At 44.2% G+C, this 285100-nt stretch overlaps 9 protein-coding genes and 1 long non-coding RNA gene across 18 annotated transcripts; 2 read left to right on the forward strand and 8 right to left on the reverse strand.

Annotated features, from left to right (window-relative positions):
• Positions 1-1224: 1224 nt before the first annotated feature.
• On the reverse strand, positions 1225-5419 carry LOC124472980. Its single transcript, XR_006956669.1, has 4 exons — positions 4751-5419; positions 4137-4195; positions 2257-2370; positions 1225-1440 (listed from the first exon to the last, which is right to left on the reverse strand). It is a non-coding gene; the product is annotated as an uncharacterized LOC124472980 (long non-coding RNA).
• A 15095-nt stretch (positions 5420-20514) lies between these two features.
• Positions 20515-22755, reverse strand: snai2 (snail family zinc finger 2). The gene is made up of 3 exons (XM_047028477.1): positions 22515-22755; positions 21783-22304; positions 20515-21375 (listed from the first exon to the last, which is right to left on the reverse strand). The coding sequence occupies exons 1-3, from the start codon at positions 22591-22593 to the stop codon at positions 21194-21196; spliced, it is 783 nt and encodes a 260-aa protein (XP_046884433.1). The 5' UTR covers positions 22594-22755; the 3' UTR covers positions 20515-21193.
• A 2481-nt stretch (positions 22756-25236) lies between these two features.
• Positions 25237-47100, forward strand: sntg1 (syntrophin, gamma 1). The gene is made up of 19 exons (XM_047027624.1): positions 25237-25984; positions 31916-32147; positions 32809-32863; positions 34226-34360; positions 34969-35025; positions 35233-35290; positions 35372-35415; positions 35809-35850; positions 36125-36227; positions 37454-37536; positions 37843-37973; positions 38649-38778; positions 40549-40587; positions 41443-41559; positions 41970-42041; positions 42492-42644; positions 42818-42910; positions 43349-43459; positions 43611-47100. The coding sequence occupies exons 3-19, from the start codon at positions 32837-32839 to the stop codon at positions 43791-43793; spliced, it is 1578 nt and encodes a 525-aa protein (XP_046883580.1). The 5' UTR covers positions 25237-25984; positions 31916-32147; positions 32809-32836; the 3' UTR covers positions 43794-47100.
• pcmtd1 (protein-L-isoaspartate (D-aspartate) O-methyltransferase domain containing 1) lies at positions 46045-53566 on the reverse strand. 4 transcript variants are annotated; one of them, XM_047027627.1, is made up of 8 exons: positions 53192-53566; positions 52341-52406; positions 51872-51984; positions 50561-51021; positions 50340-50442; positions 49871-50042; positions 49251-49374; positions 46045-48868 (listed from the first exon to the last, which is right to left on the reverse strand). In XM_047027627.1, the coding sequence occupies exons 4-8, from the start codon at positions 50865-50867 to the stop codon at positions 48489-48491; spliced, it is 1086 nt and encodes a 361-aa protein (XP_046883583.1). In that variant the 5' UTR covers positions 50868-51021; positions 51872-51984; positions 52341-52406; positions 53192-53566; the 3' UTR covers positions 46045-48488. The 4 variants fall into 4 exon arrangements, with proteins under 4 accessions (XP_046883583.1, XP_046883582.1, XP_046883581.1 ...); XM_047027626.1 differs by having other exon boundaries at positions 52341-52411; XM_047027625.1 differs by lacking the exons at positions 51872-51984; positions 52341-52406.
• Positions 53567-54902: 1336 nt separating this feature from the next.
• Positions 54903-86672, reverse strand: st18 (ST18 C2H2C-type zinc finger transcription factor). The gene is made up of 22 exons (XM_047027648.1): positions 86594-86672; positions 75642-75760; positions 73451-73502; positions 72495-72525; positions 71904-72091; positions 67651-68364; positions 66682-66816; positions 65750-65840; positions 65550-65642; positions 64673-64884; positions 64045-64247; positions 62046-62279; positions 61457-61566; positions 60726-60788; positions 60351-60419; positions 60089-60151; positions 59731-59811; positions 57925-58146; positions 57674-57762; positions 57443-57546; positions 57208-57354; positions 54903-57077 (listed from the first exon to the last, which is right to left on the reverse strand). Exons 3-22 carry the CDS (start codon positions 73500-73502, stop codon positions 56937-56939), a joined length of 3042 nt encoding a protein of 1013 aa, XP_046883604.1. The 5' UTR covers positions 75642-75760; positions 86594-86672; the 3' UTR covers positions 54903-56936.
• Positions 86673-100840: 14168 nt separating this feature from the next.
• On the reverse strand, positions 100841-113537 carry rb1cc1 (RB1-inducible coiled-coil 1). 2 transcript variants are annotated; one of them, XM_047027506.1, is made up of 23 exons: positions 113141-113537; positions 111783-111908; positions 111506-111632; positions 111182-111352; positions 110863-111065; positions 110198-110615; positions 109896-110066; positions 109610-109794; positions 109276-109462; positions 108981-109062; positions 108803-108867; positions 108609-108712; positions 108379-108505; positions 106139-108048; positions 105719-105911; positions 104728-104836; positions 104109-104400; positions 103238-103292; positions 103092-103139; positions 102474-102532; positions 102176-102303; positions 101627-101697; positions 100841-101526 (listed from the first exon to the last, which is right to left on the reverse strand). In XM_047027506.1, the coding sequence occupies exons 2-23, from the start codon at positions 111851-111853 to the stop codon at positions 101449-101451; spliced, it is 4854 nt and encodes a 1617-aa protein (XP_046883462.1). In that variant the 5' UTR covers positions 111854-111908; positions 113141-113537; the 3' UTR covers positions 100841-101448. The 2 variants fall into 2 exon arrangements, with proteins under 2 accessions (XP_046883462.1, XP_046883463.1); XM_047027507.1 differs by lacking the exon at positions 103092-103139.
• Positions 113538-117192: 3655 nt separating this feature from the next.
• On the forward strand, positions 117193-220791 carry agap3 (ArfGAP with GTPase domain, ankyrin repeat and PH domain 3). Of its 5 annotated transcripts, XM_047027605.1 has the most exons (19): positions 117201-117308; positions 117541-118005; positions 164167-164225; positions 165791-165878; positions 169364-169449; positions 173245-173386; positions 173563-173697; positions 174782-174909; positions 177883-178038; positions 183921-184004; positions 187927-188031; positions 190165-190336; positions 196051-196215; positions 201908-202069; positions 208165-208319; positions 208967-209057; positions 209384-209606; positions 217498-217753; positions 218085-220791. In XM_047027605.1, exons 2-19 carry the CDS (start codon positions 117633-117635, stop codon positions 218304-218306), a joined length of 2802 nt encoding a protein of 933 aa, XP_046883561.1. In that variant the 5' UTR covers positions 117201-117308; positions 117541-117632; the 3' UTR covers positions 218307-220791. The 5 variants fall into 5 exon arrangements, with proteins under 5 accessions (XP_046883564.1, XP_046883560.1, XP_046883561.1 ...); XM_047027604.1 differs by having other exon boundaries at positions 117198-118005; XM_047027606.1 differs by lacking the exons at positions 117201-117308; positions 117541-118005 and adding an exon at positions 153595-154282.
• A 4921-nt stretch (positions 220792-225712) lies between these two features.
• gbx1 (gastrulation brain homeobox 1) lies at positions 225713-227849 on the reverse strand. The gene is made up of 2 exons (XM_047028081.1): positions 227150-227849; positions 225713-226703 (listed from the first exon to the last, which is right to left on the reverse strand). The coding sequence occupies exons 1-2, from the start codon at positions 227595-227597 to the stop codon at positions 226189-226191; spliced, it is 963 nt and encodes a 320-aa protein (XP_046884037.1). The 5' UTR covers positions 227598-227849; the 3' UTR covers positions 225713-226188.
• A 1489-nt stretch (positions 227850-229338) lies between these two features.
• asb10 (ankyrin repeat and SOCS box containing 10) lies at positions 229339-234396 on the reverse strand. Its single transcript, XM_047027735.1, has 5 exons — positions 233925-234396; positions 232143-232410; positions 231479-231983; positions 230830-230943; positions 229339-230616 (listed from the first exon to the last, which is right to left on the reverse strand). The coding sequence occupies exons 1-5, from the start codon at positions 234247-234249 to the stop codon at positions 230431-230433; spliced, it is 1398 nt and encodes a 465-aa protein (XP_046883691.1). The 5' UTR covers positions 234250-234396; the 3' UTR covers positions 229339-230430.
• Positions 234397-238403: 4007 nt separating this feature from the next.
• zgc:92591 (uncharacterized protein LOC436997 homolog) lies at positions 238404-239099 on the reverse strand. The gene is made up of 2 exons (XM_047027730.1): positions 238841-239099; positions 238404-238767 (listed from the first exon to the last, which is right to left on the reverse strand). The coding sequence occupies exons 1-2, from the start codon at positions 238958-238960 to the stop codon at positions 238531-238533; spliced, it is 357 nt and encodes a 118-aa protein (XP_046883686.1). The 5' UTR covers positions 238961-239099; the 3' UTR covers positions 238404-238530.
• Between the last annotated feature and the right edge of the window lie 46001 nt (positions 239100-285100).

Consider the following 285100-nt stretch of genomic DNA (forward strand, 5'->3'; position numbering starts at 1 on the left):
AGCCCAGCTTCCTCACTCATGTTTCCATTTTCAACACTGGATCAATTTGCCTGTGAAAGTCATCATTTCTTCCCCCGTTGGTGTAATTCTTCAACTCTTTTCACAGTGGTAGTTGGAGCAAATTCCCTGACTGTCAAGGAATATCCCGCCATCTTGCAGGAGCTTTTGTAAAAGGTTCCCAGTCTGTCTCCCTTTGCTACTCATCAGGTTCCTCTCAGTACAGACTTCTCATATCCCAAAACCGCCCCCTCTCTCTCTCTCTCTCTCTCTCTCTCTCTCTCCTCTCTCTCTCTCTCTCTCTCTCTCTCTCTCTCTCTCTCTCTCCTCTCCCTCCCTCCCTCCCTCTCTCTCTCCCCCTCTCTCTCTCTCTCTCTCTCTCTCTCCCTCTCTCTCTCTCTCTCTCTCCTCTCTCTCTCTCTCCTCTCTCTCTCTCTCTCTCTCTCTCTCTCTCTCTCTCTCGCTCCTCGTTCTTGCTCTCTTTCCCCTCTCTCTGTCTCCCCCACAGTCTCATGGGAGCTCGGCAGTACAAATTTCCGTTTATGCCAGTGGCTGGGGCTGACGACACCGCAGCACTCTACCCCACAGATTGACGAGCCCTCTGATGCCGATGTGCTGTACATGGCAGCCACTCTGCAGCCACTCTGGAGCCTCCGCACATCTGGAGCAGAGTATGCTCACCGAAAAACGGGGGCCAACCTTGGCTGAGGCAAGTGTAGCCGAGTAAAACCGATGAAAGGCGCCCCCCCCCCCCAACCCCCCTTCTTCGCCCCCCGAGACCCCCCCCCCCCGACACACACACACACCATTTCTCCCCTTCCCTCCACCATCCGCTCCTACCCACCCCCCCTACCCCCGCCCCCAGTTCCAAAGCTATTATAAAGACCTTGGGACGACTGGATTCTATAAACAAAAAACTTGAGAGAGGCATTAAGAGACATGCTGTGGGTAATGATGGGATTGTGTGCTGTGAATGTTTTCATCCCAGTTGCTGCAATTTTCACCTTCTCTCAGTGTGTGTGTGTGGGTGTGTTTGTGTGTGTGTGAGAGAGTGTGTGTGTCATAGCCACTACAGCTAAAGGAAGCCACTTGAGACAGTACTCAAGAGAAACAGTAACGTACAGATTGTGCTCATGAATGTATTCTAGAAGGGCATCAACATAGTGAAAGGATTTTTTTGATAAATCGAATTTGTTTTATTTTTCAAATAAATTGGTGAACAGTAGTTAGTCTAACAAGAATAAACATATTTAATTTAGTCTCACAGAAATATATGGCAGCATCTAAATTATTCTCTCATTTAAAAAGCTGTCTGGATTCATTTCGTACTGTTCTATTTCAATCTCCGATGTTACTGCATGTCAGTTTTCTTGTCGGTGCCAGTCGTCTCCAAGCAGAAACAAGGGAAGGCGTCAGTACTATTCCTCCGAGTGTGTTGGAAGTCTGTGTGTGAGGTAAAAAAGTGTCAAGGAATTCATTGTCTGTTTCTCCACCTGTTATTATTCTGGTCCCAATCAACCTGCTAGCCAGTCTGGAGCCAGTGGCCATCTGGAAACACTGCTCTGTTTATAAACTTGGCAAGGATCAGCACTCCAGGGCCCTGACCTCCCACACAAATCTGGAAACAATTAGAGCAAGACAGTCTGGCTGATTACTGCGAGAAGGCCCAGTGTGGATCCCACTGGCGGCTGTGGGGACACCAGGGTCTTGTTAGAGAAAAACGCAAGCTCGCTTTTACACACATTCACGCATAATCTCCCACGGTGCACGCTGAAGACACGGAGGCAGCGCGGCGCTCTTTCGCCGCGCTCGTTCTTTGACATTCTTTCCCTTTCTCTTGTTTCCTGTGTCGCTGTTTCTCTTTTTATTTCTCACTTCTCTTTCACTCCCACGTGAGGACACCAGAACTTGAACTGGTTTTCACACACGGTTTTGCCATCTGATTTTTCCGGCATCATTTGCCTGACAGATTCATCAAGTCAAACATTTGTGGTGATTAATTTTTTTCGTATGATGAGAAGAAATGCACATTAAATCTATTTAAGCAGGCAGACCGTTATAACCCCAAAACCACACATTGACTCATGTTGTTGCTCTGCCTACATACCACCTTACAGTCTAAATTTAGGCTCTGTTTCAACAAATATTGCCATTCCTCCAATTCTAAGGCATCTAAGCTATTGTGCGGTTGACCTTTTCTACACATGACGTTGCTACGAGGCTTACTTTATAGAGCACTTGTTACATCATGCTTCCCACCTCTGTCTTGTCACCAGCTGTTCCATGCCTGCGTTATTTTGGAGCTGTCCCAGACCCCAGCTTCCAAGAGAACACAGGGGAGCTTCTGCTGGGCGACACGAGGAAGGGGCTTCCCTTGGGATCAGACAAAAAGGAACGTCAACTTGCAGAAACAAAATATGACTGTTGCTATTGTGCTATACATTCAAAATGAAAATGGCAAATGCTTTGCTCACAGTGCTGAGTTTGTGATTAGCACTGTGGGCCCACTGTGTCCGGATAAGTATTAGCTCATAATTATACGTAACAAACTCAATAGCACAAATCGAATTCTGCGGCTACATAAATAATTAGCGGGTATCACAAGTAAATCAAATAATGTTACTTTGGCAAACGAAAAACAATGAAACAAATTTAAAATAAATATTTAAACAAATCCAACTCGCCTAATGATTTTGATGTAATTTAATTATCTCCATGATGGTGTAAGTGGATATCATTTTGCATTGATCCTTAAATGATATAAACATCATGGTTCATGTGGATGAATCAGCCATACAGCTGCTGTGCCAAACGTCGTGTTTAGAAGTTGGAGCCAAACACCTCGACTGAGTACCAGCACGAAGGTGAACACACAGACGTATCTAGGTCTGTACAGTCTCCTTAAGCCTTATCTAGGTCTGTACAGCAGTCTGTTGTTATTGGGCTGTTGTGGGATATACAGTACAGTAGTGTCTCATTCAGCAGTACAGTACTGGAACTGTTTGTTGACGCTGACCCAATTCCACTGTACAGCCTTTAGCATTAGTGGGATGATCAGCATGATAGTAGTGACAGGAAGTCATTTCTTGGTGTTATATAAGGATGTTTTGTGGTGTGCTGTGCAGCTCATGAGAGCCAGGAGGGCCTGGATTTAATAAGAAAAGATGATAGGAAATGGGACCAAAGCCCAATAGAACATTTCCAGCTGGAAGTCCATCCCCTGTGCGAGGGAGAGTGCTGCACACCAGCTCATCAGGCTTAGTGGAGAGACTGGGAGTTACTGCCTTCTCTCTACACGCAGCCTGACAAAGTATGTCCTTGGCTGTTTCACTGCAGCAACGCCAATTGTGTGTATGACTTGATACTCTCACATTGATCACCTTTCATGGTGCTGATTCGAGTTTTGAGACTGTTAAAGTCCTACACCCCAGGTCTGAAGTTCACTTCACAGCACACCCCAATGCACGGTTATGCTTTTGTTGAGGATATGACAAGCTTTTGTGGAAGGTCAACTGATTCATGAATGAAGGAACAAGCTATAGTGACACACAAAAGAAGACAGTTGAAATATTTTGGGTTCTGCTTCTCTTTGCTGAAGATGCAGGCTCGTGCACATGACCTCTGGTTATTGCATTATTGAGTGGTTAAATCTGGTGTGAAATACTCTCCACTCCGCCCCTACCCTCGCTTTGAGAATTGCGCAAAAGTGGAACAGCGAGTGGGTGAAAACAGGATCTGGTCCTGAACACTTTTTAGAGAGCCAATGAACAAGGCCGGTGTATTTTTGAGAGTGGCAGAGGAAGAGCCAGGGCAGTGTCCTTCCTGACTACAGCTTCCTGTCCGTGTCCCGGCCGCCATCGTATTTGATTCAGGGCCTCCCACTACCATTGGCTGACTGCCCACCGTGCCATTGTTTCACTGCCCATTGATCTTGTTAGGTTCTACTTCCTCTGGCAACCTCTCGCCATCTTGACCAGTAACCAGAATGCTCCAGCCTCCTTTAGGAAATTCATAACTTATACCCAAGTGAATCACCGGCATCATGTGTGATAAAAGCACCCCTCCCACTCCCTACATACACACACCTAACCAACACACCCTCAATTAACGTCACACAGTTACACCTGACTCCTTCTCACCTAGGGTTTGATTGCACATACTGAAGGGTTGTGAGTAGGTTTCCGGGATGACCAACATCCTGTTGGCAAGGAGAGAAAGAAAGAAGGAAAAGAAGATTAAGGAAGATTGCGAACAGGCTTTGGGCATTATGAACACATTTTTTGTGATTTCAGGCAGTACAGAGTTTGCACATAGAAGAACGTGACTTAGCATGTTACAACAATTTATTACAACTCTTTTTAATTAAACAGACTCTTTCACCACAATGTCGTATTCTCATATTACATTTTTCATACTGCTTTCCTGGAAAAACGCAGCCATTTAAATAAAAGGAAAAAGCTGACGCTTCTAGAAAGCTGTCCAGGATGAGGCTGCCATACCTACAGCATGTCTCCCTTCCGCCTCCTTCTCTACAGGTGTACTGCTGCACAGGTCCAGGTGGTGGCAACAAGCCCTTATTTATACCTGAGTGCACCAGACACCTTCCTCTCAACTCCAGTCCAACCCCCCTTCCCTCCTCTCCTCCCCCTCTCTTCTCTCCCCCCCCCCCCTTCCCCCATCCCTTCTTCATTCCCTGACCTTATTCCTCCGCTGAAAAAAAAGAGTCGAGACTGTTTCAAGTGGCAACACTTACAGTAGGAGATGTCTTCCACACTCCTTCCTTGCATCCTTGCATCCATGTTCAGGAGGAAAAGTCATCTTGCCGACTGGGATCCGTATCTAAAGATGCTAGGGTAATGATTAAAGCTGTGTACATAGTGCGACTGTCTTCCATTCTAGGCTGTGTTCCCTGGCAACCTGTAGAGGGAGTTGGATCAGCCTGTGTTGACACTGTAGCGTACAGACTCCCATTCCTAGCACAGACAGCATCAGAGAACAACCTTGCTGTCTTTCGCGGCACCACTGCATTTTTATATTACAGACAAAACTGCCCTGAGATTAATGTCATTATAGTAGAACAGGAGAAGGTTATCAAATAGACTGGAGAAACAGGTGATATTGCACACATTCCTCCTGTGATTAGACATTATACGAAATGACAGGAAGAATCAATATTAAATTCCCACCAATACCTCAAGAGGCCCAAGCCAAGTGTTGCAATAGTAGGCAAGAGAATGTCTTGCCAAGGAATAGAAGGCTAATAAATATAACCAGGGAAATATAAGAAGGTATATAGACACTGTAAACATTTATACTGTTAGGTGTTTGTGTCAAGTTAAGGCGATGAGATGTTTCCTCTGGTCTGAGTTCAATTCTTTTTTCTTTCCAGAAAACTGGAAGATTGTGAGCCAGCTGGCAGTGGACGCCATTGAGGAAGCAGGTGTTTTAAATTTGAGTGGCAGGTGGTATCCACTTCCTGTAGTGTGGCTAGCAGGACCTGCTTGTAATTCCTCAGTATCCTCAAGCAAAGGGATTTAGGCATTTAAAGCTACAAACTCTCAAAACTCCTCTGTAATAGATTTTTGAGAAGATTTAGACTTTGGACTTTGACTTGAAATTGTCTCCTTCAGTGGTTGTGTCAACCAAAAATGTGCAAATGTTTTACATAGTCAAACCTTTCCTCTTTTATACACCCTGTAAAATCTCGAGCAGGTGGACCATTTTTTCCATTCCACAACTCCCACCTCCAAAAAACTGGCAAGTACAGCGCACACTGTGGGCTCAGTGTCTCCGGGCTTGATGTGAACACAATTGATGAAAATCAATCTCAAAATCATGTCCTGAAGGACTGGCTCCTGCCAGCAGCTTTGAAAGTATTTACTAAAACAGTGATGGCTCTGCGCAGCGTGTTTGAACTTGTTGTCTTTGCTGCTGACATTCACAGCCCTCAGCCGTGGAATGCAGTGCTTTTCTTCTGGTCTGGGTGGTGCGGCGTCTCTCGCAGTCACTCTGTCATTACACTGGAGGAGTCACACACACACGTGGGCGAGGCTGTTAGGAGAACTCCTCCCGGAGATGACAAGGTTACTCCACACAACTCCCATCTCTGAGATCCCACTCACTAATATGACATAAAGGTGTGTGTGTACTGTTAAGTGTGCTTGTGTGTGTGTGTGTGTGGGCATTGTAGGTGTGTGTCTGTGTGTGTGTTTGCGTGTGTGTGTGTGTGCTTGAGTGCGTAATCGTGTGACATAATCATTGTGACCGGAGAGGATCTAGGTTGGGGGTCGATGAGGTGACTTGCTGACCTGTCCCTTCCAGGGCAGGTAATCCACAGTCCAGGTCATCACCTCTGGATTTCAAACTCTTATCAGGAGATGTCAGGGACTTGTGACAGTGAAAATACTCCCCACAGTATTGCTATGAGGTGTAATAAAGAGAAGAAAGGATCACAGTACATTTATCATCAATCTCACTTGGGATATTATTTTTTTTATGGCCAGGGAATTACATAAGTTTCATGGTTTTACAAACTCAACAATTGTTTTTACTGGAAGCTTTTCCTAGAAGGAGGATCTGAATATCTACCACTGAAACCATGAAACTATGATTTCCCACGATAAAACTGGTTTCAACCAATCGTACAATACAACTATCTTCATACGAAGATGTGTAAGGCTATTATAGTACAAAGTGAAAGGTTATAAAATAGGAATTGTAAGCTATGAACTCTTCACCTGCCTTGAAGCTCTTCACAAAAGAACTTCCTGTTGTTTTCTTTGACGCACAGGTTGAAAACTCCTTGTGGCTTTTGAAAATCAGCCACCCTTTCGCTCGTAGCCATCAGCTATGAATCTAAAAAGAGTAGCTAGCTGGGGGCTACATAAAGATGTCAGCCTGATAAAAGCTAGTTGAACCTGTCTTACTCCAGACTGCACTGTTCTCCTCACAGTGGAGGAAAGCAGTGCTAGAGACCACCAGATAGGAGCTCATTGTCTGTTTAAATCAAATGTAAATAGTCTTAGCTAAATGCTTGTTAATCAGTTTAGTCAAAATGCCAGATTCATACAATACTGAATCACATCTGGAAAGCTTCTCATTTAAAACATTGATGTTTTTTTTTTTCTTTTCAGAAGTTAAAGGGATGAATGGTTTGTTGCACTTTGCTAAATAGCTGTCTGGCAGCTCACTCTGACTCAGTTCAAGCTTCCTCTGTTTGTGCAGGTTGTTTTCAGTTGTCAGAGCTCCTAAGTTCCAACCATGCAGGTACACGTCCGAAGAGATTGAGTGACATACCTTGCTGTTAAGAAGGTTTGATTCAGTGAAGCCAGGGAGATGGACCGTGGCGCTAATCTTCCCTGACACCCCCATGGTGGTGGACTATAGCAAAGTAAACAAGGCAGAAACGACAGAGGAAACTGCATTGTCCCTTCAGGAGTCTCCAGAAATAGTTGCTTGCTAAATCTTGTCTTAATCACAGGAATAACGCTGTTAGAGAACAGAGAACAAAGGAGCATACTAACCCTAACCCGGATACACTGATAAATTAACTACTCTTAGAATGAACTCCACAGGTCATTTGGAGATGACCGGTATGAGATAAAGAGTCTGTGTTAGCTGGTTTGGACGTTTATCTTTGAATTACCAAACCTGCATGAGGGCTACACCAAATCTCCCTGCTCATCTCGGGGTGTTTTTTCCATCACAGGCTGAAACAGGCTCAGGATCTTGGATTTCATTGTTTAGATCAAACTGGGTAGAGCATTCTGATATGGCTTAAGAGCTCTACTCAAAATCCCTTGTGCTAAAGAAGCCCACTCTATGGTCTGTCGGAAACAAAGCGGAGGTGCGTCGGTGAATCTGGAGGAGTCATTTGCCCTCAGGCCTTCTGTGGCTCGCGAGCCATTCCAAGACAAAATCTAGAACCCATTGAGTCACTCGTTCGAAATATCCTTCCTCCACATTCCTTACCTTTAACCTTTTCCCTTGTCTTTTTCTTCTTCTTCTCCCACTGAGATAGTCTTCCATACACATCATTACTGTCAAGCTGTGATTACAGGAATCCTTGGCAACGTGACGAGACGTGCACGCTGACATAGCTGGAGGCTCTGCAGCAATACGTCAGCAGCTACAGGTGCCTTCCTCAGAGCGCGGCCGTATAGATGGCAGTTCACAATCATGTCTTTATTTCACACTGCGCCGCACTGTCATCAATGCTGAATGGCACAGTGTGGTGGTTCAAGGAATGAAAAGAAAGAATGAAAGAACCCAACTGCACAATTTGATGTGTAAGATCAATTATTCACTGTAAAACATGTGCCCCCTAGGGGGAAAGAGACAGTAGTTCTGGGTTGTTTTTGACAGTGTTTTGATTGTTTTTGGTGCTGTACCAATTTGTCGTCACAGTATTGGTCTAACTGTGTCACATGTATCATAAGTCTATGTGTCTTTCCATTATTTAAAGAAAGTTCCAATTCCTAAGAAGCTCCAAATGCTTTCAGTGAACCCTAGAAGGCCAGGTCACAGTGAATAAACTCTAAGTGCTTTTCTGAGCAGGATGGTTTGTGGATCTCCAACTTGTCCTGACAATTTGACAGGTTGGGTACCTCTCACCAGGAACACCTCAGAGCAGCGTCACGTCTGCTCCCTGCACCTGCCACAGGCAAGTGCCTCTGCTTCACAAAAGCATAACTTAATGCCGAGGCAGGTCCCAGCCTGCATCTCCCTCCCTCCCTCACATCCATCCTCTGACTCAACCCTGCCTTGTTGTTTTCTATGTCCCATTGTCAGGAGGATAACAGAGAAAAAGACGCTACTTGACCTTCTTTGGGCGTTTTCATTGCAATGACTTTCCTGTGGGCCAGATTGCCCTCAAGGAGCCACTGGTTTGTTGCCAGGAGTTACTGCTGGTGGGAGATTTGAGTTGGAGAAATCTCCCCCCCCCCTCCCCAGCTGGTGGTGTAAATGAGCCACAGAGTAGATAATACCTCTTACACTCAGTGCACAATGTGTCTGGTCTATTAGCATAACCAATTCATTTTCTCATTTGGCCTTGTAAGAGCCATGATCAGGTGGAGATAACTACATTTATACAGCCCTCTCAGACAGTCTCAATACTTCACAATACTAACAGTCCCCAATTGCAGTGACAAAAGAGGCTCCGATTCCTCCCTCATAGAGTTAGCAAGTGCATTGACGGCTCTTTTTTTTGTAAGTACTGGGGCTTGGAAAGCTCAGCGTCCAAGGAGACTGGCTTTCTGCTCCAGACAGTCCAATGGGACAAGCCCAAACACATAGAATTTTACATTCCACTTTCTTTATCTCCATCTTCCTCTCCATCTGCTGCCAATTACATCATCAAAATGCTGCAGTTTCTATGATTTCCTCCCTTCCATGTCTGAGTACCCAGTGTTGCCAGAAAATGAATCTATTGAAAACAGGAACTGAAGAGTTACATCTCCCTGTATGAATACAAGGCATTAAAAAAAGATATAAAAGGTTTTTTTGCCTGGAAGTTACTGTATAAGGAAAAGGAGCTTTATGGAGCTCTCTTTTGCCCATTGAGAAAGTCAATTGAATTAAAGTTAGATCTATACCAGGTCATTCTCCCGTGACAAACACATTCATGCTTTCCCTGTCTGGTAAGTCAAGAGGGAGTTAAGACCATGACACCAAAATGGGATTCCGTGTTCCATGTAATGTCTTGTATGGGTGTCCTGATTTCGTCTTGGTAGCACCATGTTCCTGTTTGCATTTCTGAAATCATCTTCTAACTGGGTGTCAGACTCTTGTGTGGCCTGCTCACCTCACCCCCACTGCACAGCGCACTGTACATCCTGCGTGTCAATCAGGACTGAGGGCTCGAAACACTAAGAGAGTGAACACACACAGTACCCGGGAAAGCTTCACCTCAGGCTGTTCTTTTCTGTTGCTTTGCTTAAAGAGAAGGGCAGGTCATTTGTCACTGATTTCTTTCTTTTCTTCCCTGAGATTAGCGAGGCTTCTTCACACCGCCCACTTTTGGGAGGAGACGGCAGGGAGAGGTGGGGAGAGAGAGAAAGAGAGACAGAAAGACAGAGAGACAGAGAGAGAGAGAGAGAGAGAGAGAGACAGAAAGACAGAGAGACACAGAGAGAGAGAGAGAGAGAGAGAGAGAGAGAGAGAGAGAGAGAGAGAGAGAGAGAGAGAAAGACAGAGACAGAGACAGAGACAGAGACAGAGACAGAGACAGAGACAGAGACAGAGACAGAGACAGAGAGACAGAGAGACAGAGAGACAGAGAGACGGAGACAAAGAGCGAGAGAGAGAGAGAGAGAGAGAGAGAGAGAGACAGAGAGAGAGAGAGAGAGAGAGAGAGAGAGAGAGAAGAGAGAGAGAGAGAGAGAGAGAGAGAGAGAGAGAGAGAGAGAGAGAGGGAGAGAGGGAGAGAGGGTGGGAGGTACAGGGCAGCTACACCTGTGGCAGCAGAACAAGTGTATCACTGTCTGGGGCCCGTGTCCCGGCTTGTTGGGCCCTCTCGTCAGGAATGCGCCGGTGAGACAATCAGGTGCAGGAGGCGCGTGGCGGCTTGCTGCGGGGTGAGATAACCTGCTCGGAGACACCAAGTGCCAGTGGACTCCCTGTGCTATCTCCACCCTTCCACCCTTATATGCAAACCCAGGAGTGTGCCCAAGTGTGGTCGGTGGATGTGACGCATCACCGGGGACAGAGTTGATTTCAACATTCTCTTAGATCGCCCGGTAATATTGTCAGGATATTCAGGGGGCATGTCTGTCCATCCCTGCATGACTCATTCGATTTATCGGGAATGGGGTGGAGTACTCTGCTGGAAATTTGGTTTAGTCTGAGGGAATGAATTATTAATCTCAGTTAAAAGGTCACAGGCCTTTTACCTGGCTTGGCAGGAAACAACTTCAACACAATCAGATCAGTTTGACTTTTACAGTCTTTGTTTTTGTTGACCACTTATTTTATTTATTTTGATGCGTGTTTGTTTTGGCCATGATTTGCAACATGATAGACATTGGGTACAGTTGATTGGAAGCATATTGTTTCAAAGCCAAAATAACCAGGAAGATGTATTTATGATCTACTCTCTTTCCAAACCACATCTTAAAAATGCTTGAAACGCATCATGTTAAACAGGTTTTAGCTTAGCTTCAAATGTAGGTTTCTTTTTAAGTAGGATTTCGCAATCCAAAAACACAAAACGTCTTGACCTATCAGCCCTGGTGAGTTCCGATTAATGGGCTCTTAACTACCGTCTCTGTTATTATGAAGCATATTTCTAAAACACATGTTGCCTCTAATGGGAATATTATTTACCACTGAAACCCAATCTTGACTTTTGAGGAGAAACGGCCCTTCTCAAATGTTCATTTTTCCAGAATGTGTGTTTTTGTTGTCGAAGTTTTCCTTGGTGGCACTGAACAAAGTGTTCTACTGTGGAGTCGTTTCTGCGATCGCAGACACAGTGTCTGTACAGGGAGTTCCTGCCCCTGGCCCAAAACCCACAGACCCACTGCAGAGAAGGACAAGGTCAGCCATTGCCTCAGCTTTCTCCTTCAACTTACAGGAGATTTACCTCACTCCAAAGTCGTATCCCCTTTAGTTTTGGTTCAGCAAGGTTTACTTTACAATGAAACTCTGAGATGTGTAAATCAAATGAAACCTCCTAAAAATCTTTTACAGGACTGCTTCATCAAATTTAGCTGTGTCAGCAACTGCACACTGGCTTCTCAAGCCAGTTGCAGGTGGGTAAAGGTCTGTCCTGCATTTCTTTCCTCAGTTCACAGTAAATATCTCATATACCATGCCTTTCGCTGCCTTTAACTCTTTGCTCACATATGCTTTGCTCATGAGAGTTCTAATCTGTTGTTAGAATTCCAGACAATGTTGCACGCGATAAGGGAAGCTCAGTGGTTGTGGGAGATAAAACAAGCAAAACAGCCACCAATGAGAGCGTGAGGAGTCAGAACAGATTGCGATTTCACTTTGAAGATCCTCCCTCACCACCAGACTGCTGCCTTTGAAACAGACGCTCACTGTCAATTGAACAACCTCTGCCTTATGTCGTTCATCACCCGTGACTTTACGAGAATGTGCACCACTTTTTCTATGGTCACCTTGAACAGAGCATTTCATCAGAATCAGAATCAGAAGGGATTTTATTTGCCATGAATGTTTGCACAAACAAGGAATTTACTTTGGCAGGGAGGTGCATACATTAAACATATAGGAATATTGAAACTTAAATGTGTGGACTAACTATACAAAAGGAGCAAAGTCTAGCTAATACTAAGGGGAATAAAAAATAAAAAATAAAATACAAGTAGCCCTAATTTACAATCTAACCTAAAAATACAGGCTACATTCATATAGCACGTGTTGGATTCAGAGTTAGGCTCTGGGAAACAAACATTCGCAAAACAAGTGAAAAACATACAGTGGAAAAAATATACAACTTCCTAAACCCCCCCATGCATATCTCCAAGTCCCTCCCCTCTTTCTACATCCTCCCATCCTCCCAGAAGAACAAAGTCATAACAATCCATCGAATAGACTGAATGGGAGTGGAGTACGTCTACACTCTGTATTTATCATGCAGATCCCACGTGAATGTGTTGTGACATTGCATGGGAGTGAGGGGATCTTCTAGAAATGGAAAAAATGACAATTCACTGCTGAGTGACTCAGATGGATGATTCAATTTGATTGGATTGCCATGTGCCTCAGTAACTCCCGAGTAAGACACACGTCAAGGGCCTTCTGCAGGCACTCCCTGTTAACTGCTTCCTTTTTACTTTGCTTGCTACATGCTGACGGCTAACTGCTACGGGGGCCGAACAGGGAGGCTCTCTGTCTCCTCTACACATCCCTCCCTCACCCTTCACCCCTCCACACACACACACACACACACACAAGCACACACACACACACACACACACAAACACACACACCCCCATGACATCAGTCCAGATGACAGGGCCTATGGCAGACAGTGTCTTTGGGCTCTCACAAGGCCTGGGCGGAATGATGTGGAATCTGACCTTTGACCTAATTCTGACTCTGACATCCCCAAGTCATTTGAGCCTGCGACAAGGGCTCCTATTGGCTGTGTAACATGGCTTGCGAGAGAATTGTACGCGACAACGCTGTACATCCTTGAAATTCTTCGATTGGAAAATGATGTCAGTGGCATGGCTGGATAGCTCGGGGATTCTTTACTCTACATACAGCAAAAGCATATTTTGGTTGAGTAAATGTGTGTGTGTGTGTGGGGGGGGGGGAGATTTTGCACAATATCTGATACTATTTTTGAAATACTAAGACAAGACGATCGTTCCTCTTTTGTTCTCCTTGATCATCACACTGATCTTGATCATCATTCGAAATGCAGAATTTGTGTCTGATGACTTGTTAGCAATCTGTCTTCCGTGGAAATATTTCTATCGGAAAGGACTCGCAACACGTGAAGTGGAGACTCCCTATTCATCCAATTTGACTCACTGCCATGTAGAGCCTCCCAGCCTAGAGAGGTCCCCAGGGGGTCCCAGTGACCAGGAGCTTCCCCGGACACTGCTCTGACCTCACCATAAAACAGCACGGCAGACGCGGGACTATTCGGCACGGCCCAGACGACCTCATCTCCACACACAACAACGATATGACGCCTTCCAGTAAACACAGTCCAGATTAACAACCTATCCCCCCCCACCCCCCTCTCTCTCTCACTTCAAAGCTGGCGCATGCTGATAACAAAGCAGGCTTTTGGAGTGCCCCTCCTCTCCCACGTGGAGAAGGTGGCCAAGACACATGCAGGGGGTGGGGGGGGGGGGGGGTGAGAGAGGGGAGGTGTGAAGTGCCTTTTGACTGCACAGCACCTGCTGCTTCCCCCCCCCCCCCCCCCCAACACCCACAGCCGGCCAGACTTCCCAGGCCCATTTGTCCTGGTGGACCAGATAGCCGAGATCAAGGATTAGCCGGTCAGGATTCAGAGGGAAGGTTTGGAGGTGGAGGTGGGGAGTGGGGGGAGGGGGGGCATGGCAGGGCAGGAAGCTGTGGGGTTAGGGGAGCTGGAGGTCAGGGGGAGAGGGGGGGTTTGTGTGCCCTCCTGTGTTACGGACACTCCTTCTGTCATACAAGTGGAACATTCCTGTTGAATGTGGCAAGTAGCACTGCTGTAGTAGGAGCATGACGTGTTCGAGCTCCACAGTCCTGTCAGTCCTCCTGTTACGACTGCTCTCTCTGACTGGCTCTTCCTGTTACTACTGCTCTCTCTGACTGGCTCGTCCTGTTACTACTGCTCTCTCTGACCGTTTCGTCCTGTTACTACTACTGGTCTCTCTGACTGGCTCGTCCTGTTACTACTGCTCTCTCTGACTGGCTCGTCCTGTTACTACTGCTCTCTCTGACTGGCTCGTCCTGTTACTACTGCTCTCTCTGACTGGCTCGTCCTGTTACTACTGCTCTCTCTGACTGGCTCGTCCTGTTACTACTGCTCTCTCTGACTGGCTCTTCCTGTTACTACTGCTCTCTCTGACTGGCTCGTCCTGTTACTACTGCTCTCTCTGACTGGCTCGTCCTGTTACTACTGCTCTCTCTGACTGGCTCTTCCTGTTACTACTGCTCTCTCTGACTGGCTCCTCCTGTTACTACTACTGCTCTCTCTGACTGGCTCGTCCTGTTACTACTGCTCTCTCTGACTGGCTCGTCCTGTTACTACTGCTCTCTCTGACTGGCTCGTCCTGTTACTACTACTGCTCTCTCTGATTGTCACAGTGGACAAATCGTACATCTCATTGATCCTCACGACAGCTTCAGGGATCCTGAAGTCAACTTGGCACTCTGGCGTCAATTAGAAAGCCCGCAAATGAGTGTTAATCAGAATGTCATTAACATTATCTATGACATCGTCCAAATGGCACTAGCACCATTGCCTCGAAAGTCTATGCTTATTCCGCATCAATCAGTGTCCTGTCAGTCTTATCAGCTGTGGCAATCTCTGCAATTCCTAGCAGCTAGCAGCTGGATCAGGTCTCCTGTGATCAGTCCATTGGAATGAGACGAGGAACATTGCTGCAGAGCAGAGCAATTCACTCTGAGAACCTCAAAGGCCGTGGACTATGAAGAGGAATGCTGCAATGACAGAGGATATTTATGACAGCTAGGATGGTGGCCGTGAGCTGGAACAGACAAACCAGACAAACAGACTCTCTCTGCTCAGTCATTGTGAGACAACACCGCTGTTTCATAAGGGTCTGTCATTGCGAAACGTTACCCCGTACAGCAGAAATATTCACCCTCCTCCATTTGTTGTCGTATGAATGTAGGAGTGCAAAACTGTTTCCATATTTCTTGGGAAACAGGATGAGAGCTAGAAAAACATGAAGCTCTAAATTCACTGTCATCGATTACGTTTGATCAGAATTACAGGTGTCCATTCCAGTCACTCTATTAAAAGATAGGAAAAGCTGTCACCCAATTCATTCAACTATCAAATGCGTGGCAAATTGATCAAACCAGTTCTAAGAACACAGGTGACATCACAATGTGCATGTGTGTAACACAGTACCACCAAAGAACTTATATTGACTTCTATACTCTTTGGTACCACCGTGCAGTGGCCCTGTATGACAACGTGATTCCTAAAAGGTGTGGACATTTGCTCATGCACAGCACAGCGGGAGTGGCCAAACCCCAGTTAGGCTGCTCTGGAGGTCTGTCTCCTGTCTAGGCTTGTCTGCCAAGCACAATGCCCAGACTCTGTATAATGTGGCCGGGAGCTAGTTTATTCAAGTGTCTTTTGTTTGCGCTCCATGCTCACCTTTTCCCCATGCTGATGATCAGATAAGCAGTCAACAGAGAGAGGGGGGGATCCAAGGCTGTTGTTCTGAAGCAGCAGAAGGCCACAGGTGTCATCCCTGCTGGACGACATCAGCAAGTCAGCATGGGGTGAATCGGGATGGAGTTTTGACACTCACGTTCAGTTTGGATTTTTTAGGGTTCCGTTTGGGAAACACGAGTGTGTTTCCATGGCGTCGTGAAACCGCTTGCTTCCTCTATTACTGACAAACACAATGCATGTGAGGCTTTATTAATTAGTTGGTAGCTGCGTCACGCCTTCATGTTGTTTAAGCAGCATGGCACCTGCTGCCAATCCTGAGGGCTACATATTCCGCTGGAAAACAGAGCTGGTGATTCTTAAGCCCCTGCAGTGTTCTGTTTCACTATTTACCTGTTAACTTAGGAGAGGTCACGCTGCAATATGTGTGTCCCACAACAGCTGGTCTTTGATGTCAGTACCTGGGACTCACCAGGGATCGCTCTGTTCCCAGGGGACCTCCACAGTGGTTTGATCCAGTTACTTCCTTTTGCTTGAAAAAATTCTCTCGGCAAGCCTTGGAAGCATTTGATCATTATTCGGGGTTTCGCTCCAGCTATTATCAATCCTTCTCCATCCCGATGCGCTGTTTGGAAAGGTTTGGGATTCACCACTGCTACTGGAATTTGAGCGGCAGCATGGGCACATGTCTGAGCGCATCAGCACGGTGTTTTCTGCTGTTAGTGTTCGTTTGTGTCGTTGCTGAGGAGGGGAGCTTGAGCACCACTTACTAGCGGCTTGTGGCTAGACATCTCTCCCCAGCCCTGATTCATCATAATTAGGTCACTGGCTAGGTCTGGCAGCCTCCCTGGGGAGGCTTTCACACACTCATATGCGATCTGCAATACCTACCAACCTACATAACAAGGGCCAGACCCAACCGCGCAAACACCGGCACCAAGATGAATCAGTGCTCCAAATAATCGATAATGGATCCAATGGGTGGTTTATTAAATTTGGAGAGGGATAGCCTACAAAAAACCGAAAGAACAGCTCGCATTTTACAGTTTGTTTCATTTGTTTTCTCTGGGATTTTGGACAGATGCATCTAAGCTAAACAGTTGGTGGACTTCTCATTTGAAATGTGCTCCCTGGTAGACATACCAATGTACTGCTTTACCGCATGTGAGGACGTGAGAGACAGTTTGTAGCCATTGTCTCCATTCAAACCACACAAGCCTACTGATCACTTTCACAGAGCCCAAGAGACAAATTCCTTTGAGCCCAGATGACGTTAAGTAAACCTGACTCCAGGGAACACATCCATGCTAATCAGGGTTCCTGGGCCGTTCTAGGGAGTGAATATTATATTAAAGGAAGGGCTGGTATTCTAGAACAGCTTGTCATTCAGATGATGTTCACTCTAATTGGTTAAGTAGCATGCGATTCAGGTTGTAACTGTCACATGATAGACCAGAGCCTTTTGGTTAGTGTAGAGCAGTCGATGTCAAGCAGACTCTCCATAAAGCCCTAATAGGCCTAAGAAGAGAAGGTTAAAGAGAGGTCAGATTTGAAGCAAACACACAGACAATAACACCAGACAAGCTTTATTTTATTCCATGCAGATAAAATGATCCCATGACAGTTGACTTGACTAACAGTATAACAGAATGGGTCAAAGTAAAGAGCAACCATCTTGATCTGACCAGTCAACAATCATCTCGACAATCATGCAGTCTTGTCATGCACTTCAAAGCCAGAGCATGCTAGGTGATAGATGAAGGCATCCTCGACACAGTAATGAACCTTCCAAACTGTTGTACCGACAAACCATAATATCAATACATCAAGGAGCAAGTGTTGCTAAGGGCATGACTGTTCTGTTTAAGGACGTGTGGTGACAAAGGGTCATGTTGTTCCCTAATTGCAGCAGTCATGAGTTTCTGAGTTGCACACAGAGTAGGAAATACAATCAAGTACGATCACAGGTTCCTTTGACAGCTGACCTATGCTCGACAAGACAGCGACTTGAAAATACCAAAGTACTATTGATTATGACAACACAGTCTTGCTTGTCTCAGTCTTGTCTCCCCAGCCTCTGATGTGGACATGTGGACCTAACAATCCCCAACAAAGATATGGGGACAATCCTACTCCAGGAACTGATAAGACTGAAGTCCTCAAATCAGTTTTGTTGACTCTTCAATCAAAGCCCAGTTATTTATTTATTAGCCTAACATTGTGACACATGAAAAACAAAACTGACTCAGTACTCTTTTTCTGTTTACTCATTTATTTGTAGTTGTCTTCAAGTCACCCAAACTCACAACAACTGCTTAGTATGCCACAACCTTCTTCAAAACCTTCTACTCACAACTCCATAGTCATTTATCAACCAATCCTGAACTGTATGGTTCATGTAATTTAAGTAAGGCAAATATGCATCCTTCTAGACAGCAATGCAAAAAAAAATGAAAAGCTGTTCAGTCATTTGGGGAGACAGTGAAAATGAAACAGAATCCTTTCTAACAAGATGTTCGAGTTCAATAAACAGACTTGCTCCTCCAGGCTGTTCAAGTAGCAGAGTGAGAATATACAATCAGCCCCATTCTGCGGGGCCAGTGCTGGAGAGGAGCCGGTGGATCACGCTCTGCCCAGGACAATCAGCCCTCACAGGACACCGCTAACTTTATTTGTTCCACTTGACGGTCATAAAGGAATCACACTCCCCATTCACCACCGAGTCAGCAGGTTTCCAAATCAGCCTCCGTCTCCATCCAGCTATCCCAGGGCTCTCTGTGTGTCACCACCGTTTATTGAGTGGAGTGAGAATTACAATGGTACATGTTGCCGTTACTGTATACCATGCATGATGCAATGTTGTTGCTGTGACTACTGTATACAACTCTGGAAAAAATGTAGAGACCACTGCTCCTTTTTCTTTCATTTTAAATAAAGGTTGAGAGTAAGGAACAGAAGAGTAAAATTGTCAGTGGCCTTCTGTTCCTCACTCTTTTTTTAATTAAAGAAAAAGGTGCAGGGGTCTCTACATTTTTTCCAGAGCTGTAAGTCTAAAACATTGTTACGAAGAAAAAACATCCAGAGAGCAAAACGTTGCTACACAAGCCATGGAGGACTGCTGCAATGTCCTAGGGTGCTTTACATCATGAAGGGGAGAAGTAACCTGAGGCAACAAATATTTCTGACATCCATCTCTTTCCTGGTAAACAGGAAAATGAGATGGCCCTACTGCTGTGTTTCAGGTCTGCTATAATTACTGTATACACAACAGGAGGCCTATTAACAGTTGCCACCCCAACAAATATTGGATCTCACACATTCCATAATAGCCATATGCTGAGAACAAATGAGCCATTGCCTGGTCTCCACCCCGTCTCCTCCTCCTACCAACACAACTGCTACATCAAATATTCATGGAGGAATGAGAAGCGCTGTGTGTCCTACTACTATCTGAGCAATCAGCCAGGCAGTTAATTGGTGTATTCAGAGATAACACAAAAAGTCAAAGAAGACGGCAACCGTTCCTATGCAAATTTATACATTTACATATCGTATGTGACACAAAAATATGGGGTAAGTATTGACACCTTGTGTGTCGTTTGTGCTAACAACGCTGTCATTTGAAGAAACACTTTTTTCCTTAGTGTTGTAAAGGTCCAATAGTGTTATAGTGCACTGTATGCTTGTAATGTTTCCCCATTAATCATGCCCCAGTTGGACTGTCCTGTGGAATCCTAGCTGTGGTCTTTATGTGTGTCAGATTCTGCACCTGCCTCTCTCCCACACAGTCAGGCCAGAGTGCCACGAGCCACCTGGTCTAATCAGAGCAACAGTGGAGAGCACCTGGACTAGCTTGATGATGACTAATATGATTGAATATCGACTTATGGGAAAGTTCAGCTCACCAGACAACAAATGTCTGTTGGTCAAATCATCTCCCATAGATCAGCAGCTTTTGACCATGGTGTCAAAGTCTCAAACACAGTTCAACTACCAATCTACCCTTTCAGATATTACACTCTGTGTCGTTCAACAGAAGTAGACAGCACAGTGTAAAATACAACTAAATGTAACCTTGGGTCATTGATTTAATCCACAGATTCCAGAATTATTGGAGGTTGTCAAAGCAATGGAGATCTAGGGGTTTCATAAAAACATTTTGGAGAACAATTCTTCTGCCAGAGACAGTTTGTATTCAATTGAGTAGACTTTACTTTACCTCACGTAGCAGGCATGTTACAGGAAGAATCGATTTAAAAAGGCACCTTAGAGATTTCGTTAATTTACTGCTTAGGGTGATGGCAGCTATTCACTGGAAGATAATACGCTCTTGTGCTTTAAAGACACTCAGTTAAGCAAATAAAGATCCCTGGGTCCTCAAAAGACTATAGCAAGTGAGTGCAGATCAATATAGCTGGCATGTGTTAAATGTAAAGCGTGTTTGATGTCTGGACAGGTTCACAGAGAACAGGTTCAGCCTTGAGTCTGGGCTGAGTCATCTTTTACACTCTGACTTTTGCCTTTTTATACATTTCACAAAAGCAATGTCCTTAAGCTATGTCTAAATCAACAAAATCTTGTAGATATAAAAATACTTGCTTATATGCTTGCAGTATAAACATGAGTATATATTTATTGCTGCTGTTTGTGCTGCCAAATAGAGAAACATTTTCTAAAAGTCTTTGAATTTTTATTTTTTTAAGTATCTTAAAATATAAAAATCATTCAATCACAGTTTGCACTGTCAAAATACAATCATTTCAGTCACACTTACATTCAAATATATAAAAATATAAATGCAAACCTTTTTTTTTAAACACATAAATGCCAGACAAAATAGAGGCACTTGAAAATGTATTGCTAAACTGAGTGCTGGCAAGTAGTTACTGTGTCATGATTGTGTAAGTTTGAAACACTTTCACCCTCAAAAGTCTTTGCACTTGTTCTCCATGTAGCGATGGCTTCAAATATTCCACAGACAGCGCACTGCTGCTGTCATGTGTTACAATATACAGTATCATATCAAAAGAAAAAGATTCAGGTTTAACCTAAAACACATCCCCTGTGAGATTTGTATCAAAGACATATATCTCTGGACATGTCAAGAGAGCACGAAGAGCGCAGACAGATGGTTATATGTTATGGCAAGGTTCAACACTGTCAGTGGTGAAATGGCGAAAATACTGCTTGAAATAAAAAGCATTCAGTAGAATTGTTTTATACTGAAATGAAATGGATTGTCATGTCAAAGGTGACTCTGCATATTTGGAGGGAAAAAAGCCTAATTTTTCCAGCGGACAGTTTGTGAAGACTGGAAAATAACAGAGGGCTCTGAAGGCAAGGTATCCCAGTTCAACGTGCTACACAACAACCAGATTCCTCATGCTTGTGCAGAAGAGACATTCTGGAGAAAGTTTTGGAGCAGTTCTTGCATTGGTATTTTTTCACATCCGAATGGGTTTGTAGGTGAGCCCTGAGGTTAGACCGGTCTGCAAAAGCCCTGTTGCAATGTGGGCAGGAAAAGGGCTTTTCACCTGTAGGATGGGAGAAAAGAAATGTGTTAGCAATCAGAAATAGATCACACCAACTTACTATCTGCTTAACTGTCAGACCTAAAGAGTCCACCCTCAGCTGATGATAAGTCTCAAGGTAGAAACACTTGGAAACATGAATGATGTGTCAGGTAAAAGACAGCTGCGGTTGTGAAACGTATCAATTTTTTTAAGTCATATTGGGTGGCATGGGTATCAGTGTTTTTTATCAGTTCATGGTGCTGCTTGTTCTGACAAGCTACCTCAGCCTGTGGTAGTATGGGCCCAAACAACATAATTTGTATCAACTATCATCTGCTGAATAGGCTTGCAACCTACCACTGCAAATTAAAACTACACCAAACAGACAGAAATGTTCCTTGTTTCTACAAATTTGTGCAGACACTTACCGGTATGTGTTCTGATGTGTCCTTGAAGTAACCATGGTCTGGAAAAGGCTTTGCCGCATATTTTACAGACGCACGGCAGAGTGTGAGTTCTAATATGCATTTTAAGGGCTCCCAGACTAACGTACTCCTTTTCGCAGTATTTGCAGCTGAAAGATTTCCTCGTTTGGGCGTCGCAGTGCAGCTGCTTGTGTTTTAGCAGTCCAGAGTAAGTGGAGTAGGACTTGCTACACAAACTACATTGGAATTTTTCAGAGTCAACTCCGTGAGGGTCTGAGAACTTAGTGAGCATACGTTCATCTTCGTCACTTCTTGGACTTTCTGACCCACTGTGGTCTTTAGATGAGGTGTCGGAGAGGGACGAGGGGTATCCAGAGATTGGAGATAAGTCACTTGGAAGCGGGGAGAGCGGCAAGTTGCTGGTAGTCCATACCGTTATAGGGTTGTATGCCACCGAACTAAGGATCTCCGTTTGAGGGATGACAGGCAATGGAAGGCCCTTGTAGAGATACGGCGAAATTAATACTGAAAAATAAGATGAAATACATGTTATCCTTTCTCGGAAGTGAGCATTCAACACCTGCTGAAAGTTTTGAAAACAACTGAGGCAATCAAAGAACGCGTACTTGAAACAGACATTGGTATTTTGCATTAGTTAGTTTTAGAACGTTATACAGTTTAGCAAGTATAAAAGTGTGGCTACACTCATAAATTTTAAACTTTGTGTTTCTTTACCTGCGGGGCTTTCCAGCTCACTATAATTTGGCTTCTTAGCGGAATTAATATGTTTCTTGACCAGAAAGGAACGTGGCATCTTGGAAAATAAAATTGAAAACTTTTCCTCTGGTAAATATAACGGTCCCCTCTGGACGGTTCTAAACACTGTATGGACGGGAATCCCTTATTGCATAGTCCAAAGTGTCATCGTGTAGTGAAGCGCTGTTGTAACAGTACAGTGGACAGACAGCAGTAAGGAGCAGTAAATACTCCCTATCAGGTGCATGGGAGGAGTCACACATTCATACATGGGGTCTTCAATCCAATTAAAACATGGTTTTAACACGCAGTCTCAGGTGGGCGGGGTTAAGACCACCTCTTCTAACTAGACAGGTGTTGGAGAGAACTGGGGGCTGTTGGAGTAGTTGTGGTGCATGGGCTTGCAGGAAGATAATGATCTTGGTACGCAGTAGGTAGACTATGCAATCACTGCAATGTGCAGGTTGTTGCTAATGACCGTTGTGTTACATAGCTCTGGAGACAGAAGAAAATGAAAAACGTGATAACAGCCAACAAGTATGTAAAGAACAATTACATGACATACGTCTCTTTTATTGCTCTTAACAGCTCCATTGCTACGTATGTAACTGAGCACTGCACTAATAATTAACCTTGATTTGTCAGGCCTATTTAACAATCCACAGTCTTTCTCTTTCTTCGAACCAATAATAGAGCACAAGTCAAGGAGGACCAGTCGGTCCACGTTGAACTACCCTTAGTCTATCCAGTGACAGATTTCCTGACATGAGTGGATGCAGGAAATCATACATTTCCGTTGCCAATAATTGAATAAAGTTTTCTTCCTTTGAACATAAATCTAACTATAGTTGGCTCTCAAGGTCAATCTCAGCAGTTTAATCACATCTAACTTGGCTGAGTTTGTTGGGGAAGGGGAAACTTAGCAGTCTACGCCCCCTTGTGTTCGTTCAACTTACCCATGGATGGGAGGGGTGGATGATGTCCAACAGAACAGGGACAATGGAAAACAAAGCCAGTATAAATTGGCAGTTATGAAAGTAGGCCCCCAAGCGATTTAATTGGCCAGGTCAACAGATATGAGAGTCTCATTAGGACGCACAAGTAAAGTTCATTGGGAGCCGGCTATCTTATCTGTGCAACATCATTTACACATCATCAGGTTCACTTTTGTACAGCCTTAAATGATAAATGGATGGAGCGGTGATCTTTGCACAGTAGCTCAATATTGTATGGGTGTTACGCACACCTATGGCTTCAACTCTTTTACCCCAACTTCTCCATGGCCCACCGGCAGCAAGCATATCCAACACATGGCCAACAAGTGAGTCAGGTGGCTGAGCGGTTAGGGCATCGGGCTAGGGCTAGTAATTTGAAGGTTGCCAGTTTGATTCCTGGCTGGGGGTGTTGATGTTGTATCCTTGGGCAAGGTATGATGTTGCCTTGATGTTAGGGCATCGGGCTAGGGCTAGTAATCTGAAGGTCGCCAGTTCGATTACCGGCTAGGGGTGTTGATGTTGTATCCTTGGGCAAGGCATTTCACCCTACTTACCTCAGGGGAGAATGTCCCTGTACTTACTGTAAGGCGCTGTGGATAAAAGCGTCTGCTAAATGACTAAATGATAGGTTTGTGGTAGATATGACGTTTTGTCATGGTGTTGTGGTAAACCCTAGGCTTCAAGAGAGATTTTCTGTATAGCCACGAGTACACCTTCTCTGATCTTTTTATCCGCGTGAGTGATGGGGACAAGGGTCAAGTAAATATGGGCTCTATAGATGCATCCAAGTAAAATAAATCAATAAATCAGTTATTTTCATTTAGAATGACAATTATGGATACTTCAAGTACAGGTATTTTTTCAGGCAGGAGAGAGATTTAGTGATCATGTTGCAGCTTGGTCTGCAGCCACAAATCTATCAGGGCAGCCAGTTGATTCTGCAGTTTGATTAATATCTCTCTAAATATTGGTTTAGACTATCATTTTGAAGGTAAACTGAAAGGACGATAATTCATCTGTGAACAGTAGATCTAATGCATTATCTCCCATGGAGGCCGACTAGTAGTGCTTTAAGCCCCAGACACTAAACCTGATGAGGTTAGCCTTGGTCACAATTTCACACCCTGATTCTCACACAGAATACAGCTTCAATTTGTCACATTGGTGCAGCAGGGTGGTTAGGTAACATTGTGGGTTGATCATATTGAACTTGTTGGAGAGCCAATCACCCCCATGTGCTTCTCCAGACAGATGCCCTCTGGCCTTCAGATCAGTTACAGAAACAGACACACTACAACCGTGGTTCAATAACACCACAGACCAGCCATGAACATCTATATGACTGGAAAGCAAAGCACTGTACAGAAAACACACTTGTACAATGATTAAGAGCATTCATACCGCAATGGCTCTACAAAGCACTCTTTATTTTGTGGCCCAAGACACACATTCCCTTTCACAAGTGTTTCTAAATTGATGGTTGACTTGATTCTGAGTTGGTAGTGATCCCAACCCATAAGATACACTTTGTATATTTGGAACTATTTGTAGACTTGTTCTATCTACCTTAGGAGCTGCACGTGCACCTGGAACTAAACCTGCGGTCTTTGCGCAGCTGCTCACTCAGGGGCCGTAGGGTTGCATCTCAATGCACGAAACACAGCTGTTCGATTTATTGAAGTCAAGATCGGAGCGTGAGTCTTCTCTCCTGATCCAGTGAGCAATGGGACGGTTCACGTTCATGAGTCATGACCGCTTTCGTGAAAAAGCAAGACATTCGGCTTCTTTAACCTGCAGAAAATGAATGTTTCTGCTATAGACTGGGCTACTTAAAAATCAGTTGAAAATATTCTTGAAGCCGGCTCATCTGAATTTTCTTCAGCGGTGGTCGTTGTCCATGCAGCTTGATACCAGCCTGGGGTTTCATTCACTAAGGAAATCATACCGCAGTGTGTGCTACCGAGTAATTGGCAGAAGCGCTCCTTTGCGAGGATGCTGGGCAGTTGTGTGCTCAATAGATGAAAGTAAATGAATACAAATGTATGCGTTGTTGTGAGTAGCATGAGTGCTCCGTGAGTAAATGAAGAACTGACTCCATTGACGTGAGTTGAAACAAATTGTATGTGATTTTATTTGCACAACAGCTGAGCGCACGGTGCGAAGAAAATGTGAAACTGTTTCCCTCCCTTGAGATGTCGACGGAAAGAAATCCCTAAATCGTTGCTGCTTGAAATGTGGCGAGATGGTTTTGACGTTAGTGCGGGATATTTGACCGGGCTTGGACATTGCTTCAGTGCTCTGGATATCGTGTGGGCGAGGGTGCTTGATGGAGATGATTTCGCAGAGATTTCTAGAATCCGTTTCCTACTCTGAATAAACATTTCAGAAGGGATTGATGTTAGGGGCCGAGGGGATCCAATCCAACATCACCACCTGTTAGGATACTTAAAACAGGTAATGTATTCCATTAAGTCATTAATCAGACTTGTATTTTACCAGCAAATTGTTTTATTAGAAATGCCCATTCAAGTATTTAGGATATTAATAAACCATGACCTTAGTAATTGTTGTTCAATTGGCTTTTCAATACAGGCTAAGATTTTTATTCATACACTGGGACCACATCATCAGTAGACTTGACTGATTCAGGAGTAGCCTATAGCTTATATGAGCATTTTACGATATGGGGGTAGTTCACTGAACATAGTCAGATCACTATTTCAACAGTGGATAATTAAAATAAAGACATGAGACGAGCCCTCACATTGCCTCGGCACTCGAATGTATGGCACCCGCAGTTGCCTTATAGTGCCGTGTCAGACCACCTTTTATCCAGTGATATAAAACAAATCTGAAGTAGGATACAGAAGATGTACTGCACACAGTCGACAGTATAACACGTAATTCCAATGCCACAAATCTTGCTGTCAGATAAGCCAGTATTTGATCGAAACCTGCAATTCCCTGCAGCTGTAACACAATAAACCTCATCAGAGCATCCGACAAGGCATGATGCGTTCAGCCATGGCAACCAAAGAAACATGCTTCGCCTTGGCTATATTGTTTAATACACGTGTAGAATAGCTCTCACACGTCTCAGTCTCATAATAGCCAATAATGCATATAGTAGGCGCGAGGAGGCTTGCAAACTCAGTATCTTGATGAGGTCAGTTTTGACAGGGTTCCTGAATACAGTAGTTTCTAAAGACTGAGTTGAAGCTGAGTAAATACCTAATTAGGGTGAATGAATACCCAAGATCACACAAACATAATTTGCTATCAAAAGCAGCTGGCAACCTTTGAAAAATATTGTTTTGCATATCAGCGTATTGGTACAAAATTATCTTATTACTCGGCCATGGCCATCTAATAGTTATTTTCATACTGGCTTTTAAAGATCTACATAAGTGGTTGCAGATCCATATGGTGAGAATGGTGAGCAGAGTAAGGTCTGGCTAACAGGCATAGGTCAGGAGCAATCTGGATGATGTAGTGAAGGTCTCAGTTCTCTTGGAATGACAGGATGTTGCCTTGTCATTGACAGCTTTCTGTTCTGAGCATTCACCCCCCCCCCCCCCCCCCCCCCCCCCCCCCCCCCCCATACAGCTAAAGTCATATATCACCAATCTGTTTGTCCAAGTGTTAAAGGTCTTTCAGGCTTGAGTGAAATGTGACATGAAGGCTGGTGACCATGTCACCCCGACAGCAAACTAGGCAGCTCTAGGTCCACTCCCAGTTGTGGGAGTGGTGCTACATTGGTTTTGTGTGTCACCAGTGTTGGATGAGCAGTGAGATCAGGATTCTGTTAGAAGAAGCTGCCGAATCACATCAAGTCACTCATTTATCTTTGTAATAACTCTCAAATTATTTATGGTGGTTGATTGAATGGTTGGATAAATCATGTTGAATACTGAATGTTTTGACATAGTCATGTTCTTACAGCCTTATGCTACATTTACAAGAACAACTGCATATTAACTATTACTTATAGTTAATAAATAGTTCAACTTATATTTGTTTGTGAGCCAACGTAACTGTCAATAATCTGTTTCAACTGTTTCATACTGGAAATAGGAATTACTAGTCCTACCACTGTTCCTTCTTTCAAAAATGCTGACGGAATGTTCTTTACTAATTATTGCCCGAGCGGGATATTTTACCCTCAAAGGCAAACTTAGTAAAAGTGAATACACACATTGGCATGAATGATTTATGTTTGCGCAATCACAGTGAAAGTACGGTTTATCAATCTGTAGATACATTCTAGGAGAACAGGGGTTATGAAGAAACGTTGGACCTTCTCCTCATCGCTAGGTGTGTTAAGACGGACCTGGTTATTTAAGCAGGCACACGCCTCCCTCTTAGATTGTTGGTTTTTAGTTATAAAAGCTATTGCTAATACGTATTTTAGTATAGACATGTAAACATTGTTGAGTTTAGTATTTGAATTATTTCTATTATTATTTATATTCACTGTAGGCCTACATATGCTTAGAGGTTGCGTGCCACTGAGGTTGCGTGCCACTGTGTTCCATGTCAGGAAACAATACCACTGTGAAAAGACAGAAAGGCATCGCAGAAATAACTCTGTTATAATGTTATCCTCTAGCGACTGTTCTTTCTATAGGAAGACAAGACAGTCTAACGCTCTCTGTCAGAGTGCAAAGTGAGGTGGTCCCAGACGTTCACATCCTAGACCTGCAGCTGAGCATGGGAGAGAAAGGAGACTATATCACACCTTATAGTCATGTGCACTCTTACCAGGGCGGATTTGGTCAACCATCCGTATGAATTGTCCCAGATGCTGGACCGAATTAACGGGGGAGATGCCATTTTTTAATTTTTTAAATGGAGACCAAAAAAGCGAAAGTTTAAATATAAATTGAAGATGCAGTTGTTGATGCGAGCTATGGACTGTTATCTATGGCTGCCACAGAATTAGTGTTGCACAGAAAGGATATCATTAGTTCCATGGCCTAGTGATGACTAATCAGGTCAATATAAAACTGTTGTCTTGGTGGGAAAACACATAATACACATTTGATACAAAAGCCTTTCTGTTTGCACCATGGTATTCAAACCTGATTCAAATGGCTGAGCCGGGCAAGTGACAAAAGGTAACAACAAACAAAGCACTGACTCAAAGATTAGCTCCTCTGGTTTAAGATGAAGGCCTCCAATGGATTTCTGTCGAGGTCGGGCAGTATATTTGCTAGATGTTTTACAGTCACTAAGTAGCCCACACTGGTCTATTTTAAGTCATGTCTGATTAATGTGTGGATAGCCTGCTTATTCAGTTTGTTAAGCACTGGTACCTTGACAGCAAGCTAACTGCCTTCTCTATCCTGCACTGTCCTGTTAGCCAATTGCTTTTTCTACAGTAGGCAGCATTCTGCTTTATGTTCCATATTTGTTGTTCTACACAGAAACAACGTTAGCATATTAAGCCTACTTTGGTTATTGTGTGTTGTGTTTTGGAATTAAGTATACAACAACATATTATGTTGTTGACTTGAAGTTAGAATACTATACCACGTACATGTAGCTTTGGTTCGTCTAAGAGCACCAGTTAGCTGGAAGATTTGAACCCATGTCCAGGTAAAACCACACAGGGTCATGCTTGGTAATTGGCATTGCAGACATGTTGCAGGGTACGTTCATGTCCTTCGGGCAGAATGAGTAAGTTGGGAACAACTCCAGAGAATGACACAATTCCCTCAATTCACTCCCACAAAAGGGAGATGTAGAGGTACTAAATGAGAACTCTGTCAGATTTCAACCAAAATAAATTGAGAAATTATATTATTCCCTCTCCTTTGATCGCACGTTGCATTTAGCTATTTTTAGATTTTTATTTCAGCAAATCACCATTTTTCCCCTTTGGCTATAATTTTCCAAATGTCAAACACATGATAATCCTCAGTGTTTCAGGTCTCTTGATGATCCCCCCACCCCATCAATTCAAAATCTTATTTTTCCGCAAGTAATAGATCCAAATGGGGTTATATCAAGTCAGCCCTTAGTGGGTTGCACTGGTTGTTCTTCTTTCATGTCAGCGTGACAATAAACTCCAGGCTTGGTATATTCCTGAGGCCCCAAAGTGTGCTAATGAAGCACAACTGGAACATCATGTATTCTATGTTGTTTTCACCCAAACCTAATCTAAAGAAGAAACAAGCCACAAGATGAGAGGTACTGTGCTGTAACAAGCAAAAAATAGAGTTGATTCATTAATGATAATTAGGACAACCGTGCAAGATTACACGCTTCAGTTGTTCAAGCTGTGTGCCTATAGGCCCAAAATGGTATAAGTTGTTAATGGAAAACAATACATTATTACCAGTTAAGAACATGGCCAGAGGGAACCAGCTGACCTCTGCACAGTCATCTCTAACATTGAACTACACCAGTTTCTATGTATTACAATAATACACTGACTATCCTTATTTCATCCTTACACATCTTTATTCCTTGATATTCATGATATAATAGGTACCGGTTTGTGGAATGATCCTGTTTGATTCAAGCTGGCACCCACCTGATAGTTTTGGGCATTGCTTTTGCCAAAAGCCATTCATCACAATCAGAGAGGTCAGGAGCCAGGTGCATAAACGTGTCGGTCACTAACTTACTTCTGCTCTCGTGCAATCCTCAATGGGTCTGGCATGGAGAGCACTGACACAACAAGATACAAAATGGGGCTTTGGAGTCTGGCAGCACTCACAATACCAGTGCACTCAAAGCTGAAGAAGGGTTGAAAATAGTACGCTAATAAGATATTATTGAATCACAGAACCCCTTGGTAAATACCAAGAAAATAATTGGTTTGCTTTGCCTTTGCAAGTCAGAGCGACGATCAGGATCTCATTTTTTTCTGTCTTGGTAATCATAAAAAAGGGAACACAGACAGCACAAGAGCAGAGACAATGTGCAGTATTAAAATCAAACAGCTCAGAGAGGGCAGTGAGAGAAACATTTTCTTTTGTCTTTTTATTTTTTTTTCACAATAAAAATGTGTGAAATTGCTGCTGCAAGGCCACATTACTCATTATATTTTCACACCAAGACATACTGGCAATGAAGAAACCTGGATGCTTAGTTCACTGTCCAAAAGACAGCAAACTCTTTCCAAGTGGAGGACCACAATTCTAGCTTCATTAATCAACAACTTCAGTTCCAGATCATGGCACTTTGAGTACTGTATATATCAGACCATACAATAAATAAACTCTATCTGGGTTTCAATAGTCCACCCCAACATTTGCCTGTCTGTACTGAGACAGTTGATCCTCCCTCAGATGAAATGCCTATATTGCAACTATCCATCATGCTGTCGTGGTGACAGGAGCTGTACCCGGGTCTTGGAGGTGGTCTTGTCACTACCACAGCTTGTACCCTCCAGGCTATCTAACTCTGCTGTCTCAATCACAGTCGGCTGCGTGCGAGCCACGGTGTTCGGCAAATTAGTGGCAGAGCAAATATCTGATGGCGCACCTCGGAGTTTTCGCTGACTCCGCTTAAATGTTACAAAAGGTTCGGCTCAAGTGTGTCTTTGGCATTCTCCTCTCCCGGGGAGCGGTTGTTTTTGTGGTCTCCCCTGCATCTCCTCCTTTAGACTGGAGTGCTCGTCCCCAAGCACCAGGCTTACGGTTTATAACGCTGCACTTTTAACTCAAATTTAGATTGACCAGATGTAGGCATTCATTTTTAAAGATGGCCAAAAATGGCTTGGGATGACTGCACATCCATCAAGGAGAGAAATCTTTCTCCAGATGGAACCGAGTTCTGTTTGTCCCTGTTTCAGGAGAATCCAGCTTGAATGCAAAAATCAACTATAAATATAACATGGGTTCTCATTTCAATTGAGAAAGATTCAGGGTACTCTCTGATAAACAATGATCCCAGAGGTGCCACTTCACGTGGCAGATTCGTGGCACTATGTCTGCGATGGCTTACTAATGAGTAGTATTTCTCTAGAGGATTCTATTACACACAGAAAAGCACCTTGGCAGAATCATTTGTTAATGGTACACAAAAGACATGGAAGTGGAAGAAAAACGTGTTAATTGAAGTTTGGCATTCACACATGAGCATCCATAGGTTTCTAGAGCTGTTTCACGTATTCTGATCTTAAACAACTCTGAAAAACATCTTCATCCCTTCTGTTCTCTATGTCTCTTTCTCTCTTTCTCTTGTTCTGTCTCACTCTGTCTCTAGTCTGCAAAAACATCTGTTCTCTAACGCTAAAGGAATGACAACACAGTTTCTGGCTGAGTCTGTTGGCCTGCTATCTCATGCAGTACACTAATGGAAAAGGTAACATACATGTTTTCTCCCTCAAGCTTGTGTGGTGATCTGGATCTGTATGGTTCTTCCCCGGTTCAGGACACCACAGAACCTGTACTGGCATTAGACAGCAGACAGCACCGCTGCCCAGCCTTGACGCTTTGGCGGCACCTCCCTCACCTCCACCCTCCACCCTCCACCCTCCACCCTCCACCCTCACCTCAACCCTCACCTCAACCCCTACCCCAGGACCAGCAGTACACACAGCCCTACCCACCCTGCTTCATGGCTAGACCTCTCCAAACGAAGAGCTGGGGGCCTTCCTACTGAGGTAGATCCACACTGTATTAAATGCTCTTCAATCACCTTTGTGATTGTGTCAGCTGTCATGGCTCCATCTATGTGTTTCCTTTTTTGACTCATGGCCTCTCATGACATGTGACCATACTGTATGTTGAAGTTATGTTTCTGCACCTGAGCAATAACCTTACTTCATGTGTGTGTGTTTCTACCAAGCTCCTGTACTGTGACTGTTGTAGTTTTAGCTAGCATTTGTCTCAAAGTTTTTCTTTGAGGCCAAGGCGAGAGCACAGACCACTACCGTAGCTTAGTTACCTTCTGGGAGAAAGTGATTCAATACTGAAATGATTATTACCAACCTCAGGTTTTCACCTTTTGCTCATCAATTATTTATTTATGTTTAATATTCTCTGGTTTCCCTTGAAGATAGCTTCCTGGGACTGCTTCTGCAAAGAATAGTGCTAACAAGAGAAACATTGCATTAAAATCTTTTACATCCTAATCTTATTGCCCCCATCATGATGACCTGGCATAAATGAAAAGGCTCCACCTGTGCTAGCAGATGTGTTTGAAATAGCCCCTAGTCACTCAGGGGTGGAACTGCTCTGTAAAGGGCCCTGCTACTGATGGGGGGCCAATTTACGGGGGAGTATTTTCTGGTGTTTTCAAGGTTCTTTTCCTTTTTTTTCCAGGGCAGTTTCCCTCACTGTACAGTGGCACATGGATTTCAAGACTTCAAATGAAGAGGTACAGTATAAATGCAGTTGAATAGATTTCAGCTCTCAGCATTTTGCAAGATAACTAGAGCAAATTGCTCTGTCTCAACATCTGTTACGGCAGCCTCAGTCAAATGCTGACACAGCTTAACCTTTGCTCCGCAGTGAGTGTCACCGAATTAGAAAGCTTTGGATTCATCTGGCTTGAATGGGTCCTTGTTGTTGCATGTCTCCGGCCCCTGCTGGGTAAATGATATAAATTGGAGTTGATGATGTGGATGATGATGGAAGGGATTAGAATGGGAGAGTAATGATGAAACAGAAAATAGGACTGGCGAGAAGGGAAATGACGTTCATGAACTACAGCAGGTCAGACAGTGTTCAGCGATGCAAGGCTGCTGCCAACCCCGCTACATGCAGGATGGTCCTGTACAGTAGCGTCATAATGCAGAAGGGGCTTGTTTAATGAACCCCCACACCTCCCTCTCTCTCTCTCTGTCTCTCTCTCTATCAAACACATGCGCAAACACAACCATACACATCATATTATTCCCCTTTTCACATTTTGGATAGTGCTGAGATTTCTCCCTCCATGCAGCTGAGATTTGTGTATAACATCTGACTTTCTGAAGAGATCACAAGGAAATGTCACTTTGCACCTATAAAATAGATGTCCTCGTTTATGACTGCACCAACCTCCTTGTTAACCAGTGACTGATGTATCCTGGGTGACGGTGTCATCAACGATTGTGACATTGGTGCATTCTTTCATTAGTAATCCTGTCAGGTGATGGTGCTTCTTTTATTTAGACCTAAGCGTAGTTCCAAGGACAGGGCAGGCATTCCAATTAGCCAGGAAAGAATTTGCTATGCAGAATGCAAATTTATGCGGATTAGCATGTTCAAAATGGATCATGGGATATGCACTTCTCCCTGCACCTCTTTTGCTAAACACTGCATACTTTCAGATAAAGAGAAAAGCCTACTTCATTTGTACTTTTAATTATGCAGGTTCTTTGACTGTTTGTCAAACTGTCATTAAACATTTATTTGATCATTTAGTGCTTAGGAAAATGTTTTCTCGGCTTATAATGAGAGGATGCCTGAATCATATTTGAAGGGAACATCATGAAAGTTGTGTTAATGGCAGTGCTGATGTCCAGCTGATGAAAAGAAAAATCAAGGACATTTTTTTGGGGGAAATGGATTGATATGTGACATACTTTACAATTAACAAGCCTGGTGTAAAAAACAACTCTGACATAACCAATGTCTGTATGACAATTGCCATGTCATCTTTAAAACACGTCTCTCCAATGACAGTTCATTTCATGGCCAGTTAAGTTGGACATGGAGGCAAAATGAATTATTTGGCAACTGTGATTGCTTTCAGACAAAGACTGGGATTTATTTGCTGCAAGATGGTAACGAGGAGCCCTTCAATATTCGACTGCACTTGGCAAAAGACATTCTGACCATCCAAGAGCAAGATGTCATCTGTGTGTCTGGAGAACCATTTTATTCTTGTGTAAGTAACCTAGCATCACACATGTAAGACCCATTTCCCTTTTTTAAAGGTTGGAACAAACACACACACACACACAAACACACACACACACACACACACACAGAAATCAATAATGCATAAATGAAGGTGACTATATTAAGATATTGACAAAGCATTGAATGGCCCACAGTGTGTGCACGCGGATCTGAGTCGATCAATCTATAGGTCGGAATTCAAGGTTCTCAAAGATTGTTTCCATTACGAAAACATGTCATGAAATGCCCCGGAATGTCATCAAATGTCATGGAATGTCATGGTGTGTCTTGCTCAATATGTGGAACTATGGGGAAGGTTGCAATCTGACTTCAACAGGAAGAGAGGCAGGATTGAGCCACATTAGCCAGGCGTGCATCTCCCAGCCTGGCTGGACAGTAGACACCCCGCTCATGGTGGCTCCTTCGCTGTGTTTGATGGGCAGACCCTCTCGAGGCACTGTTAACAGTTTTATTATTGCTGTCAACTAATCAGCCCAGCCTGCTCTGTTTAGAGTAAGATGTTCTCTTGTAAGATGTTTGTGAGTCTCAAAGTAATCCAATTACCTGAATTCTAACTCAATAACCCTTTTTAAGGAGAGAACTGTGACCATCAGAAGACAGACTATCGGAGGTTTTGGCTTGAGTATTAAGGTAATTAAGATCTCAATTGATTAGTGTGGCCCTCCCCACCGTTGTCTCTTAATTTACTGTCACCGAGTGCGCTCAATCTTTTGTGTCAAAATAGATCAATTGCAGTCGATGTAGGGTATGGTACATTAACATACTTTTCCTCTGTTTTATTCTTGTCTGGTCTAATCGTTCCTGAACCTTGTTACGTCTGCTTTGTTTGTCTCCCAGGGTGGCGCGGAACACAAAATCCCAGTTGTGATATCCAAAATATCCAAAGAGCAAAAAGGTAAGCTGATGTTGAGCATGTGTTTCCATTTGGTGTGCTCGAATGGGGATGTGTTCACTCACCGCCCTCTGCTCTCTGTAGCTGAACTCTCTGGGCTGCTCTTCATTGGAGATGGCATCCTCCAGGTAAGCGCTGAGTAGCATCCATGTTTTATCCGCCATATGCCATCAAGTGTTTGTTGGTACGTTCCTTCCCAGAGCCCTCGTTTTACACTGAGTGATGAATGGTGTTCATGTTTCGAACCTCTTGTGTCAGCCAGGGTTTGTACTGCTGTCCAAATACAATGTCTTCACTCTTTTTTTTCTCTCACTAAAAGAGAAACATTTTACAGTACTTTACAGGGCGAAATGTTGAGGCTCAGCCAGGAAGTGTTGTTTATCGAACTGTAATACTAAATTAATAAATCTGGCAACCGTAAATGTAAGTTATGGTTTTCAGTGCAGATAACTGTGAAAGCTGGCTCATGTAGGCTTGTTTATTATCGGTATCACTGCTAACGGCAATGTTGTTTTTTCTAGATAAATGGAATTAATGTTAGAAGCTATCGCCATGAGGAAGTGGTAAGCTGTCAACTGTTATCTAATATTTCACTGAAAGTGCAACACTCGCAACACCTTATCTGCATTCACTCTTTAATTCATATCTTGTAGCTGTATAGTTCATAGATTTCTACAAAAGTTAAGAGTCAAAATACCAGCTACACTTGCTTTTTAATCTGTATCATGTTTTCTTGGCTATGAAAAAGCTATAACCTGCATCATCCTTAGAATGCAGATCTACACACTGAGAAACAGGTTGTGTTTATCTTGTAACATGTCACTCATTTCATTTCAGGTGCAAGTTTTGAGAAATGCCGGAGAGGAAGTGACCCTGACAGTCTCCTTCCTGAAGAAGACGCCAGCTTTTTTGAAGCTGCCGCTCTGTGAAGATTGCACATGTATGTGTATCTTAGCAACAGCAGGTGTTCTGCAACTGCAGTCCTGGAGAGGTACTGCAGTCGCTGGTTTAATCATTGCGCTAGTGTCACAGGGATAGTCGCGTTGCCCTTCAGTCTTGCTCCCTCTCTAACTCTCCCACGCCGGGGTTCAAACTCGGGACCTATAAACACGACGACCGCCTCTATAAATACAGCTTTAGCCAGCGAAGCCACCCCAAATTTTTTTACTTACATTTTATTCTGGGTTTTCCATGATAGACAAACACACAAAACAAGTGTGATAATACAAAGATATGGCTTTTGGACAAATCAGACAAATCATTGGAAGGCGGGAGAGGAAGGGCTACGATGTTGAATATTTAATGCAAGTGTTTCTATTAAAACCAATGTGTACATGATCTTACCTCATTAAATAATCATCAGAAACAGACAATATGGTTGAAACCAGTATTGCATATTGTGAGTCTATTAAGGACCTTGTTACATTGTAAAGAAAAGACAGCGAGCTGCTGTGAGTGTATCTATAATTACATCCCAGAGGTCCTTAACAGCCGGACAAAGCCATAGACAGGTCACAAGGGTGCCCACCTTCTGACAAGCATGCCAGCATAAGCTTGAGAGGGTTTGATAGCCTAATAGGGGTGATGAATGCGCTATGTGCGTTTTTTCAATAGTATTAACCTAAATCTGACTCAGTTGGAAAGTGATACTGAGTGCCCCCAAATGATGTCCCATTTAAGTGGGGTGAGTGAGATAAGCAGGTCTAACTCCCGTCTTTCATGTTATTGCTATTGTGTAAAATGAGAATTGTGTTCATGCCTGAAACCATTCCCATCTCATTTGCAATTATTTTAAAGGCTGTAATTCATGGAAGTTTACAGCATATAGACACCCTTTGAGATGATTTTCGTGATCATAGCTTTTAACGGCAAATAAGAGAGAAATAAGGAAGATTCATTCAGATTTCATTTTGCTTTCATCTCTGAAAAAGGAATTATGGCATTGTTCTTCAGAATCTGATGTATTTTAAAGCTGTAAAGCTAGCTATTTGAGGGTGCGGTTTGGTGAGTTTAACCAACCCACTAGGCTGGAATTCAACCATCCACTGTCACTCTCTTTCTATACGTACTCATGACTGGAGTAAAATGGAATGACACCTGACAATCTCAATCTTGAAAAGTGATATATGTGTGTGTGTGTGTGTGTGTGATGACCCTGTGTTTCAGGTGTCCCCAGTGATCAAAGCAGTGGAACATCTTCACCTCTGTGTGACAGTGGCCTGCACTTAAACTTCCACCCCAATAACACGGTACCATTCAAGTAAAACCCCCTCAGCTGGGCTATGCATTTACCTCAGACACTGGACTGTAATGTGTGCTGTACATTTTCAGGCAAGGATGCTTCATGTCTTTTTCCCAAAGTGCAAAGAAAGCTTATTCAGTAGTTCCATAATTGCTCAGAGTTGCTGCATCGGGCCCCATACTCTACCTGTTAGAGCACGAGAGCACCCCCAGGCGCTTCTCCTCTGGGCAGGACAGCTGATGGATGTCTGTGAAGTGAGAAATGATGTGGTTGCCACCCCCCTCCCCCCCTCTCTGTTTGCCAACCCCTCCAGGACTCTCTGTCCTGCTCGTCTTGGCCCACTTCCCCAGGATTACGCTGGGAGAAGAGATGGGTGGACCTGCGCCTTATACCTCTGCTCCACTCCCGCCTGTCACAGCACATCCCTGGCTCAGATGTCTGCAGGTGAGCTGGGGGAGGGGGGCAGGGCCGGGGGTGGGGGCCGGTGGCTGGGGGCAGGGGCTGGGGCTGGGGGGCAGGGGCTGGGGCTGGGGGGCAGGGGCTGGGAAGTGGGGCACGGGCTCGGGGAGGGGGGCAGGGGCTAGTCCGAGCTCCAAAGGGACTTTCTTTTCAGAGGATGTCACTTGTGGACAGACTTCCCCCAGCATGCCTCTCTCGGGCCGGCCCCAGTAGATCACTTGTCCCCTGTAAATACACTGGCCCGTTCAGCTGGAGCTGTCTGACGCCCTGACAGTGGACAGTGAGATCTACTGTACATGGAGGCACATTTGCCTGCACTTTTTGAATGAAACTGATATGTTGAAATCGAATCCAACCTTAATACAAGCGTGAAAATACTTCAACAGATGTGTCTTGCTAAATACATCCATTAGTTCTTAGAGACTAAAGAACCTTAAATGTAGTTTATCAGCTACTCCAATAACTGTGTATTAATGTTCCGGAACGTTCGATTATTATAATCAACTTTGTTCTGAGATTTCGATACAGGAATGTGGACCCAAAGTCGTTTTACCTAATGCTTTTGCGTAATGTGTAATTCAGTACCACCCCAAAAAACTGTTTGATTATACCACAATATTTCTCATGTAAACTCCTATATACTGACTGTCCTTTTTGCAGAAAGAATGCATTTCAAGTCATCGCCGTGGATGGGGTTTGTAGTGGGGTCATTCAATGTCCCACGGCTGAAGACTGTCTGGACTGGCTTCAAGCAATAGCAACAAACATATCGGCTCTCACCAAGCACAATGTGAGTTTCAAATATACAGAAATCCCACTGCTGAAAGACACGATTAAGATATTGTCTCTGCTCGTTGAAGGCATGTGTTTTAATCCTAAGGAGTGCATTCTGAAACAGTTCATAGGAAATAAGTTGTAAGATAGCTGTATAATTTATAATGTCTCGATTAGACAAATATAGCACATTGCATAGTCTTTGCACTGTGGGTGAAACACAGTTTTAAAACGTAAACATTTTGTTTTTTGAGAGGCCATTTACGTGGCTAGCCCTTGTAGTAATGTTCTGCAACCACTTACTCCTCCAAGCTGTGTTTAGTGCCCTTGTACTATCCATAATTCATCATAAAGTATTATACAACAAGGAAGCCAAGGGGTGGCGAGCAAATTGAATGGAACTTACCGTCTGTTTGAACATGTTTGAAGTCTTTCCTGGGCGTGTGTGACACAAGTTAGAGTTATGGTTGTTGTTCTTTCCAGATGAACAGTGCTCAGTAAACAATGTCAAATGGAAGTGTGTGTGGGTATGTTTAAAAGCTGGATGTCCAGTTTGCTAGTTTGACCACATCTTCTTGTCAGGACCAAGTTTGTTTCTTTTTTTCTCCCACATTAGTCGTTTGCCACGACTCTTTAGAGCTCAGTGAGGAACAGGAAGCTAAGCTAATAGCCCCACTCAGATACATCTCCACCCTCCTAAGCTGCCTGCTGAGAACTGGCCGTAAATTTAGCAACGATCATTTAAACACCTCAGAAACCTTAGAGGAATGTCATTATAATGTAACCAAAGGGCTTTGTGAGAGAGACTAGAGCCTCACAGGTCTAATGGAGCGCAGGCTAATCTGGAGTGGAGTAAGTAAGGGTCATACTGAGCATAATGCCTATGAGTCATTGTGTGAAAGAGCAGATATTTCTAGCACCGCCATGGCCTCTTACCACGTTGCCTGAAAGAGGTTTCTAGCCTGGATATTATAATGTCAGCCTCTTTTTCAACGAAATTAGTGTGGCTTCCTGGATTATTTGGAAAGGTTCACAGTGGGAAACCCTAACTGTATAGTAAGCACGTAGCAGAGCTTCACCAAAGGACCTGGCCTGGTTCTATCTGAAATGATGTACTGAGCAAGCCCACAGGCACCTGGTTTATTCAGATAGTATACACCACTCACATCCAGCTAGTAAATACAAGCTGTCTCCATTTTAACACTGAAATGATGAACACACTGTATGGCCTCTTCTCCTAAACTACATCTACGCTATTTTGATATGAAACACAGCAGAAAGGTGCTCATCTCCATGTGAAACCTGGGCATTACCGTGGAGGATCTAATTTGGTGTTCCGTTCGTGAGAGAGTTTTATTGATAGCTCAGCGTGGATTAGGAGCGCCTGATACCTGTGATCTGAACAGAATGTTTTAATTTAAAGCCTCAGTGCTCTCTCTGTGCTTTTCCCCTGGTTTTATTACCAGCCACAGCAAAATGGATTTTTTGGAACTGCCTCAGGTCCTTGTGGAAATGACTATCCCACGTGCAATTTGCATACGTTGAATAAATGAAGTAGTATTACTTGTAGTTTATTTTTATGGAGTGGAGGTAGTTGGTTAACAAGAACACTTTATTGGAAAGTGAGCTTAGCTGATTTGGGGCTCTTTCACAAGTACTTCCAATCTCTGTAAATGTGTAAGGAATGAGGGAAATGTTTCAGCATGTCAGGCAGGTAGCATATGGTGCTTTGTATCTGTGTATCCATTATGTTCTTTGTGGTAATACATTTTGTTTCATTTAACAGGTAAAGAAGATTAACCGAAACTTTCCAGTTAATCATCAGGTAATAGTTGATGTCCGAATTAAGCTACTTTCTACTCCAACATCCTATGAGTTCTATATCAATGCTTGATTATTTAGAATTCATTTTGACATCATTGTCATCCATCCCCCAATCTTTCTCTCTTTCTCAATACTCAAAGAGAGGTTTATGAGGTAAGGTACAAAAATCAGGATACACGCTCAAAGATACACAAAGCCCCTGAGGCTTCTCCTATCCTCTAAGACTTAAGCTCATGTTGAGATAAATCATTGTCTCGGTATATAGCACCTGTCTGACCAGGTACTTAAATAAACCAAAACTGGCAACTAGAGCACAGTAGGAAAATTGTTTACATCATAATACTCAAACAAGAAATCATTGGAGATTAGCTAATGATGTTTGCTTGTTCACTCCGCCATCAATTCCACTTTCAGTTCTGAAACGGTTAGTGAATTAGCAGTTTTTTATAATTAATTTGACCGCAGCTCCCATAAGACAAAGCGTGAAGTCATTCAACATCTCATATTGTATCTTCATAGCAATTAAACTACGATAGAAGCGACTGCTCGACCTGAATCTTTCACTCAGTGTTTTCTGTCATCCATCAAAATGCCCACTGAGAAATGCAAACTGCAACACAACATTTTACTGAAGCTGCAATCAGCCTGACTGTGATAAGTACAGACTGAGAGTCTGCCCTTGTTTCTAAACATCAAATCCACCCTTACACCTGAGCGCTCACGCTCTCTGTCTCTATCTCAGTCTTTCTTACGCACATGCTAACAATATATTTGTGTGCCCTCTGCATACATTTCAATGTTTTTCCTCAATTTATTTGATTGAATCACTCTCTTTTTCCCTTTGTCACATTGACAGATTATCTACATGGGCTGGGTGGATGAGAAGGAGCAGGACTCCGTTCAAGACCGAATGTACACACCAAAGTTCCTCGCCTTGAGGGGTTGCTCACTCTTCAAGTTCTCAGCGCCCCCTGTAAGTGTCGCTCTCTTCCAGTGCGTTTGCAAAACCAAAAGGCTGTGTTTGCCAATTGTTTGCTTTCAAATGGATCAGTATGTTGTTTACTAGTGTAAAAGCAAATCACATAACAACATTGCATTTTTAGGGACTTGATGTTGAATATATTTTATCATCCAGCTGGACTATGATTGAAACAAAACCCCACCATCTGGCTTCCATTGATCTCCATTGGATTGATATTTACATGATATTGAAATGTTTTAACCAGACTTAAGTGGTTGTAGAAAGCAGTTGGAAGCCCTTTTTTTGGTTTGTTAATAAACTTTGCCTTTCTTTATGTTCTATGTTTGATTAAGCCTCTTATGTTGGAAGCAGCAGTGTGTGCATTATTGAAAGACTGAGGGGAGTTGTGGGAAATGTTGCAGGTGACAACATGGGACTGGACCAGAGCAGAGAAAACCTTCACCGTCTATGAGATCATGTGCAAAGTTCTGAAGGTAAGTCACCTGTTTGGTCGAGTGAACATTGGTAGGGTCATAGATTAATCCATGAATTGGATTTCCGAAGAAGGCACTGAATTGAAGGCAAATTTAAATAAAGGAAATTAAGAAAATTGCAAGTACACACTCCAACCGTGATTTGAAATTAAAATCAGATTCAGGTTGACCTCTGCCCTTACATAATTCCCTTGGTATTTTGGCTTCCACAAAAGTAAGAAGAAGCTCTGCCAGAGTTTCTGCTTCCTCAGATCCATGTTTTCATGACAAGGCTGATGAAGGTGATAACGCTAAACCAGAAACATAGAGACCTGGATAGAGTAGCACCCAGTGCCTCTGACGCCCAGCTAGCCAGCGCTCCGCAGCTCTGTCACATCATCTCAACGTCTAAGTCAGCGTTGCCATGTGCACGTGATCAGCATGGCAGCGTCACTAATGGGGTTCTCTCAGGACAACGACCTTCTGGACAAGCGGAAACACTGCTTCAGCGTGCAGACGGAGAGTGGGGAGGACGTGTTCTTCAGCGTGGAGCTGGAGAGCGAGCTGCTGACCTGGGAGAAGGCCTTTCAAATGGCCACCTTCCTGGAAGTGGAGAGAATCCAGGTATGTATCCCAACATCGATGAGAAAGCCGGTGACGGTGTATACTGCGCTGGCCGCCCGGTGGTTCTCTCGCTAACAGTGATTTATGGTTATGTGGCATGTTTTATGGAGCAGAGGGAAGGTTGTGCTGTCTGTGCCTCGCACGGCTAAGTGTTTACCCTCCTTCCCTTCCAGTGTAAAACGTACACTTGCATCATGGAGAGCCACCTCATGGGACTGACCATAGACTTCAGCATGGGGTTTGTTTGTTTCGATGCTGCATCAAAGGTAAGTGCAGTATGCTGTATATGAACCAAGTCATACTGTAGTCGGGGGGGGGGGGGGGGGGGGGGTGCATGAAGGAAAACAATGTGTAGGAAACGTGGATGTCTGGTCTTGTCGACTTTACTCTGAACAAATCACGAAGCTGACCGCTCGTTGTGTCTTTTCATCCGCGATGTCTGCTTGGTGTCTCTGCACCTTTGTTTTTACGCTTGATCCTCTGCTGCTCCATTCTGAGGAGCGACTCCACTGGAACACAGTCCTCACACCAACATACACAACCGCAGTCATTTCCTCCCCTTAGAAACAGCTTGCATTCTATCTGTCTTTGGGAAGTGGGAGACAGCGTGAGAATCCGAAGTGATTTGATCGTGTTGGGGAAGGCTGTCGTTCATCATGATGCACATTGGGTTCCAGCAGGTGATGCCCTCTTCCTGTTTGCAGGCTGTGCTCTGGAGGTACAAGTTCTCTCAACTGAAAGGTTCCTCCGATGATGGGAAGAGCAAGATCAAATTTCTGTTCCAAAATCCGGACTCTAAAGCTATTGAAGCTAAGGTAACCAGTGATTTATCTGTTTCTGATGTCATGATCCTGACTGACAACTTGGAAACTAGTACTCAAATAAAAAAAATCTGTTTTAACTGTGGTGTGTGTACTTAAGTAGCATTTGTCAGAATCAGTCATTTGAATGTCTGGTCTGTTGCAGGAGCTGGAATTCCCCAACCTCTTTGCAGTGCTGCACTGCATTCATGCGTTTTTCGCCGCCAAAGTCGCTTGCCTGGATCCAATGTTTGTGGAGAGTCAAGGTACTGCGACTACTGCAGGGGAGCCCACTCTCACCAGTATCTCCAATAACACACAGACATCCAAAATGAAATACTCCACCTGACAGACTTTGCTCTCTTTCTTGCCCTGAAAGCAGCCAGATCCCTCCCCCCACTCTCCACCATTCCTACACCAAGCACCCACCTATGAAAACTGCACTTAGTCACTATACTACAGCCTGAAACAGTGGAGGGCTGAACACATGAATGAGAGTCTTGCTGCTGCATACAAGGTCTCACAATGAACAAGGACAATCGGAATCCAACAGTGGAGTTGTTTTATTGAAAGAATGCTTCTTTGCCGGAACAAATTTGATATTCTCGGGAAGAATATCTGTCAACAAAATGTGGGTCCTGTACATCTGTATGTTAACACCTTGTAGCTAACCGAGGGGCCACAGGAACAGCTGGGCGCTGTTATCGATTCTACATTTCTGAACAGAAAACTTTGGGTGGATTTTCAGTGGCCCATGTACAGGGAACCACATGTGGATACACATAACATTGCTGTATTTCCAAGGTGAAAATAAAACCAACTGAGTGTTTTCTACAGTACATACATTTCACAAGATTTGGTGGCTATATCATGAGGACAACTTAAAATTGGTTTGCATTAATAAAGTCTAGAATAGATACACCAGACATTGTTTGTGTCAAGCAAAATGGCTAAATACCTCTGACTAAAGGTAGTGTGAAAAAGGTGATGTGTTCCACTCCCTGCAAACAGAAGATATAAAATGATGGAATTAATCCCGTCAATGGCCTTTGTATGAGCATTGTCAGTCTCTGCCAGACATGTAATTTACTCTCAATTAAAATGTTTGCCATCAAAAGAAATTGTTTATCACTAGCTCTTAGTCCCTGTATTTTAAATAGATTCCATGGTGTGATGATAAGTGTCAGTATGTTCAGTCCATTCCCTTTGTATTGGTGTGGAGCTATTTCAAACACACCTTTTCAATTCCTTTGAAAATACCACTTCATTTATTGACATAGAATCACAAGAATCACTTTTGTTCGTGCAGACAGAATTATTTGGCCGTTGGCCTTAACTGATACGACTTGTGTGAGAATAAATCAGATCTTGTCAAATGAGATTCATTTCAATTCAAGCAGGAACGCCTGGGTGGTGCAGAGAAACATCGTCTTTTTGTTGGTGTTTTGGACAGCGATGAGTGTGTCTGTGATGATTCAGCTAGAGGCCGTCAAGAGGTGTTTTTAATCAAGGCATTCGGAGCATCATAATCCCTGGTCAAGACCCGGATTATGGGCCAAATTCAAAAAGTGGGACAATATAATTATGTTTGACATGAGTGCTGGTGTTAATACAGGACAAAGAATGACGTCTGTGTGAGCATTCTACCTGTATTTATGAACCAGAAAGGCAGCGTTTGCAACACTTTTCTTTCCGCAGAACTTTATGTAAATACATAATGACATCCAAAAGAACTAAAAGTAATAATGACTGGACAATTACAAGGGGGTTCATTTTTCGGATTATTGCATTTGTTAATTTGATGTGCACCAGAGAATAAATAGCTTATACTTTATTGTTCTCTTTGCCATTTACCCCATGGGCCAAGATAGCTGAAAAGATGTGATATTGTAAATTTATTTTTTTATATAAATCTTGTAAATAGATATAAGATGTAAAGTTGTCGTCTCCATAAAAACACAAGGAATCACATTGCTAGACGAAAGCACTGTAAAATTGAGCATCATGGCCAAAACAGCTCTTTTATTTACACAGTCAAATCAGTTTTAAATCTTGTTGTCTGACTACCGACTATCTAATGATGTTTTGAAAGGTTAAAAGTCAGAGTGAAGTAAGTCACACTTGTGGCTACCATTCCACCTTAGTGATGTCTCCAAGGAGAGGGCTGTGGTCTCGCAAACTCTGAGGCTGAAAACAAAATGGGGTCAGTGAAGAGAGAATATGTTAGTCAAGCTGACGCACAGTACTATACACTACTGTGTTTGCCTGGGAGAAACTGGTGCAAAGGAGTCTATGCAAAGGGGGTTAGAGTGGTGTTTAACCATCTCTTTGACATGCCTGAGGAAACAGTTGAGGGGGTATCTTTTATTTTTGGCAAATTATGTTGTTTTATTAACAACTATGTAGTGGACTAAATAAAATACAATACATTTACAATGCGTCCAACTTTTAACAATGTTTTGGTTTTTCTCAACAGTCTATCCTGTTCAGGGTTTATTATAATGTATTGGACAGGTGAACATTCTGGAAACTTGTGTGAATGAATATTAATATTCTTAACAGCTGAAGGCATACATAATTTAAAAGACAGGAGACAGGAGTGTGTAGACTATGACCTTTATTTCATGTGCCTACCATGTACAGAGGAACACTTTTAAATGAACAACACTCCATAAGATATTAACGTTGGCCTGATAAAGAATTAGTGAACAATCATTTTGGCTGTACAAATTAATTGAACCATAAAATTGGTTAGGGAATCGTTTTTGCTATGGGGACCATTTTTCCAATCAATGCTATCACTTTTTACTGTAATAAACTGCATTGTTTTCTGACTGTCTTATTAACTTTGGTGCATGGTTTGACTCTGGGCTTCCTGTTTCTAGGTCCCCAGCATTATGTACACCTTGATTTACAATTTGACCAGATGCAATAATTCATCAATTTCAGGTATTTAATTTCTTAAAATTTGGAGCCAAAGGTAAGACTACTGAAACAATGTATCCCCATTAATCATGTTAATAATGACTACCTTAGAAATGTTAACATTACACAGACCATGATGAAATATCACCTTCTCACAAAACTGTTACTTTGTTGGAATAAAGAGTGAAACCAATCCCCTTTATATCCCAAGATGTTGTACACATCACCAAAACGAAACAGATGTCCTAGAAGCACACGTGTGAGAACAGCAGTGGAGTGTGGATGTACAGGCAGACCTCCCAGTGTATCGGTACAAAACAAAAGTATTTACCACAAACAAAATCTAAGTGAAACGATTTAACGGATACAGCACACGCTGCAGACAGGTTGTTGTTGGAACCACCAACTGTATGCCATACTTACACATTAACACTAAGATCAACAACATTCATTTCAGCTTTTGAACTATGAATGTACTCACTAAAAGCAAGATCAAAGAACGTCCAGGTGACACCAACACAAATGTGACACCAACTGCATGCTTCTCCTGCCACACGTTAAAGGAATGTAGAGACAAACCATCATTCTACACACTGTCAACATGTCCATGTCCATTTGATGGCACACTGTGCCATCAAACCACACTCTGCAACATCCTAATGTGACGCTGTGCGTTGGCACTTTACAAGCCATCTTTCTAAGGGGAGTTCCGCAAGAAAATAATTATTATTCCGAAAACACCTCCAATATTTCATTATTTTGTGTCTGCCTCCGCTCTAGTGCACCATAGGAGCACATTTATCAGATTGGCGCTGGCATCTCTTTTTTTAATAGAGGGCCCAGAAAACAAGGTGCTTTGTCTGGACACTAACAGTCCAGACTTCCAAAATCTCAGTTGTGATGAACCACTGCCGCAAATGAAATAGCAGTACAATTTGTGATTTAATGCATTTCTATCTTCTGACTTTTTTATAGAATATAAAAAAAAGAGAATAACCATTTCTATCTGATCATGTGGGACATCACTTCCAATGATCAACAGTGTGAAGTGGACCAGGAATGGACATGTGCACTGGAGAACTGTATACAAGGTCAATGGTTTACTAGGACCCCTCTCTCTGTGAACACAATGGATCCAGCTGTTTGTATGTGGCATGTTTGTTGTAAGATTAGGCTCTTAAGGCTTTGATTCGAAATGTATGAGACAACCTTTTCGAATCACTGAAAAGAGTAATTAATCGTATTCCTCATTAGCCTACCCTCTTGTATGATTATACACTCTGACACTCAGCTCCCCCCCAAAAAGGGGTCTTGTGGGTAAACATTCAAGGCCATAAAATGAATAAGCAAATTACAATGCCTATTCATCTAAAGCCTAATGCCAGTTACTTAAGTGTGAAGTGGGCCAAAATGCATAAGGATATAGCTATCAGAGGAACTTCAGTGTCATTTGAATATACCCTGCAGGAGAAATTACAAACGAATTTTGTTTCTCACTGACATGCGCCACCGTAGTCCCCAGCTTCACAGTAAGAGAAAAGAACAAATTACAGAATTGCCCCATTTATGATTGATGAGGAGGGAAAAAATCAATGAGTCTATTGACTCAAAGCAGGAGCTCAATCTGTGTTTAGACTCAATTCAGCCTTATGAAATCGTAAGGTAACGTACAAAATATGGTACATGTTTAAAGCTTTTAGAAAAAGGTGCAGTAGAAGTTTTGATATTTTCAATAGAATCTTTTTAACAAATATAGTTAGAAATGTATTGTTTTTTTACAATGTTTTTGTGACAATTTTTGCAGAAATATTAACATAATGTCATAAAAGTCAGACTTCTTAAACACATTTTCTGGCAGGATTTCCATTCAGCAGGCTCTGACGGCATTTAAACAAATCCAAAAACAATTGTAGAAGAAGTAGAACTACCAAAAACGATCTTGTTAAAGCATCATCCGAATATTATCCAAGATTACCCATCGAGTCTCTCTCCGTTACGAGGTTACCATCAAGATTAAATGAAAAGAATGCTACATTTGTACTGAAAAAGAAATGAGAGGAAAATCAACTCAGCACGCTTTGCATTCGTCTGGAATGGACAGCACATTGAGCTTCAGCAGTCATTTCTCTCTGTAGTATAACACATAGGCCTTGAGGGACTCAGGAAGTGGTAAAGCGTTGATCTTGTCTCTCAGCACGTTAACTTGAGGCTCCTCTGGCTTCAAGACCTCAATGTCTTTCTCCTCCTCCTCCTCCTCCTCCTCCCGGTGCTCCTCTTCGATCCTCTCGTCCTCCTCGCTCTCAGCGGGCTGGGGGATCAGCTGGTTGCCCACAAACACATAGGTGTTGATGCGTCGCCGCCGGCAACGCCGACGCTTACGTTTCTGGGGTACTCTTTGCACCAGGCCCTTGGCGAGGCTCTCCTCGCTGGTCAGGTGACGCAGGGTGCGACGGATGTAGATGCGAGACAGGTCCTGGAGGCTCCTGACAATCACTGGAGCTGTGGAGAAAAACGAAACAGACAGCTGGCTCAACAAAAGTCTTCATCAAGTTTTACAACACAAGAGATCTGTGGGTCCTCCACAGTCACCCAGAAGCCATTTTTAGGCAGGAATTCAAAGCCTGTGTGTGTTGGTGAGATATGAACAGTCCAAACAACAGATGTTAAAAACCATGACTTTTATGTAAATAATCAAGTGATATTCACCACCCCCAAGGCAGGTCTTTCATGTCAAGCCAGAGGTCTATTTAAGAATGGACTTCAATCAAACTCTGAACACTGACTTAAAAACATTGAAAACAGACAAAAACACATCAAAAGAGCAAAGCTCAATAAAAAAAAATGTTTAGGCTTCGGTTTCGAAAAATGACAAAACACTCACGCAGTTCCACAGAATCAGGCTTGTCACCATCAGCTTTGTTCTGTTGGACCAGAGGGGCAAAAGACACAGCCAGGATGTTCTTGCTGTCCCAGGAGCATTGGCCAGTCCTGGTTATCTGGGTCAGCTGCAACAAGAGACATGAATCAACCAGAACACCAATCCACCAACAACAGCCAAACATAATGTGATGGTTGATGAGAGCTTTGAAAAATCTTCAGCAAAAGAAAGCTGAACTGGGTCATAATGCTTTCGAGTTATCCACCTAAAAAGCTTGTGAACCGTGGCTGCTTAAGCTGTCTAAGACCATGGCCCCAATTCCCCTTGTCAAAACCCACCCCCTCTATGCGGCAAACCAACTCAAGTCAAGAAGACTTTTAGTGAAAAACTGCTTGTGTAGGCAGGTTGAACGACCAAGAGCCAGATTTTCTAAGTAATCAAAGTAAAAAAAGAATTTGCCTATATTTTTTCCAAGAGTGTCATGCATGGAAAGACTGTAAACCTAGTCATCCTAGTCAGGATTATCTTCCAGCAGGGCCTTCTGCCTCTCCTGTGGGCCAGCGTCATGAATAACAAACACTGTGGATGCCTTCTAAATCCTTCAGACACTCAGTACATCTCACCTGATCCTCAATTGGCATTACAAGAATGCCACCCACTTTGAGCAGGATCTTCATGTAGTTCTCATGATCCTTCTGTACCCCGGCCCCGCAGTAGATGCGATCGTACTGGTGACTGTCCGATGAGATCTCTAAACAGTTCCCCACCACAAAGACGGGTTCACAGAACTCAAACCTGTCACAAGAATTCAGAGATGAGGAGGTATTTGCAAACCCCGTCTGACAACCATGAAAAATGTGGCTGTCCCCATTCTGAGAGGAAAGTGAAATCAAAACAGCTAATATACATTCAAATGTATTCCCTTTGCAAGACAAAAGTCTTCGGGGCAATGTGGAACATTCGAAATTGGCAGGAAAATTAATACTGAACTGTAGCACATTAACTGTAGTCTCAGTGCAAGCATCATTACATCCCTATTAGCTAAAGGCTAACATTAGAAATGTTTTTTAATTGTATTTATCATCAACTTACTTATCAAAGCTGTCACTACTCTTTATGAAGTCCTCCAGTTTCTCCTTGGCATATTCAACCACATCCTTGTGGAGTTCAACCCCATGGTTCACGCCAAACGGCCCTGCAAAAACAATGCACTCAATAATATACGCTTATGACATTTTCTATTCCTCCCACTCTACACCCACTCACTCACTCACTCTTCAAGTAGCAAGACAGAAGCCAGGGCAGGTCATTACCTATGATGAGGCCCACCATGGTGCTCAGGTAGCCTGTTCCACTGCCCAGGTTGAGGAAGGACAGCCCCTGCTGGAGCTTCAGAGCCTCCATCACCTCCGAGTATATGCAGGGCGCAGACAGATGGATGTTGCCATGTTTCCAGGCCAGGTCCTTGTAGGCACTGTCCCGGTAGCCCTCCAGGTAGTAGTCGCCGCGGTCTATGGCCCGGAAGGCTTGCTCCACTCGGTCGGTGCGGATGTACTGGGCCTCCTTCAGGTTGTCGATCAGGTCGTCGTTGTCCTCCCCGGCGCTCACGGCACCTCCCATGGCGAAGAGAGAGAGAGAACGGAGAACAAGGAGGGGGACTGTTCCTCAGGCAGAGCACTGGCTCGTCACTGTGGCATGGAGATCAGAGACTAGCAGAAGGATCCAGAAGCTGAGCTCCCCCGAGGTCAGCTCAGATCATGGTGGAGTCAAAGATCTGGAGACAAGGGGGAGACGGCCGTGTGAGAGGGTAGAGGGATCGTGGGGTACAGGGAAGGCGAGACTTTCACAGCTATGTGGCAAATGCCTCCACAAAGAACTAACTGGCACAGACTGTCTGGACGGTACAGTGATGTGCATCTGCTTAGCCATTTCTGTAAATGCTGCAGATCCTCATTTAATAACCCTTTGCTACAGAGATTATAGCTCTCATAGCAAAATTAAATATAAGTCCAAACTGGGGATCTATGATGGTCACAAATAATTTCACACATTATTTCGGGGGAGTATGAATGAGCACGTCCTGTGAAGACCTAATCTCAGATGCCTCTATGACAGAAGCAGCAGAAGGAAGCAAGTCTTCAATTCTCCCTGCCTTCTCAGCACCTCGACATCTGAGTCAGCTAATAATGATGAAATCCAAAGGTGACATTGGTGACAGCAGGTCTGGCTAGGAGGTAATTTTCCGTTGGTTCTCACACAGGCAAAATAATCATTGATTAATTTCTCACCACTAGCAGTAGTACAGTGGCATTTTGTCCTAGTCTTCCTGAAAATGCATATGTTGGTCTCTTGAATTTGTTCTGCAGCCGTGATACCCAAGGCAGCAATATGGGTCAGATAAGGTATTTTATAATCCAAACCCTAACCCTTACTGCACTGCAGTCTTATGTATGGTAATCTTAAGAAGAAGAAAAAGTGATATTCTTTCAGTCTCATTTATATTCAAATTGGCTAGTTGGAAACAAAAAGAAATGCTTATGCCTGTTTGTTAACTCAAGCAAAGACAAGATTTTTGCTAACTTCTTTATAGGGGCACAGTTCTAATTCAAGTAGAGTGCCCTCACATGACCCTCAGGGATTGCATGTTGAATGGGAAGGGGAGCGCATGCCAGCCAAAAAAATAGAGACAGTGAGACTGGCGGACATCCGACTTGGTGACAGGGACAACCTGCTGGACCTGCAGGGTGACAAGACATGTAACAGATCTGTGGTCAACACATACATCTCTGACACTGTAACCCTATCTACAACAAGAGCGCCAAGACTTAGTACGCCTCATGCTCAATGGAAACTGTTGGGTAATTGAAGTGATGATTTATTTGGACTCTTCAGATATTGTTGGGCAACCCCCAAAACAACACAGAGTATATTGACTATACAGATTAGGCTATATGAGTTGTGTTTATGAGTTGTGTTTAAGACTTGTGTTTAAGATTTGTGTGTGTGTGTGTATGTGTGTGTGTGTGTGTGTGTGGGGGGGGGGGGGGGGGGGGGCGGAGATTAATAAATTAACAGCAGCCGGCTGTTACTGACAGCATTCCGAACCAATCAAGTCAGGTGCTCTTGAGCCAATCATCTTACAAGCCTGCCCAACTTCATCTGCACTGCGTGTGATGATGGAAAAACAAAACATAAACAACACAGGAAATGGTTATATATTGGTCCAGTTGGACAGACATGCGTCATACTTTACATAGCTAGTTTAGATGCATTCAATTATTTAACTGGTATCGACAAAGTTAATGTCGTTAGATAGCTAGGCTAGTTGGCTAACGTTAGCAAGCCTTGTATTAAGGAAAGCTACAGTATACAGAACAAAGAGCACATTTATAGAACTAGCCTGGTTACATTTGTTGTCTCGTTGGCTGAAACATGATTAAACATCCTAATGATTCATGTTAGAAATAGCTCACAACCTATAACAATCATAGGCTATAGGCTATGTCCATTAATAATAGACTAACTAGTATTATTGCCAGATTCCAATTTAGTAATGGGTTTGACAGGTAGACAAGCTATTGTATTGTAGCTAGCCTGTACAACCAACACAGCCAGGAAGACAGCGTCCTATAAAATTGATCTAGGTTAATCCGATAAATGTTTATCAAAATGACCATCATCATAAGTTTTATGCCAGTCAGCTTTGAATGCATATAACATAGGCCTCGTTAACGAAGTCTGTGCGTCACCAGACAGTCACTAGACAATGCAAATGGTGCTGCTGTGCCAGTTGACTAGCTAGCTTGTCAAGTAAGTTAGCCAGCTAGCGCCTGTTAGATAACCAAGATTAATCAAAGCTATAAACTGCCTGTCTAGATGATTGCAACCTCGTGCTATTTATCTCAATTTAAAAACACGGTATAACTGTAGCGGTATGTACTTACATTTCTGAAAATCATACAGGATGCACTTCGTCTTCGTATGAAAACGGTTTGCCAGCCAGTAGAATAAGTTAGCAAGACACCGTTAGCTAGCTTTTCACGACGTTTGTTGTTGTGCTGCTTTCTGTTTTTTTGAGGTTGCTATCCAGCTAGCTAATGACCACCTACACACCGAAGGAACAGCTGAGGATGTAAACATGTGTCACGTGGTGATGTGCAAATGAGGGAGAGAACTGTTTTTATGTATCTTCTGCTATTCTGGTGTGCACAGTTCCATTTTACTTATGAAATACAATGCAAATGCTAAATATGTGGAAATGTCCGCATTCTTTTTTGTAAAATTGACGCTAACGTCAAGGTTCATCCACATGAGATCGGCATCCCTCTTCTCGGTCTTGACTGGTTCTCACAGTTAGTTGTGGACTAGGCTACAGGCTACAGTACACCATATGTTACCTAATAGCTTACACTAATTTAACTGAGCTGGTGTCTGCCGAACAGCCCTAGGAGGATAGCTTCAGCATTAGTCATTCCAACTTGAATGGCCCAATGTACACATCTCCTATATTTCCCTTATAAACAAAGTTATTATCATAACTTTTGACTTCAACTTTTGACTTCAATTGCATCCAAATCTATGTAATCAAAATAAAAAATAAACCTCACACACTTGTCAGATCATTATAGCCCCTGGAGAGCTAAGGGCAAGTCTTGACCTGGCCTGACACAATGCCATCAGTGCTTTTAGTTCCCCGGCCTTCTTACCTTAAGAGGAAAAATAGCTCAAGTTACTGTATTCCCATTGCTGGTGTTGTTATTTATATTTATTTACATCTAATGTTATAGTCCCTCAAACTCCTGGAAATGTGTTTAGCTGTTTTAAGATGACATGTCAGTAGCCTTTGCCAAGTTCCTATTTAATGTCTGCTAACTTCTTTTAGGAAAGGTGGAAGGGGGCACATTGCGTCCTCATTTTCTTTCAGGAAGTTTGAGTTACCTTTCCTTGAAAGCTATAAACGTATCACCACTTGGCAGGGCCCACATCAACATTGATGAAGCAAGCAGAATTGTATGTGCAGCCTTAAGAGTTGACAACATTTATTTGAATTTCATAGCCATCAAAAATGGGTTTGGAAGGTCTAAGAGTGCAATTTGTCAGGTTGTCTTGTGTTACATACATGTTCGTACATGTACATACATGTTTGTACCCTCCAAAGTTCCTAAAACATTACTTCACTTTTATTAACTTTTTGACTGTATGATCAATTATGACAACATAATTTAGGAGAGGCATGAAGGGTAACTGCTCAAAGTGTAAAGTCTGTTTTAAAGTATTTTTCTCAACATGCCTTGTGTTCATTAGATCAACCACCAGGTGTCACACTTGAGCTGTCTGGTTTTCTGCACACAGGCCCTTCTGAGACAAACAGTTATGTTATGTTACAGTTATGAGTTTAGTGGTTTAGTGGGAAAATGGCTTCCACCTGAGTGACAGCAGAGCTAACATACAGAAGTGGCTGTCTGTTTTCTATATGTAGAATACCTATAGAAATATAATAGGATATATGAAAATAGATTTTTCAACAAATGTAAGGGTTACGGTTAAGACATTTGGGGTGTATACATTTTTGGTGGCAGACATATTCATACAGCTTTATTTAAGAATCACACAACCATTTAAAAAGTTTATTTCTACCATACATAAACTGTACAACACAGCGCATATCTGCTTATTATGAAATAGTAAAAGTAATAGGAACTTTCAATTTACAAACTACTTGAACTGAAAAAGCATTACGTTTTAATGAAAAAGGAAAAAAAGTACAATAGCGATTCATCATACTAATATCATTCCACAAAAAATCCAGTTCACATTACAAAACATCAAATACTAACAGGGAAAAATAAATATTCTTCACAAAACTTCCTGAGCAAACAATGTGTGGTATAGGAATTAAATATCACAAATTATGAATCAACAAAATGTTAGCAAAAGATTTGATTCTGTTTTGAGTGTTAATGTTAGAAATGATCTAAAATATGTTGAGAATTGTGATAAAGACAAAGTAATTGTTTATCTCAACATGTCCTCAATTTTGAGTTTTTCCTTTTTTTTTGCAGATACGCACCTTTTTCTCTTTAGGAAATTAATCGATCAAGTCCAACTCAATGTATTCAAGACTATAAATCCATGCAAATCAGTAAATAACAGTGTACTGTGACATCAATTGCAATGGCTCAAAAACAAGAATGTTTTTTCTTTTTTTTCTGGTTCCCCAGGGCAATAGATAACTCACAAACGTAAAAGTGCAACTGATTCACAATCTGGTTAGAAAGGTGAATAAATAAACAAGAATCACCAATATCATGTTAGTTTCTTTTTTTGCAATAAGTGAAAGTGATATAACTTATAACGTATGGTAATGACAGTTGTCCATGATTATATTTTATCCAAATTTCAACAAATGTAGAAATTAGAATCAAATATGGCTCAAAATAACCAAATGTGTCTTTACAGAAACAGAATATGCACATTATCAGCCCACATGATAGTTTGTGTTGTTTCTACTTTAAGCCTTCCTGCTAAATCGATAAGTGACAAAAAAGTAAATATAAAAAAGCACAAAATGTTCAATCTCAACTGTGATACTTCAAGACCTGACTTTGAGATTACAGCTACAGAGACAATGCTTAGATATCTGAAATGGCATTTAAACAGTCATTAGGAACATTATCTCATTTGAAAATAATTGAACTGTATAATAAAGTAGACACCATCCACATAATACTGTCCTACCACAAAACATAGTACTGTATATTTTATGTATTAATTTACATTTAGGCACATATATGCACAGTGTGTGCACAGAAGGCAGTTTAATATCTATATAGTTGAAGAAAAAGAAAGATCTTCACAAAGGACTTCAGTTTTCCTGGTGCAGTCAGTTGGCTCTATTCTAGTAACAAGTGATGCAATGTTGAATATGACATCCGGTTCATTGAATGAAATAAACATTGTTGCATTTCGACAAGGGCTGAATGTGACTCTGAAGTGGTCCTTAGCCATAAACATGAGATGTACAGTACATTTGCATTGCATTTTTGATCTTTAGCGTTCATTTGAGCTTCCCATACATTCAGTTTTCAATAACAAATAGAAAGCCAAAGCAACAATTATAAAATATTGTTGCTGTATTATTTTGGTAGCTTTATACCTTCAAGGGATTTTCTAATTGTTTTGAGGGAGCTGTATCAATTATCCACCACTAGGTGGCGAAAGAGAGCTATGATTGATATTGGAATGTGCTTTAATGTAATTTACAATGTGCAGAAAGTCAATGGATTTCCCAATATTTAGCATTTACAATCATAGGAATAAATAAAACATTTGTTGAAATAAATACATTGATAAACAAAGATAATAAATAGCAATAATATAAGAGTGACACAAATCAACTAAACACAGCTTTAAATCAAGCAAACCATATAAAATAATTAAGTGCAAGGGGGGTAAAATCTCACCAGAATAAACATGAATGCAGAAATGTTAAAAGCGTTACAAATCTCTGCTGGTAAATTTCTCAGTGCAATGTATTTACGGAGAAATGTCGAACACATTTCCAAGCCTTGTCTTATACATGCAACCAAGCCAGCACTCCAGAAAATTGAGATAACAGGTGCCATTATCCCAAGTCAAAGAAACCTTTTGGTAGCTTTACAGCTCAAACATGGATGCCTTTAATACAGCTCAAACATGGATGCCCTTAATAGCCTGTTTGATATTATCCAGGAGCTCCTTGCACTCAGGAGAGTAGTCGTGCTCCGAGTTATTGTACATATCGGTTAATGTGTTCACATAGGCTTCGAAATTATGTTCACTGATGGGCCCCTGCAACACAAAATGTTCCGTTGTTAGTAAACAAAGAATAATGACAATGAATAGGAATGTCATGCTCATTGTTGCAATATGGTGGATCAGATCAAAACAGAATGGATGTGAGAAGTCTACTGTACTGTACCATCTGAGGAAGCTGGATGTCTGTGAGGCTGTTGATGAGTGCTTGGCTGAGACGAGCTAACTCTTTTAGGAGGCTGTCGTTGTGCTGTTCGATCATCTTGTTTTCCTCCTCAATTGTCTTCAGGTTGCATTCCATCGACGAGATCTGCTTTCGGAGAGGAGAGAATCCTGTCAAAATGGATGTGTCTAAACTCAATGTTAGACATTGTGGCCAGTTCCTTGGTGTTGATGCTTACCTGTGTCTGTAGCTGCATCATGTCAGCTTCTATCTTCAGGTTGGACTCATTCAGCTCCTTGATTTCATGATCCAAGTGTTGCATGTCATCTTTGTTTTCGACTCCTGATCAAAACAATTTTTTTTTCAATGATATTTCAATGGTGTCATTGTATTCCACAAAAAACAATTACATATGCTATAAAATCAATGTATAGAAATGTATGCACCACCACACAACATCAAGTCTTACCACTGCTGGCTTTTAGCTTAATTGTCATCATCTCCTCTCCCGACAGCTTTTTCTTTATGCTCTGAGCATTTAGTGGGCATCCAGACAAACTAATTCAAAAAGTAATAGAAAGTAGAAACAATTGATATAAGGTTAGAGGGCGTGGATGGCTCAACGTATCTTTCAGGACAGACGCACTGTAGAAAGGAACGCAACACTGTTGATAATGGCATCAAACATGATTTGACAGAAAAATGAACAAGGTGGCTTACCTTCTATGGGTGACAAACACATTGTTGGCGTGTCCGAGGCCATTGCACCCTGGCAAGGGACAGTGTGGCAGCTCCTGCTTACACGCCTTCCAGGGAAAAGCCAGTCCATTGATGGAGGACTCCTTCTGTCTCTTGGCAGCAAGGGGACAGCTCCCAGCACTGCGATGGGATGTATATTTGCCAGATGTATGGCCCTGCCCATCACACCCAATTACTGGACACCTAACAGAGACAAAACAGGAGTCAGACTACAGCACTGTGGGTACTCTACTTTGTAGTCCTGGTGGACTCATGTTGTGTTAAATCCCTTGATAATGTGCAGTACTCATAAAATATGGATTTATGAGTTATGCTAGTCCACACGATAGCCAATATTTATTGAAGTGAATCTGATTAAGGAAGCTAAAATGCAATATTCCTGTTTTTTGGTTGAGCTGAAGTGATGTAACACATGAAACCCTGAAAGCTATAATTTAACCCCTAAAACCACAAATCAAACCAACATGCTTAAAATGAAGGATTCTCACAGTTTATGAACATCCCTCACTAACTAGACCGGAAGATTTGATAAACCATTATGTTGATTAATCCAGCCAAATGCTGATTAAAAAAAACGGAAACCAAAACAACACAACAACCTGTTCAAATAATCGTATCAAAAAGTTGCTAATCCACTAAAAAGTTCAGGTTAAATATTGTTTTGATGAATGAATACAATGTGAGGTTATTGATGTTTGTACTCAAAAACATAAGCACAAGTCTTGTTGAATATAATTAAGAGTTGGGGTAATTGCATTTTCAGGTCTGTTTTCTACAGGTCAGTAATGGAGTGACATGAATTACACATAATTGTCATGTATCCCCTCATGTGAAAGAATGTAATTTTGAGGTGACTGACCTCTTCCCTTACCGGTAAAGGTGACAGGCAACCTGAGATGATACAAAATGGAGAATGTACTCTAGAGTGCTACTGTGGAAAGCTTGTTTTAGCACTTTGTTCCTGGCTAGTGCAACAGCACTTAGAGGACAGAACAACACAGGTCCCCATTACTTCCTGTCCACCAGCACAGGTAGACAAGACACTGGTACAATGGAATCATGACCGTATGGCCTACAATTTACAGCAATCTAGTAACATTACAGATACTCTCTCTTTCTCTGTCTCTCTCACACACTCTCTCACTCTCTTTTAGTGTGTATGAGATCTAATGCTAGGTCTAATACCTAAGCTCTTGGCCTTGCATTAATAATTAAAAAGAGAAAGATCATCTGTGTCCAGATGTAGAAAAAAACAGGGGCAAATACATCTGACTTTGGATTTCAGCAGCAATCAATTACATTATATTTTTTTTCTAAGACCATTGTGTCCAGAATAATGAAGCTTTCCGTGAATGCAATGCTTGGACTCAAAAGTAAAAAATAAATTAAATTAAATTAAAGCCGTTTATCCAACTTCTTTCTTTATCAGAGAGCAGTATAATTGCAAGGAGGGCTATCATACAAAAGTATGAATTCGTACAAACAAATTACGGTATATAATATCCCAGATATTTGACAAAGTCAGTTGAATAAATAACAACGACTCTTACATGTAATATACACATGCAGTTAATCCTTTAGGGATAATTTACTAATGTTATGAGCTGAAATAATTTCCTTTGTATAACTTAATGGCTTTCAGGTATAATGCCCTCTGTGCAGCGTGATAAGATTATTCAATTAATTTAGCTTCAGTACAGACCAAAACTGCAATTGTGTTTTAGTCAAAAGATGGCGAGAAAAGTGCACATAACAACCGTCTCTTACTTCATTTCTTGGTCGTCTTTTTCATCTTTGTTTGGTGTAAGCTTCAAGCCTCCCTTTCTGGCACGTGGACATCCTGACAAACTAAAAATGATTAGAGACAATACAGTTTAACAATAATGAACACTATGTAGGGCTAAAATACAAATTTAGCATACACTGTACTCCTGTATCTCCTAACAGCATTCTCAGATCTAATGTCGTAAGTCATTTACTGTTAGTACAATTTTGTGTATTTTCTTTTCATAACAAGAGAAACTCAGCACACATTACTTTATCTGTACAATCATCTCCATTAAATAAAAAAAATATGAACACCATTAGATTTCAACACTCCATTCATTCTCTATAAGAAAGCTACCTTCTGTGCGAGGCATAATTCCCAGTCACGTGTCCTGATCCGTCGCAACCAGGTGTGGGGCACCTGCATGGGGAAGAGATCCAGAAGGAAGTTCAATCTTTATGTGCTAGCTCAGTGACAACAGCGGGATGTTCACATGCATGAAATGTAACACAAACCCTTTACTTGTAACCCACTGGGCCAGTAGACCCAGTATTTATAAAGTGTAATGGGCACAGCCATGTTGTAGTCACAAATTAAGATAATCACTCACAACACGTACTTTAGTTCCTGAGAGTTGGCTGCCATTAGTGATTTTAACGTCTTGTCAGCCAGCGGACATCCAGACACACTGCAGAGGAAATGGTCAGTTTGAGGATCTATTTTTAAAATGTTTTACCTGACAGTGACTGATACAGGGCATTCTCTATAGCCCTAAACATTCACACATCACCCTCTTGTGCAAGTTTATCTGTCTGACATTTCAACTAATGAAAGTAGTTGCTACAAATGTCCACTTATTTCCCTTTCAAAAATTACCAAGGCAGACCCTCCTCACAGCCTTTAGCAACATGGTACTCATCAACATACAACAACAGGAACAGGAGTCATCAAATAGGACATTCTTGCTTGCTGGTGCTAATATTTGTGTAATTACCTTCGATGGGAGGCATAATTTCCCGTCACATGGCCGCTGCCATCACAGCCTGGGGTTGGACAGCTGCAAAACAACAGAAGCCCTTTAGGACACACTGCACAAGGTCCCCAATAGCATCACCAAACCTTCTGACATGACACAGCAGGGTTGGTAAAAAGTTAGTACAGCAGGGAAATTTAGTAGAAAGTTTTGGATGCCCAACATTCGACTCAGCGATATCACTGATGGTTTTTACCGTGTGTCGCATATCTGCTCCACACAGAAGTGTGCTGAGTAAACTACAGTCTCCTAAGGTTTCATAAAGCCATTTACAAGAGCCTAACTGGTAGAACATGCAGTCTAACTACAAAGTCAGGAGTTGTAAGCTCATCATGAGGACGTACAGTGTGTACACGTGAAAAACTCACTTTTAATAAGATACATTTCCTCTCCACATGTACCTGTAGACATACCAGTCACAACGATATGTAATATATCATGGGCAATGGGATATCCAATAAAGGGATAGGCTAGGTTAGCGAATTCCAGAGAGCTTAAACTAATTTAGTTAAAATATACTGCCCTATTTAAGCAAAGGTCTGGTCTGGAATGACACTTTTGTTATTAATACTGACCATCTGTCCACTGACCTTTTTAAAGGGAAATTCACATTACTGACAGATGACTGAACAAAGATGCCTCAAGATGTATATTCCTCCCCTTTAAGAAGAAAAGGTGATACGACAATTTACCTCATGAGTTCCTTCTTGGCATCTCTTAGTAGCAGCTTGTTTTTGGGGCTTGAAATGCTTGCGTCTCCGGGGTAGTGTTGGTCATCCAGAGACGCATCGTCAAAATCCTCCTGGTTAGAGACACAAAGCACAGCTCCTTAACCCCCTCATATTCTGTCAGAGTCTTGACCTAAAAGTGCAATGATGACCTAAAAGTGAATTATCAATGGAAATTTCCCAGTAATGCTCTTAAAACACAGGCTCCAGGGTTTTCATCCCAGAATGGGTGATTATGCTTAGGGATGCTTAAAGTAAACCATCCATCCATTTAAAGTCACATTTATTCGACACAGTATTTATGATGGATAGTCAAGATGTCTTACATTTACATTTACTTCCCGCAAAAACAATATTTTTGTTAGATCAGCTTAAACAAGGAATGCCAGCTGTAAAGATGTCTTTAATCTCAGATGCCTTTTGAACAGTGTCGGCAAAATGTTAAGGAAAAAAGAAAACCATTCCATGAGATGAGAGATTCACATATATAATGTGTTGCAGTCACTGGCAACAGATAAAACCAACAGGTGACCAAACGGTGGTCTTCCAGTACCTCTCTATCCTGCATGCCTTGTGCTTTGCTGAAGTTCAGTGGGGTGTCCCAGGCCTCTCTCTCACAGAGAACCTGGTAGAGGGCCGGGTTGATGTGCACACTTCCGGCCCGGGACAAAAAGGAGTCAGGAGGAGTCAGGGCGTCTCCTAAAGGCACCTTGGGTGTCATACTGCCCCTGCCCTTCTTCATGCTCAGGTCCAGAGTGCCGTTTTCATCCACCTCGATGGGCACATCCTGCAAGTGGAAGAGGCCAAAGTCACGCCAACGTTTCACTGGGACAAAAGAGTTGGCTGTCCGATGGCAAAAACATACATCATGTCAAGGGACCATTTAAAGAGGGAACTATTACTGAGCCCTGTCATGATATGCCTGCTTTGATCCTGATGTGAGTTATGTCCTATTCTGAAAATGACTTTGTAAATCTGAAATACATCTTCAAATGCCTTTGCATACATTACAGACTTATAAAAAACATTGTGATTATCTTACTCTTGGCAAAGTACAGCATTAAGCCAGCATTAATTCTGTTGAACATAATAATCGCTGGTGTATAGTTTTTCAGTGACAGCTGTGTCATCTGTTTTCTAGGACACACAACCATAATGGCAGCTGGGGGTTGCTGGTTTTAGGTCATCACCATTAAAACAAAAATTAAAAAGCTTAATGTAGCATAAGTTTCTCACTGACAGATGTGTTACTTGCCCCATGCAAAAATGCTACTGTGCTTATGGTCATGGTTTTAGAGCATTAAAAGTTTTACCTCATTAAATGCCAAAATCCTGTCTACAAATGAAACCAATTATTCAACACATGTCTCATTAAATCATATATTCCATTATTTTTGTAACAAAGGAGAGCCTTTCAAATTAATTAAAGGTTTCATGTGACTGTCCACTTTAATTATCTGTGCATGTGGTGATGTTAAAATAACATTAAAGTAAATGCATTTAGGTATAAGACAGATTCAATTAGTTATTTCACTATTTGCAAAGCTTGTTTTGACCATACTCACTTTACACACACAGTTTACATGCTCCTTTTTCTTAATTTTTTCCCCTACATTTTTATCCCCCTATCATCATCGTCTGTCTAGGTACTTGAGAAAAGAAAAGTGTCTGTTATTCGTATCTAAACATACATCTTGAGTGGGCACATTCAGAACCACCAGACTCCCACCATGCAGGACTAGTCAACTGCAGAGAAGAACAGATGATTAACTTGCTAACACTGTTTTATTCATCCAGTGGATTGGTACCTGGTACAGGGCCATGTTCTCAGCTCCCCGTGCTGGCAAAACAGGGCGCTGTGCTGTGTAGGTGTGGAAACTTGAATCATCTATGTACAGTACTGTTCCTATCTCCCAGGATATGATCAACATTCTGCCATGAATTACTTTCAGGGGCATTATTTTGTGACTAATTTCAGCTGACAATCTGTCAGCGCACATTCACTGAAAGGCCACCGAATAATATGAATTTTGAAAAATCATTGTGTCCCATCCAGGTTTCCCAGCAACACAAAAGAGTTTGAGGTTTAAACTAGTCTAAACGTAATTGGTCAGGGATTTTTCTTTTTGTGTGAATGAGAAGATTTCACCTAATAAATAGGTCCTGAAGATTATTGATTTAATCCACTCTTACTTTACTTTTATAGACCATCTGATGTGCACAGCTTATACTGTATATTGCAAAGCATGACATCTGTAGCAGACAAGGCACACTTTCACAGAGTCCAACTAAATACATTAAAGCCTGTTTCACAAAAAATCTTAAAATTCTAATTGAGAACGAAGGTTGATTATATTTTCTTCTTTTGATGCGATTACACAAATGTCCTTTTGTGTATATTAAAGCTTTATTGGGAAAACCTTTCTCCCTCCGGAGACACAGCTTCCTTTGCCAAAACCCGTCTTTTGATGTTTTCTTTCTTTTTATACACAAATCAGAGTTGCTTTAAAATGACCACATAAATACCTTTCCAAGTGGTCTAATTAGATTACCTTTGTGGAGGATGCCAGGGGCCGGCCGGTGACAGCCTCCATGTTGTTCCGGTAACGGGTGGAGAGGTTAAGGATGGCGGCAGTGGCGGCCGAGGCTTGGAGCACCTCACTTCCTGTTTTGTAATGGTTGGGTGGGCTAGGAGCTCCGGGCGTGGGCAGGCCTGTCCCAGGAGAGCCCAGGAAGCCAGGGTACTGCAGCGGAGCTGAGGAACACCACACAACATCTACGTTGATGGGTTATCACTGAGAAATGTTGAGTGAGGGAAGTCGTTTTGGCTTCTTAATGAATGAAAACCACTGAAGTACTGTTAAAACGGTGCACTTCTAGTCCGTTATACCTGCTGTTGCATATGCTATGTGCACTATTTGTACAATGCAAAAAATTATCTTCCCAGGGAATACATGTTCATGTGAATTCTCTCCAACTCGATCAGAGTGCGGTGGATCTGTCGAGAACTCTGGCTACTTCGAATGCTGAATTTAAACATTTACATTATGTTCCATAGCACAGAACATTTGTTGCAGGAAAGAGATGTGTCGGGGAAGAATCACTCTTATGTTCCATAACATGTTGCTATTGGAACAGCAGATTTATCCCTTTGAATCTAATAAAACGTGCGAAACTCACAGTCAGGGAAGTGTGAAGCGATTTCTTGGTCCTGGTTGGGTGCCATCAGGGGTTGTTTGCCGAAGACCTGTGCATCAAAGCTGGCGTAGTCAAAGCGGATCTTGCTGTATTTGTCCATGTCCTTGCTGAGGTTGGCTTGCAAGGCAGCCACAGGATGGGGGAACTTGTAGCTAAATTGATTCATCTCAAACTTGTTCACCAGCCCTAGAGGTCTGGATGCAGAGGGATTGAAAACGAGAAGAAGAAGGTTTTTTAGGACAGTGTTAGGTTTGGGGAATCATTACTGTACATTTAATAAAACATAACTGTCATGTCCACAGGTTGTTCTGAAGAAGCAAATTCAATACTGAATATTGTAGTTTGGATAATATTCTTGTCTCTTCATAACTCATGTTTCCTCATGGATCTAATCTGTATGGTGGGTTTCCAGACATGTTGCCAAACTAATTAATTTAGTATGGGTGGGCATTCTGCCTGTGATTTATCTGGAAGGAACAAAGGCTTGGGCTGCTTTATTTTCTTAATAGAAAGGATCCCATTGGACCCTGGAGCATTGTTAAAGTGTGACAAATGTGAAACCATGTTTGTGAATCTTGGGAATAGTGTTTGTCAGTTTCTTGGTATTAGTCTGTATATCTGTGCACTTTTCATCTATTCTTTATTTTTAAAAAGGTTTTTGGACGTGGTTTCCCCACACACAGAAAACACGTAATGAACCCACATACAGAACTGCAACATGCAGTGTGTGTTCTGGACCTGCTGTTACAAAGCTAGCGTCGGATCCACGATGTCATCACATTTAAATAAATACAACAATTTTACACACAGGAAAAAAGAGTGAGATGCAGCATTGCAGTCAAGTATATCAGCATCATACCTGGGCGATCGGTCAGGCCCTGGTCTACACCTGGGGCTCTCTTCCTGAGGTTTGGGCACCTTAACTGCAGCAGCGATGGGACAGCCTGAAAGACTGGAGGGAGTTAAACACATTAGTCCAATGTTGGGACTCTGTCTGTCTGTTTAGGAGTACTGTCTGTTTACAGTGCAGGTTCTAATGCCCTGCCCCAGTGGCTGTACCTCCGGTGGGTGCTGCGGTTACTGTTGACATGGCCTCTTCCTGTGCACCCAGGGGTAGGACACTTGAGAACGTTCTCGTGCATAGCCAGGACTGTGGACAGGACCAAATAAAAGGTAGTTCCATTATCGGGTTGATGGACCAAAGGATGATAAGATACTAATTTATTTACACTGATTAGTTAGAAAGCTGCTAAGTGCATTTAGTTTGTGTGTCACTTTCAAATGGGACATGCAGCTAAAACGAATCAATGTATTTATCGATCATTTTAGTTGTCATGTTCTGATGGCCCTGGAGCTATTGATAAACCGTGGTTACTGTTGTGTTAACACAGAGAAAAGCATACTATTCACTGTGTGAGTGATGTATCATCTACTATGTATTTGTGGGTCTCAAAGAAAAAAGCTTAACTGAAAGGAAAATGTAACACAAAACAGTTGATTCATTCCGTCAAATGCCACATTGTAAAGAGTTTTACTCTCTATCCAAAGGAAGTTATGTTTTCTGCCCATATTTTCCAATTCATTTGCTAGAGTTGTCTATTTTTCAATACAGTGTTCGAAAGTCCTTTGATTTGCAAATACAGCCTCCAGCCTAAGAGCACATGCTTTCATACTGAAAAAAGTTAATTACTTTTTCTGTTCCTTTTGTAACATAACTGTTTAATGTTGAATGTTTGTTATGTTACATTAAATGATTCAAACATCACCAATTAAAAAAAATAAAAAATAAAAAACATTTTCAATATTCAGTAATTACAACTAACATTAGAGGGAGAAAAAATGAGGGTTCATAGGTGACAAGTATAATATAATAATACTGTATGGAACTGCGCACATGCCAAAATGGCAAATGGAATGTTATTTTATTTGTATGCAATTTAAATAATACTTTGTTGGTGTGCTGTTGTGTTTGTGTCTGTTTGTAGACTCACTCTCTGGGGGAACTCTGACTTTGTGGGGACATCCAGACAGACTCCTATGATGAGGATACAGACCAGTCACATGACCAGTTCCATCACAACCAGGGGTTGGGCACCTGATATCCTTCTTATCTGTTCGTGGGGAGTCTGGAGACACAGGAAGATTGTATTTAATACGACTAGGGAATATTAAGATATGATAAAGGTATGTGCAACTAAAACATTTTAGAATACAAAAATATTATTTAAGAATGGTTAAGTGGAAAGGTTTCCATTGGAAGGTGGCAGACTGTCAGGTGAAGCAGACGGATTGCAGTATCATGAAAAGCCAGAAATGTTTAGCAAAATGCTTCTATTAATCTGTCATTTTAGTTAAGGCTGCAGTTCAACACAGGGCATCCACTTCTTAATGCCCATGCTGACCATTGAAAGATTACATCAGGATTATACATTTAGCTGCAGTCATTTGAAGAATCAGAGGAAAACATGAGAGGTACTTTGGGAGGATTTAAGACTTATGGTCATGGTTAAATATCCAGTTGATTCCTATCAAAATTCAATATTCTGAGTAGTAGCAATTCCATCAGAAATGTAAGTTCTTTTTTAGTCTGGTAATTTATTACTTCATTTGTTGCCAAAATGTTTTAGTACTTAAGAGGATTCCCCTACTCCTGATTTCCTCCAAATGTAGTTCTTTATTCTTTTTTTTATGCTTCAAAATGCCTCATCATTGAAATTATAAGATACATATCTGAATGGAAAATAAAGATGTCATGTCTCACCCATACTTAAGGTAAGTGCTTAGCTTTATTTATTGCTAAATTGAACTTTGAAAATAATTAAAAAGTTCTACTCTATGTCAAGGGTCATCAAACCATGGGTTCACAATGACAACAAATGACAACAAATACTATAGGATATAGCAATTAATAGTGATACACATATTTGAATCAATTTGATATCATCAATGATCAACTGTACCTTTGCCTCCATGGTAACCCACTCTTGCATCAACATCTAGCAGCCTCTGGTGCCTCCTCTCATTGGTCATCTGCTCCAGCAGGAATCTGTCCATCTCCCTGTAGGCGTGGTGGAGCACCTGCCTCTGCTCTGACTGCAGGACCATGGCCTGCTCCAGGAGGCTCAGGTTCATCCTCCCCCTGTCCATCTCCAGAGCTCTCTCCTGGAGGCCCACACTCCAGGCCTCCAGCCGGGGGGGTCTCTCCACCTCTGGCTCCCCCTCACTGTCCTCCTCACTTGGGGCTTGCCGGTACCTCAGTGCCTCAACCTGGAAAGGGCCTGCTTGACCCATGGAGTTTCTCAGTTCTAAGTCAGGGTCTTCCTGCATGTGTTGGCCCATCTTCACCGAGAGGTCTTGGGTGTGATTGGACGGGCTGCTGTTTGAAGCGCCCAGTCTGACTGTGCGAGACAGAGGCTCCCACTCGTCCTCTCTGCTGTCTCCGTACGGGCTCTTGTGTGGTGACAAACTGCAGCTCAGACTCATTCGGTCCTGGTCTTCCTCCTCGTTCCTTTGCTCCCCGGTGTCTTCATCCAGCAGAGCTTCAGAGGATGCAGCCTCACATCCAGGGGAGTCGTCTGCCTCAACTTCAGACCATCCAAAGGAATCCTGGGACTCCTTTGGATGGAGGCAACCATTTCTGTTGGGCGCCCCTTTAAGTGTCTCGACATCTCCGTCTACGAAACAAGAGGAAAAATTCAATTTATGGTCTTGTTCTGTTGTTAAGGCTGAGCAACCTGTTTCAACGCCATACTCTTCAGTGATCATGCAGTTACACAGAGATAGAAAAACAATATTGCATGTCCTCTATTGAGCTCTCTTATAATCGTTTGTAAAGCCTTTCAAGGTTTCAATTTTGGTGACACTTTTACATGTTACAACATCTTGGAAAAACATGTTTGCTAGTTGAAATGGCCTTTAAGAGGATTGTAAAAAGATGTAGGGTTATGAAAATGATAATAGTACGTGTCACGTGCATTGCATGATTTCCAAGCAATTCCCTCAAGTACATCTTAGATAACTGATCTGATACTTATTTTGGCTAGTTGGACATGAAACCTAGATATGAAGAACAAAATTGTCTTCTTCTTCTTCGACATCTCAAATCAGAACACAACAACTTGATACGGATTTAGAAGGACCCGATTATGACAGGATTTGCACTGCTTGTCACACTGAACATAGGTTCTAAGTAGTTACCAAGTGTAAGCCAAGCAGGGCTTTACAATCTTTTGATATTAAAATTCTTCCACTCGTACAAAAAAACATTGAAGGACCCATATTTGTGCACACAGGAAGAACGAGGAAAGTGGAGAATGTTCCTGATATAACAAACTAAACAGACATAGGAAGGGTGGAGAATGTTCCTGATATAACAAACTAAACAGACAGAGGAAGGTGGAGAATGTTCCTGATATAACAAATTAAACAGACATAGGAAGGTGGAGAGTGTTCCTGATATAACAGACATAGGAAGGTGGAGAATGTTCCTGATATAACAAACTAAACAGACAGAGGAAGGTGGAGAATGTTCCTGATATAACAAACTAAACAGAGGAAGGGTGGAGAATGTTCCTGATATAACAAACTAAACAGACAGAGGAAGGGTGGAGAATGTTCCTGATAACAAACTACACAGAAGGTACCCCAAAAGTCAGTTGGTCTGCATATTTCACAGCAATATACATTTTATGAAGACAGACGGCAGTGTATTAAAGGTAAACACACATCTGTTGTTCATTTATTTGTAGTTATGTTGTCATTCAACTACTTCTACATCTCAAGAACATAAAAAAGGTGATCATTTAATGAAGAAATACTTTTCCTTTATTGATATCCACATGAATTATGTTTGCACCAGAATTGTGTGACTAGAATTTTGTATCTATCTATAAGTCTGATCATTTTAAGTGGAACAGTTAAAGAAAGTCATTAGCCCCCCAAAAATGCATTTCAAAAGACCTTTTATTGAGTAACACCCCCTGATTATATTCAGTCACGGTCAATGATTAACAATGGTGACCTGTCATCTGGATTGATCCAATAAAATCTCTCTTGATCCACCAAAACCATTGAAACTTATTCTGTGGCTTAAGTTCTTAAGGGCCAAAAGGGGTTTTTACTCCAATATAATCATAAGTAGGGCTGTACTGTAGTGCTATCCTCTTAAGTGGCTAGACGTCACAGACCAAACCAAAAGTAGCCCACAGAAGCGTGCCATTTGATAGGTTGCTGATAGATTTGGGAATAATTCAGGCTACAGATGACACAGCTATTGGCATTACCCCGGAGTCACTAGTTTTTAAAGGCCATAGTACAAAACCTAATCCCCTAAAAAAAGAGTTGCTAAACGCTAGCAGAACTGTACTGCCGCTCTGATGAAAATGAGGTACCCTTGGTTAGGAAAGAATCTGGCTTCTGGCATGCGTGGATTTGGGGCATATTGTGCAAAATGCGTACATGTACTGTTTGCTACATGAACACAATGAAGTGAGCATATGATGTAGTTGGATGAAGAACTTATCTTTGAATCATTTAAAAGAGAAGTTGATGTGTGTGCTGACGAAGCTTTTGATCCAGACCCTGTTGCTGGAGATATTTCCTATTTAATAGAGGTGTATAAATAGCCCTCTGTTCAACAGAGATTAAAAGTTAGTCAGCTACGCTCAGTTATGATGAGTGTTGCAGGCAGAGAGAACTTGTTTTCCATCCAGATGGATGCACAAGCCTGGAACACACACTCCACACACACACATGCAGAGTGCACTGAAAAGACTAGGGGAAAAAACTTGGATTCCCTCCTGTGGTTTGTGTGTTGGAACAGGTGAACAGTTTGTACTCCAGAATAGCCATTACTGACGCTGTGCTGCAGGGTTGGAACTTGGCTGGAGCTGCAAGTAATGTAGCTCCAACAAATGATGGGCTTATTTTCCCTCTTTTTGCAAAAATTTAAAGGACATGCCACAGCAGAATAGTTTTTTCTTTCACTTCACTGTTCAGAATTCACTATCATGCTGCCTTACAAAGAAACAGGATAGAACCAAGTGTTTTGAACATCTCAGTATGTTTTCAGAGGTTTTGGGACTGACTGTATCTTGATTTTGTGACAGTAAATTCATGGTTAAGAGCACCTCTCAGCAGAAAAATACAGGCTTGAGAGAGCAAGGGTAAGGCACGGTTTTCAGAGAAAGTTTTCACAAAAATACTGATAGCAAAATGTGAATTACACTAATAATTGTAATGTAATATGAACCTCGGAAACAAATAAATTCCATCTCCAACGAGTCCACACAATTCATTGAGCTACTCTCTAGGTCCATTTAACTACCCACATGTGTACTATAATGAGCTGTAGACATTATGCCTAATTATGTATATTTGGACTGTGTAAGAGGGCCTAACAAAAGCTTTGGAAAGGGACAATTACGTTTGTTGCTTAGTTACATCGTTAAAAATATACCAAATAAGTGCAGATTATAGTGAATGAGAATGCACATGTAAACCATGGGTATTGTTGCCAAAATGTGCAAAATTAAATTCATTAGCAAAGAGAAATGTTTTGCCATTAGATAAGACGAAAATGAAATAAAAACATTTATAACGGTTTCTGATAACAATTAATTTGCTACAAATATCCAATTAATTATTAATACCGATGCAATGAGTTTATGCTTTTTGTAAATTATGTTTTACTGGAATTCACATGCAAGAAGACATAGAAATTAGGCACTTAATTTGGCATAAAATATTATGAGTTTGTCAAACCACTGTACCACCTACACACCTTTCTGTAGGGACTGTTACTCAACGACACTAAGAAAACAAAAAAACAATGAACTGCTTTGATTCAAATTAAGGACGCCCAAAGCTGACAACCTTTCAGTTTTTAATTTTTATACCATTCAACCATATTTCAAAGGATAAAAAAAACATGCTGCACAAAAAGCAAATGAGGAGTGTAAAATCTGGCCCCATCAAAAAAGGCGGGGAAACCATGCCAAAAATATCATGGCAGATCTGCTGTCAAAACTTCAATCTGAGGACGTGAGACACAACTAATGTGGACCCAGCAGTGTAGTCTTTCACTTCCAGTGCACAATGACTGTGGCTGCTGGCTGATGGCAGGGGGAGGAAAATATGAATGCAACAGATGGGATTTTAAAATTCAGCGTCAATTGTTCATCAAAACAGACAAAACAACAGGACATCTGTTTACCTGCTGGAGTGTCAATGTTCCTCAGCTCCTCTTTGTCCTGTGGCTGCGCCAGGTCCTCGCTCTCCTCCTCACACGCCTCGCTGGGGCTGTAATGCCGAGGTTTCATCAACAGAGACTTTCTCTTGTTGACAGGGGCACCCTGCACTCTTTCCTGGGCGCTCCTCTTCCTTACCATGGGCCCATATTTGCTGGGGGATTGCCGGGGGACGAATAAGAAAGGAGCAATTAGGTCAACAATTAGTTGAGCCTCCAACTTTGCTTAAACTTGTGAAGTGTGCTTAATTTGGAGACTGTCGGTTCACCAAGGGAACATCCCCATATTACCGTTTGTACAAGTACATTGTGTCGGTTTGTCTAAGTTGTTCAAATCTAAGTTCATTTCTTAGCATGAATGAAAGAAACATTCAACACAAAACATTGAGAAAATACAAAAGCCGTTTTAAGGATAAACAATCATACCCTAATTTCAAAAGCTTTACTAATTTGAAGGGACCGATAAAAATAATGCTATTTTCATTCATCAGAAGAATAGTAATTGGGTTGGTATGGTTCTTTCATGCCTTCTTTTAAAGAAAGGTTGTGAACCCTTACCTGGGAGTTTTAAGGATGCAGTCAGCTGGAACTGTAAACAGAAGCAGAGCAAAGATGTGGAGAGTAAATAGTGGTGTTTGTATTTCCACTAGAGTAGGTGACTCAGGCTCTGCCAGCGTCTGTCTACGGCGAGACACAATCCTGATCAAAGATAAAAATCCCTACCTGGATAACCAGTTGGGAAATTATGCAATGCCTATGTTAACAGGGGTATCAGTGTTAACACCTTACTTTGGTTTGTGTCCGATGTTAAACACGCAAACAACGACAAAACATTCAACTCCATCTGATCAAAAGGCATATTTTTTCCCCTTTCACAAAACTGGATTTGCTAAATAGTTTACGCATCAAAACCATTGTATTGAACCAAATTCATGAACTTGAGGCCTGAGTTATGTTGAAAAGCACCTGACTCAATCCTCCCTTTTTTATTAGACCAGCAAAGCACAGCGCTGTAGCTCATCCTCGCCACTGCTTTGACAACATGATCTAAAAAGGTAAATTGATTTTCCCAGAGGCCTATGCAAATCTCATTCACAGGTTACAATGTATTCCCATGAAGCACAACTAATAATAAAGCCCAGATGAATTTCCCAGACGTAGTGATGAGCTCCAGAGTGAACATTCAGGCCTCAGAGGCTGTGAACACTTGCATAATGACAAACTCTGTCTAGAGGTTTTCAATCACACAATATATATGCACTCCTTAACTAATTTGAGCCAGTGTTTCAATTTAATGAAGTAATTCCCCTCTGAACAATATAATGGCAATGCGGTGCTCTTCAAATTGGTAAGATGACGTATAAAGCTGACAGCTGCGACGTTGGATTGTTGAACTGATCCAACCCTCTCCTATCTCATGGCTGTAAGTGGAATATGTGTGTGAATCACTGAATAAAACGACTTTTCCACCTGTGATTCCATGGCAAGGCATAGATGGTGCAGAAGCTACTCACCTTGGCTGTTGATACATGTCTGAAGTGTGCAGTCTTCTCCCTCAGAATCCATCTGTAAAGACAACATTGATGTGCAATATGTTTGATACTTGTTCAAGAGACATGATAAAAATCTGAGAATGTTTGCCACTAAATTGGGAAATGAAATAAACTTGGTACTGATTTCTTAAGTATTTGTAGGCAATACAATAATGCTCAATCCGTCTGGACGATAATGTCATGTTTAAATCATTGTGACTATGAACAACATGTAGAAAATCACAAATGCCACAAATTACTAAACTGAAGGTGTAACAAAGGCAAAACAAAACAAACATTTCTGAGGTGAGAAAAACACAACAATGCTAAATAACGACATTAAAGCGTGAGTGGTTGTGGTGGTGCTACACAACGTGTGTTCCGACCAAAAATAGTTGTTAAAATCCAGCCACTCTCCCTCCACCATTGCTCGTGTGTGGATCCCAAATAAAACCTATTAAACATAATTATTCCAGGCTGATGGTGGTGTATAGTGGTCACAGGCCAGTGAAATCTATGAGTCATAGGATATGCTGTTACTTTTCCTGGTAATGGGAAACATGACTCCTCTCTCTGGTTTGCTGCTGTGATTGAAGGCACTGACCTGTCATACATTTATAATAGGGGAGCAGGTGTGGCAGTGATGGACCTTAATTTCCTTTAATAAACCTTTTATGTGCCACACTCTTAATGCCACGCCAGCTCCTCTGAGGTCCTGCTCATAATAGGTTCATTACTTTTGATTACTACAGCCTATTGAGATAAACAACACCCAAACACTATAGATTACATTCTGTAAAAACGAATGCTGTTGATTAGTTTGGAACACTTTCCACATCACACGAGTAGAAACAAGGACACTCTCTCACATGTAATGATTTTTTTTTCTTTTTAAAACACAGCTTTTACCCAAAAAAGTCAGTGTGAAATGTATTCAACACCAACGAGAGCAAATTAATTAGTTGAAATTGAAATGATGTTATCAGTACACTTGTTTAAATATCACAGTTTGACTTATATGTCCACATTAAGCACCTCTATGTTACTGAGGTAAAAGTCATTATGTAAATCTGTTGGTTTCAGACTCATGTTAATTTTGCCATGCCTATTTTAAAAATGAGAATTAAGTCAAGTTATTACCCTAAATCATTTTATGACATATTTTATATTGTTTGGAAGGTGATATGGGGAGGGATGCACATTCACCTCAAATGCCAAAAAGCTGATCAAATCTACTGCAATGCAATTCAGCTTCCCAAATAAGCTAAGACTGTCAGGCATAAAAAACCCCTTGCCACCGAAGCCTCATGTTTTTGCATTGTGAGGGTACAGAGCGTGCACTCTTTACACTCTCGTGACGAGAGCTACTGATGGTCCTTCACAAACTCCAAACTAGATTTAATTCCTCAAAAAGAACAAGAGGTAATGGCACTGTGAGAAAAGCTTTATTAGACACTCACAAGGTCAAAGTGAGTACTTATGAGGGAGAACATCCAGTAGTGAGTTGAAGCGTCATGGAGACAGAGCACCATGTTGAGGGCGTTTTTACACACAAAAAACAAATACATGAACTCTGATCAAATAAGGAAAAGGTTTGTGTTTGAATGTTTTCTATGCTCTGGGGCTAGGATTTGTGTGTGCCTTCATCTTGATATAGGAAAACACACATTGTCATACCGAACACCTCACGACAGTTACATTTGATTTGTTGGCCACTTGGAATTTTAGTCAGGTGTGGTTAGGGTTAGTTATGGTTGTGTTTGGGGTTAGGGTTGGATCATGGGATCTGTAGTTTGGATGCACGATCCCTTCAGACTTTAGATCATTTCAACCTGCAGTGAATTATGCCACTTTTTTAGAGAAAGCCTATGGTATGGAAAAAAAGAAGCGGATTCAGCAATATCCAACACTGTGTCCGCGCACCGCCCACATCTCTGCATACAGAAACAACATCCCCGTCTGATGTTACCAGGGGTCAGCCAAGCACCCACGTGACTTAGCCCAACATGCTGCTTATTCAATGCATCCTAATGACCTCTGCCATTAGCTATGCTGTTTACCAACTATCACCCAGACTACATCCGCATTACTGCATTAGGATTTTTTTTCTTCTGAATTTTTAATATTTTTGAAAGATAACTACCAGTTAATAGTGTGATCAAAAAATGCTCACCTTTTCTTGGGGTTTTCCAGGCAGAATGTGGAAGGGGCTGCCAGGCTGGCCAGGGTCACCTTGGTCCGGGTGTGCACAACTCTTCACTTGTTTCAGGATGTGAGCATGAAACTCATTCTCTGTAACACAATAACAACAAAAAACGCAAACCTAAATGAAAATCATTCTCAAGTGGGTACGTATCATTTCCTGTCACGGCCACAGCCAGATGATCTGGCTGGTATTGTAGACGTTGGTTTACTAGTAATAATAAGTAATGATTAGATGTCTGCTAATCAACAGTTTCCTTCCAGTGATATTGGTCATAAGAAAGATGTTGGTGTACCGGTACATGCAGTCAGAGACAGTGGGGAGGGATCACGTTAATACCTCCCAAGGAATAAGGAACAAGATGCAAATTGATTGCTTGACAGAGATCAAATTGCTTGCCTCTAATTAATACAAAACATCCAAGAGGGAAAACAAGGATGAACACAATGAGTACATTAAGCCTCTTCACTTCACAGATCTTATTATAGAATTATTTATTTCTGTTAGCTTTGAAAGAAAAAAAAAAAACGTCTTCTTAATTATACCACTCAGAGCGTCCCGTCCCGTCCCCCCTTCCCCCACCCTCCCCCCAGAAACAAAAGGGGGGGAATTGTCATTAGCATAAAAAAAAGTGCAGGCGGTTTGTCATCTGCTGAATCATAGTCCGGCCCCCCCTCTCTCTGTCAAACACAAATAGAGCCTCTCCGAGGGATGTGCACCCGTGTATGGGGTGGATTTCTCAGGGGGACAGAGGCCGCCTGATGCTCTTGGTTCCTATGTGATTTTCTACGTGTTAATCTATCTGCTTGCTGTCCTTGGGCCCTGCCCATTCCCCCCCCCAGCCCCATCTGCCACAGTTCCCACCACGGGAAGGAGAATGGGCTGCAACTGGGGGAGAGACGGCCTTCCCAGTCAACCAGTCATGAATAACCATCGCCTCACACCGTTTCCAGAGGGGGGGGGGGGGTGGAGTAACTGGATCCCAGTATGCACTGAATAGCTTCTCTTCTCGTGGATCAAACTCCATGTCACATGTTTCACTTCAAATACAATGACTATTAAACATTTGACTGCATATTGTAGATCTTGAATTAAGCATATAAAAGCTCATAGCTATTGTCTGTTGTACACGCAGCGAATGCACAGTGCATAGGACTTGCTCGCACTACTGCAAATCAAATCAGACAAATCAAATATATGCTACTTCTACAATATGGTGCTGCTTCTGCTTTGTCCCACTCTGTCCCACAATTTCTTTATACATATCTTGCTCACAGCAGGTGTACGTATTATTCTTAGGGATATGTTACTTCTTTATTTAAATGTGTAACTACTGCTGAACTGCTCCAGCTGATAATAAGAAGAATAATAATCATCATTGACCTTGAGTCATTGACATGTCCCCCAATGTTCCTAGCTTATCCATGCACTTGGGACACTCTTGTGTAATTAACATAGAGGCTATTCTGATAGAGCAAAACTGAACTGTAGCCTGTGAGAGACGCTCCATCTTCAAACCCATTAAACTGTAGGATCCTCAACGATTTCCAAGACCACAAAATTAAAGACATTGTTTACATTTTCTTTAGATAGGGGCAAACGAGATTACTCCAAAGTAAGATTTCAAAACGACAGCGCTGCGCGCTCATTCAACCAACTGTTATGATTAGATTAGTCTTTTAACATAATTACTGACCCAGGCTGCGTGTGGGAAACAATGCATACATAAAGAACTGGGTCTGGATCTGAACTGATACCCGTCCTCTCTCCCTCAACCTTTTTCTCTTAACCTTTCTTCAGCAGTATCATTTTGAATTATGGGAGACGGGGGAGGGTGGTGTGCAAGGTCACTGTCTGTTCTGTAACGCCCCCCCCCCCTCCTCCCCCTCCCCACCCCCACTCCCCCACCCACCACAACCCCCCCCCCCCCCCCCCCCCCCCCATGTTTTTTTGTTTGCTCTACCAGAGGCGCACAGAGTGAAGGGTTAAAACTGGAATGGATTTAATTATGGAATGAATGGAATTATAATGCGCCTGCAGCAAGTTTTCCTCCTTATTTATTAAAGCAGCTGATGGGCCAGGTTTGATGAGCCACTTCTGGCATAATTGAGTCATCACACAAAGAGGGTTCCTCGCATTCAGAGTGGTTTTATCAGCAGCAAACAGACCTGATTACTGGCAATTACACTCTGATCTAGGGGAAGGAGAAAAAAGGGTAAATGTGCGGGGTAACTTCTGTGTTTATAGTTTACCCCGGGAATAATTTCCACATTAATTTTACATGCTAAGTGTTTTCTGTTTCTGCATAATAAAGAGCAAACAGGCAAAAGATAGCACAATTTACTTTCATATTTTCTTGTAATGAATGTCTGAGCTCAGAGCATACTGATCACTATTTATGTGAAACGTAGGAGCCGTTTTGGTTTTGATATCATCCACTGTGCACAGAATCAGCAATATGTGGCTAAAGTACTTCAGAAGAAAACAGCAATGTGTGCTACCAACAATTGTTTGTGCAGAGCTGTAATACGTTGTCAGGGAAGACAGAGTAAAACGCTTTAGGCAAAGAACAGAGCAGGGCTTTTACCACCTTACACTGAGATGGAAATGGGCGCATGGTGAGTAAATCAAAACCTGCTCAAATAAACAAGTTTTTGCAAAAAGGATTTTCTATTTGCAGTGTGATCAGCCAGCCATCAGATGCCCTCTGCCTAAAAAGCTAGCAGCTGGACATTAGAATACTAGCTAGAGACATTTTAGGGAGGGGGAGGGGGGCTGATTTCCTATTCACATCAAATCTGGCCCTAAAACGCTGGTCGGATTTTATTTGCTTTTGGGTTTCATCATATTCTACTGTTATACACAAGCAAGTATGCCCTGATATACACAGTGTATGTATTTATATATCAGTATAGGCTTTTTTTCAGAAATTACTTACTCACAAATCATAAAAAAATATGCATCCCAATAGTGTGATACTGGTGAAAGTGCATCACAGATCTTACAGATCTCAAGAGGTAGAACTCCTTCAGTAAGTCTTGCTCATAACTATTTAACCCACTGGAAATTAATGTTTTCTGAAAGAGAAGTGCTGGGAGACACTTAGAAAAAAAATCTTTAGCACAACTGTGATTTCAGACATAACAGCCTCACAGCCACCTAGACCGCCAAGCACAGTGTTGGTGTCTGATGCCAAATGAGTACTTTTATAAGAGGGTAGCAGCTTATCTTATCACTGCCACAAGACTGAGATGCTTCAATAAAGGACGAGGCTCACAGAATTCTTAACAGACAATTAGGAGCCTGGCTAGCCACTGTCTCTTCAATGATTTGTTATGATGGCATAACTACAGGGGAAACTTGTTATTGGAGCCAGTTAGCAAGGCGCCCATAAAAGAGTCAGATGGTGACACCTTCGCAGAGGTGATTTATGAATCTTGTAATCCCTTTCCAAAGTCATCCCAAAGCCTTCCCTCTAAATTGAGTTCACCTGGAGCAGGACCACACAGAAGCGCAAAGTCCAGAATGTTTCTTCTACCATCAGACAGACCAAATTCGTTTTTGACCAAATTGCTGGAGCTTTTAGTTCTCTTATCCATGAAGGCTTTCAGATGATGTGAAATTGCTAATTGAATATCACTCTAAATCGCAAACACAGCAATGCTTTGTGCGACAACATTTTCTTTTTTACGTGTAAGGCTGTCCTCCCTCTTTCTTGGTTAATGCTAGCTAATAAGTACCTGCAAATATTGTTGAAAAAATGTATGCAATTTGCACCATGGATCAATTTTCTGATTGCATAGATCCAAATCCGATTGCCTTTATCAATACAGTGACTTTTGTCATGTTACTCGTTACATCTTTAGATAAATCACTAAACTAGTTTTTTCAAAACTGACTAATTTGGGGACAGGTGTTTAGGGAGAAAGAAGTTCCAGCCCTGGTGTCTGTCATCTCTACAAAGTAATCCCAGCCATTGTTCCTGCCCAAGAAGGCCCTTTTATAGATGAGGGTGCATGAATGCTACCAGGTGGTTGGCAATTTGGAGAAACGTAGTAACCATTCGAGCTAATCCCCCGTCACAAAAGGCAGGTCTCCTGTGCTCTGGGGCCCTCCAGGGCGAAGGGAGAAGTTTACCTCACACACACAGAGTCTGAAAGGAGCCAGAGACTCTACCACTGATTCCTAATCAGATTGCGCTGAAGTGAACAGCTCGCATGGCAGCTGTAGTTTTCCCAGGGTTAATTACCTTTCACTGCTCTCTCTAAATGAGTCAGCTGTTCCTGTCATTGAACAACTCCACTCTATCTCTTCTCCTCTGTCCTCCACATGCACACGCGCACACACTTAACAAACACACACACACACTTATCCTAATACCCAAGCAAAATAACATAAACTCGTATCATAGTTTTTTTATGATTCTAAATGTTACTTTAACTAGCATTTATGTGTTGTGTACGGTCCTAAACTGCACAATGGGAAAACAGGAAATGATTAGGATATGCGTCACTTTAGTAATGAAGAGGAGGAGTCAATGGCTGTTGAAATAAAGGTCATTATCATTTACTTTAAGCTACCAATATTTATTTATGTTTATGCAGATGGGATGCTGGATTCCCAATCCTTCCCTCACTCTCTCTGTCAAAGGGGAAGAATATCAATCTGTCAAGGTCTTATGTTAGTTGGCTCCCACTCTTACTAATTGAGGATGTAAAGTAAGTAAAACACACAGGCACACACAAGACCAAGACACTCCAAAGCATTCCCACTCACAGTCACACACCTAGTCACACACACATATCCACATACAGTTCAGTTCTGATTTTGTGTTGTCATCAATTCTGAAAGATCTGTCTGCCTCCTGAGCTCTGTGGCTCAGTATGGTGGGGGAGGTTTAAGTGATTTTTGCCACTGTGTGGCAAAATCCCTTGGCCACCTGGATTACAAACTCTAGTCCTTTAACTCATGCCAGTATAAATCCGTGTTAACTCGGATTTACCTCTAGCATATGAATTCTCAGTCTGCGTAAGCTTTGTTTGGAATGAGTTGTACATAAGTATTTTATGCATTAAAGAGATGCCCATTGGTGAATTCCCATTTTATAACAACAATAAGAAAAACTAACAACTACAAGCAAAAAACAATTGCTTGTTCTTCACTACAAAAAAAATCTGCAAAAAAATACAAGCGCATGTAAAACTACAGAAGTATTTCTTCAGTATACGGTAACTACCGTAATAATCAAGAAACTGCCCTCCATGCCCAAACCAGAAGTGCAAGACTACAGATCCCAAACAGCATGTTGTGGTCAATGAACAATCAACTTCTAAAAAGAAAAATTAAAATATCTGGATAGAATGACCTGCAGCTCACTGAGTTGTTCATATGCTTTTGTTAGAAATAAAAATGATAACGATTGAAAAAAATCTGCCAAAAGGAGCCAAGAGGATATAAATTAAGCATTATCCAATATCCATACAATCTCCTTATTCACTCAAACACACACACATACACACACTCTCTCTTCTGGGAGAGTAGAGTTAAGCCTGACTATTTTGTACTTAAAAGGTTAGCATGCCTGTTTTGTGAGTTTGAACCAAGCTTGCCAGATCAGCAGATGGTCCATGATTATGATTATGTGCATCAATAAAATGAATAATCTTTAACAAAATGTAAATTTGACTTAACTCCAGGGTTTAATACACAAGATGGACTTTAACCCACTTTCCTGTCAGACTGGAGTGTATGATATTTTAATGCACTTGAAAGGATGAAGCTTGCCCACCACATCCCAGATGAATCTACTTACTACAACAGCTGTATTCTTTCCTTGCACAAAGCATAGAGCAGCGAATTCTCTGATTCACAGACGATCGGTCTTGCATTACTTGTTCTAAAACTGTACTTGTACTATGCCAACACAATCTTGATACTGTATTTGAAAAAGATGAATTTAGACATGGGAAAATGAATGAATGAATCTGGGAATGAATGCATGAATGTCATAGAGCACAACAGTACCTTCAGCCTCATTCATCCATTATATATAACAGATAAGTGCAGTTCTACACTTGTTCACCAGATTTACTGGGAGTACAACCAAAGGGAGAGCAGCTAGAAACTTCCCTGAAAAAGCAAGGAGACCACTTGTGAAAATTCACATTTACAACCGTATTCATATTTCCATCCCCATTTGAAAGAGCTGAGTTTGGAAAAGACAGAACTGATACAATCAAGCCTTACTTCAACAAGAAAGTGGGCACGGAAAAAAACAGCAAGTGGGTTGGTACTGTAGCAAGTTAAGTTCGTGTGAACATGTTGGAAAGGAAATTGGGTGAGATTCATGTACTATGTCTACCTCTCCCTCTGCCACATTAGCCAGCATGAACTTCCAGCAGAAGCCACAGAATCCTTTCATCGGTCTACTTATCCGCTAAAAGCACTGTTTATCCTCAGACTTAAAGCACTGCATTTCCTGAAGACGCACAGATCCACTTGCTCGCTGTCTCATGCGTCCACACAGCAGCTCACATCATACACACTCACATCAACATTTCCGACAGGGCACAATCTGCAAGCATGACTTACCGTGCCCCTTTTAGCCTTTGTTTTGCATTTCATAGTAGTCACATGAAGCAGGTGATGATGTCGAGGGAAATCGAGGTGGGGTAGGATAGTCCAGTGTGTTGCTGTCGCGTGGAGTGTATGTGCGGGGACACTGTGATATTCAGCGGAGCCGCTAAGCTTTTTTTGTAGCCTTTGTGTCATTCACTTAACGACCAATCTCATTAGCTGCCGGGGCTACAATGGGCTGAATTATTTTCTGTGTAAATACACCACATGGTGACCCTCAAGGTAAGACCTCTGAAGGTCTTTTTAATCACATAAAAGATGGATTCCCCAAAAAATCAATGACCAAAGAATGAACAGATTGCCCTTAAAAGAATGAATAAAACATTGGTTCTAAAATATTCAGGTTAGGACTAAGCTTAATATGGTCTTGTATGAAAAAAATAAGGTATGTTTGTTGATGTATGTACAGTATGTATGAATGTATGTACATACAGTGTTGTACTGTGTACCATATAGTGTATAATTCTTACAAAAGTATATGATGTGCTCAGTAAATGCTTACCATATGCATTATGTTGTACTGTATGTTTGAACAATTCTGAAACTGCACATAGGTAAGAATATTAAAAACAAACTAGGAGGAAAGTTGAAGTGAAAGCCTGGGACAATGAATGGCCATCAAACATAAAGACTGTACAGTTAAAAATTCTGTCTGACACATTTTACTTTCTTTCCTGCCATTTCCCTGATGCTGTGTTTCTGGTGCAGAACTATAATTCCATGCTAAATGAATTATTGTAAGTACTTGAAGTCATGACAGCTGTCCATAAGCTTTAGGGACATGTCTATGGGCCAACTTGACCCTTGTTAGAAAACAAAACAAAACACAAAAAGAGAATAGTGCAGCCTGGGACTGCTGAGCAGGGTCACTGGAGATTTTCCAGACAAACGCTGCACAGGGGAGGAGAGGGGAGGAGGAAGGACAGGCTCAGAATCTCATTTTAACAGACCGCACACAATCTGGGCTCCCACAGAACTATCTCTGCCTGACCGCTTTCTATTTATCCCTTATCAGTGTTTACCAACCGCTAGTTTTCTTTCATTCACACTGTGAGGCAGTTCTCTTACTATCAGTCAACAGCTGACACCGTGGAACAGCCTCAAAGGCAAGAGGAAGGGATCAAAACTAAACCAAAGCTGTTTAAACAATACAACAGAGGAAATAAATTCATAAATCCTAATTCTTCCCAACCCACAAGGGTACAAGCAGATCCTTTATAGTTAGGCCAACAAACAGAACCACAGCCAATGAGGTACATTACAATCAAGGTAAATGCTGAAATATATTTTGAAAAAGACAGGGGGAAAATCCCATGTAATTGTAATGAGAAGAAAAAAAATAGACCCTTATATTGGCTACTCGCTAAACGTATACATTACATTTCTTCATGAATCTTAGAAAAACAAACACTGTAAATGTTGACACATTAATGTGAATTTCCCGCTACGGGTTTTCAGCCTGTTATGCTAAAGGACATTTTTATATATAGATATATAATTCTAATGCATTTTGATATTCAGTTTACATTTCTGAAATACATATCACAAACTGAGCCACATCCCCACAGTCAAATGGACTCAAACTAACCACACTGAATCCAGATGTACATTGCTGAACATAATTGAAGATTTTCTCATTTAAATTTAATTTAGTTACTTTTGTTACTATATGGCAGAATCATAAAGTTTTATCTGATAGATTTGTAGGAATATGTTAGTTTATACTTGCTGTACAAGTATTTGACTAAATAATACAAGATATATAAGATCATTCAACGATCACTTTAATAACTAAACAGCATGACATTTTATAATATGTTTTGTCTTTAAATAGAGTAATCACTCTTTTCATGTAAAAAAAAGGGTATTATTAGGGCCCTGCCCAAAAAATATGTTATAATAAACAAGGTTCGTAAGCGTCAAGTTCATTTGTCTGATTAAGCCTTACTATTCAGTTAGGCTACAATCATTTAAAAGAGCCTTGGTTTTCTGAAATACTGTTTAAAAGTTAAGTAATTAATTACATTTATCCTTTCACCAGCTGTTCGACAGCAGATGGAACATTTCTGAAACCTTGTTGAATAAATCCTCATAATTCATTTTCCTGGATTAACTAAGTGAAGTTTGAGTGGTGGAACAGGTAATACAATGCATACTGGGTGGTCAGTGAACGCTTTCTGCTTTCTTCACTCCTCATTGTATTCACCCAAAGAAAGCTCACCAGGATTGATTTCAGTGCTAGGTTGTTTCTTTAAAAAGTGAACTTTTTTCAATGATAACTTAGTTTCAATCTTATGAGAACAAAATGAGTTGACTCAATAATGAGTTCATCACAAGAAAGGAAAGCATTTTTTTGTCTCTCTCCCCAGATGCTGAATGACTAAATGTACATTCAGATTATGGTTGGAGTTTATACTTAGGAATGATATTCCCATTCTAAAACCTTTACTAATCATATTATAGAATGTTATAGTAAAATAATAACACAAAACTTTGTCAAGGTGTACAGATCATGTTTGTAACACTTTTTACGAACGGTATTGCCTTGGCTCAAGTCAATAGAGACTTTAGTCGGTACCATGGACAGTTCCTGTTGCCACACAAGAGAACAGGCAGAGATAGGTAGCATTTCCCTGTTGGGTAGCAACTGAACTAGTGTCCCACTGCTTGGAGCAGAGAGAGGACTAAATGTAAGTGGTTGGAAGAGGAGTAACGCCTGTTTCTTATCACTTCTGCACCATTGGATTCTGTTGGCTCTGTTGGAGATTAGAATAACATCAAAAGAGAGCCTACTGCCATGGAAGTTTGTACTTCCCTATATTTCATTTCTCGAACACCTGGGATCTTTAAGTTTGCAAACTTGTAAAATGGTTGTCTGGATAATGAACGACAAGATTTGATGTATGTCTTCACAGTTCTTCCCCGATAGGAAGAAAAAAGGTTTGGGAGTATTTTGTAGCGGATGTACTGTGTATTCCACCAGGACCATGACACTACAGATGACAGGCATGATGCTGTCGTACTTCAGTTAGAAAGGCCAGAGAAGCGTCCCTCCCACACAGCCTGTGAGTAATATGAAGCCGCTAAACATGTTTAAAAGAAGCAACTGAAAAAAATGTTTGGACTTCTATTTGAATAATAATCTTATTATAGGCTAACACTAGGCCTAAATAAAGGCCAAGATATGGATGGAGGTGCTGTTCTTGCCTCCTAATTAATTTTCTTAAAATCTTCAATTGATTTGTATAAGTTCTCTGCTAAAATGGGATAGTATAACATCCAAATCTATCCATCTTGATCAATCTATCCATCTTGATTAATCTATCTATCTATCTATCTATCTATCTGGGAACTATATACTAAGAGCTCCTAGTAAATGATAAACTTTTCCAACATTAATCGCTTCAGCTAAACCAACAGTTACCCTGGAGACGTGAGACTCTGGTGTCTCTTCAGTTTACTCAAGAGTAAGGTAGTCCACAAAAGGTGCACGCAACCAAAATCTCTATTTTGAACTAATGATGACTTGGCTATATTTAGAACACATCGACTGGACCATGTTTTTACAGCAAATATTTAAAAAGGTTACAGCTGGGTTATAACCCTTAATATTGATTATGGGTTCGTTTTATAGAAACAATCCTGTTCCAACAACAGTTGAAAAATCCTGAAGCTCTGAGTCAAAGTTTAAGTGCATTAGGACTCTGGTAGTTCTGTGTATACAGCTGTCACACCAAAAGCCGCCCAAAACCTGACAATGCTTTGTCTTCATAGACAATACTGACATGTGTTCCTCTAAGACTAGCTTATACTCCATACAAATGCTGTGAGTTTAATTTAGGTAGACAGCATCTAATGTGATCTGGATGATCAAATATAGGTCATGCTTCTTAAAAACAGTTTGAGACATTTAATCTCCTCTAACTGTCTGAAACCTGGACAGAATCTGCACTATTTTTTCCCAACAAGTGATATATATTCTGTTAACAATGTAATTTCAATCAACTATAATTTCTAGACATGCACATTTCAACATTTTGCAAAATTTCAAAGCTAGGGTGTTTGTGAAACAATCCAACATCAAAAGAAAACTAATAACTAGTCATTTACAAGCAGATAACTTGAAATCACAGTTAGACATACGACATTTGATGATTTCATCAAACAGCAGCACATAGTCAGAGACACAAAAAAATGCCTATCTTCCGCTTTCACAGGTCAAGCCTAATCTCAATGACAAGAAATACTGACTAACACTACAGTATTAAAAGAACTCTGACACAAACCTACTTCTGTGATCCAGAAAGTTTGATTTCCCTCCAGTCTGTTGATGGCCGAGCTGGTGCTGTGGCTTTGAAAGGTAGTCCCCAGGAATATGACATACTGTGCCTTTGACAGCCTGGAGATAAGCACCTGCGTTCGGGTCCCTTTTTACGTCACACCTCCCCATTCACAGCCCTTCAACATGATGCACATTTGCACATCAACAGCAACCAACCCCCCCCCCCCCCTCCTCCTCCCTCCACTCTCCTCATTCTACTCCCACATCCGCAAAACACACAAACAGGCGCACAAGGAGGCAGATGCACGCGTTAGCTCCTACACACACACACTCACGCTCACGCAGGCACAAACCCAGTCTTATTCGTACACAATCGCACGCACAAGTGCACGCATTGAAATAGAGAGGTGCGTAACATGCACACATAAGCGTGCACACGCACAACAGAAATTTCTTATTTTTTTCTTTTGATACATTTTACCCCCTTATTTTCAGCTTTTAAACTTTCCCTTGCTTTGTCAGAAGACTGGGGCATATGCCCTCCCAAGCTTCCCATATATCACTCATCATGCAAATGAGAGGGAACGTCACTCCTCGGTAGCAGATGGCCAGGGATGATAACAATGGCTCAACAGACCAGTTTCAATGTCTGCGACTTTATCGCTACGGCAACAACAACCGAAGTATATGTCATGGAAGCCTTGCCGGTTAATTTGATTTCCCCCCCCACCCCCACCCCCTCTGTTTGTTAGTACCTGTCTGTCTTTTTTATATTTTTCTCTCTTCAACTGTTTCAATGACAATCTTTTGTCTGAGACCTTTTCTGTTACTTGAGGACAAGCTATCAGTAAAAAGCAGGGACCTGGAAATGATTTTTGGTGACTAAGTAGGGCTGCTGCCTAGCAGTTATTTAAGTAATTAGGTGTAATTCCTCCCTGTAGGCCATGTTAGCCTCCTGAGTTAGCTCATGCATTAGACAGGCCTGGATAGAGAGGGGGAAAGAAAGGAAGAAAGGGGCCCCAAGACATCACAAATGCAGCTTACAAAAGCCCCAGCCACAGTGATGTCACCTCGCGTCCTGCTGACTCCTGTTAATACAAGCCCCCATAGCAGAGAGTAAACAGTGGAAGCGTTTAGCAAACAGGGCCAGATTACAATGACAAAGGCAGCCACACTTCTGGGTGGAGCCTGGGGCGTGGGTGGGGGTGGGGGACTTGAGAGGGGGGGTGCATGGGGGTAGGGTGCCACAGCTTAGTCCTCAAAATAAGTGATATCCATAAGGGGCCTCTTGGAGATCCTACCCCATCCCCAGCTGATGGTAGGGGCCACCAAAACACGCTTATCTCCGGGTTATGTCCCCCTCTATCTCCAGGGACTGACGTGTGAACACAATGTGTAATAATGTATTTTCAGTGCTTTTCTGTCATCTGCACATTTGGTTATGCAAGGCTGGGGACTCAAAGATGGGGCATATCATTACTTAAGGTTTGGCAGTTGATCATCACCTTGGTTAATACCTCATTTGAAAGTCAAATTCGTAACTGTCTTCAAGAGCCATTTCATGGTACACACTAAAAAGAGACCATCAAAGAGGATGGTCATGCTCCATGTTTTCTTTCACGTGTTCTTTATGATGAGTGCAAAAAGAAATTAAGAAAAGGTCTACATGAGCATCTTTTGAAATTATAAATGCAGATACTTTATTTGCTATTGTGGACAGTATCAGATGAAGGATTAACAAGCGGAATTAGTTTGAGGATGTACTGATTACTCCATGTTTCAAACCCCACAAAGATTCAAAGCAATCATAACAAAATGTGAGGAAAATGTTGAACAGGGTGATGATGGGCAGTCAATGACACTGTCACGCCAACATAGCAAATGGGATGATGGGGGGGGGGGGTGAAATGGACATTGTCTTCTTACCAATACACACAAATTATGCCCTAGCGAAAAGGTTTCAATCAAGGCCATCATAGTCCATAAACTAGTGTTTTGTCAAATTATTTCATCAACAGGAAATGTGCACATAACTGGAGTGAGCTGGTGGAGAAATGAAAGAGTGGGTTGGATAAAATGATGTGTCAAACAAAGGTTCACGTTTAAAAAGTCCTGTTCATGTTTGCAGAAAGTGTTTGATTGCATTTAGAAAAGTATTACAATGGGTCACATCTGTGTCTAAAAGCTTTTTTCATTCTGCTGCAAATTATGTAAGCAAAGTGAAATGTCAAAGTACCCCACTGTTTTGAGTACTGTATCAGCCTCTGTGAATCCTACACAAATATGTATAATGTTTTCCAGAATTCTTCTAATGTACTGTAAGATCAGAATGTCACCTATATAAGACCAACAACTGTGTTTTTTCTATACCAACTAGGCAACACTGGGCTAGTTTGGTTTCATTGGGCATGCAATCAAGTCTAATAGTAATGAATATTCAACAATTCATTACACATGACAGATTTGTGAACTTGGCTGTGGATGATTCCAAATAAAATACTTTAAAATTGAACTAAAATAAGACAAATACCTGGTCAACTCTTTGTGTTGATCGCCCAAACCCCTTGTACTCATCCCTATGCCATTGTGCAACCACTTGATGCCTTGTTCATCAGTGAAAGTCACATAAAAGGGCAGATTAAATTTTAAAAATCAATTTGCATATGCAAATTAGGCAACACAACATAAGTACATGTTGTTGATATGGCTCCAGGATGCATAACTATCTCTATGTTAATGTCAACAGACAGTGAATACCCCTTTGAAAATGTGGGATAGATGTTTCATGGGGATCCTTATCTGCAATGCACCGTGCTGTATCTTCCTTGAAGAGACGATTAAAGCGACCCTTCAACCCTAATCCTAACCTTGACCCTTTGGGTGGACTTGTGTGTGACTGTGACAACCCTGCAGCATTTAGGAGCACACACAATCAGTCCTATCCTATCGCACATCCAATTACACATTCTTTGACTTTAGACTTGAATCCTATACAATCGTATGAGGTTCTAACTTAGACATTTGCCTACTTGCTACAGCAAGAAATCCCCCTCCTTGACCTTATGCAATCTCACAAACAAACAGTAGTTACTGATTAGCAACTGCTTAGCAACTAGCAACTGTGCGACAATGTGGCAATTCAATTAATTCTCAAAATACAACAAAATGGCCTTCAAAATATATCCCAAACACAATGAAACGTCTCGGTGAAATAATGTCTCTATTATGCTCACATACGACTACCTACAATACAGTTGCAGTCCATTATGTGTTGGTGCTCTTTTGAAGGACATTTTCATGCTGTGGAGAGCGCTAGCTCTTCTACCCCACCTGTTATTACCATCGCTCCATGCTCAGAAAGCTGCACTGGAGGCTGCTGGACATAGTTAAATAACCACAACATCTGTTTGAATAAATCAACAGGAGCCGGGCTAAGGGCAAAATCATATCAAACAACTACGTTTTTAATCAACTATCACCACTGTCTCCAAACAGGTTTAATACCATGGATTTAGCTATATGTCCACTAGAATATATTCTTTTTAAAGTACGTGTCAGGTAGTGAACAAGGCAAAGATTCAACCGAACAGTCACTCACTATTTTTCATAATCGCTCCCTGTATTTCGATTAAGATAATACGTTTGTGGTGCGAGCGTTACGTTGGATATCAGTTAGGACTTATTTATCAAGGTTCATGTGTAACAAACACCTCTCGCGCCACGTTCGTGAGCACAACATGTGCTTAAGAATATTGGCCAAACATACAGCTTTCTTATCTTCCTTTCACATTTCCACATTCAAACTTGGAGACATCACTGAAACGGTCTGGGTTCTGATTTGTTCTTGACTTGGCTGAATGTGGCTCTCTGGGGAGCTGGTCTACACATCTCTGACAGGCAGACAGACAGACAAAGAGGCAGACACACCCACTAAAGGTCAGCACAATGTTCACCACAAACAATACTAACAGGTGGGTCTAATGGGTTTTCTAATGACATTACTGATGAGAGTAAACCTAGACATTGATGGCAATAAAAGGCACCACTCCCTCCCAGCTGACCCTACTTTACTGTAACCTCTGGTCTACAGAAGAAACTAAGTGACAATTCTCTTGTTTGTTCCTGAAGGTCAGTCTCATCAACATACAAATATGAAATCTAGAGTTCATCAAACACAAAAGTCTGAAATTATATCTTGTGTTTTGACTTTTTTGTTGACAAAATCAACAACTCAAGTTCCTTATCAGACATTGTTCAAATATCACCTACAACAGTTTGCACATCAAGTATAGTTCATCATTACTATTCAGAGATGTACACTTATACCCACACGTGAAAGAGAAAAAAATAGCCCATTAATGTGGTTTACAATGTTTTGATTGCACCCAATACAGGAAGCTTGCTGGTATGAATCAAGATGCAAATGCCCTTTGAGCAAAACAAAGAAATTGATTATGAAGTAAGTTTTTTCAACACAAGTAGCTTGCTTTGAGTGATTAATAGGGCTGGCCATTGATTTCCTTTTGTTTAGATCTTTGTTAACTTTCTGGAGACACAATTATAATTTGTTTCCTAACAATAAATCCAATCTAGCTCGTGCAAATTAAATCTCCCAACAGGCTCTTCTGAGTTGTTTTACATTTCAACTGGATAGTTATTACAACGCACTAAATGTAAATGTGTTTGGTTTTTGTTTTTATTCAACATTGTTGATTAAGTCTTGTTTTCCACCAAATCTAAGAGGGTGAGCACCTTGTGAGATTGAGGAGGGCGGTTTAAAGAGAACTGGATGACTTGTCAGTTCAGCCATTGTTGTCAGATGTTAAGACTCCAAATGTTCACAAACAATCTGTAGGCTATGCAAGAACATTTTGATGAGCTATCTATGTAGCACTTACATATTAAGGATCTGGGGAATGAGAGCGGTTTCTGTCGTTCTCAGGGAACAACTATTGTTGATATTTTGAAGCGCACAAAAGGTTTTTGATGTGTTCTGAGTTTCCTCAATACAATGCCCTCACATCTAGGTGTTTGCAACTCGTATGCTCCGATTGCTGTATTGAACAGGCATTTGACATATTCTTCTGATTTAGTAACTTTATAAACTTCCACAGATTCAGACATTTATACTTCCTGATTTCTCGCATCATCTCTCCAAGATAGTGATAATACGATTTCTGTGTTTTTTTTGCTGTTGAGAAACAAACTGGATTATGAACAGATCACTACATAAACAGCTTTCTAAAAGGAGGCAGCTATTTTAAAAGAGGCTGAAGAAATGCAAAGAGGGATTTAAATTTTAATTTGAATTTATTCCAGCAAGTGAAAGGTTCTTTTGAGAGGGGATTTCAGCAAAGATGATGGTATTTAAAAGTGATAAACAAGCATCTAAACCTCCAGTGAAAACCAGTCATTTTTCGTCTTTCTAGTGTAGGGGAGGAATTGGGATTGCTGTGGTCATATCCCAAAAACAAGAATAAGTAATAGTTGTAATTAAAATGTAAATAAGTTAGATCCATTGAAATATTTTAACAGATTGCATCATAAATCTGGTCATTAACACAATATCTAGACATCTTGATATACTGAATGTAGTACAACAAAGCAAATGGAGAATACATAACACATTGTGTTGATGTAAACTAACTTGGATTGGATGCATGAAACTGAGAAGTAGGTACTCTGTTTTAGAAGGCTATGGGATTCATTCTTTTCTTTTGACGGTTCATCAAAAAGATTACTCTCCTTCAATTACAAACGCTATGAACCAAAATGACAACTAAACAGTCAAATGATATATAGTGGGGCTCAACTCAACGCAATGTCAGCTTGATAATGCCTCTAATCTCAACTGGATGACCAGTAAACTTCTGTGAAGGAACCTATGCCACACAAGAAAGACAAAGAGTTACATCATTTTGTTGTACAGTTAATCCGATCACGGACAGTGTCTCTGCATTTGCTATCTTCGGAAAACGCCAGCAAAGGCGGTAAGTAAACCCATTTTACAAGACTCCCTCACAAGGATCCAGTGCCAGTATCGGGATAACATTTCACACAGCAGCATGGCTCAGTCGCATAACCTAAGCAGGCTTAGGAAAATGGAACACTACAAAGTGATGCACTTTCTCCCTTGTCCTTCCCAGGCGTTTGGTTCCACATATATTGATGGCCTTTGTGACATTCAACATATCTAGAAGAGAGAATATCAAACCTGTAGCTGGTCACACTGCAAAGTGTTACCTCAGGGTTACAGTATGCAGTATGTAGTTAGAGCTGGGAGTTGGTAAAATGAGCCATTGGACGTGTGCACCTGGCATTCTGCATTATAGCCTGGCAACACTCCTCCCTTATAATTATACTGAACACACAGTAATTCATGGTTGGGGGTGAAATACGAAACCTGTCCTCTGAGACAGTCTGTTTTAGTGGCTACGCAGAAGAGATCCTATGGAGGTGCAGATGGCATTACACAAAAATGTCTTTAATATCTCTTTCAGAGCCATAATGCACTTTTTTAGGAATTACATAAGTAAGACAAATATTTCCCCATAAAATGTTGAGGCATTTTTTTGTCTTCCTATACTGTAAAGTGTATATCACACACCTTGGTAGTCCCACAATTGCATGTTGGGAAGGTAAAAAAGGATTTGGGGGTTGAAGGGCGCTGATGGTCGTATCTAAACAGCTCTTCCTGTTCTTACTTTGTCCACATAGGGGTGCATTTGGACAGTATGTGGAACCTTTTCACACTCTCTGGACATGGTGTAAACACTATTCTTTTTCTCTACAGTAAGGTCACATTAATAAGAATACCCAGTTGGGGTTCCTATGAAAGACAAGACCGCATCCTTGAATCCCGTATTGCAGTTTAAGGTATAGTTTTTGAACTGTTGATTGAAATGTGTCATATCTGCCTTACGGGCATGCATCATTGCAACATACCTACAACACGCCTCTACACAGTACAGCTCTACACACTGTACAATACATACCATCACACAGTGAAGCACTATAGCTACCAGAATCCCAACGAAAAGTAAAGTTGTGTCGCATAAAAGTCACGTAGGAGCCACATTAGCATGTGAAAAGAATAAACAGGAGCATTCTCAGTTACACACTCCACCTGGCTTCTAACCAATGTCCTTGTCAGAAGTCCACCCACTGCACTGGCGTACACTGAAAGACCTCCTGGGGAACACAGTGACCATTCACTGGGTTCTCTCTCTTTCCCATGCACCTGTGACTGTTTTTGTGTTTGCTATTTTTTGCTTTGTCTTTTTCTGGCAACGCTGTATCATCGGAGACACACTTTCCCTCAAAAGGAATTCTCCTGCCCAACAATGTGGTTTGTTTGTTTCAGTGGATAGGCAGGCCAGAGAGTCAAATGGAAAAACAAGTCACAGTAATAATTAAAATGGCCAAGAGAAAAATAAGCAGAGACATGGGTTGATATGTATTGTATGGGATGTATGGAAACGGACAATACTTTCTCCAAGTGGTTCCTTGCCTTTTTGCGATGACTCACAGGTGCAGTTGGACAGGTTCTCCTCCTTGCTCTCCTCGGACGGCTCATCCGGCTTCTCCATGGTCCTGGACCTTAGAGAGCTGCTTTTCCATTTTCCAAAGGACTTTGCCACAATCGCTTTGTCCGCTCCTTTCATTGTTTTCTGTAAAACACATTTACAGCATGACTTCCCAGGTTTATCCCTCTTGTGAGCCATCTGCCCCCTTTTCTGGCTCCCAATAAACCTGGGCTCATCTTTCCCAAGCCCAAAGTAAGAGAGAATTAGGGCATTGTATGCATATGCATCATTCTCTTAAGCATTCCAGAAAATGTTGTGATTGCCCTGGCATCTTTTAGAGAGTGCTTGGACATTGTGTCCTCGCTTGATAGTTTGCAGTCCTGTGTGAAGAGGTCTGCATGTTTAGAACAGTATTAAACAATAGCTTTCCCCCCCCAAAAAAGTAAACATTGAGTTGATGAGAACTGTGGCAAAAACAAACATATTTGCCCATTTAATCCAACTTGAAGGAAATAAAAATAGCACATTATGCCCTAATTGAGTGCTGTACAGTCCACAAATACTATTACAAGGCCGATCAGGATTAGTAGTGGAACATACCTAGTTATCTATCCCTGAGTGCCAAGACTGCTAGCAGTGGGCAACTAAATTTCAAAAGCTGGCAAATCCAGTTGTCTCCTAAATACAGAAAGTACTTAAATCCAGAGCTAACAGAAGAAAAAGACGGATAAAGGGTGCTCTGCATATCACCGAAAAGCTTGTGCACTTTTCAGAATCACTGGCTAGGTTAAACAAATATGCTAAGTACAGATCAAAACAATCCTTTGATCTGCAGCCTAGTTTCCAGAGGAATGGCTTGGCTGTTGTTGTAAATAACTTGTGTAAATCTGTACCATTTGCCTTCAGGTAATATCAAAAGTGCCAGGGATTCATAAGCAAATACCTTGTGGTTAGGAAATAGATCAGATAAAAATCACATAAATATTTTAGCTACAGTATACTGTACCGTGGCTCGTATGCATTACATGCACAGGTTACATGATGATTGTACCAGTCAGTGTACAGTAGATATATTTCCACTCAAACATTATGGGAGGCTTGGCTGTTGAATTAGATTCTACCCTTTTCCATTTTGTATTGGTCAAAAAAGCTCCTACCTCCTGCATCCCAGTCAGGTCAAACACAGTGTAAAACATTGTGTCAAACTTCATACAAAAGAGGCTTGAAGAATTAGAATGCAGAAGCTATGCAACTTGCTGACTAACTTTGCCCTCTGTTTTGATCGAGCACACAAAGAAAAACGCTGTCCATTCAAAACAGACGGCATAACTCTTTTCAGAGAGGGGGGACCGTGAACAAACAAGGCCATGTCCTGAGCTGCAGTCCCTTTCCCATCAGGCCCACACAGACCTCGGTGAGGGCCACTAGCCCCTGGGACGGGCTGACACCACTCTGAAGAGGCAACAGTACAACTTTTGTGCAAACTCTCCTCCTTTTAAAGCATTTTTTCTTCTCTCCCAACTTGGACAGTGTGCTTTTCAGTTTAGCAGCTTGCTTTTTACCCTCTACCTCTGCTTCATGTTCTTATTGATGACAGACAAACAGTCTTTCAGCTACAGTAAACTTTTTTTGTTTTTGCATTGTTTATTATTATATTCAAATTAAACATTACCTAAATGTGAGGTTTACTTACTGTCAAGCTAGCATGCAGGCTTAAAAAGTCTACCCACAGTTGGCTTCAGCTCATTAGCATAAGCTATCAACCAGCATGCTAAGTTGAAAGAACAATAAGGTATCATTTCAAATTTCTTGCCAACAGTAGAACATGCTTTTTAGGTGTACATTACCCTTTGCTTGTCGCATGGTGCTTTTGGACAGGCGATCAGTTCCACACAGATCGATTGGCTTTCTTTTGGTTGGCTAGGCTGAAACTCCAAGAGGCTATGTGGGAAACTTAAAAAAAAGTTTATTTGAGAGGTAGTGTTCTGCCTCAAATTACAAACAATTCAATGTGAAGTACAAAGGAAACTTGAAGACCAAAGAGATGCCACAGGGCTTTCTCGGTTGTTCTAGATCCTGAAAATTGAGGCATTGAACAGAATGTACCATATTCTTGACCCTTCTGCCTCAGATGCTTGCTGTATGGAGCTCAAAACTGGATGTGAATTGAATCGCTCAGTAGCAACTTGATAGATGGCAGCCTCTGTCGTGAAGTGGTGAGAACGGCACATATGCATTATAGGAGAAAATTGTGAAATGACAGATTCCGGGTGTGATACTGAGAGAATGACTAACTAATAGGCGGGGTGCTCCAGGCTGTTAGCTTTGAAAAAGCGTTTTGCACATTACTTTATCTTGTCAATCAGATTCCTGGAGAGGAAGAGGTGACTGATAACTTGAATTAATTATTGTCTTATTGCATGTGTTAGTTCATGTTAATTAATGCCTCCTAATAACTTATCATGACAAGTACAATGTGAAGATAATCCAACAGACCTCCAGTCAGGATTTCTTCATACTGTATTCGATTAATTACTGTCATAAACTTTAATATGCTGTGTTTTATGGAGATGGAGCACTTAATCACTCAAGTCATGGGATACTCTCAATGCTTTTGATATAACTAAAAGGGTTGCAGATGAACATGATGCTTCTAGAATATGATGCATAGTGAATATTGACATTTCACAACCACAGACCATCAAAAAAATTTGATAAACCTAACCTAGTCTGAAATGCAGACGACGATAGAAAAAAAAACCTCTCTCCGACGAGAACAGAAACAGCAAGAAGTTCTAACAAGAAAAGCCTGCCAGGTGGTGAACTGGCTGCACCAACAGAACGCACAATCTGTCTGCTTCTCCTTCCAAACCATTGACAGCTGCCATCACCAGCCTTGCACACTCACACTCAGTGTCTCCTCATCTCTTTGCCCATCCCTCTTTAGTGTTTCCTGCTAACCTCAGAGACTGGGTCACCTGGCCCCCTGGACGCCCGTCTGTGGGGCCCTGCTGGCCCCCTGGAGACCTGCCTGCATGGGGGGAGGTGAAGGGGGGAGGGGAGGTGAAGGGGGGTGATGGGGGGAGGAGGGGTGAAGGGGGAGGACTGTTCACCCAGGGTCTAACAATCTTGTAGAATTACACAAAGCAAGAGCACACTTTTGACCTTCTAAGTCATAACTTCCAAAAAAATCATGATCGGATTCATTTTTGGTTGCTCATGATTTGCGCCCATTACGTACTGTCACTCTCGAGGAAGGTGCATTAAAGGGAAAAGTATATTTAAATACAATTGTCCACTGTAAGAAGAGTGTATATTTGATTTGTGTATATCATGGACTGAATTTAATTGTAACCTTATCTAATCATTGCACATCCACAATGCAATGCTCCTTTCAATTTCAGTGTCAACTTCTCAAATCAGAGAGCAAACCAAAATATACAGAGGCTCAAATGCACAGTTTTCTACCCCAAAAGCTAGCATTGCAACCAGGCTAAAAATAAATCCTGGCAAAGTTGTTCTGATCCCTTATTGGTCCCATAGTTTGATTTCACATTTAGCATTTGCATTCCCCTCCGCGTAAACATTTCATTCTTCCCCTCCTGCAGTACAATGAGACTTGAGTGACTTTGGCAGCAGATTTTGGATCGGTGCTCCTGAATCCACCAGTGTATGTTATCAGCAGGTAAACAAGCTTTCGAACAAAGCCATAATGGAACTGCAAGCGGCATAAAGAGGCTCATCTCAAAAGCTATACAACTCATCAAAGCTGGTGTCATTTCCTCAACACTGCAAAATGCATGGCTGTTAGTTACAGTTTAAATCTGTTGCCTATTTTCAGACACTTCAAAACTATTTGTATTGATAATTTACTTGTCAGTAAGCAGCCAGATTATCCAAATAAAACAACAGCTTTTTAATGTTTACTGGGTTCTTTGCTGTTTTGTTTTTAGAGGAGGAAATGGAAACGGGTGTCATGCACTAAAATCAATGGGATTTGCGGTTAGGTATTTGAATAATTTGTCTCAATTCCAAATGAAATAGTTCCCTGTATATATGAGAGGATTACTCATGACTTTGAACTTAATGTGGAAATTATTTGAGGATCCCTTTAAATGCACACAGTAGTTAGGCTATATCTTAGACTCTGCACTCCAGATAAAAATCTTGTTAACCACACATTAGGATGTTCCTTACCAAACTTTACACATATTTGCCTTAAAGGCCCGACACAGCTACACATATAAACCTACGCACTCGTTCCTCTCGGTGGAGACGCCCCAAAGCCTCTTCTCTCATATGCTGAATTATCTTCATGGAGGTAATTAACTACAAAACTGTGCCATCAGATGTAGATTCCCAATGTGAACCCAGTAAAAAGCAATACATTTTGAATTATCCATATTTATGTGGATATGTGTTACTAATAGTGACATTATGTTTCTTTTCCAAGTGCGTAGGAAATCTAAAATACAGATATTGCCTCCTCTCACATATTTCTCAGACGTTTCATCACACGTTAAATCTGGGTCTGGGTTTTTTACTAAACCATTCACCCAGTCGAGGGAAAGAGGGCACGAGAAAGGATAAGATATGAGACATCTGACGTCTGTTTGGTTGTCATTCTGTTTAGGTGAAGTTCTCTGCTTGGTCTCTTCAGTCTCTGACAGGAGATATGTAACCTAATCTCTTTTCCTAACCCCATTCTTAGGCGTGAATGGGGGAATATATGATGGCATTAAGTCGATTTACTCCTTGGTTTGCAGTTTCAGCCTTAATGCTTTTGGTTCTTCGTCAACAGACTCGTTTCATTTTTGATTTAGAAAAAATCCAAACGTTATAATGCTCTTCAATTTATTTTTATTTATCCATAATTTTGAGTTAATGCATATATTTGCTCCATGAATAATACTTGTTTATTTTCCGTCCTATCTAGTATGGTGTCAAAGATGGGAGAAAATCGAATTGAACTTGTGTATTATCTTGAAATAGAGAAGATATCAGGGACAAAGGCCAGGATCTGAGACTCTGAAATTCTTTGTGGTTTCTCTCTTTCACATAATTTCCTTGATACATACATATTACTACATCTCTCTAAACCTTCATTGAGTACTTGAAACACATGATGACAAGTAAAAGGAATCAGAAGATATGGGACTTTGCACTTCTTTGCACATGCCATACTTAAAGAGACAATGATTTCCCTGGCCTTTTTATAGTTCAAGGAATCCATGTGACAAATGAATGACATTCTTTTATATTGTGCCAGTAGAGCCTTTGTGTTGGTTCAACTTGCTGCCAGTGATACTGAAAACCACCGGATGCTGATCTATTGATTGTAAATCCATGATAGGCCACAAGTAGCTGGAATTCAGTTTGAAAGGCTGCAAGGCATTCTTCCGTATATTTCCCAGCATGCATCACAAAAGCTCTTGGGCAAAAGGATGAATATCAGGTCAGTTGTAGAAAATGTGAGTAAGTCTACAAAAGGTATCCGTCTTAAAGTGATATTGTGTGTTGGCAAGTTTGAAAAAATCATAGGCGGCTGTTCTAGTGTAACAAGCAAGGGACTGAACATGGCACAGCTAACCCAGTGAGCCTGATGAGAGTGACTCCTAGCAGCTCTGAGCTCAGTGGGGGGCTGTAAACATTTACACTAAGAGCCTGTCCAGTGCACATGGTTGTTGCCTGCTAGCCACCTCGGTATCGAATGTTGTGTTGCATATTTTGTCATTCAGGCCGGTCCCGAAATTGTAGGAATCACACCATCAATTTATGAAGAAGCCATCCAAATGTGACACCAGGCTTATGCTAAATGGAGAAAATAGAGCTAAACATTGTTAAAACACCCCTAGACCCACATGGTAGAGAGCACTCGGCTGAGAGCTGCGATGCTCCCCGCTGTGAACTGGGAAAGTGATGTTGGTGCGCTTCCTCCTCCATGAGGGCCGCACCGTTCTTGGGTCCTGATTTGAAGCCTTTTTGAAGTCTGTTTTCTGCGACCGCGTGCCAACATTAGCTAATGCTTCCACAAAAGCAGAAATGTTGTTGAAAAACTAACATTGTCTTCACACTGACTTCTGAACCATTTATCTCACCCACAATGCTACAAACTAACCTTTTATTTCATTCTCTAAATTATTTTGTTATAATTAAAATGTAATGTCTTGAGTTTTTATTTTTCTAGAAAAAGGGAAATGTAAAGAAAAAACTGTATTAGTCAGTAAGCAGTGAAATCCGTATTTTCTGAAAGCCCCATTTCTTTTTCAAAATTGGCAGGTGGTCACTGGTGTAATGAATGAGTTGCTTGTCTTGAGGAAGCAGTACTCCTTAGAAGCATTTCTAAAGGCATGTGATTTACATAAATGGAGTTTTACTGAAGTCTTCAATTGTGACTATAAAAGGAGACTAGCTTTACTTTTGATGGGGCAATGACCAAGTATTACAGAGGATGGCATGTTTGGGATCAATCCTTTATTGTTTCAAAACTCTAAATTCTTTTACAATACAGTCATTTGTTACTTGTGTGATTTTGATGGATATTTTACAATGTCATCCAATAATGAAACACAGTCACAAACAAAGTATTCCTTTCTATTTATCAGTATTTTACGATAGTGAGAAGTTTTGTGCTGTTATATTTTTCCTTTTTTTTTTCAACCTTTTTTTGACAGCACAATTCCTTCCATTTGAATCAACAAAAGCATTGTTTTTTTGAAAGTGCATTTCAAGGATTGCAATAATGACTGCTTGCACCAGTCAGCCAAAATGTACATTTCAGTATTAACAGGAGGGCCATACTGTGTTGTGAGTAACAAACAGCCTTAACTACATTTCCAACTACAACATTTATCTGTATAAGTAAATCAAATAAAATGTATATGCATGCCATGAACATTCCTCCATAAACATTTATAATAAATGTATATTTTCATTTGAATTATGCTGATAATGATACAGTATTTTCCACAAAAGGACAAATGCTGATAATGATGAGAACTAATATATAACATCCAAATACTTTTTTTTTTCTTTCTTCAATGTACACGCAGGTATAATGGCTTTATGCCAGTGTTTAGGGCCATGCCCTAATAAGGTCATAGTATTTGGTCCACAATAACATATCCTCTGAAAAAAAATTGAAAACAAAAATAAAAATAAGGGAAGAGTGTGCTCTACAAACAAAGTGTGATCTTTAACAGAAAGCCAAGATAGCATGATTAGGGTCTTCATTCTTTTTCATTTTCAAGTTGATAAGTGAATTAGGATGTGAAGACTCCATCAGATGTGTAATGCAATATAAATATACATTTGAGCTCCTAACTTGACTATATTATACTTTCTTGTTCCATGGTACAGCTTTCACTCTGTAGAACTTTGTGCCCAGCGGAACCTTGAACCTGTTCTGAGCCTGTGGGGCAGAGCACGTGACACAGTATATTACAGTCCTGGCAGAACATGCATGCACACGTTCCATATGGTCAGACCAGTACATGGAAATGCAACTGTACCTTTTTTGCCTGACAATATTCCTTCTCCATCACTTTCCCAAGAACCCACGGCCGCCGTGTTGTCCCTGATGCTGGTGGAAACACATACTCATCAACTGGAGGGGACTTATTAACAACATTGATTAGAGTAGAAGGGATCCAAAGTAAAAAGAACAACAAACAAGAAAACATACTTCTTACATCTTCAAAACTAATGGTTAAGGCCAACTGGGTACCTAACCCAAAATGAGGGGACTGCAAGGTGCTCTTCGTAGAATGTTGTCAATCTCAACATATTTATGTAACCTTTCACTACCTAAATTACAGCCATAACACCATACATGGATTAAATAGATTTCAAATAATTGATCTGATTGATATGATTAACTTTGTTTTTAAGATATGAACTTGGAAAAAGCACAAACTCTTCAATGGAAAACATATTGTATTTGAAGCAGGCCCGGATATTTACGCGTACAGACTTTCTGGATTAAGTCTCATAGAATCCTGACTATTTAATGAAAAAGAAAGCCAAAGGAGAATGGGTATCTGGGTTGGTCTGCAACCAACCTGGTTTGAGGTCCAGTGCAGTGAGAGACTCTGAATGAAGGAAGTAGAGAGTGGGGCCGACGGTAAACAACACATAGTTGTCGTGCCTCTCATCCAAGATGATGAGGACCAAATCGCCCACCTGGAAACTGAACCACACACACACCCCAAGTAATTGTGTTAACAGAGAAAATATCCTAAAGAGCTTGTTTGGTGTTTAGTTTTTTCCCCTCAGTGTAGCAAGAGTGCAATACCAAGTTGTGTTTTTTGGTGTGGTTTTGTTTTGTGTTTTTACTGGTGGTGTACACTGAGCACTCACTCTCTGATGGCGATCTTCTCGGAGTGCCGTGATGACACAGATGACATGCTCTGAGACATCTACAAACAAACAAAAGAGTGCGTCGGTTGATGTTTACATTACCAGTCATCACATCACAACAAACGTACAAGAAAAAAACCCGGCTCATCAGAACTCAGCACGTTAAGACCTACAGTTCCTGGACTTGAATAAACACCTTTCAGCGTACATCTGTTTCCCTGTGGAACCACACATGCCCATACATTCACCTACTCAACCAGTGACATTAAAGCGAGACCCTATAGTCTCTCTTTAATAGATACTTTCAACATATGTTGAAATGGCAGTTGTGGCTTTGTGTTCCTTGCAGGGAGAACAGTAAACTGTCTGAAGTCAGCCCCACTCAGACTGGGTAGACTACCTTAGTGGTGACACTAAGGTGCTACCGCCATCTAGTGGAGAGTTTGACTACCTCTTCTGCCTAGAGCTAAAAACGAGGCAAATACAAATTTTGACTTTCAGTAGAAATTCAGCTCTGTTGTTAATTCAAATATTTTGGTTATTACATACAAAAACACAAATGGAAAATCCAGTGAATTGTGCACGAGACTGCAGGTCACACAGGCTCAGAATACCTACCAGTCTCTGATTGAGGCGTTTGTTTTCTTCTTCCTTCATATGTAAAGTCTACAATAAAATCAAAACATTTCACAACAATGGAATGAGCTAAAAGTCAAAATAACTTCTGGGACTTAAATTTATAGATTACAGCTGAGGCAACTTACCCTTTCAAGTAACAGTATTCGTTGTTTCTCTTCTGACATCATTAGGATATTATCACTAAACAAAGAAAGAGAAGGCGATAACACAACCGCTGTAACTGTCCATTTTTGGAAACAGGATGAGCTGGATATGCACACGTTTTGGAGGTGAACTTACATGACCCTATCCCTATCCTGCCTTCCTCTCATCTGTGCTGACTCTCACATCTTTTCATCGGTCCTCACTGCCCATATCCGTCAGGATGACTTCAACAAGCACTTGCACATCCTTTCTTTTACACTTGATCTAGAAGCATCTTTTAAAGCGTACGTCACGTTGTCGAGAATTACTTTTTGTCATATATGGTGAAATTAATTTCACATCCTGATCGCGACTAACACATCTAAAGGTTTGACCGTATATTGAAATTAATCCGACATCTGTGGCGATGAAGGAGTGTAATAAACACCACCAATGATTAATGTCAGACCAGCACTAATTATTTGACTGCATTCGGACCAAATGCAATGACTGGACGGGTTACTTGTCCGTCTGCCTCCTGAAAGAAGACAAGGCAACGCATTCATGTGTTATGGAGGAGTGTCTTTGAAGGGAGGAGGTGGGATATTTGAGTTTGAATCTTTTCTTTGAACGCCAGCTAAAATTGTTGGGTTTGCAAAACTTGCTTATCATGCCTGAAACTAACTTCAGTATTAACTCTATTTAACCCTACTGTACCAAAAACAAAACTACTTCGCAGAAAATACAGATTTGTGAATGTGCTGTCCGGTCAGCTTGTGAATAATAAAGTTTGACTGAGGGAAGTAGGCTCTTGTGCACTCTGTGTTTATTGGACTGGGGGGGAGGGGGGGGAGGGCTTTGGGTGATGCTCACTGTACGGTCACCATGCTGGCCTCCACTGCTGAATCCACCTTGTCCTCATCTCTGATGGCTGCAACAGAGGCCAGTCTGTCTGGGTCAGGGAAGGGCTCCGACAGAAAGGCCTCAGCCCCGGCCCCAACCCCGGCCCCAGCCCCGGCCCCAGCAGGCTCCATGGTTAAGGGGTTAGGGGTGAAGTAGGCCGAGGAGACCAGGGCAGTGTTGCGTAGCCGGTTCAGCTCTTCCTCAAGATTTTTCTTCTCCTGCATGACGCTAGCTCGGTCCTCAGACAGAGTCTCAATCAGACCTGCCAAAACACAGCAGCACACACAACAAACCGAAAACTGATCAATACAACTGGAAAGGCACCAGTGATTAGAGAAAAAGGCAAGTTGAGACCGTCTGGAGAAAAGCAGGAAAACAAACTGCTGCTCGTTTACACAGGGGGGATAGTAATTGAATCTGATATTTGGTCATATGATGTCAGCCTTGATCATTCATTTTTCCAACACAAGAGCACCAAAAGCGCAAACGGAAAAAACTAGAAAAGGGCATCGCAAATGAATGGGTGACCGACGGCTCCGAAAGTCATTCTCACACTTCCGCCCCAGGCCATGGCATGAACACTATATACCTTTGTCCTTCTCCTGTTGCTGGGTAACGCTTCGGAGTTTCTCCGTGAGCTCGTTGATGATTTGCTCCTTCTTCAGCTTCTCTCGCGTCAGAACAGTGTTGAAGTTCGTCTGAGGGGACACAAGAAAAGGCCTTTTGTCACCTCCCGGCTGATGAAGGGGAGAATAGAGCAGCCACATTGAGTCACAGAGGACACAGGACACAGCCTCACTGACTCAATTACGGAATGCCTCTCTGCCCTCCTTGCTGTACTTTCTGAGTAACAACCTTAAGATGATGTCGCTTCTGAAATGCTAGCGTTATCCATATCAGCCTCGTGTATATAGCCAAACCAGTGTTACTCAACAGACAAACACTCTCTTCTTATAGTCCATAAAGTATTATCTCTACGTAACATATTCGACACAATTATTCTATGTGACTGTAACTGTGTGAGACTACGTGGGGCATGACATTTCCCCCAACAACGTGATCTAGCATTTGTCCTATGGCAGGGCCACGCTCACCAGTGTTCAAATTGCCATTAGGAATGCTCTGCAGCTCGTGCAAGGACATGAAAACGCTCTCTGTTGTGTAATTTTGACACGCCCTGCCCCACAAGTCCCCTTTCCATGATGTAGTTGTGTAGCGACAATGTAAATAACGTATTAACCTCTCGCAAAATGACCACAACGATGGAGTGCACCACCAGATGGAAATAGCTCACAATTTATTTCCTCCCAAATAAAAATCTTGATTGTTTATGTCTTTCTTGACAGAAAAATTGATTACCGTTTTTAAACAGTTCCTGCACATAATACTAAACAGAATGTCCGACTGGTCAGGCCAGCCTAATATGTTACAAGGAGCAATGTTTGGGCATGTGTATTAATATGTGCACTACTACGCCGACTGTATGACTGTCTATTGGTGACTTCTGCGACAAAAAATGCCCTGTGATTAGGAACGTTTCCTGCCTGTCCAAGAGAGGACCGTCCGTGACCGAGACCCACCTGCTGCTCTGCTATGAGCGAGGTCTTCAAGTTCTGCATCTCCTCGTTCTTCCTCCTCTCCAGGAGCTCCAGCTGGCTGTGCAGCGAGGCCGTCTCCTGCATCAGGCGCTCCTGAAGGGCCGAGTCCAGGGAGAGGGGGGCCCCTGCCCCGGCCTCTGCCCCGGCCTCTGCCTGCAGGGCCAGCCCCGGCGCCCTGGAAGAAAAACACGCAGACGGCAATCAAAAACACACCCAGCTAAGAAGGGAACTTGGATCTAAACAGGCTGTCTAAACATGGAACACCTCAAACAGAACTGAACCCCGGGGAGGCAGTCTGAGGCACTGCTCTGTTTGTGACACCTGTTTGCATGTCAGATACGCCCGAGGGCCCCGACAGGGTATCCACATCCCTGTCGGGTCCCGACGCCCTCCACCTCTCACCTCTCGGCGGATTGTCTTTCTTGCAGCTCGTTTTCAAGTCGTCTAATTTGATCTAACAGCCTCCCCTCTGTCTCCTCCTTTTGTCGCTGTAAGTCTTTAAAGGCATCTGGCGATGCGGTCTTCGAGGCCTCCGCTCTCTCCACGCACTGCCGCGCCGCGTCCTGCTCTAATCTCTTGGAGAGCTGGTGGTTCTCGGCCTGCAAGTCGCTGATAACAGTCCTCGTGTGTCGCTCCTGCTCCTCCGAGCCCCTCAGCTCCTCATCTTTATCTCGGAGCAGGGCCTCCATCTGTTGCTCCAGGTCACGGCGAAGCTCCTGAAGTTTCTCCCCGTGCTCAGTCTCGGCATCCCGGGCGCGGCGCTCCAGCGCGGACAGCTGGCCTCGGAGCAGGGCGCTCTCCTTCTCCTGTCGGTCCACCAGCTCGGAGATGCAGTGGTCCTTCTCCAGACGCATCAGGGCCCTCACCTCGGCCAGGCCCGCCTCGTACTCCTCGTTCCTGGCCTGCAACTGCCGGTTGAGGCCCGCCAGCTCCTCGCCCAGGGCCAGGGTCTCTGCCTCCACGGCGGCCCTCAGCGCCCCCGCCCGCTGCCGCTCCGCCTCCTCGCCGAGCAGCCTTGCGTCCTCCGCCTCGGCCTTCTCGAGGGCCAGCTCGGCCTCCAGGTCGCCGGCGCGGCCCTCCAGCGCCGTCAGCCGGGCGTCCCTCTCTCCGAGGGTGGCGGCGTGGAGCCTGGTCACCTCGCTGAGCTCGGCCCGGTTGTCGGCGAGCAGGCTCTCCAACGCCTCCTCGTTCCTGGCTGTGAGGTCCTCCAGCAGGGCCTGGTGCTCCCCTCTCAGCCGGTGTTCAAGCTCCTGCAGCCGGGCCCGCTCGGCACCCAGGAGCTCCTCGCGGAGCTTCTCCTGGACGCGCTCGACCTCCCCGTCGAGACGTTCCAGCTGGACGGCCAGAAAATCCCTGGAGTAGGCGAGGGTCTGGATCTCCGCGGCCTGCTCGCCGATCGTCTGCTCCAGGTTGTTGGCCCTCTCGGCGAGGCCCGTCTCGGCCTGGGCCCAGCGCTCCTTCTCCCCCTCCAGCTGAGCCAGCTCCTTCTGCTTGCGCTCCAACAGGCCCTCCAGCTCCAGCACGGCCCGCTGCACGTCCCTGACAATGTTCTGGTTGAGCTGGTTCTCCTGGGTCAGGGTGAGGAGCTGCCCCTCGTGGTCTCTCTGGAGAGACAGGAGGAAGCTCTGGTGCTGCTCCCTCAGCTCGTCCTCGCGTCTCTGGCGGATGTTGTCCACCAGGCCACAGACCTCCATGGTCATGGTCTTCAGGGCAAAGCCAAAGTCGCGCTGCTCCTTCAGCACCAGACCCCGGAAGCGGTACAGGTCGTCTTTCACGCTCCTCAGGTTGGACTGGGAATCCTCGGCGGCCGAGCGGTACTTTTCGATGCTCAGCTTCAGGGCAGCCATCTTGGAATTCTCCCTCTCCAGCGTGGTGGTGTCCTGGATGCGCTTGCTGTCGATGGCGTTGATGACCGACGAGTAGAGGGACTCCACCATCATCTCGGGGCTTGTGGGGTCGCTGACAGGCTGGGGGGAGGTCAGGTTCTCCTCAATCACAAACTCGTTGACGGCCGACATGAAGTCGGATTCTGGACTCTCGGCCAGGGAGTCCAGGTCTAGGGAGCCTTGTTGAAGGACAGGGTCCATGTTAGGGTGGCCGATGGTCTCAAAGTCAAAGGTCTGGGCGTCAATGCTGTCCGGGGAGAGGTCCTCCTGGACGGTGGGGACGGGACCAGGGAGGGGCTGGCAGGGGAGTCCCTGAAGACTGAGCGAGGTGGGGGTCTTGGAGGAGGTAGAGGTGGCCGGACCCGGTGTGCTTTCAGACCGCGGGGTTAGGGCTGTGGATCTCTGAGCACTCTGGCTACACGACGCCTAGAGGAAAAAAACAGAGTGATTCTTTTTTATTTATTTTTTATTTTTATATACACACACATATGTATACACACACACACACACACACACACACACACACATATGTATACACACACACACATATGTGTATACACACACACACACGTGTATACGCACACACGCACACACATATGTATACACACACACACACATGTATACACACACACGTGTATACACACACACACACATTTGTATACACACACACATATATTCTCTCTCTTTTTTTCTTTCTTGCACTTGTGGCAATATGCGATAGGCTACATGAGTCATTCTGTCTCCAGTTCCCCTCACCCTTTGTTCGCTAAGCAGGTCGGTAATGGTCTGAGACATGTCGTCCATGCTCTGTGCAGCTTGGACCAGCTGGTGAAGCATATGCACATGCCGGTTCAAAGGCTCAAAGTCACAAATGTTTGGAACCCTGGTGGACAACAAAATATGACAAAAACAACTCATTTTCCATAACCGACATGATTATATAACTACGGTAAAGATGAAATGTACAACTTGTGACAGACTCCTACCTAAGGAAGGGCTGCACTTCTGTGGGACAACAGGTCTTCAGATACTGCAGGTCGCCAAGGGAGATGTCGGGAAGCTCATAGTCAAACCTCCTGGGCTTTCGTGTCTACAAAACACCAGAGACATAAACAAACCAGGAAGAAATGTCTAAACACGGACGTGAAACGAACCCCTGATGTGACGTTAGAACACTTACACAGAAGGACGTTGGAGGCCAGGAATCCAGCCCTCGAAACAGGCGGTTTCTGAGAAAGGACCTCCCTGAGAAAGAAAACAACAACGTTGTTTCGGAGAACTCAGATGCCGGTGGGACATCGTGTCCTGTCCTTCAGCACAAATGCACTGTGGGTGTCGACATTTCAGAAGGAACTTACTGAATAGCTTCCCGAACGTTTCCCTTTTATACTTTTCCGCTTCATAGAGGCGCTTCCCATCTTTTACGAGAGCACTGGCCCACTGAAGAGAGAGGGAGCCCAAAACAAGGAGATCATCCCTCACGTTAAGCAGGTCCTTCAAGACAGTCTCACAGCAGACCAACCACCACAGACCAGCCCAACCTCATTGTCTTACAACACCCATGATGCAGCACCACCAGGATCCCCCCCCCCCCCCACAGGAAGACAAGACACAGTTCATGCCACACGCGTTGTGTTAGCCTCCTGTTCTGACCTGTCTGTAGTGGCCTATGAAGATCTTCCTCCGGACCACCTCCACCACAGCCAGGCAGTACATCTGGGGCACGGTGCTCAGGGCGTCCACCACCCGGACCCTCTCCAGGAGCTCCGTCAGCAGCCTCAGCAGGGCCTGGAGCTTCTCCCCATCCTGGTCGGCGTGGAGCATCACGTAGCAGCACCATCTGAGGCGGCACAACGAGGGGCGTCGGTTAGCTTAGCACACTGCGCTTCTACTTCACCTGTTTATGTGCAAACAAAGCTTGGCGCGATGCACAAGGCGACGACTTCACAGAGGACAGCTTTCAGCCCCGGATGGGAAACTGTCTTACTTGAGACGAACTTGTAGGTTGTTCGCGAGCTCCTGTTTGGCAGTGGTGCACTTCTGTTTGATGTCCAGTAGCTTCCGGTGGTTGGTCAGCATGATCATCAGCTGGTTGGCGTGGCTGAGGCATAAGTCAGGCAGAACCGACGTATCCTTAAGGGTTTCAGCCCGCTTCTGATTGGCCAGAAATCCCTGTTATAGGACAGATATTGCATGTTACTTTAGTGATGATCTCGGATAGGAAACGTGACTGGGGTTTCCAATGTTTCTTGGTTTTTCCTCGCTTTGCTTACCTGAGCAAGTTCCTTTTGTTCGTTCACCAACTTATTACAGCTCGCAATCATTTGGTCTAAGGCGTACAGCCTGTCCTCCAGGCCCTTGATAGCCTTCATGTTCTGATTATCCAGTTTGGCAATCGTGTCACGACATTCTGCTAAGAAGGGTTGTATGATCCGTGGGTCAAGCTGAAAGACAACAAAAGAAATGATACAATAAAGAGAGGTCTCTTTTCTTTGAGAACTTTCACGCACACCCCTACATCGAAGCCAGAGTTCATGGAGACAAGCAGTGACAGGGGCCAATGTCGTACGCTCACCCTATTGATAGAGTCAAAGCACTTCCTGACGACTGATTCGACGTCATTGGGCCGGTCTTGTACGTTGATCCAGTCCAGCAGGGTGACGTTGAAGGAGGGAGGGTTGGCCTTCTCCGGAGCATCTTCCTCCTGCAGGGCTGCCCTCAGCCCGCTGCTGTCTGTCATCTCATTGGTCTCCTGACCGTCGCTGGGCCCAGGTGGTGTTGTCCCGGGAGCAGACACACAGGCAGGTGGGTTGGAGCTCCTCTGGGACTCGGAGGGGCAGAGGACAGAGTCTGTGGACTTGTCATCCTCCTCTGTCTCGTCGGAATCCTTCCCTGGGCTGGAGCTAGACTTGTCAATGCTTTCTCTGTAGCTGTTCCGGGTCAAACACTCGAGCAGCGGAATCTTCGCCATGACTGAGACTGCTGTGCCCAGTCTTCAAACAGAAAACATTACAAACACTGTGAGCTGCAAATTATGAGTTTTGTAAGTTTCTCACTTTCCCCCAAAATCCAGCAAAAATTCAATTAATCCAAACTGCCAGACAGATTTGACATGAAAAGTTCTGCTAACTAACATGAACATTTAACACTGTTAACACTATACAGGGTAATAGTACATTAAACAACCATTTGACTAAATTTGGACAATGTGAAATACATATTTCATGAGGAGATAGTTACTTAGTGAGTTTCAATTTGATGTCCTCAAAGTCCTGCTGATAATTAATGTACGCTGTGTCAAATTTCCAGAGTAGCTTCTGATACGACAGGGTACAGTCATCCAGGTTAGCCATGATGGCAGCCCAACCTTGGTGTTGAAGGTGTTCATCGTGAACCAGGCGTTCACAAAAGGAGCAAAGTTTCTTGGCAACTTCAAACATTTCCTTTGAGAGATAAGAGGTGTCAAATGAAGGCCTAATCACATTATAATTTTTAATACACGTTACTTGGTTACTTGTGCCCCTTGTGAATGAAACTGGGGAGAGAAAAAAACATTTACCACAGCAAGTTGTGTTCGTGAGGCAACGGTGTGAAAGACTGCCGGCATCATCAGGGACTCTTCCACCTTCAGCTCCATCTCATTCTCAACTGAGAAAGTCGTCTTGGGAATTGTTGGAGCCCGATCACACAAGATCATCTCTTTGTTGAATAGGAATATGGGGTTGGTATCCTGGAGGAGTGGAAAACATTTATCAACACCCTTCTCTCAGAACAATTAATTCAATCAGTCACAAAATAATTGGTTTACATATAATATATATTATTTTAAGTCACTGTACATTTAATCAATATGATGTCATCATTAAGCATGGTGCAAACTTACAGTGCCAGCACTGTAGCTGCAGACTCGCCTCTCAGCAACCATGCACTCCCCTCCATTCACAACCAGGACTTGGTGTTGGGTTGCAATTTTATACTTGACCTGGATGGCATGTTTGAGGTCCAACACACTATAAGGAACAGAAGCACACGCTGGTATTTAAAAACATACATTTGGTAGTAGTTCCTCGGACTCAGCTATCTGACAACCATTAAGGATTAGTTTTCTGATAATGTAGCAGATATCTTTATTAATTATTATCATTGGAACTCATTCTTACGTTTGGACAGCAAGCTCAGTGTCAAATGTCAACGTGCTGCCGTTGTTGACCTGGAACACGTACAACTTCATGTTGAATCCTCCAGATCTTCACACTTCCCTATCTTATCAGTCATTCAAGACCACCCTGCAGAAAACAAGTTTTTTTTTTAATGCTACTGTGATGTAAAGAACTGAATGGGCGCTTTGTTGTCAAATTGGTTTTGGGACATAGTGATAGTACTGTGCTCCACGTGTTTGGGAAGAATCCTGAATGTTGTTCTATTTCAACATTCAGACAGCAAGCTACGTCAGTTAACCCTACTTGTACTACCTAGTAACAACTTCACCGATACAAGTTCAGCATTTTGGAAACATTATCTGTGTTTGAACTAGTTAATTCTAGCGAATTCAAAGCTGAATGCAACCTAAGGCACCTAGCAAACCTTTTACTAGCTAGCTAGTTAGCCGCTACGAAGCAAGCAAGGGCTGAGTCATGTTGTTGGTCAAATGCTAGCTACACTACATAGCAAGAGCTAGCTACCAAGCTAGTTTACACCTTGCCCGACATCCATAACGTAATGTAAACAAGTGCACAGCTGTACCATAGGTTGCCAACTGCGCTAACTGAGCTGGATAGTTTATGAAAAATAACTAGCAACGGCAACAAGCAAATCAACACTTAACCTTAGACTAACTCCCTAGTCTAACATCGTTAGATTTGCAATTATAACTATTTGTCCACGCACAGTGCAGTGGAACGCCAGTTGTGCGGGTGAAGCCCGAAGGCCTGATAGTTAAAGAGGCTTTAGGTTATAGCGTACCATCTAAGCTAATCTAGCATACACACCAAAACGTAAGCATTACCTACCAGTGTAAGTAGCTAGCTAGCCATCTAGCTAGAGCAGAGGTCAGTGGTCAAAATATAAAGTGCAAAAGTTATAACTCCAACATTAACCACCAGAAATGTTAGCGCTATCACGGTACAAGCCAAGTAGCTAATGAGACAAACGAGTTGACGCCAACTGCTATTGACGGTAGGCTACGGTGTATTAAAAGCTAACAGTACCGCATTGTCTGGTGTTTGCTAATGTTAACTGACCAGATTACTTGTCACTTTGCTACAACTCATTTTAGCTATCCAAGAGTGACAACAATCGTGCAAGCAAACGTTATATGATGTGGTTTGTAAGTATCCACGACATAGGCGTCTTTAAATAATACCCCTCCCTAGGCTAGCTCTGAATAGCAGAGCTGGCCGAGCCCGATATATCTGCCAATTTACTTGACGCTTGTTTCCCGACATGATGCATTTCTGACTAAATGACAACTCACATAAACATGGTTCTAAGTGAGTGTCTAGCCAAACGAAACTCTTACCTCTCTTTGTTTACTCTCATCCCCCCAATGTCTCTTGAGGAGCTAGCTAGCGAACTTGCTAGCTAACATGGCTAAGTTTAGCATACATGGACCTATATGGCTAGCGGTAAAGACGCTAGCTGGAAAACATTAGCTAACTAACTATGTATGGGGTTAGACGTCAACGTAGAGAGCTGTCAATCTGTAGCTAATCTTCAGATAGATCGATGCATGTTACTCCGTGGACACGGGACAGTTCAAGGGCTTTGTCATTTGTCTTATCACGGACTATTCCTCTTCGTTCAGGATTGTGTAACCATGCTAATGCATAGCTAGCATGCTAACACTCCTATATGCAGCTGTCAGGGATCTCTCTGCTGTTTTGTTGTTGTCGTAGTCGTCACTGCACAGCGAGGTGCATTCTGGGATAAGGAAAAAATATCATGGCAGTTTTGCTGCAACGTGAGAAGGGGTGCGGTTTAGATGTCCATTTGTTTGCAGCAGATGCCCTCACTTTTATGCATTTATTGAGATGCACTTTATAATGTATTTGAATGTCTTTGCCTGCAATATGTGACTTATTGGCAGTAGCACAATGAAAAACAATCAATAGTATAGTCATATTGAGCACATAACTTAACATTTTAACTGTAAAACGAGTCTGGACAATGTAAACAGGTTCAAGATTCAAATGCCTAATTAGTTATAAATCAGATAAAATATGGAAAATGGGCCTATGACTGGCCATGGTGAATGTCTTTTGTAATCCCATGTCCACACTGGGGGTCAAGAGACTCAGGGCGTGAATGTGAATTATCGGTGTGTGATGTTCTAGCTAGCAGGCTCAGAATTCTTTAGACTCCATTGAATGAGTTACATGGAGAATATGTTCATGTAGGATGTGTTTAGACAAAATGAAACAATATGAATGAAGGCAATGAAAGCTGCATCAAGTGCAGAAAAATGAAGAGCATAGTGACAATGTCAGACAGATTCTACATTTTCTCTTGCTGATTAATCAAAAAGTAAAGGACAGCAATTACAGTGTGCCACCGATTGAATTAAACATTGTGATCCAAAGTCAATTTAAATGGTCAGATATTTGGGAGCTTATTAAAGATTTATACTCAAGTTTGGCCACTTAAAGTGAGCAGACAGCTCTAAGATTTGGAATATGTCACCATCCCTACTATGATTAATAATTCAAGGGGGTTTCATAAATATTGCCCCTCAAGGCTTTTCATTCTGTGCCATTGAACCCTTGCTGCTTACATATTCATGACAGCTCCCAGTGTCTTTGGAAATGCCCATCCAGATTATAGCTGACACACTCAGGAGCAATCAGCAGAGTGAGAAGCCTATTAAAGCCCAGCAGCATATTATACAGAAGCAGAAACTTTCATAACTTTTTTAGGGTTAAAATTCCAATAACGTGACTGTTACAAGTATAGGGTGGGTAACATGGGGGGCATATGTGTAATGATACTGGATAGAAACAAATTATAATAGTTAGAGATATCTTTCCTTGGCCCGAGTCAATAAGGCGGTGCTGTTAGGAAGTGTGAACTGTGAACTGTATTCCTAACAGCTTGTTGTATATTTGGCCAAAACCAAAGAGGAAAACCCTGCCGACTTAATCATATTCCTCATTCATTGGACACGGCATGGTCCCAGAGAGTGTCGCCAACACTGCCATCTGTCAGGATATAAATGGGCATAAGACTTGGCTGTGTGGTTTATACTATATGCAAGCCAATCTACAGCCTGTGATTTTTTTCTCGGTTTATTGTACATATAATATTTACTTGCTTTTACAAATCAGACAATCATTTTTCTCTAAATAAAAGGGACTTAAAAAGCCACACAAACATACACAAAGCTTCTAAAAATGATCTATATTTACCTCATCCTGGTTTGAAAATTCAGCAGTCACTGAGCCATCTTTAATATACTTTTAAGCAGTTACTACAATAAAAGTAACTAGATCAGCCTACCAAGCATTGTTTCTGAACGCATTCTGTGAGCAAGTGTGTTCAGCAGCAGTAGGAATTAAGAATTAATGTTTCTGGAAAATAGTTCCAGATTTGGTCACCAGATGGAGGCAGAAGGCTGTGGGTAACACATACTTTGGCTTCGGCTGTAATGGTTTTTGCACAAATTGTGTCAATTCTATGTATTGTACAGACAAGTATGCATGTCTGGAATCCTCATAATCTCTTCTGGTAACCAGGGCAGTGGTAAGTTTGCTTAAGGCCCCATTCAATACTGTTACGGAAATCTAAAATGTACTACTAAAATATCTTCTCATGTTAGCCTAGATGGTGTTTTTGAATGTGTGGCTTTCTTTATTTAGAAAATTAATTGTACAAAAAATGATGGCCATCCGTCTTTCAATTTAAACATCTCCCTGCAATAATTTAAATCCAATTTAACGTGATATTGAGACATTGCACATGAACATATCCCTTTTGATTTGAGTTGAAAGCAACATGACAGCTTCAGTCATACTAATTTTGACAACATACTAAGTTTTACATACTAACATACTAAGTTAACTGAAACGTAATTTGTGTAACCAGGGTGAGTTCATTGTCAGACTTCATGGATGATGATTACATTTTGGGAGTTAGTCCCTATAAAGGTCATAAATCAAGAAAGACTTAGGGGGACATTTCTACTTTTTACTACATACAATGTTCTTAATTTTATATAAACCTCATTCATTTTTCTATCTGGGTTTTACTAATCAATGTTTTTAGAATGTACAGTATGCATTTTAAATGTATGGCTTTTTAAGCCTAAGTATTTAATGCACATTATTGTTAAATTCTTATGACTCATTGGGTTTAAATATAAATTACATTTTTCTTTAGGCAGCGAAGTGTTCATTAGTAAAACATCTACTTAATTGTGATTAGATTTAGCACCCCAAGGTGTAATAACTGTACAACCCTGTGAGTGTTTGAGATATGGGAAGGGTTTTTCAAGTTTTAATGACAAACAGGGGGTGCCGAAAATATAATCACAATAATGTATCTGTAAATATTTAGAACGTAATGATTTGTTGATGTTTTATACTTAAATTTCACGAACGCAGTTAACAAACAAACATGAAACTTAACTATACATAGTTGACTGTATACAGTATATAGAAATGAAACTGTGATAGAATGTTTGGCTCAGAGTAAGCTGATTTGTAAAGTAAAAGTTGGTTTGTGAATTCACACAAAGTAGAATATGAAGAATGAAGTAGACCATGTCGTAGCATAATATAACATATTCGCCAACGATTAGTTTTCTTTTTGACATTGCTAATGATTCTGACCATGTTGTGATCAGCGAAGAACACAACAGTTACAGAATGGGTGTTGTCCACCAGTAGATGGCTCTATCTCCCAATTATAACGCTTGACATCTACCTCTTCCTGATGCCTGTATCCCAATCCTATTCATTTGTCTTCAGTCACTGGAAAAAATGCGAATCTGTCTGCTGGAGCACATCTTTTTTTTAATGATTATTTTTTCTGTGTTGGCCTTTATTGAGAGAATTGTTTCCACTCTGACACACCAACATAAGTTAATTGTGTATTCCTATTTGATCGGTTCATCATTTTACGACATACGCTACACATGGTTTGTCCATTGTATGTCTTTGATGCAATTAGAGCCTTTGCGAAAAGTTACATTGTCTCCTCCAATTCGACACCTAGAAATGTAATTCTAGGATTGTCTCACATCAGGTCGGCAATACAATAATCAAATCGTCAAATACATAATAGGTCTTTAGCTTTTGTATGGATGTTTTTGCTGGTTGGAAAGGGATGTGTGCGCGTGTGTATAGGGAGGAGGGCGTGGTGTGGGTGTGATTGGGTAGGGTTATTTTTGTATTTTCTCTTATCAGACCAATTATTTAGTTGCATAACAACCAGGTAGGTCATTAAAATTATGTGCACGTTGTTTTATTCTTTCCTCGCACACGCGCCCAATCGAATTACACCCTCCCCCATCTCAAGTACAATTACGTGATGGGTGACGTTTCAGCATGCGGAGGAGGGCGCTGGGCAGGGACCACTTGGACCAAAGAGTACTGAACGCGATCTCGTTTTAACGCAGTAATAACGCATTCAGTAGGCAGTGGACCAGGGCGCCTTGCCGAAGCCGAGCCCATTGTCTCCTTTATAGAGAGCAAGTAAGAGAAACCATTCGATTTGACCATCAAAAAGAAGCGGATAGCCCTGAAAGGAGTCTCTACAGGCATTTCGATTTGTGAGCCACAGAATAGAGCAGGACACGTATTTAGGGCTTAGTATAGCCGATAACGGAAAATGAATCACCGTCAAGTTTTAATAATATGAGAAAGAACCGCGTTTTGTTGAAATTGGCGACTAACTATTAATGCTTCTGCGCCGTTTCGCTTTCAGATCTCTGGTTCTCACGGACTGCTTTTGATCATCGTTTGAAATCCTAAAATCAGAGATATTCCAATTGTAAAGAGTTAGTCTTGTAACCCAAGATGAATTTCCAGTCGGGTGTCCCAGTATCGGTGTCCGGTATCTCGCAGCAGTCTCAGCCAGCCATGCCTACCCCAGGCACGGTCCCCGCGCCCGTTCCTGTACCAGTACCCCAGTCCATTCCGTCCCAGTTCGGATCCGGATCGTCTGCAAGCTCAGGGGCGGGCCAGTTCGGTTCGGGGACAGTATCAGGCCAGGCTGCTCAACCCGGCCCAGGGTCTCAGTTTGTTTTGTCTAACTCGGCGGCCATCAGAGCTGAGATCCATCGGTTTGAGTCGGTTCACCCCAATATTTACGCCATCTACGACCTGATCGAACGTATTGATGACCTGGCCCTTCAAAATCAGATCCGAGAACATGTGATCTCTATTGAGGGTAAGTATGAAAAATGTAAAACTTGTGTGTTTTCTGTAGAGTGGTCACCCCCTAGTTTGTGTCATTCATGGTCTGGCCAGCTCCTGTGATGGGGAATGACAACAATGTCGCAAAACGGATTGTCAACAAACAGTGCTTTGGCTAATCAGGTTAAATCCACCATAGCATATTCCACAGAACCATAGCATGTTCCACAGAACCATAGCATGTTCCACAGAAAAAAATATACAAAACACATACAATTCACCGGCACACATTTGATCCTGCATGCTAAAACTTTTGAACCAACACAAAATACAAATTCAATGACAGTGCACTGCCAGAGGTTTTTAATCCTTGGCACCCATGTGCCTTGAACATTCTGCCATGCTATAAGTATCGCAGCAGATCAACATACATGTGCTTGTCTGTGTGGTGTAGGCCTATGTTTGATTATAAATATTGCAAACGAGTATACCTTTAAAATGAACATGTGCCTCCTGTGGTTATGATTTCAATAATATTTGTATTAGTCTCATTTGCTTTCTCTGCATGTAGAAATTCTCTCACCTAAGATAAATAATGTGATAAAAATATGTCTATCAGTGAGACTTTGTGTTCCAAATGCCTCCAGACATATTGTGTTTCCTGAAAAGAAGTGAAAGGCAAAGTATGTGGTAACTGTTTGTCTACATGCCTACTTTGAGGCACGGCACAGGGGTCAGTGCAGGGACTTCACTGTTCATGAAGCACGTGTCAAAGTGCCTGCCTAAGACATTAGAGTAATAAGGACATATTTCATGTGACTTACAACTCAAGCTTATGAATCAGTATAAGGTTATACAAAAATCAGTAATTACTACATGGTTATACTGTAGCCTTTCATTCTGATTGAATTATGTATGCTTATGTACCACATACTGGCTCCATAAATGTGCTTTTAATAATATAGCCTATAGTGTTGACATTGAATTTACATCTTGTTATATGACAACTTGATTACTATGGAACAACAAGTCAATTAACTCAGTGATCGTGTCAATACTTATGTTGTTACTTGTTAATGTCGTTCTTTAGATAGCATCATGTGGTTTGGTTGGTTTCAGGGCCAAACCGTCCCCCTCAACCCCTGAAAGAGGTCAAGTCTGTCTGTCTGTTCTGAAGCCTCTCTTTATGTCAAGATTAACCATTGATTTATCGAGTCAGGGCATATTCTTAAAGTTTAGGCTGGAAGGAAATGCACTGGTTTATTTGAATGCAAATTGTTACATAATTGTTGTAAGGAAGCCATGCTTTTATGCAATCGCCTTTTATGTGTCTTCTTAAAAGATGCAAGCATATTTGTTTTAATGAGGACACGCAGTAGCTTGGTTCACTGCCAACACAGCGCCTGACTCAGATTCCCATTGTTTTTCCATCTAAAAGTCGTCTCCTATGATAATTTCTGTTGGTGGTATTCCGATGCGCCCCTGTGTTCTTGCAGCGTCCAAAGCATGCTACTGCGACGTCTCCATCTTTTCAAGCATGACGGGCAGGAACGGGAGGCGCCGCACTCATATTCACCTGAGCTGTAGGGCTGCAGATTCCCCCTTCAATCTTGCATCATCGCAGGGTCTCTGTTGCTAAGAAACTAGTGGCTCATGCCTTCAGTTGAGAATACCAGAGAGAAAATGAATTTCCAAAACTAGCTCTGCCCTCCATCCTTTCTGCACATGCTGGTGGCTGTGTGGATCATTATGAGCTGAGATGTATGTATGGTCATTCTCACGCTCATGAACGAAATCCCAAGGGAAGACGAATGAAGCACTCCGTGCCGATCATACTGAACGCTAGGTTAGGCTGTTTTCCATACCTCTCCCGTTCGCACTATTTGATATTCACATCACTAGTTGGTATCAGCCAGCTTCTTTTTTTTTAAAATACTGCAGTCACTCATAGCAGGGACAATGGAGGGTGAGATTTATTTTATGTGATGCCCCATTGTGGGTTCATCGAAAAGCGATCTACAGGTTATGCAAACCACAGGGTTTGCAAGGACACACACTGTGTTTAGTAAATATAAAATTTCTTCTATCAGAATAATGCAATGGTACCAGACACATTTCTGGTAGCATGATAGGATGATCAGCCAAGAATATTACTATAATTGTTGGCTCTCCAAGGCTGAGCAGTATCTGTCAAAAATGTCTTGCCGGTGCACATGCACTCTGGAGGATATCTAAATTAAAACTTAGATTTAGGTCACATGGTGACCCTCATGTATGATTATCCATTTGACAAAATGGCTCCTTGTCACCAGTGGCAATGTAATAACTCCAGTTTGACTTTTGACTTGATCTAATCAAATAACACAATAGTGATCTTAAATGAACTGAATGAAATATGGATGGAACCATACAGATGGACTACATGGGCAAGATATGTGATGCCGTATCATTTTTGGTCAAATGATAGTATTCAGCTGCAGAGATGGGTTTTCATTCAGGGGTAAGATCAAATTGGAAGTGTGAATGAGGTATTTTTCTGAACTAGATTGGAAGCTAAGAAAAGAGTCTTGGAGATGGAAGTTTTATTATTCACACCTTGCACCCTCAGTGGAGTTAAACTAAATTTGATCAGGGGTTTGCCTGAAATACGTTGCTTAGTTAGTGGTAGAGAGAAGCATCTAGATCATTGAGATACAGAGGCAGCTGCTCAGATTGTGATCCAATGTGATGTAGGTTTTATTTTTAGATAGTCTTTCCAGTGTGGAGTTCTATTAAGAAGAACACTCTCTCTGGGAATACTCGCTTTTATATCTACATACATTTTTGCTCGTTGTTACCCTGATTTATGTTCTTCCACCATACTTCTTAAGTATGAAACATACTTAGGTGGCCCTTAACGGTATTACAATTTGTAATTCTTCATGTTGTTGAAGTGTCAAGTTACACGATGACATGGTCATGATGTGTCAGATCATTTTCATGAAACACAGCAACCATGAAACAGCTGTTGATTACATATGAAATCCCGACTCATCAACAGACAGAACCCCAGGCCTCAGGTGTCAGGTCAAGGACAGAGACTCATCTCCTGATCCCAATTCTACCCCTCTGCATCTCAGGGAGGCTGTATGAGGAGTCGTAGCATGGGCTAACAAGCCTGTACTCACTTCAGCATTGACTAGAGCACAATGAAACATTGTACACCGAGCTGCCAGCAGAGACGACACAGAGAGATACTGAGGACACACACAGAGGACCCAGGGGAGTCAACTGGCAGTGGAGCACCTAAACAGAACCCCCTGGCACACGCTGACTTTATGCCTCCCTCCACCGTCAATTACCTCAGAGAACCTGAGGCCTCCAAGACCCCACAAAAAGATAATAAGTCAAGGTAATAAGTTGCTGTAATAGATCTGGTAATAGAAGATTAGTAATTATTCGCTCCCTAATAATCGTAGAGATGTAAAACTATTTGATTCATGTTTTTGCCAACTATGGCAGGCATGTAACTGGGGTTATAAAGTACTGTTTGCACATCACTGCTCTCAAGGTTATGACTCGGGTCAAGTAGAGCACTCATTAAACATACGTTAAGATCGTATTAGGGCCATTGAGGATTAGGAAGAAAGCTAGTCAATTTTTCTCATGTTCAGCTGCTGAGCCTAAATAGGTCCCCTAAGCAGAAAAGCAGAAAATATTGCCCAGAAATGATTAGACAAAGTGAGGCTTCAGACCATATCCCTGAGCAATAGCTTCTACCTGTGGTTGAAATAATGGCCTGAAACAATTAGCATTGAAAGTTACTTAGCATTCATCTGGGATGATTAAGGCTGGTGCATTTGAAATGATGGATACGTATGGATCCAGCACAGGCCATCTGTCCAAAATCAAGATAAACACAGGTTCATTTTCAGTGTGTTTCTGATACGGATAGTCATAGATTGTAGACACACACGTATTGAAATGCAGAGCAAGGGAAGTGGGCCAAAGCCACCACATGTGTGTTTCTCTTATGAAGGCCTCTCCTGATTAATGTTGTTATTGTTTTTGGAGTGTCTCAGTGTTTACAGATGGTATCTATACCTTAGTGAAGCCTCACACGTAAACACATCTGTAAAGCCTGGACTCAGCCCTCTGTTGGTGCATTTCACATATACTAAAGTCATACAGAAAGAAACTTCTATCCGAGGAAGACTTGAAGGATGGTTTCTTTACGGTGCAGCAGTTTATTGTCTCCCAGCTGAACATTTCCGTCAGTTCCTCCTCACCTTTTCCTTAACAATTACAGTTTGGATTTGCATGTCTTTCGCAATCAGCCAACGTCTTTTTCACTCAGCGAAAAGGAATAGGAACAAAGAGAACACCAGCTCCCTTAGTATTCCGTTAGTAGTTTCTGGAACCTGTTCATATCGTATGCTCCAAAGGCAGTGGCACCAAAGCTCCCTTTCCATCAAAGTAGTGGAGCCATACAGAGCTCCACATTCCCTCAGGTGATGTAACATAGATTAGACAGAACACCTACAAGGTGTATGCCACTTATGCTTATGTCACTCACCCTTGTGGGTATTGTTTTACTAATAAGTGTGGTTATGGTTGCAAAAAAACCCTGTCAGAAAAGAGCTGGTATCGAACAGCACACTGCTCATGTCCTTGAGGGAAACCAAGGCTCAAATGAACCGAATCCCAGTTGCAAATTGTTTGCACCGCTCATACAGCAAGGTCAGCCACTTCTGTTCTATGTCCGAATACAGTCTGCAGGCAGCACACGTTCACTGGACAGATGCGTGGTCGTTGACAGGACTCGCAGACGCTTCTCACTCAAAAGCCCCTTTGTCTGGCAGTCACCCTCTTACAGTTCCCCTTGTTCGCCGCGTCAAAACGCTCATTACATCCCCATTCAGATGAGGCCAACATTGGACTGGAGCTTTGACCTGCACCCGTCAGAGATGGGCCAGGGTGTAGAGCTACACACAGGGCATGCGCCCCAGGGGTTGGAGGGCTGCCTTTGCAGTGGTTTGTCTGTCCTCCTCTTCACTGCTGGGCCATGGCAAAGGCTTAGCGAATATGACGCTATCCTCCAGAGCAGAATGGCCTCCATTGTTCCTGGGAACAAAGACTCTCTCTCCCTCCCATTGGTGGACAGTTGAAATGTTCCTCTGGTTTCGCTTGTGTGGGGGTGAATGGCCCGTGTTTTTATTTGGCGGGGGGGAGGGGGGGGGGGGGGGGGTGGGGTGGGGGGGGTAATATGATCTGGTGCCTGGCCTAATTGAAATGCAGAAAAAACTTTTGGGTGCTGTCCTCTCCTCTCCCCCCTCACGTCTTAACCCAGCTGCACCCTGGAAGGCTTGTGTCTGAGTGAATTGGGATCACTTGACTCCTTTCATTCAACAACTCTGCCAGTGGGTCCTTTGCAGAGAGTTGAGATAGTGGTCAACCTCATTTGTCCTGTTGTGCGACCGCTATCAACGCCATCCAGATCCCATCGCTGAGGTGCTTGTCTTTCCTGCCAGTGGGGTTTGGGCTGGAAGCAGATGGCCACTGACAGAGGAAGGGGCTTTGGAAGGCAGGGAATGAGCAACAGATGGGAAGGCGCATATGCCTCCAGCAGTCCTGGGTCTAGCTGCAGAGATCCAGGCCTCTACGATGGGATGAGGGCCTTGGTGGAGAGGGAACAAGAGGGACGGGCCTTTATCTATGTCCCCAGTGAAAGATGAGATTCGTACCGTGGCAATACTGTCCTGCGAGACACACATTTTCCCTGTTCATTAGAACAGGACGCCAGGCATGTGTGGGGCCAGGATGTAGTGTAGTATGACAGCATGCACTTTGACGGTGATCGCACTGGAGTCAGGCGTCTGTAACTCCCGCTCCTTGAAAGCCTATTGAGGACGCGCAGTCTATGTATGAGTTGGTGGACCAAGGAAATTATATCCAATTGCTTCATGGAAATGATAGCAACAAGGGCATGTCACAGTGTCTGCGCATCAGTCAGTCCTCAAGGACATGATTTAGGTTTAAGTGTTGCCAACCCGCTGTGGTGAAAAGAACGACTACCAGCTTGTGCGTTGATGGGCTGAAGACAGGGCTGTTGGAGGATGCAGTATGAATGGAGTTTGCAGAGGACGAGGTGACATGAGTGTGTCTCACAGGCTGCCAGGCTTATTACAGTAACACCTCATTGCTTTGGAGTACACTAGAGATCTGAAAAGAGCCTGTTCTCTTTTTAACTCTCTGTGGAAATATCAGGGAACACATTGGCATGAAATGATAAGTTTGTTTTCTTCAAGAAAGGAGCAGGGCCTTTTATCCTTTTAGTTGAGCTTTTTTCCACCATGGCCAATGGGCAAATCCCTGTGACATGTTTGCCATTGGACATTGCCAACACTATTGATGTTAATAATACAGTATAATGCAATGCTATATCACTTTCAACGCAGTGAAAACAGCCCAGTGTTATTCCTGTATAGGTACATGGTGTAGTGTTAGTTGGCTTGATTCTGTTATCAGATGTGAGTCCACTGTCAATGCAGCTTGTTTAACACATGTCAGAGTAGAATAATCATGCAGGTCCTACATTCCTCACATAGGTTACGTAATGTGGTGTTGATGCTTCAGCCCTGTGGCCTTGTGTGTGCTACCTTCAAAGGGCTTACTTAGGCAACATTCCAGGGATTAACTAACATAAACACAAAAATGTAGTTTTTTCTGTCTTTACATGCACTGGATATACTCACAATATTTTGTACTTAAATAGGGTTTGAAAAAGATAAACACAAATGTGTGGCCCTGGTATACTTCCCTGTCCCACCATTCTAACTGGTATTTGAACATTGGATGATTGTTAATGAGCAGTAGCTCAAAGTGTGAAGTCTTTTTCCATGGTTCCACTCTGATGTGTGTCTGTTGGATCTTGGCCTTATTTCTCAGGAGTGTGGAGACTGTGGATTGTGGAGAGACTGTGTACTGGAGAGACTGTGTACTGGAGAGACTGTGTACTGGAGAGACTGTGGAGTGTGGAGACTGTGTACTGGAGAGACTGTGTTCTGGAGAGACTGTGGAGTGTGGAGAGACTGTGGAGTGTGGAGACTGTGTACTGGAGAGACTGTGTACTGGAGAGACTGTGTACTGGAGAGACTGTGTTCTGGAGAGACTGTGGAGTGTGGAGAGACTGTGTACTGGAGAGACTGTGTACTGGCTAGACTGTGTTCTGGAGAGACTGTGGAGTGTGGAGAGACTGTGTACTGGAGAGCAGGCTCTGTGAAAGAGTCCACATGGAGGAAGTGTAACGTGACCCCATTAATGTTTATTCCCCCGTTTCCTGCATTCCCTGACTGGAATAACCCAAAGTTGTTCCACTACACTCCCCCTGGCTTTGACCCGGCACCCCATTCATGAGGTCACAGACTCTCCCCCATGTGTACCAGCACTGTAGGAACATGTTAACGGTGCTGACGGAACTTCAGAAGGGTTTCCAGGATGGTACGTCTGTTAGCACTGGCCGGTGCAGCTCCGAACTGGAGGTTTGGTTTGTTGCCTGTTGAGGTCTGTCATTGGCTTCATGTTTTACTGTATGTCCCAACTGGACATGAGCCTCTTTTGGCCTGTACTTTTTTGACTTCGCTTGAGCAGTTTTACAACATACATCGGTTGCTATGAACCAATTGTATGGACTATAAGATTTTAAAACTTTGATGCATTCATAAGGCTTTGCTTCATCATATAGTGTCTTCTAATTTGTTACAAATAATACAAACTTGCTCAGGGCCACCAAGAAAACACATTCCGAAAACAAATGTACCCATAAAATGTACATATACTGTTTAATATAAACATATAAATATATATTGTATATACATTCACAATATGATGCATGACAGCTGTAATGCGTTTAGCCTTTGTCTTATTCCATGTTGGTCTCAGCCTATGGGTACATTCTATATTACTTCACACACAGGTGGTTGCAGGCTAAAAGATTGTTAATATATTCTGAGCTTTTATATTCAAACAGCTAAGACCCATTAGTTATGCTGGTGGAACGCATAATGACTGCAGTGCTGCAGCCTCTCAGAGACAGATACATACATCATGGAAAAGAATGTAGAAAGGACTGTGCAGCATGCTAAACAAGTAGACCTACTGGCAAAAAGACAACACATTTTTCAAAAGGGATCAGTTTAATGTGACTAAAGGGAGAAACAAACAGCCATAAACAACAGGAAAGGACCAGGAGGCAGTGTGAAAGGAGAATGGAGCCAAGTCGTGGCCACAGTTATTAGTTTTTTTTCAATTGCATTGGCTCATTTCTCAAATTTGTCAAAACAATACATTCAAATCTAGCAGTAGAAGTAGTTTCTTTTCACACCAGAGCCAAATTTCTTATTCATCCAAGCCAATACTATGTGTTTTTGCACAGTAAGTGCAATTGTATACAATTTGCATAATGTTTACATGAACATGGCTTGCTGCAAAATACTATGAGTTGATTTCCAGTGAAACTGTCATACTCTACAATTTATTGTACTGCCACAGTTTTTTGTAAGTAAGTAATTTTGTGTCAAATTATTATGTTCACTAACATGTATGACATACAGTATGTAAAAATGGACATGCAAATGTGAATTTATGTTTACATGTAACACATTACTACAAAAAATATATTTACTAGCCTACATTTAGCAGAAATGCAGTAGAGTTGCAATGTGACAGTGGTTACAATTGCTTACAGTTAAGTGAATGTTACCATAAGACTGTTAAAAATGAGCCAAAGCAATTGAAAAAAACTGCAATATGAATGATTTCCTCAATACCCTGCTGGTTAGTAAGACAGTTACTATGGAGATTCGGTAACAGGAGAGACAGAATGCTACATTGTTGAGCAGTCCTTTCACACCAAGACAATTTGATCATTTTTTCTTTGATCATAGTTAGTGTGTATCATGAGGGTTGGGAGTGCTTGTGAGGGGACGGTGAGTGGTTAGTGATGGGGGGGGGGGGGGGGGGGCGAGGGGACTGTTGTTGCCATGTGAATGGATGTTCCACAGTGCCTACTTGGCAAAAAAGCATGCAAACCTTTCTCTCTCTTTGAAAGACGCTAAGCAACTCGCTCAGGGCTGACAGGATGCAGTTTTTCAACAGGATGACGAGATTCTCCTTATGGGCTGCGCAAAGAAGCTGGCAGTGAAAGTGCAGCGTTCAGCACAGACAAGAAAGCAGCCCTCAGAGGATGAACTCCCCTCCACGTTGTGCTCTCACATGGGAACAAACTGCTGCCCTCAGAGGAAAAACGAACATTCAAAAAGGTTAAGTGAACGAGAGAATGACAACACTTGCATTGAAACACAGTAGAGCTCTGTGGCTGGGGGAGTCCTAGCTTGTGGGTCTTCCTGTGGTAAAACTGGCCTGACTATTGTCTCAGCCTGAACATGTTCACCACTGCTTTCAGACTTTGGACACTGGCAACCCTCTTTTACTTCAGTTTGCATGGTAATTTCGGAGGTATTGGCCTCCTTTCCCATCCCTTTCCTCTGAGTTTGCATTGGAAGGCCCTGCCTGATAAATGAGTATTTATGCCTGTGCTTGTGTGTGGATGGGTGTTTGCGGACAGGATTTAAAGATCACCATCATTGTTGTACTAGCTGAGCTGGGCCCTGACACTTGGCTGTTGTGAGAGAGAGGGGAGGTATGGTGATTACTGGTGCCTTGCTTTGACAACAAAGAGGCGGGTCAAATCACCCAGAATGGATAGATAGATAGAGAGACAGACAGACCGACCGACACATAGATGCTCGGTTTGGAGAGGCCAGCTGAGTGGCATCTCAGTTTACTCAGTGCGGACAAACTGAGGTCACTCAGCATGACTTAGTGAGAGAGCTGTGTGTTTGTGTGAGTGTATGTAGGTGTATGTCTGAGGTGAGCCAGGATCAATCTATACTGAAGTAGCGGTAATGCAAGCAAGGGCTTTCTACCTGTCTGCTTAGGTTACATTACAATGCCTGTTGTGTGTTCATTGCCCCGTACAGAAGCCACGTTGGTGCATCTCTATCCGTGTTTGAAGGCGGCGTGAGGCGGGTGGCGGGCGGGTGGGCGGGTGGGCGGGTGGGCGGTGGCGTGTTATGTAACAGCCAAGGAGCCAGATCAGCTCTGTGTCGGGGGGCTTCCTCGAAGCGTGACTTTCCCCTCCTCCCAACTCCCCCTCCCCTTCCCCGTCTGAGAGGAGGGCTGCTTAGTGGGAAGAGCCCCGGGGGGTTCCTACGTAATGAGGCCTCGGCTGTGTTCCGGCTGGGGGTGGGGCAGGGTGCCGTCTCCAGGGACTCCCCTTACCCTACTTCCCTGATGAGCCCAATTCTAACCACTTCCACTACAGACCCCCATCCCCCCTCCCACCCCACCCTACCCTACCCCACCACCCGCTCTCCCTCCCAGCCCTCCTCCCTTCCCTCACGTCGAGTTTCTGTTGCCGCCCGCCCGTCTGCCTCTCTCTTTCCCCCTCTTTCTTTCTTGTGGGCTTTCCATGGCCTGGTTATCACTCCCCCGATCACAGAGCGGTGCTGTGATTCCTTTCGTTGGTGGCTCACTCTGGCCATCTTCCGCGCGGCGACACGTAGATGTGGTCAGATGCAGAAGGCCTGGGGGCAGGTCAGACAGCCCTCGTCAGGAGTAGCTGTCGTCTGTGTGTGAAGGGCTGTGGAAATAAAGCAGCCCAGTTATGTTCTTGATCAAAAGCCTCTCACCTCGTCTATAGCCTTCACTCAGGTCAGAGGCTATTGTTTTTTGAAAGGCGTTACCGTTTCACAACGGGCCTCTTTATTGCTCTGTGGCTTACTGAAGTACTGTACATGTGTGGGTTGTCACGCATGAATAAAAACCTTGTCACCATGCATGTGTGTGTCGTGTACACAAAAATGGCAAATAAAAGATTCCACAGGAATCCATCTTCTTATGCATTCAAATGGATCAGTGTTTTTAAAGTTTCTCTGTATTTATTGTGAAGTTTACAGTCTTTGAATGTTGTAAAAAAACATAGTTCTTTAAATGCAGTTGAAATGCTTTTGTTGTTAGTGGTAATGATAACTTGAATGCTAGTAAATAGGCTTGTCTGGAGGAGAGAGAGGGTATAACTAGAATTCAATAGCAAAGCCAAACATGGCAGGATTTTGGATACTTGAAGAAGAACCTTCACAACCCGTTCCAAACTTCCAAGCACTTGATGTTCTCTTCTTTTCTTCCATGGGAAGGTTTTCTTTTGGGGTAAAGCTTGAGTTTGGAATTTGAAACCGCCCTGACCCTCTTCTATGTTGTGTGCTCACTTTAATTCACTTGACAGATGGAAATAAACATTGTCAATAGCCTTGACATTTTCACCAGGCATTTTGCTCTCTCTGGGCATGTTAGGACATTTTATGAAGCCGAATCAGAAATACTCTCTTGCCCTTTAAAACACCTTATAGGAGGTGCACATCAACTCGGCATAGCCCCGCATGTACAACGCCTCCCGTCAGTGACAAGAAAAGCCCAATCCGAAGCCTGCAGATCCATCACAGTATAGGCTTGTGTGATGTGGGTGGTTGGGTGGGTGGAGGGACAGTAAAGTGCAGGACAGCACTGAGATGGAAATGTTCACAGTCACATGGGTTCTGATGATTGGCGTGCCTCGTGAGCATCCACTTCTGTAAATGCGTGGATGCAGTAGAATGTATTCCCTGACAAGGCCCGGGTCCAGATAGCAGCAGGGAAGAGAGGGGGGATGAAGACCAGCCCAGCATCTGTTTGTCAGACTATGTGGAAGACAATTATACTCAACAAGACATTGGCCTCTTCCAAAACCCATTCCATACTTCTGTCTTTCCACTATCGGGAATTGTTAGCTGTTCATTTATATAAGTCTGTATTTGGACAAATACAAAGCGAATTTAGAAGCTAAACAAGAAAGACAATCTTAACACACAAATAAACACAAATTGAGTTTGGTAAAAAGACTGCTACTTAGAACAACAAAGCATTCAGTTTTTTAAAGATTTATGAGACCCCTCAAAATATAATGTCAAGCTTTTTAGCATCTGACAGAATGGCAAACTATCAAAATGTCAACCTTATGGGAACGTTTACGTGATAAATCAGTTCTTGACAGCTTGCAACACTTGATGTTCTCATGAATCATTCATATTATTCTTTTGAGATACACCATTATGCAAATTGGATTTAATGAACTTACTCTAAACACATTTTTCACAGAGGAAAAGTTAACTGTAAAACTTTACCAACTTAAAGTAATGAAATGTCCGTGATGTGAATTATTATTCTGCTGGCTTTAATGTTGATGTTGCCTGTCCATTGATTGATGTTCTTTCTTTTTTTCACATGTTTATGTTTATGTTACCTTCATCACCCTACTTTGATGGATGCTGACCACTATCATCATCATCATCAAACTCTGAAGGTAAGTCCCATTTTGTGAATATACAGTAGGTACTAACTCTGCACAGGTCAAAACCCTTTGAAAACCAACCTTAGATACTACAGGGTCTCCAACCCGTGGAATAGACAATAACCCCATCATAGATAAAATAGGTGGCTAATATGTAGATGTACCATGCGAGTAGGTTGATATGGACAGCACTCAAGGATTCTAGATGGTGCTGTATTGTTTACATTTTGCGCGTCCCCTGCTGACCTCAGCAGACGAAGAGCTGCTTCCTCATTAGCAGCAGCTCAGACTGCCAGCTGTTAAAGTTCGGATTCAGAGCTCCTGCTCCTGAATTGAATATGTTCTGGATCCTCACTGATGATCCTGACATTTGGTAGCAGGGGGCCTACATGAGGTTGCAGCCTCGACGAGCCCGAGGAATACTAATGCTTCCATGTTTTTAATCATCCTGTCCCGTCCTCCCTCGGCCTTGGTCTGCCTTAATTGAAATGTGTGCGAGACGTTAGCCTCCGCTCGAGCAGTCAGCCCAATCATCCCCGAGGACTCGGACGTGACGATGTCGATGATTGCTTGATGACTGCTAAAAAGAATAAAGGGCAAGACACATGTCCAGCACCCTCTGAGACACAGCTGCACTTCCCTGGTCTTCTCCCATCCAGGCTGCACCTCCCTGGTCTGCTGCCACCCAGGGTGGCACCCTGCTCTGTCTGGACAGCAGAGGAGGAGGGGGTGGGTGTTTTGATGTTTCAGGGGGTTGGGTAATAATGATGCCGTATTAGGAGGTCTTAGGGGCTGGAGGGGGAGTGGATCTGCTTGGCTGATCCGGCACATGGTGTCTGCTCATGCCCAGCGTTTCCCCCCCCGGGGCTCCCAGATGTTGGTGCCACCCCCTCGGCCCGCCTGGCCTAGTTCTCCAGGCCACGGGCAGTGAGTGGCAATTTGTCCAATCCTCCTGCATTTGTCTTTCTTCTACAGGTTTAAGCCAGCCGTGTAATTACTGTGTACTCTCTAGCTCCGCTTGGCTGGCAGAGGGGGCGTCTTCCGCGGCCACACGGGCGCTGGCTCCCTGATACTCTCTAAGCCCTCTGAGCGCCCACCGAATCAGCCCACAAACCTCTGAGCTGAGCACGCTCAGTCCACTCAGTGTTGTGGAACTGTCAATCAGGTATTGTAGTGATGACCAGTGAAAAGGTTTGTGGACCGTGGCAAAAAGTGATTTTTTCGATTCGAATTCTTAGCCGAGTGCTTGAAAGAAGGTTTGAGGTGGCGTGTGCTCTGAGCTCAGGGGGAACGCTCAGTGAGGAGGTTTTCCTCATCAGCTTGGGTTTTCGGGGTGTTTTCCTTAAAGCTCAACACGACTGCTCATTAATTCGACTTCCTCCCACCCCTCACGCACACGCTCCTACCCCCCACAAACACACTCTAGTGCTTTCCGCAGCCTGAATAGCAACATAAGTGTCAAAACAGCAGGACTGGACAACACCGCACACTCCCAAATCAGCACTGTTCTCCACTTTTATGGAGCCGTTTTAAGTTTCAGCTGTTGGTTCGTGGAAAACCACTCGTTCCCCGACTGGGGCTCTGTAACCTCTGTACATGACCAAATATTTGTCACAGTGTTTATGAAGCCCAAGTGTTTGAAGCCCTTCTGTTGATATCCGTAAATAATGATGTTGTTCTCATGCTCCTCTTGCATGTGTCTAAAGCAGTCCTGGTGCTGTTCCCCAGGAGGGCAGTCCTGTGCTGCCCAGAGCTCCATCAAGCTCTTTCTTTCCCCTGACGCAGAATAAAGCTCTCCATCTCCGGTGATGAGCTGAAATGTCATTCCCTCAAAATCCATTTGTCACCTGTGGAAACAAAGAAAAAATAATAATACGCGAGTGCCGGATGAGAGGAGAGGTGGGATGGAGATGAGATGAGAGGAGGGATGGAAAGGAGATGAGAGGAGGGATGGAGAGGAGAGAAGAGGTGGGATGGAGAGGAGAGGAGAGGTGGGATGGAGAGGAGAGGAGGGATGGAGAGGAGAGGAGGGATGGAGAGGAGAGGAGAGGTGGGATGGAGAGGAGAGGAGAGGAGGGATGGAGAGGAGAGGAGAGGAGAGGTGGGATGGAGAAGAGAGGAGAGGTGGAATGGAGAGGAGAGGTGGGATGCAAACGACTCGATCGTCGGTCGAATGGACTCACTTTGAGTTTGATCGGATCCCAATGTCAAAGGCAATTACGGCAACAGATGCCTGACATTTTTTGAGTGGATAAACCGGGATGGCTATAATCAGGATCCGAGGTGTCGTATTGAGTCGTATTGAGTCATCCCTGACGATCACGCGCGATTGCTGACGAAAAGTTGTGAGTAAGACAGTGTTGTTATTATTTATTTTTTCTCATTGTTCACGAGGCCGATGCTTTTGCCTGGCCACCAGTCCACCCTTCCTCTGTGGCCTGTAATGATTATGGACTCATAGTCGGTGACAGGGAGAGATGGGTGCTTGAGACGGATCATTCATTCATCGCCACCCTGCAGATGCTCCAGATGAGTGGCGTTACGTAAGGACTGCGGCTCATACATAAACAGAGGTGCGCTGAATCAACCTGCCCACAACAGCTCAGTCTGGGTGAGCTCCCTGCGGGGTCGGACACCTCCTCCAGCTCTCCTCCCACTCTCCCACTCCACTCTCTCTCTCTCTCTCTCTCTCTCTCTCTCTCTCTCTCTCTCTCTCTCTCTCTCTCTCTCTCTCTCTCTCTCTCTCTCTCTCTCTCTCCCCCCCTCCCCCTCCCCCTCCCCCTCCCCCTCCCCCTCCCCCTCCCCCTCCCCCTCCCTCTCCCCCCCCTCTCTCTGTCTCTCTCTCCCCCTCCCCCTCCCCCTCCCTCTCCCCCCCCCCCCCCCTCTCTCTCTCCCTCTCTCTCTCTCTCTCTCTTTATTTCCCCTGTCCACACTGCTCTGTCTGTTTGGGCCGCTGGGACGGACAGGGGTTTGAAGTGAAGGAAATGACAGACAGTTGTGGTTATGTAGGTTATGTAATGTCAAACACTGCTGGCTTTCGATGTTTGCTTCAATTTCTTTCCCAGATCTTTGAGTGATGTTGAAGCACTTAACTCTTGGGAAAGTTTGACATGATAACGATGCTTTCTGCAAATGACTTAGTTAGGTCTGTCTCAATGAGAACATTTACTGGGATACTCATATTTATGGCAATTTAAGATTTACCTCTTTTCTTGTCTCGGACAAAAGTCGATATTTGGATCCTGCTGTTCGTAAGCATTCTTTCAGCACCACGTAACAAAACTTTGGCTGGAGCATCCCTCAATATGACTCCAGAAGTTGGAAAATGGGAACTGACGCAACTGTTTCCACACTAGTCAAGCTCGATGTTTTGGGCCAGAAGATTCTCTGTGCCAGCCTCTGAGTGTTCTGTGCCACTGTCAGCAGACAAACACCCGTGTGCACACACATACACACACATTTACATGTATTCATTTAGCAGACACTTTATTCAAAGCGACTTCCAAGAGAAAGCTTTACAAAAGTGATCAGTGACCTTTAAAAAAGGTCACTGATCATAACAATGAGCCCCAAACATTGCGGGTAACCAAAACATGAAGCATACATTGTGAAAAACCAAATAAGTGCCAAAGGCCAGAACCACAAGAGCATGTAGTTAAACAAGTTACAATTAAACAACATGAACCTCAAAAGTGCGAGAGTGTACCTGTAGAAAAAGCAAGCAACAATAATATATTTCACAGCGAGTACAATAATTTTAAATTAGTTACAATTAACCAACAAGAGCAACACATCTCTCATAAGAGTTATTTGTGATCCAGGAGGAAACTAACATCAGGTCCAGCAAATCATTCTTAAGTACTGTTGTACTCTCTCACACACACACTAAGTACTGTAGACACACACACAAAGTCCAAATGTTCTATATGTAGCTTTCTGATACTTATGTTATCACCATGACATACAGGACATGCTATTAAACTGGTGTTGTATTCCTGTTACAGAGATTTGAACTGAAGGATTTTCTTAGTAAAGAAGGGATTTGAGAGGTCGTCGTTAAACCACATAATCTGTTCAAAACTGCCCCAATAGGATTGGACAACTTAACAGTATCACTTTCTTTATGTTAGGCAAGTGGATTGTTAGGGATGTTCATGGTCAGTAGCTTTACAACCGCTGAATGTTTGGTTGTGTTATGGACATTTTTGGCAAATTTGTGGTTCCTTTAATAAATAAAAAGGGAATTAGGTTACTTTCTATTAATCATGATTATTTATTGAACATGGACAGTTTATCAATCATGACCATCTCAAATGGTCACTGTCCTTGTAGGGTCATCAACCCCCACTCAGCCTGTGACCATATGCCTTGCTTTCTCACAGACAATAAACACACAATCCTATCAGAATAAAACCACTCTGAATACATATATACATTTTACACATACAAGCATAACCAAGAGAAATTCCTTAGCAGTAGGTAGACTATCACAAATCATATTCTCACTGGTGCTTATGTAATTGTGGCCACAAATGATCCTGCCAAAGCTGTGGGCACAAACATGAGCTAGGCATCGTGCTGAAGAGTCGAGACCCAGGAGCATCCGCTTTCCCTGGTCCTGTTTGACGTAGGAGGAAGAGGAGGAGGAGGAGGAAGAGGAGTGTGGGCTCGGCATGTGCAGTCAGGAACCAACCAGTCATCACTCAGTTCCAAATCTCCACTCGCCCGCCCGCCCGCTCTGCTCCAGTCCAACCCCCAGCAGGGCCATCTGGAGAGGATGCCAGGGACTGACCCAGTGGCACAACCAAACTCGCGAGCCCAGGACGGCTGCCAGACCCAGGAGGAGAGTCCTGGAGGGGGACAGGGCTGAGTTCCAGCGGAGATCTCGCTGTCCTGCGCCCTCGCTCTCCCCGGTGTTGGACACCGGCCCAAAGTGCTGACGTGGACTGTCACAACCTCGCCACATGACTACACACGGATCCTCTCTGATCCAATCATGTTCAACACGGCAACTTGAGCACTTCCTGTCGGTGGCTCGGTCACTGGCCCCGTCAGGGCGCCGCACACGGCGAAGGCTTCTACACCACCTGACGTGACGACACCTCTCAAAACAAAACAGGAAGTTTGGCTTGTGATCATCAACGGGTTCCAACGAACTGTAGTTATTCTGATTGGGTGCTAATAATATGCTATTTTTTGGGCTGGTTTAGTTTGGGAATTAAGAGGTCCCTCCTCCTATTCTGTTAGCTCTTCATTTGGTGCGGTTGGGGTCAGCTCTGAGGCGGCGAGGTCCGGTCTCTCCCAGCCCTGGTCTCCCAGGGGAGTGCTCTACTGCTGAGTGTGGTCTTCCTCCACTTAATGAGAGCACTGGCTACCTGCTGCCTGCTCATAATGAGATCCATGCTATGCATGTGCGTGTTTGTATCTGTGTAGTATGCGTGACATACGAATGGACATACGGATGCTTTCTAGTGCGTGTGCACACGCGTGTGGATGCGAGGGTACAGCTCGGCCATCACCATTTCCGCTGGGCCTAATGTGTGTCTCGTCTTCCGTGAATGGGCTTGATTATTCCATTCTTCCCCTTAATAAAAGAAAACACGTCAACTTCCTGTTGCTCCCGCTATGATTTTCTCCGATGCCACTTATGTCATTATGTTCAGAACACGGCATTGGAGATGTTACAGACACTGGCATTGTTTTGGTGGCTCCTAGTACCCTAGCTGTCTTGTATCTCTGATATAGTTAATAGAGCTAGCCCATCTACTTCATGTCCAACTGCAGGCTAAAGTGCCCTCTGAAAGCCAATGGATTTTCCGAGGCTGGGAGAAAACACACATTGTTGATAACTGGACGGTGGAGCGGATATTGTCCCGCCTCCTCTTCTTCCCCATTGATAGGTGTCCGACCTGGATAGCTGTACTCCATATTGTTTTTCAGCCATCGTACCACATCAGTGTTCTGAGGGGGAGATGGGAGGGAAACAGCAGGGGAAGGGACAGGAGGAGAAGGAGGGCAAGAAGCTATTTCCGACTACTGGGCCCCAGCCAGTGTTTGTGTGTGTTCACAAATGAATGGCCTTGACTGCGTGCCAGGTGTCGTCTCCCACGAGAGGAGGTCGTCATGACCACTGATGGACGATGATGGGTTCCTTCCCCTCTCCGTCGGATGGGAGAAGCGCCAACCCCGGCGAGCTCACGCCGTGAGTCCGACACGTAGCCCGCTCTCTGACAAACCCTCCGTTGAGTGGTGTTGTGACAGCCGCGCTCTCCCTGTCCCCACACAGCATCTGCTGTTCCACCTCACGGCATCATGGGAATTGAAGTATTTTAGCAGAGTTGGTGATGGCAAGTTGGAACGTGATTGTGTTGGGGTTGTGGAGCCTGGCTATTCACTGGCGTCATATTGAGTTGGTTTTGTATTTATCGTCAAGCGTTCTTTTCGCAAAAGATCTGATGTTAGGGTACATGGTTCCTGTCATAGTTGCAATTCAAAGTGGACTAAGTTTGTGGCCTAGCCGTTAGTATACCAGCAGGAACCATGGAATCCAAGATGTGTGCCCTAAGAGAAAGTGTGAAAACACGTATTTCTTATTTTCTTGACCACACGATCATTGATATTGTTGCAATTGCCTGCGGGACGAACAGTGTCTGTCTCCTTGTAAGAACCTGCCAGCAAAGGGTCTTTCAATATTTCAATTGTTTGAAGGCTTTGCTGAGGTAAACATCGTGCTAATTTTCCCATTAGAAAGACACAAATGTTACCTGTTTTTCTGAGGCCTCTTTCTGAACTCTAACCTAGGCTAATCTGGGTCTGTGTGTGTGTGTGTGTGTGTGTGTGTAGGTGTGTGTGTGTGTGTGTGTGTGTGTTGGAGTTGTGGTTTGTCCGGAACGCAGTATGGAGCAATGAGCCTTGTGTTCCTGCTGTGCATCTTTGGTCTCTCACTGTGAAAGCACTTCCGGCTCTTGCTCCTGCACACGCACACACACACACACACACACGCACACACACACACACACACACACACACACACACACACACTCTCCCTCTCTCCTCTCTTCCTCTCACTCTCTCTCTCTGTCTTGCTATTCCTCTCTCCCACTCTCCCTCTTTGTTTCTCTCTCACTCTCTCCGTGTTCTTTCTCTGTTTCCCTCCCTCCCTCTCTGCCCCCCTCCAGCCCCCTGTGCTGTGAGGGGGGACGGGGACGGTTGCCTCCCTCCCTCTCTGCCCCCCTCCAGCCCCCTGTGCTGTGAGGGTGGACGGGGCGGTTGCCTCCCTCCCTCTCTGCCCCCCTCCAGCCCCCTGTGCTGTGAGGGGGGACGGGGCGGTTGCCTCCCTCCCTCTCTGCCCCCCTCCAGCCCCCTGTGCTGTGAGGGGGGACGGGGGCGGTTGTGCAGTGTGTGTCAGCAGCTGAATACAAGCTGGAGGAGGAAGAGGAAGGAAATTCACTTGACTATTAGAATATATAGAGACTCAAAGTACATCCTTGAAGTGACGCAACAATGGTGGATGTGTTTGTATGTCCGTGTCTTTGCATTGCATCTGTGGGAAAACCTCTAGCCGTGACCTTGCAGGGCTGTATGTTGTGTGTGTGTGTGCTTCAGCCTCTTCTCTATGGGAGCTTGATTTGACGTAAGACTCCCTTTTCTTTCGTTGTCAACATTGCTGCTGTGCGGTGTTCACTGAGGACTACGCAACAGTGGCACTGATGAGGGCAACGCCAGCCTCCAGTGGAAGTGTGTGTGTGTGTGTGTTTCAATGTGAACGTTTTGTGTGTCACACCCTTCTGACAGCACACTAGCACTGATGAATGCCTCATCAGCCCTCAGCAGAAGGTTCACTCTGCCACACACACACACACACGCGCACACACACAAATATACACTAGAGGTTTTCTACTGCCGTTGTGTGATATACAAGTCCCAGACACAAGCAAAGGGGCTTGACGATGTTAGCATGGTCCATCAGTTTGGCTGTGAGCGTCTCTGAACTAAATGTTGTGTTAATCAGAGACGGCTGCCTGCAGCTGAGGAGGAACATTAGGCTGCATGTCTGTGTTCAGAATGAGACCACTGTGGACAAACAAACCAGTACATCCAGCTTTCGCTTTGCTTGTCAATTCTTTTGGGTTTGCCCCCCCCCCCCCCCCCCCCACACAGTATGTACAATATGTACATGGACACACGTGGGAGATCTTGGATGACACATCGAAATGTAACGGCGACGGCTTTGAGAAACCTCTCGAGAAATCTATTGTACTCATGGTTTCGATGGTGTTACAGTTAGTAGTGAACATGATATTGCCTGATGTCCCTTCATGGGCAGCACAGCACGCAGCAAGACAGCTACAGTCGTGTGCTTCTGAGCATCCAGACCAAAGTAGTAGAATGACGACAAAGGGTGAAATGGATCAGGTCTGTACACAAGTATACACGGGTGATAGGTATATCAATGAATGGATGAAAAATACACAATTGAACAAGTCCAGCGAAAAAAAACAGAATTTTTGTTTTCACACTCAGACAGATTCAAGTGTCGGGGTTGCCTAGGCAACAGGTTTGCCGGTGGAATGGATTGGACGAGTGGGCGTGCAGTCAGCAGGGGTTTGTGGGCTGGTGAGAGCGGAGGCTGGCGACTGGCACATAGAGTACCTCGCATGGGTGTCCATGTCTGGAATCCCATTGCTGCACTATGGACGGTGACCTTTCTGACCTTTGCCCACTTGCTGGGACTTCAACGGAGGGTCACAACGATGTGACATGTTAGCCCAAGCACCTCCACTATTGTTGTGCTCGGTGGGTGGGAGTTTGAACGTCGCATGTCAATGGCGACCTCTCTGAAAGGCCTTGTTTTATTTGTTGACAGGGCATCCCCCGAAATGTTCATCGTAAACCTTAACCTATCATTGGAAGAGGGCCTCGATGAAGTATTTTAAAGTCACTTTCTCAAATAAACATAACCTGCTTTACTCATACCACTGTTTCATTTCCTATCAAGGTTTTTCTCCTTCAATTTTTGAGAAATAATACTACATTGAAACATGTGATACAGGAAAAACCTGTTGTTATTATGTGTGGTGACAACCAAGATGGTGGTTGGAAGGAACTCCTCTATAGAAGGCACAACGCCTCCACACCTCTCCTGGGTTGAATGCTTGGAGACCTTGAAGAAAACACCATACAAAGACTTCCCCACTGTTAAATGTCAAGGACTCTGTGCTGCACATGATGCTCATGGCCTGACACCCTAGAACATTCACCACTGGCAAGTAGCGGACGGTGTATTTCCGCATTTTGCATGGTATTTATCAAACCAGATCCTCATCGGGCAATCAGCGCCTTACTTAGCGCGCCGTTAAAAGACGGACAAAATCGCCTGCATGTTACTGCCACCATGGGTGATTCAAAGGAAAAAAGGTCAGAGAACAGTAGCTAGAAATATACACACCCACTTTCCCTTATACCCTCCCAGCAGCGGTAATCTGTGTTTTTACTCAAGTGCGCTGCCTTTGTAAATACGGTGTTGTCTTTACCCGCTATTTCACGCCTGAAATGGGCGCAATCCTGTTAGTAAATGAGGCCCTTAGAGCCTGACTGAACTGGCAAGCATTAGAAACGCCGGCAGTCAGGGGGCTAGTAGACATCACTGTGTATAAATATTGTATGAGTGACAGGTATAGAATGGACATCTGATCTGTGTTCCACAGATAGTCCACGCGTCCTCTAGGTATGGTTAACCATGCTGTATATGCTTGTAGACGCTGTTTGTTTCTGGATATCGTGACTGATATCCATGAAAAACATTATGGCTCACGTGACAAGTGATATGTCGCTTTCTCTTATTTGTTTGCTGCCCCTTGCCGTCTCCCCTGCCATTTTGTCTCCATCTTGTGAGAAGGAGTGGAGAGGGGAGGGGAGGGGAGGGGAGGGGAGGGTAGGGTAGAGTAGAGGAGAGGAGGGGAGAGGAGAGGAGGGGAGAGGAGGGGAGAGGAGGGGAGAGGAGGGGAGAGGAGAGGAGAGGAGAGGAGGGGAGAGGAGAGGAGAGGAGGGGAGAGGAGACGAGAGGAGAGGAGGGGAGAGGAGAGGACGGGAGAGGAGGGGAGAGGAGAGGACGGGAGAGGAGGGGAGAGGAGAGGAGAGGAGGGGAGAGGACGGGAGAGGAGAGGAGAGGACGGGAGAGGAGGGGAGAGGACAGGAGAGGACGGGAGAGGAGAGGAGAGGAGGGGAGAGGAGAGTACGGGAGAGGAGGGGAGAGGAGAGGCAGTCAAGCCTTTAGTGTGAGGAGGCAGCTAGCTGCGTGGGCCACTGCCCCAGTGATGAGTCTCTTATGTAATAGATGTCACTCACCCGCTCTGGGCATGGGGTGGAACAGCCTCCTGTAAGCTGGGCTGGCAGACTTCAGAAGAATTACAGCCGTTGTTCGGTTAGTTTTATGATTGTTAAGACTTTTTTCTACTCACTTTTTGACAATCTCTACTACGGGGTGCTATCTGATAGTAATTAGACTGGTATTGCTTGCAGCTGTCATTATGGTACGGCATGACTGAGGCAGTTGTTGGTTAGCTGAAATATGCATTGTAATTATGTTTTTTTTTCCCTATTTGGCTGAGAGGGAATGATTTGTTTTATAGTTCAGTCATTTTGTGTTTTTTCTATATTCAGTAGGCTCAGTCTGTTCCACTGTGGTGCATGAGACACATTGCCAATTATAATACCCTTACAGAGGGCTGCCGTACAACAAATCCTCACAGTCAATTAGGATAGCTAAAATAAGTTTGTCAAATAATATGTTCCAGAAATGTCTTCCGTCATGATTGTCCTCAGAAAAAAACATGCAAATGTCTGTGGATTCGGAACAATTCCACACGGTAGAGCAACAGTGACACCGTCTGGACATGGTTTGTCACCACAGGCACAGCACAGAGATGGTTCCGTTTGACCTCTATCTGTTGTCGACCCCTCTGCCATGTCATCTACACGCCCTTCTCTCATTCGGGCAGCGTGGGGAGAGGCCTTACAGCAGGACACAAGGAGAGAGACAATTATAGACCCACTGCTGCAAAAGGGAGCTGCACGCAGTTGCAAAAATAGAAGATGTGTGTTGGGTGGTGTTGTGCTCTGTGCGCTACGTGGGCAGAGCTTATGGTGGGATTTATCTGGATCTCCTCCGTTTATTGTGGCAAGGCAGTGCAAGGCAGTGCTCAATTGTTGGCTAAAGTCAGATTATCTATTTGTTTGTACTCTGCAGCTGTCCTCCCCTCCGGGGAACCTGCATCTGAATCGTTACCATGTTGTTTTGTCTCTGGGCCTCTTGCATGTGCTGCAAGCAACATTGTGTCACAAAAATACCCCGCCCTTCAAAACAGAGACGCTAAATTCATTGTCCGGCAGGATGGTATTTTAGTTTCCTGTCAGATTCGTTCAGAAAGGTTGTGTCCTCACTGACAGATATTCGTGAGGTGGGAGGTGGGGAATTTTTAGTTTACCCTCAAGTAAAATATCGACTTTGAGAAGCACGGGAACGTTTGTGACATTGTTTATTGACAGTTGCTATCTGCCGGGGCATTGGCCTTTCTGTCCCCAATTTCCAAAGGACACGTTCTTACAAAACAACCATTTTCAACCAAGGGAAAATGTCACTAGAAGTCCCTGCACAATCTCTGTCATGTTATTGACTGCAGGCCTGTATGTGTGAGTCCCCATCTGTCACACCCCTGCGGTTGATCTCATAAGAGAGAGTTTGTGCACTTCTCGTCCGAATGCTGTCTAGCAGCAGGAGATGTCGAGTCACCTGTGAAACTAGTAGGCACCTCCGCTCCACACCTGAGGAGAAGATAATTAGGTCCCTTCCCCCCACTCGCAGCTATGAATAGAACGGTCGGATGAGTCAGAATAGGGTCGCAGCCCCACCATCACCACCAGTTCAACCAGTAGGGACTAAATCTCTCCCTACAGTATCTTCTGCTGCACCCGATCACAAGCTAATGAAGCTAGTCCCTTATCGTTTGACGTCAACTCGCTTTTTTCCCCCCCCAGAGAAAAGCTCACAGCAGAACAGCAGTGTCAGAAGCTACATAGTCAGAATCACCTTAGCAGCGACACCCATTTTCTACACAATACCTGCAAGAGACAGGCATGGTAAACATAGTACAGCATGACTAAGCCTTAGCACTGCATCACAATCTTGCAGGTATGTTATATGGATACACACAACCTCACACTAGGCCAATAGGACATTGATTCAGAACAGATGACCCCCTCATAACCTCTCAAGGGTTTCCTCATCAATATGTATTGGAATCCATTACCGTCTAGAATCACTTCCTTGTTCCTGTAATTGGAAGGTTTCGAGCCGGCATTATTGTCACCAGCCCTTCGTGATGCTTGGTTGTTGGAGACAAATGAAGAGGGATCTCACCTGAACCTGTCCGGGCTGGACAGCATGGTGAACCTCCATCTTGGAATCCTCCTCTTCTCTTTCCCGTCTACACGTAAGGTAATGTCTGTTTTTCACAGACAAACATGAGGTGAGCTTGTGATCCCTTTCAAAGTGTTGGTTTTACTTTGTGTGGTCACGGTCTCATAAACGATGCCCTTTCATAAAGCGGCGAGAATGCGTTCTAAACTGAGACCATGGAAATGCAATTGATAGCTTCCACGGAAGGTCTTCAATGAGTAACACGTGCTAAGTTCATGCCTTCTTGAATGAGTTTGGACGGCGGCTTCAATGGAACCTTCTTTCATCTTGACTGAGGGTGTCCATCTTTCCATCTTGTGTGACACGGAGGATTGCAGCCTTGAACTTGAGGTCAGGGGGTATCTGGAAAGCGTACTTTTCTTAATGGCTACTAACTACCTTTTCAGCCCTTTTCATGAGTATTGCATTAAAGGGTTTACAAAGCCTCGGCATGTTCCGTAGCACAAAGAAACAGCATCAAAGACTGACTTCGAAAGACTTCAAGGAAAGACTAATTTTCAGTCGTGGGTTTTTCTGTCAGTTTTACCAAAGGTTTTACCTTTCTTTAAGCTCAACGCTACCGCAGCTTCTGTTCATTGAGACTGGGACAGGGAAACTAGAGAAGGTTTTTATCCTAGAAACAGCTATGCAATGGTGCAGTGCATACTCTTATCCCTCTATGGCAGAGGGACAAATCTGTTAGCCTAATCAGTCCTGATCAGGTTGGGTCTTGGTTTATCCTGGGTTAGGTTTGGGTGCAGGAGAGGGTATCTTTGTGGGGCTGGGGGCAGTGACGCCAGGCAGTGTGCAGCTATGTGGATGATTATGAGGCCTCACCTCCCCACCCCACCTCTCATCCCAACCCCTGGCTCTCACACAAAAGCCGTCTGGAATCAGCACCTTTATTTTACAAACTGGCTAGAGCCCCAATTAGCTTCTCCCAAGGTTACTCCTGTTTACTTTTGTCTTTTTGGCTGGGAGTTTTCTATCCCTAAGGGTTAGGGTTGTATGTTGCCGTTGATATCAGTGTCGATCTGCAAGCAACACTAAATACCTTGTTGTGACATGAACGAAAATGGATTCGGTTTGAAAATGGAGGAGGGAAGGGGCAATGACGTCATGGCCAAGCCTGGCTTCGATCGTTTCGGCCTCCCGGGTGCAGTGAAGGTGAAGCGCTATCCATTGTGTCTTCACACCTGCCTTACGAAGCGCCGAAATAGACCAGTGCAGCAGTTTTAGCCCTGGGGGGCGGAGGCGGGGGCGGGGGCTCCACCACGTGACCTACCTGTTGAGATACCAGGGTAAAAATAGACCCTGCCCTCCCCTGGGTCTCTGAAGAGGCGGTACAGAGGGCTTCCCCTGAATAACATTAGTCCGCTATGTCTGCAGTTGTTTATGATGCTAGATTACATAACAGAAGCCCTTAGGATACATTGTCACTTGAAGGTGCCGCAATGTACAATGCAGATAAAGTGGCTGGATCTCTATGGCTTGAGGTGGTAATCCTACTTAATGATCTAGAAAAGGCCTCCCCTCTCCCAGGACCCCCCTAATTCAGTATTCAGCGGTTCGGAGAGAGGGAGGGAAAGGAGGATGTAGAGAGGAAGGAGGAGAGAGAGAGAGCACCTGGAGGAGAGAAAGAGGGCTCCTGGAGGAGAGAGAGAGGTTCTAGAGGAGAGAGAGAGAGCACCTGGAGGAGAGAGAGAGAGAGGTTCTAGAGGAGAGAGAGAGGGAGGTTCTAGAGGAGAGAGAGAGAGCTCCAGGAGGAGAGAGTTCTGATCTAATTTCTGCTGCCTAAGGTGGTTTTCTCGTGACCCAGCTTCAGTTCTCTGCTCATTAGCTTGCCTTTCTCCCTTCGGATTGCTCCAGGAAGGACAAGTTCAGTGGATGTGTGTTCAGTGTGTGTGTGGATGTGTGGGTGGGGGAGTGTGGGCTTGTGTGTGTATGTGGGGGGTGTATGTGTGTGTGTGTGTAAGATACAAAATCAATTGGTGAAAAGTTACCAGGGATTCGGAGATTGGACCCTAGAGTAGGTGTAGGAGGAGATGACACTTCAAATCCCAATAAGGCATTCTGGGTTGACTAAGTGGCTTTATACGTGCTGAGCATACGCCATCACTAGCAACAGTCTCCAGCAGCTGAAGTTTCCAGTGGTTATACAAATGTGGAATCACTTTGCTCAGTGAAGTCAAATCCCTTTTTTAGGGGGCAATCTGTTTTTCAGTGAACACATCGAGGTGGACGAGTCACTGTAATATTGATAAACACCAGTAAGACCAGTCTGTGATGAACCAGTCTGTGATGAACCAGTCTGTGATGAACCAGTCTGTGATGAACACCAGTCTGTGATGAACCAGTCTGTGATGAACCAGTCTGTGATGAACACCAGTCTGTGATGAACTAGTCTGTGATGAACCAGTCTGTGATGAACCAGTCTGTGATGAACACCAGTCTGTGATGAACCAGTCTGTGATGAACCAGTCTGTGATGAACCAGTCTGTGATGAACACCAGTCTGTGATGAACCAGTCTGTGATGAACCAGTCTGTGATGAACCAGTCTGTGATGAACACCAGTCTGTGGGGAGTGCTGAAGCGTGGGGTCATTCTAGATAACAGTGCGTGGTTATTGCACCAGTCCCATGGTCCTTCTGGTCTGTGACAGGGTGGATCCTCCAGGGAGCCCTCCTCAGGCAGCTGTCTGTCTCTGCGCCCACCTTTGAGCGCCCTGTATTGCTGAACTCTCTTTGGCACAGTGTCTCTGCTTCTCCATGAAATTGTCTAAATTCTGACACCACTCAAGGGGAGATGTCTCCCCAGTCCAATAAAGATAACTGGTCAGCTTTTGTAACCGTTTGATAGCAGAGGGTGTAACTCCAAAGTGTTTTTTTGCGGTGAACTCGTTGAGATTTCTTGATTTGTTTGTCAGCTGAAGATGTTTCCTGGGAATGGGAGAGTGATATATTGTTTTGGTGATTGTCAATAGATATGAATTTGGTTTCTCATTCAAAATGCATCCATGTCTTGTTCTCTCCTGTCTTGTAAATGTTCCACTGGAGAAACATCCTGTTTCGCACTGTTTATCTCTTTCAGCTGTTTCACTTCTCATTAAATGCCTCCGATCCCAGTTAATAGTTACCTATTCAGCCTATTTATTTTGGGGATTTAATTCCGAACTGCATGTGAATATACTGACATTGCTTGCTCGGTTCAGCTGTTCTTCTGTGTTCACCTAGCTGGGATCCCGAGTGTGTGTGTTTTAGGCAGTACCAGCGTTGACAGAACCACTGCCTTCAGCATTTTGTCCCAGCCCACAGAGGACGAGGTCTTTTTGACATCAGCATCTGAATTTGATTACAGAAAAATCCAAAATTGCTGACGCTACAGATGAAGTCGAGAAATGGAAATGATAATAAAAAAAGAGAGATCGCTTTATTACAATGCAGTTATTTCCATTTCCTATGGATAGTCATTTGGTCACTTTTTGTTTCTCGGAAGCCAATTTCAAATGATTACCTTTCGGAAGGAGAGTTTCAATCATGCCCAACTTCCCCCGTTTTCGTAATTTGCATGACAAGGATCTAGACTAGTTTAATATCATCAACCTGTCACATTAAGAGGAACAAAGGAAAACAGGGGAGCCTTCTCCTGTATCCAAAATCATCACGCTCATTTTTTACCAGGAGGTCTTTGACCTTTGCCAATGTCACATGGAATTGTAAAATGAGTTTGACATATTTTGGGGGGAAATAATGAAACCGAGAACATCTGTGCCTGTCCCATAAGCGCTATGATGTTCTGGTCAACTCCAAATGTCTTAAGGACATCATTCTGTGGCCAGTCGAGCTGTCACACACTGACTGAGTGGATACAGATGTTTTCAGCAGCCTTGCCAGCCTAAGTACCACTCAGCCGTGCTCTGAGCTGGAGGTAAGCCCGTGTCTGTCCTGACTGGGACATGTTCTCCTTCAGAACAGTAATGCCATATCATTCAGGGGGCCTGAGGCGCTCTGGATTGAAATTATTCAATTTCAAGGTGGTGCCTTGCCTGCACGAAAAAGATTTGAGATGGGGTAGAGATAGGAGAAGTAAACATCTGTTGATTTGGTCTCTTTGATATTCAAATATCATTAAAGAACCGGCTGTAGACACAGTTATTTATATATTTACTGAGCTGTCGTCTTCTGTGATGCGGCCATCACTCATTCTGGACCGTGTAATGCTTTCTAACCGTCCATGCCAGTGCCATTAGCAGGCTCTCAACTGAAGGGTTTCTAAAGTGTCAGTAACCTGTGGAATTCATTCAGTTGTACCTAATCTGTTGCCGCTCTTTGCAAAATACAAAAAAATCCTCTCATAACCAGGACCAAGACTGCAAACAACATTCAATGTGCGTTGTAGCCATGATGCATTTGCTAATCAAACCACCTACATCTTACACATGTCACTCATATATACGATGAGATGATTAGTAGATGATTTGGATTCCTTATTATCAACCATCTGTTTTCTAGTTCTTATTTGATGACTTCTCACTGGCGTGTTCTAAAAGTAGCCTTTCACAAATGCACTCCGTTTCAACACGGCAACATTGTTGTAGCCAGTCAGTGTTAAGATGAACCCTACATCAGTGTTAAGCTGCAGACAGTGTCCGTGTTAAGGGGGCCGACGCTCCTGCAGGAATGATTGGATCCCTCCTGACTCCTAGCAAGGGGCTTGAGTGCTGTTGTCAGCCCCATAATGAAGCTACCAGCTCATTGTCTTAACACGCGTGGGCAGCACGAGAACAGAGACAAAAGACAGAAATTACATGGGAGCCTTCCTGCATGCTCTTCTATTCTGGGTCCTCGCTTTCCATTCGCATGGAAGCCTTGAAAGTAGTGGTCGGAGAATGGAGAGAGACAGGCATGTGTGATTTCTAAAGCTCTGAAGCATCGCCGGTCGAGAGAAAGGGAGGGCGGAATCCATCTTTTGTCAATGGTTGCTGTCGTCAGGACAGCCTCGGAGCCATGAACAGTTGCATAACATCTGCGTGGCTTTGGTTCATAGAGGGGCACACTCTGTGTTTGAATCGCTAACAAAGGCTACCACTTACCTGTTTAACAGTCACCAATTCCTATGTATTACGTAATCGAAAAAGCTTCATTGGTCTTTGTATTCATGATTCATTCTGTCCAAACTCTCTACCAGTCCTCTACTTTCTCAGACTTTAGCTGATTCTCCTGGTTGTGAACAGGTCTTATACCAGGCCTGTGATGATCATCATTATTTCTCGTCTACTCAGGGTTGAAACCTGAACTGTTTGTGTGAAGGTTTGAATTCAGAAGATGATTTCTCATTCCCACACCTAGCTATGATTGCTTTTCGAGGCTTGTCTCTCTCCGGATCTCTCCAGCTCCTCTAAGAGGCTTTGAAGCGGGGGTTGTAGTGGAGCTTGGAGGACTGGGAGCCTCCAGCCCACGCAAAGCTGCCTGTGAAAACTGTGCATCCGAAGATCCTCCTCCGTCCTCTGGCTGGGCTCCTAGTCATACTCTGTGCACGTGTGCAAACACACGCGCACACTCATACCCACGTTCACACATGCACACCGCACACATACACAAATACGGACATGCACACGCATTCACGCCTGCACACCATACACACACACACACACACACACGTAGGCACACTTACCCACATTCACACATGCACACCACGCACATTCACACATGCACACCTCACACACGTGCACACATACCCACGTTCGCATATGCACACCTCACACACATACACATGCGCACACACAAACATTCACACAAGCACACCTCACATGCAAACATACACTCACGCACCCATTGTCATCCCCAGGAGTAAGGGAGTTTGGGGCTTTTCTGTTGAGAAACTGTCATGCTCTCTTTGAAGGGATAAACATGATTGTTCACCTCGCCCAGTCGATTGAAATCCACAAACCAAGCTGCAGCTGATTTGCGTTGGGGTTCATTTACAGTAGGCACAGAGGCGAGACCCCTTTGAGGCGGTGCGCGCACTCACAAATACACACACTCGCGCGCACACATATGGTCACACGAAGCACGTTTCTGAGATAGAGCACAGTCTGGAATTTTCTCTCTCCAGCAGCCTCCCACAGATGTCCTCGAACCTCTCATTTTCTCTGCAGTGGAGGAATTCTGACGTACGTTCGTTGCTGGTGCAGCTGAATTTTAAAGAGCTCCACACCCACGCTCGATACCAATACTGCAAGTCTAATTATCATAAACTTCCTTCGCTCTGTATACTCTCTACTTCTCTCTATCTTTGTTTATATTTCCTTTGACGTATTCATGTGCCCAGATTAATTCAGTCTCAAATGCAGACTGAATGACAGGAATGCAATAGGAGTGTTCGGTATTACTGTTTAAACGTAGTAGGGCCACTGTGAAATCAGTGATCCACACCTCTGGTGTTATCTCTCCATTGAGTATTTGTTCAGGGACTGAACATTTCTGGTTGCTGGTGATTAGTGTGTGGGTGTGGAAAGTGGGTGCAGCTCTACGTGGGTTATATGTGTGTGGTGTGTTTATTTGTGTGTGCTTGTGTACTTTTTTGTGTAACCTGTAACTAAGGATAGCCTATGAAATTGCACTTATTCTCAATTCATTTGTTGACTTTCATCTCAGTTGACGCTTTACCTCTAGGTGAGGTAAGTGATACTCATTCAGGGTGTCAACAGTTATTCATTGTTGTCAAAAGACACAAAAATTGCTGAGCAAAGTAAAACGTGACCTACAGTAGGGAAATGGAGAAGACACGTCAACAATGTCATAGTAAGGGATGGCATGTATTGATCAACACATTTGCATTGTTACACATTCTGATTATATCTATTTAAGGGGAAATATTTGAGATTAAGGGGAATACGTCTGAAACAGACCATTTGAACAATTCTTTTCTAATCTCACTGTGATCTCATTGGGCTGATCTTGCTCCAGAAGAAGCTGCCTGACTGGTTTGGGGACAGCTAAGGGTTGACCTTCTGACCTTTTCACCTTCTGTGCTGGTAGAGTGGGAGGGTCCCATAATCGAGATATGCCAGGAGATCCTTTCGAGGGATTGGCCCTTAAAAAGGTATTGACACTGTCAGTCATCTTGGCTGACAATTCCACATCCACGTGGACCACAAAAGCAGGGAGAGATGCATGAGAAAGTCCTGTGAGGAAGTCACCTGTCTTTTCAGACTAATGAGGCCCTCTCCACCCCCCTATCTGATTTATTTATATCCCTGTAGCTTTACCTGTGCTCCCGTTGAATGCGACCTTCAGTCTTAAACAGTGAGACTTAGTGATGATGTCTACAGGTTATGCTCACAGCCTCAGGCACAGTCTCACTCTAAAATTCCAGAGCCTTCCGCCTCCCTCCACCTCTGGTCTCTGGTGGGCCCAACCTACTGAACGGGCTGCTTTTCCAGTAAGTCATCGGCCTCCCAAATGTAAGGCTCATCGCTAAGTAGCGTAAATAAAGCCCTCAAACTATCTTCTGTTTCCCTTTCCACTTTATAGTAACGCGCAAACACTCGCTCGAACACTTTCTGTGAAAGGCTGACACCCGTGGAGGTGGTACTTGGTCCTGTGAGCTCTTGTGAGTCTGTCTGCTCACGCTGACATGCAATACGGTGAACTGAAGCAACTAATTGGCATGACGCACACTCGTGGAAATGAAGGCAATTATTACGTGGCCCTGAAGTGCAAATGACACCCCCTAATATGAGTACATCCCCCAAATGAAAATACTCCCCCCCAATACGAGTCAACTCCCCCCTAATCGGATGACTTGTTCACCTCCCCCCAATACAAAAACGCGCTCCCCCTCAATACGAGTCAACTCCCCTCAAATCGGATGACTTGTTCACCTCCCCCCAATACAAAAACGCGCTCCCCCAAATGGAAAACGACATTACATTAACTCAATAACACATTACATTAACTCTGAACGGAAAGGGTAGGTACTACACTTTAGCGCTGATTGGATGCAGTAGCTAACTGACAAGAAATAAGAAATTGATTGACAGAAGTACAAAATGCAATAGCCTGACAGAGTTACGTGCACCAGAACATTTATTTGGGTATCAAAGCATGTAGCATAGGCTATGTATGCAAAAGCATAAATTGCAGTGTTAAACGTAAACATCGATAGCCAAACAACTAGTCCAAGTAACTCTGTCATTATCATGAACTTAATCGTTTTGATTGGAAGGAAAGAGGAAACACTAATGTTTACAATTCAGAGTCATTACACTACTCTTTATTTTAATCAGGGTAATTCCTATGAAATAATCTTAGATATGCTGTTAACATTTCACGATATGTAGCCTATGCGCACGCTAAAAACGCAGTTGAAGGAAGCAGGACTTTTCAGAAGAAAAAACTAATAGTCCACTACAGAAGAATGAAATGCCACAATGACAGAGTAACGTGGACCAGGATAGTTGTTTGGCTATCGATTTTTACATTGAACTCGAAATACTTTTGCCTAAGTAGCCTACTATTTGCTACATTCTTCTATAGCCAAACACATGTTCTGGTGCACGTAACTCTGCCAGGCTATTGCATTTTGTACTTCTGTCGATCAATTTCTTATTTCTTGTTAGTTAGCCTACTGCATCCAATCAGCGCTAAAGTGTAGTACCTACCCTTTCCGTTCAGAGTTAATGTAATGTGTTTTTGAGTTAATGTAATGTCGTTTTCCATTTGGGGGAGCGCGTTTTTGTATTGGGGGGAGGTGAACAAGTCATCCGATTTGGGGTGAGTTGACTCTATTGGGGGGGAGCAGGTTTTTGTATTGGGGGGAGGTGAACAAGTCATCCGTTTTGGTGGGAGTTGACTCATATTGGGGGGGAGTATTTTCATTTGGGGGATGTAGGCCTACTCATATAAGGGGGTGTGGTTTGCACTTCAGGGCCACCGTAAATTATTGACCGCGGTTTCTGTCATGTTTCTAGAATAGCGGATGAAATCTGGGTTTGTCAAACCGACGGTTTACTGCTATAGCGAAGGCGAATAGGATCAGCCATCGCCTTGGCGACCAAGAGAGCCACGAGTGCACGCCTGGCTTTAACGAAGGCAGCGGGGATCATAGCAAGCGTGACGTGAGGGGCTTTGACGAATGGTCTCTCCTATCAGCCTGCCGCTGGTATCAGAGGAAGCTGTCCTTCTCACCTACTCGTCACTGGGAGTGTCGCTGCTTCGTTCAAGTGTTGACAGCACGGCATCCTGTCTGTCGTACCACTGCAAACCAAGTTCAGTCTTTACCCTTTGTAACCCTCCTCGGTGTTGAATCTGAGTTGAGGGAGAGTTTGTTTTATCCTCCTTCTCATGGTTTTTGTCTGTCTATAGCGGGGCTGCCCTGTTAGGTTTTTGCTCCAAACCTAATCCTTCACATTCTAATAGTTAACTTGTCAACAAGCAGAATCGGGTTGGTTACAACTGGGGTTGGAGGGAAATGCTACAGGAGGGTAGCTCTCCAGGAACAGGGTTGGACAGTCCTTTGATGTATCCTTTGTTAAGACTTGCGTTGGCAAGGTCAATGGCATGTGGCAAGGGGAAGAGTAATTGATAGGCCAAACCTTTAAACCACCAGAGATGTGATCTGCAGGAACTGTCCAGTGTAACCCACATCCAAATGGGTTTTCACAGCCTTTCTTCTCAGACAGAGATCTCAAGCCGATCTCGTCTTTGGGAGCTTCCTATCTCCATGTTCAGAGTGACTACCTGCTGCCTTTGTGTCGCTATCTCCAAAAACCTTGTGCTTGCTTTACAATCTAGACGCATCCCCGCGATGCTACACGGACTGCTAAGTATGTTAGTGCTTGCGTAACACAGTCCTTTGAACTGTAGTCTCTCCACAGTTATCCACTGGATCTAGACAAAGTTGTAGCTGGAGCGTGAGTGGAGTGACTGCCCCCCTCTGGAAGAGACATGTACTGCATCTGCCTTGCAGTTGAAGATGCAATGTGTTGGATTATATCGACCCTAATTGAATTCAGTGGAGTGAACACGCAAAAGAGAGAGAGGAAAAACTCATTATGGAACCGTAATGAGTTTTTCTATAAAAACTATTTAATTAGACCTGTTCTGAATTAAATGCAGCCATTATTTCCCTACAGATTGATGCTACAAATGTTTCTCTCCAATCCCAATCCAGCTTGTTTCAGATACATTTATTTCTGACAGGTTTCATCAGCCTTAACTGTGCTATGAAGACTATCTTTAAATATTAATTGTCTGGGATTCCATCAACAGAGTGTGGGTTGTTTTCCAAGAGTAATTATCAGTAACTGAAATGTATGTCTGTCTAAACAGTTCTGAGAAATGGTATAACATTTTGCGAATCCTTCCACTTCATATTATATGACTGGATTTTGTTTCCAGCACTCTGTGTACTTGTTTTTTTAAAATGTTTTTACCTTTGTCTAATACACTACCAGTGCAATGACAGGTAAAGATGATAGTCATGTTTACAAGGAAGCCATTTTGCCCTGTGCTAAAAGTTTGGTGGTACATGAAGAATGATCTCAGTTCTCCATCTGTGCACCTTAAACGTGGGCCCTCATACATCTCACCCAGACGAGTCACCACAGAGAACACAGACAGACCCAAACAGGAACAGTACCTCCTTCTGGAACTCAAACAAGCCAAGCCTGTTTTTCAACAGAATTCTCAACTCAAGTTTTTTTTTTGGTAGGGGGAAAAAAACAGCTTCTCCAACTGCTGTTCAGATAGTATTACAGAGACGAGGGCTAGAGACAACATATGTACCAGTCAGCGCAGGCGGTAAGGGAGAGAGGGACACCAGTCAGCACAGGCGGTAAGGGAGAGAGGGACACACAGAAGCTCTCTGTAGCACCCGGGAACAGGAGAGAGATCCTATCGCTGACCAGTGCCCTCCACTGGGCCCATGGGACAGTGGATTAGTTCTAATCCTATCAGTGCCACTTAGATAGAACCTAGACCAGTCCTCCCTGGGGGATTACAAGGAGGACTCCTCTCCGTACCTGACGACTGAACTGTCTAAGACACCCTTCCTCCCAACGTTAGTGTGCTATCTAGGACACATTTGTGTGGACGTCTATGGAACTGGCATCAAATCTCTGAGGACAAAACATATTTTTCACGGTCTGGAAGTTGAAGAACAAATGTTCTGTTTGTGAGGAAATTATAGTGGAGGGAAAATAGCTCAGAAGAATGAAAAGCCGGTCTGTTTGTCATTTTGAAACTTTTAAGAGAAGTGGAATGCGAATATATTGAGGGGAACTTTTTAAGAGCATAGCAAGACCATTATGCTCTGCTTCGGGGGTCGCAGGACGACCAAACACCATCACATTCAGTGGAGCGAGGATGACTGTTTACTGGACGACGAGCCTCAAGTCCTAACCAACCCTTGCTACCTGGACTCAGGTACAACAGGAGCTGAGTCACACACACTCAGACACAACACACCACACACACACCATACACATAAACACAACACATGCACACAGGAGTACATCATGACTATCAGTAGCACAGATAAACTTTCTATGAGTCATGCTGGAGTTTAATCAACAACTTTTAGCAAAAAATTCACTACACTAAAATAAACTTTACTATACTGCACTGTACTATACTGTACTGCACTGTACTTTTACTATACTATTGTTACCTGGTTTTATTAAGGGTTTTGTGGGATCTGAAGTAGAATTCTTGTTTAAAGAAACTTATCTTGAAACATTAGCTTTTCACTGACTTAGCCCACATTTCCTTGAACTTTGCTTTTAAATACCAATGTCAATGAAGGATCTTTCTACATTCTTACTCAATTACAGATGCTACCACCTCTTCATTTCTTGTAAATGTTCCAGCTTTTTAGTGAACTGGACTAACGGATGCTGTTAGACCACAGATGTGCTTTCATGTGAGAAAGGCCATGGCTGCTTAGAAGTATTACGGTTTTCTGTTCTCTCTTTCAGTTCTATACTGAGAACTAGCTTACGCATAGCTCTTATTGGGATCTAGTTGAAACATTGTTGCCTCAGTGATCATCTTTTGACATCCATGGCTGCTCTTTTCAAATAGCTTTTATTTGATCTTTTACTTCCAGTTTGTAAGTATTTGTCATTGAGCAGTTGTCATTGTGGTTCATTTGACAGTTCCATGGGTGTCTAATGTAGCTGCGTTGTGTTGATTGTTGGGGAATTATTTTCTTCACAGCCACATGGGGGCAGTGTTCTTATCTGCACCACACATTGATTTGGTGTCCTGTGGTGTTTAGAATTGGGATTTAGGCTTGACTTCAAATGGATTGGACTCATGTCTGGTGGAAATACGTTTTGACAATGCATAAAACTGGGATGTCATTTGAAACATGATTATTCACTACAGTGTATTTCACTAACTGTTTTTCTCAAATTGTCAATGTACCATGTACAATGTAAGAATGGTCCTGAAACATTTTTTGTTTCAGACTGTCATTTTACATAATCACGACTTCACACACTGTATAAGGGAAGGATCCCATTGTTCATGGCATTCAGCCATTCCTGAAATTCTTAAGCTATCTGCAAATGGGAATCCCTAGAACACTTTTCTATCAAGATGAAGGATTGTCAGATTCAGTGACATCGTTGTGAGCGCGTTACTCTCACACAATTACTCTCTGAAAGCCTTTCTTCAGGTAGAACATTCTCCCTCCAGTCTTACCCTTTAATATCTATCCAACCCACCTGTGTGCCGCCCATGTGGTCTGCTTTTAGTAGAGCCTTGGATTAGCTCTGCTTTTAAGAGGTAGCTAAACCCCGGCTAAATGAAGAAATGATGCCAGTTCCTGTTACTTAACCCTCTTTCACACACACACAAACACACACACAAGCATACACCTTGTTACCTCGCTCTCTGTATCTCTCTCTCTATCCTCTGTCTCTTTTTCTGTTGAGCATGGGGGAAAAGTGTCCCATTTGATTTTGTGTTCCCCTTTGCTTGTTTAGTTGCAGTAGAGAGCTTGCTGGTGAAAGAGTGATATAGAGTAAGACAGAGTGATAGAGTGAGATAAAGAGAGAGAGAGTGAAATAAAGAGAGAGAGAGAGAGAGAACGAAGCCCCAGGGATACAAAGTCTGCTTTCATAAGAGTTTGTTTGGGATCCCATTCTTTGTTGATGGGCAGTAATGTTCAGCTCACTCTTCCCTCGACCCCGGAGCTCACGTCGTACATTTTAATCTCTGGAGAGAGGGGGAGCTCCGGAGAGCCTCTGGGGAGAGCGTGTGGAACACCAGCCGGCCCCTGGAGTCCACTCCTTGTTTTCCATGCATCCCTGGAGATTGGGAAGCTGCTAAAAGTTCAAACAGACACACTCCCTCACGCTCGGCACGGCGAGTGCTCAGAGATTAGGGGGTTTGTCTGCACCGCCGGCAAAAGAAGGATAGCTCACAACTCGCCAAGTTGCCGAGCAGGGAGAATGTATCAGTTTTTCATTTGGTGCAGGTTTCACAGGTATGACAAACATGAGTTGGTTTGCTCCAAAGCAAACACCGGCAAGGCTGTTGTTTCAACTGTTCTCACGGGACAGGTAGAGGGGACTGGGGGGAGAAGGAGAAGCCTGCAAACGCCGTCCAGATGCTCTTGCTGGGCTGCTGAGTAGAAGACTAAGGGGGAGGTTATGGAGGCGGCACCGAGGCTTTGCTCAGGCTTGTTTGAAGTTGTTTTCTACGTGTCAAAGGTGAAGGATTATGCCTGAGGTTGGAATGCAGCCTGGTCAAGAACTCAGAGACCAGCAATAAACAGCACGGGGCAAAGAGTGGGTGTGTTAGCGTGCGTGTGTGTTGAATGAGCGTACCGTGTCATGCTACTGCTGAGCAGCCACACGGAGGATGCTATCCCCCGGGGAGCGGCTGTGGGCCAGCAGCAGGGGAAGACGGTGTACCACGTCTCCGTCATCCTGAATGGGGGCCCTGGGGATGAGCTTGGGCCCGGGCCAGAGACGGAGCAGGGGCTGGGTCATGTCGATGGCCGTCAGCCAGGAGAGAGCAGCCGGGCTGGTGCCCAGGCCCAGGGTGCGGAGAGCAGCCTGGGGCTGAGCAGGGCAAGGCGTGAGTTCGGCAGGTGGCCCTCCCTGAGCCGCACAGGGAGAGCCATGAGGAGGAGGGAGGAGGTCGTAATGGAGGAGGAGGAGGAGGTGGAGGTGGAGAAGGTGGAAGGGGAAAGAATCAAGACGGACCGGTTTCTCCAACAGCCTTCAGCTACCTCAGCTCAGCCAGTCGAGGGCACGGTACAGGCTGGAACAGAGGCAGCCACAGCAGCTCCGGAGAACCAGACCCAGGTGCCTACAGAGACTTCTTCTCCCCAGACTGCAAGCCCTCTCACTGGGGAGGATGGCTGGGCGTCGGGCCACGGTTCCCTGCCGCGGGTCGTACTGCGCAGGCCACCCCAGGAGGCAGGCCCACCTAGCCGGAGAACGGTGAGCATGTATGGAGCTCCAAACAGGCAACAACGTGGCTCAATAAGTGATCAGGAACGGCCGCTGAGAAGGCCCAGGAGTGTGTGCATGCTTACAGTCCCCGACCCAGCCTCGACAGAGTCCAAGCCCCATCAGGCCTCCAGGGGGGCTGGGTGTCTGGATCCCACTCAGCAGAACAAAACCAGGAGGGCTGAGCTCCGAGCAGTCGACGGCCTCAGGTCCGTCGTGTCCCAGCGGCCCACCGGCCCCGAGCAGGCGGGGGCACCAGGGCTCCGCCAGAGGGGCAGTAGACCCAGGCCCGTCAGCATGACAGTGCTGGAGCTGGGAAAGCGGGGCCTTCACGATGAGCTAAACAGCCGGCCGGGGGGCGAAGGGGCAGGCCTGTTCAAAGGTGCCTTCCGCTGGAGGCTGTTTGGCCGAGCTCCCCAGGACAAGGAGAGGGAGAAGGACGGGGGTGATGGAAGGGACAGGGAGGCCAAGCCCCCCAGCAACCCGGGGGCCCCCAAGAGGACCCTGAGCTCGCTACGGCGGAGCCTCAGCCTGCGTATCAGGAGGAGCCGTCCGGTCACCAGGCCAGAGGGGGGAGCGGAGGGACGCTCCAGGACTCACAGTACTGGGGAGCAGACGGCTCCGCGACCCTTCTCCTACCTGACCGGGAGGACCTTGGGGGAAGGGGAGGAGGAGGGTGGCGCGGGGACGCAGTACTTTGAGTTCCAGAGCAGGGGGAAGGTCAATGTGATGGAGGTGCCCCTCTACCCCGCCAAACTGTTGGCGAAACCAAGCCAGGAGGAGCCCAGCATGTGGCAGCTCCTAGCCAAGCGCTTCAGGAGAAAGGAGCAGCCACCCAATGGCACATGTGAGCCTGTCCAGCCCCAGAGCAAAGAAACTGGCAAACATCCACTGGCAAGGAATATAAAGCCCCAGTCGGTTGCTATAGAGACAGTGGCAGGCATTGACTTCAACAAAGGTCAAGGTAAGAAGTCTTGTAAGATTGATGAATTTATTTGTGAGGACTCGCAGACCCTGCACGGCCCCTCGACCACGGAACCAAAAAGTTTTCTTTTTATAGTTCAAATGACATGGGGTTTGCACTTAGGGAAAAGGCCAAATGAAAAACACATGGAGGCTTGTAGGTTTGGAAGATGTTCAAAAGCGCCGTCTCGTAATGGAAAGAAGGAATTGCGTTTTAGTCGGTTAGGTTTCCCACTGTAGCAGTGTTTGCCTCCTTCGATCAGGGGGAAATAAACAACAGAAAGCCGCCTTGCATCAAAAGTGAGCAAGTGATTTGGTTTACAAGAAGGACTGTTCTTTGCGGTGTGTGCGTGTGATGAGAAACAGTCAAACGACATTGTTCAGTCAGTGCCTGTAACCCGGACACAGAGGCCGGCAGGCTGGTAATGCTGATGGCCTCAGAAAAACACAGGCTTAGACGCTGAGGCGGGGGCATTAAAGCAGCCAGCGCCAGTAATGGGATGCTTTTGGCAGCTAGCAGGGCTAAATTAGGAGGGCTTACATACTGTAATGATGGGGAGCAGGAGACGTCTTAAGCACCACGTTTGAAGGTCAGTGCTCCGGGTAGCCATGGCAGTGCGCTGTGGCGGTGTGTTCAGTTACCAGGAGAAGCGAACTGGAAGAAGCCATAACTTGGAAGCTAGCTGTTTGAATTAGCTGCCTTTCGAACATGTCTTACAAAAGACGCGTTGTGTTGTTTGTTGTGAATTGGTAAACACCAAGCATGGATGAACCTTATTGCAGGATTAAGGAATTTGGAGCAAATATACAAGCATTTTGGTCCACCAGGTTAACTGGAGGTCACTTACGTTATCCTAGGGACACCAAACCCTGTGTAGTGTGAAGAGTACATTTAGTGATATTTGTTGATTGTATTCCATTGTGTAGTCAGGTAGTAGGAATGTAGGTGTGCCGATCTCGCTGACTGAAGCCTGCTGTTCAATGCCCAGGGTGGGCCGAGGCGCCTGTTACTACCTGCCTAAAGTGTTTGACAAGCTGGCTGCAAAGTAAATCCCAGGCTTCTAGTACCTTACTGCAAAAACACAGGCAAGTACACACACTCGAGCGCACACACACACACACTTTTTTTTTTTTAAGGTTTTTTTTTAATTAAAACCACCAACCATGGATACTAGCATTGCTATTCGCGTCGCAGGCCAGAATGGGCCGTGCTGTGGTTAGGATCAGTGATGAGTATGTTTCTCTCTGGTGTTTTCTCTGGGAGTGTAAACCCACACCGGGGCTGAGGTGTCACGCCCCCGGCCTCTCCACCCCCACCTGTGGATGAACAAAGCCATTCCTGTGTTTCAGGCCAGTGCATGGGCAAGCAGTGAACCATGTGGTCAGATGAGGGCTCTCTGGAGTGGAGGGGGTGGGGTGCAGGGAGACACGAGACAGTTTTAGTTTGACTTATTCTACAACCGAGTAACCTGAACACTGGAATTCCCTTTGGGAGAAATGCATTCAAGTTGTGCTGTAGTCAGCAGTGCACTCCAGACCCTGGGTCTCTCTCCATAGGCTGGCAGGCTGATAGACAGGTGAAATACCAGAAGTTCTAGAAGGTTTGGATTTTAATGATGAAACAGCATCGTAGACTGTGTTGCATTGTAGTCAAGCTGGCACCATGCCGTGCCTCGACTTGACATAGTTCCTCCAAGTTTGTCAAAAGTCTCTGGCGTGTGTCAGACAGTTTGGTCTCGTTTGGTCGGTTTTGTCTTTCATCCTATGACTGACTGAACATGCATTCGCCAAGATAGAATTCAGCATTCAAGCATGCAGCTTTATCTGTATCACGGCCGAGACCTTTCTGGTCTCGTTAACTGCACTTTGTCGGTGTCTGCCGTTTCCAAACATTGAGCGTAAAGTGAGTTCATATGAAATATATTTATTTGACAAAACGCCGCCCTCAAATAAACGCCGCACCAAAAATGAACATTGTGTAATGAACGCCGCCCTCGATTAAACGGCGCACCAAAAAATTGAATTAAATTAAATTAAACTTTCAATTAAATTCAGTATTTATTACACAAGTAAATCACAAGTGTATTATAATTCCCTCGAATCACTGGCAGACCAGTGGCTTTCTTTCTACAGGTTTGAAGCTTCTCCAAATCTTCCGTGAAAACAAACCCACAGTAGGGCCTATATCAAGAAAATGAAGACCACATTAGCTTAATATGAACATACAATGACAAGCATGTAAATACCGACACAAAACATACTTTGTTGGCTGCATGCTGTACACAAGGGAATAAGGGTTTCCTTAGACTGCTAACATCCGATAACAATCTTAAACTTTTATCGGAGCATTAAATTGTCTGTGCTTCGCTTGCTGTTAGCTTGTCAACTCTCTCTCAGAGCTTTCTGTTAGAAAGCTGAAGTGTGAGAACGTTTCGGCATGCTGTTTCAGAATTCTACAAAATGTAGACACTTAAATTTTACACTAGGCTTTGTGTTTGACCTCCTTGTCTATTCTTTGTCTATGGCTGCACTGCAGCTGCAATTCTCTAAATCTCTCTTACAAATCAAATGCCACCCTCGAATATACGCCGCCCCCAAAATGATCATCGTGCAATAAACGCTGCAGCGTTTATTCAAAGAAATACTATATTTGTATGGGTAACTTCCCTCCAACTGATCAGGTTTACTATTGTGACAAAGAAACGGTTTCACTTCCCAGCAAATGGAGGGAATATACCCTAAAACTCTGATAATGCCATCCCGCCTGCTGAGAGATTGGGAGAAAGGGAGACAGATATGAGGAAAGAGGGAGAGAGACGAAGGGGGGAGTTGGATATGTTGTCGACCAATTGAGTCACAGTTGTTAATAATTGAATATGACTTCAGAATCTGCCACGGCAAATTCCTGCAAAGGTATTATTTTTCTTTTCACTGCAAGACCACTTGAGACGTCTGCTACAGTAGCAGATGAGACCTGCCCGCTGTTACCCTTCTCTCCAGAGAAACAGTTTCTCAAAATCATGTTTTCCAAAGTTATAGAAATCGTATGAATTCAAAAGGCTGGGGTATGACCTGGTTTTCATTGTGTTGGCTTAAGAAACATGTTCCCTAATCTGTTTCGAGTACGACCAGAAGCCTCAGAGGATCTTGGCCTGTGTGTGTTATCAGTTGGGTCCATGTCCGCACATTGTTTGGGGGCCAGAGAAATTCATTTTCATTTCTTAAACTCTAATTAGTCTTCCTCTGGGCAAATAAAGGTTTGGTCAGACACGGTTGTCCAATCTTTTTCCTCTGAAGAAATCAATACCAGGCTACGGACAGCACAAAGTTGAAATTCCTGCCTGCCAGTTCTTCGTGGAATAGATCGGTCGACACAGACTGCCTTAGGTCTGGTTCAGCACTGATTGTTTTTCATTTATCCTCCAGAGACATATCTCATTCTGCTCGGGGCTCGATGGATCATGATAACAGTTGTGAGTCGCACGCAGTTACGCGCTTCTTCTGAATAACCCCATAGAGCAGTACAAGATAAGGCAATGATTCAGGACGATCACGCCAAAAGGGAGCCTGTCTGTGAGAGTATAGGCCAAGTGGGAGGGAACAGCGGCGAGTAGCGAAAGCCGTGTGGTTTACAAATTAGGGATGTAAGAATACTCATTGCGAGCTAAATTCTCCCTCTGCAATTGTTTGGACAGTGGGAACGGATGTCAGACCTCAGAAACGAGGGGAGGTGCAGACCTCAAGGTTGCTCTCTCTCCTTCTGGAACAGACTCACACCCCCCGTGCTCGCACACTGACACACGCAAGCACCTACGCACTTCTCTGCACGCACGCATACGCAGAGGAGCCAGAGAGAAGGGTTTTCTGCTCCTTTTGCATTTTCCTTTCTGCCCAAATTCAAGAGGGGGGCTAATCATGCCTCCACACCCCAGGATGGAATTGTAACTGTCATTCGAGTGGACGTGAGCAGTGAGGTGAAAAACACGACAAACAAGGCTGCCTTGCAGTTCTCCCTCTCAGAAACAAAGGCACTGGTGTCCTCTGTGGGCAGGGCCTAGGTCGGGGCTTATTTTGTTTTTATAGGCATTCTAGGTCACTGTTGAAACAAATGTTGTCATGAAAGCCTCATAAACATCAAGTCGTTTTGTCGTTGGACGACGCTTGCTGTATCTGATTGGTACTGATTGGCCATGCCATATGGTGCACGGAGCACTTACTGAAGATGTTAAGGAAATGTGGCCACGTTATTGGATAAAAAGTGGATTTCTTGTTGGGGGCAGGATCCATGGCTGTGAAGTGTGATGCCAAGAGCCTGTTTCTCCTATTTTATTTCCTGTCGTTGGCAGAGGGTCGATGATGGGTGCTGTTGTTATGGACAGCGGATAGTGTCCTATAAGTGGTCAACTCAACGGAGACCCAATTGTGAAATGATAGCCTGAGATGGCCTGTATATTTCTGACCTTCTGTCCATTTGTGCCATAAAGAAACAATGCTGTGGTCTGTTACATCATAATGTCAGTAACATGAATTAAAGACTAACCAGTGCCTACATCCTCTAGGATCAGCCTAGATATGATCAACAGAAACATTTTCCAATATAATTTGCATGACAAATTGGATTATAATTAGATTATTTAAGAGCCGAAACTGTTCCACTACCTTCCATTGTGCCTGTAGTGAATGTCACCCGCCCTCACACCCTCTCCAACCTGCAGAGCTAAAGAACACTGCGTGTCTCTGCTCTCGTGTTCGGACTTGTTCGAGGAGAGGTGTCAAAAACCAGTATAGAGTCTGAAAACTAGGCTTGTAAAACAACAGTCCTCCTAAAGAGGAAGTGGGAGAACTCCTTCTCAGGGATACCCCTCTCCCGAAGGCATTTCCATCCTGCCTCGTTTGAACTTCTGCAGGCATCAAATATACGTCTCATTAGGATGTCTGCATTGTGTGTACAAAGTAGTGGAATACTGTGAATGATTTCTTTCCGGTTCACTTAGTGAATCTGTTTAGGTTACATGTAACAGAAAGTAAAATGATTATACAAAGATGTCCAGGTTTTTCCTGTGTTTCGTTGATTCCATGTACTGTTGCTCTAGTTGAGATGACAGAGTTCTGTGGCAGTAACAGTCATTCACTTTAATAATGCCTCCTTGCTTGGTGCCTCAAGTGATCACTGTTATGGTGTAGACAACAGAAGGGGAAGGGGGGGGACCACCTGGTTTTGTAGCTTGTTGCTTGGAGACAGGGTGTTTGCCCCAGCCCGGTCAGAGATGATATCTCCATAAGCGAGATCAGCAGATGTGCTGATGGTGTTAGGTAGGACTTGAACCTTCCTAAAGGAAAGTGGTCTTGTGTGGACTGGGTGTTTTGACTCATGCTGACACATCAACACTGCACCCTCTCTGAAGAAGAGCTCTCCAGGTTTTGGCTTCCAATATTATCTTGAACCAACTGACTTTCATCCCTATAATTGTTCTTATGAAGTGTTTTTATTTCTTTATTTTTGCTGTAGTTTCTCTTTGAGCCATGATTATCCAGTCAGATGTTCTGTCGTGTCGGGTCAGGCCTGATAATCTGTGACTGTCAGTTGAAGAAGCCACGTCAGACTCATCATCAGATCTGTCCTCGAGGCTAGACTGAAGAATCAAATTGCTGTAATGCACCATTGCTTAAAAAACTGCCATGAATGACAATTGTGAATAAGGGAGTATTCCATGGTAAACAAACCAAAACCATTGTCCCAGATGAGTCAGAGTGGGTGCGTGTTGGCTCCATGCTTGATCAGAAAACTGCGATATTTGACAGGGATAAGGTGTAAGCAGAAGGCTTGCCCTCGAATGACCTGACCATAATAGTGTTTGTGCTCTCTGCCACTTCTTTCAGATTCCTTCGTCAACAGCCAGGAATGGACATTGAGCCGGTCAGTGCCAGAACTCAAAGTGGTGAGTATTCAGACCCCCCCAGACCCCCCCCCCCCCCCCCCAGAGAGAACGTCACATTACGGTTGGATTGATTTAAATGTCAATGGACTGAATGCTGTATGCATGTTAAGCCAGGGTTTGTATTTTTTTGCATGAAAGAACTAAGTACAGAAATTGGCTGATATATTCCCTGCCAAATGGGTGGGTTATTTTTAATGAGATATGTTGGCATTGAGAAACAGGATGGCTTGCAGCAGGCCTTAGAGATGAGTGACAGTTTTGGGCTTGACTGTTGACACGTCCTGGACCCCATCCATGTCGGTGCAGCAGATCTAACCACTGCCAGACTGGAGGACACCATCAGAAAATGCCTGACATCAATCACATAACACTGAAACAAAATACCTCACGTCAATACGGCCATGTCCATAGTTGGTTATTTTGGTGACAAATACAGGCATTTGAGCTATACAGGTTCAGCGTCCTACTGTGGTGTTGCATTACGGGATCCTTACGTGAATATACCGTACTCCTCGTTGACAGAGAAACAGGCTTCTAGTTTTTATACTTTCAGACATACTGCAAGCTGTCAATTTCCTTTCATGTAGCCAAGGTAACAATCCTACTCGTTCAGAGAGGCTTTGTTATCTGGACTGAGCAGCAAAGACAGAATTAACCCTCAGATGAAGCAACTAAATTGTTTTTCCCTCTCCCAACAATGGACATAATTGGAAAATACACTGAATCTATGGCAAATGCTTTTTCTATAGGGAGTCACTCTCACAATCAACACTGATTTTTGCAGACTTTCCAAAGACTGTACCTTTCCTGAAGCCTTCAGAACATTACTGACTTGCACATGCATAATTAGGCCCAGATCTTGAAAGCGCCCAAGACTAGAGTGGAAATTACTTGCAAAATTCCTGCTTTCATCTACCTAAGCAGTGATGAGTCGGCAAGTTCCCTTAATGATGGCCACAAATCAGCATTCTACAGAAGCTTGTTACCTTGAACAGCAACCCTTGTACTTCTGTTGTACCATGTTAGTTTGGACTTTCTAAATCAGAACACTACTGGACACATGCCTCATCCTCCTCTCTGTTTCCTTAATCCCCCCCCCACACACACACACACACTTTCCACACAATATAGTTAACCCTACATCCAGCTTTTCCCAAGCTTAGGAGATCTTCCATAGCTCTCGCTCCCCTGTAATTAAAACCATACCTCACTCACTCTACCACCCACCGATGAACCGGGAGAGAGGGGAGTAGCTCGAGGGGTGGGAGGTGTGATGGGGGTGGGGGTTAGGCAGGAGAAGGGTGTGGCCAAGCCTTTGTTTTTCACAGACAGGGATGGCATCATGCCCCCCCGTCCCCACCCCCACACAGGATACGGGAATTTATGCCCTACTAGACACCTGGACAGAAGGCCTGAAACAATTACATGTCACAGCAATTTTTCCTTCATCTTTAAACCTCCCCTGTGTGACAAAGTCAATGAAAGTAAATGTAAGGCTTTTACCTCGATCTCCTGTGCTCCGAATTAAGCTGAGTGTTCATGTGGTGTGCGGTTTGTTTTTGCAGGGCATCGTGGGAAACCTGTCCAGTGGGAAATCGGCCTTGGTCCACCGGTACCTGACAGGAACATATGTGCAAGAGGAGTCCCCTGAAGGTGAGACACGGGTGTCACACCACCTCTAAACACTCGTCAACTCAACTGCACGAGACAGACACCTTCAAACTGCTGCTATAAATATGTGTGGCTGTCACTTTAAAAACTAATTCACTGTCAACTACTGGTGAAATAATGGCGAAGAACTCCCCTGTTGGTTTTAGTTGTGGCAGGTTGTTTTAGATTGGCAATAGATATGCAGAAGAAGGTACACAGAATCCAACCATGCGCAGGATCTAACGTAATGATACGTTGAATGGAGTATGTTAATAAGTATGACACGCAGACTGGAAAGAGAGGAAGGCAGCACCTTATTAGTGGCATTCCTTTGATGTTTGGGGGGGGGGGGGGGGCTGTTTGTGTTGTTGTTCTATACCAGGAGACTGTGTCGGATAATCTCAAAACTTCCGGATGTGGAAGAGAGATGGCAGGAAGATAATTGGCTTTCCATCCGTTTAGCGGTTTGTTTTCTCCCAACTGTGAAGACGGTGCCGGAGCAAAGCCTCAGTAGTCACAGAGGGTTGGGTAGAATTATAATTCCAGACACATCAAGGTAACACTAATACCTTGGCTTAAAGATCAAATCCTAACTAAAACCTCAATTTTTGAGAAGGGAGATTTTTGTTTCAGACCGCAAAACATTTGACACTTTAGGAGTTCTGAGGTAGTATGAGAGGGCATGACAGTTTTAAAGCAGAATCTCAAGAGATACTGGAGAATACCCAATTTTCCTTATCGGCAGCATGGTGATGAGTTTGACCCTGGTTGGACTCTGAGGTAAATGCTCTTCACAACTCTAAGATGTTGGTGAACCCTGGGTTATTATGAAGAACTTTGTAATGTTTCTTTTTGGTGCAATTATTGCAAGTATGAGACATGGAGCACATAATTAGTTCCTGGCATTTTGCACCACAGAGGGGGAAACATCCTTATAGCTTAATTAGTCCTTGAGAAATCAATGACAAAGACGCTGGGAAGCAGAACCAGAGTGTTGTCTGTGTAATTAAGGAAACATGCCTTTTGTTGCTGCATTTTCTACAGATGGCTTGCAAGTCGCTGTGAATGATACAACATAATTCTTCCAGTAATGGCAGTAGGAGAGACTTTCCTGAAGGCATCATCCTTGTCTGGGTTTTATCCAAAACACAAGCTAGATTTTATGACAAACTTCCGCTGCCAGCGAACAGCTACAGTACCTGACTTCAGAGGGTTCAGCGTGACTGTTTTGTCTCATTCTATTTGGCCAGATTTTGTTTGTGTGCCATTGCCGTGATATCCGAAAACATACTGGGGTTTGTTTCCATGGCAACAGCGGATGGAGCTTCGATGGATTGTGGCTCTGTGTCAAGGTCTGAGCCTTGACGCTAGCTGTACATGCTTGCAGCGTGCTAACTGAGCCCACCTCACACTGCAAATCCCAGACTTCCTCTTTGATCAAGCTGGACAACAAGTTCAGCAAATAGACAACCTGTTTTACTTTTCTCCCGTGTCTGGTCAAAGTGATTAAGCAAAATACATCTCTCATTTGCGCTGTATAATAATATTAGTGCCTTAATTAGCCCATGTCTCTGTTTTGGGGCATCCAACAGTACAGATGGCTCCTCTTCAGGAGAGGTTTCAGGGCTCTGGAAGAGGCTCACTGCCAAACGGCTTATGTAACCCAGATGTATACTTCCACCCACATTCTAATTCAACACTTTAGCTGTAGACCTTACAGTAACATATAGAACAGGCTGTTATTACAGTACATTTCTAATACTTACTCTCCCATTCAGACCCTGTAATCTAGTGTTTGGAGCTGACATCATCCCTACTGTCTGATGCATCACTAGGCAACTCGGAATGGGGAATGCCCAGCCCCAGACACATGGCGACGTTGTCATCTCAATTCTCTTGAATCTCCATGCTCTGCTACTTCAATAGAAGAAAGCTGGCCAAGCCTCTGTCGATGGATCTCCCTCTCTCGGTCTTTCTCTCTCTTTTTTTCTTTCCCTGGCTGTATTACCATCCAACTGGTGAGCTGTTGGACTATCTGGGAGAATCCCTCGTTGGCCAAGTGTGTGTAGCAGGGTGGGGGGAGTGGTGAGTGGATGAGTAGTGCAAGGTAAAAGTCAACCCTGGGACCCACCCCAGAAAGACTGCAGGGCCATTCATGTGGCCCCTGTTGGCCCCTGTGTGAGATTGATTTCTTACTGGATACCACCACGGCCCTCTGTTCAACAGCCTGACCTTGCCCTCTTATAGGATGGAATAATATGAGTACTTGAACTGATAAGTGTGTGATTACAAAAAAGGCTGTATTTACTTTTTATTGACTTGGACAGACTTCTCAGCACTAATGCGTGTGCTTGGACTACAGTTCTTCACCCACAGTCATTTGATATGCATTATAACAACTTTTATGTAGCTATTGTAGTTCGCAGTCCTGCATTATTTAATATTACTGGAAAATTGCTTCAAGCGCAATTGCCTGAAGCATATTTCTCTATTCAAAATGCTAAGTTTTCATTGCTAGGCATGAATCTTCCCCTCCCAACTCTCTCATTTGAATGTTTTTAATCTCCGCAGGATCTTAAACCACCCCTATGACAGGCAAAATCCAATTTAGAGGTACTCCCATTGGCCGTTGTGTTATCTGCAGCCAGCTTTGCTAGAGGCGATGAATATGAAGCAAAGTTGGAAAGGAAAAAGAAAGACAGAAAGGGAGAAAAACTGACTCTATAGTCGCTCCTTCATCTCCACTGCCCCGCGGACATACACTCAAGACTGTTTAGGATAACGACCGTATTCTTTGCTACATCTCTCTCTGTCTGAGGGCCACAACCATTCTGCATTCCCTTATCAAGTCACAGTAAGCTAGACTCAGCCTCACGCTGTAGCTAATGCGAGCACCATGCTAAGCGTGCTGCTAATATGCTTTATAATATTGTGGAGTGGTTGATGTAGTGAGTGTTCTCCTGGTCAAGCTGATCGTGTGTTATTTGTGAGGAGGGGGGCTCCACTCTGACAGTAGTGTTACAGAGCAGGTTCCCCTGGCAGCTGTGCGTTAGACATGCTAAATGGCAATTTCCCTCCCCCATAATTGTTTCCATAGAGACTCAGTTTCCTCCAGCATATGGTTTCTTTTGCCCAGACACAGTCAGCGGGTTCAGCGGCCCGGTTGCCGGATCTCTGCAAACTTTTTTATTTATTTTATCAAAACTTTTATCGTATTGGAATCTGAAGCTGTAATGCGATGTGCAAATTGGTGAAGTCTGACAGACTGTGCACAGTTCATTCTCAGAGTCAAGGCTGTGACTATTTGCAGGCATTATGCAAACGTATTACTGTGCCAGTCCTTTGCCGGCAAGGCTAAGCAGATGGGTTCACACTTCCCTATTTGTCTTACACACAACACATACTAATACTGTGTATTAATATTAGTGTCTACCGAATTTTTGTTCCCCAGCTCATCCTTGGCTTCTCCTTCTTCCCTTCCTCCTCAGGCGGACGTTTCAAGAAGGAGATAGTGGTGGACGGACAGAGCTACCTTCTGCTGATCAGAGATGAAGGTGGACCCCCGGAGCTACAGGTGTGTAGACCATGCTAACCCAGTGTGCTCGGCCAGTTGATCCTACCTCAAGCCTGAAGGTGCCGATCCACTGACCACGAATTGAGCCAAAATTTGCGAGCAAGGTTCTGCTTCCCATAAATTTTCCATGGACGTCACGTGATATGCCCCGCAAGACTATGTGGCCTGTGGGATGGCTAGTATGGAAGGCCGTTTTTGCCAAAACCCCAAATTTTACGTTTGTGTACAGACGGCAAATTTAACCCTGTACAGATGTCAATTTATGTCGTCTGTACATGGCCATTTTTAACGTATGTACACGTTTAAAATTGGGTGCTACCACTTTACTTATTTCTGAGGGGAAACCAGATAACGATCATTGCAAGAGGGAAAACCTGTCCCCACTCAACCAATCTTAATTGAATTAAGGTTAAGAAATAGGCTAATATAAATTGGCAGTGACATTACCAACAATTGTAGTCAATTTTGTAATCTACTGGTTACTTACTGAGAAAATAATTAAGCTTGTATACTATATCATTTTCACATTTCAAAAAAGCTATACATTTAAGATCACTAAAGTGCCACTAGATGCCAGTGTGAGAGGACAATTGGTAAGGGCCTCTGGTCAATATGATGTGTATACCCACGGATACATTGTGGCGCATCAGCAAGCAAAATAACATTACAATAAAACAGGTTAGTAATACACAGGGATGAAGACAGCTGGACAGTGTACAGAGTAGCCTTATTCAATAAATAAAACACAGGTTATACCCATGGCAATTTACAAGTAATATCCAACACAGGGAATGTGCAAAATACTTTTAATGAAATTTATACTAAATGAAAATGTACAGGGTCTGATTTCCCCCCCCTGGATAGGAATGGGAACCTCAGCTATAGAGGATAGAGACCTGTGTCAGTCAGAGCATGTTTGAATGGAGTTCTAAATTAGTGGAGCAAGGAACAGAGTGCCATTAATTAAACCCGAGCAAGGAGAGCACATTATTAATGGCCCAGTTTCCCAGACCTGTAGTCCAAAAGTAAGAGAAAAAGGACTAGTCTTAATCCATGTCTGGGAAACTGGGCTATATCGGCTGTAAGAACAAATACAGTATGTAACAAATGTGAACAGATTTTATCTCCATGCCGCTATGTTGCATTGGTTGAGCAGCACCTTTGGCCAGATATGGTGGCCATTTGGTATTTGGTAGCCTATTTGGTAGGCTATTGAATGTTTGAATCCCCTTTGACCATACATGGGGCATAGCGCACACAGTTTTTTTTTTCACTCACACTTTGGTGGTTGTAAAGTTTCCGCACAAGTTCCTCTCACCCATCAAATAGTGTGTCCCAAATATTAAATGATACCTATGTAAGAGTCCACATGATCACAGTTAGACTACATACAGCCTAGCGCAGACACTACGTCAAAGGGGTGGTGGCTATGTTGGTCCCAGTGTCAAAAAGGGGTGGGCATGTTGACGTCAACCAATAGCATGAAAGCATAGATGGTCCAAAAGTGTACAGACGTTAAAAACGGTTGTGTACAGACCAGGTGTGTGGCCCGTATTGGGCCAGTGCAGCACTGGCCCGGCCACATTACTCACTGGCCCGCCCAGGCAAGTTTGATAAAAATGCATTTTTTGTTTATTTTTTTTATTCAAATGTATTTAAGAAAATATATGAATAAAAACCCGATTTATAGTTGAATGGTGTGTGTTTAATTTGTTTTCCAAATAAAATGGAACTGTTGAAGCAAGTTGTACAACGTAATTGGATACCAGGCTAGATTTTTCCAGCCTTTATTGAGCTCTGTTGGTTGAACATGATGTTTAGACAGTGTTTTGTTGTTGCCTTTGCTGAATATTGCAAAGTGATGGTGTCACTGTTTTTGCAGTTGGTCTATTCTTTTTTCTACTCTCTAACACCGTGTCCTAACTGGATGCCAGCGTATGCATCGGACGCTCTCTGTTCATACTGTATCCGTCAAATTCACTTCTGTTACGTAAACTAACCATGTGTGCTAGGCTACAGACCTTTCAACTCGAGCAACAAAAAAATGTATAGAACCAGGGCGTCCGACAAAAATTTCTGCCAATACGTTGTGCTACTTATTATTCATAAGTCTTCTTTTTAAGTTTTCTAGGAAAAACTATAGGCCCACTCACTTTTGCACTGGCCCGCCCAAACTACAATATCTTCTTATGCCCCTGGTACTGACGACATAAATTGACGGTTAAATATGCTGTCTGTCCACGAACGTTACATTTGGGGTTTTGGCACAAACGGCCTTCCATAGGCTATAACGCGAGTCAGACGAACAGGCTGCCTACCAAGAGAAGCAAACCCTGTTGTGTGCGTGTGTTAGGGCATATGTGGACGAGAAACAAAGTATGTTACCAGCAAACCCTGTTGTGTGCGTGTGTTAGGGCATATGTGGACGAGAAACAAAGTATGTTACCAGTCAAAACAAAACTATCAAGCAAAACACAGCTAGCACAACAATGAAGTAGGATATGCTAATCCCAGCTCGCAAGGAGCGAATAGGAAAATTCAAGCGCATCTGGACGCTGCTAGTGTACACTTAAGTTTGTGGGGTGGATGTAGCTCATCGTTTCTTTGCTGTGTATACGATCTTAGTGCCCGATTTAGCAGAGCTCCAAACCGGGATCCAAAGTAACAAACTAGCTTTAGGTTCCAGCCCAGTCCATTGTATATGGACGAGCCTGGAAGGTCTGTATTTCTGCCAACACCCGTCCGCTCCCTCCCCGGTTCCCCCCAATTCATAAATGTGTTTTGAGGGTACACATCACGTTGATTAAGGATACACAATGTTGTTCCTGGCCTGTACGGTCCCAGAGGAGTCCGATGAGTAAAAACCGCCTGACGCTACGGCCTCCCCTCAGACTCCAGTGACGGAACAGTCATTGATACCTGGCCGCCCTGCCAGCACTGAGTTATGCTAACATTACGCTAATTATCCCCTAGATGAGGGAAGGGAAACGGCTAGAGCTCGCTCGTCAGATGCCTGTGTAATTAGCGAGGCATAATTAAAGGCCTTCATTGCATTCCGACTCGCGGGAGGCTGAGCAAAGCTATGACTCGGACGGTGTTCGCTCACTCGGGTGAGGAAATGGGATGGGGCGTTCATTGCTGGACAACACCGAACGGAGAAATAGAAACGGGACGGGTTATTGCTGGTGTCGCTCTTCATAGCAACGCGCAACGTTTCGTAATGACGATGTTCTTATTTTGCTTGAGGGAAACTGACCTCATCGTTCATCCGGTTGAGAGTTTCACGTAGCATGCTGGTAAAGCACATGTACCTACGCGCTGGATAACTGAAGACAAGTGGGTTTCTGCAACAGGGTTTTATATTACCTAGGAAACTGGTGACAAACACAGTAGGTGTCAGGTCGATAAGAGCATTGCTGCGGCAATGCTGCCCCCTCCTGACCAAATATAGAATCTTTAGTCATTTCCTCCACTGCCAGATATTTATATCCCACTCCGAAGGTAATTTGAGGGTGGTTAATTATTTAATTTGTAGTTCATTAAGGTTGACATATTCATGTGTCAATTTAATTGAACGTAAAATTGCTTGAATATTAATTTTCTAATCCTGGGACCCTGCCTTTCAGAGACAATTCTGGATCAGGTGATTATTAAAAAGAATTGTCCTTTAACTGTTAACCCATCAGAAAGACTTGATTTCACTTTGCTTTGCTTCAGTTCTTTCAGTATAACAGGAACTGGGTTCAGACGAGGAGATACCGCTAGCCATGTTCTAACCGGGTGTTTTATCTCCAGTTTGCAGCCTGGGTGGATGCTGTCGTGTTTGTCTTCAGTCTGGAGGATGAGATCAGCTTCCAGACAGTATACAACTACTTCCTGCGTCTGTCAAGTTACAGGAACACAGCGGAGGTCCCCATGGTCCTGGTGGGGACGCAAGGTGACCTTAAAAACCTTAAAAATGACATAATGAGCCAAGATGGGACTCGGTCTGGAACACCGGGTTTGTTTTCCATGCAGAATTCCTGTGACATGTTATAAGGCAGAGAGTCTGACTGGATGAATATCTATGTGTGACATGCTGTAACCCCCACCCTACCACCTGACCTTTTCCAGACGCCATCAGTGCTGCCAACCCCAGAGTAATCGACGACTCGCGAGCCAGGAAGCTGTCCAACGACCTGAAGCGCTCCACCTACTATGAGACCTGCTCCACCTATGGGCTGAACGTGGAGAGAGTCTTCCAGGATGGTGAGAGGGCTCTGGGGGGCCGTGAGTAGCGTAGACCAGGCTGGTGAGCCAACCACTGGAGCTGTGCTGTTTGACAAGGTGTTGCAGGATGTTGACACTGAGGTAGTCAGAGTCGAGACTCTCCGAGACGTTGAAAAGATCCGTGAGAACGTAGAGCTATGAAAGCCTTCTCTAAATTGATCGGGACATACTGAGGCTGAAGTGTTTGTGACAAACAAACTCAAGTAAATAAATTGGGAGCTTATGCCAGCACTTAGTTATGAATGACTGCTTGCTTACCCTGCAGGAAGCACCACTTAAAGCTCTTTCTTTTCAAACGTTTGGGTTTTCGAACGCTCAAACATTTCATTATCTCTTTAGAAAACTTGTGACTCCGTAACACAGCCGGTATCAGCACGCTCACGTGGCTTCTCACCCACTGGTGCTGTTCAGGCTTGTTGTCCCCCCCCCCGACCCTGCTTTAATTACTTCCTCAAGCTCCATTTGAAATCATTAAAAGACGTTGAAGCGCTAGCTGTCTGGAGGATGCTCGCCCTCTCTGTCCCCGTCAGTCTCTGTCTCTCTCACTCTCTCTCTGTCTCTCGCTCTCGTTCCGTTTTGGAGTCTCACTCTCTTTCGGTCGCTCACTCTTCCTCTCTGTCAGTACGCTTCCAGTTGTCCACCCAACTTGAACTCATCTCCCCCCCCCCCCCCACCCCCTGTTTCCAGAGCGACACTCCGTCTGCGTGGGAAATCAGCCCCCCCCTACCACCCCCTATGCCCCCCCCAGGAACGCTGACAGGCTCATTTGATTAACACTGCGCCGCACCTCAGAGGACAGACGACTCGTTTCGGCGACATAGTCTCACGTTCTTATTTATCTCCGGGACACGGGGAGGCAGGGTCTCCCCCGAGACTGGTGTTGGGCCTCCTTCCCGTATGTCTCTGTTTACCCAGTTGGAAAACAAATCACCCTGCGGTTGTTTAGATAATGCACTCATGAACCAGTTCTCCACTGGCGTGTCGATGTGAGATTTACCCAGTGGATGAAGTGGGTTTCATTCACTTGATGATGACGATGATGTGTTTTATTCCCTCAACACAGTGGCCCAGAAGGTGGTGGCCCTGAGGAAAAAACAACAGCTGTCTATTGGTCCGTGCAAGTCCCTGCCCAACTCTCCCAGCCACTCGTCGGTCCCTTCTGCTTCCATCCCCTCAGTGCACATCAACCAGGTAAGGCCTTGGGCTGGGTTCCTCTAAACCAATGGGGTGAGGCCTTGGGTGGGCTGGGCGGGCTCGATCTAGACCAATAGGGTAGGGACATGCTTTTGGGTCAGCAATGATGAAATATAAACTGCTGTTGTGTTTAGATTAAATTAAATAAAGAAACTGGGACTTGCACCTCTTGTAGGTCGGCTATGACACACACGAGAAATGGGTCCAAGGGGGTATTCCAGAAAGCGGGTTCAACAAACTGTGAACCTAACCCTGACCTCTGAGTTAATTTGGGAAATGGGAAAAGTTCCAGAAAAGCTGATTTGAATTTGTTAAATCAACTTGGAGTGCGTCCAGTCTGAGTTAAGCCCGGGCATTAGAACTATTGAATTTTAACATCAATGGAGCTCCAATACTAGGACACCACTTCAGATAGAAGTGTTAATACCTGTTTATGGTCAATCTGAGCACATATTACACAAAAAAGCAACACGGCTGTAGCAGCGTAGAGACAATTGGCGTGGGAAACAATTGCTGGCCGAGTCGATGCATACGTTTGAATGCAGTAGCCAGTCCATACATTGAACATTTAACCACACTGTCCATTAATATTACTGGTGAAAAAGTGGTGGACTAGCATGTTCAATGTTATATTAAATATAAAAACATATTACGAACAGGTAAGGCATATTTTACCTAAGCCTAAAGCTTGTGATTGTAGGATTGTTGTTCTATACGTCACCTTGATTTTAATCATATTCGACATGATACAAAGTCAATATCAGTTGGTGCCTATTTCAACTTGTAGTAGCAGTTACCCCCAACAGAATGCTTTTCATCACAGACTTTGATTGCTGCTGCAGAAATGGATAAATAAAAGTATTTGTATGGTAGCTACTGGTAGTTCTCTCCCCAGGTACTTTTATTTACAGGCTTGTGTGGAATTGTCAGTTACACTGACATTATGAGAATAATGAATCTAAAAAAGATTTGCACATTCTGATCCTGTTGAACAGAGCATGGATGGGGTACACAGTGAGATGTTCATTTAATGGCAGGTGAATTCTGCATGTGGAATTGAATGTAATCTCATGTATTCCCAGTTACCAGTAAATGAGTTGTACAGCCTGCATCTCATGAAGCAAGTGAGAAAAACTGACCACGAGATTGTGTAGGCCCACTTAGGGCAGAAGAATAAAGGACAATCAACAAAATAAAGATTTACTGGAACACCAGTTACAGGAGGATGCATGGTCACAGGTGATGTTAATTGTAGGAACAATATCCTATATGAATATTAATTGTTGAACTTGCTGAATTTCTATTTTGACCAAGAGATGGTGTACTTAGGGCAGAAGAATAAAGGCTGATCTTGTAAGGCTATCAACCTACCCCCACCTCTCATATGGGAAAATATGGAGTTACTGGTCTCAGCTTGTCTCAACTTGATGGCTCTCACACATCACTGTGTTACTTACTGTAGCATTGCTAGTCATGTTGATAAGTAAGGGTCAATATTGTGGATTAGTTGTTCTTGGGTATAAAAGGAATTGTGAAGTATCTGTGGATTCTTGATCTCCTGAGACCTTCTCCTCAGCTCTGGCTTGTCATACTCCTTCTCCTTCGTCACCTCTTGCTTTCTATCTCTGGTTTACAATAATCATGGTAGGGTAGGTAAGAGTTAACCTTCATTGATTTCATTGATTTGCAATATGATTAAATGACTATATTATTTAACAATTGACCTTTGACCATTCTTGCTCCGATTTAACCCATAGAGTCAAATAACTGTAATTCCATTGGTAGGTATTGGCATTATTTGGTTAATGTTAATACACTGTTCAGTTTACCATCTTCTTTCAAACCATAGGGGAATTAGTTTTGATTGTTTGGTCAATATTGTCCCCCTACAATCTTGAATTGGATTAGCTGAAACACCAGTTACAGGACGGTACATGGTCACAGGTGAATCATGTACTTGTAGGACTTGAAGGAACAAAAGCCGATAAACATACTCATACTCATTGTTAGATTTATATTTGTAGGCAATGAAGAAGACCAAATACAATTTCAATTATTTGTTTTTATTTCAGTGCCAAAAAGCAGGTCAGTTTTGAGGGCACGTCTACGGCGAGTAACATTAGCAATGTAGACCTAAGGGCTGAGAATGTTACTAAAATAAATGACAGATTGTGACAGGAAACGGTAACGTTAACCTCGGTATTCATCAGGGAATCAAAGCACATCGAATTGCAGTCTTAAAATCCTCTCCCGGCGTATAACTAAGCAAATTACATTTTGTTTGAGATCGGTCGGCCGAACAAGGAAAGGATATCCCATGTCTGCCAATGCTATCTGGCTCAGAAAGTGGGAGGGGATAGGTAGAAACGCAGAGTTTGGCATGGAAAACCTGCTAGCGAGCAGTTTAGGTTTACAGAGTAAGTTACCATGGAAACTTACCAAAAGGTTTCGTTACCTCTCTTTCTGGAACGGAATCCTTGCAGTATGCCTCCAGGGTTAAACAACTCAAGTTTTCACTAAACCCTCTACCTGGAATACCCCCCAGGTATCTATCTTTTCTGTTTACCTGTATGTGGAACAATAGTATCCTCGTCTTTATGGTCTGACCTGGGACCCTGTGGATTTCTATTCTGTACAAATTCACTCTCTCTCTTTCTCTCTCTCTCTTTCTCTCTCTCTCTTTCTCTCTCTCTCTCTTTCTCTCTCTCTCTTTCTCTCTCTCGTTCTCTCTCTCTCTCTCTCTCTCTCTCTCTCTCTCTCTCTCTCTCTCTCTCTCTCGTTCTCTCTCTTGTTCTCTCTCTCTCTCTCTCTCTCTCTCTCTCTCTCTCTCTCTCTCTCTCTCTCTCTCTCTCTCTCTCTCTCTCTCTGTCTCTTGTTCTCCCTATTGTTCTTTCTATCTTTCTCTCTCTCATTCTCTCTCACTCCCTTTCCGTGCATCTCTCTCCTCTCCTCCCCCTCTCCCCCGGGCAGGCGGCTAACGGCGGGGGCGTGTTTAACGACTACTCCTCGTCCGTGCCCTCCACTCCCAGCATCAGCCAGCGGGAGATGCGCATCGAGACCATCGCAGCCTCCAACACGCCCACGCCCATCCGCAAGCAGTCCAAGAGGCGCTCCAACATCTTCACAGTAAGTATGCGGCAGCTGATGCAGAGCAACACCCATTCACACTACTAGAGCCCCACCCCCTGCCAGGCACACGATGTCCACCAGGGGGAGACAGGCAGATCACAGGCCACCTAAGCCGCCCTTCAGAGCCTCCACCGCAGGCCCAAACGCCTGGCTTCACCTCATACAAGCAACACGATGGACAAAGGAGAAAAATAATGATAACAATGCGGTTGTTTCAACCTGGGTTGTATTAAACCCACGGAGAGAGAAAAAAAACTACAAAAAAAAATGCTTCATGTCCTTACTTTTTCTAAAGCAAATATCAAAGCTAAGCACTGTGGAAAAAAAAAGAAGAAATCTCATCTTTCTCTATCTTCTGTCTCGTTTACTTTCCCTGTTACTTTCCAGTCGGTAAAGTAAACGAGCGCATGAATTCATCTTTCACGCGATCCCCTGGATCCTTTCTCTAAATCAAAATCTTCGACCCCCCCCCCCCACCCTTCTTATCTTTACTAGATCCTTTCTTTGCAATGACCTCACTGTGGAGAGAAGGAATGTGACGACCCTCCCCCCCCCCCCCTCCCCATCCCTACTCAACCACAATAAACAAAAGCGAGGGCCAGGATTTAGATTTTTGCTGTCACCACTTAATAATGCATGCTCAATTTTGTCCCCCAAATCCCAGAATCCCCCCAGCTAACGACCCAGCAGATTGACCGAAGCTTGCTCTGCTCCCCTTCTCTCACCCCCGCCTCTCACGGCCCTAGTTGATCCTCCAGCCTTGTGTGATGTACTGATCCCTGCCAGAGTCGCCCCCCTTTCCCCCCTGTAAACCTGTCAACTGCCCCTGCCTTAACCTCTGCTAAACCTTTGATACCCCTTGTACTAATCTCTGCAGTCCTCTCCTCATATCCTCTAATACAGCCTCCTCATCTCCTCTAACACAGCCTCCTCTCCTCATCTCCTCTCTAACACAGCCTCCTCTCCTCATCTCCTCTCTAACACAGCCTCCTCTCCTCATCTCCTCTAACACAGCCTCCTCTCCTCATCTCTCTAACACAGCCTCCTCTCCTCATCTCCTCTAACACAGCCTCCTCTCCTCATCTCCTCTAACACAGCCTCCTCTCCTCATCTCTCTAACACAGCCTCCTCTCCTCATCTCCTCTAACACAGCCTCCTCTCCTTATCTCCTCTCTAACACAGCCTCCTCATCTCCTCTAACACAGCCTCCTCATCTCCTCTCTAACACAGCCTCCTCATCTCCTCTAACACAGCCTCCTCATCTCCTCTCTAACACAGCCTCCTCATCTCCTCTAACACAGCCTCCTCATCTCCTCTCTAACACAGCCTCCTCTCCTCATCTCCTCTAACACAGCCTCCTCTCCTCATCTCCTCTCTAACACAGCCCCCTCTCCTCATCTCCTCTAACACAGCCTCCTCATCTCCCCTCTAACTCAGCCTCCTCTCCTCATCTCCTCTCTAACACAGCCTCCTCTCGTTGTCTCTAACTTGTTTTCTTCCATCCTTACCCCAGCCTCCTACGCTCCAAAGCTTCCCTTTCTCCCTTCTACACCCTCTGTCCACCTCGTAACCTCGTCACCCTGGCTCAACCTTGCCCTGAACCTGTCCCCCCCCCCCTGCATTAACCCTGTCCTCTTGTCCTAACCCTATTCTGATCCCAACCATGTGCCTCTTGTCTTAACCCTATTCTGACCAGCCATGTCCCCTTCTGTCCCAACCTTGTTCTAACCCTACCCATCTCCCCCCGTCTGTCGTAACCCCTATTCAGACCCTGTGTCTGTGTCCGTACCCTATCTCTCTCTCTCTATCTCTCTCTAAGCTCTACCTTCCTACCCCAGCCCTCCCTGTCGACCCTTTCCCCAGGGCTGGCTGGTTGGCTGGCTGTCTGTCAGCGTCAGAGCAGTTGAGGCTGTGTGCTAGCTCCCCTTGTTCTCTCCGTCCCCCCTGCTAGGTAGTGACTAACCCTGTCCACCAGAGAAATGAGCCTCTGCCTGTCCGCGTCATGGAGGTGCCGAAGCACGCCACCTATCCCGTGTGGGTGCCGGAGTGGCAAGCCGAGCGGGAGTTTCAGCTCATGACCTTCTGAGGAGCAACGAGAGGGGTCAGGGGGGGAGGGGGGGGATGTGGTGGGTGTGGGGGGGGGGGGGGGGGGGGGGGGGCTAGGTGGAGGAGGGGAGTGGCTGGGTGGGGCGAGGTGGCCGTGAGAGGCGACGGTTGAGGGGTTTCAAAGCGGCAGTTTTTGTTTTGTTTTTTTCTCTTCAAATGACACTTCAAGATCACAGCAGGCCGAGGAGAGGAAGTGATGCAACATTCTGTTCTGACGTTTTTTTTTTTTTTCGTTTTTTTTTCTTCTCGAAACCGAGAGAGTTCGAAAGTTTTCCTTGTGAAAGATCCACTGTAAAGACTACCCCCGTCTCGCCTTTCATCAATCTTAGCTCGGATGACTCCCTGAACATATAACAATTATTCACACACAAATCATGCAGTACTACTCAAAAGCTCAAGTCTGGCAACTCCTTGTTTGCTAGTCAGCATTAATAAGCCCATGATATCCACTTCTGCAGTATTCATTTGGACCCCTAAAATGTTTGATTCAAATGTGGAGCTTCATGTCAAATAGAGAATACGCCTTAATATCATTTATCTGGGATTCATTCAGATACCACAACGCCATTGATAGGGTCTCACCAGCTTTTTTACAAGATTCTTTTTATTTCTAGATTTGCATACGCAATCTGATTCAAAACTGTTTGAAGGATTTAATTAACATCACCCTAGTTTGGTATTATAGCGGCAATAGCATTTTTCACTTCTTGAAATGCCCCAGAAAAGCACAAAAACAATACAGGATTATTAACTAAAGTATGGCCAATTGAAAAAGTCTGATTTTCCAGCACTGCCTGACCTAATTAGTTTTGACGTGCATAGGACAAAGGCAGCGTTTCATTTGATATGATTATTTACGATAATTGCCTCAACTGTTTTGACCATTATATACAGAGTTAATGGTTAAAGATGTCACATAATATGGATACCAATAGGATTTGTGTTTAACCATTACCTACAGTACTAGTACAACTGCTGCTCAAATTCTTCTCTTTTTGAAACTTTTGAAGTCATTTTAGGGTTATTTTTCTTTTCAAAGGTCCTAAAAGCTTTACTCTGAAAGATGTTGGTTTGTCATCATCTTCACGAGTCAGTGTCACAAGCCATGATCATTTCCGCCGTCTGTCATAACTATCAATGGCCACTAGGTGTCAGTCAAATACACAATCTTTTCCTAGTGCTTCCATGGTAACTAACCTCGACAATATTTTCGGAGGTGTTTTAGGCTGTTTGTCCCTTTGGTGTTTACAAGCACAGTATAGACGAATTTAGAGGAACTTTTTGGCATATCTTTTTTCATTCCCCCCCACGTCACAACTTCTAAACGTCATCCTCATCAACCCTGTCTGTCTATCATGCAGTCCTTACGTTTTTACTGGATGTCCACTTAAAGAAAAAAAAAAAAAAGAATAACCATCTTATATTTGTTTCAGTATTTACAGATTTGTGCAACTCGTTCCGACCTTTCTTCAACTAAAAGGGCTTTCCAACTCCTTCCGAATTAGAAGAGCTGGGTGATTACAAAAGTTAACGTTGCACCCCTCAAATGAGTGTGCGCCCCGCCCCCCTCTTTGCCCTCCATAATGATAGAGGACGTCTGAGGAAGTGTCCTGCTACCCTAGTGTCCCTGAGCATATGGGTCAAACATCACAAGTCAGAAGGGGGCGCTAATGAAAACCCTAGAACTACGTGGCTAAAACTACATAACGTTGGAAGCCGAGTAGATTTTTGGAGTCGATCGCACACGCTCAAAGCAGACTGTCTAATTAACCCCTTAACTGGGACACAAAGTAGGTACTTTTCTCTGCTGGACCGGCGACCCCTCCCCCACCCCCTTCTCCTCCTTCCCACTATACCCCCCCCATGCTCCCTTGTGTCCTTTGCCCTTACCTTCCCACGAGTCATACAAGAAGTGTTTGTTCAGTCAAGCCTCCTCCTGGACCTATCCTCCGACCTCTTAAAGGACAGCCCCTTACATCACACTGCCTTCTGCCATACACAAGGACTCAAGGACTAGAGGTGCCAAGTACATTGCATTTGCGTTTAAATCTCATAGGTTTTTGGTCAGTTTTTTTTCTTTTGTTTTCACGGAAAGTCTTGAATGGACTATAAAATGTGGTATGTTTATGGGTATAGGAGCATATCAGGAGTAATATTAGGTAGTTTTATGAAGGCCTTCATAAAAATCAGAGTAGGTTTTCAGGGCGAGATGGGGTTCAACAAACGTAATAATGAATGGAACTGGTTTGCACCGACTTGTATGAATGTAGTTTCAATTAATTTGATTTTCTTAATTTTCAATTCTTTGTTTATTCACACCACCTTATTTATATTTATTTACTTGAATTTAAGTTATTTCCATTTAGGGTTGGTATGAAGATTATGAAGTATTCCATAATCGCTTTTCTATCATGAAAGGATTGACAAATTATAGACTGCTGTATATCTTGTATTGTATTTTATTTACAATGGTACTCTATTAAAAGTATATTATAAACATATATGAAATATATGAAATAATGCCTTTATTGTCCATCCTATATTTTGTGGGAACTGCAATGTTTGGCTCAATCTGTCAAATATTTGGAAGTGAACCTGTGACTTAATTTGTATGGTGTCTGTATAGAAACAAAAAATTATAACTATAATAAAAAAATGAAATGTTGAAAAATATAAACCAGAGTTGGTTTACTTGAAGTCAGACTCTACCTCTCTCCATGGCGACTGGGCATGTTTTCATCCTGTTCTGAGTGAGACCATAACAGTCCTGTCTGTCGCTTTGACTGAGAGCCTCTGTACTTCATCTTTCGCTCTGTGTTTTGGGGGTGAACTGTGTTGCGTATACTGAAATGTTGCCTAATGTGACAAGACGTTTACTCTTTAACCAATATTTCCTCCACAGCCTAACCCCGAAACCTGAAATGTTTGTGTGGTTGACAGTTGTTGACTCTGTTGTTTTTCTAACCTTGTCAAAACGTCTAACCCTAACACCTAATGGTCTAAAGCAATGTTTACAGAATGTTCTGACAAGTCCTTATAGGTTATAGATGTGGAGAAATGCCACATCAAATCCAGTCTCCTGGATAGTAACTTTTCTCTCTCCCAATTTCTCCTGCTAACCTCCCTCTCTTCCCTTTGATGGTTGACTGGTAAAGCTGTCAGTTTATCTATGCAAAAGTACAGGGTCTTGCTCGGACCTTGCAGGGTCTGTCCAGGCCCAGTAGGCTCTGTCCAGGCCCAGTAGGGTCTGTCCAGGCCCAGTAGGGTTTGTCCAGGCCCAGTAGGGTCTGTCCAGGCCCAGTAGGGTTTGTCCAGGCCCAGTAGGTTTGTCCAGGCCCAGTAGGGTCCCATCTGGGCCTGGGACAGAAGGAAGGATCTCCATATGGGTTTCAGGGCTGAGTCATGACTCGATGTGTGGTTGTCTCCTCTGTGTTGAAATGGTGCTCTGTGTCTGGTCTGGTCCTGGTCTGGTCTTTAAGTTCAACTTGCACGTCAGTGTACTGCTGTTTTCGTTTCCGCTGGTCTGCTTGTTTGTTTCTTTTTTGAGCTTTTCCTTTTTTGTTTGACTTTTCCTTTTGCGACCGTTTGAATCCACACCACCTCCTCTACCCGAACACACATCCCCCCCCCACACACACAACACTGAGCCCTTCACCCTGACACCCACGCTCACTTCACACACACTCACGTCCCATCTGCACTCAATCCACCCCCCACCCCCCAGTCACCATGGTGAGTTCTTGTTGTCGATTGACTCTCTTGTTTTCTTGCAGTCGCGGAAAGCCAGCGATCAAGGCAAGAGCACTGACAGTAAAACTGACAACATAGGCAGTGGAAGAGCTATACCAATCAAACAGGTGAGTGTCTCTCCACACACACACACACACACACACACCATTCTTAATTTAAAGGGTACCAATATACATTGAGTGCCCATACTATATATGTTTCTCTGGGTTCATTAGACAGACATTAAACTCCAGATTAGAAAATACCCTTTCCTGCCACTAGATGGGGATATAATGCAGCACTAGAAGGACATAGAGAATTGATGGGGATTGAGATTGAAAAAATGAACACCACTGAGATAATTTCCTTCCAAGTATTTGTATGACGAGCACTTAAAAGGCAGTTGAGATGCAAGGTTCTTATGATTCACGTGTAAAGGAACTTGATGAAATGAAATAATTCACAAAACGTTTGGAAACTGCTCAACAACTAAAACAGGTCTGTGTAACTTTTCATATGTGGTTTCATTTTTTGGTGTATGATATTTAGATAATTTATAACAAGGTACCACATCCTGTATCAGAGAGAAGGTCACTTTCCCAGGTGGCAACATCGGGAGAATATAGTTGACACAATACTGTTCACTCCTGATTGTTTAAAGGCCTTTCAACAAGGTCCAACATCCCAGCATCACAACAAGGTCCAATATCCCAGCATCAGCCGTCTAAACCACACATCATGAGAACGGTTCAGGGGTGAATGTCCTTCTGAAAGGGATGATCTGTGCCTCTACATGGCGTCCTTTGGCCAGTTGGGTTGTTAAGGAAACCAAGGCCAAGGGTTTGGTCTACATCAAATAACAATATTGTTATTCGGATTGAATATTACATTCAGCCCAGGTCTAATCAAGGTCATGTAACCCACCCCCACTCCCCAGAAAGGGTTCTGAGATAGGTTTACGTAAATCGTACTTGAACATTCTTAAACCAAGTGATCTGGTATGTGTTACATGACAGACACATGTCAGTGAAAATATCAGTTTGGAGTAACTGTTGACGTTCAAGGACTGTTAAGGAAAGAGAATGATCTTGTAAAACCTGTCCCCAATCAAGACCTTTCAAATGGACCCCTGTCAGGTGTAGAGGTGATGATGATGATCAGGGATAGACCCTTGTGAGCTGCTTGGTGTCATTGGATTAGACCTCAGAGACTAGACCCTTACAGACAGGTGAGAGGGAGGTCACCCCCCCCCCCGCCCCCCAAATAAACAAACAAAACATAATACTTGGAAATCTCTTCAAGCCAGCCTTTTCAACAGAGTTCTTGAACAAGAGATAAGACCAGCTTTAAGACTTGGGGTAGGAAGGGAGGGGAGCCTGTTGTGTGTGTGTGTGGGGGTTGGTGGAGGGGGCATTAAAGAGCAGTGGATGGCCTGACCAGTCAGATGCACATTCAGGAAGATCAAAGAGCCAATGTGAGCTTAATTACCCACCCATTGGGCAAATTACACACTGCCTCCCCACCCCTCCCCACCTCCCAAACCCCCCCCCACCTCCTCTGTTAAAAATGATAAAGAAGGAACTACAATACACTCACTGCCAAGGGGTGGAAGGAGGGGTGGGGGGGGGGGGGGGGGGGGGGGGTGGACTGTCCACACGGCTTTTCTTCTTGGCCCTCTGCTCGACCCCCTCCCCTCCACAGACCCCAGTGTCCTCCTTCTGCTCTGCTCTGGGCTGTCACAAAGGCCCGGCCCATCATTCAGCCGCGTTGGCAGGATGCAGCTTCTTTTTTTTCGAGGAGCGAGACAATGGAGGGAAAGACACTTATCTCCTCTGTGGAGATATGACGATGGTCTGGACACAGAGTGTGTGTCTGAAGACCAGCCTGCTTCCTTATGTCACACAGGCTGAACATGGTCATCACGGTGGTGTGTCTGTGTCTGTGTGTGTGTGTGTGTGTGTGTGCATAGCAGAAAGCAGCAGGAGAGTGGTGGGCTTGCATAATTGCATAACAATTCCTCTTGAATTTAAACCATGTATGCAAAAGCATTTTTTTTCCCTTGCTAATTGATCCAATTAGAAGAAGAAACATTGCTGCAGCAGTCAACATATGGCCTAAATATATTTAAAATTGGACCAATAATTAGTGCTTATTAGAGTCACTTGCAACATATTTCTTTAAAGCAATTGCCGAGAAAATGTGGATTGCAGCAATAGAGACACTGTAAACCTTTATTCCCCATGGATGGTATCGATCTCCTTCAAAGCTCTGATGAATTTATGTACGTCCTCTCTGATTGAATTTATAGATTCATGAAGGCTTCGATACGCACAGAAGATGAGAAACATATTTGCTTGTAAAACATGCATTATGCAGTCACCATGGGCCCCGGGACATTATAATTTGCTTTAAGTGATCACAGGGCTGTTCAAAATGTGTTAACAGCTTTTTTATTGACTAAATCATGAACAGTATTTGTACAACATAAATATTTCACATCATCCACTGTTTCAGCTGTTTTCAGTTTGAGTTTGAAAAAAATATATAATTATTACTCCGTAATACTGTACTGCAGCTAAACTTCAACAAATAGGGCAGGGAAAAGCTACTACAAAGTTGTTCATGTTAAGAAGAACATCCATAATTGTCTTTATAGGGACTGCTAATTAGTCTGTATTTCAATCACTTGATCAAACAAAGGTGTATCCACCTGTCGGTCCATGTGGACTCCCCAGTTTAAATGCTAGTGATCAGAGTTCTGCCCCCCCCCCCTGCCCCACCTCCTCCTTTACAGGATTAAGATGATTGTCGGCTAACAGCCTGGTGCCCAGGTCACCAAGGGTCAACTCCTGCCTGATGTGTTAATCAGGATTATAGCCCTGCAGGACAGGCCAGGCTAGGAAAACATTTGAGGGTCCCTTTTAACATTCCTGAACAACACACACACAGACACACAGATACTTTGACTGTAATTTACAGCACAAATACAGCCTTCCCTCTGGCTTTCACATTCACTTGAGCTGGTACCTCATGCAAATTCTCTACATGGACACACGCACACACACACACACACACACCCCACACACACACGCACACACTGTTCTTTCTCTCTCTGGCTCTGTCTCTCTGTCTCACTCTCATGCACTCTCTCTCCCTCACTCACACACACACACACACACACAGGCCTTGGCTGGAAAAGCACAAACATTCCCCTCTTAATCCCCTAATTAAGCAAGCCCCTCCTCAGTCTTTAGCCTCAGAGAGCCCCCCCCCCCCCCTCCCCCCCCCCCCCCCCCTCCCCCCCCCCCCCCCTCCCCCCCAGCGTTTGGCCACCTCCAGCCGAGAAGCCCGCATTGTTTTCTGTGGATTCCCTAAGCAGATAAGGGAGGTTGTGAAGACCTGAAGTGGCCCTAGAAGATAAGACAGGACAGAGGAGTGAGCCTGCATTAGATCACACGCCCTAATCCCGGGATCGAGAAGGTCCTCCAGAGGTCAGCTCGCAATGAGAATGGAGCTCGGAGGGAGGTCAAGCAAATTGGATTGTCACTGCTCACTTTTGGAGTAGAAAGACTCGTGGAAGGACAAGGCTCTGTCGAGCTCTTACTCTGGAATAGGACGGCACAACAAGCCATGGACATGAAGTTTGCTGACTGTTTCAGATTATATGTGCATACTATATATATGAAAGAACCGTGCTCCCACAGTTCATGAGAAAACATCACTTCATCAATGAATCACCAGGAGATGTGGTGTTGCTTATGAGGATGCTTATTAGTTGTTAATGATTTATATATTTAGTTATTTATTAGATGCTTCACTCCAAAGCCACATACAGGGGTAGTGAGACAGAAGCTACAATGTCATCTGTACAGTAATCAGGAGAGGAACCTGTTTGGGGTGTGGGACTCCAACCCAAATCCAGCATTGCAGCATTGACTCAGCTTCCTTAGGCTGAGCAGGATTCAAACCCACGATCCAGGAAGATCCCAGCAAGCGACCCAGGGGGATGACGTCCTCACCTCAGGTTGTCCTCCTCTCTCCCTCGTCCAGGGCATCCTGCTGAAGCGGAGTGGCAAGTCCCTGAACAAGGAGTGGAAGAAGAAATACGTCACCCTGTGTGACAACGGCCTCCTGACCTACCACCCCAGTCTACATGTGAGTACACCTACCACCCCAGTCTACATGTGAGTACACCTACCACCCCAGTCTACATGTGAGTACACCTACCACCCCAGTCTACATGTGAGTACACCTACCACCCCAGTCTACATGTGAGTACACCTACCACCCCAGTCTACATGTGAGTACACCCACACACACGTCTGGGCTGGAGACCCTGAGTGAGTGTGTGCACGCTGGTGTGTGTGTGTGTGTGTGGTAGGTTATAACAAAGTAGTCACCTTGACACCGATGACGTGGATGAAAACACAGCTCTGATGCAGAAAAGCTCTGTTTTGCCTTTAGAAGGTCATTGGAGAGAAACATATTTCCCCACAATTGGAGCTTTTGATTCAGATACCTGACAGTGTCCGAGCAATAATATGACATCAGCGCAAAGGGTTTCTATCTAAGGTGAGTTAGCTCCAGACCAGGTAACTTCTACTGTATCCGAGTGAGCGAGCTTGCGACTGAGCTAATGAGACTGAGAGGGAGGTGTTGGCGGGGTGTCGTGGTCATCTCTGCCCGCCCCGTGGCGCCCGGCCCTGGCGCTGGGTTAATGGAGACGTGGCCGCGGCTGTGCTGCGCTCCCCTCGCCGCCGTCCCAGCACCGCGCCGGCTTGTATTTATAATGGCGCTCGCTGCGTGACGGCAGGGCCTGACCGGGCTGGCTCATCCATCTCTGTCACAGCCCCGCTGGGACGCTAATGCCTCTTAAACACTCTGCTGCCGGCGGACAGCTCAGGACCCCCCCCCCCCCCCCCCTACTCCCACACCCTAATTCTCCCTCTATACCCCTTCATCCTCTTACGCTTGCATTCAAACGCGCAGGCTCATCTGGCCATGGGTGTCTTGGCTTAAGAAGTCACCGTGAGGCTCTCAATGCCACACTGACAGTACACCCGTCGGTGTTGGCAGGGCGTGAGCTACACGTCCTCGTGGGAAGCCAGAAGGTTTCTCTCGAGGCGCAAACGGTGACTCGACGTCACTGTCACGGCGTTATTCGTACGGTAGGCTACAGAAGTTGAGTTTTGACCGGTTTTTGCAGGTTTGTCCGTTGACGAGACACTGAGCGCGTTCATTCACCCGCTGCTGCTAACAGTGCAGTGCTGATGTATATAATTGAGTAGGACAAGCAAGACGTCTGTTGTTCCTCCAGGAGGGTCAGAGCTGTTTCAGGTCACCAGACCAGCCTGGAATTGTTGCCTCCTAGAATGTTCTAAACACCTGAGGGGCAGAGGTGAGACAGGAAAGAGTGACTGCTACATTAGCAGCTACTCGCTCCCCACCATCTTGTGCGCCAGAGCAGGGAAAAGGAGACAGGAGAGTGCGGGGGAGTCAGACAGGGGAGGGGGCGAAGAGAGAGAAGGGGGGGTTGGGGGAGGTGGGGGGAGAGGGAGAAAGGTAGAGAGAGGATCCCTTTAATTCCACAGTCAGCCAAGCCATCCACACAATCACCTTCTGTTAATTCTATCTGCTACATCAATTAAATTGTTTGTAGAAACTAATTGAATGTGGCTTAATCACACATCTTAATAGCTTTGCACGCTTCGATCTGGCTGTTAATTCCAGCAATAAAATGAAATGAGTGCGCTCACTGGGTAATTAGCGAGGAGGCTTGGGAAGAAATGAGTGCTTTATGGCAGGGTAATAAAAGAGAGAAGCTGGCGAGAAGACCGTCGAGGCCGGGCAGGGAGGAGGTAGAGCACTCCTCCGGCACTTTCTGCTGAGCTCAATGATTTTCACCTTGGCTTACCCCATTTGGGGTGGCCGGCGCTCTAATCCAAATAAAACGGCCAAATTAGAGGAGAAAAGGGAACGAGAGTCCAAAAAAATAATAATTTTGCATTCATCAAGCCAAACGCACATTGTCGTATTTGTGCGCGACGGCGTGGGCACAGGTGACGTGTAATGGTTTCTGGCGCCTTCATCTATCTTTAGCTATCAGGGGGTCTTAAGACCTGTCTGTGTAATGGCTGGTGATTAGGGGATGCAAATAATGTGTCGCTCGTAGGCAGGTCATTTGGTCACGTATGTCCAACGCGCTGGTTTCACTCCTCTATATACTGTCCATGGCGTGCCTTCGAAAGCTTTCGGTGCATTGCTCGTGTGTGTGTGTGTGTGTTGCAGGACTACATGCAGAACATACACGGGAAGGAGATCGACCTGCTGCGGACCACGGTGAAGGTTCCAGGGAAGCGGCCTCCCAGGGCCGTGGCCACCGTGGCCCCCACCGCCAGCCCCAAGACCAACGGGCTCACCAGGGACCGGAGCACCCTGCAGCTGGGCGTAGGAGCCACTGGTGAGAGCTGCTCCCTCGTCTCTACACCGGGGCACACACACACACACACAGCCTCTGGACTGCTGGGGGGGGGGAGGGGGGGAGGGGGGAGGGGAGGGGGGCGCTCAACCACCAAAGAGCACTGCGCTGCATCTACTACATGATTCACGCTTGATGTTGTTTTTTATCCATGTGCATCTAGAAAGAGGCTTTAGCGATTTTCCCGATATTCCCCAAGGTGGGACGTCCCAAGGTAGAAGGAGATGCCACCTGTTCAGGTGGATGTTCGCTTTATTACTGTAACTTCCTGTCAACCGCAGTGGAAAAACCATTTGCTTTCTTACCTAGAGAGAAACCTTAAAGAGGCCTAACTGAAACTGGATGATCTACGTTCTACAAACGCTCTTGAGGATTAGTAAAGCGATTCGAAAAGACCTTTGATGGTTGGTGTTTAATACCATCTTCCTTTGATAATCATCACATTACTGAACATTTTGAAAGTTGCTCCCTAGGAGCCAATTATCCCCATTTATGATTTTTCATTCATGCAAATGAGCTGTCTTGCTGTATACTATACATGCAGTGATGGCTTGATGAGTGCTTTTGTGCAGACTATTTGTTTCTCAAATGACTAAACAGGGAATTTTACTTATGGTTGAATGTAAATATCACAATGCATGTTACTAGAACAAGCCAGAACATTGAATATGCAGTACATTGGTAGGTTTCTGAATTCTGGGTATCTCTATCTCGATCCACCTTACATCATTTGATAAAACCAAGGTTGGAATGTCACAGTTACACCGAGGGCAAAATAAGAAAAAGATGCTTATCAGCCTCCCTGGCTGGCTGGCTGGCTGGTTGGCTGGCTGGCTGACAGTCCAGCTGAATGACTAGTTGGCTGATTGACAGTCCAGCTGAATGACTGGTTGGCTGTCTGACTGGTTTACTGGACGGTTGGCTGACTGGTTTGTTGGTTGGTTGGCTGACTGCCAGTCAAGCTGAATGACTGACTGGCTGACTGGTTGGCTGACTGACAGTCCAGCTGAATGACTAGCTATTGGCTGGCTGAGTGGCCATGCAGAGTACTGCTCTGGCAGACTCAGGGAGGCGAGGCTTGTGATTGGATTCAGGGGTCAGGATTAAGAGTAATTAATACTAATTAGCACGGTAATCACCAGAGGGACAGGGTTTCCTCCATCGGCCACGGAACAACCTCTCAGGCCGCCACTGCTGATTGGTGGAGCATGTGGCGCGGCGGTAACGAGGTGTCAGGGGAGAGCGTTTCGGCGTTCCCGGCTGGACCTGGGCCCCGTGTCTCTGGGTCGACCTGGCTTAGTCAGACGGACTGAAGAGGCAGGCGTTTACCAGGGGACGGGGGGACGGGGTTGTTCCGTCCAACCCAGTAACAATTAACCTTCAACGGGTTAGAGGAGAGCCATCAGACCTGCAGGGGGACAGAGGCATGGAAAGGAGGCCACACCAGGCTTGGGGTTTGGGAGGGAGGGGGGGAGAGACCACAACAACAACAAAAACGACGACAAAAGGAATTGTCCGTTTCCTAATTGGAGCGACCCTGGCGCTGCTCTGTGTCAGCTGTAGTTGCTCGCTGGTGTTGCACGGCTCGCTCCCGGTGACGGACACCTTGTGACACTCTGGAGATGTTCAGCCTCCCTTCTATTGTAGCGTCGGGGAACAATACGGGAGCGATTTGCGTTTATCTTCACTTAGGGAAGAGAAAGGTTACAAATCACAAACAGGCCTCTATCCTGTTTGAGGACCCTCTCCTGATTATCCTATCGGGAGTTTGATTTCATTAAACATGCAATTGATGAAGGGAACAAAGGGGTAATTTTTCATTCATGGCGCCTGAATCACAAACCCTGTCTGTGCCTTTGGTAATTCATTCACTCCTTGGATGTGAAGACCTTTATAATCACAGGGGGGACGCGAGATGGAGCGAACGAAGGGAGAAAGGAAGAGGGAGAGAGAGAGAGGGGGGGGGGGGGGAGGGGAGGAGGAAGAGAACGAGAGACAGAGAGTAAATGAGTGAACGCATGTGTCCTGCGAGGGGGCCGCGCGGCGCCCGCGTTTAATTCGTTTCCGTCGGTTGCTGAGCGAAACCGTTTTAAATATGATCCCTCCCCCCCTCCCCCGTTAACGTTGCATCCCGTCGTGTCACCGGCGACAGATACATCGTATCAAAGTATTAATGGGCCCCATCAGTTTTAATCAATCCTCTGGGTGAGAGAGATCCATTTAGAGAAAGGCGAGGTGGGGGGGGGGGGGGGGTACTGCTCTGCCAGTCTGAATCAGCCTCCTGTTCAGCTCTGCACACCACCAGTGGGCCACCAGCTCTCTAAACACCGGGATGGAGGATATCTCCGGGCCCAGCCCCCCCTGTACGTGAACCCCCACGTGTAGGGCACGTCTGAGGGATTCCACTGTCCATCTGTGCGCGTGTGCGCGGAGCTCGTAAGTCAAATTCCCACCACTCGGAGGGGGTTTAGGCGTGTGTGAGTGTGTGTTAGGTGGTGTGTGTGTTAGGTGGTGTGTGTGAGTGTGTGTTAGGTGGTGTGTGTGAGTGTGTGTTAGGTGGTGTGTGTGAGTGTGTGTTAGGTGGTGTGTGTGAGTGTGTGTTAGGTGGTGTGTGTGAGTGTGTGTTAGGTGGTGTGTGTGAGTGTGTGTTAGGTGGTGTGTGTGAGTGTGTGTTAGGTGGTGTGTGTGAGTGTGTGTTAGGAGGTGTGTGTGTGGAGATGGGGGGGGGGCTATGCATGTAGCAGGGACGGGCGGTGATGGCGATAGTGATGCCGGTGAATTACACGGCCCCGGTGTCAGATATGTGCTTCTTCCCCCACATTAGCATGAATGCTTCATTATCTCCCTACTTGTATATAATGGCAACAACTCCAGGGAGGGGGTCAGGCATCGCCACGGCTCATCAGCCGCCTGACGCCGCGGCACACACAGACGTGAGAGGCTGGCCTAGGCTGCTCCACGCCATGCTAATCCATCGCCTCTACTTAGCACCCAGGCCACACGTGCCCGCAAAACATACAACACCTTCACTTAGCTCACGTATGCTCCTGGATGTAGCATATGTTTTTTTTCTCTCAAGGTTTGTGTTTTGGGCTGTTTGACAAGTTGTGGGTGTCACCCTTTGAATTGGAAATTGACAGGCATAAAGGATGGAGCGGATGTATTTCCGGGGGAACTTTGAGCAAGAAATGTAATTTAGGCTTGCTTTTTTGACATTTCTATGGCAATTTTCTCCTTAACGACATGACCATTATTGCTATGATGGTAATTGGGGTATGATTGTCTCACCAATGGGGCTGTATTTCACCTCCACCTACAAGCGTTTTTTCTCCGACATTACTAGTGGAGAATGAAAGACTGGAGATAGCCTCAGGTGATAGAGGACAGATGGACTCTTGAAAAATGAACACAGACATGCTACACTCAGTCTGAGGAAAACCTAGAGACATTCAGATGTGAACGGCACATTGTAAACAGTTATGAGAAACCAAGAGTATTGGAACTGCCTGATTCTGGTACACGGACATGGAGTCAGAGTGGTTAGTCAGGCTGTGAGGAGCCCTGCTCTTTCTTCTGATGCCACAAGCTGATTATTGCACGGCTATAATTACATTATCCTCCCCTTTATGCAGGAGTGGTCTGTGAGGACTAATTGATAGAGCCATGTTTAATTCATTAATCATTAGCATCGAATTTGACAATTAGAGATGATTGTTGAATTTTAAATATGAATCCAAGCAGGGTTTATGTGTTTTTTTTTATATTATTATTTTTGTATCTGTGAGGGCCAAGAGTCAAACTTCATAGCAAGTTCATGTCTGTTTCCTGGAAAATTACAGATATATTTAAGTGCAGTGTGTAATGCTCAGAAATGAGTATGTATTTTAGATAAAAATTTGTCTCAGCGATTACGTTTGCAGTATTATTGATTGTTAAAGTAAACAAAAGTGACCATTTAAAAAGGGTTGAGTCTGTTTGACTTGAGAGTTTTTAGGATCAAGTTGCAAATATGGATCAGGTAATGGACGACCAGTAATAGTCTGCACCGAGCAGCATTAAACATTTGGCGGGTTTTCTATGAAGTTCTAAAATCTTGTTCCCTTTTCTCATCATTTATCTCTCACTTTGCTCTCTTTTTCTTTTCTCTTTTTTAAATGGAGTTTCACTCACCCCCTCTCCATTCTCTGCTCTGATTTAGGCATGCTAATTTAGCCAGCACAGCCCAGCATGGTTCCCTTGCGCTCTCTCCCAGCTCGCGCTGTGATTCTGCTCTCTCCCCTGTGGGACACTAAGATTAATATTCCCGGGCCCAACAAGATAATTACTGATACTAATTAGACATGATTATGTGAATTTGATACACTTATTACTCCAGCAAATGAGTAGGACGTATTATCCTAACAAGGGCCTGCGCTGTTTAGTTTGCTTTACATGCGGCACACCATCAGAGTTATTGTTACCCCAATCAGAAATGGATATTCTCCGGCTGTTTGTAATTATGAAATAAAAGGCCTTGATGTATGGTGTTAATCAGTCTTAAATACATCATTGTATCTTACAATGATCTAAATCAAGGTTTTTATTTCTTTTACCAAAACAAAATCTTTGGCTTTTAACCTGTCAGATTTTTTTGTTTTTTTCTCTCTGAGCGAATGAAATTGTGTTGGATGCCTGATAAATTATTAGCTATCTACGGTCGTATCTGGGAGAACATACAGATAGTAAATGGTTCTCTTTTAAAGCTGCTCAATAATGCCTCATAAATAGTGTTCCACTCCCAGAAGTGATGTACTGTAGCTACTTCTCTCATTCTTGAAATCCTTGATTTAAGACAAAAGAAAATACATATATTTAGATAGAATGATAACAACATGAAATACCAAAATGTCAAATATCCAGCTAATTTCTTTCTGGTGAGGCAATATTGACTTTTTGAAGGTGTTGTCGTCTCCTCGGAGCAGAGTTGTAGCTGTAACTGGGGAGTCGTTTGGTGACGCTGTATGGCGAGACGGGAGCAGGAGGGAAGGACCCCACACGGTGCAGCCTAGCCCATGAATTAGTAAAGAGAACCGGGCGTCCGTGGCTCGCCTGATTGGAAGTCGGGGAGAGAGCGCCCGCTGACGCCGGGAGAGATGGATGTGGCAGTCAGAGGGATGAGGCGAGATAATTAGCGTTCCGAGTGTATCTTGTTAATTAAGGGCTAATTAGAGGCAGAGACAGAGGGAGAGGAGATGTGTGTGTGTGTGTGTGTGTGTTTGTGTGTGTGTGTGTGTGGTGTTCTGCACATGTATCACAGAGATGAGCTCTCTAGGGTGGAAGGAACATTGTACAACTATACCACCATTAGCCCAAACATGTAGCGGGATACCAAGAATAGAGCTTCGGAATATGGCTACTTGGTTTATTCATTGTCCTGCTACTGTTCAGCTATCTTAGTTGAATCATGTTTAAATCCCTCACTGCCCATGCAATGGTGTCACATGGGTTTCTCTCAACCTGCTTGTGCCTGTGCAACGTGTAAGTCTAGGAAGGTGCAGAAGCTGATGATGCATGACTTAATTTTAAAATGTATTTTCTTTTCTCTTTTCTTTCTCCCTCTCCCTCTCCCTCTCCCTCTCCCTCTCCCTCTCCCTCTCCCTCTCCCTCTCCCTCTCCCTCTCTCTCTCTCTCTCTCTCTCCATGTCTGTCTCCCCCAGGTGCCCCTCACTCCAGCAGCAGCACGTCTCTCCAGTCGGGGGTGTCAGTGGGGGGCGGCCTGGCTGGCTTCGGGGGTAGTAAGGACGGCATGCACCAGCGCTCCTTCTCCGTGTCCAGCGCCGACCAGTGGAACGAGGCCTCCATCAACGCCGGCTCCGGGACCGGTGAGCCGTCCTCTACAAACCCCGTCCCCCCTCTTCTCCTGCGTCCTCTCATCTCCTCTCCTCTTTTTTTTAATTTTCTTCTCAGTGTCGCTTCCTCCCAAACTTTTCCCCTCCCTTTGAAACATCTCTCCACCCTGGCGTAGCCAGATTGAGTTGATATAGTGGAGGTGACAGGCTGCAGCTTGAGGTGGTGTAGTTAACATTAGAAGAGCTGAGCCCTCCGTAGAGGGGGGGGCAGCAGTGTTGTACAGACCGTTGTCTTGTTCTTCTACAGTTGGTGGGCTTGAGCAAAGCTCATTTTCATAATGAGGTAATCAGGGTGGCTGATGGCCCTGACCTTTTCATCTACTGTTGTCTGACTGAGGCTTGAGGACAAGGCTGGGAGATGGAGAAGGGGGGGGGGTCATTTTGCCATCCACGCTCTCCTTCGCTAGCTTCAAACACCCCCCCCCCCCTCCCTCCCTCCCCATCACACTGCGCCTTGTCAGCGCTCTTGACTGAAGTAAAATAATACATTTGCCGTGCATGTCTGCTTTTTCACTCGCTCTCTTTCTCTTGGAAGTCTCTCTTTTTTCTCTCTCTCTTTAACTCCTCTCTCTCTCTTTAACTCATCTCTCCTTATTTCCCTTTAACTTATCTCTCTCTTGCTCCCTCTCTCTCTCTCTCTTTTTAACTCCTCTCTCCATCTATCTCTCTTTCTCTGTCCATCTCGCACTCTCTTCCCGAATAGGAAAATGAATGCTTTTCGAGGGCACCATTCATCACCAGTTATTTCCCTCTCTTTGTGGTTGGCAGTAAAAAAGCACTTAAATGCACATCAACAGAATAACAGTCATTTCCATGCATGTTTGCACTCTGGTAGTTCTCATTAGCGCGCCGGCGTCTCCCCCCCCCCTCCAGTGGGTTCCCAGGGGCCCCGGCAGTTTAAAGAGCGCTCTTTACGAGCGCTGCTGGAGTCCAACGGCACGGCCCTCGTGGTTCGGCAGACAAGCACGTCTCTCATTTGGAACTGCCAAACGATCAATTCTGCCTGGACGCAGGCATTTCCATCACCCCCTACCCCTCGCTCCCATCAGTAGCACGCCCAAAGCAGAATTACTTAGATTCGTGGGGTCCTCAAATAAATGAGCGTGTGTGTGAGAAAGAGAGAGATCGAGGGGTGTTAGTGTGTGTGTGTGTGTGTGCGTGTGAGCTTGTGTATGTGTTTCATGTGGTATATGCTATTGTGTGCTGTCACCTGGATGTTTATATTTGGAGTGTGTGTCAGCTTTTTCAAGCCCACACATGGATAAACAGTGTGCCCAGTGTTGGAGAGAATCAGGTTTAAGTTACTAAGTGAAGCTGCACCCTGATGCTCAGACAGACAGCCAGACAGCCAGACAGCCAGACAGACAGACAGCCAGACAGGCAGACAGACAGACAGACAGACAGACAGGCAGACAGACAGACAGACAGACAGACAGACAGACAGACAGACAGACAGACAGACAGACAGACAGACAGACAGACAGACAGACAGACAGACAGACAGGAGGAGCTGGTTATGGTGCAGCTACAACAACAAAAATCCATGTCCTTCTTTGGTAAACTTCATTTGATCATAGCTCATTAACCATCATCCAGACCACAGTTAAACAATTTCATTTCTTTCAATTATTTTCATGCTTCTCTTTAAGGTAACCACAAATGAGCTAAAATGAGCTGAGGACAATATTATAGAACTGTCTGCCCAGTGATAGATATATCACCAGTTCTTTGTTGTGGCAATCTCATAAACAACTATGTGAAAATGCCCAAAACGCTACAACACTAGAAAGCACATAGAAATGAAACAAGAAGAACTCTTTGGAATGTTTCATTTGAGTATCTTTGCCATTTGCATTACCTCCATACAAATGGAGGCTCCGGAAAGATGTAGTGGAGAATCTGGTTATTCGCGCTGTGATGTGGTGTGACTAGTGAATCAGGTAGCATAATACCTGATTGAAATGTGAGCTCTTATCTTGCTTCCTAATGGGGCCTCCTGTAATCAATAGAGGGTGGGCCACCATGACAGAAGCTCATGTTTTGCCATTTGAATAGACTTCAACCAAGCCCAATCACTCCATTATCCTTGGTGAAGGTTGCATGCTAACATAAAATGCGATTCAGAGACGCAAAAAAAGAACCCCAGCAGATTGATGATATCCTCAAGAACGAATGTGTCTTAGCCAGGTAACCATCTCCATATTATTTAAAGGATGTTCTCATTTGTAAACCTCCTGAAATAAGACAGAAGCTGGAGAGCTACATCTCTTGAATATTGAACGCAGCTTTTTTGATTAAATCGCGGGCCCATTTTGTCTATTGCTCGCATTCATAAGACACCCTTTTCTTAATCTTGGGCCTCTCCTGCTTGTTAAGCTGCCTAGCTCTCCTTGGCAAGTTTCAATCTTTACTCCTGCATTAAAAACAAGGAAGTGAAACGCAATGTGACATGCCCACAAATGACTGTAGGTACACGACAGTCAGAGAATGACCTCCCAGATGAAGGTTTTGTCGCAGCGTACGTCATTAACTGCGTACGTGCCTCCTAGCTGTCATCTCCCTGGTTCTTTGCTGGCCTTGTGTGTGTTAAACGTGTTTCCGCGTGGGCTGGCTGGTGTTGGCTTTGGAGTAAGGTAGTCGAGCACACAGATAGCCTTCCCCCTCAGGCTCCGAGTCGCATTTTCTGGAGCCTTCTCTGCCCTCCTGCCGTGAGTGGAGAGCGTGTGAGGAGTTTGATTTCCGCGGCGGGCCATAATGAAGTTTGACATTTAGTTTGGTGAGAGCAGCGGAGTGCGATCAGGCCTTGATTAGTGCAGTCTAATTGAGGATAATAAGGGGGAGGCGGTGATTGTTTCTAATTTTTGCCATTAATTGCAGCCGTTGCTTTTGATTGAGGACAGTGCTGCCGTGTCAAGGGGCCCGGCCAAATCACAGTGCTCCGCACCCGGAGCTCCTTGAATTACGGCGGAAAAGAAATCTCTCCCCCTCTTTTCTCTCGCCCCCTTTTTCTCTCCCCCTCTCTTATCTCCCTCTCCGGTTCTCATTCGTTCTCATGGAGCCGACGGCAGGGCCAAGAAGCTGTTACCGGTGGCAACCCCCTCTTTGTCTCGCCCACAGTCTTCATCATGAAGCAGGTTTGAACTGTCATTTGCACGACGGGAGTGTAATGCTCTGTAATCACAGGTTAGCCCGATACCTAGCCTGGTGCCCAGGAGAGGCTGTACTCAGCCGAGAGAGAGAGGGAGAGAGAGAGAGGGAGAGGGAGAGGGAGACCCCCTCGTTCCACACGCTCCCAGAGGGCCTCAGACGGCGGTAAGCGTAGGTTAATAACGACATATTGAACTCTGGGCTCCCCTCGCAGACCTCCGTCTGAGAGACTAGCTCGAGACCAGATCTGAGCCTTTTAACTGTGACTCCTGTAACCCAACCCTGAATATAGGGGGTCTGGAGAAGGGAAGAACATTCCAGAGAAGCTGGTGTTTATGTCATCGAGTATCAGTAGGTTTGGGTCGGATGTTGTTACTCATTAATATTTAGGACTGGCTGCAACCAATGATTTTACCACTTTGAATCGAGTCCCTTTGTGTCGTTTTCCAAGGCGGTATTACTTAGAAAGAGCTATGTTTGTGCCACAGACAAAGGGCTGGTCGAGGCACCGTGTTGAAGTGATCGTAGACCCCAGGGGATCATTTTTCCACAACACCGAGGGCAGAAAGGGATAATTAGACGTGTGTATGAAGCCTTCAGGCAGGGGGAAGCCCTCTCCCCTTTCACCTCAAGCGACATTAAACTAACGGTGGACGTCCGTTCCGGGAGCTGTCGGCAGTCGTCTCTCAGAAACCCTCCGCCATAAGGAGCGGGGCCCGGCTGGGACAGATGCGGCGGGGGGGGGGGGGGGGGGGGGTTACGTCGGACCCCTGTGCCCCCAGCTGTCTGCGCCAGCTAATGACTTGTCTCTGGGGGGCTGTTGTAGGGCAAGGCAGGGAAATTGAAACAGACGCCGTCGACACGCCGGGTTCTACATGTGCGTCGGTGGCCTGCGCCCCGCCCCTCCCTCCCCTCCCTCCCTCCCCTCCCTCCCCCCCCCCCCCCCCACACCTCCCATTGAGCGGCAGCCTTAGCCATGTTAGCCAGCCCTAGACTCGCTTTAGCTTTATCGATCCGGCCCGTCAATAATCCTATTTTGTTTTCGACGTCACAGTGCCTTTCCTTCATGCCTGGTGGGATGTGATATCATTCAAATGTCATTAATTACTCGAGCTAACGAAACTCAAATCATGTGTTCTTCCCATCTTAACCAATCAACCTTTAACCAGTAGATATAGACGGGAATATCCTCCAACCCCCATAATGCTATTCCTATAGGTGTACCGGTTCAGTCAACCGAGACACGCATCAAAGCTCAACAGTCTAGTTCTTAATGTGTGTGTCTGTGTCGGTGAAAACAATTCCAGCCTATCACGTCGGCTCCTGCAGTATATTCTCGCCCACGCTTAAAGCAGCCAGCCCGGGGCTCTTTAAGGATCTCTAGTCTCCCTCCACTTGAACATCCTCAGCTTCCCACTGGGTTTGTCCCACTCATCCTCGACAGCCCCATCTCCCGAAAAGGTAATGACCAAATTAGGCCTAATGTCGTACACTCGCTAATGGCACAGCTACCACATTATGGAATGCGCGACTGGCGACGACAACAGCAATAATCCCTGAGCCCCCTTGTCCGGGCTCTGCGCCCCTGGGGCCGGCACGCCGCACGGGGACACGAATGGAGTTTGCCACACTACAATGAGCTTTTGATGGGAGACAATGGAGGGAGCTGGCAGCTCCACACGGGGTGGGACGTGGAGAGCGATATGGGGGCCCCCATCCACTGGCCCTCCCATCCTCCCTTCCCTCCATCCCTCCATCCTCCGGGCCCCCCGGCCTCCCCCCGGCCCTCGTTTCTCCCGGATCCGTAATGGCATCCGCGGGGGGGGAGGGCGAAGGAGAAGGGAAAAAAAGAACGATGGGGGGGAAAAGTGATGTCAAATGTCAGGAAGGCAGAAGGATGGCAAGCTGACAAACCTTCCATCCTCCGTCCGTCCCCTCCGTCTCCTCCCTCGGTGGCTCGACAGTGGCGCAGGTTATTATCACGTTTGTAAAATCACTTACGGGGAAACCAAGCGGCCTCTTAGCCCCCTGTCACTCGACGGCGGCCTACGGAGAGGCTGGCCGGGGGCTAGCCTAACCAACCATTTGTTAGCTGAGCGCACCGTGTGCCTGTTCCTCACCCACTGTCTCAAGTCATCCCTACCTGAGTGACCTCCCCCCTCCCGCCTGCCCCCCCCCCCCCCCCCCCCCCCAAACACACACGCACCTTCACACACATTTTCTCAATCCAATGTGTTACTCTGTGTGCATCCGTTATCATCCTGTGGACGTCTTGGTGATGTATTTATATTGATACTAAAGGGAGTTTCTATCCTGTGTTTTCATGATTTGGGACTCTGCATTTTATGATTTGGATCCCCTGTGCATTCAATATACATCATTTGTTCAACGTTACTTTTAAGATGATGTTTTATCTAGTTATTGGCGTACTAGTGGATTGGGTGAGTTTTCCCTCCATGCTCACAGAATGCATGTGTCTACCCGTCTGTCTGCCTGCATGTGTCTGTCTGTCATCCAGCCAATGGGACGGGCGACGCGTCCACAGGCAGTGCCGGGGTGTGCAGCGCCACCAGCCCCAAGCTGGAACCGCCTCCTTCGCCCCACGCCAACCGCAAGAAACACAGGCGGAAAAAGAGCACAGGCATCACGAAGCCGGACGGGCCGTCCACGGGCAACGAAGGTGAGACACCAACTGGAGCGAGAGACAACGCTGTTGCCATGTAACAACCCTCTCTCTCTCCACCCAATCACATCAGTGCTTTGCACCCAAGTGGCTGTCCTCGAGTAGAGTTTGGTGTATTTGTGGTCAGCCTACCTGCGTTTTTTCCCCGACGGTGACGTCGTGTGAGCCAAAGAAGCTGTGATCCCTTCGTCTCAGCAGGGGAGGGCCATTCAACCCTCTGACCAATTAAGAGCGATTCTGTAGGCCCGATGATGAATGGAGCGCTTTAATTGGATGGCATTGTGAAAACACAGAGTGGCTTCTCAGAGGCCATCAAACCGATGTCACCGGCGCAGGGATCAATCAATCAACATGATTAATAGGCCGCATCTTAACAACATTGGCACAGGCGTTTGGTGACGAGGTGTGGTATTTATAATCATTACACTTTCAGCGTGAGGCTCTGACAGCGTCTCTTGGACTTTGAGTGAATCTGTCGGCCGCTTCCGTTAAACACACAATGTGAGTATTTTAGATCAAATGGATATTCCCAATATTACTTTGGCCCATGTTTCCTCTGTAATCTTGCTTTCACTTGCATACCATTAAATAGATGTTAATGGTCCAGGACTGGGACTATCACAACCACCCTGCTGTTGTAATGGGCCGGGGCTGTTGAGTGACTGATGGTGGACATTAGGGACTATGGGGTGAACAGTCACAGCGTCCTGAAGGGATCGTTAGTGGACATTAGTCCCTACAGATAGCTCCTTGGATAATTGAGAGTACCCTGACTTCAGGGAATTGTCTAGAATACCTAGCCTTCAGACGTGGTTCCCAGCATGTGTCACTGCGTGGAACAGGTCGACTCAAAAGTTTTCTTTCCCGTCGAGGAAACGCATTGTTTTTCATCCTTTCTCTTTCTCTCCCGTCCCCCCTCCCTCCCCCCTTTGGTATTTTCTATTAGCATCAGCTTGTCTGTTCTGCTGAATGCCTCAGGAATACAGACATATTGCTTAAATATCGGAGTCAGTCAGCTGTAAGATGCAGGTTCTGTGTCTCAGAAGAAGGAGAAGAGGAGGAGAGACGGGATCCTTGAATAAATTGCGATCAGTTTATCTCATTTACGGGGCAATCAGAGCCCCGGAATGCAGGCCGAAATTGAATTTGAGTAGTTCTGAAGCATCATAAATCAAAGGAGCTGTGTGCGTTTTTAGGTGAGCAATCGTTTTAGTCAACATGGGAAATGTTAGACAAGACGCGGGTGAATCTGTTGCACTCATGCCTGTAAACCAGAAACAGGACTTTGCTCGCTAAATGTTGTATGTCACAGAAATGCGGGAGACGCTGAGAAACGTCGACGACGACCCCAAAAAATCTGATGGACGGACATGTAATTGTCGCTGAAACTGTCGTGGAGACATTTTAGGAGAACCGCGTCCCTCAGAGAAAGTGGCAGCTGTGAACCGTCGAGCTTTAGCCCCTCGCGCTTTAAGAGACGCGACGTTGAACGACAGCGCAAACGTCTCGCTGTGTCGAGTGCCGTCGTGCGCTCTCACGCTCCGACCCGAGCTCCAATAACCTGCTCGCTGTCAGAGCTTTGCCGTGTAATGAACTTCTCATGTGCTTTAAGAGTGATGCAGGATGCATAGCGGGGCAACTGACAGCCCTTTAATGTGTTTCCCAGCAGCCTCCTTGGCGATGAGCTCTCTCAACGCACCGCTCTCCTTAAAACCCACTGGAAAATCGATGGCCGATAAAAGAGTTGCGTTCAAGGGGAGCTCCCATTGATTAATGCACACTGTCAGGGAACGTCATTAATGTACCTGATTTTTGGGGTGGAAGATGTATCAAGTTTGTATTCGTCGTTTGGTTGGGTGGCGTGTGTGTGTGAGAGCAGACAAGGGTAGAAGCGGAGAGAGTGAGTCGGAGGATTTCGAGAGGTGAGACTTGGTTCAGACTGGAATGGGCTTTGGAAATGAAGATATTTCCCTTGGCAGGATCTTCTTGGTGTGGGACATTCAGGTTTGGATGGGTAACATTCTTAATTGACGTTAGGTTGCCAAGGTCTTGATATCTTCAAACTGTTCACTCAGAGGAATACTAATACATGAACTGACATGTTCTCGCCCGCTGTCACTCACATTGTAATCCCCTGACAGACAGAGAGCAGGTAACCCACTATGAGAGGACCTCCTGTGGGTCTCTCCACCTTAGTGAGGTAACGGTTAACATCCTCTGGCGTCCAGCTGAGGATTAGAAAATGGAGGTTTAACTGCCTGTGCTAATGGTGGGTGTTTATCTCAATACTTTGTTTTGTCACTCCCAGACTCTGTCTCATTTCCCAAAGCTGTCCCTGGGGCCTCTGTTCCTGTAATGGCTCTCCTCGGCTTCTCGACACAGCGCTTCGCAGGGAGACAACACGGAATAACAAGATTCTCATTTGGGCTCCATGCACACTGCCCACAGATACACGTATAATTGACCATGTTTTCCTTTTGCCGTATCGCTAAGTGTAACTCCTATTAGGATTTTGTGTTTGTTCTAGGGTTTTTTTCTTCTTCTTCTTCACCATCAGGTTGTTGAGCACTGTGTGTGTGTTTGGTGTGTGTGTGCAGGTCCTTCCATGTTTCCGTGTGCGAGTGCGCGTGTCAAAGAGATGGAGGGTGCACTCTATCTCCGTGCTCGCCTCTCGGAGGTTGCTTGTGTGTGTGTGTGTCCCCACCTCCCCCGAGGCCCCTGTCCCAGTAATGGCCTACTCCTGATTGCTCTGATACAGGTTAGGAATATTGGCTTTAATGATGTGTAAAATGAGCAAGCAGCCGCTGTGACATTTACAGATGGCACCGCCTTGGCCTGTTCTTCCCAACTGCTCATTCATTTACAGGAACGGGGAGCACTTGTTTAAGTGACCACCTGACGCGGGGCCCTACACAACACACAGCGGCAAGGCGTCGCACGTCTCATACCAAAACAAAGTGTTGTGGCGCAGTGTCATCAGTTCACCCAGACACTGTCGTACACACACACACACACACACTGGCTTCTTAAAGCCTTTCTGGTTGCACCAGGGAGATGGATCTCCCCAAGGTGGAGGTGGAGGGTGATAGTGTTGAGATGGAACCCATGAACCCCAGACTAGAGGGCCCGATCTGGGCTTCAGCTCTCCCATGAACCCCAGACTAGAGGGCCCGATCTGGGCTTCAGCTCTCCCATGAACCCCAGACTGGAGGGCCCGATCTGGGCTTCAGCTCTCCCATGAACCCCAGACTAGAGGGCCCGATCTGGGCTTCAGCTCTCCCATGAACCCCAGACTAGAGGGCCCGATCTGGGCTTCAGCTCTCCGCTGGAGCCCCTGCTGCCACTCACCAGAGCAGGTTCACAACCGCAAAGAACAAATAGTTACAGTCCATGTCTGCACTTGCCTCACTATCTCGTCATCGCTCCCTTCCAAAAGTTGGGCCCCTTTGAGGTCCCTGTACCTCTGGCTGAAGGTCAGTGTGCCCCTAAAACGTCATCCATTTCTGACTCATCCACTACATGCTCTGGCTATTGTCTCTACTCTAATCCACATCACCCATGTGATTAACAGTCACGTGCTCATATTCAACCACTTCATGGGTCTTTATGTAACCCTGTTACTTTAAAAACCTATATTCTAAGTATCAATTCAATGCAGTAAAGCTTAGGAATGTCCATATTTGTCTTCAATGACATCCAGTTGGTTATTACACCTCACACATGTCTCTGTCTCCCTCTCTCTCTCTCTCTCTTTCTTTCTCTCCCCCTCTCTCTCTCTCCCTCTCTCTCTCTCTCTCTCTCTCTCTCTCTAATCACAACAACATTACAGTCTTATCTCCATTTTATTATGCCATGTTAATTAAATCAAATCATCTTTGCCTCGTTCTACCCAGTTGCCCCCCGCCCCCCCCCCCCCCCCCCCCATCACATTTAGATAGAATTTCTCCATATCCTCCCACTGGCTTCAGCTATGTTAATCCAGTTCTAATTGACAAGGACTTGTTGATTGTGTAGCTGGCAGATGATACGGTGGCGGGGGTCAACGCCGATGTTAACGCGACAGAACCGCTCGCTCCCCAGTTAGCGTGGCGCTCACCTGACCTATTGAGTAGCATCAGGAGAGCTAATGATGCTAGCAGCCTGCCATCATGGGCAGCTGCCCGTTCCATAGCAGGAACACCTCGGCACGTTGTTCCCGCTCGCGTCCTCGTCTTGTATGTGGATGTGCTGACCCTCATCATCACATGCCGTGGAAAGGGGGATTACTCTGGTTACGCAGAGTGGAATTGCCTTTCCAGTTGCCTCTCCTGCATTAAAAAGCGATATGCGATACCGCGTCTGCTCCTAACGATGTGGCTGCTGGGGCTACGACACTGCGAGAGAACACGGCCACCTTCACACCCTCTCCGTCCTCTCTGGTCGGGTCAATGTCGCTCTCCTCCTGGTGGTTCTAGTACCGTACTCTTGTTCCATTACACATGGAGACTTGTTGTGTGTTTTTCCCCGTCCCCTCATCACTTTAAGAAGGCAGCCATTCGTTGCTTTTTTAATCTCCATAATGAAAGGGTTTTAATGCCTCCAATTTATTGCCTGGTCAGCCAACGAAATAATTAGCTTTGTTCAGGTTTTTCAGAGACGAGAACACAAGTGGAACATCATTGGACTCTAAGGAGAACCCCACAAATTGAAGCATTTCGAAGGGATTTTGAAGGCCATCTCAGAGGTTTTTAATGTGTCTGTAAAATGACTACATTATTCTTGGGCGTGGTTTTCTCTGTATAGTTTTTTTTTTTCTTGCGCCGAAGCAATTCCATCTACTGAGCGCAAACTGCACATGTCACATGTGGTCTGTGTCTCGAGCACCTTGACTCTAACTGCTTCCATAAACAGTCTTGCGCCGTACCTTTATATAAAGACCCTCCGAGTCCTGTATTGATTCTGTGACCTGTAGTCGATCTCACAAACTAAATCAGATAATTGAAGTTGGTGTAGGGCTAATTGGATTATAGCTTTCCCCCCCGCAGTGATGGCCCCCCGCGAGCACGTCGGGATTGCTCCATTAGTGCTGTCTGTCGGGCATCTGTCATCTGGCAATGTCTCATGTGCCAGAGCGTGGTCATTTCTCCCGACAAGGAGACGGAATTGATTAGAAATTCCAGCTGGGATCATATCTCTGATGAAGCTGACCAGGTTGTGTCATGATTTGGAGTGGCAGCGAGGAGAGGTTTCCGTGGTGAAGTTGGTCATTGAATTGGACATCTGTTTAGTTATTGGACGTGATCCTTTTGTGTGGCACATACTCACACAGTCACAGATACCTGTTTCTCCACAAGTTTATTTTTTTCAAGAACTACACAATGATGGCTCTATCTTTGACGAGAGTTAATCCCAAACTTGTCCCACACGCACTCAAACCATTTGAAGAGGCACGGAGAGCTCCGTAGCAGAGCGCCATTCTCCCCTGTGAATATCCGCCTCCAGTCCTCGAAACATGGTTTATGCAAATGACGAGCGCTATTTGCATAGCCATAATTAGGTAATTACAAATCGTTTGGCAATGAGATCATGCATGGGCAGAGAACAGAGGATTTACATCACTCACGTTGTACTGTAGCGGCTTAATGAATTGCCTCTAAGCAGAGGAGGCATTATGATGCCGTGGTTATAGCATATGTCCTGTCAAAGCCCCCAGCCCAAATGACAGGTGACATTTCCATAACGGCTGCTTCATCATCAGCAGTGTATTACAGATCAAACGTCGCCATCCCATAGTTAATATCCCACAGATGTGCTCCTCATTAGGTTAAATAAACAGGATTCCTGGAAAAGGCATGTAATAAATGGGACGCAGACAGAAAACCAGGCAGTATAAATGCACAGGATGTATAAATGCTGTGGTTGTTTGTAACAGACAGTTATGCTAAGTGCATTATAGCACTGGTCATTATTTTCAAGGGTGCACAATCAGTTTTGAGGAGGGTTGCCCTCATCGTGCTTTAACAGGACATCCATGCCTCAACTATCAATTACATATCAAAGAAATCGTAATGTATCCCGAGCATCAGTGGGTCATTTGTGTCGTTCTGTTCCAGAGCAAGAGGAGTCGTTCGAGTTTGTCATCGTGTCCCTGACCGGCCAGATGTGGCACTTCGAGGCGTCCACGTTTGAGGAGCGAGAGCTTTGGGTCCAGGCCATCGAGAGCCAGATCTTCGCCAGCCTGCAGTGCTGTGAAAGCATGAAGAACAAGGTGGGCGCCCGGGCGGGCAAAACACAAAAACAACCCTGAGGTCCACCTCAACATTTAGTGTGTCCTGTCTGATCTCTGAGACATGACACACATGACATGTCATGACATCAACTCCATGCACTCCACACGTGTTTAGTTTAAACGCAGCCGTGCCGTGACAGTGTTAACCTGCGCCCCATCATCCAGCAGAGGGTTATATGTGACAGCCCCCCCTCTCTCTCTTCTGTCTCCTGGACTGTCTGTGAGCCGTCACACGTGGGAGGCTGTCCTGTCAGCCAGGTTCAGTGCATTGTGGGGGATCTCTTATTAGGGCTGACAGACATCCCGGATAGGAACACAGGCTGTGTCAGTGTGCTGGGGAGACAACACCTCATTTTTACATTCCCCTCCCCTCTCTGCCTCTCTTTCTTTCTTTGTTTCTTTCTTTTTGTCTCTTTCTCTCTCTCTCTCTCTCTCTCTCTCTCTCTCTCTCTCTCTCTCTCTCTCTCTCTCTCTCTCTCTCTCTCTCTCTGTCTCTCTCCCTCTCTCTCTTTCTCTCTGTCTCTCTCCCTCCCTCACTCTATCAACATTCAAAGCCTCCCCCCCTCCCCGTACCTCTCCTCCTCCTCCTCTGTTTCTGACCTCCTGTCTCTGTGACCTCCCCACAGTCTCGTCTGGGCAGCCAGAGCGACGCGGTGGCCATGCAGTCGGTACGCAACGTGAGAGGGAACAGCTTCTGCGTGGACTGTGATGCGCCCAGTGAGTACTGCCCTCCGAACCAGGCTCCACGCAATCCCCCGAAACACCTCAGGGATCAGCAACGCTCCGAGCGGTCGTCTCCAGCCTGCCTTTGTGGTGGCTCACTGGATAAGGGCGCGTGACACATCGACCGAGGCTTTACAGCAGCGGCATGGGTCTGAATCCAGCCTGGGACCTTTGCTGCATGTCTTCCCCTCTCTCTCCCTGTCTTGCCCCATTTCACTGAAAACTCTCCAATAAAGCATAAATGTGCTTCGAGATTGTTGTTGAACCTAAAACATTGCAGTACTATTTGTCTGAATTCATTCCCTCTCCCTTCTCTCCAGATCCAGACTGGGCCAGTCTCAACCTGGGGGCTCTGATCTGCATCGAGTGCTCGGGGATCCACAGGAACCTGGGCACCCACCTGTCCCGCGTGCGCTCCCTGGATCTGGACGACTGGCCCGTGGAGCTGAGCATGGTGATGGCGGCCATCGGGAACGCCATGGCCAACAGTGTGTGGGAGGGGGCTCTGGAGGGCTACAGCAAGCCTGGCTCCGACTGCAGCAGGTCTGTTCACACACACACACACACCTCTCTTGTGTCTGGGTCTGTCATTGTGGTATAGCATGGGCGTAGATTTGCGTATACGTCTGACAACATGTCAGTATAGATCTGACCTACATTTGAAAACAGGAAATCTCTTCCCCTTCGCTTTTTTTGCAAGAAAAATATTGATCGTCCACATCCTCAGTTTAAAACCTTCGCCCCTGCAATAGAGTTTGCAATTGTTTTGGTTTAGCCTCTTGTCCTTTGATGTATTTCTCTCTCTCTCTGTCTGTCTCTCACTTTGTTTCTATCATCTGTCTCGTCTTAAGACCCGTAATTCACAGCGTGTCAAGTGTGACATCATTTGGAGCCTGGGTGTTAAAGGCTCCACTCTGAGTAAACTGAGCCTGTCACTTGGGTTTATGAGTGTCACTCTGGTGCTGGGGACCAGGAAGCCCTTCACATGACAGCCCCACCGGCCTTACGTTCTACCCATGAACCAGAACGTTCTATTTCATCAACACATCACTGCTGAAATAGATGTCCAGTGCATTTGCAGGAAACACCTCCACAATGATTTGGAATCAGTCTGACAGTTCACATTGAACGAGGTTGTGGACCGAATGGTCTTTCAGACTGAGTTGTACTTCCTGACTCTGTACCTCCTCTCTGTATAAACCAGTAAGAACCCAGCCCAGAAAATGTTTCAGTTTTGGGTTGTCTATCTTTGGTTGACAGGTTAGGCCAAGCCAGCCCGCCTGTCTAATGGCCTGAGATGAGGACGTGGAGGTAATTAAGCAGCCCATTGTAGTGTTGGCCCCCCCCACCCCAGGGGCCTGGCCCCAGGGTTCCTTGCCTGCCCTGTCACATATCCATCACTGAGGGGGTGGGGAGGTTGGGGGGTGGGGGGTGGTGGTGGAGGGTGGTGTGCTCGCTGTGCCTGTCAGAGAAGACAGAGGACAGCACTGGTCAGGTCATCGTGTCAAAGACTCAAACACACCGCGCACACGCACTGTTTGAGGTTCTAAGTCCGCTTCGAACCGCCAGCGCTTCAGTGGAAACAGAGCCCCCTCCAGAGGGAACCCTTGGAAGGTGAGGTCAGATTGGGGTTCGAGATGTTTTGTAGGCCGCAGACACACTCGAGTCGATTGCGGACAGGACGGCGTCCTCTCTCTGTCTGTCGGGCTGGCCCACGGAGGGGCCGTCTGAGTTGAGCGATGGCCCACAGTTATGTATCGAATGGCCAAAGCGCCTCGACGTCGACTTGATGAAAGATTATCGATGTTGATTCCTCTCCCCTCCCCCCCCCCGTCAGTCCTCCCCGAGTCGCCTCGGGGCGGAATGTTTTTCATTGTCAGGAAAATTGGATCTCATCCGGGGGGGGGGGAGGGGGGAGGAGAGAGGGAGGTAATTTCTTCACCCCCCCCCCCATCAAACAAGCATTTCTCTACGTACACCCATTAACCAACCCTGGGAGGAAGAACCCTCCACTCGTTTATCTCTTGGTAATCAGTGATTACAATGTTTTCCTTCGTTTGCTCGTCGTCTCATCGCGGGCCTTGTTTCTGGGGAGTAAACAAACGTCTGTCTGGAACTTGCGTATGAAGTATGTTTCCCAGGTGGTATTCTGGAGACGTGAGGGAGGGACGCTGCCTCACCTTGTCTTACCAGGCCTGTCAGACGGGTCCCCCGCCCTCACCGCCCCCCCCACCCCCCCAGACAGGCCCCGTGTTTTAATTGTGTCACCGTGTTGACGCCGAGCATCTTTGCGATGGCGCCCAGGCAGACGAGCCGCCGCGTCCTCCGCCCGCTAAACATTAGTGACACCTAATCTAAACGATTCAGTAACTACCTGAAGATGGGGCCCCGCCGACTGATCGAATGTCTCCTGCTACACTAGTTTTTATACCCCATTTTTGGGGGTTCTTTTAGAAATTTTGTTTAAGATGCATTCATCCACAAGATTGGTTTAGCTTCTAGAATCCAGAATTCAGAATGGGGAGAATTCAACATGCTGGTTGTTGTGGTTGAGATTCACAGACGCTTCATAATAGATGTGGCATTGTCACTTTTGGTCAGGCTATCCCATATCTTTCCATATCTATTTTCAGGTGTATGTAGTCCTTTTATTATCTGCTGCACTTTTACTATATACACTACTATACGTCACTGTGGATAAAACCGTCTGCTGAATGGATGCATCGTATATTCTGCTTTAACAGCTTAATAATATCAAGCCAGAAGAGTTCAGATTGATTAATATCTTGGATTACAATGTATGTTTGAAATGATTCATGCGTTTGAATGCCAGTTAAGGAGTGGGTCCATCAATAGATCATGGTGACATAAATGACTCAGCTCACATAAGTGACTCAGCTCACATAAATCTCTGACAGCGATGCGTCCCAGCAATGTCTGCAGTCAGCGTATTGGTGGGGAGTTGTTCCTTTAATTAGCACCTGGCTGTCGTTGTGTTCTGCACGTCTTCTCTAATTGGCTGGCACGCTTGTGAGAGAAAATCGCGCAGACTGTTTCAACTGGTACAGGGTAAGGCACTGGCTCATATTAACCTCAGACCTCACTGAGTCTCTATCTCACACACACACACTTAGAACACACACACACACAGACCAAACCACACACGCGCACGCAGAGAGACAAAGACAGACAGGCGCACACGGGAAGAAAACACACACTTCCAAAACGCGCACATGCGCCCTCCCTCACGCACACTCCTTCTCATCTGGCGCGATGTCCCGGAGCGTGGACGGATGTGGACGGCTATCCCTCACCGACGCGGCCCTCTCACTGTCACCCTCTGTGGGCTTGCGGTGCCCCGGGCCGGGGCCAGGTAATAGCTCTGATGAGAGCCCTCCACTTTGTTTCAGAAATAATTTGCCACTCTCACCGCCTGCAGGGCCCGCGCGGTCATAAAAATGAATCACACCGCTAACCTCTCCAGACCCCGGCCTGCTCTTTAACTCCTAGCTCCCCGGAGAAGTCTGGGGGTGGCCGCCGCGCTCCTCAGCAGTGCTACGGCGGTGGTGTGTGTCGCTGGCAGGGAGCGGAGGGTTCTTGGCGGTGTAATGACTCTGGCGAGCTCACCCGCCCCCCCCCACCCGCGCTCGCTCGTCTCCGAAACCTCTGAGCTCGGAGACTCGCTGGCTACTAACAGGTTAGAGGGGGGAGGGGGGGGGGGGGGGGGGGGGGCGGGGAGAGCGAGAGCGCCAACTCTCCGAAGAGGCTTTAGAATAGCTGGCCTTGCCAGGAACCCTGGTGGAGGTGGGGGGTAATTAATTTAGACAAATGAACGGCTGGGACCCCCCTGTCCAGGACTCTCTCTCTTTCGCTCACTCTCCCTCTCTCGCACACTTTCTCTCTTTTCTAAATGAAACCCACAGGTCAGTAATTAGCCTCACCCGGGAAAGGGACGCGCCGCGGTCAATAATGATTCCCGTCACTGTGTGTCCGGGCCAGGTAGACAAGGCCACAGCCAGATTTAGGGAGCGTTCAATTCTGCTACATTACAGCTGCAATGAATTTCCCGGCTAACGACAACGTACCGTCGCGTCGCCAAATAGGAGATGCGTTCCGATGCAAAGTCAACTTTGCGTTGAAGGATTCGTCTGGAGCATGCGCCATCCTCCGCATGGGTGTGTGCGTGTGTGTGTGTGTGATATTGTCTGGTAGCTTTGTGGCAGAGGGAAGGGGCAGGAGGGGTTAACAGTGAGAGCGTTTAAGGGTGTTAGTCTTGCTGGCACAAAAACACAGGCACTCCATCATGGGGGCTCTGACAACCTCATTAATGTCACAATATATTCTAGTCATCTCGCTGCCCGGGGCTCGCAGATGCTCCTCTCATGGCCCCTCTTAAGAGAGGCCACTCCACAAAACAACCTTTTGATCCAGTAGGAACGATTAGGTCTGTCTAGACCCCGCTATGGGCATGGCTGCGAAAAAACACCACCGTTCGAGTCCATACCCCGAAATTCCGTTTCCTGGTTGAATTGCTGTGTTGTTGTAACCCCTAGCGCAGGATATGGGGTTTGAAACTGTTCCCTGTTGACCATAGGGAGCCTTATTTAGCACTTTAACAGTTGTCCTTTAATGTGTGGCTCGCTCATTGCTCGCCCCTAGCAACCTTTGAAGCTCTGGGGCCCAGTTTTCTCTCTCCCTGTGTGTGTGTGTTTTCTTCTTCTTTCCTCCTTCTCTCTTCCATTTTCCGTCCTCTTCTTTCGCTCCCAGCTTTTCAACGTGGAGAAGCGAAGCTGGCCGCATGGGAAGCAGTCCCGTACGAGCCCCCCCCCCCACCCCCCATGGAGAGGCCTGTTGAGATTGCCCCCCCCCTCCCCTCTCAGTGTATCTATTTGATGTCTCCACCGTGAATGTCGAGGAGCAGGGGAGGAGGAGGGGGGGGGGGGGGGGGGTTCGGTGGCCCTGATTGTTTAGGAGGGCCGGGCCTTGTCCCCGCTCTGAAAGACGGGGCGGCGAGGGATGGTGGGATGGACATCCTCCTCCTCACACAGGCCACTGAGGGCACTTCTCCATCGGAGAGGAGACGAGCGCACATTCCCCAGCCTCCCCTTTTCCTCCGCCACGCCACGCCCCCTCTGTCACACTCTCTCTCTGCCCCAATAAATCCCCATTTGCCTTTTGTCTTTCAGGCTTGACTAATTATCCTTGTTTGTTCCTCTTTGTGTGGATGCAGTCATGTGTTCTTGACTCTGTGGGCTGGGTTTAGGAGAATCATTCCGCCATTTGCCACTTAATTAAGTCAGGGTCAGAATCCATTTCTCAACTCGAGGCTTGGCGAGCCCGTGGAATTACAAGGAGGCTTTTGTTTCGGTATTTTCGGGAATTGATGCTGCCAGGATTAGAGGGGACAGCACTTAAAAGCAAATGTGAAGTCGTATTTTTCACTTATTTGTCACCTATCTCTCTCTTTATTGTCGACCTATCTATGCTCCCACTGACTTGGGAAGTTCATGCTGCAACCAACAACAGTGTTCATAGTTCACAGAGACAAAGGCCGAGCTTTCCATTGAGCCCTCTCTGTCCCCTGAGCAACGCAATCATTTTGAGCAAGCATGTGCGCAAGGCTGGGGAAGGCGGTGTGTGTGTGTATTTGTCTGCAAGCGCGATGGTCTTATTGTCTGTGCGTGTGTGTTTGTGTGTGTGTGTGTGAGAGAGGGTAAGCATCGGCTTGATTTCCTGAAGCTCCCCCTGCTGAGAAAGTTCACTCTCTATCTCCTCTCAGCCCCCCCCCTTCTTTCTCCCTGTGCTTTGACATGCTAAATCAGCTGATTTTATTTTCTTCCTCCTGTGGAGAGGAAGTGTCCCTTTCAAGGCTCTCAGTTTTCCCCCTGCCTGCCCAAAACCCTACCTCTGTTTGGATAGTTTTTTTTCTCTATTCCAAACAAAAGAAGGAGGCGGGATTACCATTTCACTTCCTTTCACACTCTACCTTTAAAGTGGCAGCAGTTGAGGAATTTGAGACACCACTGCCTAACCACTGCTCTTTTTTCTTCTTCAAAAACCTCTTTAAAGTTGTGTGGTTGATTTTGGAACTGAAGTACCGGGGTGCTGTGGGCTTCTTTTGAAGTATTTGGCCCCGGTCTTGTGGCGGGGGCTAACAAAGTGTCCTCCAGGCTCCTTCCTCAGACTTTGACGTCCTCTTAATGGCTCCCCTCAGCCTTTTTGCTTCCCGTCTTGGTGCTCACTTTCTGCCTCATTTACCTCATGTCAGTTCATTGCGTTCTTTGGTTACGGAACCCCATTCAGTAGTCACCTTCCTAAAGCCAACTTTGGACAATTACCCTCAGTGAATTTTAGGGACCAATTTCAAATATGAACAAATACTGATTCGTCGTTCATTTCAAAGCAGAGATGTGCTCACATTTTGCATAAGTCTGGGATTCCCACAAGTAGAACTTTCATGTTTTGTGAATCCAGGTTTTCTGGACAGTAGAAGGGAGGGGAGGAAGGAAGGCCATCAGCCTCCTACCCTGAGCTATCCACAAAGAGCTGGGGCACCATTGATCTCCTAACAGGCTTGTCCACACATAATGACAGACTAGAGTTTGATGAAGGGCTCACACCATAAAACTGCTGGCCACTGCAATTGCCTGTCATTAGGACTACATTGTTGCTCTTATAGCCCCTGCAGTCTGAAGAAAAGACTTATTTGAACTGTGTACAAAAGGGAAAGGTAACCTCTCTCAGATTTGAATATACACATTTCTATTCAACTGGTCCTCACTGGTGGTCATAAAGCTTTGAGCTAATCTGCAAACCTTTAAAAGGACGCCTGTGTAAAGGCTAATACTCGACAATTTAACCTGTCCCTGAAAATGTTCCGGTCTTTTAATTAGCGATGGACAGTAAGAGGTCGAGGTAACTGTTTTATCAGTAAGGCTAAGTGGCTTTATGAGCTTCTAATGGCTCTGTGCAGTTCATCAAACTCCTGGGCCGGTGCTGACAAGGTCTGGCCTCTCGCTGGACAGATAATTAACCCCTGTGACTGAGGCCGGTGATAGGGCTGTGCGTGTGCGCGCACGGGTGTGTAAGATGGATCCTGGCGAGGCGTGAGCCTGGCAGGTGACATATGAGTCTGGAATGTTCTCTGTCTGAAGAGGGCAGGCTACTACCCTCAGCCAGCTGCTATCATGAGGTCATAACGAGGAGTGTCAGGGCTGAGGCAACTGTTACTGGGTTGCTGTCATCACAGCTCCTGGGACAGAAGAGGAACACGCAGACAAAACACACCAATAAACAAATCGACGACGAGAACAGCGACCCCCCCAAAAAAAGAAGTCGGCAAATCTTTGTCCTATATTTTTTCCACACGCTCTGAACCGAGCCCTGTTTATTTTCAAGTTCTCTCAGCATAATTGAGTGATTGAATGAGGTGAAGTAGCGTGTTGGCTGTGCTTGTTGGTGGATGGTGTGAGTGGTGTAATGAGTGACGTTGGTGCCCAAGCCCATGGCAGGGTCTCTGGGGAGCCTTGTCACTCTAACCAGCGGAGCCGCCGGGCCCCTATCAGCGGCAGCCCTCTTCTCTCTGTCACTCACCCGCACACCCAAACAACGGCCCCTTTCTACTCCCCTTATCAAGCCGCCCACGGGGTCACAGGGTCAGCACCACACTGGGCATGCTCAACCATTCACGTATTGATTTAGAATATTTTCGAACCCCCTTCTTTTTTTTGTGGCGGACAGTTTGCGTGCGGGAAGAGAAAGAAACAAGAGGTCAAGATTGAGAGCGACAGATAGAATTCGGCCTGGCCGCGGAGCGAAGGCCTTCTATTCTCTGCCTCTGGCTGCAGTTGAAGGAGCCCCACATCAGCGCATCCCTCTCTGGCTGCCATTCAGCCCCATCGATCGGGCTCCGAGCCGGGCCACCCCTGGGGAGGCCTGGGCCCACCAAACACGGAGCCTCTTTTGTGGCAATCCGCCGGTTCAGACTGACGACTGACAGCACTGATAACAGCATGTCCCCTTCCCTCCTGTATTGTCCACCGCAGACATGCTCTGTTCACAATGTGTAACCTTTAGATAGCTGGCCAGACTTTAACCCTGCTGCCGCAGACTGTAATCAGCGGGAGGTGGGGTAATCGCTAGGAGAAGCATCTGGCTCTTCAGTGCTCCCTCATCTCAACAATGGCCTGACAATCAGGGACCTGGGGTCGCTCTCACTTCACCGCCAGAGAAAAATGGTGCTCATTCTCCAGTGCTTTTGGATCTGAAGAATAACTATTAAGACTAATGGGAGAAATCCCTCCACAGTATGCCGGTTAAATACGACCTATTATGTTAAAACGGGCCCAGTTTCTGCCCGGTGCAGCAAACGGCAACTCCGCTATCTGTCGGGGGCTCTCTCTCCCTAACCTGTCTCTGTTTTTCCCGCCTCCAGGGAGGAGAAGGAGCGCTGGATCCGGGCTAAGTATGAGCAGAAGCTGTTCCTGGTGGGGCTGCCCCAGTCCGACGTGCCCCTGGGCCAGCAGCTGCTCCGGGCCGTGGTGGAGGACGACCTGAGGCTGGTGGTGCTGCTCCTGGCCCACGGCACCAAGGAGGAGGTGAACGAGACGTACGGAGACGGCGACGGCCGCACCGCCCTGCACCTCTCCTGCTCCATGGCCAACGTGGTCATCACTCAGCTGCTCATCTGGGTGAGTCGGCGGGAGGGGTCGAGGGGAGATGAGGGTGCAAAGGTCAGCCGTTTGTCCCAGGATGGAACGGGGTGCCAGTTGATTTGGGATGGGGAGGGAGATGGAGGGTGGTTTTGGAAGGGATGGATGAGCTTGAATGGTGCTTTTTGAAACTTCTCGGTGTCTAAACACTGACTTGGAAGCTCTTTTCTTTCCAAAGTAACTATAATCTGTGTGTAAACACGTATGATGCCAGTCCACAACTTGGGTTTGAGAAACGCTGAACTAGACCTGAGTTTCACTGTTTTTCAAGTCTCCCCCCACCGCCCCCCTCACGGGCTTCTCTCCGCAGTACGGCGTGGAGGTCAAGAGCCGGGACGCTCGCGGCCAGACGCCGCTGTCCTACGCCCGGCGGGCAGGAAGCCAGGAGTGCTCGGACATCCTGCTCCAGCACGGCTGCCCCAACGACGCCAGCGGCCAGGCCAATGACGCCACGCCCAACATGAGCCGCCGGAACCCCAACGTCAACAACAATGCCCAGTGCGAGCTCAACCGCAGCGTCAGCATCATGTAGAGCCCGGAGGAGGAGCGGACAAGTGTCACTCACGCTCACACACACACACACATACACACACACACACTGTGTTCCATATACTGTGTCCCTCCTCCCCCTCCACCGTCTCATACTGTGTAAACTAGACTGTGTCAGTCAGAAGCCATGGACAAAATGCTTTTATTCGATGGCGAGTGTTGGGCGTCTGTTTTGATTTTGTTTTCGTTTGTTTGTGGAATTCTCATCACAGAGATGTGACACACGCAAATGATCGTGATCAGCTTGAAGCATTTTGTGATTAAGCATCAACCAAACAATTGTCGCGCAGCATCCCTACGAAAAGCATTTTTTTTATGCTTGAATGTTTATTTGATGTGTTCCTCTTTTGAAGCGAAACCATTTCTTTGTTTTTAGTTTAATGAGCACGTCCATTATTTCACACGTCCATGCTGTAGTGTTGAAGGACTTTCTTGTTTGGGAACTATCGGCTGAAGGGTACCACACATGCACGCACCATGAAACAAACGTTGAGTTTAAAAGAAATGTGTTTGATCCAGCAATTAGGGCTCAAACTCTTGACGTGCCATTTCTACCAAGAGGCACAGCAGGTCCAGAAGAAGATTCAAAATGATTGAAATATTTTGCTTCAGAGGGAAAACTGTTGAAATCATTTGACATAAAAGAGTTGATTGCACAATGCGTTGTGGGAGCAGAAAAAAAGTCATTTGTTCTTCCACCCTTATCGTGATCCTCAAATCCGCAAATCATCCATGATTATAAGGGAATAAAGAGGAATACTGTTTTATGACCATCAAGCCGAATGGTTTTGTAAAGATGCCTCTTCAATCAAAAATCATTCAAAGGGTTGATTGAAAGAGGGAAATTGTATCATTATGACATCTTTGTTGAAGTAATTTTCTGACTGGTTAAAGTGTTTTGATAATTGTTTGACACAGAAACCCTATCCCCGTTTTCCGACCACACACGTTATGGAATATCAAATCACCTCCTGTGGCCAAAGGTTCGAAATCGCTATAGACAACAGCTTCTCCTGCTGTTGCCGTGAAAAGTGTGGACACTGTTGGGAGAAAAGGTAAATGCCTACAGTGGTTTGGCCCGAAGATTACAAGCAAAAAGCTGTGCAGACCTGTAAAAAGTAGTTCTTCCTTCAGTTAGTGGATTTTTGGAAACGTTGCCCCTCGTTTTCTTAAAATGTGACTTAAACTAACCCTCTAGCCCCTCAACCGAATTCAGGGCACCTAACCAAGAATCTGTGTGTTGAGATTGAGCTCTGTTCTGAGAGAGCTGGGAGAAGTGTAGATGACTTGACACTCTGATTCATCATGTGTTTGTGTGTATATATCAGTACTTTGTCATTATAAACCAAGGCGAGGTAGTTGGATAACAGGAATATTGAAGTGGCACAAACATTTTCTTTATTTTCTTCTGCCATTTTGAGATCAAATGTCAAGTTTACAATGGCACTGTTTATGTTTACAGAGCAAAGCCTCCGCATATGAATTTGGTACATTGATCATCTACATGGTTTTGTTGAATCTTTCAGTGTTGCATTTTTTAGAAGCTCTACAAAATCGAGTTGTGGTCAGTTAGGTACAGTGTGTAATAAGACCAAGGGAATTTCTTTCCTTAGTCTCTCCGATTGGCCACACATTCAACCAAATCAAATTCAAACTGAAAAGTCAACTGAGTTTGTAGATAGCCTTAATTTACTCTGGTACAATATAGTTGTCCTTCTCTCCAGTGAGTATTAGGTACAGGTGGCTGTTGGACCAACATAATTCAATTAGTTTGCTAAAGCATTTCAAGGCATGTCTGTTGAGAAGTTCATATCGTAGTATGCAGTAGGACTACAACAAACTATGTCCGATTTCCCATATAAACTAATAGAAATGTAAGAAACTTGCTTGACTAGAACCCTTATGCAATGCAAGTTTTTCCCTCTCCAAAGACAGGATATACTGTAAGTGTAAATATTAGTTTAAGAAGCTCAAATTCGCAATAGCTGCAACCACGTACCACTGGGGCCATTTTTGTGGACCGACCGACAGAGCAAGCTGCAGAGCGGCTTGTCACAGCAAGCAAGATGTATTCCACCAGACATGCACCCAGACAAATACATTGAAATGGTTTTAGGTCTACAGTCACCATATTTGACTTGTTAACCCTTTTTTGATATGTTGTTTAAAAAGGTTTCGTCCTTGTTTTTAATCATATTTTAGGTACTTCTGTGTATCTACATTATGTGACCGTTTGAGGTACTTTGTGTATAATGATGTACATTTGACATATTTATAATGCAGTATGTAAATATTGTTTTTTGTTTGTTTAATTTTCCTATTGATTTTTTCTTTCTTTTACGTTCAGAACGTGAAACAAAGCAAAGCTAAAGAGTTACCCGTTGTGTGCTTGGACGCTTGGCTGACTGTTGACCTATTAATAAACACTCCAATAAAACCATGTAGCCTTTCCTGGATTTGGGGAATAACCGCGTGTGAAATGTCTTCATATTCACTCCTTGATATTCTATTTGCTACGATAGCTGAGATGACCTACTATTATGACGCTAGTATTCTTACTTTGAAAGCTCTTTCTAATATACATCTTTACTTTGATGTACACACCTCAGTCTAAAGGAGTCCCATTCTGTTCTACATGACTGCATCTGTGTCTTGTGTTGGGAGTGAGTGCCACGACCTGTCAAGGTAGGTCTGACCACAGGACTGACACATTTATCTGCCTCTGTCCCCGAGAGCCATGAAGGGCCATAAGCTGGTCCCTCTAACATGCGACCCCAGGTGTGTCACTGTGGAGAAGCATAGCCAGCCTGACCTGTTGGTTTGTGCAGTTGGGGGAGGGCGGGAGGGCGGGCCACCGCAGCGTGCGAGAGGGCAGGGCTCAGACACTTCCTCTGCCAGTGTTTGGGGTAAGGGGGGCTGCCCCCTTCGTTTCCTGCTGGCGAGGCCCCCCAAACAGGCTCTGAAAGAGGATTAAGATAAAGAGGCAGCCTCGGTGTCAGGCACCAGGAGCCGGCGGCGGGAAAGTGAAAGGTCTGGGTGTCGAGAAGCGTCAGCTTCACACTAATCCACTCTTTACTTCCAGCTAATCTCGTCTCAGCACACACACACACACACCCTCATCCTCCCAATGTTTTCTCTCTCATCACCTGCCTCTTTCTAATGTCTTGTCTTCCTCCTTCCTTGAGACACACCAACATTCACTTGTTACATGTTACTCGTCAGTGAATGAAGTTTTGCCCTCGACATGTCACTCTGTGATACCAGTGGGTTAAGCCATGCAGCTACAGTCAGCTCCTATGCTGAATGCTACTGATGGACCTCAGGATGTCACTACAGATCCACAGACAGGTTTTTCCATGGCAGATGACTGAAAAGAGAGGAAGACTTGCTACTGCTCAGTTGAGATAAATGACCTCCCTGATTGCAGAGGTGGACACCCTGATGCACGGGCCCACAAGCACCTGAAGTGTCAACATCTGCAAACCAGTACATCCATGTATGCAGACGTTTGCTTTTCCAGCAAGGGATTACCCTGTCACACTTATGCACGGTCACTCTAACACAACTACCGCCAAGGTATGCTCGCACGACGATTTGTCGAAAACCAAAGTGTCCGTGGTTACCTACGCTCTTTCTTCTAACGTCCTTATTGTCTTCAAGCCTTCACTTGTCCTCTTTCCCTCCCAGGGCCAAATGTTATGTCTTTTGGAGCCAGCCTTTTATTTTGACCTGCAATTATACAACAAGAATCTTATTTTCAGAGCTTCCTCCTGACAAGCCTTAAATGTCGATTCATCAATTTCCCCTCCATCATGTGTGAGCAGTGGCCGAGCAGGCGTTCGTGTTCCACCCGACTCCTACTGACCCTGCGCTGGATCCATGTCTCCACACTCATTTCCATATCCTTGAACCTCTCGCTAATCAGTGGATCTCGCAGCGCATCTTTCTCCTCTCTCCTCCCCTCCCTCCCTCTCTGTGTCTCTCGCGCCCTCGCACGCCTCGCTTGCTCCCCTCTCTCCCTCCCCTCTCTCAGCGCCCCTCTCGCTTTCCACCTCTCTATCTGCCACATCCTTTCCATCCTCCATCCTCTTGTCCCTGCCCTTTCCTTCTTCGCTTGTGTTGAAGCCCTCGTTTCGGTCTTTCTCTCTCCCCTGCTTTCTTCCTCTTCCTCTCTCTCTCACGCACTCTCTCTCTCTCTCTGTCTCACTCACTCTCTCCCTCACTCCCTCTTTCTCTCACACTCTCTCACCCTCACTTGGTCTCCCCCTTTTTCTCTCTCCCCCCCTCGGCTTGTGCGCTTTTCTCTGTTAATTTGCCTGAGAATGCATTAGCTGTAATGAAGGCTGAGGGCCGAGGGAATCCTCCAGGGTTCCATTAATCATCCCCCCTCAGACAGGCAACCTTGATTACAAGTGGCAAGAAATTCATTAGAGCCAGGCCTCTGACAACTCTTATCTCCGCCACTAGATCTGACTCATTAGGCAGCCAAATTAAAGCTATGATGGCCCTGATGAAACTCATCGCTTGTTTATCTTGTGCGATTTGATGCATCTGCCCATACATCACTGTAGCCTGAAAGTCCAGCAGACCCTCCCACGAAGTCAGACCTCCAGCCGGAGCACACGCGAGCTCTTCCCTGCCGAGGAGGAAGAGCTGGCATGCTGTGTAGAATGAGAGGAGGATTGATTCAGAACATGCCCCTTACGTGTCAATATAGGATTTAAGTACTACATTGATTTAATGGATAGCCTACAATGCTCCAAGACTGAGATTAGCAGAGAAATAACATGAATAATATGTAAGCACAACACAAGACTGTTTGTAACATGGCATCAGACAAATTCACAAAATAAGATCAACAAAACACATTACTGGTTCTGTTACTCTTAGTTGCATGTAATCTCACAAAGCCTGAAATAGCTATTATACTGAGGCAGTATGTCATGAACTTGACATCCAGTATTAGTCAGTTCAGGGACCACTGGCTCACAAGACCATCAATCCTTACCTCCCCATCTAAGTGTGACAATCTTGATGCATGAGGCAGACACTAATAGATAACTTCATATTGCACAGTTTTTATTGTTCTTTTTGTTATTATTATTAAACGAACTGAGGGTATTATCTTTTGGACTGAATGTTTACCTGATACTCTCTAAAACGTTGGAAAGAAATGTGATTCAGATTACATTGAGTGAGGTGATTTCAATAAAATATAGGCATTATTTTATTCATGTTATGGTGACAAAGATAAATTATGAGCAGTGACGATTGACGAACATCAATGAGGCCTGCCATGGCGGGCTTCTGAAAAGAGAAGAGCAGCTGAAGTTGTGTAGCGGTCAATTGTGTCCTCAATTATCTTCGGTAAGTACAAACCCGATAAAGAATTTAAGGGAGTCAAAAATGTATACTGAAAGATAAGGTTATGCTTTCATAGTGGCACATTTCTCTCCTGTCCTGCCTGTGGCCGAATTGACTCACATCAACAGGTGCCCCGTGTATTTCAAAGTGAAAACCACTAAGTAGACGCTTTACCTATGAACTCTGAATTGCTCAGAGTAATAGTGTGGTCAGTTTTCTTCATCCGAAGTGTTAAAGTTGTGGAGGTGATGAATGCGTTGCCGCGCTACATGAGCCCTATTTTGGCGACACATCCAAGAGATCTGTTCAACCCACATCCGGCTGAAGGGTCAGTTTTCAGAAAACTTGAAGTGCTCTGTATACATTTGGCAGTCACTGACGTGTTAGGAACCGTCCAAAAGCTACACATTATACCACATGAAATCACTAGAACGATTATAAACTGATGTTTTTTTTTAAGAATGTAAGACGATAAATGAAGGGGCTTCATTTCAATTTTAAAATCCAAGTTCAATTATCGGATGATGAGATGTTCAAGCACAGTGTTGGTGCGCCTACACCTGCGCTAACTCAATCCACTAAATCGCTTTGTACAATAAAATATATATTGCATAAACTACGATCTCAAAGAAAAAATTTGATCAGTATGCGCAAGAATTTTATTAGTTTAAATTGTAACAATTAAATTAGGGTGAACTGAAGTGAAAGCTCTATCACCATAAAATTGCCTCATGCCATTTTTTGCTTCCTCGTCCCAAATTTTGCAGGTGTTGCTAATTAGCTAGTTGATTGACTCAAGCGTTGCACTTAATAATTGTGCATATCCAAACAAGGATAATATTTAGGTCGACCTATAAATTGTCGCCCTGTGCAAAGGTTTTAATTAACTGCCACCGTACTGGTAGCATACCCTAACTACCAATTTCTGTATTCATCTCAGGTATGAAATGTAGCATATAAACGGAAATCTACCCAGACACCGACATCAAAAAGTTTAACTTTTTTATAAAGCCTATTTTTTTGCGTGATCATGCTGCACGTAAAACACCTCCACACGCACGCACACACACACACACACACACACACAGTGTAGCTCCCTAGTCTCTTTTCTTAACAGTGATTGATTGTGAAGTTCATTACAATGTGTTGGATATGACCATTCTAATGGGGATCCATCACTCCACCTTGAGACAACATGGCCTCCTAAAGAGAGATAAATGACTGCTGCTGCGATTAACAAAAAAAGTGTTCCTCTCGCCTTTTCTTTCTCGAATGATTTGTGAAAATCTTCATTTGTATCATGAAGAACAAAGAGCTGCTGGACAGGCATAAGTGCAATGTTTTTTATGCCTATTCAAAATGATCAATTCACTTGAATGTCTTCCCAATCCATAGTGAGGAGAGAAGTAGGCCACGCTATCTTAGGCCCTATATGCGAGTTTATTCACCCATGATGATAATCATTGATTTACTTTATTTTCTATGAATAAACTCTAAAATCTTATTCTAAAAATACAATTTAAATGTTTAAGACATAGCTTGAAATTAGACATCTCATTTAATTTAAAACATCTCGTCAAATTTCAAACCAAATTAAGGCAAAATTGTCTCTCTACTGATTGTGAATAAGGCCTATTTCACGGTATTGTGGCTTATGACAATACAATGTTTTATTATTATAGTGTTTCATATTGTGATTGGTGATGTTATTGCTCCTATTATAATTGTTATTTATACAATGGTATAGCGTTGTTATTCATAATAAGTATTGTTATTAGCATTGTATAAACCCTTATTGGCCTATATTACTGTTTTTTGTTTAGTTATGTTTTGTTTAGTTGTTTGTTTTTTGTTAACCGAAATAAAATAAATACAGTGACAACAACAAATACATATTCGGAAAGGTGAACTACCTTAGCAATAAGTGTGCTTACAGATGTATATTTTCGATATAAAATGAATTTATTACGTCAATATACTTTACAGTGTTACCTTGTTCGGTTACTTATTTCCTTCATATTTTTTTCCACGAACAGCTGGCGAGTGGGCTACAGTTCCTACAGTTTCCTATCAAAATTAACTGTGTAAGGTACATGCAAAATTTGACCAACAAAACGTACCAAATACAAGTGAGAATAGCTTTACTGAGTGAGTAAAGCACATGCAATAAGTAACAGAACATTTAGGCCCTACATATAAATACTTTAAAAAAGAATTTTTACAATCTTATTTTATAGTGCCCATGAGTGTCACTTGACACATGATCATATATACAGATTTACAAAACAATAAATAAAACCCAAGCTTGGGTTATATGACAAATTGATTCCTCTGCCAGTAAAGTTGGTCCTCAATATCGAGTTTATAGAACATTTGGTGATGCAAAAGTGTAACTTGACACAGACCAAATTAATCCTTTTTTGTGCTTCATGCATTCAACAAACCGGCTGGGAACTTGACTAAACCAAATGTAATTTTCCCCTTCAGGCTATCAGAATAGTTCATGGCCTGCTCCCTTGCTCTATTTGTTGATGTTGACTCCTCACGGCAAACCTGTTGACGTGCACTGGAATGGGTACAACAATTTTGGGATTTCTCACAGGTTCTCCCGACCTGTTGTTTACGTTTCCGGCTTTGATCCTTTTCCACTTCGCCCTACGGTTCTGAAACCAAATCTTGACCTGAACCTCGCTCAGTTTAAGTGCATGGGCGATTTGAGAACGTTCAGTGAGTGAAAGGTATTTTTTACAATGAAATTCCTTCTCAAGTTCAAGTAACTGTTCGCTTGTAAAAGCTGTTCGTCTCCTTCGACTCTTTCCCGCCGAGTTTCCAGGTGGTAGGGGCTCCTGTGACCCAGGTTTGAGTTTGTTCTTCTGGGATAAAGAACCGCAGTTGTTCCCGTCTGAAAAACTCTCGTTTTCGCTGTCGGCGGAGCTGTCCTCTCGATCACTCAACACTGTATCTGCTGATTTCATGTCCAGTTTCTCATCGTCTGAGCTGTACAACTTAGTTTCACCTGTAAAATGAAAAAAACTTAGTTATGGACACAGAAGTGAACTACTAGCCTAATCAGTTTTTATGTAATATGTTTAAAAAATAAGAGGTTCTGGTCCTGTGGTTTCATTCCATTTGTCAATCCCTGAACTAAACAGGCCTAAATTAGTTTGGAGTCTGTTATTATGGTATATGAAACTGAAAGATCTATCGAATGACGTCCAATACTTTTATTTTCTAATGACTTACATTAATTAAACACATGAAGCACATTTAAAACTGACATTACATTTAAGAGCTATATGATCCATGTCATAATCCAACAATTAAGTCTGTGAAACACAGTAAACTTGAAAAAATATAAGTCAGGCACAATACAAATGTATTACATTCATGTTATTCTACTGGTGGGCAACATGTCTCCTCAAAGTGCATATAACGATGCCGTACAGAGAAGAAAAAGCTTACCTGAAATAGTTTGAAAAGTTTCAGAGAAATTGAGTAGGTCTGAGCCCTTCTCTCTCGCATGTAGCTCCTCTGAGTGGGGGCTTTCTTGCCTCCTTGTTCCTGGATCAGCACTTAATCGAGGTCCGGGAAGCTCTTGGGGTGGATAGAAACTGTCTGGCGGATCCGAAAAACTTGGCAGTGTTGTCGTGAGTGCAACCATAGATGGCATCCCCTGCCCCAAGCTCGCACAGAAAGTGTTGGTAAGTCGTCCAGCGAAAGATGCCAACGGAGCTAGAGGAGGTATGCCAGATGGTAAAGGTGCATGAGATAATGCTTGCGGAATCATTAAGGGTCTGTATGGCATGAACATGGGATACCCCGTATAGAGCAGGTGTCCCGGCCGAGGTTGAGGAGTTCCTATTAATGAATCGATAGAAAACGCCGTCCCTTGGCCGCCTGGTCTCTGCATTTTTATGCAATTATAGTCTTTTACGTCGAAAATAGTCTGGCGTCCTTGTCCTCAATAAATTACGTCGACAAATCGAGTCAAGTTGTACGTCCTCTGTGGTATTATCCTATGCACTGGGCAGCTAGTCCGAAAGCTCCTCAGCTTACTGCGAGTTGACGCTGTCTTGTTTGGTGCCCACTCCCTCTCCCTATTTGTCACACACTGAGACATAAACACACACGCTCTCCCTTCTACCTCTCCCTACTTTCCTCCCTCATACTCTACCGCCCCCCCCCCCCCCCCGTTCTCTGTGTCTGTGTCTGTGTGTGTGTGTGTGTGTGTGAGAGAGAGAGAGAGAGAGAGAGAGAGCTTGTCGTCTGCAATACAAATGGAATGAAAGGGGGTGTTTCCCTGGGGACTCATCCATCTTCCTCAAATTACGCTTCATTTCCTTATTCAGCTTCTGACTTTTTGGCCGCCTTGAGAGGCGGTAGTTTCCCAGTGGATACCAAATAGATGGGTTGCACCCCCAGCCCTCCACCCCTTTTGGCCAGTCCACATGACTAAAAGCGGTGTGAGAGACTGCCTCAACCCTTCCCCTTCTATAATCGTTGACCACACCAACCCAATCAGCTATTATTAATTTTGATTGATGATAAGTAATTACTTTGGATTCAAGGGACGACATAAAACAACGATGCTTTTGTGGAAATGTTGGGACGGATGGCATCAGAGTCGGGAGGGAGGAGAGGCAGATGTTTCTCCTCTCCTTAGAGAGAAAAGCTTTTCAACTCCCCTGGGTTAAAACAATGAATTTGGCCTTCGAAAAGTGCGGCAACAATTATTCCCTGGAGAGAGATTTTCTGGCAAAATTAGATTAGGATAATGGGCATTTATGTGAGGTCAACGGCTAACCGAAGCTGGGCAGCTTTGAATAGTCAGTTTGAGTGACTTTCAACTTTATTGGATTCAACGTAAAAACTAAAGCATTTAGCCTACAAACCCGGCTTTGCTAGAAAGGCCCCTTTAAAAAACAAATCTTATTTAGAATTGCACATTGCTCCGATGTGTTTCATTTTTGGAGTCCACAAAACAACGAATAGAAAACACTTTTCTCATTTCTTTAGGTGTTGATTTAATCGGAGACCATTTTACCGTTTAAATGCCAATCCGTGCTGATGATGATTAGCCTCTATTGAGTCCTGGGGGCGCGGACACTCCAACTGGCCGTCTGATTGCATGAAGACATGAACATATCACCACCGACTCTGATTAGCAATGGAGGACCGGGCGATGCTAATTATTCGTATAATTGCAAATGACTCCATTCAGCAGCACCCCTCTTTGATCTATTGAAACCAGATAGCTTTCCTCTCCCGCTCTCCTCTCCCCCATCTTTTCGAGTGGACTTTATCTCTAAATGGAGGCTAGTCTACAATAAGAATCCCCCACATGGAATATAACCTGTGTTTAATACATTTTTTTGTATTTAATTATTTTTCCTTCACATTATATATATTTTATATTATAGCTTATGCTACTTTCATTCTTTCATGTCTTTATCGTATTTTTTTTTACAATAACTTATTATTATTAAGAAGCTCTATAACTATTAGGCTAATAGTAATAGGCTATAACTATTATTTTTTTGTTATTAGGCAACATTATAATTAATTACAGGCACTCACTTTTTACAGAGTTTGAATATTACGTTTTTAACGACTTTTTATTTCAGAAGTTTGTTCTAATAGGCTACATTAATCTGATAAGGTTTGTTGTTGCCGTAGAAGCTTAAAATAACGTCCAACAAACTGTGACAGGTTCATTACCCAAGTCAGCGTATTGTCTCCGTGTCACAACCTTTTGTTGGAGGTTCACCATTCTTCTCCGAAGGTAGTTGGTATTCAAAGCCTTATGCTGACTATACAGTCACACATGCCGTACATATGGCCTAACACAAAACTAGCAAAGCCTTTTAAAGTTTAAAGCAAAAATGAACTGTGACTATAAAGAATAGCCTAATAAAACATTCCATTCTTGTCATATTATAGGCTATTTGTAGTAATGAGCGTGTTGTTTTGCGACTATAAGCTATACATTCTCGTTAGATCTTTAATGGAATTATTTAACGCATTGACAATCAATATTCTATATAAATGCAATTATTTACAATTGTATTGGTAGTACTACTCAAACTAAAGAGCCCCAAAAAAGTAAATTCAATCAAAACAATAGGAATGGAGGCTGGGCAAAATTTGTGGCAGATGGAAGTAATTTCCAGGAATATTGTTGTCTTTTCATCCAAAGCCTATTGGAAAATGAAAACTCATTTTTAACTCAGTTTTGAACATGTAAATTAATTTATAATGATATAAATAGATCTTTAAGACGTTTAGTCTTAAAGTTTTGCATAAGATTTCCGTCTTTCCAAGATAGTGGAAACTATAAAAATTGCTTTAGTTTAGGCTGTTTGGCCTATACTATTAAACCGAACCACCTGCATATAATGCACATAAAAGTGACGATGGAATTAAACGTGCGTTTTTCTTCTTAATAAATACAAAATGGCAAGCATTCCAAAGTTCAATCATCTGGGAAAATGCAGTTAACTGGTAATTTGTACCAGTTAACTTAATTTAAGACCACAGCACCTCCCTGTGGTACAAATTGGTTATACATTTCTTTGTTGAAAATGTACTTGCATGAAATTGAACGCTGTTATCTTAAAAATAGCCCCAACCTCTCTAATCAATGAAATAATTAGCATCCAGATAGACAGAGGTGAAAATAACCAGTTCCATACAAAACAAGCAGTGAGCTAATCTCTGATGTAGTTTATCATGGAGTGTCTTTCTCAGTGGACATAGTCCCTGGACTCCAAGAGCAGGTAATTGTTGAGAAAGGTGGGAAGGTTTAGTTTAGGGACCACCTCAAGCAAACGACCATCAAGGAAGTTCCTCAGCTTCCAGCGTGCCAGGTGCTGAAGGGAGCGGGGGCTCTCTGACAAGGAAAACAAAGACTCATAGAACTCCTGGTGCTCCTAGGGGAAAACAGGACAACAGCAGTGACACCAATTATTGATTGTGATTGTAGTGCCAAAATGTACAGGGTTAAAGGAACCGTCAACGCCCCATGTTAGTAATAACCATATTTACATCTGTTATGACTGCTAGTAGTTGAGTCATTAAGAGGACCACAGTTTCTAAAATCTCTCTACACTATTTTATGGTTCAACAGTTACCTAAAAACTCACCTTAAAAACCTCAGGGGGCACAGCTTCCACCCAGTCATCTGTCACTTTGATGCGAGTGTATGCGTTTATGAGCGCCTCTATGGTACGTGGGGAGCCACAGCAGCACTTTAAAACCTGAAAGATACAGTCGATTTAGAATCTGTCAGTTCACATCATGTTGAAGTTGGAAGGCTGCAAGGCCGTAGTACACAAAGTAATTAAACACTTGAATTAAGTTACAAATGAAATGAACAGCTCGGTCTTACCTCCAGGGGTTTAACTGGAAATTATGCAATTAGTGCTAATTAATCTCCTATTAACACTTGCCTAATTAGGAGTCAGGCATTTTGTCAAGAGCACGTGGGTTCAGTGAATAGTCTAAGAGTTTATTTCCCACTGAGAATGCATTGCAGTACGTGAAAACAAGCGGCGTATTGTATCTGAGTTTGATTTCTTCAGCACATTCTCTTCTGTACAGTGTGCTGTGCTTGCATCATTGGCTCTTTGTTGCCAGGTTGATTAATCACTGGTAAACGCATACCTACCGGGAACCCTTAAATACTTCATAGAGGGCACATGAACAGCATGCAAAGTCAGTGTGAAATATTTGAGTACAACGGTGCAGGTTTGAACTGTGTACAACGTATCCCACAAGCCTGGAGGCTCTGACCTTGGGCAAGGCTCCCGGCCACACCCGTATGGATCCGTGATTGAGCAGGGAGCGCACCACCCTCTCTGGCTTGTGGGAGATCTTGTAGCACACCACCTTGAGGACGTTGTGCATGGGAGCTTGCCCTCCGTAGTCCATTTCGTTGACGCAGGCGCCGCGGGCCAGCAGCAGGTCCACCACCTCTGGGTTGACGTTCTTACAGGCCATGTGGAGTGGAGACTGCTTGTCCTGGTCCAGGGCGTGGACGTCGGCCCCGGCCTCCAGCAGCAGGCGGCACACCTGGAGGTAGCGCTCCAGGTCCTGCAGCTCCTGGGGGTGAGAGCAGGCCGAGTTCAGCGGCGTCTTGCCCTCGTCGTTGTTCTTCTCCAGCGCCGCGCCGTAGCGCAGGTACAGCTTCGTGTGTCCCAGCAGGCCGTTCCTGGCCGCCACGTGTAAGGGCGTGTCATCCTCATCCAGGCTACGCCCATTGATAGCAGCACCAAACTGGAGGAGGTATTTGGCACACCTGAATAATCCAGTCGAATTAATTCAACAGGGAATTGTCCAGTACAAAAGTCCCAGTACTCAAACAGCAGGAGTTACTCCAAACAGACCAAGCATCATTATGTACAGTACAACAAGTCATTTTAAAACAATGCGTATCAAAAGGTGAACGAGCACTTACTCAATGGACTCGGGGCTGGTGCACATGTGCAATGGCAGGAGGCCGTCCTCGCTCAGCGAGTTGGCGTTGGCTCCGTAGGACAGCAGCAGATTGACGCACTCGGGCTGGCAGCTCTGACAGGCCTCGTGGAGGGCGGTGCTTCCCCCGGGGGACAGGTCCACGCTGGCCCCCCTCAGCAGCAGGTGCCGCAGGCATTCGGCGAAGCCCCGCCCGGCTGTGATGTGGAGCGGGGTGGTCAGCTCCTGCTCGTAGGTCAACGACCACAGCCCTGCGGAGGGGGAGGGGTCACAGGCACGTCTGGTCACTCACCTCTGACCCAGGAGGGTGGCTGTCACGCGGGCTGTCCTGGCTACTGTGTACATGGCTTGCTAGTAGAAAAAATGCTTGGCATGCTGGTAAATAAACATCTGCCATGATTGAGATGAACACCCGCCGATCATGTATGAGCTATCAGGTTTAAACCTGGCAAATTATGTCCATATCCTTCTCTGTCAGATTCAAAATGACCCACACTAGAACTGGCCCACCACACATAGCGGCACTCTGAACAGTCTAGGACCTACTCAGCCCTCTGTAGTTGAATCTGAAGTTCTTCCACTCATCGATGTTGCTGGTGTCGTAGATAGCATCGATAAGGTAGCTAAACTCAGGGTCATCCATGATGCTGATGAGGTTGAGGTCATCTCCCACGAGGAGACAGTTCCAGAACTGCAAAACAGGGCCCGTGGCCTGTGCTGTAGCTATGACATCGTTGCGGTAGTTCTTCGCTTGGTGCCGTGAGAAGTCCATGCATATGCAAAGCAGACCCCTCTGTCAAGTGGAGCAATGACTTCCAACCCCTGCCAACCGTTGGTTGTTTTTTGTTTTGATGTTGCAGTTGCAGTAATGGTGGTGGTATCTTGTGGGTTTAAACGCTGTGCTCTTCTGAAGCCTGTTTGTCCTGAGGGGGCTATTTCAGGGAGGCACGGTGTTATATGATATTTTCGATGGCCCAGAAACCTGTGCCGGTGGCGCAGGAGCAAATTACCTCTCACAGCACATGTAACACTGTCTCTCAGACATGACCACTTACAGCACATGTAACATTCTGTCAGACATGACCACTCAAAGCACATGTAACACTCTGTCAGACATGACCACTTACAGCACATGTAACACTCTCTCTCAGACATGACCACTCACAGCACATGTAACACTCTCTCTAAGACATGACCACTCACAGCACATGTAACACTCTCTCTCAGACATTACTCTACCCCCACCTGTGTGGTATCACTGGACAATGAAATCGCGTTCCATCCAAAGGTTACCATATTTCAATTGAAATATATGACAATACAGTATATTTTAAAAAGCCTAAACGCACACAAACTCAAGTTGTAGATTTTGATTTATCCTTCTGTCAGATAGCAACACACAGCTGTTACTGTGTGTATGCCTTATTGACATTTGATTGGACAGCCATCTAGAGACAAATGAAGCACATGACCAGTACAACCTCCCACTGGCTGGCATGTTTGTTGTTGACGTGTGGTGGACTGGACCTATAATTAAGCCCATAAATTATGAATTGATACCCTCATGGTTGCATTCTGTCTCAGGACTATTACACACTAAACTATTTTAGTCTCATGGACTTAGTTCAGTAAAGAGAAAAGTCTATTGGAGAAGGTTTTTCAACAACACTTACTCTATTTGTGCTTGAATGTATGTACGTTTACAACACACAACCCAACCAGTCCCTGAGCCACACGCTTCACATCTGATCTCAAATGGTCTTACCTCCCCCTCGGGCCACCCAGCGCATGTCCCCTCCTTGTGGTTCGATGATGAGGTTGGTCCTGGCTCCTTTGGGGAACATGCGCTGCACAGCTTCCTTGTCCCCTGTATACAGAGCATTCTGGATGACCAGGTCGTGGCACACAGCCGGAGCTGTGGCAGTAACCAGGGTGGGGGCGACACGCTCGCGGGCCTCCTTCTTCAGCAGGTATCCGTTCAGCTTATGTGTGGCCAACTGCTTCTGGTACCGGTGCCTCTCCAGCATGTCCTCGTCCAGCTGGAGGGAGCGCAGGGCCGTGGGGCTGAAGACAAAACTGCCTCGCGACATTCTCGACTCCCGGCTCGTTCGGTCTGAGAGAATGACTGAATGGGGGAGGCTGGGTGTAAGAGGCTGAATCAGGGCTTTGGGTCTCTGTCCGTGGGTGTATCTGAGTCTTGTCTAATGTCCACTTTCAGACTCACAGGCATGTTTTGATATTCAACCTCCCTGCAGAGCGATAGAGTGGTTATTTTTACACCTCTCACGTGGCCTCTTTAACCCTCCTCTGTTGACTTCTAGCCCAGTGTCACGTTACGACAGACCTGACCAAAATCTACTCATGTTTAAGACAATTCGTTAAATAAGCACAGACTCCAGATTGAGTCACAGTGCAACATGATATTCAAGTGATTCGGTATCCTACTGAATCTTTACATACCATTCAGTTGCTTGAGGGTCACATTAAAATTGTTATTTAAACAATTCAATTTCTCAAACAGTTTTTTGGCGTTTTGGCGTTTTCTTTGTCCAGTTTTCCTTTTGCATGCAACAGCTGCTTTATGATTTGACCTAGTGCATGTTATATGGTAACAAATATGGCAAGTGGGATTTGAAGGTCAAGTGGGATTTGAGAGTCAAGTGCTCTCTCAGTAGAGCTTCAGTGGACTGTGAGCTCCCACTAGCTACCTAGCAGTTGTGTTAGACATGGACTAGTATCACAAGTAATTCATTCATCGCAATGACTTCTACATCATTTCAAAGAAAATATACACAAATCTGCATACTTTCATACATGTCTTGGTTGCGGTTTTAAAATCCATCCTCGGCAGAGCAAAATGAAAACATGAAATCTCTGCAGCCTCGGTGAGGCTGTATGGTTTGCAAAATGGGTCTGTTTTGCTTGGGCCTTAATGGACATGGCTTTCCTGCACCCACATGGTTCCTAGGTACATTAAGGACATTAGGCTGAACGAGTGGCCACCACTGTTTCTCCTCTGCCCCACGGGTAGTGACATGATGGTGGAGGGAAGGCACACAATTAAGCCTCTTAAACCTACTTGCTGGGCATCTGACACACACACATATCTTTTGAAGGATGAGCCTCCATTTTCCCAGACTAGCCATCATTTGTGCCCATCAGTACACTCTGCTCTCATCCCTTGCCATGCCACACATTTTCCCTGATGATGTTTGTAGGGATTGCAAAGGATTTGGAATATGGAATCACGTGTCAGGCTTTCGGAACCCAAAGCCTAGGACAGACTCGGGTTTAATGTGATGTTGTTAGTAATTGCGATTCTTTGCTTGTCTCCTTATCTGTCACACATTGCGTTTTCATATTTATCTTATCTATCTCATCGATGCATTTATGTGTGATGCTCTTAGAGTCAGAGGAGACTCTGAATTGAACCCAGGAAGACATTGTGATGATATTTAGTCTTTTTCCATTTTCAGTTTTTTTCTTTGTCATTTGAAAACATAGACTCTCAGTGTGTCCTCATCTGTACTTCAATGACTGTGCTGCTGGTAGGAAAATCAAAGGCATTTATTTCCTGTTACAGTGTTGGTAATAGATGGCACATTAAACTGAAGGCGTGTAAGAGTTTCAACTTTGCAAACACACATTACTAGAGAGAGACTGGGAATATTGTTTTGCTGCTGGAGTACATCCTTTTAAATGATATCCATAATGAGTTTATAATATGCATCTGGGCTACCTCCTCTCTACTTTGATGTCTTCCAAATGGCCCGGGTGTCATCAGGAAAACATGTAGGCACTTTCCCGCCTCATTGACTCCCAAATGTATTTTAAATATCATTCCTGGTAACGCAATTATTTAAAACGCTGAACTAAACACTTACTAATGGGGAAAAAGACAGTGACTTCGATAAATTCATTTCTCAAATGGTGGGCATTCATTTTTTTTTCGTCTCCATGAAGCGGGGACTATTTTCAACAACAACAAAAAAAATATTTCCAGTGGTGCTGTAGTACCCCCTGCTCTCATAGCCCCTGTGGATATGTTCAATCTGCAGTTTCCTTTCACTGTGAGTTTGCTGCATTGTGGTCCACCTCCTCGGCTACAGTCGTTTCTGGACATTGAAAACAGCTAATGAGTCTGTGGTACTTTGTTTCTGCAATTAGTCAATTAGTTCCCTCTGATTACCCCCCTCTTAATGCTGTTTTGAGTACTATGGCACACAGTGATACAATGGAAGCGATTAAACTATGGCCCTCCTTCCACACTAAGCAGTCATCTAATATCATCAGAACATAATAGAATGTATTTAACACCGCAGTTAGGTTGCTGAATATGAAAAGCATATTGCTTTGAACATTTATTTGGAGTCATGTATGTATGAATGTACCGTACAAAGGAAAACTTCCCTGGAGATAAGAGTTCCAGGACAAACTTGCATAATTTGAATACCTATTGAACAGTAGTAATGCAAATAGAATTGAATGAAGAATTTGCAATAGTGACTAGAGGAGGACAGTATCTTCACTCAGGGTTGGTGTTTAGATTCACAACTAAAATCAGGATGATAGATTAGGAGTTATGGGAATCTGTTTTGCTAGTGAAGGGAAGTTGGGGGAGGTAATTTCAATCACCCTCCCCATTCACTTTAACCTCCTCAATAAGATTCACAAAGTGTCACCCCGTAAAGTATAATCTGACTGGTTGTACTATCTCTGAAAGCTCATGCTTGAGGGTTCTAATGGCCCTCAGGTAACTCTGATGACCTACAATGGCAAAGGTTTTCATATTTACGGCCAGCCACTGTCCTCACAAAGGGTTTACACCATGACACCCCATACAGCAGTCCCTCTCAGCCTCACCCCTTAGCTCCAAATCTAAGGGTGCAAACCGGAATGGATTTATAGAGCCTTGAATTGAATGGTGGCTCAGTGCCGTTCTGTGATGGCGTGATTACCACTTCTTCTGCGCTCCTGAAGCCCTAACCCTTCCACCTATAACACATTGTCCCCGTCGTTGAGGATTCCAATCGTCTCCTAACGCACTGATCGCCACGCAAATAGCCCTCTGCTTCATTATGACAATTGAGAGGTTCATATTTCAATCTAATAGTCCCTCATAACTTTAACCATCTATCACAACCTCATTTCATTGCGAGCGCAGTTAATACGCGCTTCCCCACCAAGTGGAACATTTTCTAATGATGCACTCTTGCACCAAAACAAGGCGAGCCCAGACACTGCATCAGTCACTAATGCATCTATCCATAATGTGTTTATAACACTCTCCCTGAAGGAGACAGCAATGACTACAACCACACAGAGGATACTGCAAGGATGTATGCAGAGAGTGCGATACCACCGGTGGCAAATGGTCATGATAATCAGGAACAAAAACAGTGCCATTAATGATGGGATCGCTCACGTGGTGATACGTCTGGATGTTGTGTCATTAGCGATGTATCAGGACCCGTCTGAAATGGATCAACTGCGATCATAGGTGAAGTCACATTCAAGCACATTAAGACTGAATGCTTGACTTTCGGGTTGTTGATAAGGGTAATAGATATACGTCTGGGTGATATAAACATTATCCTAATTGGAGAGACCTCTATAATTTTGTCTTTCACACACTGATTGCATTTATTGACTTCATTAGTGCTATTATCATGTAATCAAGAACTATTCAATGAACGGACAATTAGACAGATTTCCATGAAATGAAAACATTGGATAACAAGGCTCTATATTGTTAATTATCTTCACCTATTCTTCTGGTGTAAATATTAGCCATTTGAAAATGCATACATGGACAGTTTGACCTTGATCTAATAACCCTTTCCACACAAGATATTTTCGAATGCAAATCTAGGTTTTTTATGTAGGTCAGTTGATTGGAGCAATTTGATTTTGATTGACTAGATAAATCAGAATTTTAGACCAGCATGTTCATGTCCTGTAGCCCAAGCTTTAGCTGTATTGCAAGTGTTTTAGTTGAAGTGGCAGTAGGATCCTGAGTAGGATTGGTGACTGTTGAATGTAGCATTGTCTGGGTGTTAAGTGAATGCAGTTTAATATGGTTTTAGTCGTTTGGTGAGTTGACTGTTGGAGACTTCAGTGGCAGAATCGATTAAATTGTCCCACCTAGTGGTGAAAATGTATCATTACTGTTGATACAAGTTTTTATTAGTGACAAACACGCTTGGTTCAAGCCTGAAGCAAAAACACATACATGAAGACAATGTGCAGTTTGTGCATTTATTTACCCAAAATAATCAAATAACTGAAACAACTGAATTTAAATCAGTAGTGGTACTTCGGTTTGCCAAACTTTGTGCCATTGAAGGTAAGGCATTTGTAGACTTTGATATTTATTTTGAGCTAGTGTACTTAGTGACAGCTTTGGTTCCTTCAGACACAGCATGCTTTGCGAGCTCTCCAGGTAGCAACAGTCGGACAGCGGTCTGAACCTCACGGCTGGTGATGGTGGACCGTTTGTTGTACTGGGTCAGACGGGAAGCTTCTGTGGCAATTCGCTCGAAAACGTCGTTGACGAACGAGTTCATGATGCTCATCGCTCTACTAGAGATGCCCGTATCAGGATGAACCTAGGAAGCAAACACGTTCTCATGAAAACACTCAAAGAAAACTACTGGAAACTGTTTGTCGTTGGGAGCCCACCTGTTTCAATACTTTGTAGATGTACACCGCGTAAGTTTCTCTTCTTTTGGCCTTTCTTTTTGTCGTCTTTTTCTCGCCTGATACTTTTCCTTTCTTTTTGGTAACATCATTACTCATCATTGAACGTTTGTTTTAAGTTATTAATATTTAGTAGAATAAACATTGAGTTGTTGGCTACTTGATGTCGCACACTGTAATTGCTTGTCAAACACTCTATTTTGTAACACTATATGGCCGGGCATCCCCACACACAACGTATGTCCACCAGTTTTTAACGGCTCATTAATTAGTTTACGCCCAGGTGAGGCTCAACAACTAGGTGATTGCCAATCAAACTAATTATGCATTGATACACAGGGGTGCGTCTGAATGTGTTTTGGTTTTAATCAAACTAAAGCAGTGGGATGCTATTGTGCTACATGATACTTCCTGAGAAAATTCTACATTTGGATGATTAGATAATCCTCTATGCACGGGGCACCAAACTACTTTAATTGTGTTCTCCAAATGGTACTATACACGCGAAGTGTAGGTAGTCCACTTGGGGTCGCACTTACACTAGGATTTGGTGCATGAACCACAATACAAGTAGTACTTCTATTGCAGTCCAAGTAACTTTTTAAATCAATTAAACATAGCTTTGTTAAATCGCCATTTGGTACTAGTCAACTATAAAATGCAGGCTGGTTTAAATGATTTGAATAATGTATTTGGATTTTGTTGTTGATCTAGTAAAGCATGTCCCAACTAGGCCTTTCTACTTGTCGATAAATCCCAATGTGCCATTGCAGGAAGTAAACCAGATTTATTACGTCAACTATAAACATCCCTTTAAGGTAAGCTTTTTTTTTTTTTTTACACATATAGATAATGTATCATGTGTTAAATTACTATTGTTATATAAAAAAAGAGTTAATCATCACTATTAGCTTGGAGAAAAGAAGCACTGCAATATTATATATTAACTTTACTGTCTCACGAGTATTGATACAAGCGTAGATACCATAGATTCCAGGGATGAAAACAGTAATGAACAATCTGCCAGTTGTTATATCAACATACGGTGACCAAACTATGACTGTCAGAGAGCAGTGAGAGGGTCGAATTAATAAAGTCAATTAATGGGCACTGCCAGCAAAAATAGGGCCTTCATCATCTTCCACATGCTGTGGAGAGCCGGCATTAGATATCTTTTGATCCATAGAGTGCTCGTGCCGTCTAATTAGAAGCACCTCTCCCCAAACTCAGTCGTCATCAAGCCCCCTCACAGTAGATTGGTATTCTCATCCATGGTCCTAGACCCTGCGGTCCCACTAATTGCTTCTGGCTTTTTCCTGGGCAAGCCTGCTGCATTCCATCAGCAGTAGAGCACCAGATTAACGCTACCCTTATGGAGAACACGCTTCTATGCAAGGTCACCCATGGCTGCCATAACCACACATGTAGCCGTTTCCTAGATGAGCAACCGCTGGTTCCTGAAGGGGGAAGTCGTATACGATTACCTGTCCCATGGTGTCCTATCGACATCAGAAAAGAACGTACAGTAAACAGTTGGGTTGATATGATGCTGGTTACCCATGAATCACCTGCTGATTATGACGGTCATCAGATAATGACAGTACCCAGCGATGCACAACTTGCTACCCAACAAATTGCCAATGATTAAGATCTATAATCATTTTACAGTCACTATGCATTACACATATCTTCGGTCAAGGCATTCAGTGTCTTCATTCAACCATTTTGTTGATAGCTTGGCAAGTTTTAATACAGGAGCTAATAAACCAGATTAATATCATAGCTTTCCCCCACTATCGATTCGAATGTTGGGTGGTGCACATCTCCTTCGTCACTAATCACTGACTCACAACAAGGAATAGCTGAAAAAAATAGTCAAGCTACACCACTGGCAAAATGGAGTGAAAGAGTCTTTCCTATCAAGCAAAGATAACACCATTCATTGCCTTCCCTAACTACTGTTGCTATGGATTTATAGATGTCTGCTTGGTATCCATGCTGATTTTGATTTGTTACAGGAGACTCCTCTTTCCTTTTATGTTCATGGGTTTCAACTGATCATGTGCGCTACTGGTTTGCTACTCGAAGGATCAGGTTAACAGATTGTTCTTCAACTCCTCTTGTGTCTGTTGCATTCTGAGAGTGTCGAGGTGCTGATGGTACAGCATCTACAGGATGTGGTCTGTGTCATGGGATAGCCACGGCTATCAAGGGTCAAGTATAATGTCCTCCACGCAAGGCTCGATCTGACCACGATAATCTCAATCTGCAATCTTGTCACTGCATCGTGGGTGATGTAGCATGGCTGGCTGTGTCAACCCGGGTATCATGCTGTATCTCGGTGTCTGTAGTTAAAAACCCTGAGACTAAATTGTTTTAGAGTGGGATCTAATATCTTCTCTCAAGCCCAAGATATCTCTGTTAACAGTATAGTTCCCACAGTACACAGGTGTGTTAATGGATACGGTTGTTTCATTATAGATGGTTTCAATGTCGACATCTTATTTCCAATGCCAACATAGCTGTATTACAGTAGATTATCCATCATATCCTAAGTAGGCAGATAACAGTAAAATAAACACATCGCTGCCACCTCAAGGACTGAGTCTGAGATGAACACTTTACCAGCTGGCTGTTTTTCATCAATTACGGTCGTAAATTGTATTTTCTGTAAGATTAAGAGAACGAGGGGACAAAAGGGAGCTTTGAAGCTGTTTAAGAAGTTCCTAGCCGCTCCCGGCTTCTGACTGAAGGAGAGTTTTCTTTTGGGTTTAGATGAATATGTTTGCAGCACTGAACGTGTCGGGGTTTGTGAGTGCTCGATCGATTACTGCTTAATGATGCCATATGGAAAGATCTTGGCAGGATTGGGATACAGAAAATGAAATCCACCAAAGTGGTGCACAGATGGAAATTTAAAATAATGTTTAAGATTGGCATTTCATCGCAGGTTATGATGTCCTGGAGTCCGTGTTTTCCACTCTGAGAAATTGCTTGTTCGGGAATTTAGCCCAAATTCAGGCATTTTTTAATTTGTGATCTACTCTGTCAGAGACACTGAAATACTTCCGGGTGTATTGAATGTCACACGTTCTGATAAGATCAAACAAGGCCAGTTTAATTTAGGTTACCTAACCAATGAACCTGCCCCCCATCTGTTCAATGTCTGATTCATTATTATTTAATTGAATCTACTCGGCCCTGCAGCGACCCTTAGTAGAAAACAGGCAGTATAATATTCTTGCTCCTCTCTCACTTTCAATGAACATTGCAGTGGTTGAGTTATGCTTGGGTGCTGCCTCACTGGGCTGGTTGACATTTGACTTGTCCTGTTGTACAGCTGTGTGATGCCGGACTTTTCCACCCCCTTCTCTTTCTAAGTTAAGCTCTGTGTGAAGTGTGGCCAGGTGGTCTAATAGTTCAGTAGCGCACTGAACCACTAAAGCACAAAGCCAATAGTTGTTTCTTCTAATCGGGAAACGGAATAGAAAAATTATATATATATATATATATATATGTTGGGGATCGATTTGCTAATATAAGCAATGATAATTAGGCAGTCTGGCATTAGTGTACCTGAATGCAGATGGAATAGATATAATTCTATATTTTAGAGGCCAGTTATTCATATGCAACGTCACAAGTTCATAACCAAACACACAAAACTGAGGGTTGAGTGTGTCAACGTCTTTATTTCGCAGCACAGGTGGATTGGATTCCATTCACGGTTTTTGAACAAATAGAATAATCGGGTGTCTCGGTTTCTAACAGCTTGTAGCCTCAAAAGAGGGGGTGCATCTCTTTCACCTCCCACATACAATACTGTACAGCACCCACGTAAGTGATGCATGCCTAGGTATCGCGCCAACATGCTTTCCATACATTGCCATTCATAGGAGAGGTGTTGATTGGAAGCAGGAGCTGGCTTGGTGGTCAGGAGTGGCTTTGTTATGTGTTGGGGAATATGGGTTTTAACTGGGAACCGCCGTTTGAAGTACTTCCCATCGCTCAAACCACTGCAAACACCTTCTCTGCCTAAGATGTTGGATGGCAGAGAAGCACAAGTGTGAACAGAGGTGTGTGGAGTACCAGTGTGGCACATGTGGCACCTCAGGCGTCATGTTGTCTCCCTCATAGAACGTTTTTCAAATTACATTTCTTGGGTGGCAATATCCGTTTGACATTTATTTCTCTGAGAAGTTGATGGACGAGGCGGTATTTTTGGTATCATCTCAGTTTCATCATGTTACAGTAGGATTGTGGCTAACGGTTGCTATGTTGTGTGTGCCTGGTTACTAGGACAACGTATTGATGAAATCCTCCTGGGTTGAGGTCATATCCTTGGTAATGCACCTATTGTCATGATAATGTGGCTTCAAGAGGTAGCCAATGAGTGATAATCTTGTTTGTTCTTAAGAGAAATTAAAGGGTTTGGGTTATGTGGTGAACCTTTGACCCCAAGCCCATTATTGGTCAAGCCTCAGTCCTATTGGTCAATACTCCTACACGTAGGGCTGCGGGCCAGTCTTCCTTGACTGGGAGAGGGGGGTGAGCCCTGATTCATTAACTCAGCAATACCCCCCACCCCCACCCAAATCTGAAAGAAAAGAAATGGCAACATCTTTCTCCATCCTCTTGCAAAGAGCACACCCCTTTCAAGCACAAGGTCTTCAGAGCAGTGTCGGGTTCACATCCTAAATCAATAGGCTTCTAGAAAAAAACGGCGCGTGGTTCATCTGTGTCTCAGTGCTCAGAGTGAAAAGGGTAAATTCAACGTCCGGGTGCGAGGACCGCATCCTTGCACTAAAGATGAAGCACACGCTCACGGTTCTGCATCGTCACAACCTGTGGCTTTGCACTGGGTGATCGTTAACGCTTTGACGGCAGACGACACACTCAGACTGTTGAAATGCATTAAGAGGACCGGAACACAAGTCAAGTTCCAGTCCAGAGTGAGAGGCTCCCCCTGCGAGCACAGGGACACTCAAGGGAGAACCGCCTCCCGGCAGTGAGATGAATCCTGACTACTAAAGAGCGAGTGAGCAAGCGGGAGAGAGAGAGAGCGAGGGAGGGATGAGAAGAGCGAGCGAGAGAGAGAGAAAGAAAGAGAGAGTGTGGCGAGAGAGAAAGAGAGAGTGTGGCGGTGGTAGTGGAAGAGCGAGCAAGCTTGCAAAAGAGAGCGAAAGGCTCCAGCCAGCAGAATATAAATCTGTGGCGTTGAGATCGGGGGGGGGGGGGGCGATGACAAAGAGCTTGTGGTCTTCTTGAAGCAGCCTCAGTAGGCAGGCTGGCCGCAGGGGTGGTCGCGAATCACCAAGAGGTGGGCTTCCCTTTTTAATTGTGGATCAGCACGAGCGAGAAGGTGGAACCTGTGGAGACTGCGAACACTGGCTGTCAGTACAGAGGCGGGTCGGCTGGAGGTCTGACCCCCAGCCCCCCTCTCTCGCTTGTGGCCGAGACAAGAGAAGAGACACAGGGACGGGAAGGGGACAGCGAGGGATCTGTGAGCCATCTCTTTATTTACCCCCCCCCCCCCTCTCCTAACCACCCCCCATTCACAAATCCATGCATCCCATTTTCACGGCAATGTAGAGGCGTTCTCTCTCCCCGATTGGAGGAGCAAGGCTCCCATTGACTGCTGAGGCTTAAGCCCCTCTCTCTCTCCAAACGCCAGTCCCCTTTTCATTCCATTTCCCGTCTCTTCCTCTCCCTTTTCTTCACGGCCGTTCTCCACCCCCCCCCCCTTCTAACCCTACCCCCCCCCCCCCCCACCACCACCACCATCCCCCACCACCACCCGTCCATCCATCCATTTGTTCTGTTCATTGTCCCTTTGACACTGCTGAGGATTCAGGAGGCACTGCCTTTTGGTGGAAGTGGGTGTTTTTGGAGCTGTCATTGTGTTTAGTTCTGCTACAATAGACAGCTGAGCGCGAGCGAGCCAGCGAGCAACAGAGATAAGAAGAGGAGCCCGCAAGAGGAAAGGGGAGACCCGGGACCACGGGAACGGCACGCACATCCCGTGGAAGGTGAATTGTGATGAAAGAGAAAAACCGAAAGAGGGACTGACAAGCATTCGAATATAGCTGTTGTTATTGACGGCACCTGCTCTGACGCCGGTGTTTGGCTTCTGCCGTTCTGTTGCTAAGCAAAGTCTCCAAAGCTGAAGTTCTCCTCGGGTGGCTCACTGTGTGAGTGTCGTCGCAGCCATGAAGGGGGACTCGGAGGAAAGCATCGAGAGCATCAGGCCTTCCAACCTGCAAGCCTTCGCCAACATGTCCACCCTGCACGGCATGAGCCACATCTTCGCCTACGGCCACATGACGTTCAGAAGGTTCCTCTGGACGCTGTCCTTCCTGGGCTCGCTGGGCTTACTGATGCTGGTCTGCATGGACCGGGTGTCCTACTACTTTGAGTATCCCCACGTCACCAAGCTGGACGAGGTGGCGGCCCCCAACCTTACCTTCCCCGCCGTCACCTTCTGCAACCTCAACGAGTTCCGATTCTCCAAGATCACCAGGAACGATTTATATCACGTGGGGGAGCTTTTGGCCCTGCTTAACTCCGATTACAAAATTGCCAACCCTCATTTGGCTGAGCCAGAGGTTCTGGCTGCCCTCAAGGATAAGGCCAACTTCCCAGCCAACTACAAGCCCAAACTGTTCAATATGACTGACTTCTACAACCGCACAGGTCATGATATCGGTGACATGCTTCTGCAGTGCACATTCCGTGGAGAGGAATGCTTCCCAGTGAACTTCTCTACCGTGAGTATCCATGGTTTCACTTCTACTGCAGGTCCTTTTTCTCCTCATAGTTGTGCACTTGAGTTTTTGTTATGCTTTTGCACACAGACTGAATTTGTTCTGTGAGTTTCCAAATGACTCAACATGTCGTTCGGGTGACTTCCTAAAACATTTAGGATCAAATAACGAGGACCAAAAGAGACCATGTGGTTGAATTTAAGCCCATTATATTCTCCCAGCGTCCACAGAAGGCCACAACTGGGTGGAACATTTCTATTTTCACAGTTGTTATACACGCAGATGCAAACAGGGCTTTGATGCTTTCCTGTGAGAATTGCCGCTCACCTGAAATGTTGTATGTTTTTTTGCATAACGTTTAGCCAGTGTTACTCCAGTGTTACTGAAGACGTATTTTATTTGTATTTGCCCTCAAGGGAATCCTGTAAAAGGATGGAATAAAACAATATCCGTAACCTGTCACATACTGGGTGTTACACACAGATTAGTATGACCTGAACATTCTACAGACTACTAGAATGACCAATCAGGAATGAGAAAGTCCAAAACTAAGAAAAGAGATCTGTGTGCATTTTAATGAGTATAATGGGTACCAGTGTCTCCTCGTGTCTTTTTGGTCTAATGGTTTTGGGTGACCACTGAAATCCTCAACCATTAGACCAAAACAACACAAGGAGTGTGGCAGTGTTTGTGTCTAGGATCCGTTGCCTATTTTTTATATTCACAGAAGCTACTCTGGTAAATGTGATACATATGTATGAGAATAATTATTTAGCAATCAGTGATCAGACAGGGGTGCGTTTGTAATGCATTTATAATGCCTTATCAGAAGAAGGAACACACTGCACTATGCACCACAGTAGACAAAACAATCCTGTTAAGAGAAGCTAAAGTTTCTATGAGAAAACTATTGTTCTTCTTACAAGCCACCATGTTTGTCTACCGCTCCAGCATATCAGTCATCCCTATAATCTCTCATTAACTCCAAATCTTGAAAGGAGTTTCTTTTGAACCTGTGTGAATATTCTCCCCTCAGTAAGCACATTAGGTAGTGTCTCATCATGTTTACATGTTGTACGTCAAGCTCCCATGCGGTCGGAGGTCTAATGTGGCCCTGCTGAACATTAACCTGGCGTTAAGGACCCACAAGAGAAGATGTGGTTATTATCCAGGTGAAATAAACATGGAAAGCTTAAACGTTCGGACACAGTTCCATGACTAAGCAGTAATCCAATCCACCCACCTCTCTTCTGCCTTTTCCTTAAGTCCTCAATGAGATCTTCACTGAGCACCTTGTTTGCTCATTAGCTTGCTCATCATGTCCGTCCTGTTGGCTTGCAGGTGGAATCCGAAACGTTCCAGGCCAGTCCTAACCTCAAATTTGATCCAATCATATAGTTTCATTGGCATTATTCACTTATAGTTATTCAGTGATTCCACTGCCTGGCAAGGATTGTGTTATTGGATTTATTTCCAATATGGTTTGGTCAAACAGCATTGTACACCTGTTAGAGGAATACTGTATGATCTCCTTACAAGCCTGTTCTACTGACTAGTATCATTGACATTGGATTACAGATAGATGAGAAAGTATCAGATCAAGCAAAGGTAATATGTCTCACTACAGTGCACAAGCTGTATTTGCAAGACAAAAATGTGAGAAAGACTTGTTTTGATTCTAACATACCAGATGTTTTTGCTAAATGGAGGGTGATCTATTCCTTTTTTCACATGTCTGAAGGTAGTATGATTATTCAACAAGAGGTTTAATTTGGCTCACAGGATAGAGTAGTTCAAACTCTGCTTATGTGAAACCTGTCCTATCCTTTTTCATTTAGAAATCTTTTTCTAATGTGCGAGTTTTCCAAATGCTATCCCTATGATCACGCTGTGAATTAATTCCTCAGCCTTCAAAATAATCAAACCAGTGCTCATAGAATTATCTGTCATTTCAATTATAGTCCCTTCCTTTTTAAGTACATTTTTTGTTGCACTCTGAAAATCTTAGTTCAAGTGTTTGTTGCCAGGCAACAGTAATAAGTTTGAAGAAGCAAATCATTCCCAAGTAATTTCTGTTGTAACGCTTGATTGAAAACATCTGCAGTGTCAAAGAGCTGTCTGAAGTAGGAGGCACTAGAGCTTATCTTTCAGAATTCAGATTCCATTGTTGATGCCGTTGTAAAACACTGTAACCTGTCATGACGTGGCTACACTTCCAGAGCAGTTAACAGCAGCGCATTGTGCGACATGCACCAACAACAGCAGTGTAGGCTGCATGCTTTAATGGAGTGGGTGAAGCACTACTTCCTCATACTGCGTGATGTACTGTTTCCCTGCGTAGAGAGACGTGTTTGTCCGTGGGGGCCATGAGCCATCACTACATACTGATCCAGTAAAGTGTTCACTGATATGTCTGATCACAATTATTGGTAACACTTTAGAATAAAGGTCCGCTGTTAACGAGTAGCTATGCAGGAAGTAATAGGTAGTACTATAATAACACCGAACTTAATACTATTAACTAATATGGAACCAAGATTAACTGAGCAGTAAGTAATAGCAAATTTAGTACAAAGATAGTTCCTTAGTAGGTATTTGATCATTACAAAATAAATATATTCTCATTGAGAACTACTTGTGAACTATGACCAATTAAGAAAGAATAACCAATTAATCACTAATCACAAAAGTAACATGTCAAAAAAAATAACAATTTGTTTGTTTTTACTCTTAACATGGTCATAACATTTCAGAAGCTTGTGCCTCGAATGGGTTCTTTGTGGAAACCAGTTTATGAATATTATATCCCCCCAAATACATTTGCTACTAGTTGAGATTGTGACTAGTACTCTTACCAAAGGATGGACGTATGTTCTCTGTTTATTTAAATCTTAAACATAGAATAATACAAATAATGATCATTTGTTAAAAAATAATAATAATTAAGAAGTGATGCTGACACGCTCATGATTGGATTAGTTTACTATTATGAGCTCTTAAGTGTCAGCTCAATATGTCTCAGACTCCAAAGACCTACCTTTATGTTACAGTAGCCGCCTGAGGAGGACTTCTCTTTAAGATATGAATTTAAACATTAGAACATCAATGTTCAAAATGTTCAAAAACAATTTGCATCCTTAATGAAGACATGGGCTGCATTTATGTAGCAATAAGCGCAAAATCACATCTTCCAGATTAAAATGTTTGTGAGAATATCACTAGTGCCTCACGGAAATGTATGCCTGTACAGTATGTGTCAAATATAAAATCAAATGACTTATTATATTACTTGTGAAAAACATGTTAACTCCTCACTAATTACTCAAGCCTTACCTTGTCATCCCGCAGGAACTACTAGTGACGTGGACCATTATTTTAAATTGACAAACATGTTAACTCTTCACTAATTACTCAAGCGATCCCGCAAGAACTACTTGTGATATAGACCATTATTTTAAAGTGAAAAACATGTTAACTCTTCACTAATTGCTCAAGCGTTACCTTGTCATCCCGCGGTAACCGTGATCTGGACCATTATTTCAAAGTGAAAAACATGTTAACGCCTTACTTACATGTCACCCCGCAAGAACTACAACATAAAACAACTGCAGTGATTGGGTCTAACATTTTTTTTATTATATGCACTGGAAGATTTCCATGAAATCATAAAAGATAATCGTACATAATGCAAAAATGCACATGGGCATGCAAGAATAAAGCACTTAGTAAAATATGTCTAAATTAAACATTCTTTGTTTGGCACGATGATGAAACCTAGCATTTAAACAGAAATTCTGTATTTTGGAATGAAACATTTAACACATTCAACAAACTTAGATGAGAAACTAAGTCGAACTTAATGGCTGAATAAGTAATGAGCAGTGTTGGGTTAGTTACTCAAAAAAAGGTAATAGATTACACATTACTAGTAACATTTTTTTTAAGTAATGCTTTACTTTACTCACTGCTGAAAGTAACTAGTTACACTACAAGTTACATTACTTTTGGACTACTCCGAAACGAAACGTGTAACAACATGTGTAAGGCAAGTCGACGGGATTTGGAAAATGGCCCGGCCGGATTTAGATATTTTTTTCGGAACTGCAGAAAGATATACAAGCAGTCACATCGAAAATGCCCGCATAACCATACAGCATGATCAAATATTGGGGGGGGATGTGTCCCATAATTATACAGTCTGATCAAATATTGGGGGGGATGTGTCCCATAATTATACAGTATGAAAATATTAGGGGGGATGTGTTATAACGTTACTATCCATAATCTGGTACCACACAGAACTAATTTGAGGCACAAGCTTCTGAAATGTTATGACCATGTTAAGAGTAAAAAAAACTAATTGTTCACTTTTTAGACATGTTACTTTTGTGATTAGTAATTAATTGGTTATTCTTTCTTAATTGGTGATAGTTCACAAGTAGTTCTCAATGAGGATATATTTATTCAGTAATAATCAAATACCTGCCAAGGAACTACCTTTGTACTAAATTTGCTATTGCTTACTGCTTAGTTAATCTTGGTTCCATATTAATTAATAGTATTAAGTTCGGTTTAAATGTTGTACAACCTGTTTTTCCTGCATAGCTACTCGTTAACAACGGACCATTATTCTAAATTGTTACCGATTTATTCTCTCACACCAAAGCCATAGTAGACATTAGGCAGCGCCCACTCTCATAAAGGTAACTTGATTGATAGCCTGCTTGTTAGTATAACATTAGGACCTTGTTCAACTTTGTTTGGATATGTCAAAATATGTCTGGAGATGTTTCAATACTCTCCATATCAAAACAGTGGATCTGTATGCAGTGGCAGCATACCAATATTTGGAGAGATACCACTAGACATTTTCAATTATTTAAATGTCCTCAGAGAGGTGTGGGAGAGAGATTTACAATGCAAAGGATTGTGGGAGTGATGAGCTTTGACCTTGAATAAATGAGGAACGGTTTCCATTAAGTCTGGAGCGTGATGAATCTTGGAAAGCAGTCAAAAATTCCCTTATTGTAGAAAAGAAAACAGAACTTTTCATTTCCAATGTCACTTAGGGAATTAATTTGTCCTCTCCATCATACCACAGTTCATAAATAGTTCTCAATATTTAAAGTGAACACACAGTAAGGTGGCACATTGTATGGGTATAAGGTCACATTTATTTGATTCTTATTTTTTATTTTTTTCAGTACTCGGCTACAGAAATCATAACAGCGTGTACCGAAGGGTTTATAGGTCTTGTCAGTCTGCAGGAATATAGGCAAAAGTATTTTCAGTTTTGGCTTTCAATGACCTTCAGTTTAGTTAAAATGCCACATTAGAATCGATTCAGTCAATAATTTACACGGTTAAACCACAGTTAAAGAAAAAGCAGTCACCCAGACACTCAGCCATGGAGCACGTCGGAAGGCTGTCATTTAAATCCAAGTTCCAATGTGGCATTGCACCATCTTTTAATATATCGATCATCCTTGCTCTCTAGACAAGGGCGATGTCATAAAAACCTAGCCCTGTGGCAAGCTAGCAGGGGCCAAGAACGATTGCTATCCTGCTGGCAGACCAAGTTCTTCTGGATATTTCTGTTGACCAGCTGTGTGGAAGAGGCCTTGCCCAGGGTATGCAAATGGATTCTCCCTCCTGTGATGGACATGGCAGCGGTTGAACAAGAGGTTGATTATCATAATCTGATAGCTTGGAAGTAATGCCCCAGTCTTAAGACTTGACAGGTCATGACAAGTCCCTCAAGGGTGCCGCTCGGCCCTTTTCTCACGCGTTCAAAAATCTGTATTCACCGGCGCGTTTTGCTGAAGCTCCGTCCTCTTTAAGAGGAGAATTGGCTTTCATCTTCTTTTCTGGATGACAGCAGGTGTCGAGGAGGTGAAACATGGCTGTGTGTGTGTGATGAGATTGATTGACACACAGCCCCTCACAGATCTGCTGAAGTCTTGGTGCCGTTCAGCATGAGAATCCAAATCTAGACCTCTATCTCATGCTGCATGCTTCAGGACATCAGGCCAAGACATCTGGGCTTGCAGTGGATGAACAGAACAAATGTTGTTTCTCTGTGATAAGCACCACATCCTCTCTCTAGTCCTGACTGGAGACGAGCGTGGGATGAACTGCCTCCATTTGCACACGACTCACGAGTGAACATTTCCATTAAACCACGGCAGCAAAACCCCTCTGTGAACAAATGAACGTGCAAGTCTGGAGATCGGTCCTCCATCCAACATGTTCTGTACGTTTGTTCATTTCTTCCAGACTTTGCTGTGAATGCCCGACAACTCGTGTGCAGCTTTGAAGAGTTGTAGAATCGTGTGTTTCCTTCAAATTGACTGTAAACCACCCGCACACTGACACACAGCCAGAACGAACAGAACTCATTTCACTTCATGCGTCCATGATTACAATCTTTCACAGCTATAAATGCTGCTGCGACGGCAACCTAATTTAAATTCAGAGACTGCAGTGTTGGGCTGCGGTGTTGGGCTGCAGTGTTGGGCTGCGGTGTTGGGCTGCAGTATTAGGCTGCAATGTTGGGCTGCGGTGTTAGGCTGCGTTGTTGGGCTGCGGTGTTAGGCTGCGGTGTTGGGCTGCGTTGTTGGGCTGCGGTGTTGGGCTGCAGTATTAGGCTGCGATGTTGGGCCGCGGTGTTGGGCTGCGGTGTTGGGCTGCGGTGTTGGGCTGCGGTGTTAGGCTGCAGTGTTGGGCTGCGTTGTTGGGCTGCGTTGTTGGGCTGCGGTGTTAGGCTGCAGCGTCAGGTTGCAGCTCCTTTTAGGATTGCAGGGCCTGGGATCACTGATGTGGAGAGGAGAGGCTAAATAACATGCAGGTCCCACTCATGACAAAGGTTAACTGAGACCCATTTTTATGTAATGATGAAGCATGAAGCATGTATGAAGCAAGCTGATTTCCTGTTTCTAAAGCCTATTGAACATTGCTAAGATTCAATATCAGGCGTTCCCACAGATACACTGGCGTGATGCATCACTGACTGGTTATGAGAGACTGTACACTCGCCAATAAAGGTAATGGCTTTTTCACAAGAGTACGCTGTCCTGCTGTCAGTGTCGTTTGGCCTGTTCCAGTGTGATTATACTGTACAGTTTGCCTAATGGATCAGTGACTGATGACACTGTATTATAGGACGGTGTAAGCTATTTGCATTCCATGAATATTTTAGACTGTACAGTTGTAATGTATAGAAATGTATATAACAGTAGTAAAGTATAGGGGGGGAAATTATATACATTAAATCCAATTAAATCCTTTCTTAGTTGTGGACCCCAGGGAGTGTCCTCTCAGGGGAGGACATGCAAGAAATAACCCTGGTCTAAATCAAACCTGGGCCCCTGTGTTTAGCCCAAGTGGTCCACATGCTTACCCGGTGAGCCACAAGTGTGTCTGAAAGGGGGCTACAATGTGTTAACTGATCCAAGCATCAGGTCATTCATGCTTTGCATAACTGGCAATGCTCTTGCAAAATCAGCTGGCAGTTCTCCTGAGTGGTCAGTCGACGACTGTTGAACCCTGGCTGTGGCTCAGATGCCTGAGCGGTTAGGGAATCGGGCTATTAATCAGAAGGTTGCCGGTTGGATTCCCGGCCGTGCGAAATTAAGTTTTTTCCTTTGGCAAGACACTTCACCCTACTTGCCTCAGGGGAATGTCGCTGTACTTACTGTAAGTCGCTCTGGATAATAGCGTCTGCTAAATGACTAAATATGTGTGTGTGTGTTTATTTATCAACCCCAGCGGCTCTGCTGTACTCGCTGTCTGTGATCAGCAAGTTAGGGGGCAGTGTGTGTGCTTTCAAACTGAATTTCAGATGCAGCACCAGACACCAGTCAGAGTGACAGACACCAAGCTGTTGGATGAAGACGAGACGCACAAGCCTGTGACTAGAACATGAGGTCACACCTTGGCGCTAGCCTATGACTAGAACATGAGGTCACACCTTGGCACTCGCCTGTGACTAGAACATGAGGTCTCACCTTGGCGCTAGCCTGTGACTAGAACATGATGTCACACCTTGGCGCTAGCCTGTGACTAGAACATGAGGTCTCACCTTGGCGCTAGCCTGTGACTCGAACATGATGTCAAACCTTGGCGCTAGCCTGTGACTAGAACATGATGTCACACCTTGGCGCTAGCCTGTGACTAGAACATGAGGTCACACCTTGGTGCTAGCCTGTGACTAGAACATGAGGTCTCACCTTGTCACTAGCCTATGACTAGAACATGATGTAATACCTTGGCGCTAGCCTGTGACTAGAACATGAGGTCACACTTTGGCAGCTACGCCTGGTTTAGAAGGTTAGTATAGGTTATTTCAGCTACTGGTTGTACTATCAGCAATACTGCACTATTGTACTTCACTTGTCTTAGGTTAGTATAGGTTTATAAGGTTAGTATAGGTTATTATGTGTATTTAGAGGTTTAGTATACTCTATTGAACACTGTATATTATTGTATATTAGGAAGTTTACTATATTTTTGCTTATCATAGATGTAATCTATGTTCTGTGTACTTATATGTTATGTTATGCCAGGTTGCTTTGCGTTGTCTTGTCCTAAGAATTTCACTGCCCAGTCTGACCCTGTGTTGTTCTGTGCGTCTGACAATAAAAGACTTGAACTTGAACTACGGTCCGTGTTTGTGTGCGGGAGGTTAACATACCAGTGCTGTGTTTCCCAGTAGTCTGGCTCGCCTTCTCCTGCATTTGTGTAGGCTGCCGATGGAACGGTTTTCCCTCCAAACCCATTGCAGATACGGTCCATCTCTTGCACACATCCTTGTGATCTGCATGGCTTGGACTGGTTATAATAATGTACTTACACACGTTAACGCATGCATGGAGAGTGGGCATTGACATGTTATGGAAGTAGCAAATGATGTTTGTGTTGAGGTCCAAAGTTGTTTGTTTTTGACATACAGTCGACAACTGTCAGAGGACAGTGGCTGACAAAAGGATTGTGTACCACCTCCTAACACATCCTCTTAACAAGACAATCAAGTACTGTAGCAGAACAAAAGGACTTTAGTTAAGAGACTGCATTAGTAGAAAAGTGCTTTGAGGTTAGACCAAAATGGTGCTAAAACCCGACATCCACATAATTAAAAATGGAATGAAACAGTCACACACTCCCACAAACACACACACTAGTTGTTTGTGTTGTTTAATGAGTTCAGAGAAAATGATTACAAAGCAGCAAAGTGCAAACCATGACAATCCATGATTCAACCCAATTCAATTGACTCTTTTTCTTATCACGGTTACAGGAAAATGCTAAACAACTTGGCTGCTGACAATTCCCCATACACAAGAGATACAAAAGCCTCTGTCGTTTGCTCTTCTCTGTCATTGTCATATTAAAATGTAAACTGGGACATGAAGCGTCGTTTGTTCTACCTCTTAACATTGTGCATTGGCACTCTGTCTTTTAATAAAGCAAGATTTTCTTCTTCTTCTTCTCCCAGCTGCATGGAGCCACTGTAGCGATTTGAAATCTCGTCCCTGGCTGCCAGCACCATAGGCCGGTCTTGTTGCCATGGCAGTGTCTCCTGTGATGCATAGCTCCTCTGGCATTATCAAGAGCTGCATTACTCTCGAGGTTTAGCACCATTACGCACACACACCCTGTCCCCAGCAGCCAGCTCCCCATTCACAGAACAGGACAATACTAAGCAGGGTCACTTCAGTGGACACACGTATCCCCTCCATTTCCTTTCACAACAAAATGTCACACAGAATTGTCCCGTAGTAATCTTCAGTTTCCACTCAGGACCCAAAGCAGCACAATGCCACCGTTCACGGATATGGGGTTTCGCAGAACATTTTCAGGTATAAAAGAGGGCACTGTTTTCTGCTTTGAGGCTTTGATCGATATTTCCGTGTATTGCTACAAAGGGCGATCGATGAACTGGCAAGAGGAATACTTGGTAACATTTCGCTGTTTTCGTTAGCAATAGCTATAGCATCGCTCACAATACCAGATGTCTTAGATTGCTGACAAACTGTTGGAAACTGTAGAGGTAGGTACTGAAGTACTCAGTGTCTGATCATTGAATTGTTTCAGTGTTACCAGTTGATAACAGTAACATGTTATTTGAGATTACTTTGTGTGTGGGTGTGTGATGTTTAAGCACAAATTGAGAATGTTATTGATTTTGTTCAGTGCCCTCCCACTCTTTAGTGCCCGCTCCATTGGAATGTTTCAAGCTTTTCGAAATTTGTGGAAAAGGTTCACATAATAAGTTCATTGTTGAGGGCAAATCTAATTAACTGTCTGAAAGGCAGACTCATTTACTCACATGTTGCCAGCCCATGAATGGCATTCTGCGATAGGCTGAAATGATCTCCAAACCTTTTCATGGGTGGAATCACTTGAATAGAGCCACACTACATTTCATTCTGCAACAAAAAGAAAGCGAGAAGCCACACTCCATACTCTCTTGGCATGTGATGGATTCACAGCAGGACAGCTGTAACACGTTCCATTTCACGAGAGAATCGTTTCCTGTCTTCCTTTGTGTTGGCTGGAAGACGCCTCTTATTACTGGGCCCTCCCTGGAGACTCATTAGGACTCTGAAACTGGAGGATATGAAATAATGGCTTCACAGGAGACTCTGGCCTCTCCGACGGCTAGTCTTTGAATTAAAAGTAAGGACCCCTCCTCCCATCTTCGCCAGTCTCATCAAGGTGCTATGCCACCACTCCATGACCGTGACATCTGCCGGTTAGCAGGAGCCATGATCAGAACCACTGGTGTGTCAGTGCAGCCATGGCTGTTTCATTCAGCACATGGTGTCTAGTCAATCTCCCCTAGAGAGTCGAATGCCACAATCAAGCCAAGTGAACCCTTTGTAATTACAGCCGGGAGCCAGACCATATCTGCGTTCAATACCTGATGTCACGATGGAAGCACAGTGTCTTTGTTACCGTCTGACAGTGTATTCAGCGACTGTGTGGTTATCTGAAGTTCTTCTGACCTCACCTGAAATATGTTGTTCTAACCTGCGAGTGGAGAGAAGTGGTGACTCATCTCCTTCGCATGTGTATGTAGCCGTGCTGATCTCTGAGTGTCTGTACCCCACAGCACAGTGAGTCTCCTGTCTCCCCCTCACTGACAGCAGATTACCCAACACTGTTTTCTCACCCCTCATCCAACGTGACCCTGTAGCTTACGCAGACACAGTCTTGATCATAATATGGAAATCCCCGGAATAAAATCATTTGAATGGCAATTAGCATGATGCGAGGAACACTAATTGCAATTCTATTGTGTGCAAACTGTATTGTTTGTCACTTGTCAAATGTCAAACTTGGGAAGTGTCTATCACTGAAAGACAATTGAGACATATGTTCACTAAAATATGGCTTTCAGAACTATTGTTGCGTTACAGCAGCAGACACAAATGGACCACTCTCAGCACCTTTACTAAAATTGAAAGTCGCACATTCTGAAGTGTTATATTGTTGTAAATGTGCTATTGAAAAATGAATTGCTATTACAATGAACGTTTAGCTGCCTAAGATGAGATTACTAAGATAATTTAGTGCTGCACTTAGAGTAGTCTCTCTGCATTTAAAGTTTAACTAATGCAGCAGTAAGATAATTAATGTACCCCAGAAAGTTCAGCCATACCTGAGGGAATATCTTCCCCTCCAGTCCAGGCAGCTCCATCTTTCTTTCTTTCTTTTTTTTTTCTCTTTCTCTTTCTTTCCTCTGTGTCTCTTTGTCTGTATCTCTATGTCTCTCTACCTCGATCTCTCTCCCATTTGTCTTCCTATGCCAATAAAGCCTATTAGGGCCCTCCACATATCAAAGCCACAGGAGTGCATTCCTTTTTGAAGGCACTTCACACCGAAGCGGTCTTGTTGTTCAGATCCAGTCCAAGCTGAGTCCCAGCAGAGTTAGCTCTGGGTTAGTCCTTCAACGCGGGATTGAGCGTTCCCAGTATAGAACCCCACTGTAATCATTCAGATCCTTCCGATTCGTTGGGTACTTTCCAAGCTGCTCCACAGGCTCCATGCCTTGATCAGGCCTGGTTAGCAGTGTGAGGCTTGATCAGGGCTGGTTAGCAGTGTGAGGCTTGATCAGGGCTGGTTAGCAGTGTGAGGCTTGATCAGGGCTGGTTAGCAGTGTGAGGCTTGATCAGGGCTGGTTAGCAGTGTGAGGCTTGATCAGGCCTGGTTAGCAGTGTGAGGCTTGATCAGGCCTGGTTAGCAGTGTGAGGCTTGATCAGGGCTGGTTAGCAGTGTGAGGCTTGATCAGGGCTGGTTAGCAGTGTGAGGCTTGATCAGGCCTGGTTAGCAGTGTGAGGCTTGATCAGACTTGGTTAGCAGTGTGAGGCTTGATCAGGCCTGGTTAGCAGTGTGAGGCTTGATCAGACCTGGTTAGCAGTGTGAGGCCTGATCAGACCTGGCTAGCAGTGTGGGGCTTGATCAGACCTGGCTAGCAGTGTGGGGCTTGATCAGACCTGGTTAGCAGTGTAAGGCTTGATCAGGGTCTTGCTGAGTAAAGAGTACCTGGGACCACAGGGGTTCCTCCCCCCAGTGTGAGACCCTGCTTGTCTGGCGTGGAGGAGGCTGGAGTCAGCACCTCTCCTCAGAGATGGGTGGAGAAGCTCTCCGCAGACGACTCAGTGTCTCGCTGCCTGTGCTGAGTCAGGCCCGCCAGCCCACAGCCGCGGGACAATCTCTCTCTGACTGTACATACATGAAAGGAGGTAGGTCTCGTCTTGGTGCTTTGTCGTCCCGGGGAGTGCTGTTTCAACACTTCTCCCAGTGACGTGCCATGGCTGGTTCCTGAGGGTGGCTGATGATCGGAGCCTCGAGCCCGTTCAGATGTGTCACAAACAGGATGAGTAATGGCCGGAGAGCAGCGCCCGTGCTGGTGACAAGCTGCGAGACCATTAGTGATTCATTCATGATTCCCTCTGATATGAGAGATTTTGTTTTGGGGAGGTAGTATTGTATACACACATGTAGCATTGTGAAGGGCGCTACAGTAAAACAATTCTATGTGAATACTACCAACTGACGCCTGCCCTTAAGGATTTCTAAAGATTTGCTTTTGTAAAGACCTGGTGGGAGAACTGCCCATTGCTGGTCAAAATTTTTAATGTGTTGACGTAAGGATAGAAATACTGTTCAGACAGCTAATGTTCCTTTATAGATCAATAGGCTTCAAAAAGTGCTGCATTTTGATTGTGTTTTCAGAAGTATCTTTTGTCTTTGTCATCCAAGAATAAAATAAACTAAAGACGACACTGAACAACCCCAAAAAAGTAAGAAATGTCCCAATGCCAGAATGTTGCATACCAGCTACCGGGATCAGTATTGTCTGATGCTCCTATCTAGGGCAACAGTAATGTGTTGACATGTTATCTGTTCAATCAAATATCTCAGCTGTGTCGGGGTCCGCTTATCTAAATTGCTCGAGTCAAAACTAATATCAGAGTATGAGATGGGGATTCATAGAGGATCTGTCTTGGCCAGTTCATTATCTTTAGTCAGTCATTACAGGGTGATGATTGTCTGCTGTCTACCCAGAGGAAAGTACTCAAGTGTGTGGTTGCCATATTTTGTGGTTATGGCAACCGTTTCATTAATTGTTTGTGTATTTAAGCAAATGTGAAGCTCAAAAGCTGTAAACACAGTAGACAAGTTATTACTGTGGTCTTCATTATTCTACAGTAGATTACAGTTTTGAGGAGGTGGACGCTGTAGAACTGAAATAACGTTTCCTGTCCAAAGCTGTAGTAGATCTTGGATTCTGTTCTTCTCTTCGCCTGCATGCACTCCTGCAGAGACGAGAGAGAGGCCTGCATCTGCTAAATAAAGCTTCAGAAACGATAAGGGGAATGTTCTGGGATACTGTCAGCCAGGGGTCATGTCCTCTCTCCCAGAACCAAGAGCAGGGGCTCGGAAAAGGGGTTTTGTTTTACGTCAGGTCCCAGATACCAGACAAGGATTACGGATAGCATGCAAGCAGTTTGCGCCTGTGCTGTGCTGTGCAGTGTGTTGTGGACCCCGCTGAGAGCAAACACTCTCGTCATGCCTGTGCTGTGCCATTAGAGCAGTGCCAGCTTTCAGGGCGTCTTCATCATTTGTGATATTCGCCTGTCGGATTACCAGCTGGCCGGGAAGGGGGCGGGGGGGGGGGGGGGGGGGGGGGTGAGGCTCTCACTGGCTATTACAGACAGGGTCTATCTCCTAATTGGCCGGGTTAAGACTTCACAGTCAGTTGCTGAACAAGTTTAAGGAAGCTTTATTGCTTTCTTACAAAGCAAACAAAACATCACTAGCCATTGTGCTACAAAGTTTGTCCGCTAGCATGTTGTGCTAGCAACCTATTTCAACAGACCCGCTCTTGACAGTGATTGGTTAAAACAGTGTCATTTTATACAGAATAAAAGCTTACATCTTCAATTTTTCCGACACTCCTTCAGGCTTGTCAGCGAGCATCTCAAGCTCTTTAAGATGATTTTACACAAAGCCCGTCCTCCCACACCACACCCCCTTCTCGCTCAGAAGAACTATTTCCTCTCGTCTGAAAACCACAAGTGAAGTGGAGTCGATGGCAAACCTACCAGTCTGCAGTTTGGTTGGTCTGCCTGGTCATCTATGATGGTTTTAGTGTATATCATGTTCTATCAAAGGTTCTAAAGTAATTATTGGCAACACTTCCACCACACATCAAGGTTATGTTAACTGCAATGTAACTATATAGCAAAAGTAAAACCTATGTAGGTACTTAGGAATGGCTAAGTATTGAATGTTAGCGAACAACACACATAAGTATGGGGGAGGGGTGTAAGGGGTGAGGGGATGTTGTAAAGGGGCAGTTGAAGGTTGTGTTGCCAAAATAATACAATCAAATTAAGTTTAAATCCACTCACCCCAGGAAAGCAAACCCCGTCCAGACCAAATTTCACTTGTGTAAATAACTTACCGCTAAACCGTAATGAAGTGTAACTGCATAGCAGTTCCTATATTAATACAATGTTGTTACTTTAGGTATTGCGTTGCTAGTTAATACAACCTAAATGTTAAAAGCAGCAAATTCTCCTACTTAGACCTCTGTGACATTCAACCACCCTGTAACAAACATCATGATGCCACAGTGAACACAAGTCTGAGGAGCGGGAGGACTGGATGAGGCCTGGACCAGGTTTCAGACCACTGTGTTTCCTCCAGTCCCCTCCAGTCTTGGAGGAAGGTTCCAGACCACTGTGTTTCCTCCAGTCCCCTCCAGTCTTGGAGGAAGGTTCCAGACCACTGTGTTTCCTCCAGTCCCCTCCAGTCTTGGAGGAAGGTTCCAGACCACTGTGTTTCCTCCAGTCCCCTCCAGTCTTGGAGGAAGGTTCCAGACCACTGTGTTTCCTCCAGTCCCCTCCAGTCTTGGAGGAAGGTTTCAGACCACTGTGTTTCCACCAGTCCCCTCCAGTCTTGGAGGAAGGTTCCAGACCACTGTGTTTCCACCAGTCCCCTCCAGTCTTGGAGGAAGGTTCCAGACCACTGTGTTTCCTCCAGTCCCCTCCAGTCTTGGAGGAAGGTTCCAGACCACTGTGTTTCCTCCAGTCCCCTCCAGTCTTGGAGGAAGGTTCCAGACCACTGTGTTTCCTCCAGTCCCCTCCAGTCTTGGAGGAAGGCCCACGTGCTTTTTGGCAGTAAGGAGCCTCTCTGCTTCCACCAGGGGGGTGAGAAACGTTCTCTCAGCCAGCTACACAACAATCCTCCCCTCCTGTCTCGCTACCCGCCCCCTCGCCAAAATCCTCCTGCTGCACCACCAGCTGGCCCTCTGTGGAGAGCCCCGCCCCTTCCTGCACCCCTCCATAAGGCTGCCAGGGCGACGTCTGAGGCACCGCCCCCCTCCCCCCCAGACCTCGACGCTGACCCCAGACCACACTATAGGTAAACCTTACTACACGCTTGTTTGGTTAAGCGCTTTTTTTGTTGTTTGTTTTTTTCTACTGGCTCAATCAAATGGGTTGAGTCAATGGAGCGTGCAACCGCTTGTTGGGACTGCTCTGTGAGACGGCCATGAGAGCAGTTCATGGATGGGAAGAGGTGGTTCTTTTAAACACTCGGCATGTCGACCTTCCTGTTCGTCAATATTTCCTCCTCGGAAGTCAAGGTTATGTCTGTTCAGATCACGGCCCAAAATCTTTGCCTACATTCATGGTAGATATGATTTTGCGATTTGATCGTTTCCCATAACCCTGAATCTGTCATGGTTTTATAAAAAATGAAAGGCATTTTGCATTCGATTATGAAGCATTTTACACAAGAGTCCAGTGCAGCAGTGGGACATACTTATTCATTCCGCTTGAGTAGTGTTGTGGCTGACCTTTTTAGATGGAATTTTCCCTAAGAGCTGCCGCTAGTGACCAATTCTTAGTCCTCAATCTTGTAGATGTAAACTCTGACATTCTGCCCTTATGTTTGTCTCATTGATTCGACAAACACCGAGCGCAGGGGCCTCACGAGCAAACTCCCCACTGCATTCCCCCTGCCATTTTGTAGCCTCCCTTTTGGGCTGCTAAGCGAAGAATACAAATGATGTGTGATATTTAAACGGCCATAACATTTGCCTAAATCAAACAGTGGCGCTTGAGCATGGTACCTCTGCCTGCTGCGCACTAAGAGCATGTGGGTTAATTCGTGTTTGTAGATTTGCCTGCTGTCTGTGGTGAGACTAAAGTGCATTAGCCGTATGCCAGAAAGTGACGAGCCTGCTGTCAGGGGCTCCAGCACCAACTCATGTCTGGCCAACTGTTGCTGATTAGAAACAACTTACTCAGGGAAAGCCTAATTTAATGACTCAAGCATCCATGCATGTTGCTAATGCCCCCCTGCAGGTGGACAGTTACAAAATATAAAAACGAATCACTCCAGAAACGTCATATTAAATAGGAGTGCACACTATTGGTAACAGTTTTTTCTGGGGGGGGGGGGGGGGACTATAGGTGAGTGGATCATCATCAAATCGAGCCTTTATCTCCCATGTCTCCCTATCAGTTTCTTACATATCTTTTTACTTTTAAATTGTATTTGTTTGAGAGCTGTGCGGAAGGGAGCAGCCGTTTCGAGCTCGAGGAGGGGGGGACTCCTGGACGCTGCTCTGCCAACTAGGCAGTGCGCGTGGCAGGGCTGGTTTACGAGCAGGAGTAATGAGTCGCGGGGCACGCCTGTCCTGCCATGGCACGGCCCCTGCTCAGTGTTTCAGACTGTCATCCGAGGAGCGGAGGGATGTGCCACACACTCAGCTTACGTCTCTCGGCTCCGTGTCATGGAGGCTGGCCTGAGAAGCTCTGCCTCACCGCTCTCACACTCTTTCTCTCTCACACACATTCACACACATTCACACACTCTGCAGACATCACACACACATTCCATCAGTTGTGTGCTTCCACAGGATGTAAACACTCAATGTATACCTCTGGGATTGATGGTCTCCGATGCTTTCTTGTGAAATTACAACAACGTCGAGTTATGATGAGTGTTTGAGATGGGACAGGATATTGCTCAGCAACATTAATGGAGTCTTGTTTGCAATATAAAAAAATGCATCTAAGACTCGATCAAAAACAGCAATTTCATGCAAACATCGAACTCAGTGTCATTGTCCAGAGCATCCATCACTAACATGGTCAACACGATATTCCCTCAGTCGCTGTCGTCACCTAGCAGGAACGCGCGGTTAGAATGCCACACTTACTTCTGTGTCATCCCCTGTGGGTCACCGCCACCGTCTGGGAACACGGTCGGAACAGAGAGCAGAGCCGGTAGGGTGAACTGGGCCGTCGCTAAGCAAGAGTCTCCTACGGTCCTGTCGAGGGGGAGTCACAGAGCTGGGGAAGAACGCTGCTGGCATTTCATTTCTCCACGCCGGTGCCCTGGTCTGCCACTGCTGCTGCTCATGTTATTATATTGCAGTGTGGTCCAGAGGCTATGAAACAGCAGTAATTACCTGGGCTCCTGTATGTGGAATTATGAGCAGGGTTAAAAATAGCTTTTAGACGACAGCAGGGTGGGGCGGAGGAGATGCACTCAGACACCACGGAGCTTGTGTGTTTACTCTGCACAGCTGCCACAGTGAGAGTCTGCAGTGATTGGAGGTGAGAGGCAGTGCGAGCTCCCTTTTGTCAGGCAGGTTCTCCCTGACGCCGGCGGCCACAGGTTTTTTTTTAAACGCACTCCATCTGGCCCGTTGTTGTGATCGATGGCGCTGAGGCGGTTGGCAGGAGGGCTGACGACCACCGGTCTGAAATCCATCTGTCTTCTCTGTCATTGCTGCCCGCAAAGGTCTTCTGAGGCAGCCCCAATCAGAGACCCCAACCCCCCTACACACACACACATACACATATATACACACACATACACACACACACATACACACACATACATACACACACACATACATACATACACACACACACACACACACACACAGACACACATATACATACATACATACATACATACATACATACATACATACATACATACATACATACATACATACATACATACATACATACATACATACACACAGACATACATACATACACACACACACACACACACACACACATACACACACACATATGCCTTTTGTCATCAAGCTGCCTATGTGATTTGGTGTCTGGCTCTCTGAAGCCACTCCGACTCACGATGACCTGGCATCTCTAGGCTGGCAGGGTTAGGGTTAGGATTGATCTGTCATCAGGATCTGGAGCCAAGATCACATTGGCTTTAGGGTTAAGGTTGGATGATCGGTTGATCGATAATACAATTGGTTGTTCAGATGCCCCGCATATTCAGGTCATTCTTTTCCCTCAAGGATTGTCATAGTATTCTCCAATAACCACATCCAACATCAGGTCCTCCTCCTTCCCTTTGGGTCTGTGGAGATGGAACAATGAAAGGGAATATTCATGCGCCGTCTTTTGAATGCTGTACTTCAGCCAAATTGATGCTGACTCATGAGGTTCAGGGAAGAGCTTTGACTCTGTTCACCAGCACTCCACAATCAAAGAGGACCTCTGTCTTTTGATAAAGTCTAGTACAGATGAACAGAAGTGCACATCCACACAGACAAACACACACACATACGGAAATACACACCATCCTATAATCCGAGTTCACATCAGTACCCTTGATGTAACCTAAAGTAAAAGTGTCAACTGTTGTACTATATGTGGTCTCACCTCTCTTTGTTTCAGTTTATTGTCTTTTTATTGTCCTTTCTACATACAGTTTACATACAAATACTTTACAATAAACTGTGTTTCCTACTAATAAATGACATTTATGATAATTTGTCATTTGTAATCAAAATTATTTTGGGATTGGCGTCATCCCATAAGGGAGATATCAGTGGCTAGTTTACGAAAGCATGCAATGCAGGATACGCTTGCTTTGCAAGCTGTGTCTGTGGCTATAAACTCTATGTACAGTGGACTGCTGTGTTTGTGGCTATATACTCTTTGTACAGAGTGGACTGCTGTGTTTGTGGCTATATACTCTTTGTACAGTGGACTGCTGTGTTTGTGGCTATATACTCTTTGTACAGTGGACTGCTGTGTTTGTGGCTATAAACTCTTTGTACAGTGGACTGCTGTGTTTGTGGCTATATACTCTTTGTACAGTGGACTGCTGTGTTTGTGGCTCCATACTCTTTGTACAGTGGACTGCTGTGTTTGTGGCTAGATACTCTTTGTACAGTGGACTGCTGTGTTTTTGGCTAGATACTCTTTGTGCAGTGGACTGCTGTGTTTGTGGCTCCATACTCTTTGTACTGTGGACTGCTGTGTTTGTGGCTATATACTCTTTGTGCAGTGGACTGCTGTGTTTGTGGCTCCATACTCTTTGTACAGTGGACTGCTGTGTTTGTGGCTAGATACTCTTTGTACAGTGGACTGCTGTGTTTGTGGCTAGATACTCTTTGTACAGTGGACTGCTGTGTTTGTGGCTCTATACTCTTTGTACAGTGGACTGCTGTGTTTGTGGCTAGATACTCTTTGTACAGTGGACTGCTGTGTTTGTGGCTATATACTCTTTGTACAGTGGACTGCTGTGTTTGTGGCTCCATACTCTTTGTACAGTGGACTACTGTGCAGAAAAAGGAGCCCCAGTCACAATAGCAACACCCCATTATGGCTTTACACAGTTGCTTTCAAAGTAAGGTCCTCTTCGGATGCTTTTGTGATATTTTATATGCTGTAGTTTGAAAGACATCAGGAAACAGTAGTTTTTTTTCTTCCACGGAAAGCAATTTAGCTGCTTCTTGTATCTTGCCATTTTTCTATTCTCCAATACAACACTGCTACATGCAGACTGAATCACTCAGACAGCAGCTTAACGTTTGGTTGGGGATTTCAGTCTGAAGTTCCGGTCTGTCCTGCAGGACATGAAGCAACTCCTTTATCCCTCTCGTCCCTTACATGAGTCACCATCAAATGCACAAGTTAGAAGAGAGTTGTGCTGGATTTTGGAGTTTTTCTGGATGCATGGATGGATTTTTGAAACCCGCCGGAAGAAAGAGCTTTTTCTGTGTTGTTCCTAAACAATTTGATATTGCGATCTGTCCATTGGAGATACTGTATGACTTGAAATCGATTGGATGAATAGGTTGTGTTGAGTATTGGGTTATGTACGCACCGCACTGAAGTAGAAGCCTTAGGGACTGGCACAGTGCACAATGTGTTCAGATATGATGGAGGACGTGTAGGTTAATAAAGTAATGAACTGTAAACCCTCTCAGTGGCAGATGAGTCCAAATGACCTCTTAAAAGCTTGTTAAAGCACATGTGCATTCATTACGTGATCATTGCAAAAGCAACATCATGTAAAATGAGCTAATTGAATTTTGACGCACTACGCGTCACCAGTTATAAACGTAAAAGGGTCAGGTGCTGGGTGTGTGTGTGCCCGTGCTGTAAAGAGAATAGGGGGACTCGTGATGATTTTGACAGGGTTTATTTCACACGGTGACAGCTTTTACTCCTCGTCAGAATTTAGAGAGGCCAACGCCTGGAAGATTTGCAGTAATGTCATCTCCCAGGGCCTGTTGCCAACATGTCCTTGACTACAGTTTTGTTGCAACCTCAAGTGATTTGAAATAGCATTCAGTAGATAAAACGAGGCCATAAATCTACCCCGGCGTTCACCAAGTTCAGATAAAGCCAAGTGGAATATTGACTGAGTCTCCGCAAACACCCCAGGTATTACAACACTTGTCCAATCCTATAATATCTCTTTTGTCATAGCTAAAGGTTTCTGTTCCCATGGCACCTGTAAATGGAGTTGAGTTCGATCGAAATACAGTTTTGCTCGGCTGTTCGTCAGCCTGTTTTGAAAGGTCATGTTTAAACCTGACTGGAGTTTGTTTATCCTAGCGACTAAATGAACAACAAGCTCTCAGAGGGGGGTGGAGAGTTGGAAGATCTCATTATGAATGCATTCAGCTTCCTAAGGTCATTATTCTAACGTGGGTTACATCTAGAGGCAATTTACGCAGAATCGCTATGCTGCGGCTTAGATGTGTCTGAACAAATTGAATATACAGGATAAATGCAAAGAAGGTTTTTTGCTGCTTAATGGATGCTGTTTAGCCATGATGTTTGGATGGGAGTAGGTTACTGTTCTCCAACTTTCCTAATTGCATTTGCTTTTGTAATAGAACATGGATCAAAGCCAAATGCTATTGATTAGCACCATTAGACACTTCCTCTGTCAGTTGTGCTTCACTGTTGCTGAAAAGTTGAAAGTCATTTTTCTCAAATAAGAACTTTCTCAGTTCAAGAGGTTAAGTAATTCCATTTCAGTCATGAGGAAATGGAGCCGGGAAGAGAAGTCTAGGGAGCAGGACAGACAAGCTGTGAGAATTGATCAGTGTCAGAATTTTCATGATCTTTCGCCTGTTTGAAGCTTGGGACTAAACTAAATGGAAAGGTCACCATCCCAGGCTTGCCTTTAAGACACACACGCGCTCACACACACACCCGCAGCAGCGCACACACTCACACACACCCACACACAAACATCACCTCTAGAGCATTTATGTTGAAATCCAACCTGTCTTAAAAGGCCGGATCAGGGACTCTTTGAAGCTGTGCTCTCTCTCCGTTGCGTTAAAAGGAAGCTGCTAGTCTTGAGCGATAGTAAAAAGGTATGGGGCCTTATAACTTTAGAATTGTATGACTTTAATTTGGCCTTCTGTCAGCACGGGTTAGTGTGCGTGCATGAGTCTGAATGTGTGTTATTTGGCAATGACGTAGATCATTTAAAGAATTAAACAATACAATAAACATAAATATTGAGCAGACAAATATTTTCTGTATTTTTACTTAAACTACTGGATACAGCCAAAGATCTGTTGACACCTGACCATCACTCCTGAATCAGCTTGTTGGACATCCCACTCAAAAACCATGGGCATTAATACAGAGCTGCCCCCCCTCCCCCCTACCCATGTACCACTCTTCTGGGAAAGCTGTCCACAAGAGTTTGGAGTGTGTCTATAGGAATGTGTAAATGACAACTGCAAGCCAGGTCCAGTCACCCAACATCAGTGCCCAACATCCCTGATGCTCTTGTGGAAGCAAAGCCTGTATCAATTTTTCAACATTTAGTGAAAAGACTTCTCAGAAACGTGAAGGCAGTTATAGAAACAAATCATTGAACCTGATTAAACAAAGAACCAATTAACTTAAACATTTCTGTTTCATAATTCTATTTCCAAAATTGTCCCGCATTTTTAGGCAGCAAAAATATGTATTGTTAATTGGATGATTCCGGGTAATTGCAGTCGGTTTGATTTATTACTAAGATGACCATTGGTTGTAACTTTAGTGGCACTGCATTAACACAAAGTGTGTGTGAATGAAAGGACATGATGGAGCTGTATTACTTGACAAAAAGAACGATCCAGAAGAACATTTTATACTGAAGACTTGAATAAAGTATTTAAGATTCATGATAGCTGTTGACCCCAAACCTCTGACAGCTTAGTAATTAGCCCGTCCTCTATAATTACCTATGATTACTCACATAGAAGCAACCCACTCCTTTAGTCAATAACACTTCATTACAGACATTGGATTGTATGGAAATTGAGAATTGAACACGAAATAGGCTGTGTTAGGGCAAAGTGATATGCTTGTAGCCAGAAATAATGATTTGACATGCATTGGCATCATCACACCTGTACTCTACTATTAGGTTTCAATTAGGATCATAATCGGCATCAAACTGGAGTTCCTAAACTAAACTATTCCTCAGCATTTGTTTTGGCTGCTGCCACTCTGCCTGTCCCTTTGACTGGTATGAAATGAATGGGCTTTCAATCTGATTAGCAATGATTTATCATTTGGCCGCAAAGCGTTTTGTCATTTGTATTCTGATTTGACAGCGTGAGTTCAGAGCCTCCGATTTACCTCTCCAGAGCCTGTCCACCTTGCCGTCCTTGTGGTTGAGAACACAAGCGATTCGATCTGTTATCTCTGTTTAGCAGAAACGTCTCCTAATCAGCCAGTGTGTCTCGAGGACGGGTCCACATTAATCATCTTAATCCTTGCAGGTGCACCAAAGTTCTGCTGGGACTGAATCTTGGTGTCCGCTGTTGCCTCATTGCCTTTCCTTTCTTCTGAAATGGACAAGCACGTTTTCTAACCCTCGGCATTACTGCCTCAGCGTAGTGTCATGTTGGGTGCACTGTCACTGCTGGACCATCAGCGGATATCTCTGAGATATCTCTTTGTTTCTCCCAAGGAACAGCTGGACTCTAGGGTTCCATTTGTTGATATTTTGTCTTGTTTTACACCATTCTCCCCAAGGGGGTTGAAAACTCCTTGGCAGAAGTCCGCCTGCTGTGTGCAGCTGTGGGGATGGCTCCTCTGGGGAGTGTGGCTCCAAGCTGCCCCGTACAGGACTCTTAAACCTGAAAACCTCTGAGGTCACCTTAGGTCAGGGGTGCCGCCAGGAACTTTGGGCCCCATGAAAAAAAAAAGACGTAATCATTTCTAGTAGTTTTTTAATTTTGGGGGGCCCCTGTCAGTCAGGGGCCATTAGAATCATCATAACCTTTCCCCCTTATATGGCGCCCCTGCCTTAGGTGTTCTACAGTGTCAGGTCAATCACCACCTGTGTTGTCCCTGGCCTGTTTTCTGACCGTCCTTCTGATACTGTGACAAGCCTAAGGCTCTCTCTAAAACCTTAGGGATAGCAAGTGAACCTAAGGGGAAAAACATGTTTGATCTTACCTTCCATTTTCCATTTGAAGTGATCGAGCAGCACAGTGAGAAAAACAGAAGATGGAACTGGCAGTGCTTGAGAAAGGGGGGCCTGATGAGATTTGGAGTGGTTCTACAAAATGGCACTCAGCACTCAAGCAAAAACTAACAATGAATACCAATTGACCATATTTTGCGCTGTACTCTCATTGGTTTTCCACGTACCCTACAACATAATCGTTTGTCTCTGTGTCTAAGCCTAACATGTGGCAGATTAAATCCCTTTGATTGACACGATCTGTATTCTAGAAGGGTCCTTGCAGCCATGCATCACACGTGTGATTGGGACATGAGCAACAGAACGTTTGTGGACCCTGCGTTTCCTCCACAGATGCACAAAGTTTGTCAACATCACAACATAAGTTTGTCTCTGAGGCTAGCTTGGCAGATTCAACCCTTTTGATTGACACTTTCTGGTTTATATAGGGGTTCCGCAACCAGCTATGAACATGTGATGCGTTTACTCACAGATAATACAAGGATTTATTTTCATTAGGTTAGATTTTTTGGGCTTGTCATTTGAATAACATAACTTATTATTCATTTTTGCTGACCAAATTGCACCCAATTAAAACAACAAACACATGTTGCGAAAATATTTGTAGTATAAGCTAAGCTTTATGAGTGCAGACCATTTTAATTAGGTGGTAAGCAGTAAAACAGTTCATGCAAGGCACTCATAAATGCTGATGTAAGGCTACTGTTTTTAGGCATTGTGTTTCTTTAACATCCACCCAGGAAACACCTCTGAATTATCATTATGACTATCTAGAATGTCTTTTTTCTGGGCATAGGCTTTTCTGTGTCAGTCTACAACCTGTTTTTCTAGAATGTTGTTATTGGGTTAGGGTTACTCTCATTGTGACTCAAACATCGGAAGATCCTTGCCGTATTGTCGCCAACAGGACTGACAGGTCTGACACGAGAGGTACTTATCTAAATCTACATTCGTCGAGAGAGGTGTTAAATGATGTTAAGCTTGCTCTGGAGGTGAAGAAGCCTTTGAATTACGCTCATGCTGGTTCCAGGCTGTGGGACTGTGGGCTTCTGAAAGTGCACTTTTCGCTAAGCTGCAGCCAGTTGTATCAGGACTCCACAGCTGCAGTCATGCCCCGATACAGCGGCTGTGTCGGAATGCCTGTCACGGTCAATCTAAAATCTTTTTAACAATTTTGTCTCATGAGAATAAAAAAAAAACTGTCATTAGTATTGAGTTCTTGTTGTACACGCTACAATCACTTTTGTGGAGAGCTTTGCATTTAAATGTGTGTGAGATGCTGTGGAAAATTCCGTGTGTTTATCTCTGCAGAAAAGCTTAAAGGCAAATAACTCTCTGGCTTAAGATTTGTGCATCGTTGAAGCAAACCCCGCAAACACACCTCAAATTTATTCTTGTCCTTAGCAGACCACCAAACCCACAAATGAAATATGCTTTCTGGGTGACTGTAAATGTTTTGAATTCCAACGACATTTAATTACTCTCTAAGCGATTAAACCGGTGTGCTCCCTGAATGTCAGGAATAAATGGGGGCACCATATTAGGTTGTATCAGAAAATGAGCTTCTTTTCATTCCTGCACCTTCAATCATGAATGTAGAGTGAACCTGCGAGACGAGACTTGGTTTACAATTAGGAGGGTCTTGAGAGAAAATTATGCTGCCCTTGTAATAATGACGCTAAAAAACGTCTAAATAACCGTGTTGTCATGCTTATTATTTTTGTCTGAATGCATACTGTGAAGGTATATCATTCCTAATTCAACTTATGTATGAGCTGAACAGTGGCCATATTGTTCAAATGCTCTTAAGATGAATAATATTCAGCACAGTACCTTCCTAAACACCAACACAGGCAATTACAGAGAAGAGATTTTTCAAAGATGAGTTTGTTGTCGTCCAAGCAGCAGATATATATCTATTAAAATAAAGATTTTTCTTTCTTGGTTTCAGACCATTCTTTATCCTAGCCAGGACAAAAAGCAAAGCAAATGACCAGCACACCTTCTGAATACTGAAGAAGTATCCATTTATGTCATGTGGATTTTTGTTACCTCAAGCTGGTTCTTTAACAAATCCCCCACAGTAAATGTCTTTAACTAATGACTGTGTCCACCGTGGTGGTGACCTTTTCACCAGGCAGCCTTTACTGTGATCCATGAGGTTGCTTACTGGAAGCTTATGCTTGTTTGCTGAATTGATCGAAGGAAAGGTACATCCTTTTGGATTAAGTTATGTTGGCTTTCTGCAAAAGTCTGCTGTGATGTCTGTCTCCAATACACATGTTAAGCAGCAGGCTGTACCATATGTTGACATTCTGTAGGATTCACTGATACTGGACAAAAGCAAACAATCTTAATGTTAACACTCAAGTTAAATAGAGCCAATAGTATGTTAATCGTTGACCAATAAAATGCTATTAACTGGCTGTTGTCATAAATGGTTATACCTCAAATAGAGGATGTTTGCGTGTAGTTTCTGAAAAGGACATTGAAAACGATGTGTCAATCTAATAAACCACAAATGCTGCATAATGAGTAGCTTTGGGAGCATTATGAGCAATGGAGAAATTCTGCTCTCTGTTTAAGACTAATTGAGCTATTATTGTGAGGATTAAGCAGGTTATCAACTCAGTAATTACTGAATGGTCTAAATTTAAATTTTAAATTAAAAACATATGTACTACAGTCAAGCACAAGCTGCTTACCTTACCATATGTTATTTTGTGAGTTTTAAATGGAGATGAAGTTTTACCACGTGTGTACTAAACAGTTCCTGTTAGACATCAACGGTAATAATCAATGCTAATTATATGGCTTTCCTCTATCAATTTGCCTCACCACATTAACACTGTTTTACATCTAAATGAACTGACACAGCAAAAAACGTCTAATTTCTGCTTTGCAGCAGAGAAAATTCCCTCTGGAATCAACCCTAGTAAATCTCTTTCAAGGGTTTCTGCTCTATACTCTTATAAATCACCTCCCTGCCCATAGCCGAGTTACTATAAATAGCATGGGTCTGATAACGATGCGTTGACTGTGAACGCTGGCCCCCATGGCTGGAGTGGATGGTGCATGCATTTCTTTCATAAAAGTAACCATTAACTGCCTTGGTATTACACATTACATCAATGACTGCTTTATCAGCATTTTCAGCCTGAACGATCTTAGGGAGTTGCCAGAATTTTGTTTTGAAATTTCCCATACCTCGCAGGCAGAAAAAAACAAACAGGATTTCCTGACATTGTGGGTTTAGGAGAGCAGAAGGAGTCATGGGGTGATTTAAAACATTGCACTCTTAAGGCAAACAGTGAGTAAAACTCATTTGATCTCATGCTAATATTTGACATAAATTATTTTTTATTAAAAAGCTTGACTTTCTAATGTTGTGTTAGGTAATGTGACAATATTGAATGCACTTCATAATAAGAGCCCATGCAGTTTGATTGTGATATTTCTGGCATGGACCCCTTTAGCCTTGCTATGATGCATTCTGTCTCCAAGAGCGATCACAGTGGAGACATGTTCAATACCATGATAGCTTAGCCTCTGTCTCTTGGTGGTGTTGTGTCCATTCTATTGATTGGATGGAAATCAAAAGGCTTCCGATGGCTCAGCTTGAGCCTTAAAAAGACTCACCTGGCGTACTCACTAAAACCCGGGGAAGCTAAATGTTCCATATATAGTACTAATGCACCAAATCACAGAATCCCATGGGAGCTTTGGGTGCAGGGAGATCTTATACAACATACCCTCGCACGTTGGCACGAATATAGCAGTGACAACTGAACACAATCACTGTTTGCTCGACTCCGAAGTTTACAAAGTAAACTTTATTTTACATGATCGTCTTCTTAAGGGATGAGTAATGGAAGCAATGAGTGCCTGTGAAAGAGTTACACCACCGGAAGCAAGTCCAACAGTACAAAAGCAGAGCTCTATTTTTACCCCATTGGCACATCGTGCTCAGATGTGTACAGTCTGCGTAGATGCATCTGCTTTACATAGTGACTGCGGCAATAAATGAGACCCCGGCTCGACACTGGAAGCCCACACACCTTGCTGTGAGCGTGGGAGGGGAAACGGATGATGATCCAAGGATGACAAATCCAGGAGAAAGCGTTGGACTTTAAGTTTTGATGAGATCCAGCTGAATTTCCTCTGCATACCTTAGCAACACTTCCGGACAGATTAAAGAAGGAGCTTTTCAGTTAGGACGTTGTTTTATGGATTTCCACAGACAGGGAATGCTATAATCCCTCCACTGCTTATACACACCAGCCATGTTTACAACAGCAGCAAGACAGATGATGAGGGTCCCTGTACAGGATCCCCCCCCCCCCCCTCCAGTCTCAAGCTACAGTGGACTCCGGCTAATGATCCTTCACAAATTAAAAAGCTGCAGTCCTGAAAGGATAGGCACCCTCTTCCCCGTTCATCAGATCTACCAGCAGAGTGGGAACAGGTGGATCTTCCCTGGCTTCCTGATAAACAACTCCCACCGCTGAAAGACAGGATCTGCTGAAAGAACAATGAGGATCAGAAGACCCATGGATCACTCAGCAAAAACAGGCTGGATTTTGGAATCAATGTTGAATTTAGCCTGCATAGACTGTGGATAGGCAGAGCCTGTTTATAAATGTTCATGACATTTGTTTTGGTTTTGGTTTGTTGAGGAATCTGAATAAATGACTCACATTGATCTCAGGAGCAATCACAGTCTAAATCCCCATTCCATTTGCTGTACTGTACTTCTATCTCACATATTCACATGGAGTAAAAGGCCATGATAGACTCTCCTGCAGGTGGAGGTCAGTAAGTGGCAAATGTATTTTCCATTCATCTGTGATTCCTCCATGAGCATTCACCAAGGCTGCTCAGGCTTGATTAACACCCTGTCTGGCTCTGGTTATGGAGACTGAAGATCCTGTATCTGTAATGCTGCTCCCTTTTAATCTTACTGAAATCCACATTGCTGTGAGAGAATTCCCCTTGAAGGATGGGTCGCGATAACCTATGATTAAAACATTCGAACTAAAATGAACTTGTTTTAAAGATGACCTCACTATTAACGAAGATACGTTTTTTTTGTCTACATAAATAAACATTTATGACAAGGGTTCCCATGTCCGATACTGGTGCGAGGGCCTCTGCTTGGATATTTTGCTTGTCGTGTATGAATTCAGCGACTAAATCTTTGCTTCTCTAATTCAGTGGTTGGACATCAAACTGAATGAGCCTGGGGACATTTTGTCTAAAGTAGGTCTCAATATGCCTGCTCACAGTACTGACAGTTCCGCTAAATGGAAGACTTCCAATGCTACGATGACATGTGAAGCTCCTTCAGAAGAGGCTGTCTATGCTGACCAGCAGGTCCTGGGCATGGACAGATGTATTGTTTGTACACACGAACAGGGTGATTTGTTGCATATTCGTAGCATGATTGAATACTTGGGTATTTAATATAACAATGTATGAAGAAAGCCTTGGCTGACTTCAAGTCTATCGTTCCTCAGCATTTTATCAATGCCAATGTGTTGCTTGTGAAATGCTGAGCCTGTTTGCATTTCCATTATGAATTTACAGCAACAGATTCATCACGTCATTAATGTCCACGCCCACTGAACTCTCTGCTGTCTACGACCAGGGATATATGAGCACAGCCAGATCAATTTAATTCACCTTAAAATAATCTTAAGATTGACAAGATGATCTGGTCGATGTTCTGATTAGGTACCCTCAGACAAGATTACATTATCATTTCATTTTGTGTCAAAATGGTAGACACTAGAATCCCTTAGAAAACCTTTTACACATATTTCCCGTCCCTCACTTTAACACAAGAGAAAAGGAACATTTCAACTCCCTGTCTAAATAAACATTGCCACCTGCTGCCAGACCCTATTAATTCAAGTCCGTGGTTGCTGAATGATTGTTTTCATTCGACCACGGCACATATTATGCTGACAGGCTTCCACTCTTTATGATTTAAGCACACAGACTTCTAACCAAACACCGCCATATGAAATGTCAAGCGTCGATTGCTGCTAACACTTATTACTGTAACTTCTCAGAAATAAACGCAAGCCTTTAACTAAATTGCCTCAGGACCTATGGGCAGAGACATGATGCACTGCAGTATAATACGTGAATGTTAATGCATGTATCCCTGTAGGAGAGGCTAAAGTGGGCTGCTCAGGATGGTAGCGTAGTTACTGGGGGGGTAGACAAGTTTGTTCAGATACTGTCAGTGGGCTTGGCAGATGTACAGTGAAGTAGCGGATGGCTCTGAGGCACACTGGAGAGCTTGTTAAGGAGCCTGCTCAGAAAGAGAGGGAGGGGAAGCCTCTCACTTCACTGTCTGCTGAGGAGTCCAGCCAAACAAACACACTCAGACTTCATAACGTAGCCAATACAGGTGTGAACGCCAACTCATCACCACCATATGGGATCCTAGGCTGGGGCCAAAATGTTGTTCTTTAAACAGTGAGTGCCTCTAACCTGCTAGGTTGCTTTAGGTTACCATACCACCATCCTTTGTGAGCATGGTTCCACACTTCCTGATGTTTTCTGAGTGAGCTGACGAGTACATCTGGACCATCTTATTACCAGGGCGTTCAAGGGGAATGCGAAATAATATTTAAATCCGAACTAGTTTTATATAATGCCACTAAAATTATCTTCTTTGTGACTATCTAGGAGTAAATGCTAGTCTAGTCTACAGTATTTCATGTTATAGTGGTAAGGTGTTGGATAGAGGTACCGCAGTCATTTTTTGGAGTGGTTAAGCAGAGTAGGTAAAGTGAGGCTTGTCACACCATTACCATGAGGTAATCTCACAGGTAAGAGCTGAGCGGATGTTTACTCAGCCAAAAATAATTAAATTCCTCATGCTTGTTCCATGGCCATTACATGCCCAGGCAAGACTCTGCCTAATTTGTGAACTCAAGCCTGTTGGCTGGATAGTGGCTCCATCACACCAAAGGACTATGCAGTTGGAAAATATCAATATCAATATACTGTATAAACAATCACCTGTCTTCACATGGTCATCTGTGATGCTCTTGCTAATTGGATTCTCAGACAACGGAAATTAATTTTGGAGATCAACCTTTTGAAGTACCCCAAGAGAAGCCGGCATGCCTTTTGGATTTACTGTGATTACTGTGGCAGCTTTATGAAGTTCCCCCACGAGGGCCTGATGAATGACTTCCAGCCTGGATGGAAACGTTACGTCAGACTTCTCTCGTTGCTACCAGGGGCCAAAGACCATGCTCCTACTGTAGTTAAGCTAATATGTCCTGCACCGCTATCCACACACATTCTCTCAACTGGACGAGGTCCCTTTCATGATATTCCCAGACGTTCCGCACACCTCCAGGATAATGAGTCTCTCTGTGTGCGTTACAGGCTGCTTCCAGAGATTCTGTCGTAGCAGCTATCTTCCCTGAATGCTGTCCCAAAGGCACTGCAGTTGGGTGCGATCACAAATAATCAGCTTTTGGAAATGTGACAGGAGCAGTTTGTAGTAGAATGTAAATGGAGCTCGTTTTTGAAAGGAGGGGAGGGGGTAGGGGGAATATTATTACCATGTTTAGTGTGGTTCTTCTTCTGGCTAAAATGTCAGATAGCAGATGATGATTAGACTGATTTAGAACCAAAGGTCTTCTGCTGCAAAATCATCCTGTTCACCCCCTGGCTTGACTTTATTTGCAGACCCAGCAATGTTCTGTAGAAAGGATTATTATCAGTTTCATCGCCATTTTTTCACTTGTACAATCATTTTAAGTTATTAAGTTAGAACTGCCCACATACTTTTAATAACTAACATTTTGCTCTTAATTATTATCATTTAAATATCATAGAAGGGCATAGGTTGTTTTCCATATGGGAATGGCTCTATAGAATTGACAAGAAGGTAATTAGAGTTTGGGGAAGAGACAGACAGGTTGGAACCTTTCCCTCTACGCTATGTATTTAATTGACCTTTTAGCATTATGAAAATGGCATCCTTGTAGCTGCTCATAGCATGTACACAGTCATATCCAGTACACTAGCCCCTGACATGTTCCTTGTATGGGCGGGATACAAAGTGGCTGAAGAGAAGGAGCACTTAGTCTCAGAAGAGATCAGTAATCTTGACACGTGTGAATGCAGCGCCCGGCTTCTTCTCACTATAGGGAAAAGAGAAAGTGTTGCTCTGGCCGCAACGAGGCCTGATGTACTGAATTACTGATGTTTGGAGGCAGGGTATCAACCCCGGCATCTAACTTCCAGCGTGTGAAAAACTCCACTGCCCTATTGATTGAGTCTCTTAGCAACCCGTGCTTCACTCGTTTGATTACAGGAATGTGCTTTCAACACAAATGTGTTTGCTTTAATGGATAGAGGAGTACATCACTCATAGTTGACTTCTCAGCTTTTACTCTCCCAACGACCAGTGGTCCGTTTAGAGTGATCACTGGAGCTTGGACTTTACTCCCAGGGGTATGGGCTAGCTCTCCTGCTGGTCATATATGCCTGTGCAGAACTGTTGGCTCTCTGACTGTTTAAATCGAATCCTTTACGCTCCTCTCTCTTTGTTTTACTGGGCATATTTGCTGAGAGGACTGAGATTAGTTTAGGCCCTCTCCTGTGTTTTCCTTGGACTAGGTACCTGTAAAAGCTTTTTTTTTATGATTGTGTATTCGATTTAAATGATTTGATTAGTAAATGGATCAAAGCCCTCTTGCCCATAAATGCCTGCCTTACAGTATACACGCTGAATTATACGTTAGGAATAATATCTTATTATAAATAGTTTGCTTCTGTATTTTATTTTATATTTATTTGGCAAACAATAACAACTAATAAGTACATAATATGAGTGTTTTTGAACCACTGGATGAATTTAAAAGCTCATGTTTTTAGCTATTCACAACCCACTGTATTGCTCCGATTGGTACTTTCAGATCTTTCTTTCAAACATAAAGACATGTTCAACCACAGTGACACCATGTCAAAATAATCTTATGATTATGGACTGGTATGACGTTTGGGCCTGTGGGGGTTGAGGCGCCCCCTTTTTGGAGAGCAGAGATATATTCAGGAGGACTCATTAAATATTGATAATGTTGCATTACATGAGGCAGAATGCAGGGGAAAACCAGATGAAGACACAAACCTAAGAGTCCAGCACCCTCTAGTTGGCTGTTTTTGCTGTGGAGAAGTACCTGCACCAACTGTGATGATCTGATTCCCACAGAACACAATAATGCCCAAGTACAGACGAAGAAGCAGGAATAAACATGTATTTATCATTCAGTAGTGACACACACACACACACATACACACACACTCTTGCAGGAGGCGGTGACGCTGGGAACACACATGCATGCAGAAATGTCCACCGACGACATTAATCCTCTGCATTTTCACATCCTGTTGTCCTTCTTTCGATGGCAGCCTAGAGCAGTGATCAGCCACATTAAGGCAACTGGGAGACCAGAGCCAGGGTTCACCTCATGCCTGGACAGGGACATGGGCAGAAGAGTGATCTGGTTCACATGTTTTAGAATACTACTGTATCACTTTGCTTACTGTATGCCAAATGATGGTTTTTATTTACCTTTAAATGGTATCTGGGTATTGTAATATTCTCGTACTATTCAGCTATATTTCTTTTGGTCCGGTTGCGTCATTGCAGTGGTGTGTTTTTCCTGGAACCCTCTACACACCCTCTCCACTGTGGATACATGTCTCGAATCCCAGTGAAACTCAATCTCTCGGCTTCAATGTGCCCTCTAAGATCTCAACACGGGTTGGCTGAGGGAGCAGTCTTTCATACCTGCCTCATCACTGATGACCCACCCCCTTTCTCCCATGAGCGCTTAGGAAACTGAACCCTGGCTGTTTCACCCGCCCTGATCCATCTGGATCTGTAGATTCTCCCTGCTACCAGCCAGTCTTCACAAAGTCCAACAGAAGGACACACGTCTGATTTGGAACAATGGGTTCCCCAGACGAGGAAGAACCACGCCCGGCCTCTGATATCACTGTGTATGGGGCCAACTGCACCCTCCACGGTCTCAGCCACATCTTCCTGCCCGGTGGGGTTACCATACGACGGTTGCTCTGGGCCTTAGCCTTCTCCAGCTCCCTCTCATGCTTCCTCTACCAAGTGGCTGGAATGATTATCTTGTACTACCAGTACCCTCATGTCACCATCCTGGATGAAATGGACAGTCCAGTCATGTACTTCCCAGCCATTACTATCTGCAACTACAACAGCTTCCGCAAGTCTCAGATACGTAGGAATGACATCTTCTGGATGGCGGGAATGCTGGGTGTGGAGCAGGGGGACTTTGATGACTTCATGGCTGCCCTAGGTCAGCCCACTGACAACAGCAAGTTCTTCCCCAGCAAGACCTTCAACATGCTGGAGTTTGTGCAAAGGACCAGTCACAACATGGACGAGATGTTACTGGACTGCAAGTACCGAGGCAGGGATTGTGGTCCTGAGAATTTTACAACTGTAAGTACTGGGTAGTCAGTCACTAGTTCTAGAGGTATCTTGGTCTACTTGGAATCAAGTTGTGATCTGAATGAGTGATTCTGGGACCAGGAATATAATTCCTGAGATTTAGATTGGGATTCAGGATCATCGTTATTATTGAAATCTCACTGTCTTTAGAGGGTACTTGGGCATCAATATGCACAAATTATATATGAAAAATAAAACTAGCAGTTTATTACTTGATGGGTGGACTATTTCAGAGGGAAAGCATATTACAGAGACACTGTGCTGTGAGGATGTGGAGCACTTCTGAAGATAAGCCAAATCACTTGGCAAAAAAACAAACAAGATAATGACTTTTCTGCCTTTCGTAAGACATTCTGCCTTGGAAATCCATTAAAGTATAATTAAATTGAATTATAATTTAATAGATGTCGGTCTATAGATGTAATACAGCCAGAGATGTATTACATAATCAAAGTGGTGTAATTTGATGTTGCTTCATTTGAGATACACTTATCATAAATGTTTTTACGTGACATACACTATACTGTAATGCATACTAAGACGTGGATTAATACATAGATTGTATGATCTACATTCTCTGTGCCACAAATGCCTTGAGAATCTGACGTAAGCAAAGAAGTACTGTAGCTCTGGATAACATGAATAACAGCTATGGAAGAGGAGGAAGTCAGATATGATAGAAGCAAACTGTCTGTTAACCTATACATCCCTCTGTGGCGATGCTTGTCTGATTGTTCCCAGACTCTGGGGTGACGCATGTCCCAGTGTGCCAATGCCAGTCCTGAATTGTTTCTCCTTGCAAGTGAAATAACAGTCCTATTTCCCACAGTGTGACTTTGGTTGAATTGTTATGGCGTGATACAGACCCCCTCAACCCCTTAAAGTCTTGACAGAGATCATGCATCATGTAATATGAAGCAAACATATGCTGTTTTCTAGGACAATAGACTACCATTGTGGTGTTTGTAGCATCAAACACCAAAATGACATACAAATCCGTTTAGTAAGACGTTTGGATTTTCAGCACAGGGATATTCATTTTTTCCTATCTCATTTTTGTCCGCTTCTCGGTTTTTCTGTATACTAACCCCCTGCTGAGGAGATAAAGTCATGTCAGCAGAATTTGAATGGAACCTAATCGTGCTGCGACAGAGACAGGGGAAGGATTGTGTTTCGATGAAATGGGCCATTGATTTGAGTGATGAAAGCCCAGCACCAAAATGGGCTTTCATACTGCGCAAGCTCTTTGCGACCATGCTGAAGTGAAACGGAGAAGCAAATGACTTATCATAATTACATAGTGTAGTAGCTCTGCAATGGCCATTAAGACGCCTTTGTGTGAGAAACAAAGGTTTAAACTGAAAAATGATGCCTGGCTATTTAAGGTATGCCAGAACACCCACATGAGTTCAATTCCTTGGCAACCTTCACCCATAATAAAAGAAGGAAAACATTATTGAGCATTGATGTTTTATGTCTTTGTGGATCGAAAAAAAACTGTGCAGGTAATAAAGGTCATTTTTACTGTAATAATTTGACACAATTGTCTTTGCCGCTTGGCTGAGGAACTGTAGTGGAATGAGCTGTGGGTGAAACAAATGGCAAGTTTTCAGATTAGGCTGTGGTCTGGGGACTGACCTTAGCTTATCACGTCCTTTAGAAATGAAGGGCAAATCTCAGCTAAATGTCAGAAACTGGAGAGGCTCAAGGGCCCTCAGTATAAAGGGGGCTAATTAAAGATTCATGGTCCTCTCATGAGTTGTCCAGCTCAGCCTGTTGATTTCATCGATGTGATGAGATGGAAATTCTGATTATCTTCCTCTGCACGGCACCAACATCACTGTCATGGTGGGTGCAATACTAAAACTCTATACATATCTAAGCTTTCTCAAGAATTAGATAGGAAAAACACTTGTCACTGAGCATTCAGCCTAGTAAAATGGAACTGCTCACAGCATATATTCTCCGTTGTTCTTTCCGTATTTACTAATATTGACGGGTAACTAATTCAAAAGTATGCAGTGTTCCATCACATAGCTCCGACAGAGAGAAAACACATTTATATGAGAGGAAAAAGGGAACTTTAGGTGTATACAAAATTCTGCCATACAGCATTGGGAAAGAGCAAATGTTTTATCTAATGAGCTGGAAATGGGTGTAATGACATCGAGAAATCTTGGAGAGGTAATATCAAGCTACCAGAAGAAATGATTATATTCTGTGTTGCGGGTGCTTGTATTCACAAGAGGAGAAATAGTGTCTCAGATACATTAAGATGCTGGCAGATGGTAGATGCTGAATTTACCAGAATTCTTTTACCATGTGGTATATTTCCATAATACAAATGTAGAACCTTAAGCTGTAGTGCCATGAAAAACCTTTTTCAATGGCTTGGCATTGTTTCAGCAGTTATCAAAAATGAAATAATGGCATGGTTGAGACATGAATCAGTTGACTTACTGTCTGTTAACTGCTCTGTGTGTTGAAAATGAACTCTAATGGTTATTATCATTCCTGACATGGTTTGAAGTCATCGGTGTCTATATGCAGATATGTGAAATGTGTCACATGCCCTTTCTGGTACCATCTTCATAAATGTGTCACTGTTAAATAGATGAAGAGAAAACGTCGCTGGGGTCTCCAAACATATCTGCGGCTGTTATGGATTGTCAATTTTTTAAGCAAAACTCTCATTTGATTATCCAATTGAATCTCATGATGCCCACTCATGGCGTTACATAGTGTCTGTCTGAGCTGAGCTGGAGTGTGATCGATTGCCTCATTAATACCGGGAGGCGTTAGCTTTCAGCTCAACCCAACTCGCAGCTCTGGTTAAGAGCCACCAGATAGGCCGGAGGAAATAAATCATCTGTCAGTGAACACAGGCAGGACTCATGCTGAAGCCGGCCTAATATCATTGATATTGATTACCGGGTTAGCGCTCTGCTGTGCCAACACTACATTTGAGGGTTGATACTAACGCGTTTATCCTGATCCGGTGCGGTCCAGACCAAGCTCTAATGCCGGCGGTTCAACCTGTCTCCTCAGATTGTTGGAAGGAGAACTTTTGGAGGAAGAAAAGAGAAGCTTTGGACATTTCAATGACAGTGGCTGTGACTGTATTCGTTGTTTGAATATTGATCTGTTTACAGGACACGTCCCTACTCAGATCTTCCAAACGGGCTGGATGTGTACACCGTGCCCCCTCACCATGTTGTAGCCCGTGAGGTTCTCTTCATTCCTGCAAGCTGTCCTGAGGAATGCAGAGAAGCAGGGTCAGGAATGAGACTGTCACCTCAGACTTTCTTTTGGAACAACTCACTCTTGGCTGCTCTTGACTCTGGCCTGATGCTGCCAGAGGGGGTTGAGGAGGATGAGGGGGAACGAGGGACTCAGACAGACAGGGTTGAAGGGGCTGGACGGAGAATTCACAAGCAAATTAGGTTTTTATCCACACAGTGGTTTGTCTGGAGGTGAGAGGAGCTTGGTGCACTTTGAAGAAACAAAGAAAGAATTAGGGGCTGAACAGAGGGAGGAATGACAAGAGTGGAGAGGGATAGAGAGAGAGATCTCGGGCTCTGACACCACAATGACTCACGCCGGTCTTGGGGCCAAGCCTGCAGCCGAGTGAACAACTGGAAACAGACATTAGGGGAAATGAAGGGAGGAACAGTGTGAAGGAGCTGGGAATTACAAGGCTATTCAGACCTTTAGGAGAGAAGAGGGTTGCACACACACACCCGCAAAAACAACAAACATATAAACCTATACAGGAAAGAAACACAAAAGAGAGCCTCATACAAAATGCTAAATGTGTTTGTCCCGACAGGTAGCCCAGCTAGCAAGTGACTGCACAGTTAATGTAAGTACAGTATTGGCAGTCAGATCAATAGCCCTGAAGACTGATGATGAAAGGATGTTACGACTGGGGTGCTGGACCACGGATGCTGTTTTGCTGAGTTGCACATTGGCGTAGAAAGCATACTGGGCGTGCCAGTAGACAGAATCCCTTAGCATAATTAGCTTGTTAGCTTGTTAGGTTGAGACATTCGACTATGCACATCGGTCCATACAAAACAAATGGGTGCTTGACTGAGACTGCCCGACTGAGACTGCTTGCCTCCTGGCATGGTCTCCCGTCCATTTCTACACTGTTAATGTCACTTGTCTTGTTGTTCTGTATTTGATTATAATTGGGCGCAATCACCTCAGAGTCAACGCCTTTAGTTTGAAATCAAATTATCTTTGATCTAGTTCCCTTCTCATGTCAATACATTTAGTCATTTAGCAATATCTTAGTTTTGTTTTGACTAATGGCATCTGCCATCAAAACTGGATTCTCCCAGCCAGTAAGAAACACCTCACTGAAGTGTTTCTCTTCTGATGAGTGAGTTGACATGCCTCTGTTTGTGTCACTGTACATAGGAAGTTGGAGATAAAGAGTTGCAAGATAGTTTTTATTATTTTCACTTCACCTTTCTATTTGATTGGTTGAGCCAGTGAGGTATTAATTTCCACTGGTGCACATTGAAACATTTTACATTTATATGAGGTAATAAAATATAACTTTTTATGTGAAAGGTCAAGGTATGCAGTCTCTGGTTATGAGTGCTGAATCATGACTTTCTCTATTAATTC

This window comes from Hypomesus transpacificus, chromosome 10 (assembly GCF_021917145.1).
Source record: "Hypomesus transpacificus isolate Combined female chromosome 10, fHypTra1, whole genome shotgun sequence".
Taxonomy (NCBI): Eukaryota; Metazoa; Chordata; class Actinopteri; order Osmeriformes; family Osmeridae; genus Hypomesus; species Hypomesus transpacificus.

Coding starts and splice junctions, on each gene's coding strand:
- snai2 (XM_047028477.1), bottom strand. CDS start 22,593: ATGCCACGTTCCTTTCTGGTCAAGAAACATATTAATTCCGCTAAGAAG. Junction 22,305..22,514: donor TGAGCTGGAAAGCCCCGCAG/GTAAAGAAACAC, acceptor CTTATTTTTCAG/TATTAATTTCGCCGTATCTC. Junction 21,376..21,782: donor ACACATCAGAACACATACCG/GTAAGTGTCTGC, acceptor CCCATCCTACAG/GTGAAAAGCCCTTTTCCTGC.
- st18 (XM_047027648.1), bottom strand. CDS start 73,502: ATGGATTCTGAGGGAGAAGACTGCACACTTCAGACATGTATCAACAGC. Junction 61,567..62,045: donor AAGGCATGCAGGATAGAGAG/GTACTGGAAGAC, acceptor GTCTCTAACCAG/GAGGATTTTGACGATGCGTC. Junction 58,147..59,730: donor AAAGACGACCAAGAAATGAA/GTAAGAGACGGT, acceptor TGTCTCTGTTAG/GTGTCCAGTAATTGGGTGTG.
- pcmtd1 (XM_047027625.1), bottom strand. CDS start 50,867: ATGGGAGGTGCCGTGAGCGCCGGGGAGGACAACGACGACCTGATCGAC. Junction 49,375..49,870: donor TAATGCCAATTGAGGATCAG/GTGAGATGTACT, acceptor CTCTTGTTGCAG/CTGACCCAGATAACCAGGAC. Junction 48,869..49,250: donor GCCTGATTCTGTGGAACTGC/GTGAGTGTTTTG, acceptor TTTTCTCCACAG/CTCCAGTGATTGTCAGGAGC.
- gbx1 (XM_047028081.1), bottom strand. CDS start 227,597: ATGCAGAGACCAGGCGGCCAAGGGACGGCGTTTTCTATCGATTCATTA. Junction 226,704..227,149: donor AACTTTTCAAACTATTTCAG/GTAAGCTTTTTC, acceptor TTCATTTTACAG/GTGAAACTAAGTTGTACAGC.
- agap3 (XM_047027603.1), top strand. CDS start 156,700: ATGCTACTGCTGAGCAGCCACACGGAGGATGCTATCCCCCGGGGAGCG. Junction 184,005..187,926: donor GAGCTATACCAATCAAACAG/GTGAGTGTCTCT, acceptor TCCCTCGTCCAG/GGCATCCTGCTGAAGCGGAG. Junction 217,754..218,084: donor TCACTCAGCTGCTCATCTGG/GTGAGTCGGCGG, acceptor TTCTCTCCGCAG/TACGGCGTGGAGGTCAAGAG.
- sntg1 (XM_047027624.1), top strand. CDS start 32,837: ATGGATTTCAAGACTTCAAATGAAGAG. Junction 35,026..35,232: donor GTTTTGGCTTGAGTATTAAG/GTAATTAAGATC, acceptor TTTGTCTCCCAG/GGTGGCGCGGAACACAAAAT. Junction 35,291..35,371: donor AATATCCAAAGAGCAAAAAG/GTAAGCTGATGT, acceptor TGCTCTCTGTAG/CTGAACTCTCTGGGCTGCTC.
- asb10 (XM_047027735.1), bottom strand. CDS start 234,249: ATGTCGCGAGGCAGTTTTGTCTTCAGCCCCACGGCCCTGCGCTCCCTC. Junction 231,984..232,142: donor ACCAGCCCCGAGTCCATTGA/GTAAGTGCTCGT, acceptor TGGATTATTCAG/GTGTGCCAAATACCTCCTCC. Junction 230,617..230,829: donor TGCCCCCTGAGGTTTTTAAG/GTGAGTTTTTAG, acceptor GTTTTCCCCTAG/GAGCACCAGGAGTTCTATGA.
- rb1cc1 (XM_047027506.1), bottom strand. CDS start 111,853: ATGAAGTTGTACGTGTTCCAGGTCAACAACGGCAGCACGTTGACATTT. Junction 111,066..111,181: donor CACGAACACAACTTGCTGTG/GTAAATGTTTTT, acceptor TATCTCTCAAAG/GAAATGTTTGAAGTTGCCAA. Junction 101,698..102,175: donor TGCACTGGACCTCAAACCAG/GTTGGTTGCAGA, acceptor TGTTTCCACCAG/CATCAGGGACAACACGGCGG.
- zgc:92591 (XM_047027730.1), bottom strand. CDS start 238,960: ATGATGAGTAATGATGTTACCAAAAAGAAAGGAAAAGTATCAGGCGAG. Junction 238,768..238,840: donor TCTACAAAGTATTGAAACAG/GTGGGCTCCCAA, acceptor TTTGCTTCCTAG/GTTCATCCTGATACGGGCAT.